This window comes from Oncorhynchus clarkii, chromosome 30, assembly GCF_045791955.1.
Source record: "Oncorhynchus clarkii lewisi isolate Uvic-CL-2024 chromosome 30, UVic_Ocla_1.0, whole genome shotgun sequence".
NCBI lineage: Eukaryota > Metazoa > Chordata > Actinopteri > Salmoniformes > Salmonidae > Oncorhynchus > Oncorhynchus clarkii.
Window position 1 is genome coordinate 29,519,493 of NC_092176.1, and position 230,396 is coordinate 29,749,888.

The following is a 230,396-nucleotide window of genomic DNA, read 5'->3' on the forward strand; positions in this document are numbered from 1 at the left end:
CTGCCTGTGGCTATGGAATCCTGACCTGTTCACTGGATGTGCTACCAGTCTCAGACCTATTATTTGACCATGCTGGCCACTTATATACATTTGAACATCTTGGCCATGTTCTGTTATAATCTCCACCCGGCACAGCCAGAAGAGGACTGGCCACCCCTCATAGCCTGGTACCTCTCTAGATTTCTTCCTAGGTTTTGGCCTTTCTAGGGAGTTTTTCCTAGCCAACGTGCTTCAACACCTGCATTGCTTGCTGTTTGGGGTTTTAGGCTGGGTTTCTGTACAGAACTTTGAGATATCAGCTGATGTACGAAGGGCTATATAAACACATTTTATTTTATTTGAACATGTGCATGATGAGATGGATGGAGGAAACCCTGAGTAAGCTGTATGGCTCATGGGCTGCCAAATATAACAGGCAGAACAATGCCTGGGGTGGAGGGGACAGAGAGGGAGCGGAATCTTCAGTGGGAGAAACTCGTAGAGGTATTTAACTGCAGAATTACCCCCACTTTACCTTGGCATGCCCCTAGGTCACACTCCACAGATGGGGAAAGTTGGGCTGTGTGTGCTGGAAGGTGGGTGTGCATTATTATGGTATAACGTTTAGAGAGCTTTCAGGGCTAACAACTACAAGAGGAACATACTTTACTTGAACACTTTTGGTTTCCTATAGACTTTCATATGTCTACAGTTACCACACCCAAATCAATTCAAATCAAAGTTTATTGGTCACGTACATAGATTTGCAGAAGTTATCGCAGGAGCAGCGAAATGCTTGTAAAGTGAGAAACCCTAGGGGGTTGGAGATTCAGCTAACTTTTTCTTATGACCGACTGCCTTGATTCGGTCTTATATAGCAACATTTGAAATTGTGTTTTTTACATTGGATAAAAGCAGAGACACAGAGCTAAAAAAATGTTATACCAAATGCTGCATTTGAGGAGCAATGGGAAAGTAATTCTGGTTTGAATGTTGATAAACTTGTAACTGCACTGTTGAGAAAATGGCCTTTGAATGTTTTGGTACCTACTGGAGAGCTCTTACTTGTCTACACCCATTCAGCATTGTATTTTGAAGTAGTGACCCATGACATACGACTAGTTTCCTGAAACGAGACCTATATTCATTAACTCGGGCCGGTATCAATCAGAGAGCAACACAGACGGTTACCCTATCCTCACTCACTTTGACATAACATAATGAAACAAAAGTGATGATAGATTTCTACTACAGTACATGGTGCGACAATCGAAAAACATCCAGTCAGCGGCAGTCCAGCGGGTGACAACAGCTCGTTGAAGAGAGAGGTCGAAGGAGACTTGTAAGAATCTTGCAAGCTGACAGGCGGTCCAAAAACAGACAAATAATGGTTCAGCACAACAGTGGTGTGCAGAATGACATCTCGGAACACACAACTCGTCGATCCTTGTCACAGATGGGCTATTGCAGCATACCTGGATACACTCTTATCAGCCAAAATAAGAAGAAGAAGAAGCAGCTCCAATGGGCATGCGATCACCTACGCTGGACAATTGAGGAGTGGTAAAACAATCCCAGTTCCTGTTGTATCATGCTGATGACAGAGTCAAGGATTTGGCATAACAGCATAAGTCCATGGGCCCATCCTGCCTGGTACAGGCTGGTGCCAGTGGTGCACTGTACTGGTGTGGGGAATTTTTTCCTGGCACACATTAGCTCCCTTGATACCGAATGAGCAACGAACGTTTCCAACACCTTATAGAATCCATGCCCTGGAGAATTCAGGCTGTTTTGGAGGCAAAGGGGGTCTGACCTGATACTAGATGGGTGTACCTAATCAACTGGCCTGTAATTGTATATTTCATTGTAAAGATTGTAATTCTGTGTTCAGGTGCAGGAGAAAATGGATTCCTTTACCATAAATGAAATGTATTCATGCATTAGTGAGACATTTCCAACGTTCCCATTGAAATCAATGAATGATGCATGTAATAGTAGGTTGCAGTGCACCAGAGCAGAAAGAGATTGAGTGAACAAAGCTGATAGGCCGGTAATGAACATCCATTAAGCTGTGGAGGGTTACAGCAGGAGGGTTAATTTATTGGGCTGCTTTGTCCTTTCATCACCATCACATTTTAAGGTTTAATGGCTGAGTAGAAGCTCATATTTTCACTCTCCACTCTATTTTTACCCCCAGTCATCATCATAGTCCAGTCAAAAGTTTTGAGAATGACACAAATATACATTTTCACAAAGTCTGCTGCCTCAGTTTGTATGATGGCAATTTGCATATACTCCAGAATGTTATGAAGAGTGATCAGATGAATTGCAATTAATAGCAAAGCCCCTCTTTGCCATGCAAATGAACTGAATCCCCCCAAAACATTTCCACTGCATTTCAGCCCTGACACAAAAATACCAGCTGACGTCATGTCAGTGATTCTCTCGTTAACACAGGTGTTAGTGTTGACGAGGACAAGGCTGAAGATCAATCCGTCATGCTGATTGAGTTCAAATAACAGACTGGAAGCTTCAAAAGGCGGATGATGCTTGGAATCATTGTTCTTCCTCTGTCAATCATGGTTAACTGCAAGGAAACATGTGCCGTCATCATTGCTTTGCACAAAAAGGGCTTCACAGGCAAGGATATTGCTGCCAGTAAGTTTGCACCTAAATCAACCATTTATCAGATCATCAAGAACTTCAAGGAGAGCGGTTCAATTGTTGTGAAGAAGGCTTCAGGGAGCCCAAGAAAGTCCAGCAAGCACCGAGACAATCTCCTAAAGTTGATTCAGCTGCGGGATTGGGGCACCACCAGTACAGAGCTTGCTCAGGAATGGCAGCAGGCAGGTTTGAGTTCATCTGCACGCACAGTGAGGTGAAGACTTTTGGAGGATGGCCTGGTGTCAAGATGGGCATTAAAGAAGCCATTTCTCTCCAGGAAAAACATCAGGGACAGACTGATATTCTGCAAAAGGTACAGGGATTGGACTGCTGAGGACTGGGGTAAAGTCATTTTCTCTGATGAATCCCCTTTCCGATTGTTTGGGGCATCCGGAAATAAGCTTGTCTGGAGAAGACAAGGTGAGCGCTACCATCAGTCCTGTATAATGCCAACAGTAAAGCATCCTGAGACCATTCATGTGTGGGGTTGCTTCTCAGCCAAGGGAGTGGGCTCACTCACAATTCTGCCTAAGAACACAGCCATGAATAAAGAATGGTACCAACACATCCTCCAAGAGCAACTTCTCCCAACCATCCAGGAACAGTTTGGTGATGAACAATGCCTTTTCCATAAGGCAAAAGTGCCTTGTCATAAGGCAAAAGTGATAACTAAGTGGCTCGGGAAACAAATTATCAATATTTTGGGTCCATGGCCAGGATACTCCTTAATCCCATTGAGAACTTGTGGTCAATCCTCAAGAGGCGGGTGGACAAACAAAAAAACACAAATTCTCACAACTCCAAGCATTGATTATGCAAGAATGGGCTGCCTTCAGTTGCCCAGAAGTTAATTGACAGCATGCCAGGGCGGATTGCCAACAAAACCCCACAAATTGTGAGTATATATATATACATTGCCTTCAGAAAGTATTCATACCCATTGACTTTTTCCACATTTTGTTACAGCCTCAAAAACATTTATTAATGTTTTTTTTAAAAAAATATGAATATATCTTTTTACATAAATATTTAGAGTGTCATAGCAAGGGGGTGTGAATACCTATGTTAATGAGATATTTTTATGTTTAATTTTTTCAAAAATTGCAAACATTTCTAATAACATGTTTTCACTTTGTCATTGGGGATGCTTCAGCCCTCTTCCTTCCCCTCGGATCGCTCCAAGATAGCCTACCTCATCACGCTGATGTCTGAGAGGGCTCTCACCTGGGCTCGTCTGGAAGGGTTCGTAGGAAATGTGAGGAAGGTCATTGATGCCTCGTTCTCCGGGCGAGAGGCCGAGATCCAATTATATCAAGCCAGATGCACTGTCCCGCCGCTATAGCCCCACGACTACTACCAGGGAACCCGAGACCATCCTTACCACCTCATGCCTTGTGGGGGATAGGGAAGCAGGTCCTTGAGGTGCAGCATTCCCAGGCAAACCCCAGGGGGGAGGGGGTAACCAGATGTTCGATCCTGACACTGTCCGCATTCGTTGCCGCTGGCTCAGTTTCTGCACAGAACAAGACTCCTCGGCAAGCTCCGGCTAGTCTCTTCCATCCTCTGCCTGTCCCCCACCATCCTTGGTCTCCCTGGACATTGTCACGGGTCTTCCCCCATCTGACGACAAATCGGTTCTCTAAAGCCGCCCACTTCATTCCTCACCCCAAACTACCTTCTGCCAAGGAGACGGCCCAACTCATGGTGCAGCACGTCTTCCGGATCCATGGACTGCCCCTGGACATGGTCTCCGACCGGGGTCCTCAGTTCTCGTCCCAGTTCTGGAAGGCGTTCTGCACCCTCATTGGGTCATCGGCAAGCCTATCCTCTGGGTTCCACCCCTAGTTCAATGGCCAGTCGGAACGAGCCAATCAGGACCTCCAGACCACCCTGCGCTGCCTGGTCTCCGCCAATATGCCCGCAACACCTTTCCCTGCTCTGCCTCGGGCCTATCTCCCTTCGAGTGTTCCCTGGGGTATCAGCCGCCGCTCTTCCCTGAGCAGAAAGAGGAGGTCGGCATACCTTCTGCCCAGACGTTTGTCCACCGCTGTTGTCATGCCTGGAAGAGATACCGGTCGGCCCTCCTCAAGACCACCTCCAGGTATTGACGACAAGCGGATCCCCGGTATCATCTCAGGCAGAAGGTATGGCTGTCCACCCGGGATCTGCCCCTCCGGGTGGAGTCTCGCAAACTGTCCCCCCGGTTCGTCGGCCCTTTCCCCATCTCCAAGGTCATTAGCCCTTCTGCTGTTCGTCTTCTGTGTCCCCGTACCCTTCGTATACACCCAACATTTCATGTGTCCCGTATTAAGCCCGTGTCTCACAGTCCTATGGCTTCCATTTCCCGGCCCACCTTGTCGTCGATGGCCATCCAGCGTACACAGTGAGATGTCTCCCGAGGGTTTGAGAGGGTCTGGTTGAAGTCATCCATTGCCAAGCTGATCACCTCTTTACTTTTTTTTGTTACGTTACAGACTTATTCTAAAATGGATTAAAATAATTTTTGTCCTCATCGATCTACACACAATACCCCATAATGACAAAGCAAAAACAGATTTTTTAAAATTTTATCAAATGTATTATGAATAAAAAACAGAAATACCTTATTTACATGAATATTCAGACCCTTTGCTATAAGACTCGAATTTGAGCACCGGGGTGGCAGCATCAGGTTCTGGGGGTGCTTTGCTGCAGGAGGGACTGGTGCACTTCACAAAATAGATGGCATCATGAGGAGGAAAATGATGTGGATATATTGAAACAACATCTCAAGGCATCAGTCAGGAAGTTTAAGCTTGGTTGCAAAGGGATCTTCCAAATGGACAATGACCCCAAGCATACTTCCAAAATTGTGGCAAAATGGATTAAGGACAACAAAGTCAAAGTATTGGAGTGGCCATCACAAAGCCCTGACCTCAATTCTATAGAAAATGTGAGGGCAGAACTGAAAAAGCGACTGCGAGCAAGGAAGCCTAAAAAACCTGACTCAGTTACACCAGCTCTGTCAGGAGGAATTGACCAATATTCACCCAAATTATTGTGGAAAGCTTGTGGAAGGCTACCCGAAATGTTTCACCCAAGTTTGACAATTTAAAGGCAATGCTTCCAAATACTAATTGAGTGTATGTAAACTTCTGACCCACTGGGAATGTGATGAAAGAAATTAAAGCTGAAATAAATAATTCTCTCTACTATTATTTTGACATTTCACATTCCAAAAATATAGTGGTGATCATATCTGACCTAAGACAGGGCATTATTACTTGGAGTAAATGTCAGGAATTTGGCTAAGGTGTATGTACATTTCCGACCACAGTTGACAGTGCATGTCAGAGCAAAAACCATGCTATGAGTTCGAAGGAATTGTCCTTAGAGCTCTGAGACAGGATTGTGTTGAGGCACATATATGGGGAAGGAAAACAAAACATGTCTGCAGACTTGAAGGTCCCCAAGAACACAGTGGCCTCCATCATTCTTAAATGGAAGAAGTTTGGAACCACAAAGACTCTTCCTAGTGCTGGCCGCCCAGCCCAACTGATCAGTACCGGTAGAAGGGCCTTGGTCAGTGAGGTGACCAAGAACACGATGGTCACTCTGACAGAGCTCCAGAGTTCCTCTGTGGAGATGGGAGAACCTTCCAGAAGGACAACCATCTCTGCATCACTCCACCAATCAGGCCACTTTTGGCTGTACCCAAGGAAAGAACTAATAAATATAAAGAATTTCAAAAAACGTAAGCTAGTCTTGCCTGCTTCAAGAACAGCTAGCTAACTAACCAATAACATACAGTGTGGGTGGTCCTCCCAGTTCTAACTAGGGTATTTAGACTAAGTTTTCCTACGGGTAATGTATGCCCAAGGGCGACTTGGCTTGGTATCCCCTTTTCCCACCAACAAACAATCAGCCATACACCACAGCAATACATACTGACATGATAACGGACAATGTGAGATGTAGGCCGCAAAAACAAAAGAGAGATAGCTCCAGAGACAACTGATTGGGTTTCTTTTAAACCAAGGCAAAGGGGATGTGATTGGGTAAGGGAAAAGGAGCAGGTGTGTCTTCAGATTGGCGACTGATAAGCGACTGATGACTGCCACCTGTGACTAGGGCAGAAGGAGAGAAAACAAATGCACACAGGATACCTGCATCCATAACAGTGGCCCAGCCAGAGCCCTGACTTGAACCCAATTGAACATCTCTAGAGACACTCCACATCCAAGCTGACAGAGCTTGAGAGGATCTGCAGAGAAGAACGGGAGAAACTCCCCAAGTACAGGTGTGCCAAGCTTTTAGCGTCATACACAAGACGACTTCAGGTTGTAATCTCTGCCCTTAGTCGCTTCAACAAAGTACTGAGTAAAGGGTCTGAATACTACTTTTAATAAATTTGCAAAAATGTCTAAAAACCTTTTTTTGATTTGTCATTATGGGGTATTGTGTGTGAGATTTATGAGGTAAAAAGACAATTTAATCAATTTCCTAATAAGGTTGTAACGTAACAAAATGTTGAAAAAGTTAAGGGGTCTAAATACTTTCCAAATGCACTGAACAAAAATATGAACTCAACATGTAAAGTATTTGTCCCATGTTTCATGAGAGGAAATAAAAGATCCCAGAAATGTTCCATACGCACAAAAAGTTTATTTCTCTCAAACTTTGTTTACATCCCTGTTACTGAGAACTTCTCCTTTGCCAAGATAATCCATCATCTGACAGGTGTGGCATATCAAAAAGCTGATTAAACAGCATGATCATTAGATGTGTCTTGTGCAATCAACAAAATCAACACTAGACAATCAGACTCCCATTGATTTTGTTATAATATCTGAGCATAACAACAGAGCATTAGCCATGTCAAAATGAGTAGAATTGTATGGAATTAGCTTAAAATCTGCCACATATTCTCTTAGCTCCATGGCAAGATGTTTAGAACTGCAGGAAATTCGGTTTTAAAACTGCAACATTTTCTCTCTGCTGCCAAGATTATATATTTTTTTACATATTCTTTGGTCTATGTATGTTTTTCCCTGCTCAACGCTTATGGTGGGTCTCCACTCAAAAGACACCTCAATTGTTCAGCCTTAAAAAGCGCTATTGTCTTACAGTCCTTTACCTTGGTCAATCAATTGAGGAGAGAGAGAAAGTGAGAGAGAGAGAGAGAGAGAGAACGAGAGAGAACACAATTGTATGAGAGAGATTGTGAGAGAGAGAAAACGACAGACTGACAAGACTGACAGACGTGTAGAGAGGGAGAGAAAGTAGTTATCTCCTCTTTGCGTGACACATGACGGCTATCTAATCGCGGCAAATGCAAATGGCCCCAGTCCATGGCTGCTTGGCACGGGGATCTGGCACAGCTTGAACTCATCTGGCCCCCAGTTCCTCTGGGTTGAGCTAAATAACTACACAGCCTGAACTCATCTGGCCCCCAGTTGCTCTGGGCTAAGCTAAATACCTACTGAAATAGCCTTCAACTTGCTACAGTCAAGTGCTTTTGGAAACAAAGGAAAGGAGGGAAAAATCACCTTGCGCAGCGTTTTTCTCAATCTCCGGTTTCCATGGGCACAAGCAGGGGGTTGTGTGAGTCACAGGTACTGCTGTAGCTGTAAGGACGAGTTCCTTGAGCTCAATTAAAGAGCAACTGAAGGCAATAAACAAATTCTCTGGTTTGGCATCAATATTAGTCAGAAACATTTATTCTAATGCCGTAATTGATTACAAAGTGTAAATAGGATATTGTTGGTCATAAAGTCAGTCTCTTCCAAAACTGAGATTTGCAAGATAATTAGGGGAAAAATGGTATGTCACGGATTGAAGGGTCGGTTAATTTCAACTCTGCCCACATGCCCACAGCTGGCAGCACCCAATTAATCATCAATTCGGAACGCAGCTGCAAGCAACCAGATTGTAATGCCCATGGTGAATTTGACATTCAATATCCCTATGGGGCTAGTTAGGGACCATCAGTAAATTACACCATTTTTTATTTATTTAACCAGGCAAGCCAGTTAAGAACAAATTCTTATTTACAATGACGGCCTTCCCCGGCCAAACTCTAACCCGGACAACACTGGGCCAATTGTATGCCGCTCTATGGGACTCCCAATCACGACCGGTTGTGATACAGTCTGGAATCAAACCAGGGTTTGTAGTGACGCCTCTAGCACTGAGATGCAGTGCCTTAGACCGCTGTGCCACTCGGGAGCAATGTCCACATTTCAATGACTTAAAAACATCAAATGAACAATAAATTGTACAAATTCATGTACAAATATTGAACGAATTTAATGAGACAACTCAAAGATGTTCAACATGAATATATTGTCCCACTAACATTGTGTATTTTATTGACACCATCAGTGGATGCTTCCGGTTTCAGCTGTCCCTGCTCAGGCATTTATTTTACATCTGCTAACATAGCTTTAGGTTCACAATGACTGGCTGAAGCTAATTGGCGAAAGAAGTTGGGTAGCTTGCTAGCTAATCTAGGCTACTTTCAGGCACAAGACAGGTTAAGTCTGTTTCAAGTTATCTAGAAGGGTGAGTGACTGCAACAGTGTACTGTTTTTGGCAGTTTGAAAGTACAAATCAATCATATCAAATTTGTATTTGACACATGTGCCGAATACAACGGGTGTAGACTTAACCCTGCAATGATTGCTTCCCAACACCAACAAACAAATAACAAAAAAAAACAAATAATAAAATGAAAAATAATAATACAATAAATGAAATACACAGTAATTGACAAGTAGCAGAACCACATCAATGCACAGGTGTATGACGTACTTGAGGTAGAAGGCAGGGTAAAGTGACTAGGAATCAGGATAGATAATAATACAAGTAAAGCAAGGGCTTGGGCCATTTGAGATATTGTGTTAGCCTAGGCAGTTAGCCTAGTCTCTTAAACAAATCCACTCCCTGTACTCCATGTCATGTGCCATTATTTGGCCATGGCAAGGATTGGAATGTTACCTAATGAAACTGGTACGCAGACTAGAAGGCAGTCGGGAGGGGGCAAGATCAGGTGGGAAAATTCTAGCCAATGAGAGTGCAGATACGGATGTGAACAACAGGCACTTTGATAGAAAGCGTTATCACGGGATGTCACGTGTCTTACTTATCAGTACAGTTCGATCAAATAAGACACACATAGCAAATAAGCCATGCAAATGTCTGTTAATGTGCAAATGTGTGTTAATCAAATTCAAGACTCTCTCATTGGCCTACATACTAATACTCGTTGCTGGGTAAAAAAATATAATCCTGCTCGGGAAGACATATTTTGTGCCTAGTTATCCCTCTCACTTCACCACTTCCTCTCTGCTGTGACACACAAATTCAATTTGATTACTAAAACTCCTGCCTTGGGACAATCAGTGTAAATTTGTAAATGCCAGATCTCTATGGAAAGACACATCCTTCACCCAAGTTCCGTCAAAATCAGGCCAGTGCTGTCTGAGATATTGCGTGTGACTAACAAACAGACGGACGGAGACCGATCCACAGTCCCCTCCTCACCGTGGGGAAAATAAAGAACAGAGTAGCAGCAGCATGTGATGACTGTAAAAGTGTGTGTGTATATGTGTTTGTGTGTGTGTGCGTGCGTGCGTGTATGTGTGTTTGTGTTGTTGGTATGCTTGTGTGTGTTATTAGTGTGTGTGAAAATGTAGTGTATGTAAATGTGTGTATATAGTGTGTAAATATAGTATTGTGAGTGGGCATTGAGCCAGTGCAAGATAAGGCCAATGCAGATAGTCTTGGAAACCATTAACTATTTAGCAGTCTTATGGCTTGGGGGTAGTAGTTGTTTCGGAGCCTGTTGGTCCGAGAGCCAATATTCCGGTACTGTTTGAAGGATGATAGCAGAGTGAAAAGTCTATTGCTTTGGTGGCTCGAGTCTTTGGCAATTTTTGCAAACGCTTCCCACGTTCGAACACACACACACACACACACACACACACACACACACACACACACACACACACTGGTAACTTTGTATGTATGACCTTTTGTGGACCACCACCATCAAAATGTGTTTCTCCTCTTCCACTCCTGGCCAGTTTGGTCATGTGATATGAAAGCAGTGCCTATTCCAATCCAGGGCCCATATTCATAAAGCATCTCAGAGTAGGAGTACCAGGTCTCCCTGTCCATATAATATCATTCATTATGATCTAAAAGGGGAAAACTGATCCTAGAGCCGTACTACTCTGAGACTATTTATGAATGCAGACATATACCTATGTTTTTCCCCCTGAGAGAGGTTGGCACGGCACTCTGCCATCGGACTGAGCGCCAGTTCCTTTAGTGTGTATGTGCGTGTGCTTGCGTGTGTGCCAGCTACTTTTCATTCTACTGAACAAACGGCTGCATTATTCAGCCTGCCATCTCATCTCAGTACAGCGGTCTACAGAGCCTAGCCTGTCACTGTGCCAGCAGGCTTGCCCCGGCCACCGTATGTCTGTGTCTCAAATGCCACCCTATTTCCAATATAGTGCACTACTTCTTACCAAAGCCCTATGCGCCATGATCAGAAGTAGTGTCCTACATGGTGAATAGGGTGCCATTTGGAACACATACATTCGATTTACTACAAGGCAATAGGATATTAGTGAAACACTCATGTCCAGTATTGATGCCACTGTCTGCTTCATACCCAACAACATTATCTTGTAGAAGTTCAAGCCAGGCCAGAATAAAGATGTACGTTTCATAGCTGTTGAGCCAAGTCAACACAGCAGTTTAATTGTTGTGTGTTTTGTAGATTTATTTGATGGTAACCTCGTCCCCAGGCTCAATTGCTATCGCATATAGTTTTGGACAGAGACAGAGAGACTGGCTGGCTGGTGGACCACATTTTTACGGTTCTAACCGTTGTTCAGTTAAGACTGTTGACTTATGGTGTGTTGGTAATATGTATTCTGACAAGCCAGGCACTGAGCAGCCAGCAGCAACAGCTTATTCCATTCCTCACCAGAGGATGAATGAATGTGTTTACATGGCGTGCTTGGCCTCACATACACAGATACAGTTCACTTTGCTTCAAGTGGCTGTTAAAGCCTTCACTCCACTCTGTCTTGCCTGTGTTAATGGGCAAGTGATGGTGTTTGGGGGTCAGACGAGGCTGCAGGGCTGCAGGGTGGCATTGCCAGTCTGCCTAGCTAGTGCTTAGTGTCATTACATCCACTGTTGAATCCCATCAGGCCATAGTGTAGTGGTGGTTATGGCTGGGAAGGGTCCCGCTCTGAGATGTAATCAGCAGATCTGGGTTCAAATGCTATTTGAAATATTTTAAATACTTTGGCCATTTAAATACTTTGAGCATTCTACAGTGCCAGATGGGTGGGACTTGCAGTTTGGGGACTAAGTCCATTAAGCCAGGCAATCTCAATCAAGCGCAGATAAAGTATTTGAAAATATTTCAAATTTGTGCTCATTTGTCTGTCTGCTGCGAACTGGAGGTCAAGTAGGATTTGCTCTCACATCATCGAAACAAACGAGTCTCAACCTCCTCCAGTCTGCTTCTCTCCTGATAGAACTCCGCTGAGGAAGTCATTATCCTGAACTAGAGGACGGGGGCTGTTTTCATAAAGAGAAGGGAAAGGGGATACCTAGTCATTTATGCAACTGAATGCATTCAACTAAAATCAGTCTTCCGCATTTAACCCAACCCCTCTTAATCAGAGAGGTATGGGGGCTGCCTTAATCGACATCACCGGCCCTGGGGAGCAATTGTTGTTACCTTGCTCAGGGGCAGAACTTTTATTTATTTTACCTTGTCGGCTCGGGATTCGTCCAGCAACCTTTCGGTTACTGGCCCAACACTCCTACTTGCCAGGCTACATGCCACACTAAAGCATCGCAGAGTACAAGTGCCGATCTAGGATCAGGTCCCCTCTATCATTATAATCCTGGTCATTATGATTTAAAAGGTAACAATGGTCCTAGATCAGCACTAAGTGACTCTTAGTCATTTGTCTCAGCATGACTGGTTGTCACTGGTGGGGAGATTCAGTCACAGTTTCACTGTCATACACAGAATCAGATTCACCTTCACACGTCAACTACACTAGAACAATTTAACCTACACAGAATAAAATGAGTGTGGTTGTTTGTACAAACACTTACACTGATTTTGTTATATACGGTATCAAAAATGTACACAGTGTATGTAGATTAGTACAGTAGATTACAATATACATTATATTTTGTAGATGTTATCGTGTCTCTAGTGAAATGCTTGTGTTCCTATCTCCAACAGTACAGTAATATCTAACACTACAAAACTATAGACGCAAATCCCAAAAATAAATAGAAAGGAATTAAGAAATTAGAATGAGCAATGTCCGGAATATTAAAACAGTGCCTTCAGAAAGTATTAACACCCCTAGACTTTTTACACATTTTGTCGTTTTACAGCCTCAAATGAAAATGGATTGCATTTACTTTTTTGGGTCATGGGCCTACACACAATAACCCATAATGTGAAAGTGGAATTGTGTTTTTTTCAAAATTGTACAAATTAATTAAAAATTAAAAGCTGAAATGTTGAGTCAATATGTATTCCGCCCCTTTGTTATGGCAAGCATAAAGCAGTTCAGGAGAAAAAAAATTGCTTAACAAGTTGCATAATAAGTTGCATGGACTCTCTGTGTGAAATTATAGAGTTTAACATGATTTTAGAATGAATATTTCATCTCTGTACCACACACATACAATTATCTGTAAGGTCCCTCAGTCGAGCAGTGCATTTCATTTACAGATTCAACCAGAAAGACCAGGGAGGTTTTCCAATGACTCGCAAAGAAGGGTTTGAGCATGGTGAAGTTATGAATTACACTTTGGATGGTGTATCAATACACCCAGTCACTACAAAGATACAGGCATCCTTCCCAACTCAGTTGCCATAGAGCAGTGGTTCCCAAACTTTTTATAGTCCCGTACCCCTTCAAACATTAAACCTCCATCTACGTACCCCCTCTAGCACCAGGGTCAGCGCACTCTCAGAAGTTGTTTTTTGCCATCATTGTAAGCCTGCCACAAACACACACAGTATACAATACATTTAATCAACATAAGAATGAGTGTACGTTTTTGTCACAACCCGGCTTGAGGGAAGTGACAAAGAGCTCATATAGGATTAGGGCACAAGTAATATAATAATAATAATTTTGATCTTTATTTAACCATCTTACATATAAAATCTTATTTGTTCATCGAAAATTGTGAAAATTGAAAATTGCTTGAAAGATTGCATTGGAGAGAGTCTCAGTCTTAAATCATTTTCCACACACAGTCTGTGCCTGTATTTCGTTTTCATGCTAGTGAGGGCCGAGAATCCACTCTCACATATGTGCGTGGTTGCAAAGGGCATCAGTGTCTTAAAAGCGTGATTTCCCAAGGCAGGATACTCTGACCTCAAATCCAGAAATTTGGCAGTGGTTTCTGATTTAATTCAATTTTCACAGAACCGCTTGTTTAAAAAAAAGGTTTTATTTTTTATTTGTTTTTCTTAGGGGGGTGGATAAGCTTTTATATTGCGGATAGATTGTTTCTTCCATCAATGTATTTTTGGGGTAAATATTTTTGGGGTAAATATACACTATCATTCAAAAGTTTGGGGTCACTTAGAAATGTCCTTGTTTTTGAAAGAAAAGCACATTTCTTGTCCATTAAAATAACATACAATTGATCAGAAATACAGTGTAGACATTGTTAATGTTGTAAATGACTATTGTAGCTGGAAACGGCTGATTTTTAATGGAATATCTACATAGGCGTACAGAGGCACATTATCAGCAACCATCACTCCAGTGTTCCAATTGCACGTTGTGTTAGCCTATACAAGTTTATCATTTTATTAAAAGGCTAATTGATCATTAGAAAACCCTTTGGAATTATGTTAGCACAGCTGGAAACTGTTGTCCTGATTAACAAACCAATACAACTGGCCTTCTTTAGACTAGTTGAGTATCTGGAGAATCAGCATTTGTGGGTTCAACAGTGAAGAGGCAACTCTGGGATGCTGGCCTTGTAGGCAGAGTTCTTCTGTCCAGTGTTCCTTTGCCCATCTTAATCTTTTCTTTTCATTGTCCAGTCTAAGATATGGCTTTTTCTTTGCAACTCTGCCTAGAAGGCAAGCATCCCAGAGTCGCCTCTTCACTGTTGACGTTGTGACTGGTGTTTTGCGGGTACTATTTAATGAAGCTGCCAATTGAGGACTTGTGAGGCGTCTGTTTCTCAAACTAGACACTGTAATGTACTTGTCCTCTTGCTCAGTTGTGCACCGGGGCCTCCCACTCCTCTTTCTACTCTAAATCTACTTGAACATTTATGGCAAGGCCTGAAAATGGTTGTCAAGCAATGATCAACAACCAATTTGACAGAGCTTGAAAACTTTTTCAAAGAACAATGGGCAAATGTGGCACAATCCAGGCATGGAATGCTCGTAGAGACTTACATCTTTAGTTACTGACGAAGGTATTTCTATAAATTACTCACTCAAACATTGTCAAACATTTGCAAACATTATGGTGTATTGTGTGTATCATGGGTGGTTTATTACTATTATTATTATTATTTTAATTCAGATTATGACACAACAAAATGTGGAATAAGTCAAGGGGTATGAATACTTTCTGAAGGCACTGTATTAGAGGTCGACCGATTATGATTTTTCAACGTCGATACCGATTATTGGAGGACCAAGAAATGCAGATACCAATGAATCGGCCGATTTTAAAAATTTATTTGTAATAATGACAATTACAACAATACTGAATTAACACTTATTTTAACTTAATATAATACATAAATAAAATCAATTTAGCCTCAAATAAATAATGAAACATGTTCAATTTGGTTTAAATAATGCAAAAACAAAGTGTTGGAGAAGAAAGTAAAAGTGCAATATGTGCCATGTAAGAAAGCTAACGTTTAAGGTCCTTGCTCAGAACATGAGAACATATGAAACCTGGTGGTTCCTTTTAATATGAGTCTTCAATATTCCCAGGTAAGAAGTTTTAGGTTGTAGTTATTATAGGAATTATATGACTATTTCTCTCTATACCATTTGTATTTCATTAACCTTTGACTATTGGATGTTCTTATAGGCACTGTAGTATTGCCAGTGTAACAGTATAGCTTCCATCCCTCTCCTCGCTCCTACCTGGGCTCAAACCGGGAACACAACGACAACAGCCACCCTCGAAGCAGCGTTACCCATGCAGAGCAAGGGGAACAACAAATCCAAGTCTCAAAACGAGTGACGTTTGAAACACTATTAGCGCGCACCCCGCTAACTAGCTAGCCATTTCACATCGGTTACACCAGCCTAATCTCGGGAGTTGATAGGCTTAAAGTCATAAACAGCGCAATGCTTGAAGCACAGTGACGAGCTGCTGGAAAACTCACAGAAGTGCTGTTTGAATGAATGCTTACGAGCCTGCTGCTGCCTACCACCACTCAGTCAGACTGCTCTATCAAATCATAGACTTAGTTATAACATAATAACACACAGAAATACGAGCCTTAGGTCATTAATATGGTTGAATCCGGAAACAATCATCTCGAAAACAAGACGTTTATTCTTTCAGTGAAATACGGAACCGTTTCGTATTTTATCTAACGGGTGGCACCATAAGTCTAAATATTCCTGTTACATTGCACAACCTTCAATGTTATGTCATAATTACGTGAAATTCTGGTAAATTTGGCGGCCCAACTGTTGCATATACACTGACTCTGCGTGCAATGAAAGCTAGCGAAGTGACACAATTTCACCTGGTTAATTTTGCCTGCTAACCTGGATTTCTTTTAGCTAAATATGCAAGTTTAAAAATATATACTTCTGTGTATTGATTTTAAGAAAGGCATTGATGTTTATGGTTAGGTACACATTGGAGCAACGATACGCACCGCATCGATTATATGCAACACAAGACAGGCTAGATAAACTAGTAATATCATCAACCATGTGTAGTTAACTAGTGATTATGATTGATTGATTGTTTTTTACTAGATAAGTTTAATGCTAGCTAGCAACTTACCTTGGCTTACTGCATTCGCGTAACAGGCAGGCTCCTCGTGGAGTGCAATGTAATCAGGTGGTTAGAACGTTGGACTAGTTAACTGTAAGGTTGCAAGATTGAATCCCCCGAGCTGACAATATAAAAATCTGTCGTTCTGCCCCTGAACGAGGCAGTTAACCCACCGTTCCTAGGCCGTCATTGAAAATAAGAATTTGTTCTTAACTGACTTGCCTTGTTAAATAAAGGTTAAATAAAACATAAACAATAGGCATGGGTGAACAGGGAGTACTGCAGGGGGAGTCTCTTTGTGTGGTCCCTGTGTTGAGGATCAGCATAGTGGAGGTGTTGTTGCCTAGCTTCACTACCTGGGGTATGCCCGTCAGCAAGTCCAGGACCCAGTTGCACAGGGATGGGTTCAGACCCAGGGCCCTGAGCTTAGTGACAAGCTTGGAGGGCACTTGGAGAGCAGCATTCTTACATAGCTGTTCCTCACATCCCATCCTAATTCACATACGTACCTAAATATAGAACCTTATTTTGATTAATTGGGAAGAGCCAGTTCTCTTACCTGTATGGATGCATATGGAAAATGATTGCTGCCACCACTCTTCATCACAGCCACAGTCCATGAACCTGTTGAGCGACTGTGATCATCAAAAGCATTGAATACCTGGACATGTGGAGAGAAGCTCTGAGAGAAGCTCTCTGGTTGCATGCCTGATCTATAACATTAGGGGCGGCAGGGTAGCATAGTGGTTAGAGCTGACAAGGTACAAATCTGTCGTTCTGCCCCTGCCCCTGAACAGGCAGTTCCCACTGTTCCTAGTCCGTCATTGAAAATAAGAATTTGTTCTTAACTGACTTGCCTAGCTAAATAAAGATAATATTAGTTCAAATGAGAGGGCTCCTGTAGGAATCATCTGGGACCAAATGTCACCCTGTTTTGCACTATGGTAGGTTGTCAGTGATGTGCACCTGTGGTTTGGGGTACTCTGGTAGTCTGGTAGTGCAAAAGTGGACTAGATGGGGAATAGGGTGTCAGTTGGGATGCATGTCAGTTCTTCAGATGGATCTTTCACACTGTTAATGCAGGGGACATTTATAAATCCTCTCTTAGACTGTCTGTGATCCCTACAGCAGGCTCTGTAGGCTGTCAGGTCATTGCGGTAATTGTAATTGACTATACAGGCCACTAGAGAGCTTTAACTGTCCTCTAGGCCAGAGTGTTTGGGGAAGGGATTGGCAGCAAGTGTCCCATTTAATAGCATTTTTCCTTGTTGGGACTGGCAAAATGTCCTTGTTTTACTATACTTGTGAGGACTTCTGGTCCCCACAAAGATAGAAAACCAATAAGACACACACGGCACACACACAAACACACACAAGGCATACAGCCACCCGCAAACTGTTTATTAGATTTTTGTTGGATAAATGGTTACTGCAGTGCTGATACAATAATAGCTTTAGGGAGCCAATGCACACATCACAGACAGACAGTATATTACATATATTACATATATGTCGGTCTAGAGGGGATCGGTCGAAATGTGTCTACGAGCTGCTGGTGTAGAGGTGGATAGAGGTGGAAAGGCTGGCGCTCCATCAATTCTCCCTTTGAATCCCTCAATATGATGAGTGGGCAGGGGCGGGATGGGGTGTGGAGTGAAGGAAGGAGTCCGTCGGTGACAGAACAGAGGATAATATTTCAGATTTTGTGCTGTAGTGCAGATTGCTAACTCTTATAAATGCTTTCACAATGCAGGTGATTGTTTTGGGTATGGTGTGGTGGGTGGCAGGTGGGGTGGGGTGGGGGGTTGGAAATAAACTAACCCAGTCACTGGGTTATTTGACACAGGACGTAGAGGAGACATTGGGTGATCCATCTGGTCTGTACGACATGTCATCATGGAGGATAAGACCCAGCAGAGGACCCAATCTCCAACACTCCTCAAACAGACCCTGGCTCAGTACTCACAGGGCAGCTCCTTGACTGGAGCCCCCAGTACCAGCTCCCAGACCCAGACTCCCCAGACCCAGCCTCCATCTGTAGAGAGAAACCTGTGGTTTGGGGTTCTACACATGTGACTGATTGTAAGCATGGCAGCTAGCTATAACCTTTCCTTTCCTTCACTTAACCGTTCCTTTGTTTATTAATAATACCAGGTTGTAGCCAGTAAAGTGTGTGTGTGTGGGTGTGTGTGTCTGTGTGTAGGTGTGTGTGCGCATAATTCTGTGTGTGTGTGTGTGTGTGTGTGTGTGTGTGTGTGTGTGTGTGTGTGTGTGTGTGTGTGTGTGTGTGTGTGCGCGCGCGCGAGCACGCATATAATCTTGTGTATGTCTGTGTGTGTATTTCAGTGCACATATACGTATGGAGCGTATAGGGGCGGCAGGGTAGCCTAGTGGTTAGAGCGTTGGTCTAGTAACCGGAAGGTTGCAAGTTCAAACCCCCGAGCTGACAAGGTACAAATCTGTCGTTCTGCCCCTGAACAGGCAGTTAACCCACTGTTCCTAGGCCGTCATTGAAAATAAGAATTTGTTCTTAACTGACTTGCCTAGTTAAATAAAGGTAAAATAAAAATAAATAAAAAAAATAAATAAATGGAGCACGTTAGTTCCTCTCTTTCACACCTACAGAGTTAGACACTGAGCTCTTTGTATGGTTCCTGCCGGGGGGCGCACAGTGGAAGTGAAGGACAGAAATCTACACAAGTAGACCACCATTCCCATTCATTCAGCCCTGATACTTTCCCAGCATGCCAATGTATAGACTTTTTTAATGGACTTTGCAGGCGTTCCCAGTCTGCCATGCAATGGGATTAAGGAGCTAGCAGTGCTTGTCTGTCACACAACAGTGACTGCTATGATACTAAAACCTTGTTGGTTGGTTCAATGCATAAGGTTGGAATACTTGGAATTTGAAAAAAGATATATATTTTTTTCTTTGTGTAGGTTGTCTACCCATTCTGCCAAGAGTGTGTGAACGTGCTTCAGTGATGAAATTTCACATCCTCATGTTATAAAATACATTTTACCAAGACAAATCTGATTATTCACGTTCTGAATCATTCACTGGGGTCTTTCGCTAACATTTCATCAACAGTATATACAAACGGATTTGCTAACCTAATACATTTTACATATTGTGATGGGCGTCTTCAAAGTTCGCAAAAATCTAGGTTAGCATGACAAGAGCTGAATTAAATGTACAAGGCTTTGAAAATGCTTGCGGTACACTCACTGTTCCATTGGCATGTTACAGTGATACATTTGTTTTTGTGGCAAGTCTTCAAATGAATATGAAAAGCGTATGCTAAAATATGAAAATGCTACATGTCATGTCTAAAATCGATATCTATCTTACCTTTAATTGTTTAATGTCATGTGGATTTAATAAAAGAAAGATGACGAGTTCAATGGGAAAGTGAGCCTGTCATGTACAGTGCCTTGTACAGCGACCTTTTGCCACATTTCAGGCTTCAAACATAAAGATATAAAACTGTATTTTTTGGTGAAGAATCAACAACAAGTGGGACACAATCATGAAGTGGAACGACATTTATTGGATATTTCAAACTTTTTTAACAAATCAAAAACTGAAAAATTGGGCGTGCAAAATTATTCAGCCCCCTTAAGTTAATACTTTGTAGCGCCACCTTTTGCTGCGATTACAGCTGTAAGTCGCTTGGGGTATGTCTCTATCAGTTTTGCACATCGAGAGACTGAATTTTTTCCCATTCCTCCTTGCAAAACAGCTTGAGCTCAGTGAGGTTGGATGGAGAGCATTTGTGAACAGCAGTTTTCAGTTCTTTCCACAGATTCTCGATTGGATTCAGGTCTGGACTTTGACTTGGCCATTCTAACACCTGGATATGTTTATTTTTGAACCATTCCATTGTAGATTTTGCTTTATGTTTTGGATCATTGTCTTGTTGGAAGACAAATCTCCGTCCCAGTCTCAGGTCTTTTGCAGACTCCATCAGTTTTTCTTCCAGAATGGTCCTGTATTTGGCTCCATCCATCTTCCCATAAATTTTAACCATCTTCCCTGTCCCTGCTGAAGAAAAGCAGGCCCAAACCATGATGCTGCCACCACCATGTTTGACAGTGGGGATGGTGTGTTCAGCTGTGTTGCTTTTACGCCAAACATAACGTTTTGCATTGTTGCCAAAAAGTTACATTTTGGTTTCATCTGACCAGAGCACCTTCTTCCACATGTTTGGTGTGTCTCCCAGGTGGCTTGTGGCAAACTTTAAACAACACTTTTTATGGATATCTTTAAGAAATGGCTTTCTTCTTGCCACTCTTCCATAAAGGCCAGATTTGTGCACTATACGACTGATTGTTGTCCTATGGACAGAGTCTCCCACCTCAGCTGTAGATCTCTGCAGTTCATCCAGAGTGATCATGGGCCTCTTGGCTGCATCTCTGATCAGTCTTCTCCTTGTATGAGCTGAAAGTTTAGAGGGACGGCCAGGTCTTGGTAGATTTGCAGTGGTCTGATACTCCTTCCATTTCAATATTATCGCTTGCACAGTGCTCCTTGGGATGTTTAAAGCTTGGGAAATCTTTTTGTATCCAAATCCGGCTTTAAACTTCTTCACAACAGTATCTCGGACCTGCCTGGTGTGTTCCTTGTTCTTCATGATGCTCTCTGCGCTTTTAACGGACCTCTGAGACTATCACAGTGCAGGTGCATTTATACGGAGACTTGATTACACACAGGTGGATTGTATTTATCATCATTAGTCATTTAGGTCAACATTGGATCATTCAGAGATCCTCACTGAACTTCTGGAGAGAGTTTGCTGCACTGAAAGTAAAGGGGCTGAATAATTTTGCACGCCCAATTTTTCAGTTTTTGATTTGTTAAAAAAGTTTGAAATATCCAATAAATGTCGTTCCACTTCATGATTGTGTCCCACTTGTTGTTGATTCTTCACAAAAAAACACAGTTTTATATCTTTATGTTTGATGCCTGAAATGTGGCAAAAGGTCGCAAAGTTCAAGGGGGCCGAATACTTTCGCAAGGCACTGTAGTTAATTCCTGCTCAGCATCCAGCCTACTTTTTTTCTCAGGCCTCCATTGATTTCGTTGCCCTAAATTTGGCCATCCTAAAAGGGTAAAAACTTCAAGAACTTTTAAATGGATTATGATAGGTACATGAGGTTTGGACCATTTACCCATTGGTCAAAATACACGTTTTTAATTGGGCACCCTACTTTGATTTGATGCAGTGTTGATCCTGTTGAGGGTTAAGATGTTTTCAGAGCCCATAGATTGACAGCACACTATATCAGTTATCATTAGGATTTAACGTATTGATGCAGGAAAGCTATGCTTTACCTCTATGTGGCTTGCTTAAGTTCACGGAAGTTGTTTGGGATCAGTTTATTGTGTGGGATCATGCTGCAAAGCCCCACAGCCCATCACAGGCTCAATTAGATTGCCAAACAAAACCCTCCAAAATGATGTTCTGTGTCCCAAATGGCACCTAATCCCTTTATAGTGCACAATATGCTCCTTTAAAAAGTAGTGCACTAGGGTGTCATTTGGGAAACAAATGTTCTGATTCCACATCCCCTCTGTGTGTTACAAAATATACTGCTTTGTTCAGTGTACTGGCTTTCAGGCCTCGTCCAGCATCTCACCTCAGGCCAAGTGCTCAGACAGACAGACCTGCTAAATAGAAGATAAGAGTGTTGGTGCTGCAGCCAAGTTTTCAGGGCTACTTCCCAAATGGTACTATGCGTCTTGGTCAAAATTAGTGCACTATAAAGGGAATAGGGTCCCATTTGGAATGCACATCAGGTCTTCACCCCCAGCAGACAGGACAACTGCTGAGATGAGCATTGTGCTGCTGTGAATGTCTGTCTGACTCTCTCTTTCTCTCTACTCTTTCTCTCATTCTCTCTACTCTCTCTTTCTCTTATCTCTTTCTCTCTACTCTCTCTTTCGCTCTACTCTCTCTCTTCTCTCTTCTCTTTCACTCTACTCTCTCTTTTGCTCTACTCTCTCCTCTTTCTCTTTCTCTCTACTCTCTCTACTTTCTCTCTCTTTCTCTCTACTCTCTCTACTCTCTCTCTCTTTCTCACTACTTTTTCTCTACTCTTTCTCTCCCCCCATCTCTCTCTCTCATTCTCTCCCTCTCTCATAAATTCCTCACACTGGAGCAGGGGCTGCTCCCCTCCATCCACAAGGCTTTGGTCAAAACTCTGGATCCGTGTTTTAATGCCTTTCTGAAAAGTGTCCTCCCTGTCATTTTAGGGCATCATATTAAAGAACAATTTACTGTTGTATGCTGCGGTTGGGTGCACCAGCGATAGATCCCGATGTATATACAGCTTTGTGATTTGCTAGTAAAATATGAGTGGATCAGAGTGGAAGTACTGAGGTCTCTGTCTATGGCAGCTCAAAATGGTGATTAATTTCACACCAAATAAAAGCCTTGAAACTGAAGAAGAAAAATCTAACAAAGTTTGCTTTGTTCTTCAAGTATGTACAACCTTCAATCTGAAGGACAGATGCTGCCAAACACAAACACACATACAAACACACGTACAAACACACATACAAACACACATACAAACACACATGCAAACACACAAAAACAGTGCTGACGTATATAAGTCTACCTGATGTTGTCTTGATGATTGTGGTCAGAGACCTGGCCGTGTGGTGCCAGGACAACAACCTCTCCCTCAACGTGATCAAGACAAAATATATGATTGTGGACTACAGGAAAAGGAGGACCGAGCACACCCCCATTTTCATCGACAGGGCTGTAGTGAAGCAGGTTGAGAGTTTCACATTCCTTGCTGTCCACATCACCAACAAACTAACATGGTCCAAGAACGCCAAGACAGTCGTGAAGAGGGCATGACAAAACCTATTCCCTCTCAGGAGACTGAAAAGATTTGACATGGGTCCTCAGATCCTCAAAAGGTTCTACAGCTGCACCATTGAGAGCATCACTGCCGGGTATGGCAACTGATCGGCCTCCAACCGCAAGGCACTACATATGGTAGAGCATACGGCCCAGTACATCACTGCGGCCAAGCTTCCTGCCATCCAGGACCTCTATACCAGGCGGTGTCAAAGACTCCAGCCACCCTAGTCATAGACTGTTCTCTCTGCTACCACACGGCAAGCGGTACCGGAGCCCCAAGTCTAGGTCCAAGAGGCTTCTAAACAGCTTCTACCCCCAAGCCATAAACTCCTGAACATCTAATCAAATGGCTACCCAGACTATTTGCATTCCCCCCCCCCCCCCCCCCCCCCTCCTCTTTTACGCCGCTGCTACGCTCTGTTATTATCTATGCATGGCCACTTTAATAACTCTACCTACATGTACATATTACCTCAATTACCTCAACTAACTGGTGCCCCCGCATATTGACTCTGTACCAGTACCCCCCTGTATATATTCGACCACCCCTCATCACTGTCAAACGCTCCCTAAAACACTTCTGCAAGCAGGCCTTTCTAATTGAACTGGCCCGGGTATCCTGGAGGGATATTGACCTCATCCCGTCAGTCGAGGATGCCTGGTCCTTCTTTAAAAGTAATTTCCTCACCATCTTAGATGAGCATGCCCCGTTCAAAAACTGCAGAACTAAGAATAGATATAGCCCTTGGTTCACTCCAGACCTGACTGCCCTTAACCAGCACAAAAACATCCTGTGGCGGACTGCAATAGCATCGAATAGTCCCCGCCATATGCAACTGTTCAGGGAAGTCAGGAACCAATACACCCAGTCAGTCAGGAGAGCAAAGGCTAGCTTTTACAAGCAGAAATTCGCATCCTGTAGCTTTAACTCCAAAAGGTTTTGGGACACTGTAAAGTCCATGGAGAACAAGAGCACCTCCTCCCAGCTGCCCACTGCACTGAGGCTACGTTACACGGTAACACGGTCACCACTGATAAATCCATGATAATCGAAAATTTCCAGAAGCATTTCTCAACGGCTGGCCATGCCTTCCTCCTGGCTACTCCAACCCAGGCCAACAGCTTCCCCAGCTTCTCCTTCACCCAAATCCAGACAGCGGATGTTCTGAAAGAGCTGCAAAACCTGGACCCGTACGTAAAACTCAGCTGGGCTACACAATCTGGACCCTCTCTTTCTAAAACTATCCGCCACGATTGTTGCAACTCCTTTAAACAGCCTGTTCAACCTCTCTTTCGTATTGGCCGAGATCCCTAAAGATTGGAAAGCTACCGTGGTCATCCCCCTCTTCAAAGGGGGTGACACCCTAGTCCCAAACTGTTATAGGCCTATATCCATCCTGCCCTGCCTATCTAAAGTCTTCGAAAGTCAAGTTAATAGTTAGATCACTGTCCATTTCGAATCCCACAGTACCTTCTCCACTGTGCAATCCGGTTTCCGAGCCGGTCACGGGTGCACCTCAGCCACGCTCAAGTTACTAAATGATATCATACCCGCCATCGATAAAATACAGTACTGTGCAGCCGTCTTCATCGACCTGGCCAAGGCTTTCAACTCTGCTGCCAGTGACTGGAACGAATTGCAAAAATCGCTGAAGTTGGAGACTTTTATTTCCCTCACCAACTTTAAACATCAACTATCTGAGCAGCTAACCGATCGCTGCAGCTGATCATAGTCCATCTGTAAATAGTCCACCCAATCTACCTACCTCATCCCCATACTGTTTATATTATATTTACTTTTCTGCTCTTTTGCACACCAGTATCTCTACATGCACATCATCATCTGCTCATTTATCACTCCAGTGTTAATCTGCTAAATTGTAATTATTCGCTCCTATGGCCTATTTATTGCCTACCTCCTCATGCCTTTTGCACACACTGTATATAGACTTTCTTTTTTCTACTGTGTCATTGACTTGTTTATTGTGTTATTGGCTTGTTTATTGTTGTCAGGAACCATACCCTAGTTGTCACGAACCCCACCCTAGTCACACCCTGGCCTAACCAAAATAGAGAATAAAAGCCTCTCTATGGCCAGGGCGTGACAGTACCCCCCCCCCCCCCCCCCCCCCCCCCCAAAGATGCGGACTCTGGCCTCAAAACCAGACTCTATAAGGGAGGGTCCGGGTGGGCATCTACTTCTGTGGCAGCTCAAGTGCGGGACGCAGACCCCGCTCCACCTCTGGCTCCCTCCACTTTGGTGACGCCTCTGGACTGGGGACCCTTGTTGCAGGCCCCGGACTGGAGGCCGTCACTGGAGCCTGTGGACTGGAGACCGTCACTGCAGGTTCCGGACCGCGGATCAATACTGGAGGCTTCGTGCCATGGATCCTCACTGCTGGCTCCGGGCCTTTGTGGATACTGGAAAGAGACCAAATGGTTATAATCTATTCTTATTGACTTGATATCAAATGATCTAGGAAATAATGAAGTACATCAATTGATTTCATAGAATGAATTACGAATCAATTTTGGAGCCAAAAAAGCCTGAATTTAATCCGGAGAGCTCTTCTGGAAATTGAAATGGAGATATTCAGTGCTTGAACCATCAGCCTCATCACTTGATTAATATGAGTATAGGCTAATGGAACAACAACAAGACAGGGGGAGGTAGATAGCTCCACTATCTTCTAAAAGCAGGCTTGCCTTAGTTGATTCACCTTTGATTATAGAACAATCCCCACAAAGCCATCCTCATCCACCAAATGAGATCATGTAAAGATGGAGATGAGTAGTTTCACAGCTGGTGTGTGCAATGTTCTTTTGGTGAGTCTGACGAGAACACAACATATCTTACAGTGTCCAATGCAATGGGACGCTCTATATCATTTGATAAGGTGCCATCATAGTCCATACAAATCTTCAGATCAAAAACATATTGCAGAATGTTCTTGTGTTGTTTTATGGCCAGTATCTTTTTTTCCAAATTGGCCTTCACATTTGGCAGAATGAGCTATGGGTGACTTGAGGTGGCTATATATTTGCTGTGTGTTTTGTGCGTGTGAGTGCCTGAGTGTCTGGCTGCATGTGTGTGTGTGTGTGTGTGTGCAGGCTTGTGTTTCCATAAATTGTTGGGTCCCTCAGACAAGGCTATGACCTGCTGCCAGCTGCCCTGGTCCACTGGGGCCTCTCAGGTTCCTAAGGTTGGGGGGGGGGGGGGCCTCTGTGATTCACATTCCAAGGGGCTTTGAAGACCAGAGACCAGATCACCTCTAGGTTTTATTTGTGTGCTAGGACAGCACACCAAGGCCACTGAGCCTCCATAAATATCTATTTTTATATCTTTGCTCTTTAAAGCCATTAAGCCACCCATATATTAAAATAAAATAAAATGAAATAATGTTTTTGAAAAATGCAGTCGTCACATGCTTCATAAACAACATGTGTAGAATAACAGTGAAATTATTACTTACTTCCCATCAATGTGGTGAGAAAGAAAATAGAGAAATAATAGAAAAGTAATAACACGTAATAATAAAAGTTGTAATAAATACACACTGACTAATGATAACTTGACTATATACATTGGGTACCAGTACCAAGTCGATTTGCAGGGGTACGAGGTAATTGACAAAGATATGTAGAGTACATAAAGTGACTAGGCAACAGGATAAATAATAAACAGGAGCAGCAGTGTATGTTTATAGGTATACCGATCTTACTGTCTGTAGGTGTAACTATGTGGATCTTACTGTATGTAGGTATAACTATGTGGATCTTACTGTATGTAGGTGTAACTATGTGGATCTTACTGTATGTAGGTGTAACTATGTGGATCTTACTGTATGTAGGTGTAACTATGTGGATCTTACTGTATGTAGGTGTAACTATGTGGATCTTACTGTATGTAGGTATAACTATGTGGATCTTACTGTATGTAGGTGTAACTATGTGGATCTTACTGTATGTAGGTGTAACTATGTGGATCTTACTGTATGTAGGTGTAACTATGTGGATCTTACTGTATGTAGGTATAACTATGTGGATCTTACTGTATGTAGGTGTAACTATGTGGATCTTACTGTATGTAGGTGTAACTATGTGGATCTTACTGTATGTAGGTGTAACTATGTGGATCTTACTGTATGTAGGTGTAACTATGTGGATCTTACTGTATGTAGGTGTAACTATGTGGATCTTACTGTATGTAGGTATAACTATGTGGATCTTACTGTATGTAGGTGTAACTATGTGGATCTTACTGTATGTAGGTGTAACTATGTGGATCTTACTGTATGTAGGTATAACTATGTGGATCTTACTGTATGTAGGTATAACTATGTGGATCTTACTGTATGTAGGTGTAACTATGTGGATCTTACTGTATGTAGGTGTAACTATGTGGATCTTACTGTATGTAGGTGTAACTATGTGGATCTTACTGTATGTAGGTGTAACTATGTGGATCTTACTGTAAGTAGGTGTAACTATGTGGATCTTACTGTATGTAGGTGTAACTATGTGGATCTTACTGTATGTAGGTATAACTATGTGGATCTTACTGTATGTAGGTGTAACTATGTGGATCTTACTGTATGTAGGTATAACTATGTGGATCTTACTGTCTGTAGGTATAACTATGTGGATCTTACTGTATGTAGGTATAACTATGTGGATCTTACTGTATGTAGGTGTAACTATGTGGATCTTACTGTATGTAGGTATAACTATGTGGATCTTACTGTATGTAGGTTTAACTATGTGGAACTTACTGTATGTAGGTGTAACTATGTGGAACTTACTGTATGTAGGTATAACTATGTGGATCTTACTGTATGTAGGTGTAACTATGTGGATCTTACTGTATGTAGGTATAACTATGTGGATCTTACTGTATGAAGGTGTGACTATGTGGATCTTACTGTATGTAGGTATAACTATGTGGATCTTACTGTATGTAGGTGTAACTATGTGGATCTTACTGTATGTAGGTATAACTATGTGGATCTTACTGTATGTAGGTGTAACTATGTGGATCTTACTGTATGTAGGTATAACTATGTGGATCTTACTGTATGTAGGTTTCTTTACCCTTTTGTTTTCTCTTATAATATTACTGTTATCATCAGAGGGAAGGAGTTCTTGGAATTCGTTTTTTGACCTGCTCATTTTGTGGGCCGGCTTGAGTTGGTCCATTTGAATAAGTGCTGAAAGTAAAGGAACCATACTTCCTCTAGTGCTCTTAGAGCAAATTACCCAGTAGGCTCTCTGCTCTGCTCTCACAAAGAAGCTGCCTCTGTAATTACAGGTTGCTGCTCTAGGCCAGGGCTGTCTCTCATCATCAGAGTTGGCTTGTGTAAACACACACACACACATACACACACACACACACACACACACACACACACACACACACACACACACACACACACACACACACACACACACACACACACACACACACACACACACACACACACACACACCTCATGTGAAGGGAACCAGATTTTAAGAGGAAATGTTTATAGAGAACATGGCTTTGAACAAGCCATAGGTCTCTAGTACGTTAGGACAGCACATACATGTAAACTTACACATGTAGACAGTTCACATTTTCAGAGGTTATTATAGTTGATTTATGTGTGGGAAAGTGAGGGGTTCTCAGATTATTATCCTTACCACAAGGGCTCATCATATTTTGGAGGTGTTCCTTCCATGCCTACAAAGCCTCTATCTGAATGCTGATAGCATACTACCATCCTGTAAAATCATCTCTGTTTAAAATCTATAACGGACCAGAGGGAAGACTAACATAATAACCTTCTGTCTGTGCTTGAGTCAAAGAGGAGATGGATGATGTGTTTGTCTCCAGTGTAGAGACAGTGTGTCCTTTGTGAAAAACATTTCCCCACAACTTCTTTTGGCAAGACGCCAGCTCTATGTGGTAATGGGAATCATGAGATGGGTAAGGCTTATGGGAGGCGTGGATGGCAACATTGGCTGGGATTGAAGAATCATATGCATCCTAAAAGCAGCCCTTTCTTCCTTTATAGTCCACTACTTTAAAACCAGAGCCCTATGGGCCCTAGCAAAAAGTAGTACACACTATAGGGAATTGGGTTCCATTTGGGACATATTCATGGACTCTATAGGCAGAGGCAGCTCATTTTATGGTCTGTTTATAGGAAGTCCCTCGCCCTTCAAAATAACGAGAATAAGGAAATTCTAGCTTTTTGGGCTAAACTCCACTCGCCGTGTTTGGAGGAAGAAGAAGGATGAGTTCAACCCCAAGAACACCATCCCAACCGTGAAGAATGGAGGTGGAAACATCATTCTTTGGGGATGCTTTTCTGCAAAGGGGACAGGACGACTGCGCCGTATTGAGGGGAGGATGGATGGGGCCATGTATCACGAGATCTTGGCCAACAACCTCCTTCCCTCAGTAAGAGCATTGAAGATGGGTCGTGGCTGGGTCTTCCAGCATGACAACAACCCGAAACACACAGACAGGGCAACTAAGGAGTGGCTCCGTAAGAAGCATCTCAAGGTCCTGGAGTGGCCTAGCCAGTCTCCAGACCTGAACCCAATAGAAAATCTTTGGAGGGAGCTGAAAGTCCATATTGCCCAGCGACAGCCCCGAAACCTGAAGGATCTGGAGAAGGTCTGTATGGAGGAGTGGGCCAAAATCCCTGCTGCAGTGTGTGCAAACCTGGTCAAGAACTACAGGAAACGTATGATCTCTGTAATTGCAAACAAAGGTTTCTGTACCAAATATTAAGTTCTGCTTTTCTGATGTATCAAATACTTATGTCATGCAATAAAATGCAAATGACTTACTTAAAAATCATACAATGTGATTTTCTGGATTTTTGATTTAAATTCCGTCTTTCACAGTTGAAGTGTACTTATGATAAAAAATTACAGACCTCTACATGCTTTGTAAGTAGGAAAACCTGCAAAATCGGCAGTGTATCAAATACTTGTTCTCCCCACTGTATGTCAAATATTAAAAACCCAGTAACTAGACCCAATCCGCATTACTAAAACTATACAATACTCTTTCAAAGACTCACATATAGTTTCATTCTATCATTTGGCTCTGCAATTGACTTTCATAAAAAATTCACATAACATGATATCAGTGAAGGAAGGCTTTGCGGTACATTTGAATGGCTAATGCAAGTTTTTGAAAAAGCTGCAATCCCACATAAGTGAGCACAGCTTGATTCTAAATCTGCATTTTCTTTGTTTCTAATGGGCTGCTAGACAGACAGCACACCTCAGGAGATTCCCATGGCCTGTCTGGAGTCTGCAACCTTAGTTTATCATTAATAAACACTTAGGATTCCCTCCACTAATCATTATAGCTCTTTATTAGGGACTGGGGTGCCGCTAAACTTCTGAGCGGACTTCAGGGAAGCAAGAGAGATAATACTAGCTTTGTCCAGCTATTGGACTGTACGAGAAAAAATCCTTAAAGGAATCAGTGAAATTGAACCACTTGCGCCTAGATTTCATTGTCTTCAGAATAGGTTGAAGCAGAACAAACTGAGAAAGACATAATTTGAACTACAGTGTTGACTAGTATGGTGGTAATAGCCTGCGGCTTTCTCACTGAGCCTCACTGGCGCTTTTGTCATTTAGCATAGTTAGCATGGTCTCTAGTTGCCAAGCCTGGGTGGGGAAAATCAATTGCCAAGTAATAAGAGTGTGTATTGGGACATCGGGGTCAGGGTTGTCTTGGTCCAGGGGGAACATCACAACATTGCAGGTAGTTTGGTCCAACTAAACCTTCACCACCAGGGCAATCTTACTGCCAAGCTAGACCTTATTGCTTATTGGACAAGGAATGCTGTCGTAATGTACATAAATTATTCTTTGAGCTGTTATGAGAAATGTCACATGAGTTTCACATGTGGTATTCTTTATTTATGACACAGCACAAAATAAAAGGGTAATATGACAATTGGAGTTTTGCTATTTGGTGTAAATTAGCATGTGTTCCGTTAGTCAATCGGACCACAGAGAATTAGTGACATTATGTCTCAATTTCAACTACTGAAGCTTTCCATTGGTACCTTAGACTCAGAGTGAGGCTCTGGTGTAAGGATGAACTACTGTAGAACATCAGCATGATTCTGACATTCTTCCCTCTCCAGCCTCAAGGTCACCAGGCTGCTCGTTATGGCGCACAACTGTCACCATTGTTACGCGCATCAGCGCATTATGACACTCACCTGGACTCCATCACCTCCCTGATTACCTTCCCTATATATGTCACTCACTTTGGTTCCTTCCCCAGGCGTTATTGTTTCTGTGTCACATCTGTGCGTTGTTCGTGTTTCTTGTTTTGTGTTATGTTGTGTTTATTTATTAAAACACTCACTCCCTGAACTTGCTTCCCGACTCTCAGCGCACGTCTTTATACCTGCATAGCCCTGCTGCTGAACCAAGTAGAAAACATCTTAATGGTATATCCATTCCTATCCATCAACTTAAGGTTGACTATACTAATATACAAAACCGCTTATCTGATCTTTGCAGACAGGGATTGCTTTCCTGTTGGGCCTGAATCCTGACTGCTGACCTTGTGTCCATCACGGGAGTCCACACCATTATGATGGATGGTTGTTTCCTTTGAGCTGTGCTGTTCAGGATCCAGATTCTACTGGCAGCTCAAAGCTGATTTATTACAGTCCGTGGTCAATGGTTAGATAACAAACTGTATATTCCTGACTGAGGTTTCCCTTCCATGTTGAGCTATTTGGCTATATTGGATCTTTCTGGCTGTAGTAGCAGGCTTCAAGCAGGGGGCAGAGAGGAATAGAGAGACAGACCAAAGCCACCAGTGGTGGGAGCAAGTTCACCAGACTAGATGTCCTCACCTCCAGCTTCTGATCTTTGATCACTGCTGTGGGAGCTACGAGGATCTGGCCAGTGTTTAAATGGATCTATAAACCATGCAGTAACTCAATAATCTCTTCCTTATTCAGCTCTCTTCTTGTAACTGACCAGGTCTCCCTTGTAAAATAACTCCCATGACCTGAATGGATAAATACAAGTCAAATATTATGTTTAATGTCCCAGCTGTGCTGACAGCTGCAGATGAAGAGTTAAATAATAATATGACATTAGTAATACGACCATCCCTGAGCGCATTGTGACATCTCCTAATCAAAGGGCAACATGTCAAATCTGTGGACCACCAACAGGCCGGTCCCACGGTAGAAATCAATCATATGAGGTTTCTATCCCTTGTCTGGTGGCAGGGCTTGGTATTTCCCTGAAATGAGGAGGGCTGACAAAAACCTTTATTCAGACAGACCACCTCATCCCCTGTCACCCCTGCAGCCTGTCACACAAGCACACGCATGCCCACACCCACAAACACGCACGCACGCACGCGCGCACACACACACACACACACACTCACACACACTCACACTCACACTCACACACACACACACACACCTCCCTTGTCACCTGTCGCCTTTCTCCTCAGTTAAGGTGCAGAGGTCACGGATGATCAAATAGTCATCATTGGGAAGTATCTCATCATCTCAGATGATTATAGGGTTGACCTCAGTGTGTGGATCTGTACATGTATACCATGGTACCATTTGATGTCATTTAATGGGTTGTATTCGGAATAATGTAATGGCAGAATCATTTATTTAACTGACATTGAATGTTGGTTTGAGCAACTGTAGCATTATATTGAAATACACAGTGAAAGCATAATAAATCAATAGTTATGTTGTCTCATCTCCCGGGACCATCTTTGGGAACCCTACTGTTATGTTTTCTGTGACATTCTCTACTTTGTGCAGATATGATAGATTTACACTGTCAACAAGGTGAAGGATTTTTTTTAATGCCCCCATGTAGTCTATTTTTATCTTTGTAAATCATCATTGTGTGTGCTTATTTCATTAAAATAACTCCAAATATACGTTTTATTATTCATTTCCTCCCGTTGCCTCCTTTTGCCATTGAAATCCTCCGTCTGATCGTGTTGAAGTGCTGATACAAATTGTAATATATTTCCATACAGTACACAGCCCTGACTGTTGGATAGGATCGTCTAGACTCTTGTCTAGAGCCTACCTTGCCTACCCCTTCAAACTAGGAGGGCACATATGCAAATAATGACTGGTCATTGGTCAGAATAATCAGATTGTGATGTCATGATCTGGCCCAAAACCTCCATCCCATCTGAACACTATGAAATTACAGGCATTTTTTTTTTAAACAACTCTTCAACATAAAGGGAGTTATCATAATCTTCAGAATTTCAGTGTTATTTTTGACGTCATAGTGTGGAAATATAATTTAAAAAATGAATAGGAAAATCACTTTTTTGACTGCACTGCCCCTTTAATATATGTATTAGTAAAGTAGATTTCTTTTTGAATGGTGTGTGTGCAGGAAGAAGAGTTGACAGGGCTTGCTGCCAGTAGTTCTGAAGCGTGACTTCTATTTAGCCTGTGCTGGATTACTGACACTGGGGACAGAGAAATTTAGCTGAAAGGAATTGGTGATAAGATGAAGCCGACAAGAAAGACCAAAATGGGGGGTTGGAGGGAGGGATGGAGACTGAGGTGGGAGGGAGGGAGACTGAGGTGGGTGGGGGTGGACACAAAGAGATGGCTTTGCCGCAAAATGAAATATCAAGTCTGAAGGAGATGCATGGGAAAAAAAGCGGAAACCAGCAGCAAAGCAGTTTGAATCCAAATGGCAATTCCGAGAGGGTGACATTTCAGGAGATTTGAACTCAATTTCATATCAAAGGAAAGGTTTTGGAGCTATATTAAAGGGGACAGTGCAATTTCAATGCTGATTAAATTTATAAGCAGTTTATGAAAAAATCTTATACCGTAGGTCCTAAGCATTTTTTAATTTATTTTTTGAATATATTACAACATATTTGGCCAAAAGAGAACCAACCATACCATAGTCCATCAGCATATAAATGAACGGGTTTCCCTTTCATCATTCCTGGTTTTCAAATAGCTTTCCCCTAGCTTGCAGCCCCTCTCCCATTCTCCATGTACTTGACGACAGAATCAATCATGTTACTGATAAGTAGTGATAGATATTGATGAGGTATGTGTATGACGCAGTCACATGCTGTGGCTGCTATGGGAAGGAGGAACTCAGCTGTTCTGCTACACACAATTACTCAGCCCCTTCCTTTCTAACCATCCTGGACTGGAGACTGAAGGTAATCTAGCCCCAGCCCCCCTTCTTCAACATTGTCCAGACCTCCCTTTTACATTGGCTACCATAACCCAAACTAAGCTCATTTGTCCCCAGAATAGACCCATGATCTCTCTTTTGTCCCGTCCACAACCTCCCATTCATTTCCCCCAAGAGAGCGGACAAAAGAGTAAAAGGGAGAGCTGAACCTTTGGCCCAGACAGGCTGTGGAGAATGGCCCATAAAGACTGCTGGTGTCTGAATGGGTTTGGGGATGCTGTGGTGGGACTGAGGGTGGGGATCCCCTTATAACTCTGCCTCTGCTCTGTTAAGACTCCCCCCTCAGCCAATGTTTGCCTGTCTCGACCACCAGGAGGCTTTCATTGTTCTATGAAATCAATATTCTATCCATGGAATTACAATCATTCTAATTCTATGATTATATCTCAGCTAGTCACCGTGATCCCTGCCCTATTTGATTACCTCCACTAATTGCTCTTCACAAGTCATCAGTGAGGCTGATTTTATGCATGTGTTTGAGCCAGACATAGGCTGTATTCTATTTTATCGTTCAAATGTTCCTTTTTGCTTCCTCTGTTTCTTGGTTAAAAATGAAACTTTGAGACTGAAGACTTGTTGACAGCTCGAATCCCCAGCTCAGTCTTTCCTCGCGTCTAGTGGGGCCAACAACATCACATTTCGACATTAGCTCACGGTGCTTTACAGACTGGAAGACATGTAGTTAACTCTGCCACGTGTTAATCTAGACAGGAAATAATCCTGACAAATAGCAATAGTCTGCCTCCTCTCCTACCTGTGTCACATGAATAAGCCATCAGTTCAATGCTGGAACACACAGTGTGAACTGCCATCAGCTTCCACAGGCATCTCTCATTCTATAGAGTTTAAAGCTGGAGCAGATATGAGGAAGGTCTCAGCAGGTATTCAGAAAGATGGATATTCCACAAACTGTCCGTTTAAGACAAAATATCTGTGTTCCACAGACTGATATTCCACACCAGTGTTTAACGTAGTCATTGGAACATTGTGGGTTCAAAATGAAAATGAAATTGAGAAACTGAAAAAACAGTGATGCTCTTGTTAGATGTTAAGATGTTCATAATTTAAACACATAGATATCTGGGATGATGAGTTGTTTTATGGTATCATGGTGCATTAGAATTGTGTATAAAGCTGACTATCCTTCCAAACCTTGACTTCGGCAATATCATTTACGAAATAGCCTCCAACACTCTACTCAGCAAATTGGATTCAGTCTATCACAGTGCCATCCGTTTTGTCACCAAAGCCCCATATACTACCCACCACTGCGACCTGTATGCTCTCGTTGGCTGGTCCTTGCAACATACTCGTCACCAAACCCACTGGCTCCAGGTCATCTATAAGTCTTTGCTAGGTAAAGCTCCGCTTTATCTCAGCTCACTGGTCATCATAGCAACACCCACCCGTAGTCACGCTCCAGCAGGTATATTTCACTGGCCACCCCCAAAGCCATCACCTCTTTGGCCGCCTTTCCTTCCAGTTCTCTGCTGCCAATGACTGGAACGAATTGCAAAAATCACTGAAGTTGGAGACTTATATCTCCCTCACTAACTTTAAGCATCAGCTGTCAGAGCAGTTTACTGATCACTGCAGCTGTACACAGCCCATCTGTAAATAGCCCATCCAACCAACTGCCTACCTCATCCCATATTTGTTTTTGTTTTTCTGCTCTTTTGCACACCAGTATTTCTACTTGCACATCCTCATCTGCACATCTATCACTCCAGTGTTAATGCTACATTGTAATTACTACGCCACTATGGCCTATTTATTACCTTACCTCCTAACTTTATTTGCACACACCGTATACAGATTTTTCTGTTGTGTAATTGACTGTACGTTTGTTTATCCCCTGTGTTGTTGTTTTTTTGCTTTATCTTGGCCAGGTCACAGTTGTAAATGAGAACTTGTTCTCAACTGGCCTACCTGTTAAATAAATAATACACTACGTTTTACCAGCAGCACCCTATTCCCTTTATAATACACTACGTTTGACCAACAGCACCCTAGTCCCTACATATTACACTACATTTGACCATCCACACCCTAGTCCCTATATAATACACTTCGTTTGACCAACAGCACCCTAGTCCCTACATATTACACTACATTTGACCAGCCACACCCTAGTCCCTATATAATACACTACCTAGGGGGCTCCCGAGTGGCGCAGCGGTCTAAGGTACTGGGGACTCCCAATATAGGGACTCCCAATATAATGCATACCAATGAAAACATTGCCCCTTTGAATCATTAAGAGTCAGGGGTAAGGATTAGTTCATAGTTTCCCTGGGTGCAGGTTAAATATCTTCCATTGGCTCCGTTAGTAGAGAGGAATCAGCCCATTAAAAGTCCCCTGATAAAGTTCTCATTCAGCAGCCCTATCTGTGCTCCTTAGACACCCCCCCCCCCCCCCCCCCCCTAGACTGTCGAGCCCTTTGTCAGAAGCCAGTCAGGAGAAGATGGTAAACTTGGCTCTACATATTTGAGCCAATAAAAAAAACATACAGAACTGAGAGAGAGAAATATATGGAGAGGCATATTCATCTGTTTGTGTTTAAACAAGCTCAACCTTTCAATATCCCTTAACTGGAAAATTAAATGTAGGCCTTATGTCAGATTGTGTTAAACTGGTATTTTTTTCTCTTTCTACGAGGGATGGACCGGGTAATGATTTAGTAATACAACAGTGTTTAAACATATCCATAGCAAATGAGGAGAAAATTACACTGGCATGAATTGAAAACGTTAATTGTTGATTTCATGCATTCATATGCATGAGTTGCATGCATGTCGGCCAGTCATGAAAGTGTCCTGAACCCTGAGATGGTTAGCAGCAGTTGTGTAACGAAAAGCAGTGGTCAGTCAGTCACTGGGGACACAGCACCAACTGTGGCAACACAAAAGGTGGGAGGACCTTGCTTACTGGGATTACACAGGTCAGGAGCAGCATTAAAGTCACTAGGCCCTGTCATTATGTTGTGAGATTTACAGGCGTTGTATGAGGCTCTACACAGCTGAGGTTCTGTTATTATGATGGGAGAATTACAGGCGTTTTATGAGGCTCCACACAGCTGAGGAGTGTGGGAGGTTGGAGTGTGTGTGTTCTGTGTGGTCAACGGCATCAGCCAGACTTAAGAGTCACCTGCAGGCTCCCAGCAGTGTCTTCTACCTTCTTTGTGTGTTTTCACAGATATCATCTTAATTTTCACATAAGTAGATTCATTAATAAGTGTAGTCTAATTGGTTCCACGTTTATATTTCCACCAATTCAGCATGTTTTGTTTTGCCAAATGTTCATCGTTTTATAGATACATAAGAACTGTAGAACAATGAAAGGGAAAGAAAGGATCCTCTGTCCTCTAGCTCTCTGCTTGAGCCTATCCTGGAGACATGTATTTTCCCTCCCTGGGTTATGAATTATTGATCCCTTCTAAACAGCGTTTTTCTCTCTTGTTTAACTTCCTGCAGCCACAGGCTTATTGTGTTGATGACTGATTTTAATGGCAAAGTCACTCCACCCTAGCTGAGTACTCTCCCCTTACAGATCCACTGACAGATTCCTTCCCTCCCATCGTTATGTTATCGTCTCATTACTGCGTTAAGCAGCATGGGTTCCTGTACACTCCTGTAGCGTCAATAGGAGAGGAGAGAGACTGGAGGATATCTTCTCCTTTCAGGGCTGCTCTACTGTCCATGTTGACTCTCCCTGATAATTTAACTCACACCTCGACAGCTAGTGGGCATAAAGGATGAAGGACAGATGGGGGGAGGGTGCGAGGGAGAGAGAGAGAGAGGGGCATGCAACAGGACCAAGGCCCATTATTACCTGTGAATTCATTTTTAATGAGGTAAACAGGTCTTTCCAGGTCAGCTGTACCCTCAGTGGGTGGTGTGTCTACTCCATCAGCTGCCTGACTACCTCTCTGCCTAGAGCTTTGACACAGAGCATTGCTGCAGGGGCTCCAACCCATAATTAGGTCTCTCTGTCATTGACCAAAAGTGTCTCTCACTTTCCGCCGAGTCCTTTTCCTCGCCTTCAAGTTGAGTGCCACTAATTATACAGTGGCAGGAAGACCTTATTAAATGTGCTCCAGGCAACCTTTGCCTTCGTTTTTCTTCTCACTGTGGCAAACTATAGCTCTTGATTTCAATATATATTGAAATCAAGAGCAATAGATATTGATTTCTTCCTAATCTGTTGTTTAGAAGTGGGAAGCAACTCCTTTAGCTGGCTTGTCTAATAGCTAGATATTCAGTGTTGTTCTAGAAAGAGATGAACTAAATAGACTGCTAAATAGTTATATAGTTAACCAACCTGGACTATCTGCATTTACCATTTTTTGCACTAAGTCCTTTGACTCATTATATTCGCTGCTGTTACTGTTTATTATCTATCCTTTTGCCTAGCCACTATATTCCTAGTTATATGTCCATAGCTACCTCCATTACCTCGTACTCCTGCACATGGACTCGGTACTGGTGTTTACAGTCATGTTATCGTTTCTCATTGTGTCTTTATTCCTTGCGTTATTACTTCTCTTTTTCTTTCTATCTGCATTGTTGGGAAGGGCCCGTTAGTAAACATTACACTGTTATTCTACACCTGCTGTTTACGAAGCATGTGACATACTGTATCCAACTAGTTGTCCTTTTGCATGCTGTCTCTCCAGGTACACTATATCTTCATTCATATGCCATACATTATCAATAAGGTAGCAGCATTTAGTGCAGGTTGTCAGGCCCTCCCCACTTGACATATCCTAGCAGCATAGTTTCATCAGACATGTACATTTAAACGCCAGTCGATAACTCAGCACATGCTTCTGCAAGTGTCTGGTTCCTGAGTGCGACGAGATTGGATGACAGGGAAGGATGCGCTTGCACACATAGACGTCAGCAGGGAAATCAAACTCTGTTCCATGCTCAGTAGACGGAGGTAATAGCATGACAAACAGAGACTAGTCAAGCTCCCACAGCAATTCCCTGTGAATCCTCCCTGGCTGCACTGCTGTGAAGGAGAGATGAGGTGAAAGAGAAGGAGAGAGAGAGGAGATACATTTTTATTTAGTCACATGCATAGGATCGCTGCAACTGCATCGCAGATTAAAATCGTAAACTCTGAGCTCCAACAGTGCAGGTGTGACTGAAACAATAAACAAACAAATATTTACAACCACATGAGAGAAGAAGAGAGAGAAGAAGAGAGAGAAGAAGAGAGAGAAGAAGAGAGAGAAGAAGAGAGAGAAGGAGAGAGAGAAGAAGAGAGAGAAGAAGAGAGAGAAGAAGAGAGAGAAGGAGAGAGAGAAGAAGAGAGAGAAGGAGAGAGAGAAGAAGAGAGAGAAGGAGAGAGAGAAGGAGTGAAAGGAGGAGAGAGAGTAGGAGCGAGAGAAGGAGAGAGTGCGACAGGAAGGTGAAAAGAGGAACAGATGGAGAGACACAGTATGTGTTCCACAGGAACGTAGGGACTCTGTGTGTAAAGACATACTCATTTAAAACAGGTGCTATACTTAGACATGGCTCCACAGCCTCTTTCCATCCTATAGTGAACGAAGACATTGATTTCATTGGAACACAGTGTCACAAATGACAATTATAAGGACTGAATGTTCACACAACTATAATTCTATATGCTAGATTATGTTTACCCTCAGGAGAGCCAAAGCAAAATTAATCAGGCCCCTCAAGTAATGGGATATTCTTTGTCACCCAATGGCCGTGCTACATATACAGTATGTGCCACTGTGCTTTGTATTGGATTTGGGTGGGATCTTTTCTGTCTGACTGGTAACCGGCTCTCAATAAGAAGAAGGAGATAATTTCCCCTGCTGATAGAAAGCCTCTCTCTCTCAGGCTGCAAGTCTCCCTGTCTCAGCCTCCCCTCACCACACACCACTACTTCCTCTGCCTCATTCACCAGCCATGCTTATCACTGTGTATGTGTCCCAAATGGCACCCTATTCCCTATGTATTGCACTACTTTTGAACAGAGACATATGGTACCCGCTCAAAGGTAGTGCACTGTATAGGGTGCCATTTGTGACATGAACTGTTTTATATGGAGAGCTTCCATAGACTGGCAACGTTAGAATATTCAATATTTTGTTTTTTTGTGTCACATCAGCATGATTTCATATTGAAGGACAGAAAGCTAATGAGGGTAGATTTATTTTTTATCGTCAAAGGGGTTCTTGAATGTTCCCTAAGGGAAGCCCCCCCCCCCCCCCCCCCCCGATGCACCATCATCATCAGCACCAGAGCCTTTGTAGCCCACGATTAGTTTGGAGGTCGGGTCACAGACTGACTTAATTAGTGTCACTCAATTCTCCATGCTGGCTCTTATGAAATATATTTAACGCATATCTTCTGCTCTTGATGTCCTTGGGAATGAGGGGACACTGCCTGTGAGCATTTTGGCTCTGTCTCTGGCTGGGTCCTGCATCGTCCTTCTTGGTTGTTCCTGTGTTTATTTGAGATGAGACTGACTGTTTTCACAACCAGCATCCTCTGGGTCCTGCTGTTCCTACAGCCCCTGTAGTCTTTATATGAGGAGACCAGGTTCTAACCCGTGTAGTCTCTAAATGAGGAGGTCAGGTTCTAACCCCTGCAGTCTCTAAATGAGGAGGTCAGGTTCCAGTGAGGAGGCCAGGTTCTAACCCCTGCAGTCTCTAAATGAGGAGGTCAGGTTCTAGCCCCTGTAGTGTTTATATGAGGAGGCCAGGTTCTAACCCCTGCAGTCTCTAAATTAGGAGGTCAGGTTCCAGTGAGGAGGCCAGGTTCTAAGCCCTGTAGTCTCTAAATGAGGAGGTCAGGTTCTAAGCCCTGTAGTCTCTAAATGAGGAGGTCAGGTTCTAGCCGCTGTAGTCTCTAAATGCGGAGGTCAGGTTCTAGCCCCTGTAGTCTCTAAATGAGGAGGTCAGGTTCTAGCCGTTGTAGTCTCTAAATGAGGAGGTCAGGTTCTAGCTGCTGTAGTCTCTAAATGCGGAGGTCAGGTTCTAGCCCCTGTAGTCTCTAAATGAGGAGGTCAGGTTCTAGCCGTTGTAGTCTCTAAATGAGGAGGTCAGGTTCTAGCTGCTGTAGTCTCTAAATGCGGAGGTCAGGTTCTAGCCCCTGTAGTCTCTAAATGAGGAGGTCAGGTTCTAGCCACTGTAGTCTCTAAATGAGGAGGTCAGGTTCTAGCCGCTATATCCGATATTATAAACCGGGTTGTTCAAGCCCTGAATGCTGATTGGCTGAAAGCCGTGGTATATCCAACCTAATACCACTGTTATGACAAATAATACATTTTTACTGTTCAAATTACATTGGTAACCAGTTTATAATAGCAATAAAGCGCCTTGATTGTTTGGAATACAGTATAGCCAATAGGCCACGTCTAAGGGTTGTATCCAGGCACTCTGAATTGTGTTGTGCCTAAGAGCAGCCCTTAGCCGTGGTATATTGTCCATACCACACCCCCTCGCCCTTATTGATTCAATTAGGGATATGAGGAATAATAACAAATAACTTAGAAAACTGATCCTAATCATTATCACCAGCAGCATTATCATCATCACCATCAGCATTATCGCCATGGCCACCCGCATTATCGCCATCATAACCACAATCATCACCATAGCAACCGGCATTATCATCGCTGTCACCAACATTATCATCACATCCATTGGCATTATCATCATCGTCACCAACATTGCCATCGTCGTCACCCACATTATCATCATCACAGCCAGCATTATCCCCACCATCACCACCAGTATCATCATCACCACCAGCATTATCGCCATCATCACCACCATTTACATCATCGCCACCAGCATTATCACCATCATCACCACCATTATTATCCTCATCAAAAAGCAGAGGCAGTCAATCTAGCTACTTTTCCTGTTTATATTCTAGTCTAAAATGATATGTTAATGCAGCCCTGAATCCACTAATTTATTCCTCTTCCATTGGCTGCTCCACTTTGTGGCTAATGGTCCACCCTCCCCCCAAACCCTCAGCCCCCCCCCACTCTCTATCTCTCTCCCCCTCTCTCCAGCCTTGAGGCATCCCATTTCAACTCCTCAGCTTCCATTCATAGGGGGGTATTCAAGAGCGCTAGGTGGGAGTGGGGTCTGACCGCATAGTCTACTATTTAAGAGAAAGGGAATTCTCCCTCCCTCTCTCTTTCACTCAGTCCCCAGCTCTCCTGGCTTCTCTCTCTCCTCTCACTGACTACATCAGCAGCAGACTGGGTCTCTAGGTAGATGGAATAGACTGATTGAGAGAAGGAGAGGAAAATGACTAAACTGTCATTGCTTTAGAAGGCAAAGTCACAGACACACAAGAACATTTGTTTGAGGCTTTGGTTTCTTTGAGCCAAGTTCTCACATACTTCCTTTTTGTTCTATTACGTTGATTTAGCTCCGGTGGAGAGATTCTGTGAATTCAGTGGAAGGTAAGCTGCTCCTGTGTTTAGCTGTGTGGTACTTGATGATGTTCTGTTTGAATTAGAATTAATGCTGATGTCTAGATTTTGTGTGATTCGATCATTTAAGATTTTTGTTAGTGTGACTTAATTTAGTATTGATTTTTATTAATATCACAGAAATAACACAGTGGGAAATACAATCAATTGTATGTTTTTGGTTTGTCTTAAAATATGTATTGACGGGCAAAACAAATAAATACAAAGCAAAACATTTCAGAACAGTAAACTGTGGATTATAATGAGATATATTTCATTCATCAAAGTGGAGTCTTTTATTGTTTGTCTATTATACTTTTCAACAAGCGAAGTCTTCTGAAGCTGGCTTAGTTTGTTCCATCATTACTCCTTTACTGTACATGCTCAAAGGTGCCTTTACAGTTTACGAGTTTACCACGTTTCTACTATTTACCTCTTACCTAACCTCATCCACCAGCCTGTTCTCTCTCTCTCTCGCTTGAGCCAGGGGGTGAGGATAGCTGGGTCTTACCTGAACAGAGGGGAAAATTACATTGAGTGATCCAAGATGTTGATCATCTACTGAATAATTCTGCCTGTGGAGGTGTTGAGTTGCAGACAGCTGGGGTTCGGGATAGGAGTAGGGTTGTTCTGTGTGTGTTGCCTCCCGCAGCCTGCCAGATATGAGTCTGTAGATCTACTGTATGTGTGCCAGCAGACATTGAGCTTCTGTAGCTCGAGAGACAGACAACTGCTGTGCAATACAGTTGCTCTCTTTACTCTCTCTATTCTCTCTACTCTCTTTCGATTATCTCTACTCTCTAGTATCTCTACTCTCTAGGATCTCTAGTATCTCCACTCTCTCTACTCTTTGTTCTCTCTACTCTCTCTGTTTTCTTTGCTCTCTTTCTATCATCTCTACTCTCTAGTATCAAGAGCGCTACTCTCTACTCTCTCTAAACTCTCTCTACTCTTTGTTCTCTCTACTCTCTTTACTCTATAGTCTCTCTATTCTCTCGATTCTCTCTGTTCTCGCTACCCTCTCTATTTTCTCTACTCTCTCTTTTCTCTCTATTCTCTCATTGCTACTCGCTCTACTCTCTCTGTTCTCTCTATTCTCTCCTTTCTCTCCACTCTATCTACTCTCCCCTTTCTCTCTAAACTCTCTATTATCTCTACTCTCTCCACTCTCTCCTTTCTCTCTAATCTCTCTACTGTCCCTTTTCTCTCTACTCTGTTCTCTCTACTCTATCTACTCTCTCCCTTCTCTCTCTATCTCTACCCTCTCTACTCTCTCTACTCTATCTACTCTCTCTTCTATCTCTACTCTCTAGTATCTCTGCCCTCTCTACTCTCTCTATTCTCACTAATGTCTCTATTCTCACTACTCTCTCTACACTCTCCTCACTCTACTCTCTACTCTCGACTCTCTACTGTCTCTACTCTCTCTACTCTCTCCTCACTCTACACTCTCTACTCTCTACTGTCTCTACTCTCTCTACTCTCTCCTCACTCTACACTCTCTACTCTCTACTGTCTCTACTGTCTCTACTCTCTACTCTCTCTACTCTCTCTACTCTTTACTATCTACTCTCTCTACTCTCTCCTCATTCTACTCTCTACTCTCTACTGTCTCTACTCTCTCTCTCCTCACTCTACTCTCTACACTCTACTCTCTACTCTCTATTCTCTCTACTCTCTCCTCACTCTACTCTCTACTGTCTCTACTATCTCTACTCTCTCCTCACTCTACTCTCTACACTCAACTGTCTCTACTCTCTACTCTCTCCTCACTCTACTCTCTACTCTCGACTCTCTACTGGCTCTACTCTCTCTACTCTCTCCTCACTCTACACTCTCTACTCTCTACTGTCTCTACTCTCTCCTCACTCTACATTCTCTACTCTCTACTGTCTCTACTGTCTCTACTGTCTCTACTCTCTACTCTCTACTCTTTACTCTCTACTCTCTCTACTCTCTCCTCATTCTACTCTCTACTCTCTACTGTCTCTACTCTCTCTCTCCTCACTCTATTCTCTACACTCTACTCTCTACTCTCTACTCTCTCTACTCTCTCCTCACTCTACTCTCTACTGTCTCTATTCTCTCTACTCTCTCCTCACTCTACTCTCTACTCTCTACTGTCTCTACTATCTCTACTCTCTCCTCACTCTACTCTCTACACTCTACTCTCTCCTCACTCTACTCTCTACACTCTCTATTCTCTACTCTCTCCTCACTCTACTCTCTACTCTCTCAACTCTCTCCTCACTCTACTCTCTACACTCTCTACTATCTACTTTCTCCTCACTCTATTCTCTACTCTCTACTCTCTCTACTCTCTAATCTCTCTAATATCTACTCTCTATACTCTCTCTAATCTCTCCATTCAAATCAAATAAAATTTTATTTGTCACATACACATGGATAGCAGATGTTAATTCGAGTGTAGTGAAATGCGTGTGCTTCTAGTTCCGACAATGCAGTAATAACCAACGAGTGATCTAACCTAACAATTTCACAACAACTACCTTATACACACACACAAGTGTAAAGGGATGAAGAATATGTATTTACAAATATATGAATGAGTGATGGTACAGAACATCATAGGCAAGATGCAGTAGATGGTATAGAGTACAGTATATACATATGAGATGAGTAATGTAGGGTATGCAAACATTATATTAAGTGGCATTGTTTAAAGTGGCTAGTGATACATTTTTACAGCAATTTTTCCATTATTAATTAAAGTGGCTGGAGTACTCACTCTACTCTCTGTGCGCTTGCTACTCTCTCTCTGTTCTTTCTATTTTGTATATTCTCTATGCTCTACTCATTCTATTCTCTCTGCTCTCTCTATTCTCTCTACTCTCTCTACTCTCTCCATTCTCTCTATTCTTTGTTCTCTCTACTCTCTCTACTCTCTGTTGATTCTCTACTCTCTCTACTCTCTTTAATCTCTCTACTATCTATCTATCTATTCTCTCTCTCTGTTCTCTAGTCTCTCTGTTCTCTCTACTCCCTCTTTTCTCTCGACTCCCTCTGTTCTCTCGACTCTCTCTACTCTCTCTACTCTCTCTACTCTCTCTACTCTCTCTATTCTCTCCACTCTATTCTCTCCATTCTTTCTATTTTTTCTATTTTCTACTCTCTCTACTCTCTCTATTATTTGTTCTCTCTACTCTCTCTACTCTCTCTATTCTTTGTTCTCTCTACTCTCTCTATTCTCTGTTCACTCTACTCTCTCTACTCTCTATATTCTCTCTACTCTCTCTAATCTCTTTAATCTCTATACTATCCATCTATTCTCTCTCTGTGTTCTCTAGTCTCTCTGTTCTCTCTACTTCCTCTGTTCTCTCTACTCTCTATTCTCTCTACTCTCTATATTCTCTCTACTCTCTCTATTCTCTGTTCACTCTACTCTCTCTACTCTCTATATTCTCTCTACTCTCTCTAATCTCTTTAATCTCTCTACTATCCATCTATTCTCTCTCTGTGTTCTCTAGTCTCTCTGTTCTCTCTACTTCCTCTGTTCTCTCTACTCTCTATTCTCTCTACTCTCTCTACTCTCTTTCTATTCTCTACTCTAGTATCTATAGTACGTCTAGTATCTCTACTCTCTCTACTATTTGTTCTCTCTACTCTCTGTTCACTCTACCCTCTCTACTCTCTACATTTTCTCTACTCTCTATATTCTCTCTACTCTCTCTGTTCTCTCGATTCCCTGTGTTCTCTCTACTCCCTCTACTCTCTACTCTCTCTACTCTCTTTCTATTCTCTACTCTCTAGTATCTCTAGTACGTCTAGTATCTTTATTCTCTCTACTCTCTCTACTATTTGTTCTCTCTACTCTCTAATCTCTGTTCTCTCTACTCTATCTACTCTCTTTATTCTCTCTGCTCTCTCTGTTCTCTTGACTTCCTCTGTTCTCTCGACTCCCTCTGTTCTCTCGACTCTCTCTACTCTCTCTACTCTCTCTATTCTCTCCACTCTATTCTCTCCATTCTTTCTATTTTTTCTATTTTCTACTCTCTCTACTCTCTCTATTATTTGTTCTCTCTACTCTCTCTACTCTCTCTCTATTATTTGTTCTCTGTACTCTCTCTACTCTCTCTATTCTTTGTTCTCTCTACTCTCTCTACTCTCTATATTCTCTCTACTCTCTCTAATCTCTTTAATCTCTCTACTATCCATCTATTCTCTCTCTGTGTTCTCTAGTCTCTCTGTTCTCTCTACTTCCTCTGTTCTCTCTACTCTCTATTCTCTCTACTCTCTATATTCTCTCTACTCTCTCTAATCTCTTTAATCTCTATACTATCCATATATTCTCTCTCTGTGTTCTCTAGTCTCTCTGTTCTCTCTACTTCCTCTGTTCTCTCTACTCTCTATTCTCTCTACTCTCTCTACTCTCTTTCTATTCTCTACTCTAGTATCTCTAGTACGTCTAGTATCTCTACTCTCTCTACTATTTGTTCTCTCTACTCTCTGTTCACTCTACCCTCTCTACTCTCTACATTTTCTCTACTCTCTATATTCTCTCTACTCTCTCTGTTCTCTCGATTCCCTGTGTTCTCTCTACTCCCTCTACTCTCTACTCTCTCTACTCTCTTTCTATTCTCTACTCTCTAGTATCTCTAGTACGTCTAGTATCTCTATTCTCTCTACTCTCTCTACTATTTGTTCTCTCTACTCTCTAATCTCTGTTCTCTCTACTCTATCTACTCTCTTTATTCTCTCTGCTCTCTCTGTTCTCTTGACTTCCTCTGTTCTCTTGACTCTCTCTGTTCTCCCTATTCTCTCTATTCTTTATTTTCTCTTTGTTCTGTCTTCTCTCTATTATCTCTACTCTCTCTACTCTCTACTCTCTCTGTACTATCTATTTTCTTTACTCTCTACTCTCTATACTCTCTCTACCCTAATCTCTCTAATTGCTCTGTTCTCTCGACTCTCTCTGTTCTCTCTACTCCCTCCCTCTGTTCTCTTGACTCTCTCTGTTCTCTCTGTTCTTTTATTTTTTTATATTCTCTACTCTATTCTATACTCTACTCTACTCGTTCTACTCTCTCTACACTCTGCTCTCTCTATTCTCTCTATTCTCTCTAATCTCTCTATTCTCTCTACTCTCTCTCCGCTCTCTATTATCTTTACTCTCTTTATTCTCTACTCTACTCTACTCATTCTACTCTCTCTACACTCTGCTCTCTCTATTCTCTCTATTATCTCTACTCTCTCTATTCTCTACTCTCTCTCCTGGTTCTCTCATTGTACGGTCGGTACACAGTACTAGCTGGCAGCTCTGCAGACTCCCTTCCTCCCTCTAGTCTATGTGCTGTTCAGCACTGGGCTACAGGCAGCATGTCTGTGTGTGCATGTATAGTCCTCAACACTCACAGATCTCCTATATCAGATCTCCTATATCGGATCTCCTATATCAGATCTCCTATATCAGATCTCCTATATCAGTTCTCCTTTATCAGATCTCCTTTGTCAGATCTCCTATATCGGATCTCCTATTTCAGATCTCCTATATCAGATCTCCTTGATCAGATCTCCTTTATGGGATCTCCTATATCGGATCTCCTATATCAGATCTCCTCCATCGGATCTCCTATATCGGATCTCCGTTATCAGATCTCCTTTATCAGATCTCCTATATCAGATCTCCTCCATCGGATCTCCTATATCGGATCTCCTATATCAGATCTCCTCCATCGGATCTCCTATATCGGATCTCCGTTATCAGATCTCCTTTATCAGATCTCCTATATCAGATCTCCTCCATTGGATCTCCTATATCAGATCTCCTATATCGGATCTCCTATATCAGATCTCCTATATCAGATCTTCTATATCAGATCTCCTATATCGGATCTCCTATATCAGATCTTCTATATCAGATCTCCTATATCAGAGGGCTCAGAGAGAGAAATTAGGGATGTACAGCGCTTATTGGTGGGGGTTGTCGACAGTGATTATGCCCCTGTAAAAGATTGCATGCCTGTGACTGTGATGACTGTGACTGTAATTACTGTGACTGTGAATGAGAGTAGAGGGGAGGATGTGTGGGGGGTACCGTGCACGTGTGTGTGTGTGGAGATGTGTGTGTGTGTGTGTTGGGGCACTGTGTGTGGTTAACTACGGAGATGTGGGGTGCAGTGAAGGAGGAGACCCCCAGGATACCACGTCTGCATCTGTTGGATGGTAAATGCTACATGGGGGCACAATGTAATGCCTACCTCATCTTATCTTTGGAACATTGTGGTGTAGATAATGGTTGAAGCAGGATCAACTCATGGTTCTTCTATTGCAGCACAAGGATGTTCAGTGCCTAATTGGACAATATTGACCCTTTTCCACTCAATACTTTGATGCTTGTGTGGATAAGGCTACCTACTTACTATCTTGGTTCATTTGTCAGACGTCTGATGTTGGGTTTTCTCTTTCATGCACCTTTTCCTTCTTGATATGTGTATAGTCAGTGTCAGAGTGGTTATGTTTCAGTACCAACATGCGGAGGTTGCTCAGGCTTGGTGTGTGAATGTTTTATGATCCTAATGCTATGTGCAGAGAGGAGAGCCATTGATAGTGACACAGCACCAGAGATGAGTGGAAAACTGTCCTTTGTTTGGACAGCTGTATCCTCCATCACCCCATGCTTGATAATCAATGCACTTGGAGAGAGAACTGTATTTACCCTCACTTAGCTCCTCTGGTGGTGACGGAGGAGAAACAATGATTGGGGCATTTACAATGACCTGAAGAGGTTATTTTACATGCTCATAAAGAAAGGAAAGGATAACAAATTAGTTGAGTGAAGAAGCAGATGTGATTTTTGCTGGATGAAACAACGGTCATCTCAATTTCAAACCACCCCCACCTGCACTACCACCCCCACCTGCACTACCACCCCCACCTGCACTACCACCCCCCTCCCCTCTCTCTCTCTCTCTCTCTCTCTCTCTCTCTCTCTCTCACTCTGTCTCTCTCTCTCACTCTCTCTCACTCTGTCTCTCTCTCTCTCTCTCTCTCACTCTCTCACTCTGTCTCTCTCTCTCACTCTGTCTCTCTCTCTCTCACTCTGTCTCTCTTTGTCTCTGTCTCTCTCCTTGACTTTCTCTCTCTTTCTCTCACTCTTTCTCTCTCCCTGTATCTCTCTCTCCCCCTCTCTCTCTCTTTCTCTCTCTCTGTCTTTCTCTGTCTCTCTCTTTCTCTCTCCCTGTATCTCTCTCCCCCTCTCTCTCTCTTTCTCTCTCTCTGTCTTTCTCTGTCTCTCTCTTTCTCTCTCCCTGTATCTCTCTCTCTCTCTCTCTCTCTCTCTATCTTACTCTCTCTCTCTCACTCTCTCTCTCTCTCTCTCTCACTCTGTCTCTCTCTCTCTCTCACTCTGTCTCTCTCTTTGTCTCTGTCTCTCTCCTTGATTTTCTCTCTCTCTCACTCTTTCTCTCTCTCTCCCTCTCCCTCTCTCTCTTTCTTTGTCTCTCTCTTTCCCTCTCTCCTTGCTCTCTGTCTCTCTGTCTCTCCCTCTCCCCCTCTCTCCCTGTATCTCTCTCTCCCCCTCTCTCTCGCTTTCTCTCTCCCTGTCTTTCTCTGTCTCTCTCTTTCTCTCTCCCCCTCTCTCCCTGTATCTCTCTCTCCCCCTCTCTCCCTGTATCTCTCTCTCCCCCTCTCTCTCTCTTTCGCTCTCTCTGTCTTTCTCTCTCTCTCTCTCTCTCAATTCAATTCAATTCAATTTGCTGTATTCTCGCTCTCTTGCTCTCTGCCTCTGTCTCTCTCTCTCCCCCTCTCTCCCTGTATCTCCTCTTTCTATCAGATTCAGATTGCTTTATTGGCATGAAATACAATTTGTAGATATTGCAAAAGCTGTATAGTGGTACAGCATTTCAGGAAATACACTTCAATGCAATGAGGTTAATGAAATCCATTTAATTTCAGTAGTAATAATAACATATCATGTGGACAGGTAAAACACTACTGCTGTTTTATTGTGTGATCTTTGATCGATATATTTCATTAAATAAAACATATTATAAAAAGAAGATGGTTACACTATATGTTGCTTTTAAGGTATATAGAATGTAAATACATCAAGGAATGAATGTTCATGGACTGTCCCTCAGGCTATGGCAATCAGACATCTGTCAGTAATAGCTGCTCCCTCACCCAAAATACTAACAAGCTTTATGTCATTAGTAAATGCACAGAAGTTGGGGATTGATTGAGCTATTCTACATGTCTCATTGATTGAATTTAATGATGTTGAGTAATTACTACCCTGAACAAAAATAAAGACGCAACCTGCAACAATTTCAAAGATTTTACTGAGTTACAGTTCATATAAGGAAATCATTCAATATAAATAGATTCATTAGTCCCTAATCTATGGATTTCACATGACTGGGAATACAGATATGTATCTGTTGGTCACAAATACCTTTAAAAAAAGTAGGGTCGTGGATCAAAAAACCAGTCAGTATCTGGTGTGACCACGATTTGCCTCATGCAGCACGACACATCTCCTTCATATAGAGTTGATCAGGCTGTTGATTGTGGCATGTGGAACGTTGTCCCACTCATCTTCAATGTCTGTGAGAAGTGGCTGGATATTGGCGGTAACTGGAACACGCTGTCATAGACATCAATCCAGTGCATCTCAAATATGCTCAATGGGTAACATGTCTGGTGAGTATGCAGGCCATGGAAGAACTGGGACAATTTCAGCACCCAGGAATTGTGTACAGATCTTTGCGACATGGGACCGTGCATTTTCATGCTGAAACATGAGGTGATAACGGCGGATGAATAGCATGACAATGGGCTTCAGGATCTCATCACGTACAGTATCTCTGTGCATTCAAATTGCCATCGATAAATTGCAATTGTGTTCATGCCTACCCATACCATAACCCCACAACCACCATGGGGCACTCTGTTCACAAAGTTGACATCAGCACACCGCTCACCCTCACGATGTCATACATGTGGTCTGTGGTTGTGAGGCTGGTTGGACGTACTGCCAAATTCTCGAAAACAGTGTTGGAGTCGGCTTATGGTAGAAAAATTAACACTCAAAATTCTGGCAACAGCTCTGGTGGACAGTCCTGCAGTCAGCATGCCAATTGCACTCTCCCTCAAACCTTGAGACATCTGTGGTATTGTGATGTGTAAAAAAAAATACTACACATTTTAGATTGGCCATTTATTGTCCCCAGCACAAGGTGCACCTGTGTAATAACCATGTTGTTTAATCAGCTTCTTGATATGTCACACCTGTCAGGTGGTTGGATTATCTTGGCAAAGAAAATGCTCACTAACAGGAATGTAAACAAATTTGTGCACAACATTTAAGAGAAATAAGCTTTTTGTGCATACGGAACTTTTCTGGGATCTTTTATTTCAGCTCATGAAACATGGGACCAACACTTTACATGTTGAGTTGATATTTTTGTTCAGTGTAGATAATGACCTCCTGTGGTTCATTCAGACTGTTCCAGGTTGGTAAATGTGTGTTTTTCACCATGTATGGCCAGTGTGGCCTGTCTTACAGCCAGATGTTAACCTGAAACATAAAGATTTAATCAGATCCCGGTACCTGGAAACTCATAACCCGCATCATGCAGACTGACTGCAAGACCAAAACATTCCTGGTGAGAAAATGTAATTGTTTGTGCTTGTAGTGGTTTGAGTTCATGAAATGCCACCACCATTGACGGCGAATAAATAAATACCATCTATCCCTTTGAGAGCACCTATTTGATTTATATAGACTAATCCTTCAATCCAGTAGATTGTCGTCTGTAGTATTGTGCTTTGCTTTTGTGCTTTGATTGTGTGTTATGTCTGCTGTTCACATCACATTTGAGACTGACACATATGAATGTATTAAGCCTTATAAAAGGCCTCTTTCCTGTGTCACTCCCAGATTTGGCCTCTGACTGACAGCCCCTCCGCCCGACGAGACAAAAAGCTCCTGACAGATTAGTTATCACCACGGGAACAAAGATTCTCTCAAAAAGAATCCAATGTCTTAAAGTGTTGAACTCCCAGACGGTTTTTAATGTTACTCTGATGCTAATGTGAGAGCTGAGTGGAGGGGAAGAGCTGGCAGCCTGTGGGTGCATCCCAAATTACACCTTATTCCCTATACAGTGCATTACTGTTGAACAGAGCCCTAAAGGACCTGGTCGAAAGTAATGCTCTATATAGGGGATAGGGTGAGATTTGGGACACTGTCTGTGTTCCCGGGGGCTTTGTGTTGCCAACGTTATAACTCCATTGGTGGCATCCAAGAGATGAACACAGCTGGCTGATGATGGGACTGTGACTCGCCAGTGACCCCACATATTGGAATGCACACACCATAGAATCGTGTTCCCTGGACAAGACAGGCCTCATTGAGGGGGCAGACAATTTAAATTGGGATATGGTAAATGGGAGACCCATAAAGTGTATGACCTGGGGTCGTATTAGTGTGTGAAAGGATGGTAGTACTCCCCGTGAGGACACGCGACACACTGTCAGCCTTTCATTGACAGGGACAAACAGATGTCCTCATATCACAGCCAACATTCCTGCCTCGATTTCCGAGTGGGAAAAACCTCTCCTTCCCGTCATAAAGCCTGTCAATGATGTGAAGAATACCCCACTGTATTCAAAAGATAGCCTTCAGTACTTTGGATGTCCTTGAATAACCTAAAAATCCCCTCGGTTCATTTACAAGTGAATGAAGAAGGCAACATGGCAATTCACCTAATGTTATTACTCTCAACTTTTTCATCAAGTTGTCTACTGTACGTTGTTAGCAGAAGTACTGGACAGCTGCCTCTGCAGTTTGCGAGGGAGGAACTAGGACCAAGGACAGAGAAAGTTGTCCTTTCCTCTGTCTGAATTCACTGCTGCAGTGCAAAGCCAAAGTCGGGGAGCAACACAGTGAAATGCTCCCGAGACCACATGCCTGCAAGGTGCTCCCTCGCCAGGAAAGGGATTTTTCTGTCCACCATTAGACAGAAAATCCTTGTGCCTACCACAGACAAGCAAGTAGACAGTTATTCATCCATAAAGCCACTATAGAGCCATGCTGCATTATTGTCTGAAGGTCTGTTTGTCTGTGAGGGAATTGGATCCTGCTGAGAATTTTCCAATTTTTTTTTTAACTTCACTCATGTTGTGTCTGGTCGTAGTGCCACTTTGTATATGTAAGCAATTAAGTTAACAAGCGCTCTGTAGAGGTAACCAATATGAAGCCACAGTTGCTCCCAGCTCTCTTGTTTCTTGTTATGGTGCTGCAATCAGATCTCTGTCGAGCTCGTCTTGCAGCAAGATTTGATAACCTGAGAAGGTGTTGGCTGCTTGAAAGTTCATCCTTGTCTTCAAGGTCAGCCAGCCTCAATAAGATACAGTACATTATCAACACATAACATCATAAAGTGCCTTCTAAAAGTATTCACATCCCTTCACTTTTTCCACATGTTGTTGTGTTACAGACCTAATGAAGACGTTGTGTCACTGGCCTACACACAATGCCCCATAATGTCAAAGTAGAATTATATTTGAGACATTTTTACAAAATAATAAAAAACTAAAAGCTGAAATGTCTTTCGTCAATATGTTTTCTGCCCCTTTGTTATGGCAAGCCTATATAAGGTCAGGAGTAAAAATGTGCTTAAGTCAGATAATAAGTTACATGGATTCACTTTGTCTGAAATACTTGTGTTTATCAACTAAGGTCCCTCAGTTGAGCAGTGAATTTCAAGCACAGATTCAACCACAAAGACCAGGGTGGTTTTCCAATGCCTCGCAAAGAAGGGCACCTATTGGTAGATGGGTAAGGAAGAAGAAAATGGAGGAAGAAAACCACTCAGGGACCTCACCATGAGGCCAATGGTGACTTTAAAACAGTTACAGAGTTGAATGGCTGTGATAGGAGGAGACTGAGGATGGATTATCAGCATTGTAGTTACTCCACAATATAACCTAAATGACAGAGTGAAAAAAAGGAAGCCTGTACAGAATACAAATATTCCAAAATACGCGTCCTGTTTTTAATAAGGCACTAACGTAAAAAATGTTTTAATGACTCCAACCTAAGTGTATGTCAACTTATGACTTCAACTGTATATGGAGTTGCTTACCAAGAAAACATTAAATGTTCCTGATTGGCCTAAAACTTGGACTTTGGACTTAAATCGCCTTGAAAATCCATGGCAAGACTTGAAAATAACTATCTAGCGATGATCAACAACCAACTTGACAGAGCTTGAAGAATTGTTAAAATAATAATAATGTGCAGATATTGTACAATCCAGGTGTGCAAATCTCTTAGTGACTTACCCAGAAAGACTCACCCCTGTAATCGCTGCTAAAGGTGATTGTTACATGTATTGACTCAGGAGGTTAAATACTTATCTAATCAAGATACACTCTATTAGTGGTTATTTTTCTTACATTTTTAGCAAAAGTTAGAATTTTTCTTCTACTTTGACATTGCAGAGTACTTTGTGTAGATAATTTAAAAAAATACATGTTAATCTATTTTAACCCCACTTTGTAACAACAAAATGTGGGAAAAGTCCAGGGGTGTGAATACTTTCTGAAGGCAGTGTAGTTAGAATAAAGTCAAAGACATGCAGATTTGCTTGTCATTGCTGTGTGGTGTTAAAACTAAAGGAAAGGAAGTGGGATGAATGACTAGAGGTCCAGGTTGTTACGACTGTCTGCTGAAATGAATGGTTAGATGTGCTATAAAGGCAGCAGATGAGGCAGCTTCTCCCCGGCGCTGCCTGCCACACAGAGGTTGAACTAATAAACAGGAGATCACCAACAACATGGTAAAAATATCTCATGAACAACGACTGGTATGTGTCCTCTCCGTCTGGACTGGACTACAAGAGCAGTGTGTGACAGACCTACGTGGGTTACCAGCAGTAGAGAAAATGGATGGGCTCTGTCCAGAGATGAGAGACATTTTGACAATAAAATGGATGGGCTCTGTCCAGAGATGAGAGACATTTTGAAAATAAAATGGATGGGCTCTGGCCAGAGATGAGAGACATTTTGACAATAAAATGGATGGGCTCTGTCCAGAGATGAGAGACATTTTGACAATAAAATGGATGGGCTCTGTCCAGAGATGAGAGACATTTTGACAATAAAATGGAGTCTCCGGCTGTCTGCCTGCCATTCTATTCCCCTCCCATGTGCATTCACAGCATCCTAATTTGTCTTTGTATCTCAATGTCAGAATGGGAAATTGCTTTTCGGTTCTGTAAATGTGTGTTGACTTTTTGTAACAGTCAGATAAGTTGGGATAGGATCTAAAGCAACCCTGTGTTTCAATCAGGGTGATACTGTTCACCCCTGGCTAGATGATCTCACTAGCTGTTCATTGTCTGAGTCCCAAATGGCACTCTATTCCCTATGTAGTGTACTACTTTTGAAGGTGCACCATATAGGGAATAGGGTGCCATTTGGGACTTAGCAGTGCATTGCGATAAGTGTTTGTGCTGGTGACACAGTCCTCCACCCCCAGCCTGTCTTATCAGACATGAACACACCAACCAACCCACTCCCCTGCTATCTGTGGCATCAGATACACCAGGGTCATGGAAGATCAATAACATGGGGCTTGATTTATATGAAACCAAGCCCTTTCATCCCGAGAAAAAAATAAGACCATATTTCGATTTAAAACTTTCAAGTAATTTTAAGCTTTTCCCATACCAAGGAAAATTATAAGCTATATGCCAGGAGGGGATATAATCAAAACATTGTAACACATGATTTATTTAATATTCTCCCTTCTCTGAGTGTTTACCCCTTAGTTTAGAAACATACTGTACAGTGCCTTCTGAAAGTAGTCAGACCCCTTGACTTTTCCCACATTTTGTTAAGTGAAAGACTTATTCTAAAATTGATTAAATAAATAAAAAATCCTCAGCAATCTAAATACAATAACCCATAATGACATGATATTTAAAAAAAATGTTAGCTAATTTATACACATTTTAAAACAGAAATACCTTATTTACATAAGTATTCAGAATTGAGCTCCAGTGCATTCTGTTTCCATTGATCATCCTTGAGATGTTTCAACAACTTGATTGGAGTCCACCTGTGGTGAATTCAGTTGATTGGACATGATTTGGAAAGGCACAGACCTGTCTATACAAGGACCCACAGTGCATGTCAGAGCAAAAACCAAGCCAGTAAGTCGAAGGAATTGTCCGTGGAGCTCTAGGGAAGGGTACCAAAAAAATTCTGCAGCATTGAAGGTCGCCAAGAACACAGTGGCCTCCATCATTCTTAAATCGAAGAAGTTTGGAACCATGAAGACTCTTCCTAGAGCTGGTCGCCCAGCCAAACTGAGCAATCGGGAGATAAGGGCCTTGGTCAGGGAGGTGACCAAGAACCCGATGGTCACTCTGACAGAGCTCCGGAGTTCCTCTGTGGAGATGGGAGAACATTCCAGAAGGACAACCTTTTCTGCAGCACTCCACCAATCAGGCCTTTATGTTAGAGTGGCAAGACGGAAGCCACTCCTCAGTAAAAGGCACCTGACAGCCCACTTAGAGTTTATCAAAAGGCACCTAAAGACTCTCAGACCATGAGAAACAAGATTATCTGGTCTGATGAAACCAAGATTCTTTGGCCTGAATTTCAAGCATTACGTCTGGAGGAAACCTGACACCATCCATACGGTGAAGCATGTTGGTGGCAGCATCATGCTGTGGGGATGTTTTTCAGTGGCAGGGACTGGGAGACTAGTCAGGATCGAGTTGAACGGTGCAAAGTAGGGAGAGATTATTTATGAAAACCAGCTCAGAGTGCCCAGGACGTCAGACTAGGGCGAAGGTTCACCTTCCAACCAGAAAATTACCCTAAACACACAGGATATGCAGAGAAGAATGGAGAAACTTCCTAAATACGGGTGTGCCAAGCTTGTACTGTCATACTCAAGAAGATTAAAGGCTGTAGTGCCAAATATACTTCACGAAATAACTGAGTAAAGAGTCTGAATATTTATGTAAATGTGATCTTCCGTTTTTCGCAAAATGTTCTAAAATCCTGTTTTCGCTTTGTCATTATGGGGTATTACGAGTAAATTGATGAGGAAGAAAAACAATTTAATCATTTTAGAATAAGGCTGTAACCTAACAAAGTGTGGAAAAAGTGTCTGAATACTTTCCAAAGACGGTATGCATATTCTAAGAGACTTGTCTACAATTTCAAGTTCCTTAAAGGTCCAACGCATCAGACATTTTTATCTCAATATCAGATCATTTCTGGGTAACGATTATGTACCTTACTGTGATTGTTTTCAAATAAAATGGTCAAAAATAAACAGAAATAGTTTCTTAGCAAAGAGCAATTTCTTAAGCAAGAATTTTGCTAGGACTGCCTGGGAGTGTTCTGAGTGGAGAGGGAAAAACTGAAAACTAGCTGTTATTGGCAGAGAGGGTTGGAACTCTCTTTCTTATTGGTCTATTAGCTAATTTACCTGCTGGTAATGTCACCAGGCAGGCCAAAACTCCATCCCATGAAAACAGGCTGACATTTCAGCTAGTCTGGTCAAACAGCTCTTACACTAAAAGAGCATTTTCACAATTTCACAGTATAGTTCCAACCTCATAGTGTGGAAATATATATAAAACACAGCAAAATCATGTTTTTGACTGCACTATGCCATTAAAGTTAATCTTGTGGGGTTATTTGCAGTTCTGCAATTATTCAATTATAGTTATCATCAACATGGTAATGTATACAGCTCAGAAATACCAAACACATTTAGGCTACATTTAATGTGAGGTGAAATTTCTTATCACCTCTGTGACTTGTCCAACAGCCAGATATGAGGGTCAATTTCTGTGTCGTTACCATCTAGGCCTTTCATCCGAACAAATGTTTATTATGACTGCTCAAAACAATTAGTTAGAAACCAATCAGTGAGCCCAAACCTGCCACAACTGACTGCCCTTTAAATTGTATCCAGGCCAGAGAAAATAAATGTCTGAGGGGTGCCTGCGTCTAGTCGTCCACTAGCAAACTAGACTGAGAGGGCTTGTTTAGAGGCAGTGGACTGCGTTAGAGGCTGCATCCAAAATGGCACCCTTTTGTGTTTGTCTTTTCCAATGTGTTAGGTCTTGGGCACAGTCAGTACCATCAGTGAGCCTCATCTCTCTAAAGCATGCGGTGTCTTCCTCCCCTCCCTTTGAATGGATAAGATGAGATTGATTGACTGCTTCGTCTACGGTGTTTTCAAAAATGAATTCTTGCGTCGTTTTCAACTCAGTTCAACACTGTGCAATATCAGTAAGGGTTGTGTACTGTTTGATCGATCGAGACAAGGACAGAGAGCACCGGGTTTCCAATTGTTGCAAGGTGATAACTTTAGAAACCCATTTTGGTGAGCAGCAACAACATGACTGAGGGCTGGAGTTTACAATCGATCCCATTTCTCACTCGCACTCGCATTCAATCCACGTTATAAGTCATACAGGAAATCAATTTCTGTGTTTGATGATTATAACTCTCAGCCATACAGATATAGTGCTGGCCTCAGCAACTATCTCTTCTCTCCCCCCTCACCCTCTCTCTCTCTCTCTCTCTCTCTCCCTCTCTCTCTCTCTCTCTCTCTCTCTCTCTCTCTCTCTCTCCCTCTCTCTCTCTCTCTCCTTCTCTCTTTCTCTCTCTGATTGTGACCTTCGTGGAGATTGAAACAAACACTTTAACCGCTCCAGAAGAGGACATAAGTAGAAACCCTTTCACCTTGCAGGCGTTTTTTTATGATTTATGTGCATATCAAACCATTTCAATATTAGCCCGTGTGTCCTCCTTATCGCCAAGCTTCTCTTTAAACGTTAATCTTGAAATGTGATAAGAGAGAGTTTTTTTCTGGGCTTTGTAGTAAATGGAAGATGTAAGTGTGGCAGTTTGATGTGATGTATTTTCTCATGATCTTTTGTTGGAGCAGAATTTCCTGGTCATTGAGCCTCGTACTCTGATACCATGGTCTATGAGCCTGATACTCTGGGTCAGTACACATCCACTGAGATATTTTGTAAGGCGTCTCTCAAGGTGAAAAGATCCTACAGACAATAACTGGTCATTCACCTCCTCACGAGCGACCCAGATTAAATAAGAGTGTGTGCCAAGGAAGGCAAGCCCGTCTTTGCCATGGGTACACCTACAAAACTAGGCAAGCTTGATAATTTCTACTGAAACGAAAAGCATGCTTTTTCCTGTTCTCTGTTTAACATACTGGGGATGTAGATACAGTCCTGGGAGTTGGTTGAAGAAATCATTGAATATGTACAGTTTTTACACATCAAGTGTGCCAATCTGTTTCATTATTCAGTTTGTTTGTTGTGTAGTTGATCTGACTGATACGGTAGACAGTAGTACACTCCAGCAATGCAACTGCTTCCTTTTTACTCCTCGGGCATATCTTCCATTTATCATTAGCAGACAGTCATGATCTGTATTAGCTTGCGTTTATGTCATGAAACACATATGCCCGCAGAATGATGACGCTTGCCTTCCTTCCTGCTCTATCAATAGTTAGTATTTTTTACCAAACAGACTGGTTGCAGTGACAGGCCAAACTGTGCGTGGTGAACAGTTGTCTTTTCTAGTGATTTATTTTGATTGTACCATATGGAACAGTGAGTATTAGTTAAGCTAGATTACCAAGGGACAACTGGTAGTCCATTTTTAGCCCAATGGACCTGTATTTCTTGGGTTTTTAAAGGAAAGAAAATGGGTCGGTTATTGATTTTTGGTCCCAGGCCGCCACTGTAGGCTAGAGTGATAATTAAGTTTGCAGCATGGGGGCCAGGCTGAGCTGAGTTTGAAAGAAATCCTGGCTTCTGCATATAACATCTGAAATCCTCTACAGGCGGAAAGCTCCCTCTCATCAATCATAAAGTGCTCCTCCAGAACCAATTGAAATAACAACTTCCAGTGTCTTAAAGATGGGACAAGGAAAGAAAATGTAAGGCACTCCTGGAAAAGCAATCATCGACAGAATAGCAATAATTGTTAATTTCCCCTGAAACTAGAGGTTAACGTGGGAAACGGTAGCAGCTATGCTAAGCGATTAAACATTTATAACAAAAATCTTACTTGCGCCTATTCCCTAAATATTGCCTTTATTTTGACCATAGGTCTTGGTCAAAAGAAATGCACTAGGGACTAGAGCGCCATTTGGGATACAATCGAAGGAAAATTTTGTAGCTTATAGGCAAAACTGTAGCTTATAGGGATTTCAATGGCCTGCAGGGTCCTGGTTTTCCCTCTTGCTGTGTTCAAGCCTCATCCTCTTCCTTCTGCTTTGTGTTAAATAAGTGCACTCACTGGATTTATTGAAGGATCAAGATCCTCCAACACAGTACAGAAGGAAAAAACGCAGCACACAGAGGAGAGTCTTCATCAGAGAAGAAAAAATCATGTTTAGTACCGTAAAGTAAAGGAGGATCATGGCTTTCATTGGTTGGAGTTGGAGCCACAGTGCCATGGTTCTTACATTACACTGATGACAAAAGCAGGGAGGTACAGTCAAGTATGAAAGCAGATTTATGTAAAGAAACACTTCTGGGGATTAGATTTAATTTCTATGGGGTCTCAGTTCTGTCTCACACAATATTTTATTTTCCATAGAAAATGAAGGACCATGCTTATTGTATCCACACCCACATGGTAAAACTGTTCATCAGTTCACCCGATGCTTGCAATGTAGCTACAGTAGATTAATGTAGTTTCGTCCTTATTTGATCAATCCAAATCATGTCAACCTAGTTAAAACTATCACATTTTACCCTATTTCTTGATCCCATAACAGTCTAAACCCTATCTAAACCGCATTGAATAACAGATTCACTATATGGAACAACAGAAAGGCCCCCCCAAAAATACAAAAGAAATTTGTTCTGAAGTGTCTGTCCTATATCTGAGAGATATAAGAAAGATCAGGAAACATTAAAAAACAAACATCTTTGTACATTTTTGTCACTGAACAGTCTCCATATGTATACTACTGTACACCTGCTCGTCGAACATCTCATTCCAACATCTTGGGCATTCATATGGAGTTGGTCCCCCCTTTGCTGCTATAACAGCCTCCGCTCTTCTGGGAAGGATTTCCACTAGATGTTAGAACATTGCTGCAGGGACTTGCTTCCATTCAGCTACAAAAGCATTAGTGAGGTCGGGCACTGATGTTGAGCAATTTGGCCTGGCTCGCAGTCGGCGTTCCAATTCACCTCAAAGGTGCTCGATGGGATTGAGGTCAGGGTTCTGTTTTGGCCAGTCAAGTTCTTCCACACCAATCTCGACAAACCATTTCTGTATGGCCCTCACTTTGTGCACTGGGGCAATGTCATGCGGAAACAGGAAAGGGCCTTCCCCAAACTGTTGCCACAAAGTTGAAAGCACAGAATTGTCTAGAACGTAATTACTTGCTGTAGTGTTAAGATTTCCATTCACTGGATCTAAGGGGCCTAGCCAGAACCATGAGAAACAGCCCCAGACCATTTTTCCTACTCCACCAAACTTTACAGTTGGCACTATGCTTGGTAGTGAGTGTTGCAACTGAGGACAGACAATTTTCATGTGCTACGCTCTTCAGCGCTCTGCAGTCCCGTTCTGTGAGCTTGTCTGACCAATCAATTCACAGCTGATCCGTTTTTGTTCCTAGACATTTCCACTTCACAATAACAACACTTACAGTTAACCGTGGCAGCTGTAGCAGGGCAAAAATGTGACTAACTGAGTATGACGGTCCCGTGTATAAAGTCATTGAGCTCTTCAGTACGGCCCTTCAACTGTCAATGTTTGTCAATGGAGATTGCATGGCTGTGTGCTCGATTTTATACATTTGTGAACAACGGGTGTGGCTGAAATAGCCAGATCCACAAATTTCCACAGAGGTGTCCTATTAGTGTGCAGCCCAAACTCTTCGGACACTACATACAGAGGTTGGAAGATTGGCTCTACCAACAAGCCCCATCGGCTGTACCGAATTCAGAGCAAAACGGAGAACACCATTGTGTTTGTGAGAGTCTCATCTTTCCATAGAGGGGTCTTAATAGTTTGTAGGATAAACCGATGTTTGGACGGAGAGATGCGTTGGACTGAGAAACTTTGAACAGATATTTTCATGGGGATTTTTTTATTATGCTAATTGGTTTTCCACAGGGGTGCAGACATCGTCTCTAATCCCCATGATCATTATGTATGTCCATATGGCAGGATCAGAGAAGGATGCTGCTTTGCTTGTTTTGAGATCTGTAGACTCATTCTTCTTTGCCATTTTTTCGAATTAATCAATCCAAACCTTTGCTAAGGGCTGTAACCTGGCACTCCTCGTTGCGTCGTGCAGAGAACACCTCCTCGGGCCTTATTGCTTAAATGGGCACCATTGTTAAGACAGATGAATAGTCACTACTGCAAAGTTTTGAATAAGAAGCTTTTGAAGACGGGACTTTGTTTGAAACCATTCCCAGCTGTCCTCTGTGTGGGGTGGGTATAAAACTGAAGTGTTGCCGGCTCAGTACCACTCATACAATACTGGGCTAATATAGATCACTTGCACTAAATATGTGTGCCAGCCAGCAGGTTCTACTTTCCCTGGTAAAATTCCCCTCACATTGGCCACATGGCAGCCAACTGGCTTTGTTGCGGTCTGAGAAGCTAACAATAGAGTAAAAACAAGTGAAAGAATTAGAAAGCAGCAGCAGTCAAATAGTGTCAGGTCTGAGTTGGTGTGCCAGCGACCAGCTGCATTAGCATCAAACCATGGCCACGGGGGTCTGCTGATGGAAGTCCAGGAGGGGAGGCCGTTTTCTTCGTTTCCCATGGTAGAAAAAAGCTACAACTGTCTGTTATTCACAGTATCATCTAATAATAACCGTATGGTCACAAGAAGCTGGCATTAGCTTCTCCTGTCTGTAGATAGTTGATTCTGATTAGACATGTTTTATTCCTTTCCACTTGTTTTTGGAATAATACTGTGTTTTGCCAAAGCCACAGATTTGCTAAATAATGCCTCACACAAAGAGTAGTTTTGTCTCTCAGGGAGGGTTGGGTCCCTTAGAGGTTCATGTGGAGAGAAGCCAGCCAGCCTCCAAAGTGAGAAAGCCAACCATCCGTCCAGAACTAAAACCCCAGCAGCAGCTCAAAGCAATTTTCTGGCTATTTTGTTGATTTAATCCCTGGTTTGCGATGCTCAGGCACAGTGGAGTGAGTGTGTGAGTGTGTGTGTGTGTGTGTGTGTGTGTGTGTGTGTGTGTGTGTGTGTGTGTGTGTGTGTGTGTATGCCTGTGAGGTGGGGGGTAGCTTTTTAGCACCCCTAGGGTCCAGATCTTTAGCGCTCCCATTAGTGCTCTTACTGTGCGTACATCACGGAGGCACTCATCCCTGTCTGTCGAATCAGCGGCTGGCTACGTGGGGCTGCTGAGGCTGAGATCAGTCATGGGATCCCATCCCCTGTATCCCTGTGACTGGGGCTCATCTGTCAGCCAGCCTAATCACACATCAGCCAGCCCCGGTTCAGGAGGCCGAGCAGACAGAAGCAGAGCAGCTCCTCACAGCACAGGATGTTACCTGTTCATGACTTCCCTGTGCCAATGACTGTCCTGTCTGTCAGCCCCCCACCGTCTGCTCTCACAGGGGAGAGTGTAGAAATGATGTACTTACTGAAGATGAGGAACACCAAATAAATGGTGCAGAAAAGTAAGCATTTAATTAGCTTGTGGTACAAAACACACACACTTTTATTGAAGGCAGGAAATCCATTGTTACATTTGTATTTACACTCATGTCCCCACGTATAATGTGCCAATAAGGAGGTATTTCTAAATATGTCACTCTTAACTTAAACTAAGTGACCTAATAGTTACTTAATACAATTTTGTTAGGAATAGTCTTCACAAATCCCCCCTTTATGTCAACATCTATTCTTGTGTTCATACAGAACATGTAGTTAATGCTTCACGTTCAAGCTCGGTTGCCCACACCGGAGAATACTTTAACTAACCTGTATTTACAGTGGAGAATACTTTAACTAACCTGTATTTACAGTGGAGAATACTTTAACTAACCTGTATTTACAGTGGAGAATACTTTAACTAACCTGTATTTACAGTGGAGAATACTTTAACTAGCCTGTATTTACAGTGGTGAATACTTTAACTAACCTGTATTTACAGTGGAGAATACTTTAACTAACCTGTATTTACAGTGGTGAATACTTTAACTAACCTGTATTTACAAGAGCAAATACTTTAAGTAACCTGTATTTACAGTGGTGAATACTTTAACTAACATGTATTTGGTGTGGAGAATACTTTAACTAACCTGTATTTACAAGAGCGAATACTTTAACTAACCTGTATTTACAGTGGTGAATACTTTAACTAACCTGTATTTGGTGTGGAGAATACTTTAACTAACCTGTATTTACAGTGGTGAATACTTTAACTAACCTGTATTTACAGTGGTGAATACTTTAACTAACCTGTATTTACAGTGGTGAATACTTTAACTAGCCTGTATTTACAGTGGTGAATACTTTAACTAACCTGTATTTACAGTGGAGAATACTTTAACTAACCTGTATTTACAGTGGTGAATACTTTAACTAACCTGTATTTACAAGAGCGAATACTTTAAGTAACCTGTATTTACAGTGGTGAATACTTTAACTAACATGTATTTGGTGTGGAGAATACTTTAACTAACCTGTATTTACAAGAGTGAATACTTTAACTAACCTGTATTTACAGTGGTGAATACTTTAACTAACCTGTATTTGGTGTGGAGAATACTTTAACTAACCTGTATGTACAGTGGTGAATACTTTAACTAACATGTATTTGGTGTGGAGAATACTTTAACTAACCTGTATTTACAGTGGATAATAATTTAAATAACCTGTATTTACAAGAGAGAATACTTTAACTAACCTGTATTTACAGTGGTGAATACTTTAACTAACCTGTATTTACAGTGGTGAATACTTTAACTAACCTGTATTTGGTGTGGAGAATACTTTAACTAACCTGTATTTACAGTGGATAATAATTTAAATAACCTGTATTTACAAGAGAGAATACTTTAACTAACCTGTATTTACAGTGGTGAATACTTTAACTAACCTGTATTTACAGTGGTGAATACTTTAACTAACCTGTATTTACAGTGGTGAATACTTTAACTAGCCTGTATTTACAGTGGTGAATACTTTAACTAACCTGTATTTACAGTGGTGAATACTTTAACTAACCTGTATTTACAGTGGTGAATACTTTAGCTAACCTGTATTTGGTGTGGAGAATACTTTAACTAACCTGTATTTACAAGAGTGAATACTTTAACTAACCTGTATTTACAGTGGTGAATACTTTAACTAACCTGTATTTGGTGTGGAGAATACTTTAACTAACCTGTATTTACAGTGGTGAATACTTTAACTAACATGTATTTGGTGTGGAGAATACTTTAACTAACCTGTATTTACAGTGGATAATAATTTAAATAACCTGTATTTACAAGAGAGAATACTTTAACTAACCTGTATTTACAGTGGTGAATACTTTAACTAACCTGTATTTACAGTGGTGAATACTTTAACTAACCTGTATTTGGTGTGGAGAATACTTTAACTAACCTGTATTTACAGTGGATAATAATTTAAATAACCTGTATTTACAAGAGAGAATACTTTAACTAACCTGTATTTACAGTGGTGAATACTTTAACTAACCTGTATTTACAGTGGTGAATACTTTAACTAACCTGTATTTACAGTGGTGAATACTTTAACTAGCCTGTATTTACAGTGGTGAATACTTTAACTAACCTGTATTTACAGTGGTGAATACTTTAACTAACCTGTATTTACAGTGGTGAATACTTTAGCTAACCTGTATTTACAGTGGTGAATACTTTAACCAACCTGTATGTTTTATCTAACCACAAGATTAAAGGAAAGAAAACAAACTTTTACTACCTGTCTCTAAACCACAATTTAATCTCGGCACATTTTCCAGCAGACCATTACTCTTAAAAGAAACAACATGTATCAGGAGCACATGAGGTAGGTGGTACCTTAATTGCGGAGTAAGGGCTCATGGTAATGGCTAGAGCGGCATTGATGGGATGATATCAAATACATGGTTTTCATGTGTTTGATGCCATTCCATTTGCTCTGTTACAGCCATTATTTTGAGCCATTCGCCCCTCGAGAACTTGTTCTCAACTAGCTTACCTGGTTAAATGAAGGTGAAATAAATTAAATGAAAAAAATGATTTAACAAAGCAGCCTCAATGCTCAGGAGCCTTGCCAAACAGCCCAGTAACTTCTGGTGTAGAAATAATCATGTTACCAAATGAAGCTGAATGGCCGTCTGTAGAGCGGTGAGGTGAATGCTGATCTGACCCTTGGGGAGCCCTGTGATGCGTACCAAATAGCACCCTATCCCCTTTACAGTTTACTATTTTAAAAAAACAACTAATACCCATAGGGCTCTAGTCAAAAGTAGTGCACTATAAAGGGAATAGGGTGCCATTTGATGCGCAAACTGAACACCCGGCCACTCCATGCGCCACTAGGCTAGCCAGAAACCTGCAGATGGTCTCCCCCTCATCGGTATTAATCTGTCAGCTTGGGTTGTGGTATAGGGAGTCGGGAAGGGGAGGTAGAAGGGTAGCTCCCCACTCCCCACATGCAGGTGTTGCCTGCTGTTTATGGCAGCCTGTCATGAGAAACCCGGACGGAGAATAAGCTCGAGCAGTACTCAAGGTCACAACACACCACCCCTGCAGTAATTGTCCCTGCAGTGTTAGTCCTCAGAGAAATAGACAAAATAATGCCACAATGTCATCCACTAAGTGTCTGTGTCCTCCACTGTGACCAGGGGGGTTGAGATGGGGTGCAGGCAGGCAGACCGGCATGCAGGGAGACTGGCAGGCAGGTAGGCAGGGAAACAGGCAGTCAGGCATAGAAACAGGCAGGCAGGTAGGCAGGGAAACAGGCAGGCAGGAAGGAAGGAAGGAAGGAAGGGAGGGAGGAAGGAAGGAAGGAAGGAAGGAAGGAAGGAAGGAAGGAAGGAAGGAAGGGAGGAAGGAAGGAAGGAAGGAAGGAAGGAAGGAAGGAAGGAAGGAAGGAAGGAAGGAAGGAAGGAAGGAAGGAAGGAAGGAAGGAAGGAAGGAAGGAAGGAAGGAAGGAAGGAAGGAAGGAAGGAAGGAAGGAAGGAAGGAAGGAAGGAAGGAAGGATAGGCAGACAGACAGATAGACACACAGACAGACAGACAGACAGGCAGGCAGGCAGGCAGGCAGGCAGGCAGGCTGCAACAGGATCATGTATTGGAGGGGGACTGTGGAAGGTTAATTGCTTTTAGTAGGATACTATGACATTTCACTGCAGCCAAGTGGTCCCATGTGTATCGGGGTGTTTTGTGTTGGTCACTGTCAGCTCCGTACGGCTAGCAAGACAAAACTGGAAATGTCAACATAGTTCTGAGTTTCATAACTTGAGAATTCATAGTTGGTTGAGATTGTAAATAGATAAAGTAGCTACTGTAATACAACATGCAGTATTTGTCAAAATCTCCCTCAACTCTAATGTTTCCTTGCTTTTTCATACATACAGTTTATCTGAAGGCTGACCTTCTGCTTCTATTCACATTATGTTTTCTTTCTTTCTTTCCTTTCTTTCTTTCTTTCTTATTTCTTTCTTTCTTACACACAACGGCATCTGCACCATCTCCCAGATAGAAGGACTCCATTCTCCTCCACCGTCCCTGACCGCTCACAAGCGCCCCCAGCAGGACGTGACTGGACCTGGTCATCAGGGTGATGAAAGGCCTGCTCCTAGGCTGTGTGACCGTGGCTGTGCTGCTTCAACTCTCCAGCACCGGCCTGGTCAAGAAGATCATCCGCCACCGCAGAGAAACCCTGAGAGAACCCTCTAAGAACCTGACCCTGCCCCACCCTGACCAACCAGTGGTCTTCAACCACGTCTACAACATCAACGTCCCCTCCAGCTCTCTGTGTTCCGTAAACATGGAGAGCCCAGAAGGAACCAAGGTCAAGCCTAAACGAAGTCCAGTCCAGTCGGTCATGCAGGGCATGGAGAACAAGGACCACACGATGGACGGAGAGAACCAGATCGTGTTCACCCACCGCATCAACATCCCCAAGCAGGCATGTGGCTGTGACAACCACATGCCTGATATGAAGGACATCTTTAGCAGACTGGAGATGCTGGAGTCTGAGCTGTCCAGCCTCAGAGAACAGTGTGGCAGTGGAGCCGGTTGCTGTGGAGCCCAGGTTACAGGTATAGCACAGAACATTTTGACCAAAGACATTCTCAGGCAGTGTTTCACACCTGTTTCAACTATAGGCTTGATAGTGGGTAGATTCGTTGTATAAAATGTGTTAGTGCTAGGGCAAAAAGGAAAATGTTTACCCCTTTGGGTTCCAAGGACCAGGATTTAGAAACACTGTTCTTGTGGCAGTTGTAGTTTTCACTTAGATTACATTCCTACATTGCTTTTAATTCTGCTATAGATCAATATTCCCTATTCCGACTCATTGCAATTGTTTTTTTGTACATATATTATTTTCCTGCAAAGATTATAATATTATCATAATTTAATAGATGTATGTGTTGTTTCCTCTACGTTTCCTCAGGTGAGGTGGCCACCAAGCCTTACTGTAATGGCCATGGTAACTTCAGCACTGAGACCTGCAGCTGTGTGTGTGAGCCCGGATGGAAGGGACCCAACTGCACCGAGTCTGAGTGCCCCAACTTCTGCCAAGACCAGGGACGCTGCGTCGATGGAAAGTGTGTCTGCTTCGAGGGCTTTCACGGAGACGACTGCAGCATGGAGCCATGTCAGGAGGACTGTGGGGACAACGGGGAGTGCATCGACGCCATGTGTATCTGTGAGGACGGCTTCACCGGGAACGACTGCTCCCAGACCAACTGCCTGAACAACTGCCTGGGACGCGGCCGTTGTGTAGACGATGAGTGTGTGTGTGACGAGCCGTGGATGGGCTACGACTGCTCCGAGCTCATCTGCCCCAACGACTGCTACGACCGCGGTCGCTGCGTCAACGGAACCTGCTTCTGTGAGGAGGGCTTCATCGGGGATGACTGTGGGGAACTCACCTGCCCTAGCAACTGTAACAACCGTGGGATGTGTGTCGACGGCCAATGTGTGTGTCACTCTGGCTACAGCGGTGAAGACTGCTCCAAGCTCACCTGCCCCAACGATTGTACTGAGAAAGGCCATTGCTTCAACGGGAGGTGCATCTGCGACCCAGGCTTCGAGGGAGTGGACTGTTCCACCCTGTCTTGCCCAGACAACTGCAGCAACAGAGGCCAGTGTGTCAATGGAGAGTGTGTCTGCAATGTAGGATTTGAGGGTGACGACTGCTCTGAAATCTCCTGCCCCATGAAGTGTCTGAACCGAGGCCGCTGTTTGAATGGACAGTGTGTGTGCAGTAAAGGCTTCGCCGGGGACGACTGCAGCATCAAGACCTGCCCCAAAGACTGCCTGGGACGCGGCGAGTGTGTTGAAGGCACGTGCGTGTGCTTCATTGGCTTCACGGGCAAAGACTGCAGCGAGCTGACTTGTCCCAACAAATGTCTGAACCGTGGGCACTGTGTTAACGGCCAGTGTGTGTGCAACAAAGGCTTTGCTGGCGAGGACTGCAGTGAGAAGACATGTCCCAAAAACTGCCTGGAGAGGGGCTACTGCGTGGACGGGACATGTGTGTGCTTCGAGGGATTCCAGGGCCTGGACTGCTCTGTGCTGACCTGTCCAGGAGACTGTGAGGACCAGGGGAGATGTATGGATGGAGTGTGTCTGTGTAATGAAGGTTTCATCGGAGAGGACTGCTCTGGGGGTAAGAAACCGAAGATTAATCCCAAATGGCACCCTATTCCCTTTATAGTGGACTACTTTTGACTAGGGCCAATAGGGCTCTGGTCAAAAGTAGTGTATTAGGGCAGTGGTTCTCAACTGGTTTTGCCTCAGAACCCAAATTGAACCAGGTTGTCTCAGTCGCAAACCAATATAAATTTTTGAGGGGGCTAAAATGCAATCTGGAAAACTATTTTGAATGCTATATTGATAGTAAGTGTACTAGTTATAGTAAGTGTACTAGTTATATGAAAAGGGAACAGCAGTCCCACATTTTTCATTGTCATTTAGCCCATATTCTGCGTGAGGAATGTTAAGCTCACTGGTTTGAGAACACAAAATCAACCAAATCCTCTAAATAGCGCTGCTAATAACTCTATATTGAAGATACTGTGATTAAAGAAAAATATAAAATTATTAAAAAATATATAGGTTAATTTCTACACACTTTCTACCTGGTTTTAGTAGTTTAATTTTCAGACTGGAGTATTTTTCATAAAAAATGTAAAATAAAAATGTTTGCTCACACTCTCGACCCATTCAAAACCTCCTGCGACCCGTATTTGGGTCATGACCCACCAGTTGAGAATCGCTGTACTAGGAAATAGGGTGTCATTTTGAACAAACAGAAAGAGACAGAGAGAGAGAGATCTCACATCCTTTGGTTGATGGGAGTATGGCTTGATGTGATATCATTTGTTTATGGCTGATATTCATTTAAATGCTAAAGTGTCTGGCTGCACAACATTGGTTATATTGCTTTGAATAAATAATGTTGCTGTTTAATGTGGATGTCAAATGAAAATGTCCATGGCAATTGGAGACATCTAGGAGAATTGATGATTTGGTCGAATTTATGTCGTTAGATGCCGCAAAATACCTCAGATCAGAGACATAAAAAAAAAAAATGGGTTTGGCAATTGATGCTATTCGATGCCCACCCTCCATTGAAATGTAGTTGTGCAGCTGCTGGAATTTCCAGACAGAAATTCTACGTTCAGCAAATCTGGACATTTTAATTTCCCTGCTCAATAAGACTACATGAACTTGCGTTTGTGATATGTATCATAGTTGTGCATTATTTTGTCATCTTATAAAGCGTACCCAACCAAGTCCATGGTATAAGCAATAAAAAACACTAATCTGTTACAATTATACCTACTATACTGAATATGTCCCCTAACATGATGTGGTTGTGATTCTCTCCAGTGTCTCCACCCAAGGACCTGACAGTGCAGGAGGTCACCCCAGAGACAGTGGACTTGTCCTGGGCTAACGAGATGCAGGTGGCAGAGTACCTGGTCACCTATGTGCCCACCGCCCTTGGAGGCCTGGAGCTGGACATGCGTGTGCATGGGGATCAGAAGAACGCCACCATCAGTGAGCTGGAGCCTGGTGTGGAGTATCTGATCAGTGTCTTCGCAGTCCTCAGCAACAAGAGGAGTGTCCCTGTCAGTGCCAGAGTGGCAACACGTAAGTCAGGAGTAGTGAAAAGTTGACCGAAGACTCTCACCATGTGTCAGATTTTCAGGTTAGGATTGGTGGAAGGTAAGCTGATCCTAGATCTGTAACTGGGGAAACGTCAGCCCGGAGATGTAATTCACCTCTACGGTGTCCATATTAAGGCCATCTCAGTCTCTCCTGGAACTCGTGATAAGACAGACTCAAGTCTGACTGAGACTGTCCTAAAATGGACTCCGTACACCCTTACCTCACCTTTGGTACTTGACTTGTCGGCTCTCCCAGATCTGAAGTAATGCAAAAGTGACATTCATAACAGGCAGTCAATAAAAATCTAATTATATCAACAAATTGATTGCAGGGCTCATGCGAACATCTGATGCTAATCTCATTGAATTAAATCCCTAATTGTACCTGGGATGTGGTAGTTTTTCAATGTTGTTACACTTTATTAACCCATCATTGGAACCAGCCAGCCTATTTCCTATATAGTGCACTACTGTTGACAGGACACACAGGGCTGGATGTGATCGAAAGCAGTGCACTATATAGGGAAAGGTGTGCCATTTTTGACACAGTCCATGTGCTGGGTGTCCTGAGGATTTAGTGAACAGAATATCAAACATGGTTTAATTTGTAAGTCTCATCCCATTAGATCTCCCTGAGCCCGAGGGACTCAAGTTCACATCAGTGAGGGAGACAGCAGTAGAGGTTCAGTGGGACCCCCTGGACATCCGCTTTGATGGCTGGAACCTCATCTTCAGAAACACTGTAAGTTGTCAGCAGTAGACCCTCATCTATAGAAACACTGAGTTATCAGTAGCAGACCCCTCATCTATATAAACACTGAGTTATCAGTAGTAGACCTCTCATCTACAGAAACACTGAGTTATCAATAGCAGACCTCTAATCTATAGAAACACTGAGTTATCAGTAATAGACCTCTCATACATAGAAAAACGGAGTTATCAATAGCAGACCTCTAATCTATAGTAACACCGAGTTATCAGTAGTAGACCTCTCATCTATAGATACACTGAGTTATTATTAGTAGACCCCTCATCTACAGAAACACAGAGTTATCAGTAGTAGATCTCTCATCTACAGAAACACTGAGTTATCATTAGTAGACCTATCATCTATAGTTACACTGAGATATCAGTAGTAGACCCCTAATCTACAGGAACACTGAGTTATCAGCAGTATAAACTCTTAGATATCAGAAGCAGACCTCTCATCTTCAGAAACACTGAGTTATCAGTAGTAGACCTATCATCTATAGTTACACTGAGATATCAGTAGTAGACCTCTCATCTTCAGAAACACTGAGTTATCAGTAGTAGACCCCTCATCTATAGAAACACTGAGTTATCAGTAGTAGACCTCTCATATATAGAAAAACTGAGTTATCAATAGCAGACCTCTAATCTATAGTAACACTGAGTTATCAGTAGTAGACCCCTCATCTATACAAACACTGAGTTATCAGTAGAATACCTCACATCTATAGAAACACTGAGTTATCAGTAGAAGACCCCTCATTTATAGAAACACTGAGGTATCAATAGCAGACCTCACATCTATAGAAACACTGAGTTATCAGCAGTAGAAACACTGAGTTATCAGTTGTTGACCTCTCATCTGTAGAAACACTGAGTTGTCAATAGCAGACCTCTAATCTATAGTAACACTGGGTTATCAGTAGTAGACCTCTCATCTATAGATACACTAAGTTATCAGTAGTAGACCTCTCATCTATACAAACACTGACTTATCAATAGAAGACCTATCATCTACAGAAACACTGAGTTATCAGTAGTAGACCTATCATCTATAGAAACACTGAGTTATCAGTAGTAGACCTCTCATCTATACAAACACTGACTTATCAGTAGAAGACCTCTCATCTATAGATACACTGAGTTATCAGTAGTAGACCCCTCATCTATAGGAACACTGAGTTATCAGTAGTAGACCTCTCATCTATAGATACACTGTTATCAGTAGTAGACCTCTCATCTATACAAACACTGACGTATCAGTAGAAGACCTCTCATCTATAGATACACTGAGTTATCAGTAGTAGACCTCTCATCTATACAAACACTGACTTATCAGTAGAAGACCTATCATCTACAGAAACACTGAGTTATCAGTAGTAGACCCCTCATCTGCAGAAACACAGTAATATCAGCAGTATAAACACTGAGAGAACAATAGTAGACCTCTCATCTTCAGAAACACTGAGTTATCAGTATAAGACCCCTGATCTATAGAAGCACTGAATTTTCAGTATTAGAACTCTAATCAATAGAAACACTGAGATATCAGTAGCAGACCTCTTATCTAGAGAAACACTGATTTATCAGTAGTAGACCCCTCATCTATATAAACACTGAGTTATCAGTAGTAGACCTCTCATCTATAGAAACACTGAATTATCAGTGGTAGAACCCTTATCTATAGAATCACTGAGTTATCAGTAGTAGACCCCTCGTCTTCAAACAATCTGAGTGAGGAACACGCCTTTCCCTCGTCTCCCATGGTGCATTTTGTTGTTAATAGATCTGTCTCTACATATTATACATGGAGGTAGAGATTTTCAGAAGCCAAAAGCCTATCATTATCCCCACTTTCCTGTGGTCGAAACCATACACCGCCCCCTGAAAGGACAGGCAGACCCACTCCTAGCTTCAGTAATTGCCCTAGCTATGTGCATTTGTGTTCTAAATGGCACATTTTCCCCTATATAGTGCACTACTTTTGACCAGAAGCCTATGGGTCTATGGTTTCTGGTCAAAAGTAGTGCACTGTATAGGGAATAGGGTGTAGGTGCCATTTGGGACAAATACTATGTGAACCTGAGTATCCTGTGGAAATAATGTAGCAGAGCCCGTATTCAAGTCTCTAAGTCAGCAGTTAAATGTGACTAAATGTTCTGCGAGGCTTCTGTCGACAGCTCTAATGGCCATGTACTGCAGCAATGAGGCACAGAACCATTATTGTTTCTGAATGCTTTGTTTTTTCTTTTCCAAAGCCTATGAGAAGTAGCCCAAGGACATGAAAGCCACAGTTCATTACATTCAGTTTCCCCCCACATCCTTACAGTAGTTTAACCATCACAGACAGAATCCTCTGAGTACGATGTGGCTGCCCTATTCCCACACCAAGACTGTGTCCCAAATAGCACCCCATCTACTATAAAGTGTGCTACTTTTGACCAGAGGGGCCCTGGGAAAGTAGTGATTAGGGTGCCATTTGGGAATCAGACCAAAGCTAACCTTGACTTTGAGGTTGGTAATGGTAGATACAGTGCCTTGCGAAAGTATTCGTCCCCCTTGAACTTTGCGACCTTTTGCCACATTTCAGGCTTCAAACATAAAGATATAAAACTGTATTTTTTTGTGAAGTATCAACAACAAGTGGGACACAATCATGAAGTGGAACGACATTTATTGGATATTTCAAACTTTTTTAACAAATCAAAAACTGAAAAATTGGGCGTGCAAAATTATTCAGCCCCCTTAAGTTAATACTTTGTAGCGCCACCTTTTGCTGCGATTACAGCTGTAAGTCGCTTGGGGTATGTCTCTATCAGTTTTGCACATCGAGAGACTGACATTTTTTCCCATTCCTCCTTGCAAAATAGCTCGAGCTCAGTGAGGTTGGATGGAGAGCATTTGTGAACAGCAGTTTTCAGTTCTTTCCACAGATTCTCGATTGGATTCAGGTCTGGACTTTGACTTGGCCATTCTAACACCTGGATATGTTTATTTTTTAACCATTCCATTGTAGATTTTGCTTTATGTTTTGGATCATTGTCTTGTTGGAAGACAAATCTCCGTCCCAGTCTCAGGTCTTTTGCAGACTCCATCAGGTTTTCTTCCAGAATGGTCCTGTATTTGGCTCCATCCATCTTCCCATCAATTTTAACCATCTTCCCTGTCCCTGCTGAAGAAAAGCAGGCCCAAACCATGATGCTGCCACCACCATGTTTGACAGTGGGGATGGTGTGTTCAAGGTGATGAGCTGTGTTGCTTTTACGCCAAACATAACGTCTTACATTGTTGCCAAAAAGTTCAATTTTGGTTTCATCTGACCAGAGCACCTTCTTCCACATGTTTGGTGTGTCTCCCAGGTGGCTTGTGGCAAACTTTAAACAACACTTTTTATGGATATCTTTAAGAAATGGCTTTCTTCTTGCCACTCTTCCATAAAGGCCAGATTTGTGCAATATACGACTGATTGTTGTCCTATGGACAGAGTCTCCCACCTCAGCTGTAGATCTCTGCAGTTCATCCAAAGTGATCATGGGCCTCTTGGCTGCATCTCTGATCAGTCTTCTCCTTGTATGAGCTGAAAGTTTAGATGGACGGCCAGGTCTTGGTAGATTTGCAGTGGTCTGATACTCCTTCCATTTCAATATTATCGCTTGCACAGTGCTCCTTGGGATGTTTAAAGCTTGGGAAATCTTTTTGTATCCAAATCCGGCTTTAAACTTATTCACAACAGTATCTTGGACCTGCCTGGTGTGTTCCTTGTTCTTCATGATGCTCTCTGCGCTTTTAACGGACCTCTGAGACTATCACAGTGCAGGTGCATTTATACGGAGACTTGATTACACACGGGTGGATTGTATTTATCATCATTAGTCATTTAGGTCAACATTGGATCATTCAGAGATCCTCACTGAACTTCTGGAGAGAGTTTGCTGCACTGAAAGTAAAGGGGCTGAATAATTTTGCACGCCCAATTTTTCAGTTTTTGATTTGTTAAAAAAGTTTGAAATATCCAATAAATGTCGTTCCACTTCATGATTGTGTCCCACTTGTTGTTGATTCTTCACAAAAAAATACAGTTTTATATCTTTATGTTTGAAGCCTGAAATGTGGCAAAAGGTCGCAAAGTTCAAGGGGGCCGAATACTTTCGCAAGGCACTGTATACTAGATAGATAGGTACTTTATTGATCCCCAATGTGAAGTGTGTCATTAAACATGCCATCCCATTTTAATGACTGGTGTTGTTTGGCGTTGTCAGAAAGAGGAGAACGGGGAGATTCTGAACTCCCTGGGCAGCCCTGACACCATGTTCGAGCAGTCTGGGCTGGGACCTGGTCAGGAGTACGAGGTCAAACTGGAGGTGGTGAAGAACAACACCAGCGGACCTGCAGCACGCAAAAGCGTTTTCACAAGTGAGTCCATACATACAGCACTTATAGAGTTCTATTCACTTGTTTTTTAGGACAAGAATTTGCTCCTCCTGGCCAATATCTTTCAGTTGGAAAATTAACCTGAATGTTGAATCTGCGTAGATGGTAGCTTGTCGCGCAATAAAACAAGTAAATGAAATAACTATTTCAAAATATGATGAACTATTTCTTGCCAACCTCAAGTGTTCTGTAATCCTTGTATTCATGACATATTTGCATTGGATATAATCCATAAACCCCTTCTACGTCATTCTGACCGCCTGCTGGAGATTTAAAAGACATGATTCCCAGCAATACACACAGACTCAGAAGCAGCTTACAGCTGTCATAGTTACACACAGACACAGAAGCAGCTTACAGCTGTCATAGTTACACACAGACTCAGAAGCAGCTTACAGCTGTCATAGTTACACACAGACTCAGAAGCAGCTTACAGCTGTCATAGTTACACACAGACTCAGAAGCAGCTTACAGCTGTCATAGTTACACACAGAAACACATTGTCACCTTGATTCACTAGGTTTCTCTATTGAATATCCGCACTGCTGCAGCTCTGTGATTGTGTTCCAAATGGCACCCTATTTCCTTTATAGTGCATCCATTTGGGATGCAGCTGGACAGTCTATCCAAGGCATCCTGAAGTGCCAATATTGAGTGATTAGCTTGTCACTTTTCATGGCAACGTCTTGATTTACCAGAGGCAGTAAAAAGCCATCCCTACCCCCTCGGCTGGTTAACATTTATGTGGAAATCATATCTCCATAATGCTGCTGCTATAAGGGCTAATGGCTTTTATGGGATCAATATAACAATAGGTTTCATGTTGAAACTATACATCTCGTACCCTCTCACTAGCCAAGCTATTTTTAGGTGGCTCGAGGGGAGGTTAAAATATACTGCACTACCAACACATTAAAGAATAGTCATGGAGAATGGTGTACATGGTGTCACACACTCCATGTATAAACTACCAGCAATGTAATGGGTATTTTTCCAACGTTTCAGCATCACTGTCCCTTCCTCAGGGTAATGTTATGAATACTTGAACCAGGTTATGTAGACACACAGTGCAATTAGTGTAACCAATGACAGTAGTGAGGGGTGTGTCTTAATGATTAAGTTAATTAAAATTAATTTGTGAAACTGTTAAAAAATAGTATATGGCATATTAAATATATTACACTATTGACATCATATAGAAACATAATGGAATATTGTACATCATATTAGCATCAACATATGTTCTTTCATTCAATTTCACATAATCATTTTCAATTTCATTTCATATTTGTTACATGTGATATTTTGGTTCAACCTTAATGTATATTAGGCATCATCAAACAGGGGGAACATATTAGGTGTACTCTAATAAGCTGTAGAAAAATATATACATTTATAAGACTTAAGACTTTCTTCATAAAGGAAACATTTTGTTCATAAGAAGGGCCTGAGATCAAAGTCAATATTCAGAAAACTGTTTTTAGATAGGATATCCAATAAGCCTCCCTTTGTAGTAGTAGGATCTCAATGTTACCTCCTCTCCTTGGTAGAGCAACATGCTCAATGCCTGTGTATTTGAGGGAGGAGATTGAGTGGTTAGCTTCAACAAAGTGAGCTGCTACTGGATAGTCAATGTTCTTAAACCTGATTGAGCTGCGGTGTTCAGCTATGCGTTGTTTTTATTGTCTTTTCGTTTGTCCTACGTAGGCTTTTCGACATGGACAGGTGATGAGATAGATTACTCCCTTGGTTTTGCATGAGATGATACTCCTAATAGGGATCTTTCGACCTGTATGTGGGTGTCTGAAGAAAGACGCTTTTATAGTGCTATTGCACTGTGCACATGAGCCACATTTGTAGTTCCCATTTGGGATAGGTGTCAAGAGAGTCTGAGTAGTCTCAGAGGGCATGTCAGATCTCACCAAACTATCTCCAATATTGTGACCATGCTTATAGACAACCAGTCGGGGTGCCAGTGCTTTATCAGGATCTTTCATTTTCTCCGAAACCTTCGTGTACGATTGCGTTGTTTTTCTTCTTTGGTTGAGTTTTTAGTAATTCCTCTTTTTTTTTTTGAGATATTTTCATCATTGCAGCATCGAGAGTTTTGTCCTTGTAGTCTCTCATTTTGAATTTATCTGTCTTTTTTTTGCGTTGCTGTCAAAATTTGACTGGTGGCCACAGATTCGTTTAACCCTGCGTAACTGATTATATGGTAGACCATTCTTGAGGGGAAGAGGATGCATACTATCCGCACATAGGCACAAGGTATTGCGATCTGTGGGCTTTGTGAATAAGTCTGTGTGTAATGCATCATTCTCTTTGATGATCCATAAGTCCAGGTAGTTTATTTTTCTCTCATCAGTCTGCATGGTGAATTTGAGGTATTCAGAGTTCTCCTTTAGCAGAGTTTGGAATTCATTTAGTTCCTGCTGACTTCCTTCCCATAGCACAAAGACATCATCTATATATCTCTTCCATAGAAGTATTTTAGAAAGTACGGTGTGTCTCTGTTTTATAAAGGAGTGCTTCTTCATATTGTCCCACATACAGGTTTGCATAGTTGGGGGAAAAGGGGAGCCCACGGCTACACCCCAACTTTGAAGGAAAAAGTCTGACTCAAAGACAAAGTAGTTATGGGATAATACCAGTTCAGTAAGTTGTAAGATGCAATCATTGGATGGAGCAAGGGTAGAGTCTCTCTGCTGAAGGAAGTGTTGTAACGCCTGCAAGCCTCCAGTGTGTGGGATGTTAGTGTACAAGCTCTCCACATCAAAAATGGCCAGCAGGGTGCCCTCTGGTAACCTTCCTAAGCCCTCTATCAATGAGATCATGTGACTCGTGTCTTTGACCTAACATGGGAGATTCTCAACCATCAGTTTAATGTGGTAATCCACAAATGTGGAAATGCTTGATGTTACAGAGTCAATTGCTGCTACAATGGGTCTGTCTACCTGGTGGAGGAGACACTTGTTTGTGTAATTTCGCGACTGTATAGAAAGTTGGTATCTTGGGAAATTTCACACATAGAAATTCAATTTATTTTTTTGTGATTTAGAGTACACCTAATATGTTCCCTCTGTTTGATGGTGCTCATTATACATTCAGGTTGAACCAAAAGATTACATGTAACAAATATGAAATTAAGTACGAAATGATTATGTGAAATTGAATGAAATAACCAACATATGTTGATGCTAATATGATGTACAATATTCCATTATGTTTCTATATGATAACAATAGTGTAATATATTTAATATGCCATATACTATTTTTTTAACAGTTTCACAAATTAATTTTAATTAACTTAATCATTAAGACACACCCCTCACCACTGTCATTGGTTACACTAATTGCACTGTGTGTCTACATAACCTGGTTCAAGTATTCAAGACATTACCCAGAGGAAGGGACAGTGATGCCGAAATGTTGGCAAATACCTGTTAAATTGCTGGGAGTTTAAACATGGAGTGTGCGACTTTCTTTCTTTTGATAGTTTATAGTTCATTCGCCATTAGTCAGCACCTCCACACAAACTATTTTTCCTGGGTGTGCGCCAGCTCATGGTTTTTAATCGAACATGCCAGCGCTGACATGGGAGCTGAACAGACTAGGAGCTTTCACCCCTGCCCTTGCAAGAGTTATCTTTCAACAAATCAGAGTAAAGACATTTCAATATCCTGAAGCAAATGTTCTTCACAGGTTTCTGTACTAACCTTTATTGCCTCACCTCTATCCCAATTCAAGGTCAGGCTATCTCTGCTTATTTATGGTTTGAAAAATGCATTCGCTTTCCCAGAGTAAACAGAACTAAGCCACTAGCTACCTGACATTCTCCTCTTATACGCCCCCCTTCCTCTTTATCGGAGGGTAGTTTGTACATTATAGCGTTGACTGACACTATAGGACTAGCATGTCCGTGTTTAAAGTTTATGGAGCTGTTGAGCTGTTGAACATTGGAACCTGAGACACGCATACACACACCGTACACACACGTGTGCTTGCACACATGCGTGCACACACATGCACGCACACGCATAAACACACACAAACAGACTTTTACACAACAGCACTGGGATTATGTTACCTAGATCTCCATGTAGCTCAAGGCCCCTCTATGTCTGCCATTAAAACACACAGACTCATGCCACATCAAATCAAATCAAATCAAATGTTATTGGTCACATACACATGGTTAGCAGATGCTAATGCGAGTGTAGCGAAATGCTTGTGCTTCTAGTTCAGACAGTGCAGCAATATCCAACAAGTAATCTAACAATTTCACAATTACCTAATACACAAATGTAAAGAGATGGAATAGGAATATGTATATATAAATATATGGATGAGCGATGGCCAAACGGATTGGCAAGATGCAGTAGATGGTATAAAATACAGTATATACATCTGAGATGAGTAATGTAAGACATGTAAACATTATTAAAGTGTCATTTTTTTAGGTGACTAGTGATGCATTTATTAAAGTGGCCAGTGATTTGAGTCTGTATGTAGGCAGCAGCCTCTGTGTTAGTGATGGCTGTTTAACAGTCTGATGGCCTTGAGATAGAAGCTGTTTTTCAGTATCTCGGTCCGTGCTTTGATGCACCTGTACTGACCTCGCCTTCTGGATGATAGCGGGATGAACAGGCAGTGGGATGGGTGGTGGTTGTCCTTGATGATTTTTTTTGCCTTCCTTGTGATATCGAGTGCTGTAGGTGTCCTGGAGGGCAGGTAGTTTGCTCCTGGTGATGCGTTGTGCTGACCGCACGCACCCTCTGGAGAGTCTTGTGGTTGAGGGAGGCGCAGTTGCCATACCAGGCGGTGATACAGCCCGACAGGGCGCTCTGAATTGTGCATCTGTAAACGTTTGTGAGGGTTTTAGGTGACAAGCCAAAATTCTTCAGCCTCCTGTTGATCCTTCTTCACCACACTGTCTGTGTGGTTGGACCATTTCAGTTTGTCCGCGATGTGTATGCAGAGGAACTTAAAACTTTCCACCTTCGCCACTATTGTCCTGTCAATGTGGATAGAGGAGTGCTCTCTCTGCTGTTTCCTGAAGTCCACGATCATCTCCTTTGTTTTGTTGATGTTGAGTGAGAGGTTGTTTTCCTGACACCACACTCCGAGTGCCCTCACCTCCTCCCTGTAGGCTGGGGTGCTACCTCTGCTGTTTCCTGAAGTCCACGATCATCTCCCTTGTTTTGTTGACGTTAGGTTAGAGGTTGTTTTCCTGACACCACACTCCATGTGCCCTCACCTCCTCCCTGTAGGCTGTCTCGTCGTTGTTGGTAATCAAGCCCGCTACTGTTGTGTCATCTGTAAACTTGATGATTGAGCTGGAGGCGTGCATGGCCACGCAGTCATGGGTGAACAGGGAGTACAGGAGGGGGCTGAGCACGTACCCTTGTGGGGCCCCAGTGTTGAGGATCAGTGAAGTGGAGATGTTGATTCCTACCTTCACCACCTGGGGGTGGCCCGTCAGAAAGTCCAGGACACAATTGCACAGGGCGGGGTTGAGACCCAGGGCCTTAAGCTTAATGATGAGCTTGGAGGGTACTATGGTGTTGATTGCTGAGCTGTAGTCAATGAACAACATGCTTACATAGGTATTCCTCTTGTCCAGATGGGATAGGGGAGTGTGCGGTGTGATGGCGATTGCATCGTCTGTGGACCTGTTGGGGCGGTTTGCAAACTGAAGTGGGCCTAAGGTGGCAAGTAAGGTGGAGGTGATATGATCCTTGACTAGTCTCTCAAAGCACTCCAGGATGACAGAGGTGAGTGCTACGACGCGATAGTCATTTAGTTCAGTTATCTTTGCATTCTTGGGTATAGGAACAATGGTAGCCATCTTGAAGCATGTGGGTGCAGCAGACTGGGATAGGGAGCAATTGAATATGTCCGTAAACACACCAGCCAGCTGGTCTGCGCATGCTCTGAGGACGCGGCTATGGACGCCGTCTGGGCCAGCAGCCTTGCGAGGGTTAACACGTTTAAATGTCTTACTCATGTCGGCCACGGAGAAGGAGAGGGGGGCCCGCAGTCCCTGTTAGCGGGCCGCGTCGGTGACACTGTATTATCCTCAATGCGGGCAATGGTGTTTAGTTTTTCTGGATGCAAGACGTCGGTGCCCGTGACTTGGCTGGGTTTCTTTTTGTAGTCCATAACTGCCTGTAGACCCTTCCACATACGTCTCGTGTCTGAGCCGTTGAATTGCAACTCTACTTTGTCCCTATACCAACATTCCACTTGTTTGATTGCCTTGCAGAGGGAATAACTACACTGTTTATATTCGGTCATATTCCTAGTCATCTTTCCATCATTGAATGTGATGGCTCGCACATTCAGCTTTGCGCAAATGCCTTCATCTATATATGGTTTCATCTATACATGGTTTCTGATTAGGGTAGGTTTTAATAGTCACATAGACATAGTGTAGTGGGATTGGCATTCTGTGGGACTAATTGCATGGAGAGATCCCCTCCCCCATGCCCTCCCACATCCCCTCCCCCATGGTGTGTGTTTGTGTGGGAGGGAGGGAGGGACCACTCCGGCTCATGGGAAGCCATCATCCTCCCAGGAAACAATCACAACCCTCGAACGACACACACACACACACACACACACACACACACACACACACACACACACAGCCAGCCAATCTCATTGGCGGTTAAATCTATGTTAAGCTCCAGTGCAGATTCCCTGTTTTATCTTTCTTCTGCAGAAGGTTGACTTTCCTGAAGTTGCTAATTTTGACAAATCCATTCCATCATAATCTAGGGAAAGTGCCTTTCATGCTCTGGGTTTTGATCTGTACTTAAATTAATAATGTCATGCATGGATGCCTAAAAGAAAACATAGTTCATTTTCAAATGATTATTGGTAGTAAATCCTGTCACTATTCATATTCAACCCTGTAACAAAGGCTCTGATGAGAGCTCAAACTATTTCAATCATATTCCAAGTCTCTCTGCCCTATCCATGGCATTTTACCAGGACACCTGCACCCAGTATCACCTTATTAAAAATAGACAACCTGCCTTAATAAACCCCTTTCTCTGACCAAACTCGGTTCTCGGGACCCCAAGGGGTGCACGTTTTGGTTTTTGCTCTAGCACTACACAGCTGATTAAAATAATCAACTAATCATCAAGTTTGATCATTTGAATCAGCTGTGTAGTGTTATGGCAAAAACCAAAATGTGCACCCCCTGGGGACTCGAGGACTTAGTTTGGGAAATGCTGCTCTACATGAAAAACATAATGAATGCTAACTAAATGTTCTCAGTCCTGGGGTGCGACCTAAACTGCACCCTATTCCCTATATAGCGCAATACATTTGACCAGGTACCATAGAGCTGTATGCATATCGCACCCTGTATTCACACTCCCCACCTCCTCTCTCCCCAGAGATCGATTCTCCTAGAGAGGTGAATTTGCGTGATGTAACGGACACCACAGCGCTGGTGACCTGGTTCCTGCCTGTGGCCATGGTGGATGGGGTGAGAGTGTCCTATGGGCCCAGCGACAACCCCTCAGACAGGAACACAGTGGAGCTGTCCTCCAGCGACACACAGCACCACCTGGACAGCCTGAACCCTGACACAGAGTATGAGGTGTCGCTCATGGCCAAGAGGGGAGAGACGACCAGCGTGCCTGTATCTGAGACCTTCTTAACAGGTAAGACAAGAGTTGTATTCCATTTGGCACCTTATTCAATTTATAGTGCACCAGGGCCCATCAGGGACAAGCAAACTATACAACACTAGGGTTGCAAAAGTTTTCCAGAAATCTTTGAATCAGGAGGGAATAAACAGGATATCCATGAATGCTCCAACTGGGATTTCTGGAAAAACCTGGAATCGGGAAGGAATAAGCAGGAAATCTGGAAATCGTTAAACCGGGATTTCTGGAAAACATGGGAATTTGGGGAAAGTGGCTGGAAGTGTGGATCTCTTTAAACAGCACAATATCAAAATGATGTATGTGTAATAATTTGTTTGCTGGGTCTTTGATTAGAATAAAGGTAATGTTGATTATTGAAATGTTTATATGTTCATGTCTTACCCTTTAGCTGTTATACATTTAGATTAAATTAAAATAAACATCCAATAAGCTTAAAAAATTGATTAAAAACTGTCCAGTATCTTTGATCAACTAGGCCAGGGGTGTCAAAGTCATTTTGCCCAGGGGGCCACATCCTAGATCAAAAAGTGTTGGTCTGTTCTCAACTGGGGTCTGGACCACACATCGTATTGTATTTGCGAGGGGATCATGACATTCCCCCCTGCCTGATCTATGACTGGATGTGTTCCAGACCTGGATGCCCCGCGGGACCTGCAGACGGTAGAGCTGACTGACGAGAGCATTACTCTGGAGTGGAAGAACAGCCAGGCTCAAGTAGACAACTACCGCATCAAATATGGCCCCCTCTCTGGAGGAGACCATGGAGAGCTGTTGTTCCCTACCGGACCCCTGGACACCACCCAGGCCAAGATCACTGGTAAGTGATCTCATTTTACTACATATCTGTAAAACCCTGATGAACTGTAAGGGCCGAAACATGTTAGTTATATCAATAACTATGTGTTTTTATCAACTCCAACTGCCCTCCAAGAGTACCCCTTCCAAGAATTCCTCTTCTCTTCCGTTTACTCCTCAGTTCATGCACCTTGGTTGTAGAGCAAGGTAGTGGCAACTGCTCCTTTTCCTTTGTTCAAGATCACTAGTAAGACAGAGCCCCTCCACTAGTCTAGTTATAACAGGATGCTTTTGGTGGTGGTGTTGTGTAATATCTGTGAATTTTCAGTTTTTAGATATTTTTGTTGTTACCTCTTAAAAAAACAATCAATGTGAGAACAGCTATAAAACAACCGTCCTCTCTTTGTGTAAATGAATATACACTACATGACCAAAAGTATGTGGACACCTGCTTGTCGAACATCTCATTCCAAAAATCATGGGCATTAATATGGAGTTGGTCCCCCTTTGCTGTTATAACAGCCTCCACTCTTCTGGTAAGGCTTTTCCACTAGATGTTGGAACATTGCTGCGGGTACTTGCACCCATTCAGCCACAAAAGCATTAGTGAGGTCGGGCACTGATGTTGGGCAATTAGGCCTGGCTCGCAATCAGTGTTCCAATTCGTCCATCGGACTGCCAGATGGTGAAGTGTGATTCATTACTCCAGAGAACAAGTTTCCACTGCTCCAGTGTCCAATGACAGCGGATGTTACACCACTCCAGCCAACGCCTGGCATTGAGCATGGTCATCTTAGGCTTGTGTGCGGCTGCTCGGCCATGGAAACCCATTTCATCAAGTTTCCGACGAACAGTTCTTGTGCTGACGTTGCTTCCACAGGCAGTTTGGAACTCAGTAGTGAATATTGCAACCGAGGACAGGCGGTTTTTGTCACACTACGCACTTCAGCACTCACCGGTCCCGTTCTGTGAGCTTGTGTGTCCTCCCACTTTGCGGCTTAGCCATTGTTGCTTCCATTTCACAATAACAGCACATATGTTGACCGGGGCAGCTCTAGCAGGGCAGAAATTTGACGAACTGACTTGTTGGAAAGGTGACATCCTATGACGGTGCCAACTTGAAAGTCACTGAGCTCTTCAGTAAGGCCATTCTACTGCCAATATTTGTCTATGGAGATTGCATTGCTGTGTTCTTGATGTTATACACCTGTCAGCAATGGGTGAGGCTGAAATAGCTGAATCTACTAATTTGAAGGGGTGTCCACATATTGCTGTATATATAGTGTATATTGTTTTTCAATGTAAACGGCAGCCTCGCTCTGCCAACTGTTCTGCTGCCAAGCGTTTGCGGCCCTCCTTCTAAATTGTCGTTATTAAATTCAATACACTTATTTACAGATGGGCTGCTTTGTTTGGGCTGCTTTGTTTTATTATAAAACAGCTCAAGGGAGATTGCATTCAGGCCTTAAATGGAATAACACTACTACTTCAATGTGAGATTCATCCTGGTTTAACAAGAAATGCAGGGAGGGCCTATTTTTATCCTCCTGCACCGGTTCCCATTATACTCCATGTTTTGAGTCCGGCGGGCGGACAGACTCTTTTTGTATACCATGTGCCACTGCATCAACGGATTAAGCTCCCTGGCTGAGAAAAAAAAAGTTCCAAACGGGTAATAGTGTCTTTGTCTGGGGCCCGCTCTTTGTTCTTGGGAGACCCATCCCCTGTAAATAAGGCATTGCTGTGTCCCAAAATGCCATCCTATTCCCTATATAGTGCACTACTTTTGATCAGGGACCATCTGGCTATAGGCTCTGGTCAGAAGTAGTGCACTATATATGGAATAAGGTGCCATTTGGGATGCATCCAGTGCTTCTATTCAGCTGACTGGCCTCCCCGGTCCCCCTCCGCTCCTCTCCGCTCCTCACAAACCTCAGCACTTTTTTCACACAGTTATTATCTGTAATTGCCTTCACGCTTGTGATTTTATTGATAATGAGTTTCCTCTGCGTTAGGTGTAATTTCATGCTTCTTGTGCCTGGTTGCCTAGTGACCTCTGTGGGAGTTAATAAAGGAAATGAAGGCCGTTGGACTGAGGGCTCTTAATTGCACCGCACAGCGCGGCCACATAGCCGGACTAAAAGGATCTCAAAGCCTCTTATATCATAGCAAATGTTGTTTCTGCCCCATACAGCGCCTCTTCTAGATCAATCAGAGCAGATAGAGGTTCCAAAATGAAGAGGCTGAAAATAAACCCAATTATGCATCAATCTATTAGCAAGGCAATTAAATCAAATCAAATCAAATTTATTCATATAGCCCTTCTTACATCAGCTGATATCTCAAAGTGCTGTACAGAAACCCAGCCTAAAACCCCAAACAGCAAGCAATGCAGGTGTAGAAGCACGGTGGCTAGGAAAAACACCCTAGAAAGGCCTAAACCTAGGAAGAAACCTAGAGAGGAACCAGGCTATGAGGGGTGGCCAGTCCTCTTCTGGCTGTGCAGGGTGGAGATTATAACAGAACATGGCCAAGATGTTCAAATGTTCATAAATGACCAGCATGGTCAAATAATAATAATCACAGTAGTTGTCGAAGGTGCAAAAAGTCAGCACCTCAGGAGCAAATGTCAGTTGGCTTTTCATAGCCGATCATTAAGAGTATCTCTTCTGCTGCTGCTGTCTCAAGAGAGTTGAAAGCAGCAGGTCTGGGACAGGTAGCACGTCCGGCGAACAGGTCAGGGTTCCATAGCCGCAGGCAGAACAGTTGAAACTGGAGCAGCAAAACGGCCAGGTGGACTGGGGACAGCAAGGAGTCCTCATGCCAGGTAGTCCTGAGGCATGGTCCTAGGGCTCAGGTCCTCTGAGAGAGAGAGAGAGAGAGAGAGAAAGAAATAAAGAAAGAAAGAAAGAAAGAAAGAAAGAAAGAAGAAAGAGAGAAAGAGAGAATTAGAGAGAGCATACTTCAAATCACACAGGACACCAGAAAAGGCAGGAGAAGTACTCCAGATATAGCAGACTGACCCTAGCCCCCCGACACATAAACTACTGCAGCATAAATACTGGAGGCTGAGACAGGAGGGGTCAGGAGACACTGTGGCCCCATCCGATGATACCCCCGGACAGGGCCAAACAGGCAGGATATAACCCCACCCACTTTCGAAAAAAGCACAGCCCCCACACCACTAGAGGGATATCTTCAACCACCAACTTACCATCCTGAGACAAGGCCGAGTATAGCCCACAAAGATCTCCGCCATGGCACAACCCAAGGGGGGGCACCAACCCAGAAAGGACGATCACGTCAGTGACTCAACCCACTCAAGTGACATACCCCTCCCAGGGACGGCATGGAAGAGCACCAGTAAGCCAGTGACTCAGCTCCTGTAATAGGGTTAGAGGCAGAAAATCCCAGTGGAGAGAGGGGAACCAGCCAGGCAGAGACAGCAAGTGCTGTTCGTTGCTCCAGAGCCTTTCCGTTCACCTTCACACTCCTGGTCCAGACTACACTCAATCATATGATGTACTGAAGAGATGAGTCTTCAGTAAAGACTTAAAGGTTGAGACTGAGTCTGTGTCTCTCACATGGGTAGGCCGACCATTCCGTAAAAATTGAGCTCTATAGGAGAAAGCCCTGCCTCCAGCTTAGAAATTCTAGGGATAATTAGGAGGCCTGCGTCTTGTGACCATAGCGTATGTGCAGGTATGTACGGCAGGACCAAATCAGAGAGATAGGTAGGAGCAAGCCCATGTAATGCTTTGTAAGTTAGCAGTAAAACCTTGAAATTAACCCTTGCCTTGACAGGAAGCCAGTGTAGGGAGACTAGCACTGGAGTAATATGATCCAATATTTTGGTTCTAGTCAGGATTCTAGCAGCCGACAAACCATTCACAGAGACAAACTGATATCTTTCCGACAGATAAGATCTAAACCAGGACAGAACTTGTCCGTGTTGACCAATTTGGGTTTCCAATCTCTCCAAAAGAATGTGGTGATCGATGGTATCAAAAGCAGCACTAAGGTCTAGGAGCACGAGGACAGATGCAGAGCCTCGGTCTGACGCCATTAAAAGGTAATTTACCACCTTCACAAGTGCAGTCTCAGTGCTTTGATGGGGTCTTAAACCAGACTGAAGCATTTCATATACGTTGTTTGTCTTCAGGAAGGCAGTGAGTTGCGGTGTCACAGCTTTTTCTAACATTTTTGAGAGGAATGGAAGATTCGATATAGGCTGATTAGTTTTTCATATTTTCTGGGTCAAGGTTTGGCTTTTTCAAGCGAGGCTTTGTTACTGCCACTTTTAGTGAGTTTGGTACACATCCGGTGGATAGAGAGCCGTTTATTATGTTCAACATAGGAGGGCCAAGCACAGGAAGCAGCTCTTTCAGTAGTTTAGTTGGAATCGGGTCCAGTATGCAGCTTGAAGGTTTAGAGGCCATGATTATTTTCATCATTGTGTCAAGAGATATAGTACTAAAACACTTGAGTGTCTCTCTTGATCCTAGGTCCTGGCAGAGTTGTGCAGACTGAGGACAACTGAGCTTTGGAAGAATACGCAGATTTAAAGAGGAGTCCGTAATTTGCTTTCTAATGATCATGATCTGTTCCTCAAAGAAGTTCATGAATTTATTACTGCTGAAGTGAAAGCCATCCTCACTTGGGGAATACTGCTTTTTAGTTAGCTTTGCAACAGTATCAAAAATAAATGTAGGATTGTTCTTATTTTCCTCAATTAAGTTGGAAAAATAGGATGATCGAGCAGTGAGGGCTCTTCGATACTGCACGGTACTGTCTTTCCAAGCAAGTAGGAAGATTTCCAGTTTGGTGGAGCAGCAGTAAGGGCTCTTCGATACTGCACGGTACTGTCTTTCCAAGCAAGTCGGAAGACTTCCAGTTTGGTGTGGCGCCATTTCTGTTCCATTTTTCTGGAAGCTTACTTCAGAGCTCGGGTATTTTCTGTATACCAGGGAGCTAGTTTCTTATGACAAATGTTTTTAGTTTTTAGGGGTGCAACTGCATCTTGGGTATTGCGCAAGGTTAAATTTAGTTCCTCAATTAGGTGGTTAACTTATTTGTGTCCTCTGACGTCCTTGGGTAGGCAGAGGGAGTCTGGAAGGGCCTTTTGATGCTCCTTGGTTGGGGTCTGAGCAGATTATTTGTTGCGATTGCAAACGTAATAAAATGGTGGTCCGATAGTCCAGGATTATGAGGAAAAACATTAAGATCCACAACATTTATTCCATGGTACAAAACTAGGTCCAGAGTATGACTGTGACTGTGAAAGTGAGTAGGTCCAGAGACATGTTGGACAAAACCCACTGAGTCGATGATGGCTCCGAAAGCCTTTTGGAGTGGGTCTGTGGACTTTTCCATGTGAATATTAAAATCACCAAAAATTTGAATATTATCTGCTATGACTACAAGGTCTGATAGGATTTCAGGGAACTCAATGAGGAACACTGTATATGGCCCAGGAGGCCTGTAAACAGTAGCTATAAAAAGTGATTGAGTAGGCTGCATACATTTCATGACTAGAAGCTCAAAAGATGAAAAAGGTTGGGGGTTGTTTTGTAAATTGAAATTTGTTATCGTAAATGTTAGCAACACCTCCGCCTTTGAGGGATGCACGGGGGATATTGTCACTAGTGTAACCAGGAGGTGAGGCCTCATTTAACACCGTAAATTCATCAGGCTTAAGCCATGTTTCAGTCAAGCCAATCACATCAAGATTATGATCAGTGATTAGTTCATTGACTATAACTGCCTTTGAAGTGAGGGATCTAACATTAAGTAGCCCTATTTTGAGATGTGAGGTATCACGACCTCTTTCAATAATGGCAGGAATGGAGGAGGTCTTTAGTCTAGTGAGATTGCTAAGGAGAACACCGCCATGTTTAGTTTTGACCAACCTAGGTCGAGGCACAGCCACAGTCTCAATGGGAATAGCTGAGCTGACTACACTGACTGTGCTGGTGGCAGACTCCATTAAGCTGGCAGGCAGGCTACCAGCCTGCTGCCTGGCTTGCACACTATTTCATTGTGGAGCTAGAGGAGTTAAAGCCCTGTCTATGTTGGTAGATAAGATGAGAGCAACCCTCCAGCTAGGATGGAGTCCGTCACTCCTCAACAGACCAGGCTTGGTCCTGTTTGTGGGTGAGTCCCAGAAAGAAGGCCAATTATCTACAAATTCTATCTTTTGGGAGGGGCAGAAAACAGTTTTCAACCAGCGATTGAGTTTTGAGACTCTGCTGTAGAGCTCATCACTCCCCTAACTGGGAGGGGGCCAGAGACAATTACTAGATGCCGACACATCTTTCTAGCTGATGTATAGGCTGAAGCAATGTTGCACTTGGTGACCTCTGACTGTTTCATCCTAACATCGTTGGTGCCGACGTGGATAACAATACACTCGCCAGTTTTAGCTTTAGCCAGTACCATTTTCAGATTAGCCTTAACATCGGTAGCCCTGCCCCCTGGTAAACAGTGTATGATCGCTGGATGATTAGCTTTAAGTCTAATACTGCGGGTAATAGAGTCGCCAATAACTAGGGTGTTCAATTTCTCAGAGCAATTGGTGGGAAACTTCGGCGTCTCAGACCCCGTCACGGGAGGAGTAGAGACCAGAGAAGTCTGGTAATAAAATCTATTGTCCAGATGTAGCAGCTACAATCACAACAAACTTCAAATGTCCGACAGACCCATGTTTATTAAGTTAATTATCCATTTTCCTGCTTGAACAACTTTTAACTGTGACTAGCTTTTGAAGGCACAACTTCAACTATACAGTGGGGAGAAGTATTTGATACCCTGCCAATTTTGCAAGTTTTCCTACTTACAAAGCATGTAGAGGTCTGTCATTTTTTATCATAGGTACACTTCAAATGTGAGGGACGGAATCTAAAACAAAAATCCAGAAAATCACATTGTATGATTTTTAAGTAATCAATTTGCATTTTATTGCATGACATAAGTATTTGATACATCAGAAAAGCAGAACTTAATATTTGGTACAGAAACCTTTGTTTACAATTACAGAGATCATACGTTTCCTGTAGTTCTTGACCAGGTTTGCACACTGCAGCAGGGAATTTGGCCCACTCCTCCATACAGACCTTCTCCATATCTATCAGGTTTCGGGGCTGTCGCTGGGCAATACGGACTTTCAGCTCCCTCCAAAGATGTTCTATTGGGTTCAGGTCTGGAGACTGGCTAGGCCACTCCAGGACCTTGAAATGCTTCTTACGGAGCCACTCCTTAGTTGCCCTGGCTGTGTGTTTCGGGTTGTTGTCATGCTGGAAAACAAAGCCACGACCCATCTTCAATGCTCTCACTGAGGGAAGGAGGTTGTTGGCCAACATCTCGCGGTACATGTCCCCATCCATCCTCCCCTCAATACAGTGCAGTCGTCCTGTCCCCTTTGCAGAAAAGCATCCCCAAAGAATGATGTTTCCACCTCCATGCTTCACGGTTGGGATGGTGTTCTTGGGGTTGTACTCATCCTTCTTCTTCCTCCAAACACGGCGAGTAAAGTTTAGACCAAAAAGCTATATTTTTGTCTCATCAGACCACATGACCTTCTCCCATTCCTCCTCTGGATCATCCAGATGGTCATTGGCAAACTACAGACGGGCCTGGACATGCGCTGGCTTGAGCAGGGGGACCTTGCATGCGCTGCAGGATTTGAATCCATGACGGCGTAGTGTGTTACTAATGGTTTTCTTTGAGACTGTGGTTCCAGCTCTCTTCAGGTCATTGACCAGGTCCTGCCGTGTAGTTCTGGGCTGATCCCTCACCTTCCTCATGATCATTGATGCCCCACGAGGTGAGATCTTGCATGGAGCTCCAGATTGAGGGTGATTGACCGTCATCTTGAACTTCTTCCATTTTCTAATAATTGCGCCAAGAGTTGTTCCCTTCTCACCAAGCTGCTTGCCTATTGTCCTGTAGCCCATCCCAGCCTTGTGCAGGTCTACAATTGTATCCCTGATGTCTGTTTGATTGAGTCTGTTTGATTGACATCACAATTGGTCCTTTTGTTCGATTAATTCCGTCCATGTATATCCAAAATGTCCATTTATTTGGCGCGTTTGATCTAGAAAAAAACAGCTCCAAATATCGCAACGTCACTACAAAATATTTCAAAAGTTGCCTGTAAACTTTGCCAAACATTTCAAACTACTTTTGTTATACAACTTTAGGTATTTTTAAACGTTAATAATCGATCAAATTGAAGACGGGTCTATCTGTGTTCAATTCAGGAAGACAACAAACCAAGCTACTTTTCAAGTCCTGCGCAACTCTCAACAGTGTTACGCAGTTCCTAGATGGCCGTACTTCTTTATTGCACAAAATAATAACCTGAACCAAATTCCAAAGACTGGTGACATCCAGTGGAAGTGGTAGGAACTGAAAACAAGTTCCTAAGAAATATCGTTTCCCAATGAGAACCCACTGAACAGACAGAGACCTAAAAAAAAAGAATTCTGAACGGATAGTCTTCTGGGTTTTGCCTGCTACATAAGTTCTGTTATACCCACAGACATGATTCAAACAGTTTTAGAAACTCCAGAGTGTTTTCTATCCAAATCTAATAATAGTATGCATATCCTATATTATTGGCATGAGTAGCAGGAAGTTGAAATTGGGCACGCTATTTATCCAAAAGTGAAAATGCTGCCCCTATACCTTAAGAAGTTAATAAAGAAAAACTGTGAGGTCTGTGAGAGACGGAATTCTTAATGGTTGGTAGGTTATCAAATACTTATGTCATGCAATTAAATGCAAATTGATTACTTAAAAATCATACAATGTGATTTTCTGGATTTTTGTTTTAGATTCCGTCTCTCACAGTTGAAGTGTACCTATGATAGAAATTACAGACCTCTACATGCTTTGTAAGTAGGAAAACCTGCAAAATCGGCAGTGTATCAAATACTTGTTCTCCCCACTGTAGCTTTAAAAGCCTTGAAGAGCTTCGGTCTTTTTCACCTGCAAACAGCTGGGTGTTTTAATATAAAACTTTAAACATATTGTTTTCATTGATAAATATTTGATATTAAAAATACAATAACATGTTTTTGTTCTCATGCTCTGTTTGCATACATCCGGTACGATAAGTGTTCTTCGTCTGTGTGTTGTGTAGGCCTGAGAGCTGGGACAGAGTATGGGATGGGAGTGACAGCTGTGAAGAGTGAGCGTGAGAGCCTTCCTACCACCACCAATGCTGTTACAGGTGAGAGCTATGACCTTTTTCTGTATGTAAAGAAATGCATTGTTTTTGTTTACGATCATGTACTAAAAATAACCCCCATTCGACTATTTGCCTCCTACAATTCACAAATGGTTATTTGCACTTGTCTTGCACTATTTGAAATATACTCTCCTTCTATATTCTATACTCCCCTTCTATATTGTCCTTGTATATTCTATCTTCTCCTTGTATATTCTATATTTTCCTTCTATATTCTATATTCTCCTTCTATATTCTATAGTCTCCTTAAATATTCTATATTTTCCTTATATATTCTCCTTCTATATTCTATATTCTATATTCTCCTTCTATATTCTATATTTCCTTCTATATTCTCCTTCTTTATTCTATGTTATTCTTCTATATTCTATACTCTCCTTCTGTGTTCTATATTCTCCTTCTATATTCTATATTTTCCTTCAATATTCTATATTATCCTACTATATTCTATACTCTTCTTCTATATTCTATATTCTCCTTCTATATTCTCCTTCTATATTATATATTCTCCTTCTATGTTCTTCTCTTCAGCGTTGGATGCTCCTAAGAACCTGGAGGTGGAGTCTTCCTCTGAGACTGAGATGGTACTGGTGTGGCAGAAGCCGGTGGCTAAGATTGACAAGTACAAGCTGGAGTACGTGTCAGCCGATGGGAGAAGGGCTGAGGTGACACCCTTCTCTATAGACGTCAAGTACACCATGAGGAACTTGACGCCCGGCATGTTGTACACCATCACCCTGACTGCTGAGAGGGGACGCAGGCAGAGCGGCCCCACCACCATCTCCGCAACAACAGGTCGGTGTGGACAGGTCACCGCTATCTCCTCTTAGCCAATTCATAGAATTAGAATAAATAGAGCAGGCATCCCCATTCAGGTCAGTTATGCTATAACGGGAGTACTTTCGGACATATTGAGTGTCCCCTCAATCTATTTATATGATCCCATGCTGCAGTAGCCACATGTCAGTGTCGACAGTAACCCTCTACCTTTCCAACCTAGTCCCTTACATAGAAAAACAATCTAGATTATATTTTCATGGTCCCTTATTACATGTTTTCTAGCCACAGGTCAGTGTGGACAGTACTCTAGCCTGGGTGCCAGTCTGTCTCTGTTCTCTTGCCAAATCCTTATGGAATTGTCACGTCAAAAATGTAATGTAATTTACAATAACTGTATTGACAATGACTGTGTTGACAAAGAAACCCCCCCCCAAAATATATGTATTATTATTAGAATTTTGTGATAAAATCTTTGGGGGGCCAAAAGAAATCACTCACGGGCCAGTTTTGGCTGCTGTATAGTAGGGGTCTGTAAGAAAGCTATTTTTTTGTGTTTGGACTGTGTTTCGTGAAGTTTTCTACAGTAAAGTTTTGTTCAGCCTTTTCCTCATTAACCAACGATTCAATTTTGCTCTCCAGTCCTGCAGCCAAACCTGCAGTAGGGAATGAATTGAATTCATTGTTACTACTTTCTTTAAGTCTCTCTGTCTCTGTTTCATTTACTGCACGTGGGTTTACTATTTTACTAAAACAAGGAAAGGAAAATAAGATAATTATAACACTTTTTAGCTCGCTCCTGAGGTCAGGATGCTTCCAAACCAAACATTTGAGAAGAAAGTCCTCCAGTTATGTAACGGGATACCCATTAATCTGTCTGGCTATGGGCAAAATTGAGATGGTGAGAGGGAAACGCTGGTATGGATAAGAATGACTCTCTTTTGTTTGGGTCTTTGTTACATGCTGCCAACTTTCAGAATGGTATGTGTGTGTGTGTGTGTGTGTGTGTGTGTGTGTGTGTGTGTGTGTGTGTGTGTGTGTGTGTGTGTGTGTGTGTGTGTGTGTGCGTGTGTGTGTGTGCTCCATACAAAGCTCATTCATGTGATAATTGGTGGAGTGAGCCCACTCCTCTGTGTTTTTGTATGAATTTACCATGATGAATTGTGGGTCTGTCAGATAAAACGATACATACTCTGTTAAAACATTGGCTCCGAGATCACCACTCCTCTAATCAGCATGCTGCGGTTGTTCCTCCAACACTTTATCGTCTCCATTCCAGACAGAAAATGCAAACGCAGTGCACGCTGCACGTTAACAGGGATATAAAGGGATTGGGAGGGGGGGGGGGGTGGGAGGGGGGGGGGGGGTTCCCACCCTTTTACCCCCCAGGTCTGGACTTTACTTGTGTTTGACAGTCATCTGGCGTTGAAAGGATTACAAGAATTAGAGTTCAAGGGTTTGGAGTCCCACTGGAGTGAGCCAGTAACAACATTATACCTCTGCAGAACAAAAAACGTCAAAATCTTAAGGCTATTTCAATTGCTGAGCAAGAAACCAAAATTGATTTGATATAATAAACCTCCCACATCCTTCCAGCAGTCAGACATGTATTGTTGATGTAGGAAGATCAGGAGACAGTACAGCTGCAGTATTATAACTTAGGCTAATCGGCAAATTCAGAGACTCATGGAGCTGTGGGGAGCCTTTGTGTAAACGGAAGGCTCAGGCACAATGAGAGAGAACAGTTTGAATGATAATACCTTGAGCTATAGTCAAAGGAGTCATTAATCACATTTGAATAATAGATTAAACACACCAGATTATTTTGTCCGTGGCTTTAGTGTACTGCGGCACACCACACAGAATATGAAGTATAACCCTGGAGTGTAAACAAAGCCTTGTGAAGATTCTGCTGTACAGAACAATATTCTTTAGCAGTTTGGTGATGGTTTTATACACCTACGTGATCTGAAACAAAAGTCCTCTATAAATAAGACTAGAAATATTGTGCTTTTTTTATGTGAAGTTTTCATGTTCAACAATATTTTGCACGAATGTTGCATGACTAATTGCTCCTCCAATTTGAGAAATGGAGCACAAAGTGCATGTCCTGCATGTCTTTGAGATGGTCTCATCTTGACGATAAGTAATTTCATTCAGCCCATCACGTCTCCATCTGCATGTTCTGAAGGCCAGACCTGAGACTCAGCCACAGTTGCTTCTGTTGCCTGACAAAAGGAGAAGAGACAATCCGTCCCACATGGCACCCTATTCCCTTCAGATGTAGGATCTTCATTTTAAGCAGTTTGCTACCGCAGGGAAATAATCCTGCAGCAACAGGAAATGTGAATTATTATGTGGATTATAAATAATTTTGTAACGGTTGATACATTTTTCGTAGGGGAAAATCAAGTCTGAAGCCTTTTTAAACCTCAAATACACTACAAGTTTTACAAGTTCTCCTGCAACATGGTGACCAAATGAAGATCCAAATGTATACATGTATATAGTGCACTATAAAGGGAACAGAGTGCCATTTTGAATGCAGAATATGTTAGGTACTGATTGACATAAGGTATCTTGATCGTTTAGTATGTGTCTGTAAAATGAACATTTATAGACTAGTACATACAGAGAGAATGAACACAACAAGAGCCTGACTCAATCCCCTCCCTCCTGATGGTCTCAATCTAACTACTCCAACATTATAAAAATGTTCTGGTAATGCTGTTCAATCTCTTCTCCCATGTGAGCTTTCACAAGCAATTAATGGCTAGGCCGGTCGCCGCCTGCCTTCCATCAAATGTCATTCATTCCATTCTCATTGTCTTCCATTCCATTCAGTCTACATTTTCCTGCCCACTCCAACATAGGTGCTTTGAAAATAGGATAATGGTAGCCTTGATGTTTCCCTGCATCTCACTCTGCTGACACCTCCAGCTAACAATGGGCTAGGCAGTTCTGCTTTCTCTGCTGTACTGCTATACTGCTGCTACTGCATGGCTTCTCCATGTGTTTGAAGTGTACTGTGTACTTCTGCTCAAGCGGACTACAGTGGACTTTCAAAAATGATTGGCTTGTTCAGAGCCATTAATAGACAAGCGAGACAGGCCGTTTCAGGCAGAGAGACTTGCTGGCGTCAGGTGCTTGCAGAACAGATTGTCTGTCTACATCATGGTGTCTGTCTGTCTGTCTGTCTGTATGTCTGTCTGTCTGTCTGCGCGTCTGTCTGTCTGTCTGCGCGTCTGTCTGTCTGTCTCCACAATAAATTGAGTGTGTTTGTCACCAAGGTCTTTTGTAGTGGTAATGTTAGTATCCACGTTCATTTACACACACTAAACGGACTTCTTTCAGAGTCTTAAAGATGTTGGAACTTAATCATTTGATCATCCTGTTGTTGCAGGAAATTGTAGTATATTCAAGGTTTAAAAAGGCTTCTAAAGTTTTTAATTTCCAATGTAAAATGTCAGACTTGATTTGCCCGAGCTAAAAATATATCATCAAAACTGTCCATTAATTTAAATCCACACATTACCTGTTGCTGCTCAATTATTTTTGTGCTGTGAGAAACTGGTCAAATTAAGATCCTACTGTCATGTCTTGTCATGTTATGTCTTGTTCCTGTTCTTTCTCTTCACTCTGTCTCCCTCTGCTGGTCGTATTAGGTTACCTTCTCTTTCTCTCCTCCTCCAGCTGTTCCTCATCTCCTCTAACTACCTCGTTCACCCTCTTCCCACCTGTTCCCTTTTTACCTCTGATTAGGTCTCTATTTCTCTCTCTGTTCCTGCCTCTTTCTTTGTCAGATTCTCGTTTGAGTTTCTCATGCCAGAAACAAACTATTGTCTCGTTTGCTTCACCCTTGTCCTGTCCCGTCCTGTCGGAATCCGCCTGGCAAGTGCATCCTGTACTCAGCTAACTGTCTTGTCGTTCGTACTGTGTCCAGTTCATCTGATGCTACGTGAGATCAGGTACCACTGTTCCTCTACGACCCGCGCCTACCCAGAGAGACCTGCAGCCTGTCGCCGCTAACCCAGCTATTCTCCTCTGCTGCTAAGAAGGGGGCTCTTTTGTAATTATCAGAAGGACTTTTTGTTTCATTTGTCGCCCTCTCTGCGGGTTGTCTATTTTTCCATTATCTACATCTGAAGAGGATCTATGTCTTCCCTGTGTTTACATTAAAATACTCTATTTTTGTTAAACCGCTTTTGGGTCCTCACTCACCTGCACAACAGAAGAATCTGACCACGATGGACCCAGCGACTCCGGATCCTTTCCACTCAGCCGTCGAGATCCAGGGAGCGATGCTAGGCAGACACGAGGAGGAATTGTCTGCTGCTCGACATGCCGTTGAGACCCTGGCCGCCCAAGTCTCCGACCTCACAAGACAGATTCACCATCTCCGCCTCGATCCACCGGCCACTTCCAGGGCTTCCGAATCTCCGGAGCCCAGAATCAATAACCCGCCGTGTTACTCTGGGGAGCCCACTGAATGCCGCTCGTTCCTCACTCAGTGTGATGTTGTGTTTTCTCTCCAGCCCAACACTTACTCCAGGAGCACAGCTCGTATCGCCTACGTCATATCTCTCCTTACTGGACGGGCTCGTGAGTGGGGCACGGCAATCTGGGAGGCGAAGGCTGAGTGTACTAACCAGTATCAGGACTTTAAGGAGGAGATGATACGGGTTTTTGACCGTTCTGTTTTTGGGGAGGAAGCTTCCAGGGCCCTGTCTTCCCTATGTCAAGGTAATCGATCCCTAACAGATTACTCTATTGAGTTTCGCACTCTTGCTGCCTCCAGTGACTGGAACGAGCCGGCTTTGCTCGCCCGTTTTCTGGAGGGTCTCCGCGCGGAGGTTAAGGATGAGATTCTCTCCCGGGAGGTTCCTTCCAGCGTGGATTCCTTGATTGAACTCGCTATTCGCATAGAGCGACGGTTTGATCTTCGTCGCCGAGCTCGTGGAAAGGAGCTCGCGTTCTCCGTTACCCCCCTCTCCGCATCACTACCACCTTCCTCTGCCGGCTCGGGTTCTGAACCTATGCAGCTGGGGGGTATCCGCATCTCGGCTAAGGAGAAGGAACGGAGAATCACCAACCGCCTCTGTCTCTATTGCGGTTCCGCTGGTCATTTTGTCACTTCATGCCCAGTAAAAGCCAGAGCTCATCAGTAAGAGGAGGGCTACTGGTGAGCGCTACAACTCTGGTCTCTCCTTCAAGATCCTGCACTACCTTTTTGGTCCATCTCCGCTGGACCGGTTCGTCAGCTTCCTGCAGTGTCTTGATAGACTCTGGGGCGGAGGGCTGTTTTATGGACGAGACCTGGGCTCGGGAACATGACATTCCTCTCAGACAGTTAAGGGATCCCACGGCCTTGTTCGCTTTGGATGGTAGTTCTCTTCCCAGGATTCAGCGTGAAACGCTACCTTTAACCCTCACTGTCTCTGGTAATCATAGCGAAACCATTTCTTTTTAAATTTTTCGTTCACCTTTTACACCTGTTTTGGGCCAACCCTGGCTAGTTCGTCATAATCCTTCTATTAATTGGTCTAGTAATTCTATCCTCTCCTGGAACGTCTCTTGTCATGTGAAATGTTTAATGTCTGCTATCCCTCCTGTTTCCTCTGTTTCTTCTTCACAGGAGGAGCCTGGTGATTTGACGGGGGTGCCGGAGGAGTATCACGATCTGCGCACGGTGTTCAGTCGGTCCAGGGCCACCTCTCTTCCTCCGCACCGGTCGTATGATTGTAGTATTGATCTCCTTCCGGGAACCACTCCCCCCCGGGGTAGACTATACTCTCTGTCGGCTCCCGAAGTAAGGCTCTCGAGGATTATTTGTCTGTAGCTCTCGACGCCGGTACCATAGTCCCCTCCTCCTCTCCCGCCGGAGCGGGGGTTTTTTTTGTTCAGAAGAAGGACGGGTCCCTGCGCCCCTGCATAGATTATCGAGGGCTGAATGACATAACAGTTAAGAATCGTTATCTGCTCCCTCTTATGTCTTCAGCCTTCGAGATCCTGCAGGGAGCCAGGTTTTTCACTAAGTTGGACCTTCGTAACGCTTACCATCTCGTGCGCATCAGGGAGGGGGACAAGTGGAAAACGGCGTTTAACACTCTGTTAGGGCACTTTGAATACCGGGTTCTTCCTTTCGGCCTCGTTAACGCTCCAGCTGTCTTTCAGGCATTAGTAAATGACGTCCTGAGAGACATGCTGGACATCTTTGTTTTCGTTTACATTGACGATATCCTGATTTTTTTTCACCGTCACTCCAGATTCATGTTCAGCACGTTCGACGCGTCCTCCAGCGCCTTTTAGAGAATTGTCTTTATGTGAAGGCTGAGAAGTGCACTTTTCATGCCTTCTCCGTCACATTTCTCAGCTCTGTCATTTCCGCTGAAGGCATTAAGATGGATCCCGCTAAGGTCCAAGCTGTCATTAATTGGCCCGTTCCTAAATCACGCGTCGAGCTGCAGCGCTTTCTCGGCTTCGCAAATTTCTATCGTCGTTTCATCCGTAATTTCGGTCAGGTGGCAGCTCCCCTCACAGCCCTTATTTCTGTCAAGACGTGCTTTAAGTGGTCCGTTTCCGCCCAGGGAGCTTTTGATCTTCTCAAGAATCGTTTTACATCCGCACCTATCCTTGTTACACCTGACATCTCTAGACAGTTCGTTGTCGAGGTTGACGCGTCAGAGGTGGGCGTGGGAGCCATTCTTTCTCAGCGCTCCCTCTCTGACAACAAGGTCCACCCTTGCGCGTATTTTTCTCATCACCTGTCGTCGTCGGAACGTAACTATGATGTGGGAAACCGCAAACTGCTCGCCATCCGCTTAGCCCTAGGCGAATGGCGACAGTGGTTGGAGGGGGCGACCGTTCCTTTTGTCGTTTGGACTGACCATAAGAACCTTGAGTACATCCGTTCTGCCAAACGACTTAACCTCTTGGAACTCCCCATACCGGATCCGGTATCAGGAATACAGACTCAAGCTCATTACCATAACGCAACGTTAACTATTCATGAAAATCGCAAATGAAATGAAATAAATATGCCATCTCGCAAGCTTAGCCTTTTGTAAACAAAACTGTCATCTCAGATTTTCAAAATATGCTTCTCAACCATAGGAAAACAATAATTTGTGTAACAGTAGCTAGCAAACAAAGGATTTAGCGTTAGCATTAGCGTTAGCATCCAGCACTCAACATTTCAACAAAAACATAAAAGCCTTCAAATAAAATCATTTACCTTTGAAGAACTTCTGATGTTTTCAATGAGGATACTCTCAGTTGGATAGCAGATGCTCAGTTTTTCCAAAAAGATTCTTTGTGTATTAGAAATAGCTCCGTTTTATACATCACATTTGGCTACCAAAAAAAACCCGAAAATTCAGTCCTCAAAACGCGAACTTTTTTCCAAATTAACTCCATAATATCGACTGAAAACATGGCAAACGTTGTTTAGAATCAATCATCAAGGTGTTTTTCACATATCTCTTCATTGATACATCGTTCTTGGACACATGCTTTCTCCCCTGAATCAAATGGTAAAGTGGAAGCAGCTGGCAATTGCGCACCGAATTCGACGCAGGACACCAGGCGGACACTTGGAAAATGTAGTCTCTTATGGTCAATCTTCCAATGATATGCCTACAAATACGTCACAATGCTGCTAAGACCTTGGGCGAACGACAGAAAGTGTAGGCTCATTCCTTGCGCAATCACAGCCATATAAGGAGACAATGGAAAACAGAGCTTCAGAAATTCTGCTAATTCCTGGGTGATGCATCATCTTGGTTTCGCCTGTAGAATGAGTTCTGGGGTACTTACAGACAAAATCTTTGCAGATTCTGAAACTTCAGAGTGTTTTCTTTCCAAAACGGTCAAGAATATGCATAGTCGAGCATCTTTTCGTGACAAAATATCGCGCTTAAAACGGGAACGTTTTTTATCCAAAAATGAAATAGCGCCCCCAGAGATCCAAGAGGTTAATGCGCGTCAGGCTCGTTGGGCTCTGTTTTTCGCTCGTTTCGAGTTCGTAATTTCTTATCGTCCGGGCTCTAAGAACACCATGCCTGATGCTTTATCTCGTCTCTTCAGTTCTTCAGTAGTCTCCACCGACCCCGAGGGGATTCTCCCTGAGGGGCGTGTTGTCGGGTTGACTGTCTGGGGAATTGAGAGGCAGGTAAAGCGAGCACTCACTCACACTCCGTCGCCGCGCGCTTGCCCTAGGAACCTTCTTTTCGTTCCCGTTCCTACTCGTCTGGCCGTTCTTCAGTGGGCTCACTCTGCCAAGTTAGCCGGCCACCCCGGCGTTCGGGGTACGCTTGCTTCCATTCGTCAGCGTTTTTGGTGGCCCACTCGGGAACGTGACACGCGTCGTTTCGTGGCTGCTTGTTCGGTCTGCGCGCAGACTAAGTCCGGGATCTCCCCTCCTGCCGGCTGTCTCAGACCGCTTCCCATTCACTCTCGACCGTGGTCTCACATCGCCTTAGATTTTATCACCGGACTGCCTTCGTCAGCGGGGAAGACGGTTATTCTTACGGTTGTCGATAGGTTCTCTAAGGCGGCTCATTTTATTCCCCTCGCTAAGCTCCCTTCTGCTAAAGAAACGGCACAAATCATCATCGAGAATGTTTTCAGAATTCATGGCCTTCCGTCAGACGTCGTTTCGGACATGGGCCCGCAGTTCACGTCTCAATTTTGGAGGGAGTTTTGCCGTTTGATTGGGGCTTCCGTCAGTCTCTCGTCCGGCTTCCACCCTCAGTCTAACGGTCAAGCCGAACGGGCCAATCAGACTGTTGGTCGCATCTTACACAGCCTTTCTTTTCGTAACCCTGCGTCTTGGTCAGAACAGCTCCCCTGGGCAGAATACGCCCACAACTCGCTTCCTTCGTCTGCGACCGGTCTATCTCCTTTTCAGAGTAGCCTCGGGTACCAACCTCCGCTGTTCTCGTCTCAGCTCGCCAAGTCCTGCGTCCCCTCCGCTCAGGCTTTTGTCCAACGTTGTGAGCGCACCTGGAAGGGGGTCAGGTCTGCACTTTGCCGTTATAGGGCGCAGACTGTGAGAGCCGCTAATAAGCGTAGAACTAAGAGTCCTAGATATTGTCGCGGTCAGAGAGTATGGCTCTCCACTCAAAACCTTCCCCTTAAGACAGCTTCTCGCAAGTTGACCCCGCGGTTCATTGGTCCGTTCCGTATTTCTCAGATCATTAATCCTGTCGCGGTGCGACTTCTTCTCCCGCGATATCTTCGTCGCGTCCACCCGGTCTTCCATGTCTCTTGTGTTAAACCCGTTCTTCGCGCCCCCGCTCGTCCTCCCTCCCCCCCATCCTTGTCGAAGGCGCACCTATCTACAGGGTCCGTAAGATTTTGGACATGCGTCCTCGAGGCCGTGGTCATCAGTTCCTAGTGGATTGGGAGGGGTACGGTCCTGAGGAAAGGAGTTGGGTTCCCTCTCGGGACGTGCTGGACCGTTCACTGATCGATGATTTCCTCCGTTGCCGCCAGGTTTCCTCCTCGAGTGCGCCAGGGGGCGCTCGTTGAGTGGGGGGTACTGTCATGTCTTGTCATGTTATGTCTTGTTCCTGTTCTTTCTCTTCACTCTGTCTCCCTCTGCTGGTCGTATTAGGTTACCTTCTCTTTCTCTCCTCCTCCAGCTGTTCCTCATCTCCTCTAACTACCTCGTTCACCCTCTTCCCACCTGTTCCCTTTTTCCCTCTGATTAGGTCTCTATTTCTCTCTCTGTTCCTGCCTCTTTCTTTGTCAGATTCTCGTTTGAGTTTCTCATGCCAGAAACAAACTATTGTCTCGTTTGCTTCACCCTTGTCCTGTCCCGTCCTGTCGGAATCCGCCTGGCAAGTGCATCCTGTACTCAGCTAACTGTCTTGTCGTTCGTACTGTGTCCAGTTCATCTGATGCTACGTGAGATCAGGTACCACTGTTCCTCTACGACCCGCGCCTACGCAGAGAGACCTGCAGCCTGTCGCCGCTAACCCAGCTATTCTCCTCTGCTGCTAAGAAGGGGGCTCTTTTGTAATTATCAGAAGGACTTTTTGTTTCATTTGTCGCCCTCTCTGCGGGTTGTCTATTTTTCCATTATCTACATCTGAAGAGGATCTATGTCTTCCCTGTGTTTACATTAAAATACTCTATTTTTGTTAAACCGCTTTTGGGTCCTCACTCACCTGCACAACACCTACATATGGAAATAAGTTAGAAATGAGATTAGGGTATCAGGTTCAACTATCTTTTGGAGTCTTGAATTAACACTGTCTTTGTGGATTGAATACAACTTTCTTGGGGTCTACAAACATCTCTACTCTCTTCTATGAGGTCAATACTTGTTTATTATGTGCCATGTCATTTGAGTGAAATGTTGCCAGTGAAATATCTGTAGGCTATGTCTTCAATAACCAGCCTTTTTCACATTCCAAGCCCTCGGCTTTCTTATGTGTATTGTATTTTCCTTGTCCCAATTCTCCACCCTTCTCCAAAGGTGTAGATTTGTACACTCCCCTTCGTGGATTTTCTAAGCATAGGATTGGTGTAAGCATTGGCTTGAGGGAGTTTTCACCATTTTGAAATGGTGGAAGTGCACACTTCATGAAAAAGGGTGGAGAATCGGGTCACAGCCTATCTATATGTATGTTTTACATTGAGTGGTTTGCCTAACGTTTTCTTGATGTTGTTTGTTGTCATCTTTATCGTCATCCAGAGGAGGAGAAGCCTGTGCTAGGCAAACTGACAGTGTCAGACGTGTCGTGGGACAGCTTCCTGGTGTCCTGGGTCACTGAGGAGGGAGACTTTGATGGCTTTGTCGTTGAGGTGACAGACGCAGAGGCAGGGGTAGACTGGCAGAACCACACCCTGCAAGATGCAGCCCAGAGCCTGGGCATCGTAGGCCTCTCTCCCGCCACCTGGTACAATGTCAGTCTGTATGGGCTGTTCAAGGGGGCCCTGTTGGGGCCTGTCTATGCAGACACCATCACAGGTATCACCACTCACTTAGTAAATCCTCTGTCTGTCTGACTAAATATTTGAATTAACATCACAATCTTTTTCTTCCTCGTCTTGGAAGAGGCTTGATTCAATCCATGGTATCATCTTGTCTCTTTATACTGTAGTGTACACCCTATTATCCATTTGTACACCAATAGAACTTTACTTATCTGTTTTCCCACCAACAGCACTTTACCTCTGATCTCTTCTTACAATAACTGTCTAATGGTGATAAGTTACCAGTCCAGCCACTGCGGAAATTCTTTGCTCCTTAGTCATTTCCACCATACAAAACCCCCAGCCTGTTTTAACCTCTTGCCATTCAAATGCCTCAACCATCATCACCTAGCAACACCATATCACCCATTATGTGGGTTTCCCTCACTTTGATGCAGTGACTGTAAAATATATTTTCGAAACCAACCGTCCACAGTATAGAACCACCCCACCCAGACAAAACCCATTCAGTTGACATGAGGCCTGACCTGGCCTGCAGTGGATCCACCTTTGAGCCACCCTAAGCAGACTACAGTACAGTATGTGCCTGTCAGGGCGTACCATGAGAGAACATGTCTGGAGAATCTCTGAGATGTCAGCCGACCCACGTGTTGTGATCTGTACCCTAGGTAGTGACTGACTGACTGTCTGACAGTATAAACCCAACAGGTGCATTGATTCATTCTCCCATCCAACCAATAGTAGTCATTATCAACAATTCACATTCTGTGAATTACAACGTTGAACGGAGCGTGAACAAGACTACTTACTTGTTTGCTGTTAAAACCATTGAGGACTTTGGCTTGTGCTATGAGAATGTACAAAAGGATTAAGCAGTGACAAGTAATAATAAGTATCCACATGCAGTGTTGTCAATGTTTCAGTAAAACATTTTCATTTCGGATTCGAGGTGGATGTCAGTTAAGATTTAGGTGACCTAGCCAAGCCATCTGTTTTTGACAGCATAGAGTACCTAGACGAACCTGGCCTCTGCATACTTCTGCTGCCATGGAGAATAATAGCTGTCATTCAGACCAGCCAGACCCCTGGTACCTCCCGTTCTCCCCTAAACACACATATAGAGGCCAGGCTGCACACACTTTGCACACATAGCTTTGTTCTTTTGAGGTCTTCCCTTACCTGCTGAAAACCTGCCTCAAATTACTTCTCCCTCATCTACTAATTTGGTAACTTTCCCAGTGAATAAAAGGGATTTATTTCAAACAATCTCTTCAAAGCTCATTTAAAACAGTTCTTCACATTTTTCATGTTATCCTCATGGTATAAACAATATATGTATGTATTGTATCATTGTATCACTCAAAGCACGCTATAGTTCAGCTGTTCCCACATAATGATGATTCGGCAAATGGATGGAGAGAGTTAATGGTTTCTTCAAGTCCCTGAGAAGATTTTTTTCTAATCTGTGAGGGCTTTGTTCACCTCTCTCCCTAGACTCAGACCATTCTGCTCCTCTCCCAGACTGCTCTGCCACCACACCCGCTCTTCTCCTCTCCCAGACCGCTCTGCTCCTCTCCCAGACCACTCTGCTCCTCTCCCAGACCGCTATGCTCTTCCTCCAGACCGCTCTGCTCCTCTCCCAGACCGCTCTGCTCCTCTCCCAGACCTCTCTGTTCCGCTCCCACACCCGCTCTGCTTCGCTCCCACACCCACTCTGCTCCGCTCCCAGACCTCTCTGTTCCGCTCCCAAATCTGCTCTTCTTCGCTCCCACACCCACTCTGCTCCTCTCCCAGTCCACTCTTCTCAACTCCCACAAACTCTCTGCTCCTCTCCCACATCCGCTCTGCTTCGCTCCCACACCCACTCTGCTCCTCTCCCAGACCACTCTGCTCCCAGACCACTCTGCTTCGTTCCCACACCCACTCTGCTCCTCTCCCAGACCACTTTGCTCCGCTCCCACACCCGCTCTGCTCCGCTCCCACATCCGCTCTGCTTCGCTCCCACTCTGCTCCTCTCCCAGATCACTCTGCTCAACTACCACACACGCTCTGCTCCGCTCCCACATCCGCTCTGCTTCACTCCCACACCCACTCTGCTCCGCTCCCACACCCGCTCTGCTCCGCTCCCACACCCGCTCTGCTCCGCTCCCACACCCACTCTGCTCCGCTCCCAGACCACTCTGCTCCCACACCCACTCTGCTCCGCTCCCAGACCGCTCTTCTCTGCTCCGCTCGGCTCCACTCTCAGACCGCTCTGCTCCTCTCCCAGAACGCTCTGCTCCTCTCCCAGACCGCTCTGCGTCTCTCCTACACCCGCTCTACTCCTTTCCCAGACTGCTCTACTCCTCTCGGCTCCACTCCCAGACTGCTCTGCTCCACTCCCAGACAGCTCTGCTCCTCTCCCAGACCACTCTGCTCCTCTCCCAGACCGCTATGCTCTTCCTCCAGACCGCTCTGCTCCTCTCCCAGACCGCTCTGCTCCTCTCCCAGACCGCTCTGTTCCGCTCCCACACCCGCTCTGCTTCGCTCCCACACCCACTCTGCTCCGCTCCCAGACCTCTCTGTTCCGCTCCCAAATCCGCTCTTCTTCGCTCCCACACCCACTCTGCTCCTCTCCCAGACCACTCTTCTCAACTCCCACAAACTCTCTGCTCCTCTCCCACATCCGCTCTGCTTCGCTCCCACACCCACTCTGCTCCTCTCCCAGACCACTCTGCTCCCAGACCACTCTGCTTCGTTCCCACACCCACTCTGCTCCTCTCCCAGACCACTCTGCTCCGCTCCCACACCCGCTCTGCTCCGCTCCCACATCCGCTCTGCTTCGTTCTCACTCTACTCCTCTCCCAGATCACTCTGCTCAACTCCCACACACGCTCTGCTCCGCTCCCACATCCGCTCTGCTTCACTCCCACACCCACTCTGCTCCGCTCCCACACCCGCTCTGCTCCGCTCCCACATCCGCTCTGTTTCACTCCCACTCTGCTCCTCTCCCAGACCACTCTGCTCAACTCCCACACACGCTCTGCTCCGCTCCCACATCCGCTCTGCTCCGCTCCCACACCCACTCTGCTCCGCTCCCAGACCACTCTGCTCCCACACCCACTCTGCTCCGCTCCCAGACCGCTCTTCTCTGCTCCGCTCGGCTCCACTCTCAGACCGCTCTGCTCCTCTCCCAGAACGCTCTGCTCCTCTCCCAGAACGCTCTGCTCCTCTCCCAGACCGCTCTGCGTCTCTCCTACACCCGCTCTACTCCTTTCCCAGACTGCTCTACTCCTCTCGGCTCCACTCCCAGACTGCTCTGCTCCACTCCCAGACAGCTCTGCTCCTCTCCCAGACCGCTCTGCTCCTCTCCCAGACCGTTCTGCTCCTCTCCCACACCCGCTCTGCTACTTTCCCAGACTGCTCTGCTCCTCTCCCACACCCACTCTGCTCCTCTCCCACACCTTCTCTGCTCCTTTCCCAGATCACTCTGCTCCTCTCCCACACTCTCTCTGCTCCTCTCACAGACTGCTCTGCTCCTCTCCCAGACCGCTCTGCTACTCTTCCAGACCACTCTGCTCCTCTCCCAGACCGCTATGCTCTTCCTCCAGACCGCTCTGCTCCTCTCCCAGACCGCTCTACTCCTCTCCCAGACCGCTCTGTTCCGCTCCCACACCCGCTCTGCTTCGCTCCCACACCCACTCTGCTCCGCTCCCAGACCTCTCTGTTCCGCTCCCAAATCCGCTCTTCTTCGCTCCCACACCCACTCTGCTCCTCTCCCAGACCACTCTTCTCAACTCCCACAAACTCTCTGCTCCTCTCCCACATCCGCTCTGCTTCGCTCCCACACCCACTCTGCTCCTCTCCCAGACCACTCTGCTCCCAGACCACTCTGCTTCGTTCCCACACCCACTCTGCTCCTCTCCCAGACCACTCTGCTCCGCTCCCACACCCGCTCTGCTCCGCTCCCACATCCGCTCTGCTTCGTTCTCACTCTACTCCTCTCCCAGATCACTCTGCTCAACTCCCACACACGCTCTGCTCCGCTCCCACATCCGCTCTGCTTCACTCCCACACCCACTCTGCTCCGCTCCCACACCCGCTCTGCTCCGCTCCCACATCCGCTCTGTTTCACTCCCACTCTGCTCCTCTCCCAGACCACTCTGCTCAACTCCCACACACGCTCTGCTCCGCTCCCACATCCGCTCTGCTCCGCTCCCACACCCACTCTGCTCCGCTCCCAGACCACTCTGCTCCCACACCCACTCTGCTCCGCTCCCAGACCGCTCTTCTCTGCTCCGCTCGGCTCCACTCTCAGACCGCTCTGCTCCTCTCCCAGAACGCTCTGCTCCTCTCCCAGAACGCTCTGCTCCTCTCCCAGACCGCTCTGCGTCTCTCCTACACCCGCTCTACTCCTTTCCCAGACTGCTCTACTCCTCTCGGCTCCACTCCCAGACTGCTCTGCTCCACTCCCAGACAGCTCTGCTCCTCTCCCAGACCGCTCTGCTCCTCTCCCAGACCGTTCTGCTCCTCTCCCACACCCGCTCTGCTACTTTCCCAGACTGCTCTGCTCCTCTCCCACACCCACTCTGCTCCTCTCCCACACCTTCTCTGCTCCTTTCCCAGATCACTCTGCTCCTCTCCCACACTCTCTCTGCTCCTCTCACAGACTGCTCTGCTCCTCTCCCAGACCGCTCTGCTACTCTTCCAGACCACTCTGCTCCTCTCCCAGACCGCTATGCTCTTCCTCCAGACCGCTCTGCTCCTCTCCCAGACCGCTCTACTCCTCTCCCAGACCGCTCTGTTCCGCTCCCACACCCGCTCTGCTTCGCTCCCACACCCACTCTGCTCCGCTCCCAGACCTCTCTGTTCCGCTCCCAAATCCGCTCTTCTTCGCTCCCACACCCACTCTGCTCCTCTCCCAGACCACTCTTCTCAACTCCCACAAACTCTCTGCTCCTCTCCCACATCCGCTCTGCTTCGCTCCCACACCCACTCTGCTCCTCTCCCAGACCACTCTGCTCCCAGACCACTCTGCTTCGTTCCCACACCCACTCTGCTCCTCTCCCAGACCACTCTGCTCCGCTCCCACACCCGCTCTGCTCCGCTCCCACATCCGCTCTGCTTCGTTCTCACTCTACTCCTCTCCCAGATCACTCTGCTCAACTCCCACACACGCTCTGCTCCGCTCCCACATCCGCTCTGCTTCACTCCCACACCCACTCTGCTCCGCTCCCACACCCGCTCTGCTCCGCTCCCACATCCGCTCTGTTTCACTCCCACTCTGCTCCTCTCCCAGACCACTCTGCTCAACTCCCACACACGCTCTGCTCCGCTCCCACATCCGCTCTGCTCCGCTCCCACACCCACTCTGCTCCGCTCCCAGACCACTCTGCTCCCACACCCACTCTGCTCCGCTCCCAGACCGCTCTTCTCTGCTCCGCTCGGCTCCTCTCCCAGACCGCTCTGCTCCTCTCCCAGAACGCTCTGCTCCTCTCCCAGAACGCTCTGCTCCTCTCCCAGACCGCTCTGCGTCTCTCCTACACCCGCTCTACTCCTTTCCCAGACTGCTCTACTCCTCTCGGCTCCACTCCCAGACTGCTCTGCTCCACTCCCAGACAGCTCTGCTCCTCTCCCAGACCGCTCTGCTCCTCTCCCAGACCGTTCTGCTCCTCTCCCACACCCGCTCTGCTACTTTCCCAGACTGCTCTGCTCCTCTCCCACACCCACTCTGCTCCTCTCCCACACCTTCTCTGCTCCTTTCCCAGATCACTCTGCTCCTCTCCCACACTCTCTCTGCTCCTCTCACAGACTGCTCTGCTCCTCTCCCAGACCGCTCTGCTACTCTTCCAGACCACTCTTCTCCTCAATATCATGCTCACATTGACACTGTGTCCTGGAGCCTGGTGTTGCGATTCCAGGGACTGCTGGAGTCTGGTGTTGGGATGCCAGGGACTGCTAGAGCCTGGTGTTGGGGTGCCAGGGAATGCTGGGGCTGGTGCACATGTTTCCACTTCTGGGTTGCATCCCAAATGGCACCCTATTCCCATAAATAGTGCACTACTTTTTTACCGGGGCCTCTATCACACTCTCTCCCTCCCTGCTTCCTTGACTGACTAGCTGCCCAGCTAAAGAAGCCCTGCTCCACTCCTAACGAAGAGTGACAGCTACCCGGGATTTGTGTGATATGGTTTTCATTTTCAACCACTTCTTCTCACAACAACTGCCTTGCGCAGTTCCCTCATTTCACGTCAGCCCAATCCTCTGGGTTCACACTGGCTCAGGCACCTAATGTTTGTTGTAGTATTCTAACGAGTTATGTCCCTGTATCTAGTCAGGCAGCACTGAGGCGGCACGGTCAGTCCACGGTCTATGTCTGACTGTCTGTCTCCCGGACAGAGCTACACCAGAAATACTTTAGAACCACCCTGGCCCATATTCCATCCATCTGTAGCTCTGAATCTCCAGGAAGCAGCTTTAGTTGTAATAAACTGCTGTCTGTATGGTGCAGATGGCCAGTCTGCTAGCACACCATCTCTCTCTGGCTGCTACAGCTATACACTCTAGCAGCTGTAGACTCTAGCAGCTGTAGACTCTAGAAGCTGTAGACTCTAGAAGCTGTAGACTCTAGCAGCTGTAGACTCTAGCAGCTGTAGACTCTAGCAGCTGTAGACTCTAGCAGCTGTAGACTCTGACAGATGTAGACTCTAACAGATGTAGACTCTAACATATGTAGACTAACCAATGTAAACTCAGCTGTAGACTCTAGCAGATGTAGACTAACCAATGTAGACTAACCAATGTAGACTCAGCTGTAGACTCTAGCAGATGTAGACTAACCAATGTAGACTAACCAATGTAGACTCTAGCAGATGTAGACTCTGACAGATGTAGACTAACCAATGTAGACTCAGCTGTAGACTCTAGCAGATGTAGACTCTAGCAGATGTAGACTCTAGCAGATGTAGACTAACCAATGTAGACTTAGCTGTAGACTCTAGCAGATGTAGACTCTAGCAGATGTAGACTCTAGCAGATGTAGACTCTAGCAGATGTAGACTAACCAATGTAGACTCAGCTGTAGAATCTAGCAGATGTAGACTCCAGCAGATGTAGACTCTAGCAGATGTAGACTAACCAATGTAGACTCAGCTGTAGACTCTAGCAAATGTAGACTCTAGCAGATGTAGACTCTAGCAGCTGTAGACTAACCAATGTAGACTAACCAATGTAGACTAACCAATGTAGACTCAGCTGTAGACTCAAGCAGCTGTAGACTCTAGCAGATGTAGACTCTAGCAGCTGTAGACTCTAGCAGATGTAGACTCTAACAGCTGTAGATACTCTAACAGCTGTAAACTCCTGTTGGCTCCACTCCTCTCCTTTTCATCAGGCATTATTAGCTACTGGTAACGACTAGTTTACACTGTTGTTTTTAGCATCTCTTTGTAAGCACAGACCCATCTGCAATGACGTAGTCACCCAGACTCTTAAAACTCTAGTCAAACCCTGACTTTCTGTCTCTTATGTTCCTTTTCTTCTGATAGATGACCTTCGTTTCAGTGTATTATGGAATTGATGCGCAAATCCCATGTACGTTATTTTTGCAGTCACAGCATCAATAAACTGAGGGTTGAATTTGATCACACTAGCTGGTGAATAACAACATACGTACCTGCACCAATAAAATACATATCTTTCCCTTCATGCTCACCACAGTGGCTGTGATAGGTACAAAAGTGGTATAAACATGTATAACTTACATCATTAATACTGGTGAAACACACGGTCAACATCTTCAGGAAAATAACAACTTTTAATTATTTTCATCTTGCAAACCTACTCTTCTCGTTTGACTCATATGGATCCCTAAATTGATATGGGAACTAGTATTTTATATTTTATTAGGATCCAAATGACCTACTGCTAAAGTAGCAGCTACTCCTCCTGGGGTGCGCAGAAAACACAACATAATAAAGAACACTAATAGACAAGTACATCACCAGGACAGATCTACATCTATTTCAAATAAGTATACACACTTTTATACATTTCTGCTTTCATGATCATGTGATTGTCTATAGTAAATACAATATGGAATAACTGTAAATGATCTTCTGTAATCTTCATAAGCACTTCCTAAAGTGCTCTTGAGGCCTAAAGAGGATGGAAACAACATGTCTTCCCTTATCACTCAGAAGCTGAACCCATCGTGGAGCATCTCTTGGTCTCCGACATCACCCCAGACAGCTGTAAAGTGGCCTGGTTGGCTGAAGAGAACCTCTTTGATAGTTTTGTCATTGTGATCAATGATACTAGCGATGACCTCGCTTCTCCGCAAGAGGTGGTGGTGCCCGGCGAGGAGAGAACAACAGTGCTTACTGAGCTAATTGACGACACAGAGTACGAAATTGAGCTGTATGGGGTAATTTCTGGACGGCATTCAGACTCTATCTCCGGGGTGGCCAAAACAGGTACATGGTATGACATCACACCAGCAATGGCGTAGGGCTGCTGGATAGATGATGCTAGGAATGTGTTCAGCATCTTTCAATATTGTAAACTATATTTTCTCTTTCTCCATGTTGTAAATAGGGTCAAAATGGGTCAATGTTTATACAATTATCTCATTTCTTTATCGTTGCAGTCGTTTTTGTTTACTAACCTGATAACATTCTGTCATAATATTTGTTCAAGGCAGCAATCTGCTAGAATTATAATTAACTTTGCAAATGGAAGTTATTAAGCCTATTTAATGGAGTCCTTAGGTTGTCATTAATGTTTTATTTAAACCAGCTTGGGCTGCCTTGTGTGTCTTGTGCCAAAACTGTGTGTGATGGGTCTCATGGGTTTTTTTTCTCATCCTCATCATGTCTGTTCAGTGTTCACTGTCCTGTCATTGTCTCGTCTGTCAGCTCTCCTGTGTGGTTCCAGTGGAATCATCCAGCAACCCTCTCCTCTAAAGCCAGCTCCAGTATATGTGAACCAACACACTCTGTCTGCCTGTCAGTGTAAACACAGAATTCAGCCTCTGATGGCCTCCTATTCATGGGGATACAGAGAACTGCTCAGGAGATTTATTCAACTCTTCACTTGCTCAGTTTTTTTGTCTCTATCTGTCAAGTTGTCTCCAATGTTGTCTTTGACTGTCCAGCCCCAATGGGGTTTGTCTAATTGTCTTTAGGGAAATTGTCTGTCTGTGTGTTGAGTGTCTGAATGGGTGTCTCTCTCTCTCTCTGGTCGTCCCCTGCCTTCTCTGGGGGTATGGCTTCACTCTCGGGTCCGATGGCCCTGATGCATGTTTCACTTTTGTGTGTCTGCAATGGGGGCAAGTTAATCTCCCCGTGTCGTGTCTGTCAAGGAAGATGCTGTGGCCCAGTGCTGACGACAGGCTCTGGGAGCCTTGGCTTCTTTGTCTGTGTCTGTTTCTCTTTCTCTACTTTAGTTGGTGGTTGTCAATAATGTGTATTTTCTGGGTAATTAAGGCATTAAAACAAATCCTATGGACGTTTTTAGGAATGGGATCTTTAGGAATCTTTAGTTGTGCTTTAGGGGTGTTTTCCTTTCTTTTGTCATTTATTTGGAAGCAGTAATCTTTTATTGAGAGATATCCTATGATCTGGAGCCATTCCCTTAAAGCATCTCAGAGTAGAAGTGCTGATTTAGCATTTGTCCATATGATCTTATTGATTATTATCTAAAAGGCAAAAATGATCTCCTACTCTGAGACACTTTGTGGTTCATTCCCCTTCACTTACAAACCTGCCCCTAAGTTCCTACCTGTCTTCTGTTTGTTTGGTGTCCTCTGTATCCTTATGTTCCCCTATGCCAGGGCTGGGCACACCCAAGGGCATCCATTTCTCTGATGTCACTGATACCTCGGCCATTGTACACTGGACAATCCCTAGGGCTCGAGTGGACAGCTACCATGTCACCTATGTCCCTGCTCAGGGAGGTGAGTACCTACAGACATACATACCTATACTGTACAGGCATATACTGTATATCTATGCTATATCTATAATATATATCTATATCTATGGTTTTCCCGAGTGGCGCTGGGGTCTAAGGCACTACATCGCAGTGCTAGAGGCATCATTACAGACACCTCAAATCCAGGCTGTATCACAACCGGCCGTGATTGGGTTTCCCATAGGATGGCGCACAATTGACCCAGCGTTGTCCATATTTGGCAGGTGTAGGCCGTCATTGTAAATAAGAATTTGTTCTTAACTGACTTGCCTAGTTAAATAAAGGTTAAATAAAATGAAAAAATATGTACTTATACTGTAGATACAGCTACACAAAAGTATGTGGACACCTGCTTGTTGAACATCTCATTCCAAAATCATGGGCATTAATATGGAGTTGATCCCCTTGTTATTGCTATAACAGCCTCCACTCTTCTGGGAAGGCTTTCCACTAGATGTTGGAACATTTCTGCGGGGACTTTAGTGAGGTCAAGCACTGATGTTGGGCAATTAGGTCTGGCACACAGTCAGCGTTCCAATTCATCCCAAAGGTGTTCGATGGTGTTGAGGTCAGGGCTCTGTGCAGGCCAGTCAAGTTCTACCATACCAGGCATTGTCATGCTGAAACAGGAAAGGGCCCTCCCCAAACTGTTGCTACAAAGTTGGAAGCACAGAATCGTTTAGAATGTACTTGTATGCTGTAGCGTTAAGATTTCCCTTCAGTGGAACAAAAGGGCCTAGCCCAAATAATGAAAAACAGCCCCAGACCATTTTTCCTCCTCCACTTTACAGTTGGCACTGTGCATTTGGGCAGGTAGTGTTCTCCTGGCATCCGCCAAACCCAGATTTGTCTGTTGGACTGCCAAATCGTGATGCTTGATTCATCACTCCAGAGAACGTGTTTCCACTGTTCCAGAGTCCAATGGCGGTGAGATTTACACCACTCCAGCCAACGCTTGGCATTACGCATGGTGATCTTAGTCTAGTGTGCTGCTCCTCTGCCATGGAAACTAATTTCATGAAGCTCCCAACGAACAGTTATGGTGTTGTCATTGCTTCTAGAGGCAGTCTGGAACTCATTAGTGAATGTTGCAACAGGACAGACAATTTTTACGCACTACGCTCTTCAGCACTCAGTGGGCCAGTTCTGTGAGTTTGTGTGGCCTCCCACTTCGTGGCTGAGCCCTTGTTCATCCTAGACTTTCCACTTCACAATAGCAGCACTTAGAGTTGACCGGGAAGCTCTAGAAGGGAAGAAATTTGAGAACTGACTTGTTGGAAAGATGACATCCTATGACTGTGCCAAGTTGAAAGTCACTGAGCTCTTCAGTTAAGCCATTCTCCTGCCAATGTTTGTCTATGGAGATTGCATGGCTGTGTGCTCGATTTTATACACCTGTCAGCAACCGGTGTGGCTGAATAGCCAAATCCACTAATTTGGCCATGCTGTATATATCTATACTGTGCATACATACATAACTATACTATACACTGAGTGTACAAAATATTAGGAACACCTTCCTAATACTGAGTTGCACCTCCTTTAGCCCTTAGAATAGCTTCAATTCATTGGTGCATGGACTCCACAAGGTGTCGAAATCATTTCATTGGGATGCTGGCTCATGTTGACTCCAATGCTTCCCACAGTTGTGTCAAGTTGGCTGAATGTCCTTTGGGTGGTGGACCATTCTTGATACATACGGGAAGCTGTTAAGCATGAATAACCCACAAACTGGTGCGCCTGGCACCTACTACCATACCCTGTTCAAAGGCACTTCAATATGTTGTCTTACCCATTCACCCTCTGAATCCATGTCTCAATTGTCTCAAGGCTTAAAAGTCCTTCTTTAACCTGTCTCCTCCTCTTCATCTACACTGATTGAAGTGGGTTTAACAAGTGTCATCAATAAGGGATCATAGCTTTCACCTGGATTTACCTAGTCAGTCTGTCATGGAAAGAGCAGGAGTGCTTAATGTTTTGTATACTCAGCGTATATACTATACTATACATACATTGGCTGCAAACCAGAGGAAACACATTTGCATGTGTGGTGTGGTCACATGGAATTTATTTTATCATTTTACAATAAATAAGGTAGGATTTTGGAGTCTCAGTAGAGAGAACAAATTATTCTGTGGAATTCTATTCTAGTCTTCTTCTTCCCTCTAGTGGCTGTTCTGTCTCTGTGAGGTGTTGTGGCAGTTTGAAGTGCAACCCAACACAACTTTGATGTGAACTGCTTCACTACTGGTTCACTCTTTTACTGGTTTGCTACTTGACGATACAACTTATTATTTGTGATATGGATTGAATAAATAATAGCCAATACAGAATTGGACGTCTGACCAAAACATGTCCTATAATTCATTATTGATTCTATATAATTCCATGTCATTTGATGGTCTGACTGATCTTGTCCCTTTCTTCACGTGTATGTATGCAGGTGCTCCTCAGACTGTGACAGTGGGTGGCACTGAGTCTCAGAAGGTGCTGTCCAACCTGACCCCTGGAGTGACCTACCAGTTGACAGTCATCTCTGTGAAGGGACAGAAGGAGAGTGAGCCTGGCTCCAGCAGCGTCACCACAGGTGTGTGTCACACCTGTCAAAACACAAGGGATGCATCCCAAATGGCACCCTATTTAGTGCACTACTTTGGACCACAGCACTATAAGCCCCTGTCAAAAGTAATGCACCAAAAAGGGAAAAGGGTGCCATTTGGGACATAGCGTTTGGAGTATGGTAACAAGAGCCTACATACACATACAACACCAAAACAATAATAACTTAGTCTTTGTATGCCCTGCAGACAAAATGTGATATATTCAATACAATTAAACAAAGCATCAAATGTTGATGGTGACAACCAAGTTGGTGATAGGTCTATAAAGGCTGAGCACGAAGCCCATTGTGAAAGCTGTTAGTGAGTACAGATGGAGCATGGCTGGGGGTGGATAGGTTTCCTGCTTCCTTACAACAGAAGACAATGGCTCTGTCCTTGGGGAGGTGTTTGATGTGGCTCTGCTCAGGGTAACCACATTGCGTGTGTGCGTCTGTGTGTGTCCCGTGTGTGTTCTATCTGACAGCTCTGGACAAGCCCCGTGGCCTGACTGTAGTCAACATCAATGACACAGATGCTCTGCTCCACTGGCAGCCTTCCATTGCCACTGTAGACGAATATGTCATCACCTACAGCGCAGACACTGGTAGGGTATCGCACACACACACCATCTGGATGTACTATACTCTATATTACCAGGGCTTATAGGAGAAAATGCATTGCATTCACCTTCATTGTTTTCATTTAATATCCTTACAGACAGATGTTGATCTGGTTGTTAATGTCTCTATCAATCCCTGTCCTGGTCTCTGTCACTGTCTCTGTCCCTGTTGCTGTCTCTGTTTTTGTCTCTGTCCCTGTCCCTGTCTTTGTCTTTATTTCTATAGCTGTCTTTGTCTCTGTCTTTGTATGTCTCTGTCCCTATCTCTGTATGTCTCTGTTCTTGTCTTTATTTCTATATCTGTCTTTGTCCCTGTCCCTGTTTCTATTTCTTTATCTGTCTCTGTCTCTGTCCCTGTCTCTGTCTTTATTTATAAAACTGTGTTTGTCTCTGTCCCTGTTTCTATTTCTATATCGGTCTCTGTCTTTATTTCTATATCTGTCTCTGTCTCTGTTTCTATTTCTATATCTGTCTCTGTCTCTGTTTCTATTTCTGTCCCTGTCTCTGTCTCTGTATCTGTCCCTGTCTCTGTCTTTATTTTTATTTCTATATCTGTCTCTATCTCCGTATCTGTTCCTGTCTCTGTCTTTATTTATATTTCTATATCTGTCTCTGTATCTGTCCCTGTCTCTGTCTTTATTTCTATTTCAATATCTGTGTCTGTCTCTGTCCCTGCCTCTATTTCTGTCCCTGCCTCTGTCCCTGCCTCTGTTTCTATGTTTGTCTCTGTCTCTGTTTCTGTCCCTGCCTCTATTTATATGTCTGTCTCTGTCTCTGTGTCTGTCTCTGTCCCTGCCTCTATTTCTATGTCTATCTCTGTCTCTGTGTCTGTTTCTGTTCCTGCCTCTATTTCTATATATATCTCTGTATCTGTGTCTGTCTCTGTCTTTATTTCTATATATGTGTCTGTCTCTGTCTCTGTTTCTGTCCCTGCCTCTATTTCTATATCTGTCTCTGTATCTGTCCCTGCCTCTATTTCTATATCTGTCTCTGTATCTGTCTCTGTTTCTGTCTTTATTTCTATATATGTCTCTGTCTCTGTGTCTGTTTCTGTCCCTGCCTCTATTTCTATATATGTTTCTGTCTCTGTGTCTGTTTCTGTCCCTGCCTCTATTTCTATATATGTTTCTGTCCCTGCCTATATTTCTACATATGTCTTTGCCCTGTCTTTGTCCCTGTCTTTGTCTATATTTATATTTATATATATATATATGTTTATGTCCCTGTCTCTATGTCCCTGTCTCTGTATCGTTCTCTGTCTCTGTCCATGTCCTGGTCTCTGTCCCTGTCCCTGTCCCTGTCCCTGTTTCTATGTATGTCCTTGTATCTGTCACTGTTTCTATCCCTGTGTCTATATCTGTCTTTGTCCCTGTCTTTGTCCCTGTCCCTGTCTCCGTCCCTGTCCCTGACTCTTTCCCTGCATCTGTCTCTGTCCCTGTCACTGTCTATATCTGTCACTGTCTATATCTGTCTTTGTCCCTGTCTTTGTCCCTGTCTCTGTCCCTGTTCCTGTCCCTCTCTCTGTTTATATTAATATTTATGTATCTGTCCCTGTCTCTGTCCCTGTCTCTGTCCCTGTCTCTGTCCCTGTCTCTGTCTCCTTCCATGTCTGTTTCTCTGTCCCTTTCTCTGTCCCTTTCTCTGTCCCTGTCTCTGTTCCGGTCCCTGTCCCTGTCCCTGTCCCTCTCTCTGTCTCTGTCCCTGTCTCTGTCCCTGTCCCTGTTCGTATCCCTGTCCCTGTCTCTGCCTCTATCTCTATCTCTGTCTCCTCACTGTTTCTGTGTGTTCTGTGTGTGCAGTTGTCCCAGTGATGGAGAGAGTGTCTGGAAACATTGTGGAGTTTGAGATTACCTCCTTGACCCCTGCCACCCACTACACTGTCAAGGTCTACGCCATGAGAGCGGCTGCTAAGAGCGCCGCCACCACCACTGAGTTCACCACTGGTGGGTATATGGCCTAGGGGAGGCTGGACCTTCCCTCCCACACACACATCCAAACAGCAGCTTTGATTAGTGCCTACGATTTTATTGTGAAACTGCTATGAAGCTGTATGCTCATTCAATTGTGGATCAACAACAGAACAGATCAAATTCAAACCGAACAGGCAGACATTCATACAAAGCACTAATCTCTTTCTCCCTACTGCAGTTTCAGTATTTTCTGGCCCACTAACCCTACAGGTTACATAACTGTTATTTGTATGTTTAAAATGTACCTTTTCTACCCCGTACCCTTTCAAACAGACAACCTGAACCTGGAAACAGAAGATTTAAAGAAGGTGAAGTACTCTGTCTGAACGGGGGTTTTAGACCACTGTGTTCTCTCCCCTAGATGTAGATGCCCCTCAGGACCTGACAGCCAGTAGCATCCAGACAGAGAACGCCATGTTGACCTGGAAGGCCCCACGCGCTGACATCACCGGCTACATCCTCAGCTTTGAGTCAGCTGACGGCACAATCCGGGTCAGTGGTTGTCTGCATGGTGGAACCATAGAATTAAAATGATGAGAAGAACATTCCTTCCTTGGTCAGATAAAGTATGGTTTTGTCCAAGAGGACATGATGATGCATCTTTGGGGAGTGTAAGAAAAAGCATTGATAATACACGTTTGGGATCTAGAAAGGCATTATATACTTCTAAATCCAATGAGTCCCAAATGGCATCCTTTTCCCCATGTAGTGCACCCTAATGTATTAATAATGACGTATCTCTGACATTCTGACTGCTGGGTTGTGTTGTTCCTCCAGGAGGTTGTCCTGAGCCCCACAGCCACGTCCTACAACATGGCCCAGCTGAGTGCCTCCACTGAGTACTCCGTCAGACTGCTGGCCATCGCAGGGCCCAAGAGGAGCAGAGTCATCACCACTGTCTTCACCACCAGTGAGTGTTACCACAGTGATGTTGGTAGTCTGCCAACTCCAGACCGAACATACCCACTGGCAATAGGCTTAGGAATCCAGCCTCGGACTCTACTCTCTGTTTCCCTTTGGATTTGCCCCTGTCCTTCCAATTTGGCACCGCCCATAAACCATAAAATACAAAAGTATATATTTTTAGAAAAAAACATGTTACCATAGCGACCCTCTGCTCTGTTCACCACCCAGTGTGATAATCTCTGTCCCTTCTTTATTCATCTTCAGCTTAGAGTTTGCTGGGCAGCCGGAGCTGTTTAGTAACTCATCTTCCGTGTTTGCGTGTGCGTGTGTGCGTGCGTGCGTGTGCGTGTGTGTGTGTGTGTGTGTGTGTGTGTAGTTGGTGTGCTGTACAAACACCCCAGGGACTGCTCCCAGGCCTTGCTGAATGGAGACACAGCCTCTGGTGTCTACACAATCTACCTGGGTGGAGATGAGAGTCAGCCCATACAGGTCTACTGTGACATGGCCACAGATGGAGGTGGATGGATTGTAAGTCACTGGCTACTAGTATACTGTACAACCCAACTCCAAACCTTATTGATTCAGATCATAGGTGGCTGGTGAATGGAGAACAGCTCAGAGTAATGACTGGAATGGAATGAACAGATTCAAACACCTGCATGGTTTCCGTTCTGTTCCAGGCGTTCCTATGAACCTGTCACCCCATTTAAAGTGAAACCAGGCTACACTGATTCAGATGACATGTAATTTAGTGTAATGGATCCTAGGGTTATATAATGAGCGATCTGGTGTTTGTCCCATCATACAGGTGTTTCTCAGACGGCAGAGTGGTAAACTGGAGTTCTTCCGCAACTGGAGGAACTACACTGCTGGCTTCGGTGACATGAACGACGAATTCTGGCTCGGTATGCTCATATTATGGAAGATATTATAGATCAACACATTTATTGATTTATTTGAATCCATTTAAGGTATATGAGTACTGTATTTGAATAAACTGTCCTCTTTTCCCCTATCATTTGTTACATATCATGACTAAAAAGTCCTCAGAAATTATTGTAAATCCCAACTGTCATATTTTCCCACAGGCCTGTCAAACCTCCATAAGATCACTGTAGTGGGACAGTACGAGCTGCGTGTAGACCTCAGAGACAAGGGGGATGTAGCCCATGCCCAGTACGACAAGTTCTCCATCTCTGATCCCCGCAGTCGCTACAAGGTCCACGTTGGAGGGTACAGTGGTACCGCAGGTAAGACTTGCTTCTCTACAACCATTAGATAGCTAGTACAAAGTCCAATGTGTGTCGGAAATGGCACCCTATTCCCTATATGGACAACTACAGGGGTCATAGGGCACTGGTCAAAAGGGTGCCATTTGTGGACACACAAAAAGTTAGAATAGATCTAAGTAATAAAGTAAGTATTGTTATTAGGCGCCGACAGAGATGGCCGCCTCGCTTCGCATCCTAAGAAACTATGCAGTTTTTTATTTTTTTACGTGTTATTTCTTACATTGGTACCCCAGGTCATCTTAGGTTTTATTACATACAGTCGAGAAGAACTACTGAACATAAGAGCAGCGTCAACTCACCGTCAGTACGACCAAGAATATGACTTTCGCGAAGCGGATCTTGTGTTCTGCCTTTCACCCAGGACAACGGAATGGATCCCAGCCGGCGACCCAAAAAAAACGACTTCATAAAAGGGGGAAACGGAGCGGTCTTCTGGTCAGACTCCGGAGACGGGCACATCGTGCACCACTCCCTAGCATTCTTCTCGCCAATGTCCAGTCTCTTGACGAACAAGGTTGATGAAATCCGAGAGGGACATCAGAGACTGTAACGTTCTTTGCTTCACGGAAACATGGCTCACTGGAGAGACGCTATCGGAGTCGGTGCAGCCAGCTGGTTTCTCCACGCATCGTGCAGACAGAAACAAACATCTTTCTGGTAAGAAGAGGGGCGGGGCGTATGATTCATGGTTAACGTGACGTGGTGTGATCATAACAACATACTCAAGTCCTTCTGTTCACCTGATTTAGAATTCCTCACAATCAAATGTTGACCGCATTATCTACCAAGGGAATTCTCTTCGATTATAATCACAGCCGTATATATTCCACCCCAACCAGACACAACGATGGCTCTGAACGAACTTTATTTGACTTTGCAAACTGGAATTCATTTATCCGGAGGCTGCATTCATTGTAGCTGGGGATTTTAACAAGGCTAATCTGAAAACATTTTATCAGCATATCGATTGCGCAACCAGGGCTGGAAAATCCTTGGATCACTGCTATTCTAACTTCCGCGACGCATATAAGGCCCTGCCCCGCCCTCCTTTCGGAAAAGCTGACCACGACTCCATTTTGTTGATCCCTGCCTACAGACAGAAACTAAAACAAGAAGCTCCCGCGCTGAGGTCTGTTCAACGCTGGTCCGACCAATCTGATTCCACAGTCCAAGACTGCTTCCATCACGTGGACTGGGATATGTTTTGTATTGCGTCAGACAACAACATTGACGAATACGCTGATTCGGTGAGCGAGTTTATTAGAACGTGCGTTGAAGATGTCGTTCCCATAGCAACGATTAAAACATTCCCAAACCAGAAACCGTGGATTGATGGCAGCATTCGCGTGAAACTGAAAGCCCGAACCACTGCTTTTAATCAGGGCAAGGTGACCGGAAACATGACCGAATACAAACAGTGTAACTATTCCCTCCGCAAGGCAATCAAACAAGCTAAGCGTCAGTATAGAGACAAAGTAGCCTCCAACTCAATCATCAAGTTTGCGGACGACACAACAGTGGTAGGCTTGATTACCAACAACGACGAGACGGCCTACAGGGAGGAGGTGAGGGCCCTCGAAGTGTGGTGTCAGGAAAATAACCTCACACTCAACGTCAACAAAACTAAGGAGATGATTGTGGACTTCAGGAAACAGCAGAGGGAACACCCCCCTATCCACATCGATGGAACAGTAGTGGAGAGGGTAGTAAGTTTTAAGTTCCTCGGCGTACACATCACAGACAAACTGAATTGGTCCACCCACACAGACAGCACTGTGAAGAAGGTGCAGCAGCGCCTCTTCAACCTCAGGAGGCTGAAGAAATTCGGCTTGTCACCAAAAGCACTCACAAACTTCTACAGATGCACAATCGAGAGCATCCTGTCAGGCTGTATAACCGCCTGGTACGACAACTGCTCCGCCCACAACCGTAAGGCTCTCCAGAGCGTAGTGAGGTCTGCACAACGCATCACCGGGGGCAAACTACCTGCCCTCCAGGACACCTACACCACCCGATGTCACAGGAAGGCCATAATGATCATCAAGGACAACAACCACCCGAGCCACTGCCTGTTCACCCCGCTATCATCCAGAAGGTGAGGTCAGTACAGGTGCATCAAAGCTGGGACCGAGAGACTGAAAAACAGCTTCTATCTCAAGGCCATCAGACTGTTAAACAGCCACCACTAACATTGAGTGGCTGCTGCCAACACACTGACTCAACTCCAGCCACTTTAATAATGGGAATTGATGGGAAATTATGTAAAATATATAACTAGCCACTTTAAACAATGCTACCTAATATAATGTTTACATACCCTACATTATTCAGCTCATATGTATATACTGTACTCTATATCATCTACTGCATCTTTATGTAATACATGTATCACTAGCCACTTTAACTATGCCACTTTGTTTACATACTCATCTCATATGTATATACTGCACTCAATACCATCTACTGTATCTTGCCTATGCCGCTCTGTACCATCACTCATTCATATATCTTTATGTACATATTCTTTATCCCCTTACACTTGTGTCTATAAGGTAGTAGTTTTGGAATTGTTAGCTAGATTACTTGTTGGTTATTACTGCATTGTCGGAACTAGAAGCACAAGCATTTCGCTACACTCGCATTAACATCTGCTAACCATGTGTATGTGACAAATAAAATTTGATTTGATTTGAGGGTGAAGTGAGCAAGTATTCAACCTAAGCCTCCTTTCTGAAGTCTGTTAAGTTTGGTTCCTGCTTAAAGCTCTCTCTGCTTCCCCCTGTAGGTGATTCTATGACCTACCACCATGGTCGCCCATTCTCAACCTACGACCATGACAATGACATCGCAGTCACCAACTGTGCCCTGTCCTACAAGGGTGCCTTCTGGTATAAGAACTGCCATCGCGTCAACCTTATGGGACGATATGGCGATGACAGTCACAGCAAGGTGAGAGAACATATACTTGAAGATTCAATACTAGCAGTAATTTCTGTTTTCAAAAATACTGCTGTAGTACAGTGTTGACTTTGAAAAGATAAGAGAGGAAATTCAAGGCATTTGTGTTAATAATATCAACCCCTCGCTACTAATATTACTGTGTGTTCTTCAGGGAGTGAACTGGTTCCATTGGAAAGGCCATGAGCACTCCGTTGAGTTTGCTGAGATGAAGATCAGGCCATCCAACTTCAGGAACTCTGAGGGAAGGAGAAAACGATCGTAAACCAACCAACCGATCCGCGCTACGACCCATCTCCTCGTGACCCCTGAACCTGTCCACCATCCTCTGCCACTGCTGATTCCAGGTCTGCATCCCAAATGGCATTATATTCCCCATAAAGTGCACTGCTTTTGACCAGGGCCAGTAGCGCTCTGGTCAAAGTGGTGCACTAAATAGAGAATAGGGTGCCATTTGGGACACATCCCACAATTCTCTGCAGCTACCAAAGCCACTGCTAAGAGCCCAGCCACCTCAAACTACACCCCTCCTCTTGCTCAATCACAGAACTAAGCACAGATACAGTAAAAATGTACTACAAATCCCACTTTCCAACCCCTTGATACAAAATGGTTAGGTGCAGTATAAATAGTGTCAATGCCAAATTGATGTGGAAAAATATGGATTTACACGTCACAAAGTAAACCCACAGATTATACTTGCACCAAAGAGAGTATAACATTTAAATCCCAAGTATAAAGCATTTGTTTCTTTCTTGTCACTATCATGTTACGGTCACATCACTCAGTGGAGGGGTGCATTTGAGTCTGGTCTGAGGTATTAACATGTAGAATACTGATGTTTTCTGCCTCTACAGTGTATCCATCTCCTCCAACCACAGTAGGCCATTAGAGTGTTTGCCAGGGTTGGGGTCAGTTCGTCTTGAAGGCAGTCAATTTAGAAAGTGATTTGAATGTAAAATAAAAAAAATCTAACAACTTTTTAAATATATTGACATTTAAAAAAAAAATGTTTATTGAGTAGTCATTGAGAATAATCCTCTTTTTAAAATATTGAATTGGAATTTCAGTTTACTTCCTGAATTGACTGCCTTCAATTCGAATTGACTCCAACCCTCGTGTTTGCAGAGATGGCATGGTATACCTTTAAACTGGATTATAGAAATGATATTCTTTGAATAACACACCACCCACCAAGAGCACATACCTTCAATTCAATCATCTGGATGGAAGTGGTTATTGATCAAAAAGGTTCTCCACATAAACCGCACAACTCATTCAAATGTAAAATATCTTTGTAAAGTGGAGAGAGCTCACAGAGAAAGGCTGTCTCATTCATTAGTCTATGTGTGACTCATTCTTTTTCACTTTATGATTCCCTCTCTCTCGAAATCCCTTCTTCACCTCAACCTGCAAACTGTCTTCTGAAACGATATGGGCAGAATAAATGGCATTCTGAATAAAGCTAATCTGCTTCATCCCACACACAGGATGAATGACATGAGGTGTTTCCATTGATTGTGTGGGCTATACAGGCACTGTGCAATTGTCTCTTACACATGCAACTGAGCTAGTACTACTTTTTCCACCAGCTATCATGCATTAGCTGAAGGACACAGAGAATTCTGTTTGATTTGTTTTCTATTTCCTAAAAAATCCAAGGCAGGACCTACAGTCCAATAAACAATGAAATGGTGGGTGATTGTTACATTTTTGCTAAATGGGAAATACTTATATGGATGCAACAGGAGTCAGAGGAATATTGTGATGAAATATAGAAGATATGGATGCTTAAAATAGGCCAATGGCCAATTCCAATTGACATTGTAAGGTCGTAGTGTTTACTTTGCTGAGAAACATCTATTTGGTCAGACCAAAATGAACTAGAGAGAAGTTCTTCTTGTTCTGTTCTGTTCTCCCCCTCCCCCTGCTATGCCAGGAGACGAAACCACTGAGATCCCCTCCCCATGAAATACCTGTGTAAATTCAAGTTTTTTAAATACTTGTTTTGTTTTTTGATTTTTGATTGTTTATAACTGGGTGAACAACAGGTGTTTCTCTGTAGCCCGTATTACAATAATAAAAAAAAGGTTTGTTTAAAAATGTCGAGTCTAATATCTTTCTGAAGACAAATGTTTCATAATGCAATAAGTCACTGTCAATTTGTTTTTACACTGCATATTGGTTTAATATTGGCAGTTGGCTCGTCCATAGCTCTCCGATGCATAAATGTGAAGGAACCATATTGACAGTCTCTATATAGCCTATCTTAGACAGGAGCTATTTATTGCACAGAGAAGATGTACACATCACAGTACTGAATAAGATTCTATGTTTTCATTGTGCACACATGTAGGTTTATGGTTTTACTTGTAAGCCTACTATATTTGTGTTGTCTTACAGACAAGAAACTTAGTCAAATAACATAATAGGAAAATAACATGATAGAACAGCTCACTTTTCCGTATGCCACAATAGTCACTGTCACTGGATTTAAACCACATGAGTTGCTGGGTATTTGGGGTGGCTTCCAGAAAGGCCATCTTACCTGCTGATGTCTCATCAAGTCTTTCTTATGCACTAAAAGTAAAAACTACAACTAGGACATTGTTGTAAAGAATGTGCATCGAGGCAATGTTTTTTTCAAGTCATACGCAATATCCTGAACTTGACTGGTGTTTGTTGGTAAAATTAGGTAAAAGGTTAATTATCGACCTTACTAGGTTTAAAATGTTGTTGATGTAAAATGAGATAGAATCATGCCGAACAGCAGCAAAGACCTGTAGTTCCACTTTATGAGCAGCTGATGGCAGCGTTTACCCACTTTCCTATAACGAGGTGGAAGTGAACAGATCAGCATCAAATCAATCAAATTGTATTGGTCACATACACATATTTAGCAGATGTTATTGTCAGTGTTGAGAAATGCTTGCATCACTGTTCAATTGAGTGGTGTATTATGGAAAGAATATCATTAAACGTCATTCTTTTATCATATTAATTGGAGTGCAAACATATCATAAAACAAAATGAATCTGTCCAATTACTACTTCAGAAAATGCATTCTACATTCGGGACAGTATATTTTCCTCGTCGGCACTGAAAAGTGTTACTCTACAAGTATGCTATACTCCGAATTCATCTGGCTCTATCTTTAATGCAATTTAATTTAACTGAGAAATGTACTTGTTTGATGTTTACGAGCATTTTCGCTACACCCGCAATAACATCTGCTAAATATGTGTATGTGACCAATAAAATCTGATTCAATTTGATTTGTTATACATTTAGCAATCCATGTCATCATTATTAAATGTTTGTTGTTGATGACTGTTATGTAACGTAATTGCTTTGAGAAAACAATGAAGTAACGAAGAAAAATGAAGATGCTGTGTAATTACCGGGTGGTTGGATGGTGAAATGATGATAGAATGATATAATCTCTCTGTAGAAGTAGAGAGATGTGTCAGTGTGTGGGATCAGAAATAGGCTGATGATTCATGAACACTAGAGTGCAGCCTGGCTCTCTCAGCCAACTTGCAGCAGATGGCTGACTAACAGTAAAACTGGAAGACCAGTCACACTAACTATAGAACAATAAGACAGTGAGAAACAACAAGTTTCAGCCATTCTTTGATATGTTACTCTTCCTTTCCCCCTGTTATAATAATTTCATTCCCACACTCTCAGAGGGAGTTTATGCTTAGACTGGTGCACTCAAGCCTGTAAAACAAACGTGTTCCTCCCTATCATCCAATGTCTTCATGCAATCTCTGTTTGACTTGACAATGTTCCTAGAAATATAGCTGGTTCATATAACGCATGTGTGTAACATTAAATATATGGTCCCATATAGCTCAGTTGGTAGAGAATGGTGTTTGCAACACCAGAATAATGGGTTAAATTCCAGGACTACCAATATGTCAAATGTGTGCATGCATGACTGTACATTTCTTTGGATAAAAGCGTCTGCTAAATGACATATTATTATATACAGTACAAGTCAAAGTTTGGACGCACCAACTCATTCCAGGGTTTTTCTTTATTTTTCCTATTTTCTACATTGTAGAATAGCAGTAAAGACATCAAAACTATGAAATAACACATATGGAATCATGTAGTAACCAAAAAGGTGTTTTAAAAAATCTAAATATATTTTATATTTGACATTCTTCACTCTTTGCCTTGATGCCAGCTTTGCACACCCCACACCATCACACCTCCTCCTCCATGCTTCATGGTGGGAACCACACATGGGGAGATCATCCGTTCACCTACTCTGCTTCTCACAAAGACACGGCGGTTGGAAACAGAAATCTCAAAGGACTCAACAGAACAAAGGACAGATTTCACTGGTCTAATGTCCACTGTTCGTGTTTCTTGGCCCAAGCAATTCTCTTCTTCTTATTGGTGTCCTTAAGTAGTGGTTTATTTGCAGCATTTCGACCATGAAGGCCTGATTCACACAGTCTCCTCTGAACAGTTGATGTTGAGATGTGTCTGTTACTTGACCTCTGTGAAGCATTTATTTGGGCTGCAATCTGAGGTGCAGTTAACTCTAATGAACTTATCCTCTGCATCAGAGGTACCTCTGGCTCTTCCTTTCCTGTGGCAGTTCTCATGAGAGCCAGTTTCATCATATCGCTTGATGGTTTTTGCTACTGCACTTGAATAAACTTTCAAAGTTCTTGAAATTTTCCGGATTGACTGACCTTTATGTCTTAAAGTAATGATGGACTGTCATTTTTCTTTGCTTACTTGAGCTGTTCTTGCCATAATATGGACTTGGTATTTTACCAAATAGGGCTGTCTTCTGTATACCACACCTCCCTTTTCACAACGTATTGGTTCAAATGCATTAAGAAGGGAAGAAATTCCACAAATTAACTTTTAACAAGGCACACCTGATAATTGAAATGCATTCCAGGTGACTACCTCATGATGCTGGTTGAGAGAATGCCAAGAGTGTGCAAAGCTGTCATAAGGGCAAAGGGTGGCTACTTATTTTGATTCATTTAACACCTTTTTTGGTCACTGTGTAACGGATGTGAAACGGCTAGCTTAGTTAGCAGTGTGCGCTAAATAGCGTTTCAATCGGTGACGTCACTTGCTCTGAGACCTTGAAGTAGTAGTTCCCCTTGCTCTGCAAGGGCCGCGGCTTTTGTGGAGCGATGGGTAACGATGCTTCGAGGGTGACTGTTGATGTGTGCAGAGGGTCCCTGGTTCGCGCCCGGGTACTGTTACATTGATGCTGTTGACCCGGATCACTGGTTGCTGCGGAAAAAGGAGGAAGGTCAAAAGGGGGATGAGTGTAACGGATGTGAAACGGCTAGCTTAGTTAGCAGTATGCGCTAAATAGCGTTTCAATCGGTGACGTCACTTGCTCTGAGACCTTGAAGTAGTAGTTCCCCTTGCTCTGCAAGGGCCGCGGCTTTTGTGGAGCGATGGGTAACGATGCTTCGAGGGTGACTGTTGATGTGTGCAGAGGGTCCCTGGTTCGCGCCCGGGTATGGGCGAGGGGACGGTTTAAAATTATACTGTTACAACTGCATGATTCCATATCTGTTATTACATCGTTTTGATGTCTTCACTATTATTCTACAATGTAGAAATAAGTACAAATAAAGAAAAACCCTGGAATGAGTAAGTGTGTCCAAACTTTTGACTGGTACTTTATATTACAGTATATACTGTGCTATTTACATCTTGTGCCTTATTCTCCTTATTGTACCTGCTGAATAAATACATGGGGAAAAAATAATTTATTTTCTATTGCATGATTACAAAGTAGCCAACAGCACAGCTGATCGGTGGCTATAATGTAGCTTCAAGCTTACAGAGTGGGTGGAGACTGAGTTGAGTGATATCAACCGACGTAATTACAGTTGGCTCCAAAGGCAACCCATCAAACATGAATTTCATCAAGACTGTTTCACCCCCGCTCCGCCGTGCAACAGCTTTCACACCCTGAGTGGCGAGTGCGTTGGTTGGAGTCTGAAGAGCCAAACTGCATACGGAAACAGTGCATAGCGCACCGAATTCGGATCCCTACGTAGCTAACGCAGTTCAAATATATCACTGTGTAGAATATAATCAATACATTTCTGGGGGAACACTTTACTCTTATAAACGAATTGGACTGTTGTTATAACGATGTAAGTACCACTTATACCGATCAAGTATGTGTTAAATGTGTGTTCAAGGTTGGAGTTTAGTTCAAGGATGGAGTTATAGCCTAAAGTTTCCCTTAATATTTTTCTAATAACAAGAGATCATTGATTGAAGAAGTGAATATTAGGCTACATACCAACAATGTATTGAATAGAATATCGTACTGGGCAAATGGCTGGCTCTTATTCCAAAATCAAGACTAATTTGTTAGTATTTGTCATAGCCTACCCTACTTTACTTATGTAATCCTGTTTTCATTTGTAATATTTGAATAGATATTTACAGAAATTACAGACAGGGCCAATGTTTCTATTCCTTGCATGGAAAATGTGAATGCAACAGCTGGCCTACTGATTATTTGTTTATGCCTGCCTTTAACGATGCCTGCATGAACGCAAAGCCTAATGTATGTCACAGTATAGTAACAGTCCTGGCTCTGTGTGTGTGTGTGTTTGATCATTGTTGCATGCATGTGGTTCTCCCCAGCTTCTGGATAAAGACTATAACTACTGGGTATTGCACTGACTGGCGGCCAGTGCATTTCCCCCGATCCCCAAGATGCATATGAATAGCTTATTAAATCAATGGAGTAAGTACTGTAACAACTGTTTCTTACCCCTCTTAATATTGCATTGAAAATGCTATGAAAATATACCCCAAGCGCATTATATGACATCTCTATCATATCATTAGGTTTTTGATGTTCCCATGACAACTATGTGTCATATAGAAATATTTCACAGTTTTACAGAAGTAGTGCATTGAATTTTTATCCTAAGCTCTATTTCTACTCTTAGTCATATGCCTTTGATTCCCGAGTGACTCCATCCATTACACTGAATTGTTTTATATCTTTCATTTTTCTAAGATGTTTTGCTGCTTGCCCGTGATTGTGATTATAGCATGTGTGCATGGAGCACCGTGCATTGAGTTTGATGTTGTTGATGATCAGCAGCTTTTGTAGATGTAATAACATTCTGTGTCATATAGATGTGTGTGTGTTTCTGTTTCCAAACCTGCACCATTCATTTGTGTCCCAAATGGCACCCTATTCTGTTATTCCCATTTACAGTGTGGCAGGTAGCCTGCTGCTTAAGAGTGATGGGCCAGTAACCAAAAGGTCGCTCATACGAATCCCTGAGCCGACTAGGTGAAAAATCTGTCAGTGCCCTTGAGCAAGGCACTTAACTCTAAGTGTTCCTGTAAATCTCTCTGGATATGAGGATACACAGGTGAAATAAAAATAAAAAACCATGTAAAAAGTACTTTTAACCAGAACCCTAGTCAAAAGTACTGCACTCAAGGGAATAGGGTGCCATTTGGGGCGCAGACTGAGTCTCTGATACAATGTGACTAAGTGTGTATAACTGTCTTGTCCTAATGTAGAAACTCCTCAGTATTGTGCGCTCCTATCCTAACCGTGTTCAGAAGTGTTGAGTCAGAGAAGTGTCCTACTATCCTACTATCTATCTATCTATCTTCCTTCTGTGGTTTGAAGATCAGAGACTCAATTCTCTGAACAGGCTCCAGGTGAATAAATTTGATGAGAGTGATGTACTGGCATGATAGAGACTTGAGCATCTAAAATAACCTTTGCTTTAAGGAATACCAGGGGCATACTAGAGTAGGAGTGCTGATCTAGGATCAGTCATTATAATCGAAAAGGCTAAGTGTATCCTTGATAAGAGCACTCCTACCCTGAGACCCTTTCTGAATATGGTCCTTGAAGATGTGCTGGGAATTTGAGTTTTCTGTTAAAGTGGTTGCTTATGGTTGTTAAGTGAATGATAACAGAAGCCATAGAGAATGTGAAGGACAGTGGAGGCTCCTCAGAGGAGGAAGAGGAGGACCCTCCTCCTCAGCGAATTTCATAAAAATAGAAATAGTGAAATATTATAAAAGTTATAATTGTTAGATAATATTATACAAAATATATTCACGTCACCAAAGAATTGATTAAAACACACTGTTTTGCAATGAAGGTCTACAGTAGCCTCAGTAGGACTCTGTAGGGTAGCACTATGGTGTAGCCAGAGGACAACTTGCTTCTGTCCTCCTCTGGGTGCATTGACGTCAATACAATACCTAGGAGGCTCATAGTTCTCTCCCCCTTCCATGGACTTAAACAGTAAATATGACAACTTCTGGAGGACGTCCTCCAACCTATCAGAGCTCTTGCAGCAAGCACTCTGTAGGGTAGCACTGTGGCGTAGCCAGAGGACAACTAGCTTCTGTCCTCCTCTGGGTGCATTGACTTCAATACAACACCTAGGAGGCTCATAGTTCTCTCCCCCTTCCATGGACTTAAACAGTAAATATGACAACTTCCGGAGGACGTCCTCCAACCTATCAGAGCTCTTGCAGCATGAACTGACATGTTGTCCACCCAATCAAAGGATCCGAAAATAAATCTAGTACTGAAAGCATAAGCTACAGCAAGCTAGCACTGCAGTGTATAAAATGTGGTGAGTAGTTCACTCAAACAGAGAGAGACAGTTTTTAACAAATTAATTTCTTACAAAATTAAGGAGAAGCAAGAGAGAAAGTGAGAGAGAAAGTGAGCTAGCCATATTTCGTAGTCTATTTTTTTCATGTCCACTCACTTAGCTAGCATCAAATGCAGCTACCTAGTTTAGCCTACTCAAACACCTGGCTCACAATGGAAGGGATGCTATGTTAGCTAACTGGCTATGGCTATCCAACACTGGAACTCTTCCAAGCCAAGGTAAGCTTTTGGTTTAATTAATTTATTGCCACCGAGGCCCGCCAGTCTAACTGCTAAACTGCTTGCTGCTGACTGTACGTGTACACTGTACTGCATGATTATAGAGGGTTTACTAACACGTTAGTTCTAGTAGCTATGTTGACTATGACGTCACAATAATGTAGGCTGTGTGTAGCAGTTAGCGGTCATGATATAAAGGTTTAGTACTGATATAAAGGTTTAGCAACCTCATGAAAGGTACAGGGAACATTTTAGTATCATATACATAGTAGCCTAAACCTGCCTCTGTTACATTGAGCTGGGTGAATGGAATATGAATGACAGCCATCCAATATGCTGCAATATAAATAAGGCTATTTTCAGGAGAGGGGAGTCAGGAGAGAGCAGTCAGGAGAGGGCAGTCAGGAGAGGGGAGTCAGGAGAGGGGAGTCAGGAGAGGGCAGTCAGGAGAGGGGAGTCAGGAGAGAGCAGTCAGGAGACGGGAGTCAGGAGAGAGCAGTCAGGAGAGAGCAGTCAGGAGAGGGGAGTCAGGAGAGGGCAGTCAGGAGAGGGGAGTCAGGAGAGAGCAGTCAGGAGAGAGCAGTCAGGAGAAGGCAGTCAGGAGAGGGGAGTCAGGAGAGGGCAGTCAGGAGAGGGGAGTCAGGAGAGAGCAGTCAGGAGAGAGCAGTCAGGAGAAGGCAGTCAGGAGAGAGCAGTCAGGAGAGGGGAGTCAGGAGAAGGGAGTCAGGAGAGGGGAGTCAGGAGAGGGCAGTCAGGAGAGGGGAGTCAGGAGAGGGCAGTCAGGAGAAGGCAGTCAGGAGAGGGCAGTCAGGAGAGAGCAGTCAGGAGAGGGGAGTCAGGAGAGGGCAGTCAGGAGAGGGCAGTCAGGAGAGGGTAGTCAGGAGAGGGCAGTCAGGAGAGGGTAGTCAGGAGAGGGGACTCAGGAGCGGGGACTCAGGAGAGGGCAGTCAGGAGAGGGGACTCAGAGGAGGGAGTCAGGAGAGGGGAGTCAGGAGAGGGGACTCAGGAGAGGGCAGTCAGGAGAGGGGACTCAGGAACGGGGACTCAGGAGAGGGAAGTCAGGAGAAGGGCAGTCAGGAGAGGGCAGTCAGGAGAGGGGACTCAGGAGCGGGGACTCAGGAGAGGGCAGTCAGGAGAGGGGACTCAGGAGCGGGGACTCAGGAGCGGGGATTCAGGAGAGGGGACTCAGAGGAGGGAGAGGCTGGCATGAAGGGACCTTTGAATCCCACTTCTTTCTCTGTGTTTGTTGTTGTTTATGATGATGTAATCAGAGGGGTTGAATCTTTCTGCCTGTCCTCCTCAGAATCAGGATTACAAAAGTAGTGGGAAAATAGAGTGAGTTACAACAAGTATATGTTGGTGGTTGCATCCAAACGGTACCCTATTCCATTTTATAGTGCACTACTTTCTAGCAGAGTCATGTGGTCACTGGTCAAAAGTTGTGTACTGTAAAAGGATTAGAATGCCATTTGCGATGCAGGCGTTCTGTCCGATTGACTTCATAGCCTTAGCCTCTTATCTCACACAGATGTTGTCACTGTGTGCTGTAAAGACTTGCTCACATCACACCAAATGTGGATCAGCTAGCTGTGTTTTAGGGATCACCCACTGTAGACGTTTTACTGGCAACATTTTTCATGGGATTCCACATGGTAAACCGATGTACATTCGGTTTGCAAATTACGTTCAGAGGTGCTAAGTACTCTCGGCCAGCAAACGCTGTTGGTGTGTCTGAGCCCTAGGTCTGTTGGCTCTGTCCCGAATGGTTTCATATTCCCTTTATAGTGCAATACTTTTGACCCGAGCTCACTATAGTTCACTATATTGGGAATAAGGTGATGTTTGGGATGCTATATGTTATTATCTGATTTATGGTGCATTTTCAAGAATGTATGGGGTGTTGTAGTTAAACACTCAAAACTATTTCAGATTTGACACTGACAATCCACTCTTCCCTCATCTGACCAATGACTTGCAAATAAGGATGGAAAGGGAGGGAATATTACTGGAAACTTTCGAAGTTCACCAGTAAACTACCAGAATTTTAGTATCTTTCAAGGAAAGGGATGGTCAAAAGTTTTGAGAATGACACAAATATTAATTTTCACAAAGTCTGCTGCCTCAGTTTGTATGATGGCAATTTGTATATACTCCCGAATGTTACAAAGAGCGATCAGATGAATTGCAATTAACTGCAAAGTCCCTCTTTGCCATGCCAATGAACTGAATCCCCCAAAAACATTTCAGCCCTGCCACAAAAGGACCAGCTGACAACATGTCAGTTATTCTCTCATTAACGCAGGTGTGAGTGTTGATGAGGACAAGGCTGGAGATCACTCTGTCATGCTGATCGAATAACAGACTGGATACTTCAAAATGAGGGTGGTGCTTGGAATCATTGTTCTTCCTCTGTCAACCATGGTTACCTGCAAGGAAACACGTGCCGTCATCATTGCTTTGCACAAAAAGGGCCTTACAGGCAAGGATATTGCTGCCAGTAAGATTGCACCTAAATCAACCATTTATCGGATCATCAAGAACTTCAAGGAGAGAGGTTAAATTGTTGTGAAGAAGGCTTCAGGGCCCCTAAGAAAGTCCAGCAAGCGCCAGGACCGTCTCCTAAAGTTGATTCAGCTGCGGGATCGGGGCACCACCAGTAAAGAGCTTGCTCAGGAATGGCAGTAGGCAGGTGTGAGTGCATCTGCACGCACAGTGAGGCGAAGACTTTTGGAGGATGGCCTGGTGTCAAGAAGGGCAGCAAAGAATCATCAGTGACAGTCTCATATTCTGCAAAAGGTAAAGGGATTGGACTACTGAGGACTGGGGTAAAGTAATTTTCTTTGATGAATCCCCTTTCCGATTGTTTGGGGCATCCGGAAGAAAGATTGTCCGGAGAAGACAAGGTGAGCGCCACCATCAGTCCTGTATCATGCCAACAGTAAAGCATCCTGAGACCATTCATGTGTGGGGTTGAAACTCAGCCAAGGGAGTGGGCTCACTCACAATTCTGCCTAAGAACACAGCCATGAATAAAGAATGGTACCAACACATCCTCTGAGAGCAACTTCTCCCAACCATCCAGGAACAGTTTGGTGACGAACAATACCTTTTCCAGCATGATGGAGCACCTTGCCATAAGGCAAAAGTGATAACTAAGTGGCTTGGGGAACAAAACATTGATATTTTGGGTCCATGGCCAGGAAACTCCCCAGACCTTAATCCCATTGAGAACTTGTGGGCAATCCTCAAGAGGCGGGTGGACAAACAAAACCCCATAAATTCTGACAAACTCATTGATTATGCAAGGATGTGGCCCAGAGGTTAATTGACAGCATGCCAGGGCGGATTGCAGAGTTCTTGAAAAAGAAGGGTCAACACTGCAAATATTGACTCTTTGCATCAACTTCATGTAATTGTCAATAAAAGTCTTTGACACTTATGAAATGCTTGCAATTATACTTCAGTATTCCATAATAACATCTGACAGAAATATCTAAAGACACTGAAGCAGCAAACTTTGTGGAAATTAATATTTGTGTCATTCTCAAAACTTTTGGCCACGACTGTAGTTTACCACTTGTCATCTAGTGGGTAGTTAGCCCTTGTGTTGTCTTAAGGGTAAAAAAAAATGATCCGTCACTATGTTTAACAGCAGAGAAAACAACCTAAATTCTATTTTTTCAACTTGAAATTTGATTACTTTTCCTAGATTGACCCCAACATTAGAAAAAGTGAAACATCGCCTTTGTTCATATGTCATTGAAAGCTGTACACCACCAGGGTACAAAGATTGTCTTAGGTTTTTTGACCCAGCAGTTATAAAATAATTTACACACCACTAAAAACACACACACACACACACACACACACACACACACACACACACACAATGAGAAATTGAGATTATGTGTGTTACAGATTGAAATGAAGGGGAAGATCACCATGGTTGGCACAGTTAGAAAGAACAAGCCTGAGCTCCTCCTGCACTCCTCGCAACAGGGGGGTGAGAGGCCTTTTCATCAAAGTTTGCCTTCATGCTCACCTCCACTCTAGTTTCTTACCTCCCAAAGAGCAACAAGAATGTGATCCTCCAGAGCACACTGCACAAAACGGCTGAGATCAGTGATCGTGAGGACAGAAAGCCAGCCCTCATCCTGGACTACAACCAAAACAAAGGACATATGGACATCCTGGACAAGGTGATTAGAACTTACAGCTGCAGGAGGATGACTGCCCACTGGCCCCTGGTCATCTTCCATAACATAATTGATGTTACAATGCCTTTGTGATATGGAACAAGATCAACCCTACCTGGATGCCTGATAAGCGGAACAAGAGGAGAGGTGTTCCTGGAGCAGCTGGCAAAGGCACTTGTAACCCCACACATTCAAAGAAGGGAGCACCTCCCCCGCACAGCAGCCTCTTCAGGGCTTGTGAAAGCTGTTCAGGGGGCTGAATCTTGTCCTGATCCATCTGAGGCTGCAGCTGAGGCTGCAGCAAGAGGAGGAGGTGCCGATTCTGCCCCCAAATAAGGACTGTAAAACAAATACTATGTGCTGCACATGTGAGAAATACATCTGCACACACGCTTGCATACTGTCCTACATGTGAGAAATACATCTGCACACACGCTTGCATACTGTCCTACATGTGAGAAATACATCTGCACACACGCTTGCATACTGTCCTACATGTGAGAAATACATCTGCACACACGCTTGCATACTGTCCTACATGTGAGAAATACATCTGCACACACACACGCTTGCATACTGTCCTACATGTGAGAAATACATCTGCACACACACACGCTTGCATACTGTCCTACATGTGAGAAATACATCTGCACACACGCTTGCATACTGTCCTACATGTGCTAATTAGTGTTGATTGATTTATGTTCTTCACGTTTTTGTATCTATTATCTTATGTTATTCTTATTTATTGTTGTTGTTTATACACCTTGTGGGTGGGGGCAATGGTTTAAAAAATGGGAGAAGACTAGTATTTTGTTGTTGAATTCCTCATTGTACAGTATATAAGAATATATCACTGTTGCCAAAAAGTTCAAGACTGTTATTGTTTCCCTTCAATAAAACACATTCAAAACTTTCTGCACATTTCTGCTACTTTCTTAGGCTATACAAGTACTATCTCTTGCTAAAAAATGTATGTTTACACCTATGCAGTACCTTTAGCAATAATAATAATAATAAAGAATTATGACAGGTGTTGTAATAAAAAATGATTGCTGTCCACTGATTAAATGCAGTCTTTCTGCATTGTGAAGAGGGAAAACCCAGATATCAAAGTTTGTGATGAATGACAGGTTGTTCCTTTGCTTTATTTTAGGGGTTTAGTCAATTTTTGTGAATTCTTTACCCTTAAGACAAGGGGAGAATACAGAATGTTATAACTACACAAGGGTTAAGATTAACACAGGTGTCTGTAATTTCTCTTGCCATCTCTCTGCCCTTTGCACATGTAAAATATATAAAATAATTATATAAAATGACATATCTGTAAAACATTATCCTAAATATGAACCAGAAACTTAGTAAACAACATAGGTTTTTACGTGTGGCTCAGTTGGTAGTGCATGGCACTTGCAATGCCAGGGTTATGAGTTCAATTCCCACAGGGGACCAGTATAATGTATGCACTCACTGCTGTAAGCTGTTCTGGATAACAATGTCTACTAAAATGTAACATGAGTTTTAATTTTTTTATTTGATTTATTTCACCTTTATTTAACCAGGTAGGCTAGTTGAGAACACCTGTATTTAACCAGGTAGGCTAGTTGAGAACACCTTTATTTAACCAGGTAGGCTAGTTGAGAACACCTTTATTTAACCAGGTAGGCTAGTTGAGAACACCTGTATTTAACCAGGTAGGCTAGTTGAGAACACCTGTATTTAACCAGGTAGGCTAGTTGAGAACACCTTTATTTAACCAGGTAGGCTAGTTGAGAACACCTGTATTTAACCAGGTAGGCTAGTTGAGAACACCTTTATTTAACCAGGTAGGCTAGTTGAGAACACCTGTATTTAACCAGGTAGGCTAGTTGAGAACACCTTTATTTAACCAGGTAGGCTAGTTGAGAACACCTTTATTTAACCAGGTAGGCTAGTTGAGAACACCTTTATTTAACCAGGTAGGCTAGTTGAGAACACCTTTATTTAACCAGGTAGGCTAGTTGAGAACACCTGTATTTAACCAGGTAGGCTAGTTGAGAACACCTTTATTTAACCAGGTAGGCTAGTTGAGAACACCTTTATTTAACCAGGTAGGCTAGTTGAGAACACCTTTATTTAACCAGGTAGGCTAGTTGAGAACACCTGTATTTAACCAGGTAGGCTAGTTGAGAACACCTTTATTTAACCAGGTAGGCTAGTTGAGAACACCTTTATTTAACCAGGTAGGCTAGTTGAGAACACCTGTATTTAACCAGGTAGGCTAGTTGAGAACACCTGTATTTAACCAGGTAGGCTAGTTGAGAACACCTTTATTTAACCAGGTAGGCTAGTTGAGAACACCTGTATTTAACCAGGTAGGCTAGTTGAGAACACCTTTATTTAACCAGGTAGGCTAGTTGAGAACACCTTTATTTAACCAGGTAGGCTAGTTGAGAACACCTTTATTTAACCAGGTAGGCTAGTTGAGAACACCTGTATTTAACCAGGTAGGCTAGTTGAGAACGCCTGTATTTAACCAGGTAGGCTAGTTGAGAACACCTTTATTTAACCAGGTAGGCTAGTTGAGAACACCTGTATTTAACCAGGTAGGCTAGTTGAGAACACCTGTATTTAACCAGGTAGGCTAGTTGAGAACACCTTTATTTAACCAGGTAGGCTAGTTGAGAACACCTGTATTTAACCAGGTAGGCTAGTTGAGAACACCTGTATTTAACCAGGTAGGCTAGTTGAGAACACCTTTATTTAACCAGGTAGGCTAGTTGAGAACACCTGTATTTAACCAGGTAGGCTAGTTGAGAACACCTTTATTTAACCAGGTAGGCTAGTTGAGAACACCTGTATTTAACCAGGTAGGCTAGTTGAGAACACCTTTATTTAACCAGGTAGGCTAGTTGAGAACACCTTTATTTAACCAGGTAGGCTAGTTGAGAACACCTGTATTTAACCAGGTAGGCTAGTTGAGAACACCTGTATTTAACCAGGTAGGCTAGTTGAGAACACCTTTATTTAACCAGGTAGGCTAGTTGAGAACACCTGTATTTAACCAGGTAGGCTAGTTGAGAACACCTTTATTTAACCAGGTAGGCTAGTTGAGAACACCTTTATTTAACCAGGTAGGCTAGTTGAGAACACCTTTATTTAACCAGGTAGGCTAGTTGAGAACACCTTTATTTAACCAGGTAGGCTAGTTGAGAACACCTGTATTTAACCAGGTAGGCTAGTTGAGAACACCTGTATTTAACCAGGTAGGCTAGTTGAGAACACATTTATTTAACCAGGTAGGCTAGTTGAGAACACCTTTATTTAACCAGGTAGGCTAGTTGAGAACACCTGTATTTAACCAGGTAGGCTAGTTGAGAACACATTTATTTAACCAGGTAGGCTAGTTGAGAACACCTTTATTTAACCAGGTAGGCTAGTTGAGAACACCTGTATTTAACCAGGTAGGCTAGTTGAGAACACCTGTATTTAACCAGGTAGGCTAGTTGAGAACACATTTATTTAACCAGGTAGGCTAGTTGAGAACACCTTTATTTAACCAGGTAGGCTAGTTGAGAACACCTTTATTTAACCAGGTAGGCTAGTTGAGAACAAGTTCTCAGGTGCGACTGCAACCTGGCCAAGATAAAGCATAGAAATTCGACACATACAACAACACAGAGTAACAGAGTTACACATAGAATAAACAAGACAATGCTTTTAATATGAAATATCCTTATATATTTTTACACACTATTATTTATTTTACTATGTATTTGTTGTCAATGTTTTGCCGGCAAACTGGTGGCAGTTGTGAAAAAAGTCAACAGTTGGATGAGTTGCAGAAGTAATTGAAAATAATGGCATTATTGATTAAATGTTTATTTAATCAGTTAGCCTATTATCTACTAGAAACTCATGGACAATATGGACACGTAGATTTAAAAAAAATTAATGCTGTATATGAATTTAAAAAATGTAGGTATAAATTACCAAAGTTATGATTGATTGCCATAGATTTTATGTTAGTTACCAAAATTACTAAATATTCTGTTAACTTTGGTAAGTTACTGGTAGCTTTGCAAACTATGTTGTTCCTTCCTACAGTATTAGTGACGCCTGTTCAAGACAGACTGTTCTTTAATTCCTAATCTGTCCTCCCTCACTAAATGTCAATTCCACATTTTAATGGAACAATGTCCCTACTTACATAATCAAATACTTCCCAGGTTTTAATGGAGGCTGCAATGCTTTTATTTCAGGATGCCTTAACATGATTGTTTTATTGAGTGCTGATGATAGTAGTCTTTGAGTCTGGTGTTTGCAATGGCCTACTCTTACAGTGGTTGGCTACCCTGAACATGCCAAAACAATCCTTAGTTCCAGTTGGTTGTTTGACCAATGCACGGGAGGAGTTCCATGGTATCTACAGGAGAACGTTGTGTCTGAAATGGCACCCTATTCCCTATATAGTGCACTACTTTTGAACAGAGCCCTATGCATTCCCTGGTCAAAAGTAGTGCACTATATAGGAAATAGAGTGCTGTTTTGGACAAACACAAGTTAGAGAGGGACAGAGTTACATTGTGTGCTGTTGACATTCTGTGTAACCTACCATACACTGCATCCAGCCAACAAATGCATATGTGAGGATGCTGTTCATCGACTACAGCTCGACCTTCAATATCATAGTGCCCTATAAGCTCATTACAAAGCTCACAGCCCTGGGTCTGAACTCCTCCCTATGCAACTGAGTCCTGGACTTCCTGACTGGCCGCCCCCAGGTGGTGAAGGTAGGCAACATTATCTCCTCGACACTGATCCTCAACACGGGGGCCCCACAAGGGTGCGTCCTCAGTTCCCTCCTGTATCCCCTGTATACCCACGACTGCGTGGCCTCAGACAGTTCCAACTCCATCATCAAGTTTGCCGACATGACAGTAGTAGGCCTGATCAACAACAACGACGAGACATCCTACAGAGAGGAGGTAAGCACTCTGACGACATGAAGCCAGATAAACAACCCCTCCCTCGACGTTAGCGAAACAAAGAAGCAGATTGTGGACTTCAGGAGGAACCTGGCTGGACACGCCCCCATCCTCATCAACGGGGCCGCCATGGACGGTCAATAACTTCAAAATCCTCGGCGTACACATCTCAGTGAAGCTGAAATGGTTTAACCACACGGACAACATAGTGAAGAAGGCACGACGGTGACTCTTCAACCCCAAATTCGTCCTGTCCTCGAGGGCCCTCACAGTGTTCTACAGGAGCACCATCGAGAGCATGTTGTTGGGCTGCATCACAGTCTGGTACGGCAACTCCACCGCCACAGACCGCAAGACTCTTCAGAGGGTGTACATGCAGCCAAATGCACCATGGGGTGCACACTGCCTTACAGGACACAGGAAGCCAAGAAGATCCTCAAGGACCCCAGACACCAAACCATGACCTGTTCTCCCCGCTTCAATCACTCAGACATACATGGCAGTACAGAAGCATCATGGCAAAAACTGAAAGGCTGGCCAATTGTTCCTACCCTCAGACTATCAGGCTGCTGAATAGCCAGCCACCACTAGTCAGCTACCTGCTCGCCCTGCCAACTGCTACTTCTCCGATGGACAATCCCCTCGCTATCCCCCCCCCCCCCCCCCCCCCTCAACTCTCACTTACCTTACCTGCTAGCCTATGGACAATCTTTAGCCTGCTGTCCCCCCCCTTCTACTCCCCCTTTAAATTTCACATGGATATTTAGCGCTGAACTTCCACGATATAGCTTGAATAGAGCCTTAATAGTGCCTTTTTGGTTCAAATAAGGAAAGCTGGTCATACAATGGATCATTTAACTTTTTGATTTAGAGTTTTAGGACCCCTTTAAGTATAAAACAATATATAAAACAATTATTGGTAACACTTTACTTGACACCCAGTGTCATAACACGTTATGACACATTCTGACACGCTCACAACCATGTCATAATATGTCATAACAGCTGACACTGTCATGGCCCATATTTTTATGTGACATATATTGCGTTATTTTATTTTAACTCACATTTATTCAAATATTTTTTTTCCATGACAAGAAGTTTCCTTTCGTTTAAAGTTAGTTAGCCATAAAAACACACAATATATGTCACAACAGGTATAAATATATGTGCCATGACAGTGATAACAGGTTATGACAAGTTATATCAGCTGTTATGAAATATTATGACTTGGTTATGACCGTGTTATAACCTGTTATGATGCTGGGTGTCACAAAGTTTAAATTATTTGATAAAATATAAAATTAGTCCTTTACTACTATACCCCATAGAAAACACATTCCATTCATAAATGGTAACAAAGATAGTAAAAAAAAATCATAAGGAATAAGGATTTTAGTGTCTATCTAGCAGATATAAGAAAGCTCCTGAAATATATATATATATTATTACACTAATTTTACCCCTTATTTTTGTTTGCACAAAACTACCTCCATGCGTGCATTCATTTGTATGGGTTACCTTCAGACGAGTTGTAGAGCAAAACAGAGAACACCATCTTGTCTCATCTTTGAGGTCATACTAGTTAGTAGGCTAAGAAGGTTTTGCTTTAGACGTTTTCATCAGAAGACTGATTTCTCATGGTCTGGCAAACACCGCTGTAGGTCGTTCACCTTACACCGCAGATGTGGAAGGCCAACATAGGCGGATGTGCTGGATTAAGAAGAAGCTCATGCAAAAAAATCTCAAATTTAAAATGATTTTGCTGGCAATGTTTGTATCATGTTGGTTAAACAGGGGGTTAAATATGTGTAAAAAAAATATATACACTGCTCAAAAAAATAAAGGGAACACTAAAATAACACATCCTAGATCTGAATGAATGAAATATTTTTATTAAATACTTTTTTCTTTACATAGTTGAATGTGCTGACAACAAAATCACACAAAAATTATCACAAAAATTATCAATGGAAATCAAATTTATCAACCCATGGAGGTCTGGATTTGGAGTCACACTAAATTAAAGTGGAAAACCACACTACAGGCTGATCCAACTTTGATGTAATGTCAAAATGAGGCTCAGTAGTGTGTGTGGCCTCCACGTGCCTGTATGACCTCCCTACAATGCCTGGGCGTGCTCCTGATGAGGTGGCGGATGGTCTCCTGAGGGTTCTCCTCCCAGACCTGGACGCCAACTCCTGGACAGTCTGTGGTGCAATGTGGCGTTGGTGGATGTAGCGAGACATGATGTCCAGATGTGCTCAATTGGATTCAGGTCTGGGGAACGGGCGGGCCAGTCCATAGCATCAATGCCTTCCTCTTGCAGGAACTGCTTACACACTCCAGCCACATGAGGTCTAGCATTGTCTTGCATTAGGAGGAACCCAGGGCCAACCGCATCAGCATATGGTCTCACAAGGGGTCTGAGGATCTCATCTCGGTACCTAATGGCAGTCAGGCTACCTCTGGCGAGCACATGTGGCCCCCCAAAGAAATTCCACCCCACACCATGACTGACCCACCGTCAAACTGGTCATGCTGGAGGATGTTGCAGGCAGCAGAACGTTCTCCACGGAGTCTCCAGACTCTGTCACGTCTGTCACGAGCTCAGTGTGAATCTGCTTTCATCTGTGAAGAGCACAGGGTGCCAGTGGCGAATTTGCCAATCTTGGTGTTCTCTGGAAAATGCCAAACGTCCTGCACGGTGTTGGGCTGTAAGCACAACCCCCACCTGTGGACGTCGGGCCCTCATACCACCCTCTCGGAGACTGTTTCTGACCGTTTGAGCAGACACATGCACATTTGTTGCCTGCTGGAGGTCATTTTGCAGGGCGCTGGCAGTGCTCCTCCTGCCCTTCCTTGCACAAAGGCTGAGGTAGCGGTCCTGCTGCTGGGTTGTTGCCCTCCTACGGCCTCCTCCACGTCTTTTGATGTACTGGCCTGTCTCCTGGTAGCGCCTCCTTGCTCTGGACACTACGCTGACAGACACAGCAAACCTTCTTGCCACAGCTCGCATTGATGTGCCATCCTGGATGAGCTGCACTACCTGAGCCACTTGTGTGGGTTGTAGACTCCGTCTCATGCTACCACTAGAGTGAAAGCACCGCCAGCATTCAAAAGTGATTAAAACATCAGCCAGGAAGCATAGGAACTGAGAAGTGGTCTGTGGTTACCACCTGCAGAACCACTCCTTTATTCGGGATGTCTTGCTAATTGCCTACAATTTCCAATTTTGAGCAGTATATATATATATATATATATATATTTGTGAGGTTTCTTATGTCTCCTAGATACTGTATAGGACAGATACTTCAAACTCTTTTTCAAAACCTTATTTATTGATTTATGAATGTGTTATTCAATGTGTCCCTCCCCCAACAGTTTAATTTAAATAAAAACATTTTGACAGAGGAAATGGATGTCAATGAATGGTCAATAGGCCTATGTCAGTTTGTGACAACTGCTGATGTACTCTATGTGCTTTCTAAAATACATTTTATTGACTGATTGAGTTAGTTAGGTTTCAGTAGCTGATCACTCGTGTTGAAACGCTGTATTTGCCTCAGGTTGCTGGTACTCAGATCTAGTCCAATAGTGAGTTAATGGGAGAACCTATTTCTAGAGGTCCCACACACATTACGCACAACAACATAAAGTTGATGGCTTTTTCTGAATAACACAATATGTGTAAGATACAGAGGAACTGGAACCAACAAGCTGTCACAGTCTCACTGCAAAATTAGACGTTTTTCCAAGTTTCTCCCTGACTGTAACACTGATGCTAACAGCTGCATATTTTACCTCATTGCTATGCCATCTATTTTGAACCTTTAAATGTTATTATGCAATTACCTTCGTTATTCCTGGCAGAAACTCAGTTCATTGAAAGTCTCTCCCTTTGTATTATTTCCTTCAGTTCCTTCCTTTCTTTATTTCTCTCTCACTCTCTATTTCTCTCTCTATTTCTTTCTCTAGAAAACATTTCAGCTGTTCATGCATAATTGAGTTATGCCTTGATTTGGACTCTCAGGTCAGGCTGAGCAAGAACCCATACAATCTCAGACAGACAGCCATACAGTACATGGCACATACAGTTGAAGTCAGAAGTTTACATACACTTAGGTTGGAGTCTACTGCTACTGGTACTCTCCGTTCATCATAAATGCATAGTCACTTTAACCATATATACATGTACATACTTCCTCAATCAGCCTGACTAACCGGCGTCTGTATATAGCCTCGCTACTTTTATAGCCTCGCTACTGTTTATAGCCTGTCTTATTACTGTTGTTTTTTTTCTTTACTTACCTATTGTTCACCTAATACCTGTTTTGCACTATTGGTTAGTGCCTGTAAGAAAGCATTTCACTGTAAGGTCTACTACACCTGTTATATTCGGCCCATGTAACAAATAAAATTTGATTTGAGTCATTGAAACTTGTTTTTCAACCACTCCACAAATTTCTTGTTAACAAACAATAGTATTGGCAAGTCGGTTTGGACATCTACTTTGCGCATGACACAAGTCATTTTTCCAACAATTGCTTACATTATCTCACTTATAATTCACTGTATCACAATTCCAGCGGGTCAGAAGTTTACATACACTAAGTTGACTGTGTCTTTAAACAGCTTGGAAAATTACAGAAAATGATGTCATGGCTTTAGAAGCTTCTGATAGGCTAATTGACATCATTTGAGTCAATTGTAGGTGCACCTGTGGATGTATTTCAAGACCTACCTTCAAACTTGGTGCCTCTTTGCTTGACCTCATGGGAAAATCAAAAGAAATTGGCCAAGACCTCAGAAGAAAAAATTGGAGACCACCACAAGTCTGGTTCATTCTTGGCAGCAATTTCCAAATGCCTGAAGGTACCACGTTCATCTGTACAAACAATAGTACGCAAGTATAAACACCATGGGACCACGCAGCCATCATACCGCTCAGGAAGGAGACGCATTCTGTCTCCTAGAGATGAACGTACTTTGGTGTGAAAAGTACAAATCAATCCCAGAAAAACAGCAAAGGACCTTGTGAAGATGCTGGAGGAAACAGGTACAAAAGTATCTATATCCACAGTCGAACGAGTCCTATTTCGACATAACTTGAAAGCAACTGCTCCTAAACTGTCATAAAAAAAGCCAGACAACGGTTTGCAACTGCACATGGGACAAAGATTGTACTTTTTGTAGAAATGTCCTCTGGTCTGATGAAACAAAAATAGAACTCTTTGGCCATAATGACCATCGTTATGTTTGTAGGAAAAAGGGGGAGGCTTGCAAGCCGGAGAACAGCATCCCAACCGTGAAACACAGGGGTGGCAGCATCATGTTGTGGGTGTGCTTTGCTGCAGGAGGGACTGGTGCACTTCACAAAATAGATGGCATCATGAGGATGGAAAATGATGTGGATATATTGAAGCAACATCTCAAGACATCAGTTAAAGCTTGGTCGCAAGTGGGTCTTCCAAATGGACAATGACCCCAAGCATACTTCCAAAGTTGTACATACAGTTGAAGTTAAAACTGTACATACTGTACATTTTAAATAAACAATTCAAGTGGCTTCTGCATATTCCACCTGTGTGATGTGACCTATAGTTGAGACTGAGCACATTCAGCACCACAGATATGTGTGGTCTGGCCGGGTGCCGTATGTTTCAGACCTATTGATCAGCTGTAGAGCCACACAACAGGATCTCTCCATGCTCTTCCTGTGTTGGTCACCAAACTGCAGACAGCAGGCAGCATTAGGGTTCCTGTGTCTCCCCTTGATGGATGTCTGAAGAGCCACGAGGCAATTAACACTTCAAGTGTCCTCATTGGATCCACCCTAAGTGTTTTGCGTCCTAAATGGCACTCTATTCCCTATCAGAGCCCATATATGCCCTGGTCAAAGTAGTGAATGTGGTGCCATTTGAGACACACTAGGTGTTGTGTTCACCCTAATGCACTCGGCTGGAGCCACATGCCCTGAGTAAATCATTATGTAGGATTAATGACCTAGCTTTCAATCTGTACCATAATGGTCTGTGTCTGAGATCAGCAGACAGAGCAGTGGAGACTATTTACAGATTCTGAATCTGACTAGAGTAGACTGGCCTGCCATATTGACTGAAGCCTATGTGTGGATGGCATGTTGCTGTTACACTAAGTTCATTATTACTGTACGCGCGTACACATGCATACAGACATACTCGCATTCAAACGCACACATGTGCACACAGACACACACACACACACATACACACATAGTTCCACACATGCACTCAAACGCATATAGTTAGCCTTGATGTCTTGTTTTTGTATTGTTATTTTCCTTAGTTTTTCTCTTTTTTTCTCTTTTGTCCTTTCTGTTGGTTGTTGGCATATTGGGTGGGTGGTCGTTTTGGTTGGGTTGGAGGGCGGCATTGGCTTGGGGTTTTGGAGGGGGGCATTGGCTTGAGGTTTTTTTGGGGGGACAGTGGGGGGGTCTCAGATGGTGGACGGGCAGCTCTTGGGGGAACTGTGGGAGGATCTTGGATGGTTGGTGCTCTTGACCCTGGTTGTTCCTGTGGATCGCTCTGGATGGGAGTGTCTGCTAGATGACTGAATATAATGTAGATTGTATGTTTTAAAAGTTGATAACACATAAATTAAAAAACATTAGCACTGGGTATGTCCAAAATAGCACCCAATTGGCTCTGGTCAAAAGTAGATCGCTGCAATATATAGGGAATAGGTTGGCATTTTGGACACAGACACTTCTTTCTGCAGGTGAGAGAGTGCTGCTGCATGACAGGGATCATGTCAGACTCGAGGAAAACTTTTGTTGCTTGCGTGTCTGTGTGAAGGCTGTGTCATCCTTTGTGATGTCACCTGTTGACGTGATTCCACATCAGTCAGGAAATGGCCTTGCTGAAGTACACAAGAATTTGGTTCAGATGCCTCTGACTCTCTCTCTCTCTCTGCCCTGAACTGAGATAACAGTCAGATACGTGGGACTTCCTCAGACAGAGAGTCGTTCCCCTGAGGAATAGTCTTGGTTCACCAGTTCATCTTGGTGTGAACTGGTCTCACTGTGAAGGTCTCATAACTCACATTTCTTATCTGTGTATAGGACGTCAGTAGGGCGGTCCCACTGGTAGTTTTTCTCCTGAAGGTCTCTGTGGTCAGACACAGGTCAAACTCACTGTTTAGTGTGATAACAGGCTTTTCCACAGGAAATCACTTTACTAAGGCTGCGGCCCAAATGGCACCCTATTCCATAGTGCTCTACCTATTCGCCCCATGGTCAAAAGTAGTGCACTATAGGGAATAGGGTGCATTTAGGATGCATTTCTAACTCAATTTCTCACTTTTTTTTGCAGCTCTTGGCTCAGTAACAAAACCCCTCTGTAAGACAAAGCTGAAATAGACGGACCGAAAAATCTGATTTGTAAACACAAATGAAATCCAAACAATATGAAATTCAATCTAGAGAGAGATTTGTTGTTTGTAAACTGAGATTCACTCCCAATTAAAGTGAAGTGCAATCAGATTGATGCTAAGGGAAGCTGACATCATTACCTGATTTTTCTACCATTGTGTATTCAAACAAACCAGACTGTAATCCACATCCATATTTTCTGAATGCCATATAGGATGTACATTCTACGGTCTGTCACACAATGTTCTGACTTCTATGGAAGTAACAGTTTGATTGAGGTGGGTTGTAGCAGGCTACAGAATAGCTCTGGTAACTGTGTGAAAGACAGAGTGTCTCTATGATATACTGTAGATCCTCATCAGTGAGAGAGACATGATAAGGCTGCAAGCGTTTTCTCTGACAGCCAGCCGGGTTGGTGTTGCCGTGGTGGTGGTGGTGGTGGTGGGGGGGGCTGCAGTTGAGATGAAAACACTGTGATTGTTTGTACACGGCTGTGGCTGTTAAAACAATGGCAGCGTGTGTGAGAGCTAGCCTCTCATGGTGATTACCATGGTGGGGTTGATTCCCACTTGATTGACGAAGCCCTGCCAATTGTGTCAGCGTGTCAGTCTGTGCTGTTCACTGGCGTCATTGTCAGGACCAGGTTTGTTGTTGCTCCCTCGGAAGTCAAGTAAAACAACTTATTTTAAGTAAGATATTGTTTTCATAGCAGCAGGATAGGCACCTTTCCAGTGTGGTACAGACACAATATGGTTTCAAACACACAGAACTGTCCTTCCCTTAAAACACACAGACAGTCCAGTATATTATTTTATTTGATGAAGTTTATTTTACACGTTCACCCACTGAAAAATCACTAGCCTCTACGGCTTAGAATGCCTCTAAACCTAAAAGGACTCCTTAACGATGGAAGCGCACACTGATAATTATACATAAAGCAATTAAGGAACATAATCTTATGAGAAAAAGCTCCATTCACCTCTATCTGGTTACAAATGAATTAATGGAAGAGGATCACCTTCTCCAGATGAATCATCAGAAGAGCACATTTTACTTTCAAATATCTCCCCCTCATCCTGTGGTAGGCGGACATATCCCTCTCATCAGATGCTCTCGTTAAAATGAATAGAACCCCTCTCGATCTTCCTTGTTATTATTAGCCTGGAGGGAAAACAAGTCACTTGATTAGTCAGCTACACTGGACAGTCTCTCACCTGCGTTGCCTGCTACACTATTTTAAGGAACCATTATTCATGTCTCTTTGTTTCTCTCCATGAAGGGGAGGCACGTTCCATCCCATTGAGCTAATGAGCGTAGATTTAATTATTGTCCGCTCTCTCTTTCATCCGCTCTACTTTTTTTCGACATAGCGTTATTTGGGGTTATTGCAGACTCTTTGTAAGGACAGGCATTCAATGTAATCTGTCACAGAGGTGAGGGGTGTGACTAACAAGTGTGTGTGTGTGTGTGTGTGTGTGTGTGTGTGTGTGTGTGTGTGTGTGTGTGTGTGTGTGTGTGTGTGTGTGTGTGTGTGTGTGTGTGTGTGTGTGTGTGTGTGTGTGTATGTGTGTGTGTGTGTGTGTGTGTGTGTGCGCGTGTTCATGTGTATTTTTGTGTGTGTGTGTCTACCTTATAGCAGACATCACTCCCCACTCCAGGATGTGTGACTGTGACGTGGATGTGTCCTCAGAGCCCACCAGCCCCAGGCTCTATGGTGAGTCCTCTGACAAATACTACCATGTGGACCGCTGGCAGAAGCTCCGCACCGCCGTCCGCAAGCTGGAGTTCTGGGAGAACTTCACCGCCGAGCTCATCGGGAGCGGCTTCTTCTCCAAAGTCTACAAGGTACCTGGTCCCTCAATAAGCCATCTGTAGTGAATCTAGTATGCATCGAAAATGGCATCCTACTACCTATATAGTGCACTCCTTTTGACCAGAGCCCTATGGGCCTTGGTAAAAATAGCGTACTATATACACAATAGGGTTCCATTTGCGCTACATATTTAAGACAAAGCATGTTTTGTGTTGGATCTAATTGGAACATAGTGGCAAGGAATGACGGAGCATACATCAATCTGTTTGATTTTATGTGATGATTTAATCACAATGAAATAATGGAGTCGTTAATTAATTTACCTGCAAAAACAGCTCATTTCAGACAGTCACTTAAACATTTTGTACAGGTTATATTACTAGGTCTTGAGCAGGTTTTTTAGTGGTTAAACTGTAAAAATGTGTCTGTTTCTCTCAAGTGATTCACAGTACTATGAAATTACTCTTGTCTGTTTCTCTCAGGTGATTCACAGTACTGTGAAATAACTTGTCTGTTTCTCTCAGGTGATTCACAGTACTGTGAAATAACTTGTCTGTTTCTCTCAGGTGATTCACAGTACTGTGAAATAACTTGTCTGTTTCTCTCAGGTGATTGACAGTACTGTGAAATAATTATTGTCTGTTTCTCTCAGGTGATTCACAGTACTGTGAAATAACTTGTCTGTTTCTCTCAGGTGATTCACAGTACTGTGAAATAACTCTTGTCTGTTTCTCTCAGGTGATTCATAGTACTGTGAAATAACTCTTGTCTGTTTCTCTCAGGTGATTGACAGTACTGTGAAATAATTATTGTCTGTTTCTCTCAGGTGATTGACAGTACTGTGAAATAACTCTTGTCTGTTTCTCTCAGGTGATTCACAGTACTGTGAAATAACTTGTCTGTTTCTCTCAGGTGATTCACAGTACTGTGAAATAACTTGTCTGTTTCTCTCAGGTGATTCATAGTACGAGCCATAAGGTGATGGTGGTGAAGATCTATAAGAATGATGTGGACCAGGACAGCATCGTGCGTGAGATCAGCCTACTGCAAAAACTCTCCCATCCCAACATAGTCAGGTATTAGTCAGTTATACCTTTTTGTGATGCTGACTTATAATATTTGGTATATGACCTTATTGATACCATGTAAGAATTTTGCATCATTGCTTATTAATTAAAATAAATATTAATAGATGCATTGTACTTGTCAAATAATGTAATACATTTTTTTTAAATTGTTTAGATAAGATTAAGCCTGATAAGCTTATAATTTTTGATTTATGTAAGATTATCTGTGTTAGTACAGGGCATACACTATGAATGGGAATGCTGGGAAGCTTTGTGTACTTTATGTTGTGCAGTCAATGGCTCCAGAACATAATAATCTAGTAGCCACAAAGGCCTATTCTACCCATCTGAAGTGGTTACATAAGGTGTGAAGGCATAGTTTTAAGTGGATGTTATGACGCGCACCACAGAATCACGGCAGACCTTTCCTGAATTCCAATCCAAAATATAGGTTATTATACTGTATACTGTACTTCCAGTCATACTTATGCTAAATATAGCTACCCAGAAATCACCTTTGTTTCAAGACATCTCCAGATAGCTTCATTTATATGTCTTAACATGTCTCAAGACATCTCCAGACATCTTCATTTATATGTCTTAACATGTCTCAAGACATCTCCAGACATCTTCATTTATATGTCTTAACATGTCTCAAAACATGGTGATGACTGGGTATGTATACACATGCTGCTGAGTCTGTGAGTTGCAGTAATGGCCACAGCAGGAGGGACACGTGACCTTGTCACGTAGGCCAGCTCTCCTCGTATGAAGTGGTTACATAAGTTGTGAAGGCATTGTGTTTGTCCAAGCAATCTTATTTTAGCCTTTCTTTCAAGGCCACTGTATCAGTGGTTATTAAACAGCACAGTTTATCTGCTGAGGTCAGAGCATAGAGAGTCAATGATGAAAGCGAATATGAGTCCAATACAATATGTACCTGGCACAGATAGGGCATCCAGCCCTCTGTGAGTGGGCCCTACTCAAACAATGATGTGAAAATCTGAATCATTTCTAATGTTGGAGCCTGAGAACATTGCCTTCCTCAGACACAGTGCTCCAAACCCAAATGGAATCCTATTCCCTATATAGTAAACTACTTTAAACCAGGGCCCATAGGGTGCAATTTGGAACTTACTCACTGTGAGAATGGCAATGGCAGGCTCCAACGTCAGAGCATTGTAAGAAGACTGATATGTTCGGTGGTTTTATGTAAGCCGTTGGTAATAACCTTTCAGTCAAGGTATACTGTAAACCAGTGTCTGGAATGGATGTAGTTTTTAGGTTGTTAATCTCGGGTGAGCACTGGCCACCGGCGAGTTTCTTGATGTTGTTTCTGTTCACAAGAGCCTAGGTTGTTGTTGAATGTCTGGCTCAGCTGGTCCTCAAAACATGTTTTCAGCCCTGAGCATCTTATGTAACTTATTGTATATTATGACCTGGGAGACAGATAGTGTGATGACCGGTGGGGCCAGGAGTGGTGGTCTTATTAGCCACTAAACCATCTTCAAGTACAGTATATTCTAAATGTTATTATGATTCCACATTATAATTCTGTTGTCTATATAAAATCAAAGTTTATTGGTCACCTACACATATTTAGCAGATGTTATTGGAGGTGTAGCGAAATGCTTGTGGTCCTAGCTCCAACAGTGCAGTAGTATCTAACAATTCACAATAATACACACATCTAAAAGTAAAAGAATGGAAATAAGAAATATATGAATAACATAATGTTGTGATTTATTCTAGGTATCTGGGGATATGTGTGAAGGAAGATAAACTCTACCCTATTTTAGAGGTGAGTGTTACTTTCTCCACCTTGTACGGATGACGACTTCACACTAGTGAGATGAGTGGGGAGACACACTGTCTGTTTCTAGGAGATGTACCCTGTACGTATAGAAGGTTGGGTTGTGTGTGAGCCTCTCCATCTGGGCAAATATGGCCTGTAGCGACTGAAACATGTTGAGTTTTACAATAAAGAAGCAGTTTTATCAACTTCCAATAGTTGCTGAATTTCCTCTTAACTTCAGTTTGCTACTCAATTCCTGCCCCTTGGTTGGAGAGCCAGGTGTGGCAGTGTTCCTTATCTTTTAAACTCAACTCTTATTTACAGGTCTGTTTCAGTATGTGATGCTAATCTAATGAGGTGTCTATCTGTTTCAGCATGTTAGTGGGGGCTGATGGGTGTTTATCTGTTTCAACATGTTTAGTGGGGGTTGATGGATGTCTATCTGTTTCAGAATCTTAGTGGGGGTTGATGTGGTGCATATCTGTTTCAGTATGTTAGTGGGGGTTGATGGGTTGTCTATCTGTTTCAGTATGTTAGTGGGGGTTGATGGGGTGTCTATCTGTTTCAGTATGTTAGTGGGGGTTGATGGGGTGTCTATCTGTTTCAGTATGTTAGTGGGGGTTGATGGGGTGTCTATCTGTTTCAGTATGTTAGTGGGGGTTGATGGGGTGTCTATCTGTTTCAGTATGTGAGGCTGACAGGCTGTCTATCTGTTTCAGTATGTTAGTGGGGGTTGATGGGGTGTCTATCTGTTTCAGTATGTGAGGCTGACAGGCTGTCTATCTGTTTCAGTATGTTAGTGGAGGATGTCTGGAGGAACTGTTGGCCAGGAAGGATGTGTCTCTGTGCTGGAGGGAGAAGGTGGACCTGGCCTGTGACATCACCAGAGGAATGATCTACCTGCATTACAAGAACATCTACCACAGGGACCTCAACTCTAAGGTACAGTAGACCAGGGGAAATCCCACCCACATCTACAGTACCACAAGGACCTCAACTCCAAGGTACAGTAGACCAGGGGAAATCCCACCCACATCTACAGTACCACAGGGACCTCAACTCCAAGGTACAGTAGACCATAGGACAACCCCACCCACATCTACCACATGGACCTCAACTCCAAGGTACAGTAGACCAGGGGAAAACCCCATCCACATCTACCACATGGACCTAAACTCTAAGGTACAGTAGACCATAGGACAACCCCACCCACATCTACCACAGGGACCTCAACTCCAAGGTACAGTAGACCAGGGGAAAACCCCATCCACATCTACCACAGGGACCTCAACCACAAGGTAGAGTAGACCATAGGACAACCCCACCCACATCTACCACAGGGACCTCAACCACAAGGTACAGTAGACCAGGGGAAAACCCCATCCACATCTACCACAGGGACCTCAACCACAAGGTACAGTAGACCAGGGGAAAACCCCACCCACATCTACCACAGGGACCTCAACCACAAGGTACAGTAGACCAGGGGAAAACCCCACCCACATCTACCACAGGGACTTCAACCACAAGGTACAGTAGACCAGGGGAAAACCCCATCCACATCTACCACAGGGACCTCAACCACAAGGTACAGTAGCCCAGGGGAAAACCCCATCCACATCTATTGTAGATTATTGTTGTATTTGTGGTGCATAGACCACAAAGTAACCCAGAAAGTGAAAAGGAAAAATAAGGACGGTCCGCACTCAGCATTTGCAGTGAAAGAAAGAGGAAGCTGTAAGGGATGTTACCTCACTCAGTGGCTGTGTCTGAAATGACATCCTACTCCCTATATAGTGCACTACTTTTGGCCTGGCTACAGCCACTGACTGATCTCTTTGACATTAAGAAAACCCCTACTATTACGACAAACTTTAGCAACATTGGTGCTGTGACATCATGCAGTGATCACATTGGCAGGTCTCACTTGTAAAAGAGGTCTTCTGACCTCAATGGGACTTCCTGGATAAATAATGGTTAAATACATTGGTTTCAACTGTTGTGGACAAAGCAGCGAACGGTTGAGTTGAGGTTCATTCAGTAGTCAGACTGAGGCTGAGGATAACTCTCTACCATATGGAAAAGATATCAGCCTAGACAAATTGGTTGTCATTCCCAGTTGCCAGGTTCCACAGAAGTGCAGGTTGGTTATGTTATGTAGAGGGACGAGCAACAAGCACAGTCCATTGTCATGCTAATGTCCTCCCACTCTGAGCTTTGTTATTGTACGCATGCACACCCACACGCACGCACGCACACACACACACACACACACACACACACACACACACACACACACACACACACACACACACACACACACACACACACACACACACACACACACACACACACACACACACACACACACACACACACACACACACACACACAGAGAGACGTGAACACATACACACCAACAGCCAGTTCCTCTTTGTCTGGGAAAGTAAGAGCAATGGATCAATAGTAGAGTCCTGCCACCATCCTGCCCTACCTCCCTTCTCTCTCTCTCTTTCTCTCTCTCTCTCTCTCTCCTCTCTCTACCACTTCTCTCTCTCATATTTCTTTCCTTCTCTCTCTTTCTCTCCTTGTCTCTCTCCCTCCCTCCCTCTTCTCCACTCTCTCTCTCTTTCCCCCTCTCTCTCTCTCTCTCTCTCTCTCTCTCTCTCTCTCCCCTCCTTATCACCCCCTCTCTCTATCTTTCTCTCTCTCTCCCTCACCACATCCCATTTTACCAGCTCTCACTCTCTACTAACCATGGGAATACTGGTGGTGACACTGACGTGTTCCATACTGGCATTTAGCATGTCACCCAGAGGGACAATCCATTTGGCTCTGGTCTCAATGATGGCATTTTACCGGAAAGTAATTGGTGTGTCTGCAAAGCAGTACTGTTGTTTTTCCCCCTAGACCCCCCACTGGTATCATTAGAGTTGGCAAAAGGATGCACACGTCTGTCTTACGTCAAACAAACAATTGCTGTCTTCACAGTTACAGAGAGTGTTTCAAAAGATCACTGCTAGGATTGATGGCAGAGGCATATAGACAGACAAGGTCTTTTCTCATGTGGAATATGTTTCAATCTCTAAAGAAGGGACTTCAGTCTCTATAAATGATAGTGGATCCAAGCCAGACGTGCAAGGTAAATAATTATGTGCAGTGTATTTTCTGAAAAGGTCATATTAGGTTAAACCAATTACTGTTTCAGTTAGAATCACACTATTAGGCTGCACAGCTCTTCTGACATATCTTCTGTAGGAGAAATCATTAGAATTCAAAATGACCAGAATTAGGAAAGGTATGGTGGATGTAATTGCAAACGTAGATAATTTTAGTGAACTTGATGTGTGTCCCAAATGCCACCCTATTCTGTATTTAGTGCACTACTTTCATAGGGTCCTGGTCAAAAGTAGTGCATTACATAGGGAATATGGTGACATTTGGGACACAGTCCTGGTTACAGTTTAGAGCAAGTCCTCAGAGTTCCATTGGAACAGCCCTTTTAATTCCCCCTGAAACTCTCCATTCTAGATCTGGTCTTCCGGGAACTGTTGCTTTTGTTTGGCTCTGAGGTGAGGGCCCATGCTAAATTTAGCGGTCAGGTTTGATGCTTGGAGTGATACCCAGGTTGCCCAATAATCACAGGCTGCTGAATGAAAACACTGGAGAGAGGGGGCCTGTAGTGTGGTTCCCTTTGTAATGACTTCTAGATGCTGAGGAGACGTCAGCCAACCAGCTAGTCGGACAGCCAGCCAGTCAGCCAGGGCCTTCCCTCCCTCCTTCACCTCCCCCTGCTCTGCTCCACACCCCTGTCAGCCTGCCTATCTGTCTATTTTTTTGCCCGTCTGCTTGCCTGTCTACATCCCTTCTTTTTGCCGGCTTGCCTCTCTTCCTGACTCTCTCGCTTTCTGTGCCTGTCTATCTGCTTGTCTGTCTCTGCCTAGCTGTCTGCCTCTCTACACCCCAACCTGTCTTACCATCTCTGCCTGCCTGCCTGCCTGCCTGCCTGCCTGCCTGCCTGCCTGCCTGTCTGTCTGCCTGCCTGCCTGCCTGCCTGCCTGCCTGCCTGCCTGCCTGCCTGCCTGCCTGCCTGCCTGCCAGCCTGCCTGCCTGCCTGCCTGCCTGCCTGCCTGCCTGCCTGCCTGCCTGCCTGCCTGCCTGCCTGCCTATATTTCAGTCTGTCTGCCTGTCCTGCTTGTCTCTTTTCCTGACTCTCTCTCTATCTCTGCCTGCCGGTCTCTTTTCCTGACTCTCTCTCTACCTCTGCCTGCCTGTCTCTCCGCCTGCCTGTCTCTCTGCCTGCTCGACTTATGTAACCGCTCCACTACCTTGTGTCTTCTAGAATAGCTCACCCACTCTCACTGAGCTCATCCAGCCCACTAGTGCTCTCTCCACACCTACAGTAAACCACCTACTATGGTAATCAATACCCAACACACATAGCTACATTTGGGCTTTGTTCTCAGTAGGCATAGATGCCAAATCAGGTGGATCATCAGGTAAGGACTAAAAAATGTAGCCTGGCAGGGAAGTGATTAGTGCAGACCCCATTGAGTCAGGCTATTTAAGAGTGTCTGGTCTGGCTGTCTGTATGTAGGGTCTCCCCTTCATACTGGCTGTCTTCCTTCCAAATGGCACCATATTCCCATACAAAGTGCACTACTTTGACCTGAGCCCTATATGGGCCCTGTTCAAAAGTAGTGGATTATAGGGAATAGGGTGCCATTTGGGACAGACACGCTGTTATATCTGCTTACACTATGGATATAATCAAGAGATGTGCCATGAGATGTTTATCAACATGTTTACTCAGCTTTCCCCATAGGCCTGATTTGATTTGCTGAGGTAGCTAAAACAGCATTAAGTAGACCCACAGGCAGGTATAATGTGTGAGATTTGAAGGCAGAGAATGTTCAGTTGAGTTATCTGTTTATTCAGACCAAGCTTGCCTATTGGACTCCAAATGGTGCAGTGGATGAAGATCTAAGATGGCATAGCAGTTCAGACGTCTTTTTGTCCTCGTCCTGTCGTGTCCCGTATATATACAGTGCCTTGCGAAAGTATTCGGCCCCCTTGAACTTTGCGACCTTTTGCCACATTTCAGGATTCAAACATAAAGATATAAAACTGTATTTTTTTGTGAAGAATCAACAACAAGTGGGACACAATCATGAAGTGGAACGACATTTATTAGATATTTCAAACTTTTTTAACAAATCAAAAACTGAAAAATTGGGCGTGCAAAATTATTCAGCCCCTTTACTTTCAGTGCAGCAAACTCCCTCCAGAAGTTCAGTGAGGATCTCTGAATGATCTAATGTTGACCTAAATGACTAATGATGATAAATACAATCCACATGTGTGTAATCAAGTCTCCGTATAAATGCACCTGCACTGTGATAGTCTCAGAGGTCCGTTAAAAGCGCAGAGAGCATCATGAAGAACAAGGAACACACCAGGCAGGTCCGAGATACTGTTGTGAAGAAGTTTAAAGCCAGATTTGGATACAAAAAGATTTCCCAAGCTTTAAACATCCCAAGGAGCACTGTGCAAGCGATAATATTGAAATGGAAGGAGTATCAGACCACTGCAAATCTACCAAGACCTGGCCGCACCCTCTAAACTTTCAGCTCATACAAGGAGAAGACTGATCAGAGATGCAGCCAAGAGGCCCATGATCACTCTGGATGAACTGCAGAGATATACAGCTGAGGTGGGAGACTCTGTCCATAGGACAACAATCAGTCGTATATTGCACAAATCTGGCCTTTATGGAAGAGTGGCAAGAAGAAAGCCATTTCTTAAAGATATCCATAAAAAGTGTTGTTTAAAGTTTGCCACAAGCCACCTGGGAGACACACCAAACATGTGGAAGAAGGTGCTCTGGTCAGATGAAACCAAAATGGAACTTTTTGGCAACAATGCAAAACGTTATGTTTGGCGTAAAAGCAACACAGCTCATCACCCTGAACACACTATCCCCACTGTCAAACATGGTGGTGGCAGCATCATGGTTTGGGCCTGCTTTTCTTCAGCAGGGACAGGGAAGATGGTTAAAATTGATGGGAAGATGGATGGAGCCAAATACAGGACCATTCTGGAAGAAAACCTGATGGAGTCTGCAAAAGACCTGAGACTGGGACGGAGATTTGTCTTCCAACAAGACAATGATCCAAAACATAAAGCAAAATCTACAATGGAATGGTTCAAAAATAAACATATCCAGGTGTTAGAATGGCCAAGTCAAAGTCCAGACCTGAATCCAATCGAGAATCTGTGGAAAGAACTGAAAGCTGCTGTTCACAAATGCTCTCCATCCAACCTCACTGAGCTCGAGCTGTTTTGCAAGGAGGAATGGGAAAAAATTTCAGTCTCTCGATGTGCAAAACTGATAGAGACATACCCCAAGCGACTTACAGCTGTAATCGCAGCAAAAGGTGGCGCTACAAAGTATTAACTTAAGGGGGCTGAATAATTTTGCACGCCCAATTTTTCAGTTTTTGATTTGTTAAAAAAGTTTGAAATATCCAATAAATGTCGTTCCACTTCATGATTGTGTCCCACTTGTTGTTGATTCTTCACAAAAAAAGACAGTTTTATATCTTTATGTTTGAAGCCTGAAATGTGGCAAAAGGTCGCAAAGTTCAAGGGGGCCGAATACTTTCGCAAGGCACTGTATATCTCTCTAGTCACCCCCAAAACCAATTCTTTCTTTGGCCGCCTCTTCTTCCAGTTCTCTGCTGCCAATGACTGGAACGAACTACAAAAATCTCTGAAACTGGAAACACTTATCTCCCTCACTAGCTTTAAGCACCAACTGTCAGAGCAGCTCACAGATTACTGCACCTGTACATAGCCCACCCATAATTTAGCCCAAACAACTACCTCTTTCCCTACTGTATTTAATTAATTTATTTATTTTGCTCCTTTGCACCCCATTATTTTTATTTCTACTTTGCACTTTGCACATTCTTCCATTGCAAATCTACCATACCAGTGTTTTACTTGCTATATTGTATTTACTTTGCCACCATGGCCTTTTTTTGCTTTTACCTCCCTTATCTCACCTCATTTGCTCACATCGTATTTAGACATGTTTATACTGTATTAATGACTGTATGTTTGTTTTACTCCATGTGTAACTCTGTGTCGTTGTATGTGTCGAACTGCTTTGCTTTATCTTGGCCAGGTCGCAATTGTACATGAGAACTTGTTCTCAACTTGCCTACCTGGTTAAATAAAGGTGAAATAAAAAAAATAAAAATAAATAAACATAAACACTGCATCGCAGTGCCAACGTGTCACTGCAGTACCTGGTTCAAATCCAGGCTGTATCACATCTTTCTGTGATTGGTGGTCCACTGTTGTCTGGGGTAGGCTGTCATTGTAAATAAGAATTTGTTCTAAACTGACTTGCCTAGTTAAAAATTTTTAATTATTGGTGTGATTGTACTATAACAGTGTTAGATTGCTCTCTGGTGGTAAGCAGGTGTCATAACACAAATGCTTAGAGTGGCAGTACTACTCTAGTGCCAAAAAAAGGGACTCAATTAAATCTCCTTATTGTAATTATTACATGTTGTTCATTTGGCTGGATGTTATGTTGAAAATCATTTTCGATATGCACTGTAATGTCATGGTGAAATGGCTTGGCATACTGCGGTATACTGTGGAAAATCATATTCAATATGCACTGTAAAAAGTAACTGCCTGACTCATTAAAGAAATCGAATAGTGGCAACTCAAACAACACCGAAAGGTTGCAAGTTCAAATCCCCGAGCAGACAATGTACAAAATCTTTCGTTCTGCCCTTGAACAGGCAGTTCATTGAAAATAAGAATTTGTTCTTAACTGACTTGCCTAGTGAGATAAAATAATTGATTATGATGAACGGATATCAACAGTGTCAGGGAAATTGATGTTAAATAATGAGACAATCCACAATCATCAAAATAATGTGCACTACTCTCAATGACAGAGGCTAATGCAACATAATGTGTACAGTTACACCTCCAGTATCTGCTATAAGAATGAGCACTGTGCTCAACAATGCATGCAAAGATGGGTTAAAATGACAAATTGTCAAATACATAGGACAATGTTTTAATGCCGAAAAGTTGTTGTTTTACACAATATATTACTGGGAGTTTATGTATAGAGTGTTCGACTCTTGATTTTTTATAGCTTAAATTTTATTCGTCGTTAGACAGCACCTCTACACAAAATAACGTTTTCTAGGTGTGTGCCAGCTCATGCTTTTTATTAAACATTAAGACACGATCACTGAAAATTACGAGAGAAAAAAATTCCGCTGCTGGTCTGCTCTCCGGGCACCATCGCATGAGCCTAAAGCCACACACTGGCTTCATTCATTCTCAAAATTAATTCAAAGGCATTAATAAATCATATTTCGTGTCATTTGTATTTAATTCTAATTATACAACGGGTGTCTCTAATCCTGAAAACTGATTGGTTAAAACCGCATTACATTCCACAAATTACCAACGGCTAAATCTATGAGGTTAAAATGCCTATTTACTTTCTGTTCCATCTGACTGCGCAATCCACTGGCTCATCAGCCAAGGCAGGAAAGTTATAAACTTGATCTCCACTATAAAAAGCATTTAGACATTATCTAACATTTATTTTAGACTAACAGTTAGTTTTCAACAGCGGAGATTTGTATAATTACTGTCTGTCTCCCACATTTGCAACATTGTTTCAATATTCAAATTTGATCTTGAATTGTCCCATAGTAATGAACTTGTAGGGGTCGGGAGTCGTGACGAGAGAGAGAGAGAGAGAGAGAGAGAGAGAGAGAGGCAGGAAGCGTTTCTCAGCCAGTCGAAATCATGAATCAGCTGACATCATTTTTATGGATATATACAAAGAAATGTCAATTGAAAAAAGGTCAAACTAAACGAAGTGCATCTAGTTTGCAGTCTTCCCAGCTTCAGATTGAAGTTATGGTGTTAACTGTGTTGTTGGCTAGCTCCTCAACCGTGTCCTAATGAGAGAGCACATTTCTATGCCAGGTACTTCATTAGCATATTATTATGTATGTATCCAAATAAATGTCACTAGAAAACAGCTTAAACAAATGCATCTACTGTTGTTTTTCTGTCTGCACTGTTTGACGTGACTGTAAATTAGCCGTAGTTGGCTAGCTAGTAAGCAAGGGATAAGAACTTTGCCAGCCAGTATGGCAATGGAACATTTACAACGAACGACTGGGTTGCGTCCATAGATACAGAACAAAAAGACTGAACGTCTGGGTCGCGTCCATAGATACAGAACAAAAAGACTGAACGACTGGGTCGCGTCCGTAGATACAGAACAAAAAGACTGAACGACTGGGTCACGTCCATAGATACAAAACAAAATGACTGAACCACTGGGTCGTGTCCATAGATACAGAACAAAAAGACTGAACGACTGGGTCGCGTCCATAGATGCAGAACAAAAAGACTGAACGACTGGGTCGCGTCCATAGATACAGAACAAAAAGACTGAACGACTGGGTCGTGTCCATAGATGCAGAACAAAAAGACTGAACGACTGGGTCGCGTCCATAGATACAGAACAAAAAGACTGAATGACTGGGTTGCGTCTCTAGCAACCGAAACGATAGAACAAACGACCATCCGGCTTGGGTAGCAACCCAAGATTTTTGTGGAAGGATTACATATTATTAATATATTTATCAAAATAACGTTTTTAAGGAAAATATGTCAATCATGAATTGAATATGTTGGTAACCTGTTGTATAAAGTGATAATGCTCTCGAAGCCGGTGTTTGGAGAATATATTGGCACGGTTTGCCGGCCCTCAACCATGCCAATATATCCTCCAAGTCCAAACACCGGCTTCGAGGGCATTATCACGTTACAGCCTACATGGCCAATTTATAGACTACTTTATAATGATTTAATACAACAAAGTGTTGTTTAAATGCTGATTGCTTTATGTCCCTATCAGCCTGTTGTTTCGCACTGACAGATGTTTCACAATGTATTTCTTTGTAAGCTATAGCCTAAATAACTCATTTTCGTTCTTTCTTAGTCACCCAGTCTGGCTCTGGACCTATTTAGAAACTTCAATCGTTAGTGTCAAAAGTTCACAAAACTGTTAAGTATTTATAACTTAAAAAGAGTAACATATGAGTGGCAATGTCACTTCATTACTTTAAATATTTAACACTGCAATACTTTGAGTTGGGTTACTCAAGATCGTAGTCAACGGGTTTCCACTAAAAATGTAGTCATCAGAACAAATTACTTTTTACAATGTAGTGTCTGTACACTGTACAGTACATTATATATGCATTTGACTCAAGCTGCCCACAAGGTGGCAGTGTTTAGTAAAACATGTTTAAAAGACTACTGGTATGTAGGACTGTTTCTGACATCTTCTCCTGGGATTAAGTGTTTTACGTGGGTGCTTCTGTCCTGTGTGAGTCATATCCTCCTGACATTGTTTGGATAAATATGCCTTCATTCAACAATAGCTTCACTGTTGTCTTTTCGCTTCTACCCGTCAGCCTACCTGCCTGTCTCTTTTCCTGACTCTATCTCTGCCTGCCTGTCTCTTTTCCTGACTCTCTATCTCTGCCTGCCTGTCTCTTTTCCTGACTCTCTCTCTATCTCTGCCTGCCTGTCTCTTTTCCTGACTCTGTCTCTATCTCTGCCTGCCTGCCTGTCTCTCTGCCTGCTCGACTTATGTAACCGCTCCACTACCTTGTGTCTTCTAGAATAGCTCACCCACTCTCACTGAGCTCATCCAGCCCACTGGTGCTCTCTACCTACAGTAAACCACCTACTTACTATTCATGTGATTGTACTATAGCAATGTTAGACTGCTCTCTGGTGGTAAGCAGTTGTCATAACACAAATGCTTAGAGTGGCAGTACTACTGTTGAATGAATTAATTGTAAAATTTATAAATTACCAGTCAAAAGTTTGGACACACCTACTCATTCCAGGGTTTTTCTTTATTTTTTACTATTTTCTACATTGTAGAATAATAGTGAAGACATCAAAACCATGATGTTTTTAATTTTATTTCTTTTAACTTTATTTAACCAGGTAGGCCAGTTGAGAACAAGTTCTCATTTACAACTGCAACCTGGCCAAGATAAAGCAAAGCAGTGCGACACAAAAAACAACAGAGCTACACATGGAATAAACAAACATACAGTCAATAACAAAATAAAAAAAGTATATATACAGTGTGTGCAAATTAGGTAAGGGAGGTAAGGCAATAAATAGGCCATAGTGGCAAAATAATTACAATTTAGCAATGAAACACTGGAGTGATATATGTGCAGAAGATGAATGTGTAAGTAGAGATATGGGTGCTAAGGAGCAAAAAAATAAATAACAGTATGGGGATGAGGCAGTTGGATGGGCTATTTACAGATGTGCTGTGTACAGGTGCAGTGATCTGTGAGCTGCTCTGACAGCTGGTGCTTGAAGTTAGAGAGGGAGATATGAGTCTCCAGCTTCAGTGATTTTTGATATGAGTCTCCAGCTTCAGTGATTTTTGCAATTCGTTCCAGTCATTGGCAGCAGAGAACTGGGAAGAATAGCAGCCAAATGAGGAATTGGCTTTGGGGGTGACCAGTGAAATATACCTGCTGGAGCACGTGCTACGGGTGGGTGCTGCTATGGTCAGCTGAGATAAGGCGGGGCTTTACCTAGCAAATACTTATAGATGACCTGGAGCCAGTGGGTTTGGCGATGAATATGAAGCGAGGGCCAGCCATCAAGAGCATACAGGTCGCAGTGGTGGGTATAATCATGTATTAACCAAAACAAATGTATTTTATATATTTTAGATTCATCAAAGTAGCCACCCTTTGCCTTGATGACAGCTTTGCACACTCTTGGCATTCTCTCAACCACCTTCACCTGGAATGCTTTTCCAACAGTCTTGGAGGAGTTCCCACATATGCTAAGCACTTGTTGGCTGCTTTTCCTTCACTCATCCCAAACCATCTCAATTGTGTTGAGTTCGGGTGATTGTGGAGGCCAGGTCATCTGATGCAGCACTCCATCCCTCTCCTTCCTGGTCAAATAGCCCTTAAACAGCCTGGAGGTGTGTTGGGTCATTGTCCTGTTGAAAAACAAATGATAGGCACACTAAGCGCAAACCAGATGGATGGCGTATCGCTGCAGAATGCTGTGGTAGCCATGCTGGTTAAGTGTGCCTTGAATCCTAACTAAATCACAGACAGTGTCATCAGCACAGCACCCCCACATCATCACACTTTCTCCTCCATGCTTCACGGTGGGAACCACACATGCAGAGATCGTCTGTTCACCTACTCTCCGTTTAACAAAGACACTGTGGTTGGAACCAAAAATTTCAAATTTGGACTCATCAGACCAAATTGCAGATTTCCACCTGTCTAATGTCCATTGCTCGTGTTTCTTGGCCAACGCAAATCTCTTCTTATTGTTGGTGTCCTTTAGTAGTAGATTCTTTGCAGCAATTCGACCACGAAGGCCTGATTCACGCAGTCTCCTCTGAACAGTTGATGTTCAGATGTGTCTGTTACTGAAACTCTGTGAAGCATTTATTTGGGCTGCCATCTGAGGTGCAGTTAATCACCGATTTCTCAGGCTGGTAACTCTAATGAACTTATCCTCTGCAGCAGAGGTAACTCTGGGTCTTCCTTTCCTGTGGCGGTCCTCATGAGAGCCAGTTTCATCATAGCGCTTGATGGTTTTTGCATCTGCATTTGAAGAAATTTTCCGGATTGACTGACCTTCATGTCTTAACGTAATGATGGACTGTTGTTTTTCTTTGCTTATTTGAGCTGTTCTTGCCATAATATGGACTTGGTCTTTTACCAAATAGAGCTATCTTCTGTATACCCCCCCTACCTTGTACCTACCACCCCTACCACTTTTTTTGGTTACTACATGATTCCATATGTGTTATTATTCTACAATGTAGAACATTTTCAAAATAAAGAAAAACCCTGGAATGAGTAGGTGTGTTAAAACTTTTGACTGTTACTGTATATACTGACATGATTTGTATATGTCTGACTCTTCAGAACTGTCTGATCCGTGTGACGGCGCGGGGCAGGGAGGCCCTAGTCACAGACTTTGGCCTGGCCAGAGAGGTGGTGGAGCTGCCGGTTAAAGACCCAGAGAGGAAGCTCTCCCTGGTGGGATCTGCCTTCTGGATGGCCCCGGAGATGCTGCGTGGGGAACCCTACGATCGCAAGGTAAGGATACGTCACCAAGACCCTTCATTTGAGTAAATAGCCTTGCCTGAGTCAAAACTGACCATAGATCAGGAGGCCCACAAGGCCGCTGCATTTGAGAAAATGTGGTCAAAAATACTTTGGGTAGAAAGTTAGAGAGCTTTGTCATATCTTAGTATCCTAGTAGTTGGAACACAGCTCATCGTTGGTTGGCTCTCTGTATGACAGACATGTGATTCTGTGTTGTCACCAGGTGGATGTATTTTCCTTTGGAATTATGCTCTGTGAAATACTGGCAAGGATCCCTGCTGACCCAGAGATTCTACCAAGAACCCAGGTAAAGCTCTACTCTGTATTTACGTTATATACGACTACCCAGATCCAGGTTTTGTACCATGTGTGAATGCTCTGCCATGCAACTTGTGTGAAATCTCTGCCATGTACCATGTGTGAAAGTTCTGCCGCATGCACCATGTGTGAAATCTCTGGCATATGGACCATGTGTGAAAGCTCAGCCCTATTAACCGTGTGTGTGTGTTTGACAGGACTATGGCCTGGATGTGAGTGCATTTAGGGAGCTGGTGGGCGGGTGTCCTCAGCGGGTGTTGGAGCTGGCAGCCAGCTGCTGTCTGGTGAGTACATACAGTATACTTTAAAGTACAGTTCATACAGAAAACGTTACAGCATAGTTCATACAGTATACCTTACATTCTGTTGAGTGCATACAGTACAGTATACTTAACAGTACAGTCCGTACAGTATATGTTACAGTACAATTCATATAGTATACTTTACAGTACAATGCATATAGTATAATTTACAGTATAGTCCATACACTATACTTTGCAGTACATACAGTATACTTTACAGTTTGGTGATTACAGTATACTTTACAGTACAATTCATACAGTATCCTTTACAGTACAGTTCATACAGTATACTTTACAGTACAGTTCATGCAGTATTATTTACAGTCTGGTGAGTAGATATAGTAAAATATACTTTGCAGTACAGTTCATACAGTATGATTTACAGTCTCGTGAGTAGCTACAGTACAGTATACATTACAGTACAGTTCGTGGTTGCCCACAGCCGGATGAAGGTATATTTTTGCTCTATACACTTGGTAGCACGAACTTGTTGGGGATAGGGGGCAGTATTTTCACTTTGGATGAATTGCATGCCCATAGTGAACTGCATCCTACTCTGTCCTAGACTGCTAATATATGCATATTATTATTACTATTGGATAGAAAACACTCTGAAGTTTCTAAAACTGTTTGAATGATGTCTGTGAGTATAACAGAACTCATAGGGCAGGCAATCTTCCAAACAGGAAGTGAAATTCTGAATACATGTCTAATTTCAAGTCATCGCCACTTCCAAATAAGGATGGATAGCACTTCCTACGCCTTCCACTAGATGTCCTCATTCAGTAGAACGTGGAATGGAGCTTCTGGTGTGAACTTTGACCGAATGGGAGGGGAAATAGTCACTGTCCCGACAGAATGCAATTTCCCTGTGGTGCATTTCTCTGTGGGTGCCACCGTCGTTCCATTTGGAACGTTATTGGATATATATGAAAATAACATCCTGAAGATTGATTCTCTACTTAGTTTGACCAGTTTATTCGACCTGGAATATATATTTTTGAAGTTTTCGTGCGAGTTGTCCTGGACCAGCGTCAGCATTTGGGCACGTGAGCTGAAAGTGGTAGCAAATGCAGCTAATTGGACACTAGTATTGGACATTATGGAACAAAACAACAATTTATTGTGGAATTAGGACTCCTTGCACTGCATTCTGATGAAAGATCATCAAAGGTAAGGGAATATTTATGATGTAATTTCGTATTTCTGTTGACTCCAACATGGCGGAGAAATACTTTTACGTCTGAGCACTGTCTCAGATTATTGCATGGTAGGCTTTTTCCGTAACGTTTAAAAAAAATCTGACACAGCGGTTGCATTAAGAACCAGTGTATCTTTAATTATACGTAGAACATGTATCTTTAGTTAAAGTTTATGATGAGTATTTCTGTTATCTGGCGTAGCTTTCTATAATTCCTCCGGATATTTTGGAGGCATTTCTGAACATGGCGTCAATGTGAACCGAGATTTGTGGATATAAATATGCATATTATCGAACAAAACATAAATGTACTGTGTAACATGTCATATGAGTGTCATCTGATGAAGATTTTCAAAAGGTTAGTGATTCATTTTATCTCTAATCCTGCTTTTGTGACTCTATTTTTGGCTGGAAAAAATGGCTGCGTTTTTCCTTTGATATGGTGGTGGTCTAACATAAATATATTTTTAAAATATCGGACATGATGGGTAGATGAACAAGATGTTTATCTTTCATTTGAGGTATTGGACTTGTTAATGTGTGATAAATATTTCTAAAGAATTCCCTGCGCCACCTTTTCAGCTGAATGGGGGGGTGGAGTTCCCCTCGGGGATCGCCTCGCCATAACAGGTTTTAAGGTTTGTGAGTTTACTTTTTTCTTACAGCCTGGTGACCAATAGAGAGCCCTAGCTGTGTGTAAACTTAAAGTGACAATCAGTAGTTTAAACAATAGCAAAGCCGCCTCCCCATCCCTGTTTTGATAAAAAGCTGATGGATAGGGCTGGAGGAATGTAACCAGTCTCAAATTCATAGACAGAGCTATGGATGCAAGGAATGACCATACATTATATTCAAATTATAGTTTTAACAATGTTTTGTGGTGTTTGTTTACATTTACTTTGTTTACAAACATTAGCGTGAAACAAGCTTATAATTTGGTTCTGATGGGGTATGACAGTTGAACTAAGCTCATGAGGCATTTATAAGTTATATTCTTCAAGAATCAATGGGTACATTTAATGAATTCAGAAGTCCAAGAATGGATGAAGCAACTGCAGATTGCTACTTTAACACAACATGAAATGGAACGTCAAAATATCTTGGTCTCTGGTCTGATGCCAGACTTCCTCCATCAGAAGTAGTTGTCCAGGGCCAGTATTCACAAAGGCCCCAGTTCCGACCTGAGTGAAGCGTGCATAAATGGAATGTTATTCCCTTTTTATGCACTTTTCTCTATATGTGTACTCTGACCTTGAACATAAGCATAAAAATAGCATGCATGTTCATGGTTAACCCGCTATTCATTCTAGGTGGAGATCTAAGACATGAGGGTGTGGTAGAGGTGTGTCTATAGATAAGCTGGATTCTGACCTTGATTTAATTCCCTCATAAATCCAGCACCATTACGTGTGAGGAAACCAGGGAAAAATGCAGCGCGGCAAATTCAAATAAAATGATATAAAAATCTAACTTTCATTAAATCACACATGTAAGATACTAAGTGAAAGCTACACTCGTTGTGAATCCAGCAACATGTCAGATTTTAAAAAGGCTTTTCGGCGAAACAAAGAGGGTAGCATATTTCAACCCTGCAGGCGCAACACAAAACGCAGAAATAAAATATAAAGCATGCCTTACCTTTGACAAGCTTCTTTTGTTGGCACTCCAATGTGTCCCATAAACATCACAATTGGTCCTTTTGTTCGATTAATTCCGTCCATATCCAAAATGTCAATTTATTTGGCACGTTTGATCCAGAAAAAAACAGCTTCCAAATTGCGCAACGTCACTACAAAATATTTCAAAAGTTCCCTGTAAACTTTGCCAAAGCATTTCAAACTACTGTTGTAATACAACTTTAGGTATTTTTAAACGTTAATAACCGATCAAATTGAAGACGGTCTATCTGTGTTCAATACAGGAAGACAACAAACCAAGCTACTTTTCAAGTCTTGCGCAACTCTCAACAGTGTTACGCAGTTCCTAGATGGGCTTACTTCTGAATGGTTATTCCTCGGGGTTATGCCTGTTACATAAGTTCTGTTATACTCACAGACATGATTCAAATAGTTTTAGAAACTTCACAGTGTTTTCTATCCAAATCTACTAATAATATATCTTATATTCTTGGCATGAGTAGCAGGAAGTTGAAATTGGGCACGCTATTTATCCAAAAGTGAAAATACTGCCACCTATACCTTAAGAAGTTAAGGGGAAAATGGACGAATTGCGGGCACAATCACAGTATGTATATTAGTACATGGAGAACTGTGTTATGGCCTTTTCTGAAACTTGGCTGTCGGAGGCAGTGCCCGACTCTGAAGTCACCACTGACGGATGCACTATTACTCAGATTGACAGAGACAATGAAGCTACTGGCAAGGAGCAGGGAGGGGGAGTCTGTGTTCTGATAGATGATAGATGGTGTAAAACGATAATTGTCAGGAATAAAATCTGCACTCCTGATATATAAATACTGTCAGTGTCACTATGCCCCTTCTACCTCCTCCGTGAATTCACCATGCTTTTTTCTGACTGTTGTTTATATCCATGCGAGAGCAAACAGTGTCAATGCAGACATCATTTTCAACCCACTGAAGAGCTTGATGCGATTTCTCCTGATGTGCCCAAATTCTTCATGGGGGTTTAGCTGCACTCTCAAGCTCACTTTGAATACTTACACCCAGTATGTGACTTGTCTAACAAGGAAAAATAAGATCATTGACTTATGTTATGACTCAGTCTCCTTGGCCAGACCTCCACTGGATGGATCAGATCATAACACTGTTTTTCTATGACCAACTTATAGACAGTAACTCAAAAGGGAGAAGGTGGTGGAAAAACAGATACAGGTGTGGGACAATGACAGTACTGATCAATTGCAGGGATGCTTTGATTGTACCACCTGGAGTCGATTTGAAGAATCATCAGCTGACCTGAACGAGTTGACTGATATCTAGCTATATTGAATTCGGTGTTGATTTGGTGATAAGGCGCCACAGATAATATCACAGGGAGACTCTCCAGTACAAGGATAAGGTGAAAGAGATACGGTCACAGGAAGACTCTCCAGTATAAGGATAAGGTGCAACAGATAATATCACAGGGAGACTCTCCAGTACAAGGATAAGGTGAAAGAGATACGGTCACAGGAAGAGTATCCAGTACAAGGATAAGGTGCAACAGATAATATCACAGGGAGACTCTCCAGTACAAGGATAAGGTGAAAGAGATATGGTCACAGGGAGACTCTCCAGTAGAAGGATAAGGTGCAACAGATAATATCACATGGAGACTCTCCAGTACAAGGATAAGGTGCAACAGATAATATCACAGGGAGACTCTCCAGTACAAGGATAAGGTGCAACAGATAATATCACAGGGAGGCTCCTGGTCTGCCTGGTTGTGTATTAGGAATATGGCAAACACCCCTTTCAAATGTAGGCAATGTATCGATTCCTGCCTAGACGAGAGGGTGTGCCTCTCTACAGCCAATGAACTAAACAAGTTCTTCACCCGCTTTGAAACAGGTGGCTCCCCCGGCCTGTCTGCAGGAGGTTGTCATGGCAACCGAGAAAATCTATTGTTGTACCTGTCCCAAAAACCTCTCACCCATCTGTATCAAATGATTACAGACCTGTAGCTCTTACCTCTCTCTTGATGAAATCTCTTGAAAAGATCATCAAGGCATAATCAACACCACCAGACACCTTCTTGATCGCCTCCAATTTGCATACCGGTCAGAGAGAGGGACAGATGACTCCATCCTCTCTTACATGTAGTGTACATCCATTTGTAGGGCAGTAAAACCCATGTGCGTATTATGTTTGCAGATTTCTCCTTTGCATTTAACACAATCCATTGGTCCTCGCGGACAGACTGAGAGGAGACTTGGTACTTGATGCTATGCTTATCACATGGATCACCAAATTCCTAACTGAAGTTGGTGATCCTCTCAGTAGGTTACGAGTTGGCAACACACTCTCTGAGGCAGTGGTTCTTAACCTGGGTTCGATCGAACCCCAGGGGTTCGGTGAGTCAGTCTCAGGGGTTCGGCGGAGGTCAAGACACACATTCGATTAATATGATTCGTGATGACACGCTCCGCTTGGCCATCATTGGCTGCAGGAGATCACGCTACATCGCTTGGCCTATCTGTGCTGCAGGGAATTTGGTGCGCTCAGTAGTCGACTTGTGATTTCTTTCTTAATATTTTAATCCCTTCATACTTACTATGTCGAGCAAAAAAAGAAAGTGGTCGGACGAATATGTACAATATGGATTTACATGTATAACCGAACGTGATGGGAGTCAGTGTCCTAACTGCATGATTTGCAATGCCAAGTTGAGCAATTCTAGTCTAGCACCGGCAAAACTAAGAGAACACTTCCTTAAGCTGCATGGAGATGGAAAATACAAGAACACAACGCTTGCTGAATTCAAGGTGAAGAGAGCCAGATTCGATGAAAAGGCTACTCTGCCTGTTCTCGGCTTTGTACCCATCAACAAACCGATCCTCACAGCATCGTACGAAGTTGCTTACCTGATCGCAAAGCAGGGCAAATCACACACCATTGGTGAAACACTCATAAAACCAGCTGCGTTGAAGATGGCGAATATCATGCTGGGAAAAGAGGCCGAAGTTAAGTTATCCCAAATTCCTCTTTCAAATGACACCATCAGCGACAGAATAGAGGACATGAGCAAAGACATCTTGGCTCAAGTAGTTGCAGATCTGATTTCAAGCCCGGCAAAATTCAGCCTTCAACTCGACGAGACCACAGACGTTTCCAATCTAAGCCAGCTTGCTGTATTCGTGCGCTATGTGAAAGACGACGTGATAAAGGAAGAATTTTTATTTTGTAAGCCTCTTACAACAACAACTAAGGCAGCCGACGTGAAGAAACTTGTGGATGACTTCTTCAAAGACAACAATCTTTCGTGGGATATGGTTTCTGCAGTTTGTTCGGACGGAGCTCCACTCATGCTGGGAAGAAAGTCTGGTTTTGGTGCGCTAGTGAAAGCCGATGCACCACATATCATTGTTACGCATTGTATTCTGCACAGGCATGTGTTGGCAACAAAAACCTTGCCTCCAAAACTGGCAGAAGTATTAAAAATTGTAGTGGAATGCGTGAACTATGTGCGAACTAGTGCTCTGCGGCATCGCATCTTCAGTGAGCTGTGTAAAGAAATGGGCTCTGAATTCGAGGTACTTCTGTACCATTCTAACGTTAGGTGGTTATCCCGGGGACAGGTGCTGAATCGTGTTTTTGCCGTGCGTGTGGAATTAGCCCTGTTTTTGCAAGAGCACCAACATTGTCATGCAGATTGCTTCAAAAATTCTGAGTTCATTCTCATTTTAGCGTACATGGCCGATATCTTCGCAGCTCTCAATCATCTCAATCAAAAGATGCAGGGCGGTGGAGTCAACATCATCGAAGCGGAGGAAAACCTGAAGGCTTTTCAAAAAAAGCTACCGTTATGGAAACGACGAACAGAGAACAATAACTTCGCAAACTTTCCCCTGCTGGACGACTGTGTAAGTAAGATCGAAGATGTATCTGGAATCGGAGACATTTCTGTACCCGCTGAACTGAAGCAAGCAATTGCCACGCACTTAGATGAGCTTGCAAATTCTCTCGACGGATACTTCCCTACAAGAGAGTCATATCCAGCATGGGTGAGACAGCCGTTCACGTTTAGTGTTGAGACAACAGATGTCAATGATGAATACCTCAATGAAATCATTGAAATTCAGCAGAACCAGGTTCAACAGCAACTCTTCAGAACAACAACGCTTTCAACGTTTTGGTGTCAACAAATGGTAACGTACCCTGTTATTGCTAAGAAAGCTCTGGAGATTTTCATACCGTTTGTTACAACATATCTTTGCGAGCAATCCTTTTCGAGGATGCTGGACATAAAAACGAAGAAAAGGAACAGACTTTGTTGCGAAAATGACATGAGAGTGGCACTTGCCAAGGTGAAGCCGCGCATTTCTGAACTGGTCTCTGAAAGGCAACAGCAGAAGTCACACTGATTTGCAGTAAATATTCATTATTATGTTTTTGTGTGAAAATGATCATCTGTGTGAAAATGTTTTGATGATTTTGTTCTTTGAACACAGTGATGTTGATGCACGGTTCATTTTGTGCACCAGTCAAATATATACCTATGTTTTGAATTAGATTTTTTTTTTCAATTAAGAAGGGTTTAGGTGAATGCGCATATGAAACTGGTGGGGTTCAGTACCTCCAACAAGGTTAAGAACCACTGCTCTGAGGTGTGCACTGCTCCAGTTGGAACCCCACACGGCAGTGTTCTTTCAACAGTACAATACATACTGTATACAGACAGCTGCCAGAGCCGGTTCCCGCTGCCAGAGCCGGTTCAAATTGTGCAGTAATTTGGGACATGTAGCCTATTTGAATCATTATGGAACTTAGACCACACGTAGAAGGTTAAACGGTTCATGACGACTGACCATACCAACTACTGAGAAGTGCGTAGGAAAGGCTTGTGTAGGAAAGGCATTTCCTAAACCGGAATCGTACCCAAAGCATCTTAGGGTGGAAATGCTGATCTAGGATCAGGTCCTCCCTGTCCAAATCATATTTATTTTTATATTAAAAACAAAACTGATCCAATATACTGTGATAGAAAAATGTCATATTTACCTGATTTGTTAGATATTTGATGATTAAATACTTAACTAAACAGTAAGACAATTAAATGTCTTTGTGAACTGAGAGGAGCCCAAAACCTACAGCTGGCATTCCATAGATAAGATGTGGTGGGTGTAACAGAGATAGAGAGAGCCTGGAGGAACAGATCAAAACCCTCATTGTCTCATCATCCTTGCATCTGGAAAATAACACCAGAGACAGATGACCACAGAAGATGAACCCAACTTGGCGTATTGTGCCCCCCAATCTATATGCGAGGGCTGGAACCAACCATGACTAAGCATTCTTAGTATCAGCTATATAAGGAACAGCATTTTTTGTAAAGGATAGGCTGCTCGGCCCAACAGTCAAGAGTGTTGGGCTAACTAGTCTCATTATTGCAATAATTTATCGATATTGAATAAAGATGATTGTTTGAAGGAATGTCAAAGTCTCTCTCAGTACTGACATTTCCACGACAATACGCACTCCTACTCTGAGTCGCTTTGTGAACAGTTACATTTAAACCCCAAACAAGGCCAAGTACTGATTCTTATGTTTTCTCTGTGTTCAGATGGAGTCCTTCAGGAGACCAGCATTCACAGAGCTGCTGGATGAACTGGGGGAGATCGCTGAGACTCTGGAACCGCCCCCTAACCCGCCCCCTAACTCAGAGCTGACTACTGGGTGAGCTGCCTGGGTTGGCCGAAGCCCCACCCACCCATCTATCCTGAGGACTGGAGGATTTGGGATTTGTATATGGGCTCAATCCCAAATGGCACCTTATTCCTTATATAGTGTACTATGTTTTACCAGAGCCTTGTGCTCGTCAAAAGTAGTGCACTATATAGGGAATAGGGTACCATTTGGGAAGCAACAATAGACAGTTGCACAGGGGCAGGGGCACAACACTTCACCAGGATGACCTCTCTACAGGGGCTGACCTCTCTGTTTGTGCCTGCCTACACTGCACCTAAACTGCACCTACAGATGTGTCGGGGGGTAGCTCCACAGTTTTCAAGTGAGACCCTGGTGGAATAATGGATGGAATAGACAGTATGTATCTTGAAGAGAGGGTTTCTTTGGAAGCTTTATTTGACCAGTTCACACACTTTGTGTACAGGTGATAGAAGTTGGGCATAATTTTGCTTAACGGCATGTCTTTCCTTAACTTAAATTTTCTTAATCTTAATCTCATAAACTGCTTTTTTGTTTAAATTTGTTGTTGTTGTTGTTGTTAATGTTTATGACAGTGTTTCGTGATTTAACTGATGATGATGAGGATTATCATGATGATGAGGAGGATGGTGATGGAGGATGATGGTGATGGAGGATGATGGTGATGGAGGATGATGGTGATGGAGGGTGATGGTGATGGAGGGTGATAGAGGATGATGGTGATGGAGGATGATGGTGATGGAGGATGATGGTGATAGTGTTGGAGGAAGATGTTGATAGTGATGGAGGATGATGGTGATGGAGGAGGATGGTGATGGAAGAGGATGGTGATGGAGGAGGATGGTGATGGAGGAGGATGGTGATGGAGTATGGTGATAGGGGATGATGGTGATGGAGGAGGATGGTGATGGAAGATGATGGTGATGGAGGAGTATTGTGATAGTGATGGAGGAGTATTGTGATAGTGATGGAGGATGATGGTGATGGAGGACGATGGTGATGGAAGAGGATGGTGATAGAGGAGGATGGTGATGGAGGAGGATGGTGATAGTGATGGAGGGGGTGGTGATGGAGGAGGATTGTGATAGTGATGGAGGGGGTGGTGATGGAGGAGGATTGTGATAGTGATGGAGGACGATGGTGATGGAGGATGATGATGATGGTGATGGAGAATGATGTGATGGAAAATGATGGTGATGGAGGAGGATGGTGATGGAGGATGATTGTGATAGTGATGGAAGACGATGGTGATAGAAGAGGATGGTGATGGAGGAGGATGGCGATGAAGGATGATGGTGATGGAGGATGATGGTGATGGAGGAGGATGGTGATGGAGGATGATTGTGATAGTGATGGAGGACGATGGTGATGAAAAAGGATGGTGATGGAGGAGGATGGTGATGGAGGAGGATGGTGATAGTGATGGAGGATGATAGTGATAGAGGATGATGGTGGAGGAGGAGGATGGTGATAGTGATGGAGGACGATGGTGATTGAAGAGGATAGTGATGGAGGAGGATGGTGATGGAGGGTGATGGTGATGGAGGAGGATGGTAATAGTGAATGAGGAGGATGGTGATAGTGAATGAGGAGGATGGTGATAGTGAATGAGGAGGATGGTGATAGTGAATGAGGAGGATGGCGATGGAGGAGGATGATGGTGATGGAGGAGGATGATGGTAATGGAGGGTGATGGTGATCATGATGATGATGGTATTGGTTTCTCATGATGGTGATGATGATAGTGATGATGATGATGGTATTGGTTTCTCATGATGGTGATGATGATAGTGAATATGATAATGATGATGGTGAAGATGATGGTATTGGTTTCTCATGATGGTGATGATGTTGAGGATGACGATGATAGACACTCATCTGTTGATTTATTTCCTTCAACCGTTGTTTTCTATTGTCTTTCTATTTCTATTCTATTGTTTTTTTCAACTCTGCCTAAATCATCAGATGCTAGAGTGACGTCATCCTCAACTCTCCATGTCACCTCTTTTCAAACATGAAATTGCTTCAGTTCAGTTAGCTGAGCTGTGAATAGGGCTGTTGCTTTACAAGGAACTCAACAAAGACATCACCATCAATTCAGCTAGCTAGCGCAATACAGACGGCAGGCAGGCTAATACCAGTGGGTGCACAGTGGATAGGTATACCCAGTGGGCAAAACTGGTTGAAAATACGTAATTTCAACCAGTTTTGCCCACTGGGTTACGTCATTAGCTAGTTAGTAAAGTTCAGCTGTTCTCTGTCTACCTGGTTGAGAGATCTTATCTCAGTGGATCTGTATTTTCTTGTTGTTATATAAAGTACAGTACAGTATGTCATATTTTTTACTTAGCTTACTTTCCCATCAGTCTTAAATAATATATATATTTTTTGTTGTTATTTTTATTTATTGTTTTTGCAATCTACATATGCACAATTAATATTCGGGCATCTACGGTACTGGGTACTTGTTACATTTGATTTAATACCCAATCTGATATTACTGGTCATTCATGACATGTTGTGTTGAACCTGTGGCTGTACATATTCCAACTATCTGAGAACTTTCCATGCTGTTGCCAGGTAACCAGTATTTGCCAGTAAGTATGTGTCATCATCTTAATCTGATGTTTACAGTGTCACTTGAAGAGTAGAAAGAAATAGGCTGCTGCTGTAGGAACATTTTATTTAATTTATTTGAGCTTTTGTTTCGAGAAGCATATCAAATAATGATGTAAAATATTCTAAACTGAAGCTTACAGACATATATGTAAGTAAGTCTTGGACAACTAGCTAGGCTTGGGCGCTCAAAGTATTTCCATTCTAATAAATAAAATAACAATGTTCCTCCAGCCATATCACTTTTTAGAATTTCAAAATCTGTGATACTATATGAAGGGCAATTCTTACATTATTTCAACTTTGTCTGCTACATTTGGCATTACTCTGTAAAGCTAAGTACATTTGTAAGAAATAGAAATTGGCATTTAAAGATAAAACAAGTTATGTTTGAAACATGTACATGTATTTTACAGATGAATTGCTTCTTTCAATAAATTGTTTCTCTGGTTCAGGGTAAGACTGTGGTGTGTGTGTGCCATGGATCGGATCTTAAATCATCAGTGGCTGTCTAGGTTCAGGATCGTAACTATAACGACATTGTGGTGGTGAGAAGTGGCTTTCTTTAATGTCTGGTTACCTGGGCAATTCCCCACCTCCTCAGGTGTTCTTGACCCTGCTAATCAGATTTCAGACTGGCCCTATGCTCTTTGAAGCTTGGTCATTGGCATAGTTAATTTACAAAGTGATTATGATTATCATGTAATGCAGGGTTGAATCGGCTGTGTAGTACTAGGGCAAAAACCAAAACGTGCAAACAGGCGGAGGCCCAGGACTGAGTTTGGGAAAGTCTGATGTAGTGCACTGTAGTGGAAATTTCCTGTCTTTACCAAATCATGAGACCAAACATGCACACAGTGCTGTAAAGTACTTTGAAGTATGACTTAAGTCGTTTTTTGGGGTGTCTCTGTACTTTACTTTACTAAACTCAGCAAAAAAAGATATCTGTCCAGAAGGACATCATTGTCAACAGTGTCGAATGCAGCACTTAAATCCAAACGTACAAGGACAGAGAGCTGTAAGGCTGTCTCACAACATTTATCTAAAATGAACCCTATAAATAGCACTGTTGGGAGATTTAGCAAGCCATAGTATAGCAATCAACAATATAATAATACTTTTATCTTTAAATCGCAATCTGTAGATACCATGTGATTAGACAGGTTCAGAATGTATGTAAAAACATCACAGCACAGATTAAAAATACTTGGCACATGGAAATCATAAGATGGTGGTTTACGGAGATAGGTGGGATGGACTGAGAGTAGCTAAGGGGTGGATTTAAAAGCTCATGTTCTAGAATAGTTATGACTGAAAACACAATGTATATTGTACAGTATAAGTACTATCTATCCAGATGTGATGTAAACTCAGCAAAAAAAGAAACATCCCTTTTTCAGGACCCTGTCTTTCAAAGATAATTAGTAAAAATCCAAATAACTTCACAGATCTTCATTGCAAGGGTTTCCCATGCTTGTTCAATGAACCATAAACAATTAATGAACATGCACCTGTGGAACGGTCGTTAAGACACTAACAGCCTACAGACGGTAGGCAATTAAGATCACAGTTATGAAAACGTAGGACACTAAAGAGGCATTTCTACTGACTCTGAAAAACACCAAAAGAAAGATGCCCATGGTCCCTGCTCATCTTCATGAAAGTGCCTTACGTATGCTGCAAGGAGGCATGAGGACTGCAGATGTGGCCAGGGCACTAAATTGCAATGTCCGTACTGTGAGACGCCTAAGACAGCACTACAGGGAGACAGGACGGACAGCTGATCGTCCTCACAGTGGCAGACCACTTGTAATAACACTTGCACAGGATCGGTACATCCGAACATCACACCTGCGGGACAGGTACAGGATGGCAACAACAACTGCCTGAGTTACACCAGGAATGCATAATGCCATCAGCCATACTGCTCATCATGTGCGTGATTTCCTGCAAGACAGGAATGTCAGTGTTCTGCCATGGCCAGCGAAGAGCCCGGATCTCAATCCCATTGAGCACGTCTGGGACCGGTTGGATCGGAGGGTGAGGGCTAGGGCCATTCCCCCCAGAAATGTCTGGGGATTTGCAGGTGCCTTGGTGGAAGAGTGGGATAACATCTCACAGCAAGAACTGGACAATCTGGTGCAGTCCATGAGGAGGAGATGCAGCTGGTGGCCACACCAGATACTGACTGTTACTTTTGAGAGGACGTTTCTTTTTTTGCTGAGTTTATTTATATTTTTGACAACTTTTAAGTTGACTAAATAAACAATAAATTTAAGAATGTACTTTTTACTCCATACATTTTCCCTGATACCCAAAAGTACTTGTTACATTTTGAAAGCTTAGCAGGACAGGAAAAGTGTGCCACTCACGAACAAAACATCTCTAGTCTGCCTGTGGGCAGACTAAATTATGTCTTGTGTTGGGGTTTGCCCCTGGCTTTCCATAAATAAATAAAAAACAAGAAAATGATGTCGTCTGGTTTGCTAAATATAAGGAATGTGAAATGATTTATACTTTTAGTTTTACTTTTGATTCTAAAATATATTTGAGCAATTTCATTTACTTAAGAATATTTTAGAAATTACATTTACTTTTGATACTTAAGTATATTTAAAACCAAGTACTTTTAGATGTATAGTCAAGTAGTATTTTACTGGGGGACTCACTTTTACTTATGTTATGGTATCTTTACTTTTACTCAAGTATGAAAATGGAGTACTTTTTCCATCACTCTGTGCACATGCACACACGCACACACACACAAACAAGTACCTGTACCCTTCCCTGCCTGTCCCCAATGAACACAACCCACATAAAGAGATAATAAAATATGTAGCTGGTCCATTTAGTGTTTAACCAACAGCTCTCTCGCGCTATACTTGCCACCGTGTCTCTCAATATTACAATAATGAATAGATCTATATTGATGAATTATGTAGAAGGCCTGTTCTATTTCTTGCCGGTGATCTTGTCTGATGAAGCTTTGTTACCTCCCAAGGCTCTGGCCCTTGAGATGAAGGCTTGTATCCCTCCCCTCTCATGTGAGCTGTTGTGTATTATGCATCTACAGTATGTGATGCAAAGAACACATTCGGACAGGAACCAGAATCCACTGGGAACACTGGGTTTCTCTCTCACAGTTTAGTTGGATGGTGACATGCATGGTTAGTTAGGATGATCTGTACTCAAATCACGTTATATTCCATTTAGGTTGTTATATTATACTTGACTTTGCACTTTTGTTGCAGGAATGTGAATGTTGTTGTTTAGTTGTTAGTAGCTTACCCTGAAATGAAAGCGTCACAACAATGCATGCAAGTACTGCATTATGCATTGACTCAAGCTGCCCGCAATGTGGCAGTATGTTGTAAAACACATTTTAAAAGACTACTGGTATGTAGGACTGATTCTGCTTGCTTTTCTCCTGGGATTAAGTGTTTTACTTGGGTGCTACTGTCCTGTCTGAGTCAAATCCTCATGACATTGTTTGGCTAAAGATGCCTGTTGTCCCCCCTTTTAGCTTCTACCCAAGGGTGTGTCCTCAGCCCTCTGCTGTAATCCATATTCACCCACAACTATATGGCTTTGCATGACGCCAACTCCATCATCAAGTTTGCTGACGACCCCATGGTTGTAAGTCGTGTTAAACGTGTTAACCCTCGCAAGGCTGCAGGCCCAGACGGCATCCCCAGCCGCGCCCTCAGAGCATGCGCAGACCAGCTGGCCGGTGTGTTTACGGACATATTCAATCAATCCCTATACCAGTCTGCTGTTCCCACATGCTTCAAGAGGGCCACCATTGTTCCTGTTCCCAAGAAAGCTAAGGTAACTGAGCTAAACGACTACCGCCCCGTAGCACTCACTTCCGTCATCATGAAGTGCTTTGAGAGACTAGTCAAGGACCATATCACCTCCACCCTACCTGACACCCTAGACCCACTCCAATTTGCTTACCGCCCAAATAGGTCCACAGACGATGCAATCTCAACCACACTGCACACTGCCCTAACCCATCTGGACAAGAGGAATACCTATGTGAGAATGCTGTTCATTGACTACAGCTCGGCATTCAACACCATAGTACACTCCAAGCTCGTCATCAAGCTCGAGACCCTGGGTCTCGACCACGCCCTGTGCAACTGGGTACTGGACTTCCTGACGGGCCGCCCCCAGGTGGTGAGGGTAGGCAACAACATCTCCTCCCCGCTGATCCTCAACACTGGGGCCCCACAAGGGTGCGTTCTGAGCCCTCTCCTGTACTCCCTGTTCACCCACGACTGCGTGGCCACGCACGCCTCCAACTCAATCATCAAGTTTGCGGACGACACAACAGTGGTAGGCTTGATTACCAACAACGACGAGACGGCCTACAGGGAGGAGGTGAGGGCCCTCGGAGTGTGGTGTCAGGAAAATAACCTCACACTCAACGTCAACAAAACTAAGGAGATGATTGTGGACTTCAGGAAACAGCAGAGGGAACACCCCCCTATCCACATCGATGGAACAGTAGTGGAGAGGGTAGCAAGTTTTAAGTTCCTCGGCATACACATCACAGACAAACTGAATTGGTCCACTCACACAGACAGCATTGGGAAGAAGGCGCAGCAGCGCCTCTTCAACCTCAGGAGGCTGAAGAAATTCGGCTTGTCACCAAAAGCACTCACAAACTTCTACAGATGCACAATCGAGAGCATCCTGGCGGGCTGTATCACCGCCTGGTACGGCAACTGCTCCGCCCTCAACCGTAAGGCTCTCCAGAGGGTAGTGAGGTCTGCACAACGCATCACCGGGGGCAAACTACCTGCCCTCCAGGACACCTACACCACCCGATGTCACAGGAAGGCCATAAAGATCATCAAGGACATCAACCACCCGAGCCACTGCCTGTTCACCCCGCTATCATCCAGAAGGCGAGGTCAGTACAGGTGCATCAAAGCTGGGACCGAGAGACTGAAAAACAGCTTCTATCTCAAGGCTATCAGACTGTTAAACAGCCACCACTAACATTGAGTGGCTGCTGCCAACACACTGACACTGACTCAACTCCAGCCACTTTAATAATGGGAATTGATGGGAAATTATGTAAATATATCACTAGCCACTTTAAACAATGCTACCTTATATAATGTTACTTACCCTACATTATTCATCTCATAGGCATACGTATATACTGTACTCTATATCATCGACTGTATCCTTATGTAATACATGTATCACTAGCCACTTTAACTATGCCACTTTGTTTACATACTCATCTCATATGTATATACTGTACTCGATACAATCTACTGTATCTGCCTATGCTGCTCTGTACCATCACTCATTCATATATCCTTATGTACATATTCTTTATCCCCTCACACTGTGTACAAGACAGTAGTTTTGGAATTGTTAGTTAGATTACTTGTTGGTTATTACTGCATTGTCGGAACTAGAAGCACAAGCATTTCGCTACACTCGCATTAACATCTGCTAACCATGTGTATGTGACAAATAAAATTTGATTTGATTTGATTTGAAGTCTGATAACCAACAACGACCAGTCAGCCTATAGGGAGGAGATAAGTGAACTGGCATTGTGGTGCCAGAACAACAACCTTAACATCAGCAAAAACAAAGGAGTTGATTGTTGACTAATGGAAGCAGAGGAGGGAACATGCCCCTGTCCACATTGTGGAGGTTGTTGTTATAGTCCAGTGGTGGCTCCTCCGAGAAGGAAGGGGAGGACATTAAAAAAGTTATCCTTTTAAGATAAAGCTAAATTAAATATATTCACAGCACCAAATAATTGATTTAAACACACTGTTTTGCAGTGAAGGTCTACAGTAGCCTCAGTAGTACTCTGTAGGGTAGCACTATGGTGTAACCAGAGGACAGCTATCTTCGATCCTCCTCAGGGTACATTTACTTCAATACAAAACCTCTTGGTTCTCACCTCCTTCCATAGACTTACACAGTAAATATGACAACTTCCGGAGGACGTCCTCCAACCTATCAGAGCTCCTGCAGCAAGAAGTGACATGTTGTCCACCCAATCAAAGGATCAGACATTGAATCTAGTACTGAAAGCATGAGCTACAGCTAGCTAGCATTTTAGTGCACTTTTGAACAAATGAATTTCTTCCGAAATGGAGAGGAAGCGAGAGAGAGAGCGAGAGAGAGTTAGGTAGGGCAGGATGGTGGAGGGCCTCTACTATCGGTCCACTGCTCACTGACCCTATTTTCTAGCTAACTATATTTGGATGTATTGTTTAAATTCACATTCACTTAACTCGTGAATCCAGCTAGCTAGTTTAGCCTGCTCAAACACCCGGCTCAAACATCCCACATTTTTATACAGACTAAAATGATGAGTCCTAAAATTGTCCCCTGTGATAAAACATATTGTGGAACGTTAGACTGCGTCCAAGGGTTTTAAAACAGAGGTTACCGCATATAAACAATATCACCAACATCCATTACAGGGAGAAACGTTGTTTGATCAAATCTTTCAATACTGAGGCATGATTTATTTCTTAGCTTCTTAGTCATATTTTCTATATGCGTTACGAAGGACAACTTGTCATCAATCCAGGTACCCAGGTACTTATATTAAGTAAGCTCCATTTGTAGCACAAATATATAGGTCCTCAGGGTCAACATTTCGTGACATGGAGAGCAGCATGAGCTTGGTTTTACTTGTATATAACACTTAAGATCTGTTAGTTATTTCTGAATTGAATCAAAGTCATGCTGAAGTTCACGAATGGCCTGCTGCATCAAGGTGGCACAGGACCACAAAACTGTGTCATCTACATAGAGATGAATGTTAGAGATGAAGTATTAACAGTCATTAATATACAAGGTGGACAATAGTGGATCTAAAATCGAACCCTGAGGAGCACCTTTTTGAAGAAATTCAGATTTAACCCCATCTGAGTTCTGTCGCTAAAATAATTCTGAAAACAGGCTGTGTATCCGAAGCCTATTTTTGATAACTTCTTCAGCAAAACAGAATGATCAGCAGTGCCGAATGCCTTTGACAAGTCAATAAACATGTTTCAAGCAGACCAACATAGTCCCTGTGGCCAAGAACGCCAAGTTAACCTGCCTTTATTTCTACCAAAACGTAGCACTCACATCTATAGCCATGAAGTGCTTTGAAAGGTTGGTCATGGCTCACATCAACACCATCATCCCAGAAACCCTAGACCCACTCTAATTCGCATACTGCACCAACAGATGATGTCATCTCTATTGCAGTCCACACTTCCCTTTCCCACCTGGAAAATGAACAGGAATACTGTTCATTGACTGCAGCTCAGCTTTCAAAATGTTCTTAATTCGTATTGAGTTAAGAACTTATCCCAGAGGCTGCTCCAACACACCACAGGTGGAAAAGAGGTATTCGAAGTGGAATTTTAGTCCGACTCAGGTGCCGTGCACACCATCCACCGCTTCTGAGTATATTACATGCTAAAGTTCAGAATCATATACTGTCCCATCCGTACAGCCAGCTGGGTTCTCAGTACATCGTAAAAATGGGAATAATAAACAGAGGAGGTGTATGTCCATTAGTTCACATGGCCTGGAATACTTCACAATTAAATGCCGACCGCATTACCTCCTGAGAGAATCGGCCCTCAAGGTACTACACTGGACTTTGTGCAAACTGGAAACCGCATATCCTGAGGCCACAAATCAGAGGAAAACGATACAGAAGATCTATCAACACATTGCCTGTAGTACACGCGCTTCAAAAACTCTCAACCATTGTTACTCTCCCTTCCGGCATGACTACAAGGCCCTCCCGCCGCCCTTCCATCAGCAAATCAGATCATGACACCAATCTGTTCCTCCCTTCCTATAGTATCCCTTCCTATAGGCAGGAAGTGCCCATGCTAAGGTCTATTCAACGCTGGTCTGACCAATCGGACTCCATGCTTCAAGATTGTTTTGATCATGCGGACTTGGATATGTCCTGAGTTGCCTCTGAGAATAACATTGATGTATACGCTGACAGGGGGACTGATTTCATCAGGAAGTGTACAAGGGATGTTGTTCCCAATGTGATGATTAAAACCTATCCAAACCAAAAACTGTGGATAGATGGCAGCATTCGATGCAAAACTGAAAGCGCACACCACTGCATTTAACCATGACAAGGTGACTGGGAATATGGTTGAATACAAACAGTCCAGTTATGCCCTCCGTAAGGCAATCAAACAAGCAAAACGTCAGTACAGAGTCAAAATGGAGTAGCAATTCAATGCCTCAGACATGAGGCGCAAGTGGTAGGGACTCCAGACAATCATGGATTACAAATGGAAAACCAGCCATATCGTGGACACCAACGTCTTGCTCCCGAACAAGCTAAACACCTTCTTTCGCCCACTTTGAAGATAACAGAGTGCGCCACCGACGCGAGCCTCTCCTGAGGACTGTGAGCTCTCATTCTACGTGGCCGACGTGAGTAAGACATTTAAGTGTGTTAACCCTCGCAAGACTGCCAACCCAGACGGCATCCCTAGTCGCATCCTCAGAGCATGTGCAGACCAGCTGGCTGGAGTGTTTATGGAGGTATTCAATCTCTCTCTATCCAAGTCTGCTGTCACAACATGCTCCAAGAGGTACACCATTGTTCCTGTATCCAAGAAAGCGAAGGTAACTGAACTAAATTACTATTGCACCATAGCACTCAATTCTGTCATCATGAAGTGCTTTGAGAGTCTAGTTAAGGATCATATGACCTCCACCTTACCCGACAACCTAGACCCACTGCAATTAGCATACCGCCCCGATAGATTGACGGATGATGCAATCTCCATCACACTGCCCTATTCCATCTGGACAAAAGGAAAACCTATGTAAGAATGCTGTTCATTGACTACAGCTCAGCATTCAATACTATAGTACCCTCCAAGCTCATCATCAAGCTGGAGGACCTGGGTCTTAAACCCGCCCTGTGCAACTGGGTCCTGGACTTTCTTACGGGCCACCCTCGGGTGGTGAAGGTAGGAAACAACATCTCCAATTCGCTGACCCTCAACACTGGGGCCCCACAAGGATGCGTGCTCAGACCCCTCCTGTACTCCCTGTTCACCCACGACTGCGTGGCCATGCAGGCCTCCAACTCAATCATCAAGTTTACAGACGACACAACAGCCTACAGGGGAGAAGGTGAGGGCACTCGGAGTGTGGTGTCAGGAAAACAACCTCTCACTCAACGTCAACAAAACAAAGGGGAAAGTTGGGTGCATGTACTGTATGGATAGTATGTATGTAAGTGTCTGTGGCAGAAAGGAAAATTGTAGCGGGACTGTAATAAAAGCCCTGCCCTAGGGTTTTCGATTTCTGTCCAGAATGTGCAACAGCACCAACAATCAGCCTTACTCCCCAGCAGCCAGCAACCAGCAGCAAGCTGCCAGTACCTACAGGTTTAATGTTATGTGTAGAATGAGGTTGATTTCATCCCTGGCTAGATCCACCCAGCCCAGATAGCCTAACCTTCACTACCTTGTTCTTCCTACCCCCCTGTGCCAGATAGATGACATGCACTCCCAGATTTCAGTATGGAGCTGAGCTGTTCCACATGTCAGCTAGCGCATGAAACCAGTGATCGATGAGCCTTGTCAAACCCCAGACATTGAAATGTACTGTAAGGAAATGGCTTTGTCCCAAATGGCACCCTATTACCTATAAAGTGTTCTACTTTTGACCAGAGCCCGATGTAGTGCACTGCACTCTTAAAAACTAAAACTAAAAGGGTTCTACGGCTGTCCCCATAGGAGAACCCTTTAAATAACCCTTTTGGGTTCCATGTAGGACTCTTTCCACCAAGAGTTTTGCATGGAACCCAAAAGGGTTCTACCTGAAACCAAAAAGGGGGTGTCATGACTGTCCTGATCAGGTCAGGTTACAGGAGACCACAACCCTACAGATGATCTCTCAACCTCAACAGAGGAGGAGAGATCTAGGGGTCTGAAGATGTGTTTTTTTTATGTCCCCTCACGCCCCTGGTAAATCTTAGGCCACACAACCTTCCTGTGTCCCCTCAATATGGAGAACCAACCTCAGAACATTAAACATGCAATAAAGGGACTTTGGAACAATGGTTTGCGTCAGCCACGATAGTGGTCATGACGATAGATGGAATATGAAAATGTATGTCATTTTTGTTTTGTTATTAAAGGTTAATAGATGACGTTATTACGAAAACATTGTAACGTGAAGAGTTTTCCTAGTATATGTTTGATGTTTATACATTGTACGTTGTGTGGAAAATGTCCAAATCAAAGGGAATGTTTTGGTAAAGATGAAATGTGAAGTTAGTTGTCTAAAATTGGATTTGAGTAAAACCTAGACCTTGCTCTTAACTTGGTACACCCAGAGAATTGCCCTAAAGCCGGTTACGCCCACTTCTGACCCGAGGGTATAAAACCTGTGTGTGAAGAATTAACATATCAGACTAAGTGACCCAAGCTGCAGCCGAGGTCTAAAAAGTCAACGAACCCAAAACGCAACACAAGTTTGAAGACAAAGAAATATTTTGCTACCCAAGCTACGGATGAGTAGCTGTGTCTAAGCGGGTGAATTCAAGTCGAACCACCTAGCCTCCATCTCCCATCGAAGTGTGGTATCTACACTGTTTCATTCCTACGCTATGAGCTATGAGCTACAGAGCTGTCTGTCCTCAGAAGAGCCCTTCCAGAACAAGGGTGAGGGAACAGACTCCTAAGCCAAAAGGACACTGACATCGTGAGGATGACCAGAGAGGTGCTCCGGAGAAGTGCGTCATTGATCGGCCTGAACGGTCCACGCGGAGAATCCACAGAGACCTTCCCCACGTAATTACATCATTATATTCTGACCCATAAGAGCGGCAGTTTGGGGCAATGCTAGGGTTAGAATAAGCATAGCTGACAAATTCACCCAAATGTATATTTCTCTCGTGTACTTTCTCTTTTTCTCTCTCTTTTAAATCCCCAAAAACACTCGCCATAGTGTGTTGGCCCGTTATACTACGTTCTAATCAATAGCCTAGAATGTGTTTTTGTGTATGTGTATCTTTTATCATCATTTTAGCTTTCCAGTAAATAAATACTCAACTAAGATTGGTGTGGTACGAACTCATTGGTGAGACCCGGGTCCGTGCAGATTCCCGGATTATGCGACGTTCAGAAAAGAGATTGTAGAAGTAACTGATTAATTAGCGGCTGTTGTAAAATCGATATTCTGATATTCTTTGAGTTAATTTGGGAAATAGAAACTCAATAAAAACGTATTTTCCCATGGTGCCACAGGTTAATTAGTTAATAATTGCTTGATTCAGTTAATCACGCAATTAGAAACTTTTAATCATTCAATGAGCAACAGTCGTCACATGAACTAATACAACGTCAATCCTTTTGTGCATAGGGTGTGCATAGGGTGTGCATAGGGTGTGCATAGGGAATAGTGTGCCATTTGAGACGCCGTCAACATAAAGAGCAGGAATGAGTTGATCTTTATGACGTCAATCTATATTCATGTCTGTCCACAGATATAAATATGACCTCCCAAGTTCAAATAAGAGTAGGGGGGAAATGATGCATACAAACTGTGGTGTTGGAGAAAGCTTCAGTCATTCTAAATGAATAACTATTGGTGGGTGAGATGGAATGCCTGCGTGCTGAGCTAGAAACTGTGTGGCTGCATCTGTGTGTGTGTGTGTGTGTGTGTGTGTGTGTGTGTGTGTGTGTGTGTGTGTGTGTGTGTGTGTGTGTGTGTGTGTGTGTGTGTGTGTGTGTGTGTGTGTGTGTGTTTCCAAAGTAGGTTAAGGGAAGACTGGAGGGGGGTTTGGACTCAAGGTGACCCAACATTTGGAAATAATATGCAGGCTCATTTAGTAGAGGATGATGCTTGCAATGCCAGGACAGTGGGTTAGATTAATTGGACCACCAGCTCTGTAGCTCAGTTGGTAGAGCATGGTTCTTGCAATGCCAGGATAGTGGGTTAGATTCCTGGGACCACCCATATGGAAAATGTATGCTCGCATGACTGTTAATTGCTTTAGATAAAAGCGTCTGCTAAATGCCAGATATTATTCTACATTATTTCCCTCTCATATTTCGCCTAGGGAAAGGGGATTCATTCTCAGTCATAAAATCTGATTTCAGGAGGCAGTTAAGTATTTTAACTGCTCTGGGTCTAATTAAGGTTAATACTTTAAACCAGCAATGTCTTTCCAAGAAATGGGGGAGAAACGTGTTGAGGAGGCTTACATGTGTTATTGAAGCACTCAGCAAGTCTGTCATTCAATTAATTGAACTTCAGCACCCACAGCTTATTCATTCTGCCCCATTAGCACCACCACATTCTGTGACCCCTAAAGGGCTAGATGGAGCAGAATACAGAGTAAATAAATGGGTCTGACGGGATGTTTCAGTGCTAATGGATAGCTGGGAGAGAGATATCTATAAAACCTGCTACTGGGAGTGAGTCTGTATGCAGGATCTACAGCTGGAGGTCGGTTATGCGTCCCAAATGGCACCCTATTCCCTATATACCCCCCTATAGTGCATTACATAGGGCTATGTTCAAAAGTAGTGCACTATATAGAGAATAGGCTTCCGCTTGGGATGCGTATAGTGTGGATAGACCGGGGAGGAGGGAGCTCTGTTCTTGGTATTCCAGTAAGGCTCTCCTCTCCCGGCCGACCCAGTACTTTATGTAGTTGGGGTGGTACATGTCTGTTATTTTCTGTAAGTGAAGTGCCATGGTGACAGAGGATTAAGTGTTCTGCCAATAGCAGGTGTTTGAAGAGAGATCAGTGCTGGCTGAGCCCTGGCAGATTGTGCTGAGCTCAGTGACAGTCATTTGTTATTTCTAAAATTCTAAGCAGTTGACCGAATATTCAATTTGTCATTTAGGCTACAACTAGAGCCCAGAGAAACGCATTGAATAACACATTCATAAATGGCAAAGAATACTGGCAAAAAAACGTATCATAAGAAACAAGGTTTTGAAGTGTTTATCCTATACTGTATCTAAGAGATATAAGAAAGCTAAGGAAATTATTAGATTTTTTTTTGACACATATTTAACTCCTTTTTTGGTTAGGCAGAAATCTACCTTCATGCTTCCTTGTTTTTTTACCGTACCGGTTACCTTCAGACGAGTCCCGTGACACTCGTGGGGGTCGCAGAGCAAAATTATCGTGTTTGTGAGAGTCTCTCCTTTCCATAGGGCGTAGGTCAAACCATTTGGACTATACAGACGTTTTCATCAGAAGACTGATTTTCATGATAACCTTGAAGGAGCTGCAAAGCTCCACAGCAGAGATTGGAGTATCTGTCCATAGGACAACTTAAAAATGGGCTTTACAGAAAAGTGGCCAGAAAAAAGCCATTGCTTAATGAAAAAAAAAAAGCAAACACGTTTGGTGTTCGCCAAAAGGCATGTGGGAGAATTTTAAAACATATGAAAGAAGGTACTCTGGTCAGATGAGACTAAAATGTAGCTTTTTGGCTATCAAGGAAAACGATATGTCTGGTGCAAATCCCACACCTCTCATCACCCCGAGAACAGCAACAGCATGTTTTTCATCGGCAGGGACTGGGAAAATGGTCAGAATTGAAGAAATGATGGATGGCGCTAAATACAGGGAAATTCTTGTAGGGAAACATGTTTCCGTCTTCCAGAGATTTGAGACTGGGATGGAGGTTCACCTTCCAGCAGGACAATGACCCTAAGCACAATGCTAAAGAAACACTCGAGTGGTTTAAGAGGGAAACATTTAAATGTCTTAGAATGGCCAAAACTCTGACCCGTGTTTCGATGATGGCATTGAACATTCAATCAGGAGGGAAAATAAGAGTGAAACGAAACTGGGGAGATGGAAGTGAAATGAGAGAAAAGAAGATTGGAAGTGGGAGTGACAGAAGGAGGGAACGAGAACAATATTGTATAAGGGGCCATACGTTTTCTACTGTGCTGGGGGAGTGACATAGTATAGGTGGTGCTGGTGGAAAGGGAGTGAAATTAATGGTAGGAAAGGTTGTGTGTTGGTAGGTAGGTCAGACAGATATTGTGTTTGTGTATTGTAAAGAAAGACAGAGAAAAAAATAACACATCAGTGAGCGTGTTTTAAGTGTCCTTGTTTTTTTATTGGAACAGATTGAATAGTGTCGTTTGAGAGAGAAGGATGTTGGGGATGAATCAGAATAGTTGGGTAACATAGATAAGATGTTTTATGTTTTATTGCATGCTTATGTGAGATATGTCATTAGAATGTCTATTTTTGGATAATACTGTTGGCCGGTTGCAGTTATCTGTTCTCTGTCAGGGTTCAGTTACTTGGGCCACAGAGAGGGGAGAGGTCAAGCTTGTCTTCATATGTAAACATATATTTTAAACAATGGGAAGGGATGATTGAGGGGGAACCAATTACAGTGCCTTGCGAAAGTATTCGGCCCACCTTGAACTTTGCGACCTTTTGCCACATTTCAGGCTTCAAACATAAAGATATAAAACTGTCTTTTTTTGTGAAGAATCAACAACAAGTGGGACACAATCATGAAGTGGAACGACATTTATTGGATATTTCAAACTTTTTTAACAAATCAAAAACTGAAAAATTGGGCGTGCAAAATTATTCAGCCCCTTTACTTTCAGTGCAGCAAACTCTCTCCAGAAGTTCAGTGAGGATCTCTGAATGATCCAATGTTGACCTAAATGACTAATGATGATAAATACAATCCACCTGTGTGTAATCAAGTCTCCGTATAAATGCACCTGCACTGTGATAGTCTCAGAGGTCCGTTAAAAGCGCAGAGAGCATCATGAAGAACAAGGAACACACCAGGCAGGTCCGAGATACTGTTGTGAAGAAGTTTAAAGCCGGATTTGGATACAAAAAGATTTCCCAAGCTTTAAACATCCCAAGGAGCACTGTGCAAGCGATAATATTGAAATGGAAGGAGTATCAGACCACTGCAAATCTACCAAGACCTGGCCGTCCCTCTAAACTTTCAGCTCATACAAGGAGAAGACTGATCAGAGATGCAGCCAAGAGGCCCATGATCACTCTGGATGAACTGCAGAGATCTACAGCTGAGGTGGGAGACTCTGTCCATAGGACAACAATCAGTCGTATATTGCACAAATCTGGCCTTTATGGAAGAGTGGCAAGAAGAAATCCAGTTTGCCACAAGCCACCTGGGAGACACACCACACATGTGGAAGAAGGTGCTCTGGTCAGATGAAACCAAAATTGAACTTTTTGGCAACAATGCAAAACGTTATGTTTGGCGTAAAAGCAACACAGCTCATCACCCTGAACACACCATCCCCACTGTTAAACATGGTGGTGGCAGCATCATGGTTTGGGCCTGCTTTTCTTCAGCAGGGACAGGGAAGATGGTTAAAATTGATGGGAAGATGGATGGAGACAAATACAGGACCATTCTGGAAGAAAACCTGATGGAGTCTGCAAAAGACCTGAGACTGGGACGGAGATTTGTCTTCCAACAAGACAATGATCCAAAACATAAAGCAAAATCTACAATGGAATGGATCAAAAATAAACATATCCAGGTGTTAGAATGGCCAAGTCAAAGTCCAGACCTGAATCCAATCGAGAATCTGTGGAAAGAACTGAAAACTGCTGTTCACAAATGCTCTCCATCCAACCTCACTGAGCTCGAGCTGTTTTGCAAGGAGGAATGGGAAAAATGTCAGTCTCTCGATGTGCAAAACTGATAGAGACATACCCCAAGCGACTTACAGCTGTAATCGCAGCAAAAGGTGGCGCTACAAAGTATTAACTTAAGGGGGCTGAATAATTTTGCACGCACAATTTTTCAGTTTTTGATTTGTTAAAAAAGTTTGAAATATCCAATAAATGTCGTTCCACTTCATGATTGTGTCCCACTTGTTGTTGATTCTTCACAAAAAAAGACAGTTTTATATCTTTATGTTTGAAGCCTGAAATGTGGCAAAAGGTCGCAAAGTTCAAGGGGGCTGAATATTTTCGCAAGGCACTGTATCTCTTGGCTCCACAATGTCTGTGTGCCAGTCACTGTGTCTCTGTGATCTTGTCCAGGAGGGGTGTATTTGATATATGCTAGTTTTTGGTCCTGAGTGGTACCAAGAGCGAGATGAGAACATAGTTTAGGAGACAAAGCTGAACGATAATTTATGGCCAATGCGGTCTGGCTATGTGTGTCTTTGCTATAAAGGATCCCAGTTGCAATGTGTAAGCAATCTCAGAGGATTCATTGATAGACACTGAATTGATCTGAGAGTCACAGGGTTGTGATGGAGCTCATATAATTAAAGATGGATTTTATGATAACTCCGACTTGTGTGTGGTTTGCTCTCATGATTTGGTAAATACAGGACATTTCCACTACAAGGAGCTCCGTGGTTCTTTAATGGAAAAGTTAATCAAATCACACTTGGTATGACTCCTAAGGCAGCACTTCTTGTAATGTGAAGGAACTGCTTCGGTAATGCAAAAGTCCTCCTTCCAGCCTACATCTAGCAGATGTCTACACTTATCCCATATGCACTCCCTCCATTAGTACTTGGACAGTGAAGCTTACAATTTTTTATTTGTCTCTTTAACCCAACATTTTAGATTTGCGATAGAATGTTTCATTTTTGGTGACAGGCAGTACAGCACGTCAGCATTTACTGTATTGTATTTTCATACAAATCTGTTTTACCCGTTTAGCAATTAAAGCACTATGTACAGTTGAAGTCGGAAGTTTACATACACATTATCCAAATTCAATTTAACTCAGTTTTTCACAATTCCTGACATTTGATCCTAGTAAAAATTATCTGTCTTAGGTCAGTTAGGATCACCACTTTATTTTAAGAATGTGAAATGTCATAATAATAGCAGAGAGAATGATTTATTTCAGCTTTTATTTCTTTCATCACATTCCCAGTGGGTCAGAAGTTTACATACATTCAATTAGTATTTGGTAGCAAACTTCCCACAATAAGTTGGGTGAATTATGGCCCATTCCTCCTGACAGAGCTGGTGTAACTGAGTCAGGTTTGTAGGCCTCCTTGCTCGCACACGCTTTTTCCGTTCTGCCCACAAATGTTCTATTGGATTGATGTCAGGGCTTTGTGATGGCCACTCCAATACCATGACATTGTTGTCCTTAAGCCATTTCGCAACAACTTTAGAAGTATGCTTGGGGTCATTGTCCACTTAGAAGACTCATTTGCGACCAAGCTTTAACTTCCTGACTGATGTCTTGAGATGTTGCTTCAATATATCCACATAATTTTCCTCCCTCATGAAGCCATCTATTTTGTGAAGTGCACCAGTCCCTCCTGCAGCAAAGCACCCCCACAACATGATGCTGCCACCCCCACAACATGATGCTGCCGCCCCCGTGCTTCACGGTTGGGATGGTGTTCTTCGGCTTGCATCCCCCTTTCTCCTCCAAACATAACGATGATCATTATTGCCAAACTGTTCTATTTTTGTTTCATCAGACCAGAGGACATTTCTCCAAAAGGTACGACCTTTGTCCCCATGTGCAGTTGTAAACCGTAGTCTGGCTTTTTTTATGGCGGTTTTGGAGCAGTGACTTCTTCTCTGCTGAGCGGCTTTTCAAGTTATGTCGATATAGGACTTGTTTTACTGTGGATATGGATATTTTTGTACCTGTTTCCTCCAGCATCTTCACAAGGTCCTTGGCCGTTGTTCTGTGATTGATTTGCAATTTTCACAAGAAAGTACGTGTCACGACTCCCACTGAAGGTGGCTCCCCTGCCTGTTCTCCCCTGCCTGTTTTGTTTCTTGATTTATGTCTATTTAAGCCTGTTAGGCCCACCGTATCCGGTCGGCAATGGACTCACCCCCAGCTCCTCTTCCGCCAGCACCACCTACCCCTTCTCCGGTGTCCGGATCCGATGCTCTGCGTCTGGCTCTCCCCAGGGAGTACGATGGAACGGCGGCTGGGTGCCAGGGGTTCTTACTACAGATGAAGCGGTACCTGGCTACCGTTCGTCCGACTCCCTCGGGGGAGGAGAGCGTGAGCGTCCTCATCTCCTGTCTGACGGGTCGAGCCCCGGAGTGGGCCAACGCAGTGTGGAATGGCCCAGACTCGGCGAGGGTTCACTGCCCCGAGTTCACCCTCCGGTTCTGGGACATGTTCGACCACCCACCGGAGGGCCGAGTGGCGTGTGAACGGCTGTTTCACCTGCGACAGGAGACGAGGAGCGCGCAGGACTTTGCGGTGGATTTCCGGACCTTGGCCGCTGGGGCGGGGTGGAACGACAGGGCCCTGATGGACCACTATCGCTGTAGCCTCGGGGAGGACGTCCGCAGGGAGCTAGCTTGTCGGGACACCACCCTCTCCCTCAACAAACGTATTTACATGTCCATCCGACTAGACAACCTGCTGCCTGCCCGCGGGTGTCCAGAACGGGCCCTGTTGGTTCCACCTCCACACCCTCCCGCTCCAATCCCCATGGAGTTAGGGGGGGCCGCATCGAGGGGGACCGGAGGAGGAGAGGACACACTGTGGTCGGAGAGGACACATTGCCGATCGGTGATGGAGGATCTCTTCTGGGAGTCGGGATGGTATGCAGAGCATTCCTTTTTCACCCCAGGTGAGTCAGCACCAGACTCACCCAGAGCTCCTTGTTGGTCATATGTTACTACTAATTTATTTTTCTGAGTTTTCTCCCTCTCTACAGCATAAGGCGCTAGTCGATTCAGGCGCAGCTGGGAACTTTATGGATCGTGGGCTCGCGTTAAGGCTAGGGATTCCCTTGATGTCGTTAGACCAACCTTTCCCTGTGCACTCCTTAGAAAGCCGACCATTAGGGTCAGGGCTGGTCGGGGAGGCCACGGTTCCACTGGACATGGTAATGCAGGGGAATCATAAGAAGCTGATTAGTCTCTTCCTTATTGATTCACCTGCATTTCCAGTGGTGCTGGGGATTCCCTGGCTGGCTAATCACAATCCTGAGATTTCATGGAGACATGGGGCTCTCCGAGGGTGGTCAGAGGAGTGTTCAGTTAGGTGCCTGGGAGTTTCCATCGGTGCGACGACGGTGGAGAGTCCAGACCAGATTTCCACTGTGTGCATTCCCTCTGAATATGCCAATTTGGCTATCGCCTTCTGTAAGAAGAGGGCGGCCCAATTACCACCTCATTGACAAGGGGATTGCGCGATAAACTTCCTGGTGAATGCTGCACTTCCCAGGAGTCATGTGTACCCGTTGTCCCAGGAGGAGACGGTGGCTATGGAGACATATGTCACTGAATCTCTGGGACAGGGGTACATTTGGCCCTCCACGTCACCCGTCTCCTCAAGCTTCTTTTTTGTGAAGAAAAAGGAGGGAGGTCTGTGTCCGTGCATTGATTAAAGAGGTCTAAATTCCATCACAGTGGGGTTTAGTTACCCGCTACCTCTCATCGCCATTGCGATGAAATCATTTCACGGGGCGCGTTTTTTCACAAAACTGGACCTTAGGAGTGCGTATAATTTGGTGCGTATCTGGGAGGGAGATGAGTGGAAGACCGCGTTTAGTACCACATCTGGCCATTATGAGTACCTCGTCATGCCATATGGGTTGAAGAATGCTCCAGCCGTTTTCCAATCCTTCGTAGACGAGATTCTCAGAGACCTGCACGGGCAGTGTGTGGTAGTGTATATCGATGATATACTGATCTATTCTGCCACACGTGCCGTGCAAGTGTCTCTGGTGCGTAAGGTACTTGGGCGACTGCTGGAGCATGACCTGTACGTCAAGGCTGAGAAATGTGTGTTCTCCAAACAAGCCGTTTCCTTCCTGGGTTATCGCATTTCTACCTCTGGGGTGGTGATGGAGTGTGACCGCGTTACAGCCGTGCGTAATTGGCCGACTCCGACCACGGTAAAGGAGGTGTAGCGTTTTTTAGGGTTTGCCAATTACTACTGGAGGTTTATCCGGGGTTTTGGTCAGGTGGCTGCTCCCATTACCTCACTGCTGAAGGGGGGCCCGAGGGAGCTGAGCCTTCAGTCGCCTGAGGGAGCTGTTCACCAACGCTACCGTGCTGGCTCATCCGGACCCCTCTTTGGTGTTCATAGTGGAGGTGGACGCGTCCGAGGCTGGGGTGGGAGCCGTGCTATCACTAAGCTCAGTCACGCCACTGAAGCTCCGCCCTTGCGGACGTGGGGGACCGGGAGTTGTTAGCTGTAGTCAAGGCTCTGAAGGTGTGGAGACATTGGTTTGAGGGGGGCAAGCACCCTTTCCTCATCTGGACTTATCATCGTATCTCGAGTAAATCCGGGCAGCGAGGAGATTGAATCTGCGTCAGGCCAGGTGGGCCATGTTTTTTTTTACCCAATTTCGTTTTACGATCTCCTAAAGGCCAGGCTCCCTTAATACGAAGGCTGACGCGCCTATATGACAGCGGCCCATCGATCCGACTCCCATCCTTCCAGCTTCATGTCTGGTAGCACCGGTGGTATGGGAGGTGGACGCGGAGATTGAGCAGGCGTTACGGTTGGAACCTGCAACCCCCCCCAGTGTCCAGCAGGTGTTCAGTACGTGCCGCTTGGTGTCCGTGATCGGTTGATTTGATGGGCCCATACACTACCCTCTTCGGGTCATCGGCGTCTTAGGGGGAGGTACTGGGGGTCCACTTTGGTTAAGGACGTGAAGTTTTATGTCTCCTCATGCTCGGTGTGCGCTCAGAGCAAGGCTCCTCGACACCTGCCTAGAGGGAAGTTACAGCCCCTCCCCGTTCCACAATGGCCGTGGTCGCATTTGTCGGTGGATTTTCTCACCGACCTTCCCCGTCTCAGGGAAACACCACGATCCTGGTCGTTGTGGATTGGTTTTCTAAGTCCTGCCATCTCATCCCGTTGCCCGGTCTCCCTACGGCCCTAAAGACTGCGGAGGCTCTGTTTACCCATGTCTTCCGGCACTACGGGGTGCCTGAGGACATCGTTTCTGATCGGGGTCCCCAGTTCACGTCCAGAGTTTGGAGGGCATTCATGGAACGGCTGGGGGGTCTCGGTCAGCCTGACCTCTGGTTTTCACACCGAGAGTAATGGGCAGGTGGAGAGAGTGAACCAGGATGTGGGTAGTTTTCTGCGGTCGTATTGCCGGGACCGGCCTGGTGAATGGTCGATGTATGTCCCATGGGCGGAGGTGGCTCAGAATTCCCTCCTCTACTAACATGTCACTGTTCCAGTGCGTGTTGAGCTACCAGCCAGTCCTGGCTCCATGGCTTTAGAGCCAGATCGAAGCTCCTGCGGTGGAGGAATGGGTGCAGCGCTAAAAGGACACCTGGAGAGCCGTCCAGGAATCATTAAACAAGCTAGTGGACTGCAGAAGAGGAGCGCTGACCAGCACCGCAGTGAGGCCCGTCTGGCACTTGTCACGACTCCCACCGTAGCTCCCCTGCCTGTTCGGGCAGCGCTCGGCGGTCGTAGTCGCCGGTCTACTAGCCGCCACCCATCCCTTTTTCCTTTTCTGTTAGTTTGGTCTTATTTGTTGCACCTGTCCCTTATTTTGTTTCTTGATTTATGTCTATTTAAGCCTGTTAGGCCCGCCTTCGTGCAATATTATTTTCTGTTTGTCTGGGTGTGCGTGTCTGTGTTCCTGTCCGTTTGTGCCCTGTGTTGGGTCGGACTATTTTTCTGTCTGTTTATCGCCTATGGTTTTGGGCGTTCGTGTGGGAATCCCAATAAAGACGGTTTTCCCCAGTATCCTCTGCGCTCTGCAATTGACTGTACGTGTGACAGTACGTTCATCTTTAGGAGACAGAACACGTCTCCTCCCTGAGCGGTATGACGGCTGCGTGGTCCCATGGTGTTTATACTTGTGTACTATTGTTTGTACAGATTAACGTGGTACCTTCAGGCATTTGGAAATTGCTCCCAAGGAAGAACCAGACTTGTGGAGGTGGACAATTTTTTTTCTGAGGTCTTGGCTGATTTCTTTCAATTTTCCCATGATGTCAAGCAAAGAGGCACTGAGTTTGAAGGTAGGCCTTAAAATACATCCACAGGTACACCTCCAATTGACTCAAATGTTGTCAATTAGCCTATCAGACGCTTTTAACGCCATGACATCAATTTCTGGAATCTTCCAAGCTGTTTAAAGGCACTGTCAACTTAGAGTATGTAAACTTCTTGACCCACTGGAATTGTGATACAGTGAATTATAAGTGAAATAATCTGTCTGTAAATTCAACTGCCTGCTACTCATCGCCAAAAGATAATATATGCATATTAGAAATAGAAAACACTCTGCAGTTTCTAAAACTGTTTGAATCATGTCTGTGAGTATAACATAACTTATTTAGCAGGCAAAACCATTCAGAAATAGTTTTTTTAGGTCACTCTCTTTTCAATGGGTTTTCATTGGGGAATCCAGATTTCTAAAGGACCTTCTTGCAGTTCCTATCGCTTCCACTGGAAGTCCACAGTCTTTAGAAATTGGTTGAGGTTATTCCTTTGTGTAATGAAGAAGTACGGGTCACTTGAAGTGTACTGTTAGATAGAGGCGCGTGACCAGAAAGCATGCTTCAGTTTGTTTTCTTCCTGTATTGAACACAGATCATCCTGTCTTCAATTTTATTGATTATTTACGTAAAAAAATACCTAAAGTTGTATTACAAAAGTAGTTTGAAATGTTTTGGCAAAGTTTACAGGTAACTTTTGAGATATTTTGTAGTCACGGTGAGCAAGTTGGAACCAGTGCTTTTCTGGATCAAACGGGCCAAATAAATGGACATTTTGGATATATATCGACTGAATTAATCTAACAAATAGACAATTTGTGATGTTTATGGGACATATTGGAGTGCCAACAAAAGAAGCTCGTCAAAGGTAAGGCATGAATTATCTTTTTATTTCTGAATTTTGTGTCGCGCCTGCAGGGTTGAAATATGGTTTCTCTCTTTGTTTACTATGGTGCTATCCTCAGATAATAGCATTGTTTGCTTTCACCGAAAAGCCTTTTTGAAATCTGACATGCTGGCTGGATTCACAACAAGTGTAGCTTTAATTTTCTATCTTACATGTGTAATTTAATTAAAGTTTGATTTTTATAGTAATTTATTTGAATTTGGCGCTCTGCATTTTCCCTGGCTTTTGGCCAGGTTGGATGCTAACGACCGTTCCACAGGAGCATGTTCATTAATTGTTCATGGTTCATTGAACAAGCATGTGAAACAGTGTTTAAACCCTTTAAAATGAAGATCTGTGTTGTTATTTGTTTTTTTACGATTTATCCTTGAAAAACAAGGGTTCTGAAAAAAGGGTTCTGAAAAAGGGCCGTTACATGTTTCACATTGCAACACATGTTCATACAGTATATAGTAATCGCCTTTGACAATGCAATGTTCACGTTTCTTTTGATACGATTGTCTTCTCTGTAAAGATGTGCGCTGAGAGTCAGGAAGCAAGTTCAGGGAGTGAGTTTTAATAAATAAACAACATAAAACAAAATAAGAAACGAGAATGCACAGACATGACACAGGAACAGAAAGAATAACGCCCAGGGAAGGACCTAAAGGGAGCGACATATATAGGGAAGGTAATCAGGGAAGTGATGGAGTCCAGGTAAGTCTGATGACGTGCAGGTGCGCGTAACGATGGGGACAGGTGTGAGCCATAACGAGCATCCTGGTGACCTAGTGGCCGGAGAGGGAGCAGACGTGACAATCTCCCCACCAAAATGACGATCCCGGGGATCAGGAGCGGACACCTCTGCTGAGGTGTGGGAAACCTGTCAATCCAGCTGAGACGCAGGAGCATGGCGACCTAGAGCGTTCGGCTCCAGCCGCACAACGCCAACCAAAGGGACAATCCCGGGGATCAGGAGCGGACCGGTCACCCCTGCTGATGCGCGGGAACCTGCTGTCGGCTGGAGCGAGTGTGGGAGTGAGTGTTTCAATAAATAAACACAACATAATACAAAATAAGAAACACGAACAATGCACAGACATGACACAGAAATAATAACGCCTGGGGAAGGACCCAGAGGGTGCGACATATATAGGGAAGGTTATATAGGGAAGGTAATCAGGTAGCGTCCTACATATCCCAGAGAGGTTTAACAAGAAATTTGTGGAGTGGTTGAAAAACGAGTTTTAATGACTCCAACCTAAGTGTATGTATACTTCCGACTTCAACTGTATCTAGTCCCCTCATTTGAAGAAATCACAAGTATTTTGACACTCTCTGCATCTGCAAACCTAGTAGTGCAGGTTTGGGAGTGGTAGTCTTCATTGGGAGCTACAGCTCTCATGGCCTATGGGAACTGATGTGAGAAGTAGCAAACCTTCATGATGCCACAATACACAGACAGACAATAACACAGTATGTAGACCACAGGAGGTCGATGGCACCTTACCTGGGGAGATCGGGCTCGTGATAATGACTGGAGTGGTGGAATTGTAAGTGGAATGGTATCAAATACATCAAACACATTGGTTTTCAGGTGTTTGATGCAGTTCCATTGCTCAGTCCGGCCATTATTATGAGCCGTTCTCCCCTCAGCAGCCTCCACTGATGTACACTATGGATCAAACTTGATTGTAGTGCAGCGCGACAAGGTGCTGAAGCAGAATAGGGATATAAGGGACTCCAGTCTCCCAGAGGGCACAGTGTGAGGAATGTTCTGCGTCCCAAATGACCTTCCCTACTTATATGCCCTCATCAAAACCAGTGCACTATAAAGGGAAAAGGGTGGCATTTGGAATGCGACCTGTGTGTTATTTTGGGTAGAATGGCTGTGCAGTTAGGGTGATTGCTATTGACAGACCCACTGGCCTCTCTGACCTAATCCTATCACTGGCGGTGTCCTCGCTCCATTTTACAAGCTCTCCAAGGGATCCCTCAACCTGACAACTGCAAAATGACAGCCAGGAGGAATCAAACACACACACACGCACGCACAAATGCACGCACACACACATACACACACACTTGGCTGACTCGCAGACAGAGTGAAGAGTGAGTTCACAACCGTTATTGATCACTGAGGTGTGTGTTTGTGTGTGTGTGTGTGTGTGTGTGTGTGTGTGTGTGCCTACGTGCGTGTGTCTATATATTCAAATCAAATCAAATGTATTTATATAGCCCTTCGTACATCAGCTGATATCTCAAAGTGCTGTACAGAAACCCAACCTAAAACCCCAAACAGCAAGCAATGCAGGTGTAGAAGCACGGTGGCTAGGAAAAACTCCCTAGAAAGGCAAAAACCTAGGAAGAAATCTAGAGAGGAACCAGGCTATGTGGGGTGGCCAGTCCTCTTCTGGCTGTGCCGGGTGGAGATTATAACAGAACATGGCCAAGATGTTCAAATGTTCATAAATGACCAGCATGGTCCAATAATAATAAGGCAGAACAGTTGAAACTGGAGCAGCAAGGAGTCATCATGTCAGGTAGTCCTGAGGCATGGTCCTAGGGCTCAGGTTCTCAGAGAGAGAGAAAGAAAGAGAAAAAGAGAGAATTAGAGAGAGCACACTTAAATTCACACAGGACATCGAATAGGACAGGAGAAGTACTCCAGATATAACAAACTGACCCTAGCCCCCCGACACATAAACTACTGCAGCATAAATACTGGAGGCTGAGACAGGAGGGATCAGGAGACACTGTGGCCCCATCCGAGGACACCCCCGGACAGGGCCAAACAGGAAGGATATAACCCCACCCACTTTGCCAAAGCACAGCCCCCACACCACTAGAGGGATATATTCAACCACCAACTTACCATCCTGAGACAAGGCTGAGTATAGCCCACAATATTCTTTAAGTCATATGGTCTGTCTGAAATTATGTTTGTCCTACCTTTAACAAATCATGCCTGTCCAACAGCCTGTCATGAAAAAAAGACTCCAAAGATCCAGGAGTTTGTAAAAACAGCTTGTTGGATGTACCCAAGCTCAGTTTGCTTAAAATGTGTCACCCTGTTCCCCGACAGCTCAACACTCTCTGAGTCCAGATGTGGAGACAGAGAACCTCCACAGAGACAGACAGGGAGACGCAGAGCAATGAAAGTAAACCTGAGAGCTGATGTGTCATCCAGGTGTCCAGGCGACACCATTACTAGAATTTAGACCAGCTCTGACACATCCTGTGGGACCAGCAATGAGAGAAGGAGAGAGAGAGAGAGAGAGGGAGAGGGAGATGGAGAGGGAGAGAGAGAGCGAGAGAGAGAGAGAGAGAGAGGGAGAGGGAGATGGAGAGGGAGAGAGAGAGCGAGAGAGAGAGAGAGAGAGAGAGAGAGAGAGAGAGAGAGAGAGAGAGAGAGCAGCACCTAGATATTCTGCACAGATTCTGCCAGACCTGGGCCCTGACAGTAAATGTCAGTAAGACCAAAGTAATGGTGTTCCAAAAAAAGGTCCAGTCGCCACAAATACAAATTCCATCTAGACACCATTGACCTAGAGCACACAAAAAACTATACATACCTTGGCCTAAACATCAGTGCCAAAGGTAACTTCCACAAAGCTGTGAACAATCTGAGAGACAAGGCAAGAAGGGCATTCTATGCCTTCAAAAGGAACATACAATTCAACATACCAATTAGGATCTGGCTAAAAATACTTGAATCAGTCATTGAACCCATTGCCCTTTATGGTTGTGAGGTATGGGGTCCGCTCACCAACCAAGATTTCACAAAATGGGACAAACACCAAATTGAGACTCTGCATGCAGAATTCTGCAAAAATATCCCCGTGTACAACGTAGAACACAAAATAATGCATGTAGAGCAGAATTAGGCCGATACCCACTAATTATCAAAATCAAGAAAAGAGCCGTTAAATTCTACAACCACCTAAAAGGAAGCGATTCCCAAACCTACCATAACAAAGCCATCACCTACAGAGAGATTAACCTGGAGAAGAGCCCCCTAAGCAAGCTGGTCCTGGGGCTCTGTTCACAAACACAAACACACCCCACAGAGCCCCAGGACAGCAGCAAAATTAGACCCAAGATAATCATGAGGAAAAAAAAAGATAATTACTTGACACATTGGAAAGATTAACAAAAAAACTGAGCAAACTAGATTGCTATTTGGCCCTGAACAGAGAGTAGACAGTGGCAGAATACCTGACCACGGTGACTGACCCAAACTTAAGGAAAGCTTTGACTATGTACAGACTCAGTGAGCATAGCCTTGCTATTGAGAAAGGCCGCCGTAGGCAGACATGGCTCTCAAGAGAAGACAGGCTATGTGCACACTGCCCACATAATGAGGTGGAAACTGAGCTGCACTTCCTAACCTCCTGAGCAATGTATGACCATATTAGGGACACATATTTCCCTCAGATTACACAGATCCACAAAGAATTCGAAAACATACCCAATTTTGATAAACTCCCATATCTACTGGGTGAAATTCCACAGGGTGCCATCACAGCAGCAAGATTTGTGACCTGTTGCCACAAGAAAAGGGCAACCAGTGATCAAACACCATTGTAAATACAACCCATATTTATGCTTATTTATTTTCCCTTGTGTACTTTAACCATTTGTACATTGTTACAACACTGTAAATACACATAATGACATTTGTAATGTCTTTATTGTTTTGAAACTTCTGTATGTTTACTTTAAATTTGTATTGTTTATTTCACTTTTGTATATTATCTACCTCACTTGCTTTGGCAATGTTAACACATGTTTCCCATGCCAAAAAAAGCCCCTTGAATTGTTTTTGAGAGAGAGAGAGAGAGAGAGAGAAATGTTTACTGTTAATTTGTATTGTTAAATTGAAATTAAAATTCAAATGTATTGGTCACATACACATGGTTAGCAGTTGTTATTGCGAGTGTAGCGAAATTGAGATAGAGAGAGAGAGAGAGAGAGACGGCAGAGTAAGGATCGGACCAAGATGCGGCGTGATAAGTTTTCATTACGATTTTAATAACAAAAGCACTGAACACTATGAAATACAAAAACAATAAACAAATACATGAAATAACAAAACCGAAACAGTACCGTGTGTTGACAAACACAGACACGGAAACAAACACCCACAAACCAACAGTGAAACCCAGGCTACCTAAATATGGTTCCCAATCAGAGACAACGACTAACACCTGCTTCTGATTGAGAACCATATCAGGCCAAACACAGAAACAGACAAACTAGACATCCAACATAGAATGCCCACTCAGATCACACCCTGACCAAATAAAACATAGAAACATACAAAGCAAACTATGGTCAGGGCGTGACAGAGAGAGAGAGAGAGGGGGGGGGGGGGGGGGGGGGGGGGGGGGATGATTGGAGACAGAGCATCTAAACAAGGATACATGGTGAGCCACTCACCTCTCCTCAGGAGTCTGGATTCAACCAGTCCAGTCACAGTGAGAGGGCCACATGCAACACTCACCATCAGCCACCATGTGGTATTTCATCCAATCAAGCCTTACATAACTAGTCACTTTAAACTAACCTTTCTGCTAGAGGAGAGGTGAGTCATTTCTCAGACAAATCCAGTGGCCCATTTGGATCCGTGACTCATGTTAGCTTGCTTCAGGCTCTGACTGTCTCCATAGTAGGGAGTATTACACCTTTAACTGCTGCTTTTGGCTTAACCAAGTGGCCAGACGTAACAAAGAGATATCATATGGGATATCATTGGAGTTAAATCATTTAAAGGGTTTCCTGTCGTTCCAAAAGCACAATTTTGATTCAGTTTTATTTAATTATAGAAGGCAGGTAATGAATTCTATTGGAGTACAGACGCCTCCCACCTCTGGTTTAAAGGTTTTGAGCAGTGTCTCTAATATGGACATACATTTGGCAGGAGGTCAGGAAGTGCAGCTCAGTTTCCACCTCATGTTGTGGGTAGTGTGCACATAGCCTGTCTTCTTTTGTTTTCTCATGATTTGGTTGGGTCTAATTGTGTTGCTGTCCTCACAAACAGACCCCCAGGACCAGCTTGCTTAGGGGACTCTTCCCAAGGTCTCTCTCTCTCTCTCTCTCTCTCTCTCTCGCTCTCTCTCTCTCTCTCTCGCTCTCTCTCTCTCTCACTCTCTCGCTCTCTCACCCCCCCACTCCACTCCGGCGCAATTAAAACACCCTGATTAGGTAAGTGAAGAGCTTAATCAGTGAATGAGCTCAGTTGGAACGACTGAGATAGGAGACAGTGTCCTTGAACACTCCCTTCGAATGGATACATTCTTACATAAACTGTGTCTCTGCGATGTCTGAAATAAATTATGCTTGTGTGATATATGAAGGTGTGTTATGAATGTTACTCATTCATGTCGAGTTCACACATTCAATATTTAAACAAAAGTCATCGGGTTTAGATTGAGATTGGACCTTTTCCTATCTTCTTGTCCCATCGCGCTCTAGCGACTCCTGTGGCGGGCCGGTCGCAATGCACACTGACACAATGTGTAGGTGTTTCCTCCGACACATTGGTGCGGCTGGCTTCCAGGTTAATTAAGTTGTTTTGACAAATTACCAAGTGGAGAGAAAAAGTATTTGATAGTCAGAAAAACAAAACTATTATTTGTTTCAAATTAGTGTACATTAGGGTCATTGCTCTGCATCAGTCTCCTCACCAATATCCATGTGATATCGCTTTGACTGCTGATGAGCTACTGTAGGTTTAGCTTTCTAGTCATCAGCAGTTTGTTGAGGTGTAGTGAATCTACAGTAGCAGCTACATTACATTTACAGAGAGCGTAGTAATGTAGTTTCATTTACACAGAGAGTAGTAACGTAGTGGGTGGGTTGGGGTGGGGGGACACAATGCAAATAGTCAGGGTAGCCAATGTGCGGGGGCACCGGTTAGTCGGGCTTATTGAGGTAATATGTACATTAATGTATAGTTAAAGTGACTATGCATAGATGATAAACAGAGTAGCAGCAGCGTAAACGAGGGGGGGGGGGGGGGGGTGGAAGCTGTTGAGAAGCCTTTTGGTCCTAAACTTGGCACTCCGGTATCGCTTGCCATACGGTAGCAGAGAGAACAGTCTATGACTGGGGTGGCTGGGGTCTTTTAAAAATTTTAGGGCCTTCCTCTGACACCACCTGGTGTAGTGGTCCTGGATGGCAGGCAGCTTAGCCCCAGAGATGTACTGGGCTGTACGCACTGCCCTCTGTAGTGCCTTGAGGTCAGAGGCCGAGCAGTTCCCGTACCAGGCAGTGATGCAACCAGTCAGAATGCTCTCGATGTTGCAGCTGTAGAACCTTTTGAGGATCTGAGGACCCAGGGAATAGGTTTTGTCATGCCCTCTTCATGACTGTCTTTGTGTGTTTGGACCATTCTAGTTTGTTGATGTGGACACCAAGGAACGTGAAGCTCTCAACCTGCTCCACTACAGCCCCGTCGATGAGAATGAGGGCGTGCTCAGTCCTCCTTTTCCTGTAGTCCACAATCATCTCCTTTCAATCAAATTTCAATCAATCAAATGTATTTATAAAGCCCTTTTTAAATCAGCTGATGTCACAAAGTACTGTACAGAAACCCAGCCTAAAACCCCAAACAGCAAGCAATGCAGGTGTAGAAGCACGGTGGCTAGGAAACACTCCCTAGAAAGGCAGGAACCAAGGAAGAAACCTAGAGAGGAACCAGGCTATGAGGGGTGGCCATTCTTCTTCTGGCTGTGTCGGGTGGAGATTATAACAGAACATGGCCAAGATGTTCAAATGTTCATAGATAACCAGCAGGGTCAAATAATAATAATCACAGTGGTTGTAGAGGGTGCAACAGGTCAGCACCTCAGGAGTAAATGTCCGTTGGCTTTTCATAGCCGATCACTCAGAGTATCTCTACTGCTCCTGCTGTCTCTAGAGAGTTGAAAACAGCAGATCTGGGACAGGTAGCACGTCCGGTGAACAGGTCAGGGATCCATTGCCGTAGGCAGAACAGTTGAAACTGGAGCAGCAGCACAACCAGGTGGACTGGGGACAGAAAGAAGTCATCAGGCCAGGTAGTCCTAAGGCATGGTCCTAGGTCTCAGGTCCTCCGAGAAAGAAAGAAAGAAAGAAAGAAAGAAAGAAAGAGAAAAAGAGAAAAAGAGAAAAAGAGAAATAGAGAGAATTAGAGAGAGCAAGCCTTTGTCTTAATGACATTGAGGGATAGGTTGTTATTCTGGTACCACTCGGCCAGGTCTCTGACCTCTTCCCTGTAGGCTGTCTCGTCATTGTCGGTGATCAGGCCTACCACTGTTGTGTCATCGGCAAACGATAATGATGGTTTTGGAGTTGTTCCTGGCCATGCAGTTGTGGGTAAACAGGGAGTACAGGAGGGGACAGAGCACGCACCCCTGAGGGACTCCAGTGCTGAGGATCAGCGTGGCAGATGTTTTTCTACCTACCCTCACCACCTGGGGGCTGCCCATCAGGATGTCCAGGATCCAGTTGCAGAGGGAGGTGTTTAGTCCCAGGATCCTTAGCTTAGTGAGGAGCTTTGAGGGCACTATGGTGTTGAACGCTGAGCTGTAGTCAATGAACAGCATTCTCACGAAGGTCTTCCTTTTGTCCAGGTGGGAAATGGCAGTGTGGAGTGCAATAGAGATTGCATCATCTGTGGATCTGTTTGAGCGGTATGCAGACTGGAGTGGGTCTAAGGTTTCTGGGATAATGGTGTTGATGTGAGCCATTACCAGCACTTGCCCTGACCACACGTTCTGGTAATCCATCTGGCTCAGCGGCCTTCTGAATGTTGACCTGTTTTAAGGTCTTATTCAAGTTGCTTGTGAAGAGAGCAAAGAAGTGATTTAGCTCGTCTGGTATGCTCGTGTCACTGGGCAGCTCGCGGCTTCTGCTTCCCTTTGTAGTCTGTAATAGTTTGCAGGCCCTGCCACATTCATCGAGCGCCGGAGCCGGTGTAGTACGAGTCAATCTTAGTCCTGTATTGGCGCTTTACCCGTTTGATGGTTCGGTCTGAGGGCATAGCAGGATTTCTTATAATTTTCCTGGTTAGAGTCCCGCACCTTGAAAGCTGCAGCTCTACCCTTTAGCTCATTGCGAATGTTGCCTGTAATCCATGGCTTCTGGTTGGGGTATGTACGTACAGTCACTGTGGGGACGATGTCCTTGATGCACTTATTGATTAAGCCAGTGACTGATGTGGTGTATTCCTCAATGCCATCGGAAGAATCCCAGAACATATTCCAGTCTGTGCTAGCAAAACAGTCCTGTAGTTTAGCATCTGCTTCATCTGACTACTTTTTTATATAGACCGAGACACAGGTGCTTCCTGCTTTAATTTTTGCTTGTAAGCAGGAACCAGGTGGATAGAATTATGGTCAGATTTGCAAATGGAGGGCGAGGGAGAGCTTGGTACGCATCTCTGTGTGTGGAGTAGAGGTGATCTCGATTTTTTTCCCCTCTGGTTGTGCATTTGACATGCTGATAGAAATGAGGTAAAACTGATTTAAGTTTCCCTGCATTAAAGTCCTCGGGCACTAGGAGAGCCACCAGCCACCGCAAACAGCTGACTGAGTGCGGTCTTAGTGCACAGCGTCCATCTGTGGTTGTAAATAAACAGACACGAAAAAAAATAGATGAAAACTCTCTTGGCAAATAGTGTGGTCTACAGCTTATCAGGAGATACTCTACTTCAGGTGAGCAAAATCTAGAGACTTCCTTAGATCTCGTGCACCAGCTGTTGTTTACAAATATACACAGACCTCCCCCGTTGTCATCTTACCAGAGTGTGCTGCTCTATCTAGCCGGTGCAGCATATATCCCGCCAGCTAAATGTTTTCCATGTCGTCATTCAGCTATGACGAGATATTACAGTTTTTGATGTCCTGTTGGTAGGATAATCGTGATCGTACCTTGTCTAATTTATTGAATTTATTGTACTTTGGCAAGTAATATTGATGTTAAGGGCAGATTCCCCACTTACCATCAGGGGATCCTTTCGAATTATCCCGCCCTGTGTCCTCTATACCTGTGTCTCTTTCTCTTGACAATGACGGGGATTTTGGCCTTGTCGGGTGTCTGAAGTACATCCTGTGTGTCCTGCTTGTTGAAGAAAAAATATTTGTCTAATCTGAGGTGAGTGATCGCTGTCCTGATATCCAGAAGCTTTTTTTGCCGTAAGATACGGTGGCAGAAACATTATGTACATAATAAGTTACAAATAACGCAAAAACACACACATAAAGAGCACAGTTGGTTAGGCGCCCGTAAAATGGCTGCCATTACTTCCCGGCGCCATCATAGATCATAGATCATATTTACATTTAAAGAGAGAGTAGTAACGTAGTTACATTTACAGAGAGAATAGTAATGTAGTTACATTTACAGAGAGAGTAGTAATGTAGTTACAATTACAGAGAGTGTAGTAATTAGGGATGCACTAATATTACATTTTTGCCCGATACCGATATCAAATATTTTCCTTGCCAAAAAACCTGATACAGATACCGATACGGATAACCAATATTTAAATTTTTGCAGCATTTTAAGCATTCTAGTACAGCTAAATAGTTGAAACACACACACAATCAACACACTTGATAAACAAGTTATTTTGTTGGCATTTACATATGTCCCCATTACCAGTAAAACATAATCAAAACCTGTTTCTTTTACTTGCTTACTGTGCTGTTTCGTTGTTCATTTTTTAGTCGTTTCATTCTCAACCAGGAATTTATCATACATGTCAAGCAGTGAAGTTTCAGCTTTGTCTGTCCGTGGCCTCTCTTTCTCTGTGTGCGCTGTCACTGTGTCCATGTCCATCTTGTCCAGGTGTGTTTGTAAGATTTCACATAAACCCTATTTCTTGTCTGGATCGAAGTAGCGGTCCTTGTATCTAGCATCGAGCATGGTGGTGACACAGTAAAGATGTTGTTTGAATGAAGCTAGCTAGTGTGTTCATGTTTCCAAGTTTCATACATGTTCTCAAATGCCATTGAAATGGTAGCAGTGGTATGAGAACCAGCACATTCTTGAGCACGCAATACAACTTTCCTCAGTACGAAATCCTTGTTGACCCACTGTGCTGTCAGACTCAGTATGCTCATGGGACTGAGATTGCTGGTCCAAATGTCAGTCGTGAAGCTAATAGCAGTGACGCCCATAGCAAGTAGCTCATGGATCTGAAAAATGGTGCCTACTTGGTATTGTGTACCGGGGCACGAGGGGCTCGTCCAGTTGGCAAAAGCAAACATCATCCACGATTGATTGTCAAGGGCAATGAATTCCATTATCTTGGCGTTAATGGATTTTGCTTTTGAGTTGTCTCACTGAAATGTTCTTACTCTTTCAAATGACTGCTCGACTTGTTGACATTGTGGGATAGGTTAGGAATGCTGTGTTGCATGTGGAGCTCTATATTTTTCATGGCGTCATTACGTCATCTACCTATGTTATATAGATATGCACGTCTGCTTTGACATCGGGTTTGCACATCAGCCTTAAACTAAACATTGGGTCGATGCCGATGTTAGTATTTTTAGCTAATATCGGCTGATTCCGATATGCTTACCGATATATTGTGCATCACTAGTAGTAATGTAGTTACATTTACAGAGAGAGTAGTAACGCAGTTATATTTACAGCAAGAGTAGTAATGTAGTTACAATTTCAGAATGCTAGTATTAGTGTGCATGGCTCATTGCTCTGTACCAGTCTCCTCTCCAAAGGTCTGTGCTGTGGTATATCTCTCTTTCTCTATGGCCATCATAGAGTTATTACCATCAATGGAAGCTTGTCCATTAGGGCATTAGGGGTGGTGCCCCAAGTGTGATTGGTCAAAAAATAATAATATATGTTTTTTGGCTCTGTGGCTGTGCACAATTCGCAACATCGTTTTTGTTCCCCCTGTGTAAGAATTATCCAACACTCACAGCCAAAGATATTAAAATTGTATACTCATCCACTGTCTGCCATGTTTTTGGATGACGTGATGATGTTGTCATTGCTCGTGCTTCTTTTTGTGTGCACTGAGTGCTAGTGCGCATGTGATGTTGGTCCATATAAACCAGATGCAACCTGGATATCTTGGATGTAGTCTCCAGTTCATATACCTCAGTGAGTAGGACACTAGGCAATGGTGAGGAGGAGGAGTCTACCTTGTCCGGAAGAATCTTCATTCTTTTAAGCTTTGTTTAATTATTGACAATTACAGCTGATTTTGGGATTGTACTATACAGTATATGGATTCGCTCTCCTTAAATATAAGCAATCTGATGTATTAGTTTCAGTCTCTGAATTGTTTAATCAAACCTTTTCGTTGCCCGCTCCTGATAGCAGTGTCAGAGTTTACTAGGAGTGGTGAATCATAATTTATTCTCCGGCACAAAACGGTCACGCCAAAATACAGGGCGCATAAAACAGACCAGCCCAAACACAGGACCAAACAGTCCGGAGAAAACAAACCCGAAAACACATCCACAACCAACAGAGTAACAATCTCGCACAAACCTAGGCGGACCTAACAGGCTTAAATAGACGTAAATCAAGAAAGGAAACAGGGAACAGGTGCAACCAATAAGACAAAAGGAAACTAAAAGGAAAAAGGGATCGGTGGCGGCTAGTAGACCGGTGACGACAACCGGGCAGGGGAGCCACCTTCTGTGGGAGTCGTGACAAGTTGGCCATAAAAACTACAATCTGTCTGAATTAGCCTAGTGTGCATGGGCACACATGCACACTATGCCCAATACGCACAACCTACACCTGCATATGTGAACTGTGCACCCAACTGTGAAGCTTCGAGAAACTAGCGGGCTTGCTAGTGATAGTGGTGGAGCCAGCACCTCCACACGTGGAGATGTATCCACTCAGTCAAGTAGGCCTACTCCGTGAACCACAGCAACACAGTTTTCTATGGACCAGTTTATGCCTAAGTCTATGTCTGTAGCAAAACAAGGCCACATTGATATTGCATTGGCTAAAATTATTGCCACCGATTTCTAGCCATTTTTGATCGTGGAGGACAGAGTTTTTAGAAATTATAGCGATAGCCTAAATCCAATGTACACAATTCCAAGCAGGAAAACCCTTTCAAAATCACTCCACAACTGTATGAGAACACATAGGCTTCAGTGCAGGAAAGAGGTCAAAAAGCTACTGCAGTTTGCCTTACCACTGACTGCTGGTCATCAAGGGTAACCACTTCTTACATGTCGGTTTACATGTCACTTCATTGAAGATTTTTCGATGTCTAGCTGGACTGCTTTGAGTTCAGCGACAGACACACCTCAGAGAACATGACAAAGGAACTGTTGAGAGTGGACAGAGAATGGCAAGTAGATGGAAAAGTGCTCTGTTGTGTTAGCGACAATGCAGCGAACATAACCAAAGCCATGAACATTTTAAAATGGACCCATCATCCATGTCTTGCCCACACAATCAACCTGATTGTAAGAGATGCTCTGAAGGTGATGAAGCCCACTGTGGACAAAGTGAAAGCATTCCACAGGAGCACAGTAGGTGCTGAAAAACTGAAGTCTACACAACGCCAGATGGGGATGGCTGAGCTGAGGCCTAAACAAGACTGCACTACAAGGTGGAATTCAACATATTATATGTTGAAGCGGTTTCTTGAGTCACAGGATGCCATCATCTCTACCCTGACCATTGTCAATGCACCTGTTGATGCTCTGACCCAAGAGGAATGGGAGGTGGTGGAGGAGGTGTGCAGAGTCCTGGAACCCTTTGAGCAGGTCACTGCGGAGATCAGTGGAGAGAAGTACAGTAAGCAATTATTACTACATCATTATTTAATCCAGTATTATATATGTATATGAGCAGTAGATGAGAATGTAGTATCAGTAGACAAAACTTGAACCGGAACTAATAAGTTACTGTTCTCTCTTTTCAGCTATGTGACAGCCTCAAAAATGATACTCCTGTGTAAGGGTCTGCAGGGAATCACAGCCAGCCGCCAGAGAGAAGCAAATGTAACCACAGGACATGTGACAGAGTTGATGGACACCCTATGCTCATCAATGGACAGAAAGTTCCACAGAATGGAATATAATCACGTGTTATCAGAAACTGTTGCACTTGACCCCAGGTTTAAGAAGTTAGCCTTCAGTGATGCCAGAGTGATTGATGAGGCTCTTCAAAGAATAACCTCAGCAGCAGGGAGGGACAGCCCCAGCAGTCAACTGGCTCAGGCACCAGGGCAACAGGAAGAAGAGGGATCAGATGGAGCAGAAGCACCAGCAGTAGTGCCACAAACGTCTGCGGTTTGGATGCTGTTTGATGTGAGAGCAACTGGGGATGCAGCACGAAGGAATCCCTCAGCAGATGCCATAATGGAAGTCTGATCCTATTAGGAGGAGCTCTGTTATTTATTTTTCTTTGATATGGTGCAATATTCTATTATGCTGTTCAGATTGCATTCGTTTTGAATGGTCATATTTATATGTGCTTTGTTTATACAGTATACATTAAAAAGTTATACTTTAAATGCAAATGTTTAACAGCATTCTTTTTCATAACAAACCAATCCATTTTGAAATACATTGTGGTTAAGGTAGAGTATGATTTAATGTAATAATTTAATTAGAATTGTTTTAATACCAATCATAGTCAAACTATCGCAAACTGTTTGACTTGAAAAAATACTAAACTTGTTTTTTTGAAGAGCCGTTTGAGAGTCAAAGAGCCTGTTCTTTTTGGTGAGCTGAGACGAACGAGCAGGCTCACTGAAAAGAGCCGGAATGTCCATCACTACTGGTTGCAATGTTTGTGCGTAGTTCTTAAAATAGAACACACATTGGCCACATGGAAAGCAGTGGTGCTTCTGCTTACATGCAAAAGTGAAATAGGTGTACCTATGCTGTTGTTGAAATGCACAGATCACTTTATACATTATCCCAAAGAAACATCCACAAATTTCAAAACTTGGCATAATATTGCTGTCATGTGCTTTGTTGACAATATGAGCCTGCCCAGCCAAGGTTATTCAGCCAATCACAAACTACCACTGATTACCATCCTAATGGTATGAGGGAATATTCTGTCATTAAATAGCAGAAAACAAATCATTCAGTAGACATTAATACCAGTTATGGTGATATTGTTTATAATATGAATGCAGCTACCACTGTCTTGAATCTATTGGACACATTTTATCATAGCGTGAAAGTAGGCTGGCCCTCTTTGAAGTCTCATGATCGATGCATTAATTAAACTCTTTTGATTTATAAAGCCCTCCTGCATATTCTTCCGCCTGACCTTACTTTATTGTTACAGACATACGAGACTCCAGAACCGTTCTCAGGGATGGCTAACGCTGGATATCCCTTCCATCTCCACTGAGTTAGGTAAATCTGCTTTTTGTTTTTTTGCACCTTACTTGTGGAATAATCTCCAAGGCTCTCTAAAATTGGATGAATTGGTGCCTCTAGGGCCCTGGTCACCAAGAGGACGACAAATATTTATGTAAAAAAAACAACTATAAAGCCTTCCTTTCCTATTTTATTTTATTCCTCTCACACTGTTGGCGGTAGGTGCACCCGATTCAGCTGCCCTGAGTGCTGAGTAGGCAAAGTGTTCCCATTTTTAACCATTTCATGTGTCTGAAGGTACAAACTCTTCCTTCCCGGTGGGCCCGGAGAGAGCAAATCAAGTGCACTATTGGTATCCTGCTGGCTAATCGGATGTCTCAGATGACTTGGTCTGCAGTAACGTAGCAGGCATAAAAGAAAGCTACCGCAAAGTTGATACTATGAGATTTCAAAACCATTACTAGAGAGACTGTCAACGACTACAGCAAAGAGATGCTGTTTTTATGAGTGAGTTCATGTTTAAGTTCTTACTCAGCACTGTCAACACTTTGTATTCAAAAATGTTATAAGCCATAAAATGCACTTTCTTCCTACCTCTGCACTACAACCAGCACTGCAGATGTAATTAATGAGTAGGAATCTGTATCTATAGTCTTGCAATGTTGTTATTATTAGCGACTTGGGACTTTTTTTAATATCAAGGAATATTTCACGTTCTCTGGTCATAGTAGTAACAATATTAATTTGTGAGACTGACCTTCGGATGCAGGCACCATCAGCCCAGTAAAATGACAATAAAAATCGAATTATTTAAATGTGTGCTCACTCAGCTGTGCCTAACATATAATACAACTGCTGGTCTATAACCAGTGTGATCCTATAGCCTATGTCAAATGTTGAAATATACTCTATATATTTTTTAAACGGTCCGAACAACAATGCATTGGCAGGGAAATTCAAGCAAAGCTGATATGTGGTGATAATGTTTTGGCCAATAGCCTACTGCACAAACCTCATTGCTACAGAACTGTTTTTAATTGGTTAATGTTGCTTAGGCTTACATTTTTTAAGTCATGTTAAAAGAAAATCTGAGCGGTAGATCTCAGCTTGCATTTTGACTCGGAACGTGATGTCGACTCAGAAAAGGTTGGTGACCTCTGCTCTAGGGCAATTCAAAAGGCTGATGGAGGACCTTTTAACTGAGGAACATTTTTGTTTCTTAATTAATGATTGTGTTTTGTTTCATGTATTGATGTGAATATTGACTGTATATTGCTGTGTATACTGTATACTCCACCCCTGTTTCTGTAGGTTTTCACTCCAATCCCAGTTGTAGCTAACCTGATTCACCTTATCAATCACCTAATTATTAAAATCAGGTGCACTAGATTGGGGTTGGAGCAAAAACCTAAAGGACAGTAGCTCTCCAGGAACAGGGTTGGAGAGCCCTGGTATAGTGTATATTGACGTGTATACAGGGCTCATCTGTAAAAGAGACCTTGGTCTCAGCATGACTCCTTCTCAAAATGAAGGTTAAATAAATAGAGGTGGCCTACATCCCAAATGGCACCCTATTACCAATATAGTGCAGTACCTTTGACCAGGACACTGGTCAAAAGTAGGGAACTCTATAGGGAATAGGGTGTCATATGGGACTCAGCTGTGGGATGAAGCTGCAGCAGAGTGGGCTCCCCTGTCCCAGGTAATGAAGACGGATGCTTGGCCCAGTGCCGGGCAGTGCTGGGCAGGCAGACACAGCTGAGCGCTCCCTGCTCCATGGTCCCTGACTGTCAGCCAGCCCTGCTGTGTAAGCGGGCAGAACCATGACCTTGTCCCAAATGGTACCGTATTCCCTATTATAGTGTACTACTTTTGACCAGGACCCATAGAGCCGATATTGGGAATAGGGTGCCATTTGGGACAAAGTCGTGCACGGTGCTGTCCGCTTACACACTGCTCTATTTCTGCCCACTTTTATTAGCAGGATTTGGTCTGTGTGCTCAGTGCTGGCGGGTGTATTATGCAATTATACCTGGCAGGGTATATCACATAAGACACTCAGCCTATGTGTGTGAACTGTGATGACGCATCGGGAAATATGGAGGTCTTGTATTGTATACTGGACAATCTCTTGATGCTCATAATATCCCAGCCAGTGCAGGATGGTGTGCCTCTAAATCATGTGAGGAGGTAAATGAGGGCTGGTTAGGACTTGTGAGGGCTGGTTAGGACTAGTGAGGGCTGGTTAGGAATGGTTATAACTGGTTAGGATTAATGAGGGCTGGTTAAGACTAGTGAGGGCTGATTAGGACTAGTGAGGAATGGTTAAGACTGGTTAGGACTAGTGAGGGCTGGTTAGAACTAGTGAAGGCTGGTTAGGAATGGTTAGAACTGGTTAGGATTAATGAGGGCTAGTTAGGACTAGTGAGGGCTGGTATGGATCTCATTTGGGTGGAAGGCCACTGAGAGGTAGTAACTGGATTGTGGAACATGGAGTACACTACTTATGACCAGACCACTATGGTGAAAAGAAGTGCATTATAAAGGGAATAGGGTGCCATTTGGGACACATACCTAAGCTTGCTGGGATGCATCAGGCATTCATCATACATACTTGATATGGCTGAAGGATAGTTATTGAGCTCGGCATTGATGGTAGGCACTATAGAGTACATTTATATTTTAGGAATTTCAGCCTTCATGTACATCTCTCAAATCGATGTTGAGCTCCAAAACAAAATATATGCTGGTGAAAAGTTGAAATATTGAGATTTTTTTCAAAACCGTCTTCCGTTATATCAACCTGTCTAATGCTATTAATGTGCAGAAAACACACTCATAATAAGTACTCCTTCAGATACGGCAAATTCAGTCATTTTTGTAACTACTCGTGCAACAAAAATAATGGTTACAATTTAATTCGTTCTGATTGTAATAATCTTCAATGCTAACCAAGGAAACAAACCAATGAGATTCTTAATCTAATCTTTAGAATATTTGATAACAGTGGAGGCTCCTCAGAGGGTGGAGGGGAGGACCATCCTCCTCAGTGAATTTCATTTAAAAAACAGTGAAACATTAAAAAGCTATCCTTTTTAGATAAAACTGTACTAAATATATTCACGTCACCAAATAACAACCGTAAGCACACAGCCAAGACAATGCAGGAGTGGCTTCGGAACAAGTCTCTGAATGTCCTTGAGTGGTCCAGCCAAAGTCCGGACTTGAACCAGATCCAACATCTCTGTAGAGACCTGAAAATAGCTGTGCAGCGACGCTAGTTGTTCAACCTGACAGAGCTTGAGATGATCTGCAGAGATGAATGGGAGAAACTCACAAAATACAGGTGTGCCAAGCTCGTAGCGTCATACCCAAGAAGAATTGAGGCTGTAATCGCTGCCAAAGGTGCTTCAACAAAGTACTGAGTAAAGGGTCTGAATACTTACGTAAATGTGACATTTCAGTTTTTAATTTGTAATAAATTTGCAAACATTTCTAAAAACCTACGGGGTATTTTATGTAGATTGAAAATGTTTTTTCATAAATGTTAGAATAAGGCTGTATGTAATGTAACAAAATGTGGAAAAAGTCAAGGGGTCTGAATACTTTCCGAGTGCATTGTATATATTTTTTCACTTTCACTTACTTAGCTAGCGAATTCAGCTAGGTAATTTAGCCTACTTAAACACCTGGCTCAAACAGAGAGGGATGCTATGTTAGCTAGCTGGCTGTGGCTATCTAACACTGGAACTCTTCCAAGTCAAACTAAGCTTTTTTTATTTTTTATTTATAGCCACAGGGGCCCGCAGGTGTAACTGATAAACTGCTTGTTGTACACTGTACTGCATGATTTTAGCAGATTTACTAACGCATTACTTCTAGTATATTGACTATGACGTTAATATGGAGAAATGATGTATGCTGTGTGTAGCGTCAGCAGTTATGTTATGAATGTTTGGCTTGGAAGGTTTTTTCCGCCTGGTCACAGACAGCTGTGGTATTGTGCACTGAAGTCCACAAGTGAAGGGAAAAGGTGAGAGGAGGAAAGAGCGTAGAAACAAGAAGGAATTATATACACAACGAGCAAAGTGATCATGCAGTTTATATGCTGCTGAGTTCTGTGATTGCATGGATTCATTCCACCGATTCTGTTGAAAAAAAACGGGGATAAACATACCTGAATTTGTCCAATAGAATCTCTCGTTTGCAAATGTTGGACAATTACAACTTAGATCAGGTAGATGCAGGCAAGAGTGTGCAAGGTGGTATTGAATGTGTCACTGTCTGTCACCTTGATTACGCTAATTTCTCTCGACCTGCACACCTGCGCACCTTGTAAACCTTAATTTGTCGTCTAGGTTGTAGCAACATCATGTACAGTAGTAGCCCAAACCTATAAATGTTACATTGAACTCGGTGAATGGAATATGAATGACAGTCATCCAATATGCTGTCATAGAAATAAGGCCACGCTCCTTATTTTTGTTGATGTTATAATCCTCCCTCATCTTAAACAGCACTGACCACCACTGTTGGATAATGGTTTTAAGATGGTGGTGATAAATTGGTCATGCGGAAATGGCAAAGAAGTCCTGCGCTGAAAAAATCAATTAAAATCACTGTGTAGGAGGAGGACTATGATTTATAGTTCCTTTCTAAGATTTAAGGGTTTAACGGGAACAGTAAAGCCTTGTGAGGTGTGAAGCGTAGTGAAGTGAACCAGGAGGGTCTGCTCCCCAGTGTGAGTTCCAAATGGCAGTATTTCCCCTTTATTGTGCATTACTTAATTAGAGCTCTATGTGCCCTGGTCAAAAGTAGTGCACTATATACTGTTGGGAATAGGGTGCCATGTGGGGCGGATCCTATGAGGGAAGTGCAATGGTGCTGTGCCTTAGGCAGAGCAGGGGCAGGGGTGAGAGGCAGTATGCTGTGTAGTGTGGAGTATAGCACCCTTCATCAGTGAAGACAGCGGTAGGAAGGGTTGAAAGGGACGCAGTCTGGCTCCTCCGAGTGTGTCAGCCTGTCATAGGGTGGTGTGTCAGCCTGTCATAGGGTGGTGTGTCAGCCTGTCATAGGGTGGTGTGTCAGCCTGTCATAGGGTGGTGTGTCAGTCTGTCATAGGGTGGTGTGTAACTAGATCACAGTTCTTACTGGCCCTCATTTATACAGCCTGTTAATGCCCAGTGAAACCTACTACTTGGGAGACACACCTGCTGTAAAAGTCCAGCTGTAAAATGCTTGTAAAAGCCATTTTTCACTCCACTCTGAGACATGCATGCACGTACACAGGCACATACACACACATGCAGGCACATACACACGCATTTTCAAGAGCGCTCTCTCTCTTTCTCTCTCAGCCAGCCAGCCAGCAAGCCAATCCTGTGAGTCCTCAGCACCACTTTGTTGTTGTTTTGCAGTATTGGTCCCTTCAATTATTCACTGCCTGCTGTAACAACCACCGCTCCGTGAAAATACACACTTTAGCACATCTCCTATGAGCTGACAACCTATAAGCACCAGCTGAGGACCAGCCAGAGAGTGAGATGTGTGTAAGAGGTTGGAATTGTATGTGTGTCTCTGTGTGTGTCAGAGTAAAGATAGTTTATCAACCATAGGGTTGTACAGGGAGGCAAATAGTGAAGTAACTTCTATGGTTACCGATCATTGTACCATTTACTCCCCATCTCTAAACCAGAAAAAGCTTAGAAAATACACATTCTCGGCAATTTGTGCAGGTTTTTGCCTTTGTGATCTTTCTCCTCCTTTTCTCTCCCTCCCTCTCCTTCCCTCCCTCCCTCTCCAGACCTCTCCTTCCCTCCCTCCCTCTTCAGACCTCTCCCTCCCTCTCCCTCTCCTTCCTTCCATCCCTCCCTCCCTCCCTCTCCAGACCTCTCCTTCCCTCCCTCCCTCTCCAGACCTCTCCTTCCCTCCCTCCCTCTCCAGACCTCTCCCTCTCCAGACCTCTCCCTCCCCAGACCTCTCCTTCCTCCCTCCCTCTCCCTCTCCAGATCTCTCCCTTCCTCCCTCCCTCTCCAGACCTCTCCTTCCCTCCCTCCCTCTCCAGACCTCTCCCTCCCTCTTCAGACCTCTCTTTCATGTGTTTCATGGCAATATAGAAATAATGAAGACACAACTTGATTAGAATAAGAGATGTTTTTTACTGGGGGAAAAAACACTTTGAAAACATTTATACTGGTTAGTACCATTGTTGTACAATGTGAAACATACTGTACTGCTTGTAATGTTAGTTCAGTTACAGCAAGGAAAAAATAAATCTACTAAATTCTCATGATATACAGTGCCTTCAGGAAAAGTAGTCAGACCCCTTGACTTTTTCCACATTTTGTTACATTACAGCCTTAATTCTAAAATTGATTAAATTGTTGTTTTTCTAATCAACGTACACACAAAACCCCATAATGACAAAGAAAAAACAGTTTGACATTTTTCTAATGAATTAGAAATAAAAAACTGAAATATCATATTTACATATGTTTTAGACCCTTTACTCAGTACTTTGTTGAAGCACCTTTGGCAGCGGTTACAGCATCGAGTCTTCTTGGGTATGATGCTACAGGCTTGGCACACCTGTATTTGGGGAGTTTCTCCAGTCTTCTCTGCAGATCCTCTGAAGCTCTGTCAGGTTGGATGGGGAGCGTTGCTGCACAGCTATTTTCAGGTCTCTCCAGAGATGCTCAATTGGGTTCAAGTCCGGGCTCTGGCTGGAACACTTAAGGACATTCAAAGACCTGTTCTGAAGCCACTCCTGCATTGTCTTGACTGTGTGCTTAGGGTCATTGTCCTGTTGGAAGGTGAACTGTCGCCCCAGTCGGAGATCCTGAGCGCTCTGGAGCAGGTTTTCATCGAGGATCTCATCTTTGCCTTGCTCCTGACTAGTCTCCCAGTCCCTGTCGCTGAAAAACATTAAGCTGCCACTACCATGCTTCACCGTAGGGATGGTGCCAGGTGTCCTCCAGACGTGACACTTGGAATTCAGGCCAAAGAGTTCAATCTTTGTTTCATCAGACCAGAGAATCTTGTTTCTCCTGGTCTGAGATTCTTTAGGTGCCTTTTGGCAAACTCCAAGCAGGCCTTTTACTGAGGAGTGGCTTCCATCTGGCCATTCTACCATAAAGGCCTAATTGGTGGAGTGCTGCAGAGATGGGAGAACCTTCTAGAAGGACAACCATCTCCACAGGGGAACTCTAGAGCTCTGTCAGAGTGACCATCGGGTTCTTGGTCACCTCCCTGACCAAGAACCTTCTCCCCCGAATGCTCAGTTTGGCTGGGTGGTCAGCTCTAGGAAGAGTCTTGGTGGTTCCAAACATCTTCCATTTAAGAATCATGGAGGCCACTGTGTTCTTGGGTACCTTCAATGCTGCAGATATTGTTGGTACCCTTCGCCAGATCTGTGCCTCGACAAAATCCTGTCTTGGAGCTCTACAGACAATCCCTTCGACCTCGTGGCATGGGTTTTGCTTTGACATGCACTGTCAACTGTGGGACCTTAGACAGGTGGACTCCAATCAAGTTGTAGAAACATCTCATGGATGATCAACGGAAACAGGATGCACCTGAGCTTAATTTCGACTCTCATAGCAAAGGTTCTGAATATGTAAATAAGGTATTTCTGTATTATAAAAACCTACTTTTGATTTGTCATTATGGGGTATTGTGATTAGACTGCTAAATGATTTTATATATATATATATATATATTAGAATAAAGCTGTACAACATGTGGAAAAAGTCAAGAGGTCTGAATATTTTCTGAATGCACTGTACGGCTAAAAGTACACTACCCAGTGTATTTCCTTTAGTATCCTAGTATCAAAATCCCCAGAGACATCAATCATTATCACTATGATAATTATCATATTAAACAATACTTTTATCAAGACATTTGGAGATTCAACCTGACTAAAGATTTACAGTAGTAATAGTTATCACTGCTAAGATCTCTCTTTGAATTGTAGGATGCTACACAGATCTACTGAAAATGCAATGCACCGGCCCCTACATGACTTTGTAGAAAGTTAAATAAGACAGACAATATGAGATCGTTGAGCGTCCCCCTCATCCCAAAATACAATCACTTCCCAACATGAGGCGTCAGAGCAATCAGAGCTCCATCAATCAATCATCAAAACTCAAATCAGCTTCCCCAACACAGAGCTGAGCGCAGAGAGCAGAGAACCAAGCAACGGCTGAGTCCCAAATTACACCCTTTTCCCCATAGGGCACTGGTCAAAAGTAATGCACTATATAGGGAATGTTGTGCTATTTGGGATGCATATAATCTCTCTGGATAAAGTGGCAGCAGAATCAATGTGGGATAAACTCATCAATTAAAAATAGGATGTAAGTTCATGGATATGTCTTGTTTTGTTATTGGTGATGACAGAAGGTTTCATTTTGTATTAACAGAACTTGTGAGGCGTTGAAGACGGATGTCTTGATTTGTGTAATTACATTTCTCCTTAGAGAAATGGAAATGGTTGTTTCATTGGCCAGGATGAGAAGTCAAACCACGATGAGCAGTCAGTGCACGCGTTGCTTGGTCTGGCTCCAGCATAATACATTACACTGACTGCATTCCCTACTGGTCAAAAGTAGTGCACTAAATAGGGAATAGGTTGCCATTTGGGACACAGACACTAGCTCTCATCTGAAAAAGACAAAACTTCTCATTCATGTCTCTTTTGTTGCAACTGTAAAATTCTAATATCTATCCATGCCTGACATCTTAACTACCATCACAAATCACTTCTAGTGTGCCAACTCACAAAGGAGATTGCGATAGCCTTCATACAGTAAAGTACTCTTCTTAGCTTTCCTGGAGTCCATATACCATTTGGGACACATCCCACATATTATATATAAACCATATCTTAAAGCATAACCATAAATCAATGATTCATTAAAAAGGATTTCATTTACTGTATTTCACTGTTCTCAATTCATTCATTGTACTCAATTAACTGTATTTCCATTTCCCATTACAATCCTATTTGTGTTAAAACAGAGGCATCAAATATTTCCCATTGGAAGTCTTTTGATACAGTTACAATTAATGTATTGGTCATTCTTAAACTTAATCTGTCCCTGGGTCTGCCTTAAAGACAGGTACCAGTGAAGACTCTGAGGAGAGGAGGAAGGGGAAGGCCAGCTGAGCAAGATACACACATGCTCATCGACTATAGCACTGTACCGCACATATCAAATGTGTGTAAGGTAAAGCTACGCTGTATATGTCACTGCCTCACTCTCTCTCTCTCTCTCTCTCTGTAACTCTCTCTCTACTTCAATATCAAAGTGAGTAATGTTGGAGATTGCTGTGCCTTAGGGACAGTGTCCAGTTGGGACCAAAACAATGCAAAACACATTTTCTAATAACAGTATAGGAAATATTAAAAAGTCTATTGCTACAGGATATAGGGGTTGTA

General features: G+C 43.5%; 2 protein-coding genes across 2 annotated transcripts; both read left to right on the forward strand.

Moving 5' to 3' along the window:
- The first annotated feature begins 43,018 nt into the window (after window positions 1-43,018).
- On the forward strand, window positions 43,019-129,708 carry LOC139389639 (tenascin-like). The gene is made up of 24 exons (XM_071136504.1): window positions 43,019-43,073; window positions 43,235-43,268; window positions 69,024-69,589; window positions 69,946-71,166; window positions 72,393-72,656; window positions 73,300-73,415; window positions 77,683-77,836; window positions 85,266-85,535; window positions 86,173-86,358; window positions 95,479-95,568; window positions 96,118-96,381; window positions 107,066-107,341; window positions 115,485-115,760; window positions 117,119-117,241; window positions 119,702-119,845; window positions 120,343-120,462; window positions 122,277-122,420; window positions 122,809-122,939; window positions 123,225-123,357; window positions 123,730-123,881; window positions 124,162-124,258; window positions 124,442-124,603; window positions 127,431-127,594; window positions 127,758-129,708. Exons 3-24 carry the CDS (start codon window positions 69,109-69,111, stop codon window positions 127,866-127,868), a joined length of 5,079 nt encoding a protein of 1,692 aa, XP_070992605.1. The 5' UTR covers window positions 43,019-43,073; window positions 43,235-43,268; window positions 69,024-69,108; the 3' UTR covers window positions 127,869-129,708.
- A 3,879-nt stretch (window positions 129,709-133,587) lies between these two features.
- Window positions 133,588-180,941, forward strand: LOC139389959 (dual specificity testis-specific protein kinase 1-like). The gene is made up of 10 exons (XM_071137010.1): window positions 133,588-133,758; window positions 134,261-134,363; window positions 154,710-154,918; window positions 155,841-155,962; window positions 157,706-157,754; window positions 158,541-158,690; window positions 170,813-170,986; window positions 171,219-171,302; window positions 171,511-171,597; window positions 180,059-180,941. Exons 2-10 carry the CDS (start codon window positions 134,333-134,335, stop codon window positions 180,173-180,175), a joined length of 1,023 nt encoding a protein of 340 aa, XP_070993111.1. The 5' UTR covers window positions 133,588-133,758; window positions 134,261-134,332; the 3' UTR covers window positions 180,176-180,941.
- Window positions 180,942-230,396: the final 49,455 nt, after the last annotated feature.

Coding starts and splice junctions, on each gene's coding strand:
- LOC139389959 (XM_071137010.1), top strand. CDS start 134,333: ATGCATATGAATAGCTTATTAAATCAATGGA. Junction 158,691..170,812: donor ACAGGGACCTCAACTCTAAG/GTACAGTAGACC, acceptor CTGACTCTTCAG/AACTGTCTGATCCGTGTGAC. Junction 170,987..171,218: donor GGGAACCCTACGATCGCAAG/GTAAGGATACGT, acceptor TGTTGTCACCAG/GTGGATGTATTTTCCTTTGG.
- LOC139389639 (XM_071136504.1), top strand. CDS start 69,109: ATGAAAGGCCTGCTCCTAGGCTGTGTGACCGTGGCTGTGCTGCTTCAA. Junction 71,167..72,392: donor CGGAGAGGACTGCTCTGGGG/GTAAGAAACCGA, acceptor GATTCTCTCCAG/TGTCTCCACCCAAGGACCTG. Junction 120,463..122,276: donor CACCTACAGCGCAGACACTG/GTAGGGTATCGC, acceptor CTGTGTGTGCAG/TTGTCCCAGTGATGGAGAGA.